At 42.7% G+C, this 261565-nt stretch overlaps 23 protein-coding genes and 3 long non-coding RNA genes across 53 annotated transcripts; 9 read left to right on the top strand and 17 right to left on the bottom strand.

Moving 5' to 3' along the window:
* Positions 1–29801: 29801 nt before the first annotated feature.
* On the bottom strand, positions 29802–33598 carry LOC129582919 (uncharacterized). The gene is made up of 4 exons (XM_055474550.1): positions 32954–33598; positions 31239–31518; positions 30614–30918; positions 29802–30378 (listed from the first exon to the last, which is right to left on the bottom strand). Exons 1-4 carry the CDS (start codon positions 33490–33492, stop codon positions 29802–29804), a joined length of 1701 nt encoding a protein of 566 aa, XP_055330525.1. The 5' UTR covers positions 33493–33598.
* A 17496-nt stretch (positions 33599–51094) lies between these two features.
* Positions 51095–56518, bottom strand: LOC129582999 (uncharacterized). Its single transcript, XM_055474655.1, has 5 exons — positions 55084–56518; positions 53778–54355; positions 53305–53620; positions 52653–52969; positions 51095–52120 (listed from the first exon to the last, which is right to left on the bottom strand). The coding sequence occupies exons 1-5, from the start codon at positions 55297–55299 to the stop codon at positions 51649–51651; spliced, it is 1899 nt and encodes a 632-aa protein (XP_055330630.1). The 5' UTR covers positions 55300–56518; the 3' UTR covers positions 51095–51648.
* A 6053-nt stretch (positions 56519–62571) lies between these two features.
* LOC129583035 (uncharacterized) lies at positions 62572–82891 on the top strand. 2 transcript variants are annotated; one of them, XM_055474727.1, is made up of 3 exons: positions 62572–62822; positions 81375–81565; positions 82060–82891. In XM_055474727.1, exons 1-3 carry the CDS (start codon positions 62714–62716, stop codon positions 82717–82719), a joined length of 960 nt encoding a protein of 319 aa, XP_055330702.1. In that variant the 5' UTR covers positions 62572–62713; the 3' UTR covers positions 82720–82891. The 2 variants fall into 2 exon arrangements, with proteins under 2 accessions (XP_055330702.1, XP_055330703.1); XM_055474728.1 differs by lacking the exon at positions 62572–62822 and adding an exon at positions 79699–80287.
* On the top strand, positions 63224–67422 carry LOC129583034 (uncharacterized). The gene is made up of 13 exons (XM_055474726.1): positions 63224–63391; positions 63546–63653; positions 63743–63889; positions 63951–64035; positions 64126–64362; positions 64419–64726; positions 64862–65162; positions 65222–65406; positions 65516–65590; positions 65652–65735; positions 65834–65917; positions 66024–66101; positions 66164–67422. The coding sequence occupies exons 3-13, from the start codon at positions 63869–63871 to the stop codon at positions 66428–66430; spliced, it is 1725 nt and encodes a 574-aa protein (XP_055330701.1). The 5' UTR covers positions 63224–63391; positions 63546–63653; positions 63743–63868; the 3' UTR covers positions 66431–67422.
* Positions 68807–69659, top strand: LOC129583038 (uncharacterized). The gene is made up of 3 exons (XR_008689715.1): positions 68807–68952; positions 69055–69341; positions 69592–69659. It is a non-coding gene; the product is annotated as an uncharacterized LOC129583038 (long non-coding RNA).
* LOC129583036 (uncharacterized) lies at positions 69749–75441 on the top strand. Its single transcript, XR_008689713.1, has 3 exons — positions 69749–70294; positions 70505–70709; positions 75028–75441. It is a non-coding gene; the product is annotated as an uncharacterized LOC129583036 (long non-coding RNA).
* LOC129583037 (uncharacterized) lies at positions 81780–83579 on the bottom strand. The gene is made up of 3 exons (XR_008689714.1): positions 83284–83579; positions 82846–82898; positions 81780–82725 (listed from the first exon to the last, which is right to left on the bottom strand). It is a non-coding gene; the product is annotated as an uncharacterized LOC129583037 (long non-coding RNA).
* Positions 83580–91599: 8020 nt separating this feature from the next.
* LOC129582918 (uncharacterized) lies at positions 91600–98755 on the top strand. Its single transcript, XM_055474549.1, has 3 exons — positions 91600–91732; positions 98153–98287; positions 98604–98755. The coding sequence occupies exons 1-3, from the start codon at positions 91600–91602 to the stop codon at positions 98753–98755; spliced, it is 420 nt and encodes a 139-aa protein (XP_055330524.1).
* Positions 98756–100257: 1502 nt separating this feature from the next.
* On the top strand, positions 100258–102560 carry LOC129583117 (uncharacterized). Its single transcript, XM_055474832.1, has 3 exons — positions 100258–100546; positions 101619–102030; positions 102462–102560. The coding sequence occupies exons 1-3, from the start codon at positions 100346–100348 to the stop codon at positions 102488–102490; spliced, it is 642 nt and encodes a 213-aa protein (XP_055330807.1). The 5' UTR covers positions 100258–100345; the 3' UTR covers positions 102491–102560.
* A 2985-nt stretch (positions 102561–105545) lies between these two features.
* Positions 105546–106947, top strand: LOC129583115 (uncharacterized). The gene is made up of 3 exons (XM_055474829.1): positions 105546–105841; positions 106235–106640; positions 106828–106947. Exons 1-3 carry the CDS (start codon positions 105623–105625, stop codon positions 106854–106856), a joined length of 654 nt encoding a protein of 217 aa, XP_055330804.1. The 5' UTR covers positions 105546–105622; the 3' UTR covers positions 106857–106947.
* Positions 106948–111460: 4513 nt separating this feature from the next.
* On the top strand, positions 111461–118443 carry LOC129582917 (uncharacterized). The gene is made up of 11 exons (XM_055474547.1): positions 111461–111593; positions 111654–111820; positions 114532–114684; positions 114747–115042; positions 115112–115312; positions 115426–115594; positions 115669–115942; positions 115994–116206; positions 116569–116833; positions 117412–117717; positions 118202–118443. The coding sequence occupies exons 1-11, from the start codon at positions 111555–111557 to the stop codon at positions 118441–118443; spliced, it is 2325 nt and encodes a 774-aa protein (XP_055330522.1). The 5' UTR covers positions 111461–111554.
* A 7125-nt stretch (positions 118444–125568) lies between these two features.
* LOC129583003 (uncharacterized) lies at positions 125569–132275 on the bottom strand. 4 transcript variants are annotated; one of them, XM_055474663.1, is made up of 6 exons: positions 132009–132275; positions 128611–129185; positions 128213–128492; positions 127589–127917; positions 126578–127143; positions 125569–126033 (listed from the first exon to the last, which is right to left on the bottom strand). In XM_055474663.1, the coding sequence occupies exons 1-5, from the start codon at positions 132216–132218 to the stop codon at positions 126582–126584; spliced, it is 1956 nt and encodes a 651-aa protein (XP_055330638.1). In that variant the 5' UTR covers positions 132219–132275; the 3' UTR covers positions 125569–126033; positions 126578–126581. The 4 variants fall into 4 exon arrangements, with proteins under 4 accessions (XP_055330638.1, XP_055330640.1, XP_055330637.1 ...); XM_055474665.1 differs by having other exon boundaries at positions 126621–127143; XM_055474662.1 differs by having other exon boundaries at positions 125569–127143.
* A 2728-nt stretch (positions 132276–135003) lies between these two features.
* LOC129582962 (uncharacterized) lies at positions 135004–142713 on the bottom strand. 3 transcript variants are annotated; one of them, XM_055474598.1, is made up of 6 exons: positions 142257–142713; positions 141921–142182; positions 137585–137775; positions 136815–137199; positions 136180–136481; positions 135004–135535 (listed from the first exon to the last, which is right to left on the bottom strand). In XM_055474598.1, the coding sequence occupies exons 2-6, from the start codon at positions 142128–142130 to the stop codon at positions 135241–135243; spliced, it is 1383 nt and encodes a 460-aa protein (XP_055330573.1). In that variant the 5' UTR covers positions 142131–142182; positions 142257–142713; the 3' UTR covers positions 135004–135240. The 3 variants fall into 3 exon arrangements, with proteins under 3 accessions (XP_055330573.1, XP_055330571.1, XP_055330572.1); XM_055474596.1 differs by lacking the exons at positions 135004–135535; positions 136180–136481; positions 136815–137199; positions 137585–137775 and adding an exon at positions 139490–141806 and having other exon boundaries at positions 141921–142713; XM_055474597.1 differs by lacking the exons at positions 135004–135535; positions 136180–136481; positions 136815–137199; positions 137585–137775 and having other exon boundaries at positions 139490–142182.
* A 656-nt stretch (positions 142714–143369) lies between these two features.
* Positions 143370–149899, bottom strand: LOC129583032 (uncharacterized). Of its 2 annotated transcripts, none has more exons than XM_055474722.1 (6): positions 149447–149899; positions 146941–147509; positions 146407–146686; positions 145648–145976; positions 144113–144614; positions 143370–143828 (listed from the first exon to the last, which is right to left on the bottom strand). In XM_055474722.1, exons 1-5 carry the CDS (start codon positions 149612–149614, stop codon positions 144137–144139), a joined length of 1824 nt encoding a protein of 607 aa, XP_055330697.1. In that variant the 5' UTR covers positions 149615–149899; the 3' UTR covers positions 143370–143828; positions 144113–144136. The 2 variants fall into 2 exon arrangements, with proteins under 2 accessions (XP_055330697.1, XP_055330698.1); XM_055474723.1 differs by lacking the exon at positions 149447–149899 and adding an exon at positions 148647–148784.
* A 3466-nt stretch (positions 149900–153365) lies between these two features.
* LOC129582913 (uncharacterized) lies at positions 153366–157776 on the bottom strand. Its single transcript, XM_055474543.1, has 5 exons — positions 157437–157776; positions 155746–156314; positions 155138–155525; positions 154482–154849; positions 153366–154163 (listed from the first exon to the last, which is right to left on the bottom strand). Exons 1-5 carry the CDS (start codon positions 157644–157646, stop codon positions 153599–153601), a joined length of 2100 nt encoding a protein of 699 aa, XP_055330518.1. The 5' UTR covers positions 157647–157776; the 3' UTR covers positions 153366–153598.
* Positions 157777–159246: 1470 nt separating this feature from the next.
* Positions 159247–163017, bottom strand: LOC129582914 (uncharacterized). The gene is made up of 2 exons (XM_055474544.1): positions 162136–163017; positions 159247–160932 (listed from the first exon to the last, which is right to left on the bottom strand). Exon 2 carries the CDS (start codon positions 160589–160591, stop codon positions 159998–160000), a length of 594 nt encoding a protein of 197 aa, XP_055330519.1. The 5' UTR covers positions 160592–160932; positions 162136–163017; the 3' UTR covers positions 159247–159997.
* Positions 163018–180943: 17926 nt separating this feature from the next.
* On the bottom strand, positions 180944–184560 carry LOC129582916 (uncharacterized). The gene is made up of 7 exons (XM_055474546.1): positions 184192–184560; positions 183475–183669; positions 182963–183094; positions 182801–182890; positions 181759–181934; positions 181360–181508; positions 180944–181217 (listed from the first exon to the last, which is right to left on the bottom strand). Exons 1-7 carry the CDS (start codon positions 184558–184560, stop codon positions 181210–181212), a joined length of 1119 nt encoding a protein of 372 aa, XP_055330521.1. The 3' UTR covers positions 180944–181209.
* Positions 184561–188678: 4118 nt separating this feature from the next.
* On the bottom strand, positions 188679–193659 carry LOC129583056 (uncharacterized). The gene is made up of 5 exons (XM_055474754.1): positions 193331–193659; positions 191501–192071; positions 191031–191266; positions 190366–190694; positions 188679–189903 (listed from the first exon to the last, which is right to left on the bottom strand). The coding sequence occupies exons 4-5, from the start codon at positions 190671–190673 to the stop codon at positions 189336–189338; spliced, it is 876 nt and encodes a 291-aa protein (XP_055330729.1). The 5' UTR covers positions 190674–190694; positions 191031–191266; positions 191501–192071; positions 193331–193659; the 3' UTR covers positions 188679–189335.
* A 5942-nt stretch (positions 193660–199601) lies between these two features.
* Positions 199602–206039, bottom strand: LOC129583055 (uncharacterized). Of its 4 annotated transcripts, none has more exons than XM_055474751.1 (9): positions 205896–206039; positions 205550–205723; positions 204916–205276; positions 204350–204460; positions 203550–203761; positions 201634–202199; positions 201125–201422; positions 200555–200883; positions 199602–200337 (listed from the first exon to the last, which is right to left on the bottom strand). In XM_055474751.1, exons 5-9 carry the CDS (start codon positions 203757–203759, stop codon positions 199779–199781), a joined length of 1962 nt encoding a protein of 653 aa, XP_055330726.1. In that variant the 5' UTR covers positions 203760–203761; positions 204350–204460; positions 204916–205276; positions 205550–205723; positions 205896–206039; the 3' UTR covers positions 199602–199778. The 4 variants fall into 4 exon arrangements, with proteins under 4 accessions (XP_055330726.1, XP_055330728.1, XP_055330724.1 ...); XM_055474753.1 differs by lacking the exon at positions 204350–204460 and having other exon boundaries at positions 200555–200626; positions 200744–200883; XM_055474749.1 differs by lacking the exon at positions 204350–204460.
* Positions 206040–208266: 2227 nt separating this feature from the next.
* On the bottom strand, positions 208267–214077 carry LOC129583073 (uncharacterized). 2 transcript variants are annotated; one of them, XM_055474778.1, is made up of 6 exons: positions 213913–214077; positions 212911–213586; positions 210518–211095; positions 209999–210284; positions 209391–209719; positions 208267–209176 (listed from the first exon to the last, which is right to left on the bottom strand). In XM_055474778.1, exons 2-6 carry the CDS (start codon positions 213118–213120, stop codon positions 208594–208596), a joined length of 1986 nt encoding a protein of 661 aa, XP_055330753.1. In that variant the 5' UTR covers positions 213121–213586; positions 213913–214077; the 3' UTR covers positions 208267–208593. The 2 variants fall into 2 exon arrangements, with proteins under 2 accessions (XP_055330753.1, XP_055330754.1); XM_055474779.1 differs by having other exon boundaries at positions 213949–213970.
* A 4789-nt stretch (positions 214078–218866) lies between these two features.
* LOC129583017 (uncharacterized) lies at positions 218867–224026 on the bottom strand. 3 transcript variants are annotated; one of them, XM_055474693.1, is made up of 6 exons: positions 223744–224026; positions 223285–223434; positions 221781–222134; positions 220406–221702; positions 219498–220340; positions 218867–219351 (listed from the first exon to the last, which is right to left on the bottom strand). In XM_055474693.1, the coding sequence occupies exons 4-6, from the start codon at positions 221054–221056 to the stop codon at positions 219190–219192; spliced, it is 1656 nt and encodes a 551-aa protein (XP_055330668.1). In that variant the 5' UTR covers positions 221057–221702; positions 221781–222134; positions 223285–223434; positions 223744–224026; the 3' UTR covers positions 218867–219189. The 3 variants fall into 3 exon arrangements, with proteins under 3 accessions (XP_055330668.1, XP_055330669.1, XP_055330670.1); XM_055474694.1 differs by having other exon boundaries at positions 223285–223407; positions 223844–224026; XM_055474695.1 differs by having other exon boundaries at positions 223285–223364; positions 223844–224026.
* A 1998-nt stretch (positions 224027–226024) lies between these two features.
* LOC129582995 (uncharacterized) lies at positions 226025–232172 on the bottom strand. 5 transcript variants are annotated; one of them, XM_055474642.1, is made up of 7 exons: positions 231718–231759; positions 231296–231658; positions 230019–230590; positions 229384–229666; positions 228465–228796; positions 227478–228042; positions 226025–226771 (listed from the first exon to the last, which is right to left on the bottom strand). In XM_055474642.1, the coding sequence occupies exons 2-6, from the start codon at positions 231503–231505 to the stop codon at positions 227487–227489; spliced, it is 1953 nt and encodes a 650-aa protein (XP_055330617.1). In that variant the 5' UTR covers positions 231506–231658; positions 231718–231759; the 3' UTR covers positions 226025–226771; positions 227478–227486. The 5 variants fall into 5 exon arrangements, with proteins under 5 accessions (XP_055330617.1, XP_055330620.1, XP_055330619.1 ...); XM_055474645.1 differs by having other exon boundaries at positions 226025–226686; XM_055474644.1 differs by having other exon boundaries at positions 226025–226635.
* Positions 232173–233166: 994 nt separating this feature from the next.
* On the bottom strand, positions 233167–239931 carry LOC129583018 (uncharacterized). 10 transcript variants are annotated; one of them, XM_055474703.1, is made up of 6 exons: positions 239430–239927; positions 236832–237403; positions 236229–236511; positions 235652–235980; positions 234800–235375; positions 233167–233867 (listed from the first exon to the last, which is right to left on the bottom strand). In XM_055474703.1, coding segments are annotated over exons 1-6 (1971 nt in total). In that variant the 5' UTR covers positions 239640–239927; the 3' UTR covers positions 233167–233866. The 10 variants fall into 10 exon arrangements, with proteins under 10 accessions (XP_055330678.1, XP_055330675.1, XP_055330679.1 ...); XM_055474700.1 differs by having other exon boundaries at positions 234795–235375; positions 239430–239926; XM_055474704.1 differs by lacking the exon at positions 239430–239927 and adding an exon at positions 238693–238825 and having other exon boundaries at positions 233167–233904.
* A 960-nt stretch (positions 239932–240891) lies between these two features.
* On the bottom strand, positions 240892–245929 carry LOC129582957 (uncharacterized). Its single transcript, XM_055474588.1, has 5 exons — positions 245524–245929; positions 243703–244460; positions 242835–243126; positions 242040–242368; positions 240892–241789 (listed from the first exon to the last, which is right to left on the bottom strand). The coding sequence occupies exons 1-5, from the start codon at positions 245872–245874 to the stop codon at positions 241279–241281; spliced, it is 2241 nt and encodes a 746-aa protein (XP_055330563.1). The 5' UTR covers positions 245875–245929; the 3' UTR covers positions 240892–241278.
* A 184-nt stretch (positions 245930–246113) lies between these two features.
* LOC129582958 (uncharacterized) lies at positions 246114–248247 on the top strand. Its single transcript, XM_055474589.1, has one exon. It carries the CDS (start codon positions 247516–247518, stop codon positions 248146–248148), a length of 633 nt encoding a protein of 210 aa, XP_055330564.1. The 5' UTR covers positions 246114–247515; the 3' UTR covers positions 248149–248247.
* Positions 248248–251489: 3242 nt separating this feature from the next.
* On the bottom strand, positions 251490–258908 carry LOC129582986 (uncharacterized). Of its 2 annotated transcripts, XM_055474628.1 has the most exons (7): positions 258060–258908; positions 256453–257021; positions 255975–256254; positions 255424–255752; positions 254675–254961; positions 252976–253254; positions 251490–251506 (listed from the first exon to the last, which is right to left on the bottom strand). In XM_055474628.1, the coding sequence occupies exons 1-6, from the start codon at positions 258267–258269 to the stop codon at positions 252980–252982; spliced, it is 1950 nt and encodes a 649-aa protein (XP_055330603.1). In that variant the 5' UTR covers positions 258270–258908; the 3' UTR covers positions 251490–251506; positions 252976–252979. The 2 variants fall into 2 exon arrangements, with proteins under 2 accessions (XP_055330603.1, XP_055330604.1); XM_055474629.1 differs by lacking the exons at positions 251490–251506; positions 252976–253254 and having other exon boundaries at positions 254481–254961; positions 258060–258898.
* Between the last annotated feature and the right edge of the window lie 2657 nt (positions 258909–261565).

Raw genomic sequence — 261565 nt, 5'->3', positions numbered from 1 at the left:
GATGCATGATCCCGGCGTGCACATTGTACGATCATCGATTTCCCCACTGACGTCCATAGACGTCAGCGGGATCTTTCCCAGCCGTATGTGTATTTGCCGGCTCGCCGCTATATAAGGGCGGCCGGCTGTGTTGTTCAGGGAGCAGTAGTACGTGTATAAAGTTTCCCCCCACTGGTTGTGTGAGAGTCCATGTATATAGGCGGGCGGGCGCTGCCCTACACTGGCCTTAAAAGGATCGTCTGCTTTTCAAATCTGGATGGTTTTAATTGTGAAAAACGACGATCCGAATATTTTTTATAGCAAAAACGATTCCATATTCTTGCGCGTTCTTGCGGTAGGACGGCTGGAAAAAACGCGAAAACAGGAAGACACTCGCAAGAGCCATGCTCAATGTGCGAATTGTTACTCACGGAGCTATGGCTATCCTTTTCGTTCCTCCACAAACTAAAGTTGTAACGCAGGTCTTCCTTCACAATTTACAATGTTCATTGGTCGAAAAAGACGCTCCACGGATTAAGCCTGGCAGAGAGGAAGAAGTCATCCAGAACCAGAGATGTGCTCCCGGGAGCACTGCTAAGAAAACAAGGATGTTGCTTCCTGATCGAAAAAAACTGGTAATTCCTTCTGAAAAAGGTTTGTTCGAAACCCATGACAGGTTTCCAGTCGATTATGGCGAAAACCCAAATTTTAAATTAATTTTGAGTAAAGGGAATCCATTTCCTATAGCTGAACTGGTCAACTGTTGCCAACATGGTGGGGATAAACTGAATTTTTTCCTGGGCTACAGGATAACGAAATCTTGGCTCGGTTGAATTCAAAATGTGATTGAATGTTGTGGCTATTTGATAAAATTTTTAAAAAAGTAAAATGAGCCTGCAGCGGCTAAGCAGAAATTTTCCAAAAAGTGACCACACTTGGCTGAATAACCCTCTGTAGTATTAATTGCATTTTATGCCGCAGTATCGTTTTTGCGGGCACGGCATCCCGTGGATCCTTCCAAATGCAGATCGAGCTTCAACGTTCGTACTACAGAGCGCGCGTGCGCCAACCATCACAGCAAAATAATGAAATTTCAGAAATTCAATAACCTTGCTAACTTTTAAGCTGTTTGTATGCCCTTATGCTCAGGAGCTGCTTGTACGTCCATATGCTAAGCAACGATTCGATGGCATCTAGGTAAAAATTTTTTAAATGTATGATGTAGCAATTTCCAGGCAATATGGGGCTACCGGAAGCGTTTTTGGAGGCACCGACTCCTTTTGCTAGTGAACTGTAAAATTTTCATTTAAGGTTTTTGTTATAGTCCGTTGCTTGTAGCACTTAAAATAGCTTTGTCTCGATACAAGAAGTCGAGGCACAGGGAGCTTCCGTTCACTTTCTTATCTGGTACTGTATTTTGTGCAAAATTCGCACTGCTTAACAGAAAATAAGCGCGTTCATTCGAAAATAATTCAAAAATTGGAGAGTTTGAGAACTACCTATAAAGGCGCAGTTTTTTACCAGTTCCTTCCTTACTGTTGTTTTAACACTAAGATCTTGGCTAATGCGATCAGTGTCTAGGCAACCGCATTCCTCGATATGCTCGTTTTAACATACAAATCCATGGGAGGTGCATCTTGTTTCGAGGTGACCTCGGAGACTAAATGCGCAAAAATTTTTTGGTGGCACAAAAAAGACACCCATTGAGCCCTGCAACAGTTTTCAAAAACATGCACGCAAAAATATCAGCTACTGCATTATTTAAAGTTGCAGTTATTAAGGACCGAAAAATGACCACCACCCCATCCCCTAAATCGATACCTGGCTCCTCACTGCCACATCGTACGACGTTTCCTTGACATTGGCAATAAAAAGCTGTACTAGAAAAGTGACCAAATAGATACATAAAGGCGTATGGAAATATTTTTAAATTTATTTTATGCAACTATCTGAACTTGGCTTGGTACCCCCTTGTATGTTGTTAATCATCAAACGAATCAGGCAGCCGACGACAGCAGCAATAGCTGTACAGGAAACTCTGCAGCAGAGTTTTACCAGCAATATGCTTGGCAGATCGGATGAAGCCGGGTAAACCCAGTTTATTGCAACATTGTTTCATCAACAACAATGCTTCAATTTGTTTTTGTAAAAACTCTCCGTTCTAGCCACTTTCCGTTCTCGCCAAACATTTCCCCTTAGCGTCATCCCAGATGGTCGATTCCGCATACTACTGCATTTAAAAGCTTCTAGGCTGATGCACGCATTTGTTCTCACTGTCTTCACTATTCACTACGTTTATTGTACAGTAACAGTATCCAAATGTGTTACGAGCTACCGTTGATGTGTTGTGAACCGCTCACGGTCCGTTTGGCCGTTAGATTAGATGAACAACTGATTTACTGGTATAGTATTTACTGTATTTCTTGCTATACACGTATTAAGTCGCGTATGATGACATCATACTCTGTATACTTTCTGTACCTAGCGGCTCAAAAATGTTGTAGTATCAGCATATAACCATGCTTTATGTTATCTGCACTTTTGAGCTGTTCACTTCGTTCGGCTTTTTTTGCTATTCATTTGGATAATTTGTGCGAAAGCCGGTTTCTCCTTTAGCGCTAGCTAGAGCTAGCTAGAGTCAAATGTTAGCTATAGGGTGAATACAGCGCATCGTGTAACATTGCGGTCTGGAGAGGTTCGAGGATGTTCCCATGATCAGCTCCACCCGCCATGGCTAAAGAAGACAGCCACACAAGTATAATGTAGCTGCATACACACACAGTTTATGTACCGGGCCACAACATACAATCGTTCGTTTTCGAAACGAATACAACGAAAAAGCTACGGAGCCTATTCTGAATTTATGAGCTCGATCGCTCATTCGTTGGCCTTCAGCATGGTGTAGCCAAAGCCACTCTAGTGCACTTCGTTTAGTTATTTAGTATAGGCAACGACACGGGACACATTGACCGTCGACATGTACATGTTCCACCGCCACATTGTCCGTTGACATGCACATGTGGCGGTGGAACATGGACGAGCGCCGGAACACGCAAAGTTTCTAGCGGGTGTAGTCCGAAGATACGAGCCCAAACGTCGCGACGATTATACCACTTCTTCCCAAACCACATTCTTGATAAAATAATTTTAACGGTCAACCAAATAATAAAGCTGATGGGCAAGATGATCGATGATCCGATTATCAGACTTTCAACCACAACCCACTTCAACCCATACGAACAGTGGTTGATAAGCAGCTGGAGACTTATTGCGACAGGAAATCCAGCAAGAAAACCAATGAGAAATGCAAGGACAAGTAGAGCTTTACGAAAATCCATTGCCAGTGCAATGGATTTATTAATTGCCGTATTAAAGTACCGCGTTAAAGCCAAACACCTTTAGTGCTCGCAACATGGATGGCTGATCAAGCAACCTACGAAACCAAACCAAACACAATCTTAAGCTGGTGGTATAGCTCCGAATTTAAGCAAAAGTTAGTTTGAAATCACAACACACCGCATTGTAGACTGAATGTAGACTGGTACCTGAATCGTAGTGTCGCTCCTAAAACTGTGTAATCTGTAATGCATAATTCTATAACAATCCCATAGGATGCATTACTTGAATTTTCTCATTTTTCGCTCACTTTGCGTATACAGTACCTATCATAAAAGGATCACCGGCGTCCACCAATGCCACACGCTACTTGAGTAGCTAACGATCGCATACGCTCCTCCCTCTGATCCCGAGTATTCTTATTTCAGCTCGCTAATTAAGTAAAAAAAGCCCCATAAAAATTAATTTTGAGTTAAGCGAAGGTCCTTTATGCTCAGCGTTAATGCAAGGTCTAATGTCCGTTCGTCGGTCACCGCCACCAAATGCACATATGCACAATGGCGTAGCCAACACAGGCATCATGGTCGAAACGCCTGGCGGGGGCCCGGCGCCGGAATCGAGGCGCATCCCGGGACGTCCTCCGTCTGGATTATGTGGCCTGCACCGCTGTGTAGCCCGGTGGCCGGTTGTTTGTGCAGCTGCCCATCTTCGGTTACTCCGCTTCCATATCGGTGTCCCTGTTGTTTCTCGCGAGGCAAAGCCGCGCAGCAAACTACAATGGTCGATCAAATTATGCAAACTTTCACTCAAGTTTAGCGCATGGGCCGACAGCCTGACACCAACTGGAATTATTTAGAGATGCAGAAAATCATTGGCCTCAACTGCTCAAGTACTTCATCCAACATCCACGTAACTTTCTGCAAATGTTTCCCCGGTCGAGTCTGCTGTAGTTGGCTTCCAGCTAGAAAACCAAACCAATGAAAGCTATAGAAAACGGAAATGGCCAAAGGAAACGTACTCTTCCATCCCCATTTACTATAGAAACCTCTTTTCTGTTATTCGCTGCTCACACCCCCCATACTGGTATATACTGTGCGCCATCGCATACAATAACAATAGGGAAACGGGGTACATGTGGACTGCTCTTCCACTCACATTCAGTCATACACTGACGCTCTACACTCAGACCATATGCGTTTTGACCAGTCCGAGCGACTTTGCCCTCTCCTGTGTCTTTTGATAGGGAGCAGGGAGCGCAGCAGACGACGAGGACCTACATGTACATGTTCAAAAAGGCGATTTGGACCGGGCTGCAGAGCGTTGCAGAGGACGGTCTGCAGGCCAGACGGGGTCTGACTCAGACCGCTTGCCATTTTTATTGCCTCTGCAATGCAAACTGTCCCTGATTTGTAACGATTTGAGAGCCGCCGCAATCCAGTTAATATCTCCAGTGCCAGACCCATGCCAAACTTTTCAGAAGGGCAGATAGCGGGGCTAATAAGAAAGTGTATGCCGCAGATTTCAAATTTTAAGGTAACATGACAACGGTGGTGCCCCTTTTTGGCTTTGATGTAGCCTTTCTGTGGAAATAATTTTTACTTCCTTATATGACGTAATTTCCGACTTCCTTATATGACCTCATTTTCTTTACTTCCTTGTATGACGTCATTTCTTACTTCCGTAACGGACAGACAGACAACACCTTTTCAGTTTTGTCTGAATTAGAGGACCTCCGCTGCGCTCCGGTCGATTATTTTTAATTTTGCGGACGTTGCACCTAGCGATGGTCATGGAGCCGTCACCCTTCAAGTTGTCAAATACCGACGCACGTAACGGAAGTACGCAAGCGGCGGCCGAGACAATTGCTGCGAAATCAATTTTCAAAAATTTGTTTGTATTAGGTACAAGTAGATGGCTAATAAAATGTAAGCATATTCGTCCAAGAAGTCTTTACATGGTTTAGGAAATAAAAACCCTATTTTTGAAAACTCATAGTTTGGTACAAGATTAATTAAATTCTCATTCGAGGCCACGCCCTATTTACCTGCACACTCTATTCATCTGCGCGACATTATTTTATCTTAAATAAACTCATTTCCGCTCTACATTAGTGCAGTCTACCCTCTTAGCTCCGACAGGAGACTGTTTTCGGACAGCCGCTATCGAAAGCCACTTGAATGCCCAGTGATGTGCACACTGGGTAAACTGACAGATACGCAAGGTACGCATGACCTTCAGAATATAATCCCTGCAGATTGCTGACTATACAGAATTTCTTACCGGACACAAAGGAGATATTCCATAAATTAGCCAATACTATACAAGATATAAACGCCAACATTGAATTATCACATTGTATTAAATCCTTTGTGTATACTGACTAATGCTACAAAGAAAACTGTTAAAAAAAATGACAATCCCGAAATACAGGTGGGCGGTAAGAAAATGTCGCATGCAGCGCATAATTATTTGACTGAGTTTGTGTAATTGTACGGGTTATGAGCACTGAAGAGGGTAACCTGATGCGAGAAGACAATCGCCGAGCGTGATCGTTGCAGAATAACCTGCGTTTATTCCCGCGTCTAATGCGGGCGCAGCGGCACCCTATCGGTCAGCAAGGGGACGAACAATGAAATTAACGGGGATCTGTTGGCGAGTCGTAAGGTTAGCACGTTTCGGGATCCGTGTATTTTCATGTCGGGCTGCCTGTTGTATTATACGTCGCGACATGGAGCGTGTTTGACGTTCCTTGGACACCTACAGTGCTTCAGCCGGCAGAGCGCTTTTCATGAGCAATATCCGGGGAGTGCTTGGTATCCCTGTGTTATTGGCCTTTTCAATCGGCCTTATCAAACGCTGTTATTTAATAATAAGTAAATAAATAAATTCTCATAAAAACTGTAACGTTCGCTAGTTTACTGCGGAACTTCGTACGGGACATTGTTTTTGACCATGCTGAAGAGTGCAATATATATATATATATATATATATATATATATATATATATATATATATATATATATATATATATATATATATATATATATATATATATATATATATATATATATATATATATATATATATATACATATATATATAAAGATATTAAGTACAAGATCTATACTACGCGCGGCGCCCCATAGTTTTGAGATCTCTATAACCATAAAACTTCTGGAAAAACGGACAACGCCATTAGATCCGGGATAGTTCAGAAGTGGCCGGCATGTGTTTTCTTATGAAAATATCGAGCCGGCATCAAGCCGGCATCAAGACCAGATTGATCCAACCCATCTTCAAGGTCACCTTGAAACTTAGAAATATTTGCCTAGATACAATACAAAATACCAATTGACATAATTATTACACTAATTAAACCGAAAAATAAATAAATTTTTGTACTTATTCAAACACTCGCGTTATTCAAACATTGCTGCCGGTGTTGCCGAGCTCGAAACACGTTCAAAATCAACCGATATAAAATGTAAAAATATCAAATATAAAATCAATACGAAAAATCACTGGAAGAGTGAGTGACCGAAACACTATCACCGACCACTGAGCGGAATCTCTAGATGAGTGGGTGACCGAGCTACCACCACTGACCAGTAAGAAAAATCACTAGACAAGTGAGTGACCGAAACACCATTACTGCCCAATGAGCGGAATTTCTAGGTGAGTGAGTCATCGAGCGGGCTTTGCTCTTGCTCACCTAACGGGCTCTGTGCACTGGACAGTAGTTGTAGCAGGGTCACATCCTCACCTAGCGATTTTTCTCCTTACCAAGCGATATTTTTTACTGGACAGGTGGAGCTCGGTCAGTCACTCACCTAGTGACTGAGTGCGTCAAAAAATCGCTAGGTGAGTAAGTGACCGAGCTACCACCACTGTCCAGTGCCCAGAACCCGTTAGGTAAAAGAGTGACCGAGATACTACTACTGTCCAGTGCACAAACTCCGTTAAGTGATCTAGTGACCGAGCTACCACTACTGTCCAGCGCATAAACTCCGTTAAGTGATCTAGTGACCGAGTTACCAGTACTGTCCTTTGCATAGATCCCGTTAGGAAGATGGGTGACCGAGCTACCAATACTGTCCAGTGCACGAACTCCGTTAAGTGATTTAGTGACCGAGGTACCACTACTGTCCAGTGCACAATCTCCGTTAAGTGATCTAATGAGCGAGCTAGCACTACTGTCCAGCGCATAAACTCCGTTAAGTGATCTAGTGACCGAGTTACCAGTACTGTCCTTTGCGTAGATCCCGTTAGGTAGATGGGTGACAAAGCTAACAATGCTATCCAGTGCACAGAGCCCGTTAGGTGAACGTATGACCAAACTGCAATATTACTAAGCAAAATAGAGCAGGGCCCGCTAAGTTCTTAATGGGTGACCTATCTAGCACCACTGTCCAGTCTTAGCGTCCTTTTAGTTTGTAATGTGGTACTCTCGTGGCCTGAGTCGTGGGTGATCAGATTCGGATGTTTTTTCGCTAAGAAAATTTAACAAAAAATGACCTGTAAAGTCAAAGTAATTGCGTTCGACTGCACGAAACCAAAACATCCATTTTTTTATAAAATTTTTGTTATCGGGCTCTTCAGATTTATCCGTTCTAAGTTAACAATCCGTAATCCGGCCTAGGAGTTTAGAACCCAAGAAACGTCTGTTTCTGTTTCTTATATATATATATATATATATCATTCTAACCAGAAGTGTGATTTTCCTATTCCTATTATAAGAACTATTTTTTGGTGAATATTTTGTTTCGTCTTAGTGATGCATTGTCTACGCTGGCGGCAGTTTAGGTGTTTATATGTAAAGGGAATAGATTACGGTAATGATGATTCAAAAATCACGATTTCGGTGTAAGAATTCTCATTTCATCGTTCTTGCCAAAAGTTGCATTTTTAATGATGGTCAGGAGAGGGGGCGATAGGGGTCTGGCAAGAGCTTTTGATGGTCATTTCTACCGTTCGCAAATTTTAGTCTCAAATTTAAGCCCAGTCACAAATTTTAGTAAACCTAGAGGGCAGCATGCTTGAGGCGAATTACGACGGACGTTTTACTGAGTCCGATGATGGCTGTGCCGGTATTACGTAGAGGCACTGTTAGACAACACTTTTTAAATTTTGCCTATCGCAAAAATGCCAACGGGTATAATTTTGGCTTTTTTTATTTTGCCGCACACGCAACACATTACAGACTTCGCACATGGAGCTTCGTGTGACTTTTTTCCGCAAGAGGTAGTGCTGTATCATCGGCTCAAGTATTCTAAAGTATTTTTGGGAAAACATCTACATGTGGCAATTCTTACAATTAGTAAATAACGCACTGGAACTTAAGGGCATTGGAACCAAAGAAATGACACCACGGCTATTACAAGCCGTGAGTGTATGAATGGCCTCTAGGCCCTTTCCGTTTTGTATGCGGTGACCGACGGACGGATATTACCAAGTTCATGGGGTGTGAGTATAACGGCCACGGAGGTGGTGTATACCCAGTAACAAATACTACCGTCCATATGTGCATTTGGTGGCGGTGACCGACGCACAGACACCAAAAGGTAAATGTATCGTGAATATAAACGGCCACTGTATCTATTCACTTTCATATGCGGTGACTGACGGACGGATACCACCAGTTACATAGAGCGGGAGTATATACGGCCACGGTGCATGTGTGCATTTGAAAGAAACGGCCACTGCGCACATGTGCAATTAGTGGCGGTGACCGACGGACGGACACCACATTTTCCATATTCGCTGAACATAGATGACTTTCGCTGCGCTTCGGTCGATTACCATAAGATTGAATCCAGTTTAATAAATAATTACCATAAGATTGATAAATAATTACCATAAGATTGAATCCAGTTTTGTGCTCTCAGCTCAGTGTTCGTGTGGAGCTAACATAAACTTCGCATGTAATCGTGAGCCATTTTGCCGGGCAAGGTGGCTCACGAACGTGAGCCATCCTGCCCGGCACGCAGGCTCACAAAGTTATTATCAAACAACCTGCCTGACAACCTTGTGACCGTACTGGACTGACAAAACACAGGCAGACAGTAATAGCGGCATCTGATCTACAGATATTTAAATGTGATTCTAATCCTAATATCCAATTTCTGATACATTTATCCCCATAAGCGAGTTCGGTAGTCGAACATTTATGATTAGACAGTTTAGACTTACATTAATGTGTAAAGATTTTCGTGACCACCCAATCATACAAATCATAAAATAAAAGGTTTTGTATGTTTAATGTGTGTTTAAAGCGTTGCGCATTTATCGCGGTAAGATTTTCCTTAGAAAGGTGACTCGGGTTAAATAAAGTGATATTTTGCCTTGCAGTTAATTGAAGTTAACGTTTTATCGTTAACTTGTTTTAACGACGTAAGAGATACGCCGGCACTGCTGATCTCTCATTCTGCGACGCGCAACAATAGCCAGTTGGACTTACGCGGATCTACTGTCTTCCCTCTACTGTCGTGGAATGTGGAATCTACCTGTTTACCAGCGGATCGCTGTCTCTTCTCTGCATGCGACCGTTCGAGCTGCCCTGCTTCCAACAATAGCCACCCTGCTCCTTCATCTACGGCCTGCTTGGTTCCTATCGTTTTCAGCGGAGGATGGCCTAGTTTTGTTACTTTTATTGCTGCATCTGCGCAGATTGCATATCGAATGTGTGTTAAGTTTGTGACTGGCATTTTGTCTTCTGCACGCGGATTAGAATTTAGAAGCTGTTCAGTGACCGTTTGAATGTTAAGTTTGCGTGACGTTTAGTGCTATCGAAATTTTCCCGCCTTCCCACCCTGTTGCATGATATCTACGACTTCAATATTTTGATGTTCACTAAGCGCTCACACAACGTTGTAACAAGTTCTGATTAAAGGTCTGTCCTCACTCGCGCAGCTCTCTCGCTATGGTACGCGCAGAACCGCACCGGAAGACAGTCTCATCCCCCTGGCCACGAATCAGGGGAAGCACCTGGCCACGCATCAGGTGGTGGTCCCAACTCCCGGGGTGGGAGTCACCTGGCCACGTATCAGGTGTCGCCAAACTCCCTGGCCACGAATCAGGGAGGACACCTGGCCACACATCAGGTGTCTGCGATGGCATACACGCGCACACGCATACACATACACTCCTTCCCGGTGGCCGTGCATGTTCTGACGATACCACGAGACTCCGCGGCCGAGCTGAGGCTGGCCATTTGCCCCAAACCATTTGTCGGCGTTTCTCGAACATAGGCGTTAAGAATTATTTTTCGATACTTGCTGTAGTCTGTAGCATTCCTGGAGCGGTCTCGCTTATGTGACTTCTATTGGGATTTCACATTGACAACTACCCGAGTAGTGATCGTTTCCATGAAGTTTGCGTCGTCAGTAATTTTTGCAACAACTGGTTTCGCACTTCGCACTACCAGAAGTACTGGATAACGGCCTGCTCTTAAATTCTACAGGCTATCTTATAGATTAAGTCGAAAACATTGGTTAATGGTTATCAAAGTTTAATTGCAACAGTCCTAGGCACCGGCTCTCGTAACACTTATGTTTACCAACCATGAGCCATTTTCCCCGTCAAAACAGTTAACAAACCTTTTTGCCGGCAAAAAGGTTTGATTCGTGAGCCGTGAGCCTTTTAACCTTTCTGCCGGCTACAGTCGTGCTGAATGCTTTTAGGTCAGACAATTTTCAAGTGCACCTTTAGTTTCATTATGACAACAGCCGTCACACATAGTATCAAAAAATTAAATGAACAGTTTGAACACGAGTAAAACGCACGGATATTGTTCTAAAACTGGATACAAGTACAGCGCTAATGTATTAGATAGCGCAGTGCAGAAATTAAATACAGTAGTGTCCGTTATATATGTAAGTCTCCCGGTTTCAGGCAGACATTTATTTGCGCATGGGCAAACCGTGTTCCGCCAATGTGCACAGATTATTCATTTGGCTACACGTCGTCCTAAAATAAGTAATTGGAAAAACACGATTTAAAAGTACAGAAAAGTGATTACCGGGTAGTTCCGTGCACTTACAGTACATAAACTTGATAAGAGTACATAAAACATACGAGTACAAACAGTACATAAGCTTACAGTACATAAACTCGTATTTTTTAAATATATATTTCTATTAACATACGAGTACATAGCCAGCATACTGCCGCTAGTATAAAAATGACCTTTTTGTAAGTGGTACCATTTGTAGTCGCGCAGCACCAATCCAGACGCATTCACATCACTACATACCGCCATACAATGCGGTACGTAAAGATATACAGGTACAGGAACTGCACAGGCTCAGTTCTGTACGAGTAAGTTTAAACTGACAATTTTGAGCATATTATATTATATTATATTATATCGTAAGTAACAATGGGTAATGCGAATCGTAAGTGGCATACTAGTTGCGATTATAAAATAAAATTTAGAATTCCTGTAGTTTAAAACATTTCTAAACATTTCCAAAGCTGGCGCAGCGGGGCCAAGGCTTCTGTATTTTAGCATTTTTACGTTTTTGAAAAAGTTGAAATTAAAATTAATTTTTTGATAAAAAACTTTAATAAGTTCTGCAACACATTAGTTTCGGAATAGTACAGGGGTGCTACGCCAAGTTCGGACACTTTTTTACAAAACCTGCCACAGGTCACCCATCACAAATAACTAACATAATACATTTTTATATTATTGCCGTATGTGCCTACTATCTTTTGGACTATCAATCCTTACGCTGAGAGCGTGTTTCAAATTGCAGTGTATCCGAAACTAGAGCAGACCAGTTTCAAAATGCTGTTCGACCCATGTACCGTGGTAGCCTTCATCCGAATTATAATTCGCTTAAAAATTCCATTGACGTCTTTATCCAGACTAAATATGTCTGACGTGTTCGTCATTTAAGGCTCTTGCGAATCGTATCTCAGATCGTTCGATTACAGCCAAACCTCCGTGACCTTTGGGATATAACTGTAAGCATAGTTTAAGTGGAGAGTGACCCTTTGTACACGCTTGCCCTACAACGTAGGGAAGTTTTCGACGACAATGTTTTATAAAATTTCATCTGTAGGATATTGAGGGATAGTTTAAATGCTTCAGTTCACCCAATGAGCCAGAGACAAGCTGGTTTAGCAAACTCAAACGCCAACCATCACATTTTTTTCCTGTCGCTTTGTTAGCTTTTCCTTCCAATTATCCGGCGCTTTCCTCTCCCTACCTACGCAATAGATATTCATTTAAACGTTAAAATCGTTCAAAATGGACCATGTTCCATCCCCGGAATATATCAGCTCGACGATACTTACATCTCTGTGCTAGGCAACACCATCCTTCGGTAGGTACGTTATAACATACAAGTCTATGGGAGATACAGTTTGTTTCGAGGCAGACTCGATCACCAATGATGCGAAATTCTTTTCGTAACCCAAAACAGACACCTTTTGAGCCACTCAAAAGTTCTAAGAAATTTCCGTTCAAAAATATTGTGTGGGGAATTTTTTATAAAGGCTGTTATAACCATCCCTATAAAGCCCACTGCCCCTCCCCTTTATTAAGGTCACAAATCGTTCCTGACAGACTCAACGGATCTGATTTCGGTATTATTAAATTTGCCATAAAAAGTTTCACTAGAGAAATGCAAAACAAGAAACGAAAAGACCAACTGGAATACTTTATAATTTATTTTACCCACCTGTCCGAACTTGGCGTAGCACCCCTGTACTTACGTAATACTACCTCAGTACGAGGAGGGAACAAACATCTTCGGTAGCGCGCTCGAATAGTCAAGACACTTTGAACACTCATGTGGCTGCAAATCTGGCTTAACAGTCAACCGCGGAAGGCTGGCAGTCCACGTTTAACTCACCACTGTCAATCAGGGCACCCATCCACGGTTGACGGTGAGGTGCACGCAGATGGGCAACATTCCACGGTTGGCTGTCAAGTGAATCATGCTGTCGCACACTTGACGCACAGTGTTCAAAGAGTCTTGAATATTCGAACGCGCTACCGAAGATGCTTGTTCCCTCCTCGTATACATAACGCAACTTCAGTACTTGCACACATAATACGAAGTACATCTATACGTAATACGCAACTGATCGCGCGCTAGCGCGATGAACACCGATTCGACTGTCGCTGTGTTAGCCGCGCATGAACGCCATGAGTCCAAGACAATGAATGAAAATGGTTACCAGTTTTCAAAAACTAAGTACACAAAAACAAATTAACAAATCAAGCAACTGCCGAGTCATCCTGTCACCTTGTCGTAAAGTGCTAATGAATTATATGCTAATTGCATATAGTCATATAGTATACAGAGTCATATAGTTTATAGATCACTGCCCGAAAAAAGTGCCAAGTTAGTCGATATGCAGTATATGGGGCTCTCTGATGGTGAATGTGGACTTCGTGGTTATGATTGCGTAGTGCAGTGGCTGTCTCGTCGCGGGACATTTCGTCGCCCAGTTGTTTCGACGCCGCGATATCTTGCCGCGAGACTGTTTCGCCGGAAAGCCCTTTTTAGCAGCCAAATTTTTTAACATGCTTATTAAAACTTTCGGGAACATCTAAGAAAAATTCATGAACCAAAAAAATAATTAAGAGAAAATTAAGGAAACGAAGTGACTAAAAAGGCTAAGAACCATAAGAAGAACCTAAGAAACCTAAGAAGCACTAACTAAGAACAATCTAAAATACGTAGTCTAAGAAGCCTAAAAATCTCTGCAAACCTAAGAAAACCTCCGAGAAACCCAGAAAACCCGCGAAACTAAGCGTGTCGAATTCTTTTGCGGCGACGTGTCCGCGATCAGACGTCTTGCGTCAAAATGTCGCAAAGTTAAAATGTCTTAGTGCAATTTGTCCCAAGCCGAAGTATCTCAGCGTCAGAATGTCCCGCGGTGAGTATTAATATGGGTTTTGCTCTAATTTCATTATGATGCCTGTTATTCAGCCCGGTTTAAATTCCCAGCTAGATTTCGATCCTAGCCTTTAATGGGTTACCTGCCTGCCGTTCAATAAGCAAAACAATAAACAAAACAATAAGACCCTGCATGGCCCTGCTTTGTCATCAACATTATGTAGGGGTATTGTTCCAGAAGTAGCGCTGCCGGCTACTTCCTGGTGCTTTTGCCGGAGGAATTTGTGTGATACTGTCCTGCAGTAACCTCATGAGATTAAACAGCGGAATTCAGGAAGTTGCCCAAAAATATCTAAACTCCACAGGATGTGCTGCTATCGGCCGCAAGTGCGTGTTTGAGGTTGCGCGGTGACATGGTTATTAAACAAAACTTGTTTAGCAAAACTTACCAAAACTGATTATCTTTTGGTCTCTTTCAGAGCGTTACATATAATTACCATTGTGGTACTGTCAATCCAGAACGACAAAAACAGCAAACATGAGCTACTGTTAATCCACAACTCGTAACAAGAGGTCTACTGCAGCAAAGCGATACATTAACTAAGCATAAAGACTTGCGAATTATTACATCAAGTGGCATACAAAAATTAGTGTGTTGGTCTAGTGGTTCTGACCGGGTGGCGGACACCCACACCACCGGAGAAACAAGGATCATCAAAATTTCAGGTTAATCGCCGAACAGATGCACGGGCATCTCAAAAACGCAAGTAGCCTCAGAACACTTGGGTGTCATGTCTCCAAAGTGCACATGTTTTGCCCGCTTATGTTGTGTCCTTTCTTCCAGCGCCGTAAATTTATTAACATTTATACCGGTCAGCACATAATGCTCCTACATACTTGTACAACAAACACCACTTCGACTACGAGGTGGCGGACACCCGCGTAATCAAACAGCAGACATTCAGCATCCTAATGGATACTGTGTGTGTTGTCTACCGGCGGTTGGCACTCACCGGCGGTCGACACTCGAGTGTCCAGTGGGCACTGATGACTCCGTAGTGTCGAGTGCCAGCCGTTGAACGCCAGCGGCATCCGATGGCCGCTGACGACCGCACTACCACCGCACCGTTACGTCCGTTTGCAGACCTTCGTCAAGCGTACTGCGTCCCTGGACACTGCATTTCATACATTGGAACAGTTTGCACATCCGGTTTATTTTATGCCACCCGCAGCCACCGTGTCTGTAGAGAAATGTGCAAACGTTTTAATTTTACAAAAAGATGTACTCCTAAAATGTCAGTATACGGATGAATTATTGCACAGTGTTCCGTGTAAGAAATGTGAAGCACGGATACTTTAATAAAACTTGAGAGTAAAATGCACGTGAATACTGTACTTTCTAGTGTTCGGTACGTTGTAAAAGTGATGGATACCAAAGCGTTGAGGTTAGTGCTAACATCAACCGGATCTAATGATTTCAATCACCCTTATGTTTTGGTCCAATAATCGAACATCAAATAGTTATAATCAAAATTTTCACGAACTACATCGAACATAGTTGTGGTGCATAAAAAGACTGCGTCAGGGACACGGCACCCTGCCATGGTTCAAGCTATGGGAGAAGGTCACGTACATACATTTGTACGGATACCTGCACATCTTACTACTCCTGGCTTCGTTTGCGACAAAACTCCAATTTCGGAGCTGATAGCGCGGGCTCCAGTAAATATTTCGAGCACCTGGGAATTGCAGGTTTCTTCTGGCATGGTCGCACGGTGCTTCTCCAAGGATTTAAACTAGCTCCCCATCCATTCAATGGCTTCTAAGCAGCTGCCATCCCAAAAGGTTTTAAATACCCGCTTCGAGAACTCTTTTGTCGGTCTGGCGATCGCATGGTCACTAAAATTATCAGCGCACCCACAAACCATTACATTCTCACGCAGACATTTATTGTATAGCAAATAAATTCAGGTCTACAAAACTCCACCCTAGTGACTAATATAATATTAGCGCTAGTGTAATATTACCGGAATGCCACCGCCACCAGAGGTAAGCAAGAAAGGATCAATAACACCCCGCTCCAGGCCAACGGCCATCCAATTGAGTATATAGCTGTCAGCAGGGAATAGAGCCGCGAATCAGAGCTGGTACCACGCTGGAAGGCTAGGTTTTCGGATGCTCGGCACGCCCAATACGACAGCATGGCAGGTCCCAGTTTGTACTCCTGAAAGACCAATGCCACCGCTTACTCGCATGCTTTGGATGATATTGATTGCTGTAGTATTTTAGGCTTCATAATTTTTCATAGTTATGTCTCAGCGTTTGTTATTAGTTTGGGGGTTTTAAGAACTGTTTATGTCCTTTGCTTTCTAAGGTCCTTTGCGCACACGAATTTCTGAAGTCAGTTTAGATTTCTTGCAACAAAGGCGCACTTCTGCTCATTCAACCAGACAATTTTCTGAATGCGATATAAAACTTTTGACAATATGAATTAATTATCTAACATTGATTGACTCGAAAACCATAACTGCAATCATCACTATTGGGTAGCACTTACTGGATGCCGTTAGCAATGTACGAGAAATAAGTCTTAGACGACCACAATCCCCAAATTCTGCCTGTCGAATGAACGCACAGACCGCAGAAGACGCGGAGGCGATACGGAAACCGCTTTCGTGACCGTGTACACTCATGATCACCGGCAAAAGGAAATCGGCCACGATGAGAGGCGCCACCGCAACGACTAAGCTTGCTATCACGGAAATTAACCACATAATCCACAGTAACACCGCGTTCAGCGCTGTTCGTAGCGGGTGATACAAGGCGTCGAGGAAATCCACCGCTTTCTCCGCATTACTCCGGTAACCGAAGAATTTCGTGATCGTGCGGCAATATGCAGATGCTGCTGGCCGATGGAGTAGCGCCAGTGTCGGTTGACCACGAGCGAACTAGCGAGGGAAACCAACAAGACAAGACGGTTGCCAGCCCGACGGTGTAGGCAGCGGAACGGCGGTTCAGTGGGGCTGCTGATGCCGGTTGCATGGAGTTCGTGCTTATCGGGTTGACCGGCTCCTGAGAAATGTTGGACAGTGGCGTTCCGGATGAATTGGTCCGATCCGGGGAAGATTCGTTTAGCTCCTGAGAAAAATGTACCAGATACTGTATAAAAAGGTATATGCACCGCTTGGGTGATAGACCTATGTCTAGCCGGGACGCGAAACTCTGGGCGGATGACTGGAGCAGTACAGAAAAGGTACTTCGGTTTTTATCATGTATTGCTCACTGGAGTGATCCTGATGACCGATGAGCAAAATATGAAATCATGAACAAATCATCAATAACTTTAAGGGTAGCTCGTCAATTCTCTGACCTCCGTTTTACTGTCTGACAATTTTCTGAGCGACATATTGCTGATTCACACGATCTGCTGACCGACAGATTACGGATGTCCGAAAATCGCTCCTCGACAACTTTGCTGCCCGGCGATTGCTAAAACTATGTGTTTGACCACGACTTGTTTACCGGTCTGATTTCTAACTTGTTTAGCCTTTTGGGTGATTTTTCTTGGGTGAAGCTTGTACTGAAGAGCTAAGAAAAGTTCAGTTTTCTAAATGGCTACGTAGTTAGGCCGGTCCAACCTTTAAACATAGTGTCCCTTTTCCGTCGCTTGAGAGAAATGGGACAGTATGGGTTGGACACGCTCCGCCAAGAGTGAAGGACGATCTATCACAACTTCGGCATAAAAAATTTTAAAAGCGAACATATACACAGACACTCAATTATTGTGTCGGAAAATCCAGTTTTCATCAGGACAATTCCAAAAGGACCACATAACGGCAGTTGGTGCTCTTTATATTTTATGTATTTGTTTTAGCACATAGTGGCGTTATTTTACCGAGACACTGCCGCAGCCATCGATCCAAGCAATAGTAAATTTTTGTAAGTACTTCTATCGCTGCTATAGTTTGGCAGATGCCGGTTACGTTTCACACATGTACGGCGGAAGACACAGGATTGTACTGATACAGCATAATCGTATTGCTACCGGTACTTTGCTAGCCGGGTAACCCGCGATCGATTTCGCGAGTTCTGTGATTGCTGTTAGGAGGAAAACGACACCGAATTCATGGCAGCGGTTTTCGGGGTAAATCGCGGTTTAAAGGGCATCCACCGGCAGACCACCGGTAATGCCGGGACAGCGTGTTTCATGGAATTTCGCAGGACTTTTTAATTCTTTGTTGTTGTGGAGCGAAAATTGCGCGGTAACTACCGATCATCGGCTGTACTTCGTAGTTCATATAACTTGTCCACCTCGGGCCGGCTACTATAGTTAGACTTCTAACCTTTTCAGTTTTGCACAATAACGTTTTGTTGATTTCTAACGATCAACGGATGCAGACTGAAACCTACGTTGCATGACGTAATGTAATGTGTAGCAGTAAGTATATCAAGTTATCAACAATAAGCGAGTATATACAACTGCAATATCCCGTCGTTCATTTCTGGAAGTGCGAATAGCACTACAGTAGGGAATGTCTCCGTACACTGACGCCGTCAGCCTTTTTCTGCGCCACAATCTTCTTACATTTGGCATCTTACAATTGTTAAGCGCAGTTTTTGTGTCCAATTAAGCCGCAAAAAGGCATCGTTGGTGTGTCAGGGCAAACCAGAGTTAAAAACTGTTTTTTTTTACTTTCGCAAAAACACTCGTAATATACATTCGATCGGAAACTTTGAAAATAAACAGATAAAATATAAGGACCCGAATTCGGATGATATTAAAGCGAATAACCGGAGAATATTAATACAGTCCAACTTTCGAAGTACAAGACTGCTTAAACAAACACGGCAGCCGCGCATAAACTGGCACAGTGTTAGAACCGAAATACGAGTACTAATCTCGGAAAGAGGATTAATTTAAACCAAAATGATAGTTCAACTGATCAAGCTATTTTTGGCCTCCATAGAATTCTCAATACGGACGGGAGCCACAATTAAAACGAAAATAAATTACCAAAAAGAAGCGGTCGCTCGAACCAGCTGTACGGCTTAAAGGAGGCAATAAAAAAAGTAATAATCGTAGCACTGCGCAATTTCCGTTAAAACAGGAGAACAACAAAAACTTCGATTTCAAAACGTGATCCGTTGACGTAGAACAGCTGTTCCCTTCTTTTTTTGAAGGGAACAGTTGTTCCCGCGACCGTTGCTGACGATGCAACGGATACTGCCAGCGTAACTCAATGGTCGTCCTTTCAATCTGATTCATCTACCTCAAGGTTTTGACTTTCTGCTCTGGCATACAATTGCGACAGGAGTGCGGCGCCCGGATTGCCTGTACCAGTAAACGATATGCCCACAACAAGATGCCGGTCAGCAGTAACAACAAGCCGGGCAGTTGGAGGGGTACCGGCAGGAAAACCTCTACCAGCGTTGTCGGTAGATATGAGCACCACAAGTAGGGACTAAGGGCATTAGCGGGTACAGCACGCATTCGCCCCACTATGCACACACGCAAAAGTGCAATTCCCGGCTGATGGCACGTGCTCCAAGAAATATGCTATCCACCGCCGACATGTAAGCTTCTTCGGACATGGTTGAACGCTCCTTGTTGAGGTGCTTTAGTTGGGTCACCGTCCATTTCATGGCTTCTGGAAAGACGCCCCCGCAAAAGTCAGAGAATTTCGCCATGTTGAATACGCTCATTGGCTGTGGGGACGCTTCATCTCTGAAACTATCAGTGCACTCGTTCCATCACATTTTCTCATGTAATATAGCTTCTGCCTTTCTCAATATTAACTGTTTTGATCAGTTTGTCATAAGCTCAAATCTACTGTGCAGTTTCATCTGAAGCTGGTCACGCATTTTCTGATCTTAATTTAATTGCGGTTACTTCTTTTTACTTAAGCAGCGATTTTAACGTCCAGCAAACTGAATCGGTTTCGGAAATTTCCAATACTTGTAAGCATCGCTGTTTGAGCAATCTTACATTTTTCAACCTGCGCAACCATCAGCTCCCATGAAATTACATTTGTAGGATTCAAATTTATCGATCAAAAATGCTCCAACGGTATGGTTTAAACCAACGGTATGGTTTAAGGTAATATTATCACAGTAAATTGTAGCTGTACTCGTAAATCCACAGATTTTGCAGCACTGGGTAAACAAACCTAAACAAACTGTATACCGTGCTTCATCTTGTTCCACATTCCTATTTGATCGACTGACGGTCGGGTTGAAAGTTTTTTTCCAGCCGTCAAAGAGGTGTGCATCCAGCAACATGATAGCGACAAATCCGCCAAATGTGCTCACGATAGCCCAAGGTAAACCACTAAGGACCAGTAATGTCCCGCTCCACACCAACGGCCATCCAACTATGCGTACAGCAACCAACAGAGATCTGGGGGAGGAAGAAATGGAGCTGGTATCGTTACCGGAGATGAGGTGCTCGGATGCTTGGCACGCCCAGTACGACAGCATAGCGGCTCCTGGGTTATACCTCTAAAACAGGAGGGCTACCTTAATTGCATCAGTTTGACTACTGTTTCGAGTTTCATATGTTTTCTTTTAGAGATCTCCGAAGTTGGTTAAATTGACTAACTTACGTTATTGAATTCCTTATGGTAATATGTTTCTCAAGTATCCTATCGTTACATTTTTTTAGGCTTTTTTAAGTTTGACATACATTCCTGCTAATTTTATCGTAATACCTCTTACGAGTAACGATAACCTTCGTAAATCAAAGGTAGCTGAAAGGGCTAATCATTTTAAACTTGATACTTTTATCATATCAGTTTTATATGTAGATAGCTGTGCTCGTTTTCTTACTGTGGAGACTTCGCAGCTGCACCCACAGCATTCGGCTTCCGGTTTTTCCGTAACAGTAAAAACATTAGCCCAGCTGTCGTAATAGAAAGGGGATTACAACCATCCGGTAGCACTATGTCGTGGTGGACTAGTATGCACGAGAAATGTTGTAGCCTTCTTCCCTGCCTATATCTCTGTCGGTAGAGCACTCTTGAATCCCAAACTGGTACTGCGAAACAACTTAGAGGATCGATGGGGGTATGCGTACGAACTGAGGAACCAGGAATCCCTATCAGGAGCCCTGCGAAACACGAATGAATGCCTTACTTCTTACTTCCGGTCTCGGTTCTTACGTGGATTAGATAAAGGCGATGGCCTGAGCGGCGCGAGTATACTGCGGTAACCCAAAGCTAAGATTAGACTCGAATCCCGAACTTCTAGGTAACCTTTAGAAAATACTGCCCTTTAATCCAATGCACATCGTAATCCTCGACACATGAAAGTCAGAAAAGTAAGAATATCAGAAATCAGAAGACTAATTCCTGACCGCTACCGATATTAGTGACACATCAAGCTTATATAGACTTCTAGTACGAGGACAATTGGGTGCTGTGAACATACCCTTCACGATTAGGGTGATTATGATGAACGATTAGGATGAACACCCGGGAACTAACTTTATAGAAAATTTTATTCTGATAAAAATGTTATCCTCAAGTGTTTTCATCGTATATTTCGACAAATTATGGTCCACAAAAAAATTATCGTATCTTCAAACCACATTTTAGAAGATCATAGTGCTTCACATCAGTGGACGAATAATCCGTTTTAACATCGGTTTATTCAGAGGCACTCCAAGTCTTGCACAGTGCAGCATGGTGTCTGCAATAAAGTTCTCCTCAGGATCAGTGAATACTAAATATCCGCTGCCATTGCCCATTCTGTTGAGGCACAGTTCCCTACAGTCGCCTTCCTAGTGTCGTGCGATTAACACTGTAGACCTTTACGGCGGAAGCCTGCGAAAAAATTCCCTGCTGATATGACTTGAGTCACTTGACTGTTGCGTCCATAGCAGCATTACGACAAGCTCTAGCGACTAGATCCATAGCTGATATTTGTGGGCAGTTGGATTTAGTGCACGTAGCAAATCAGATTAATTAGTAAAAAAAGTAAAACAAACATCACTACAACAAATCTAGAATAGAATATAACAAAATACTGGAAATAAGCAAATATGTACTCCGAGTACAGGATGGATGCTGTGCGTTTTAAACTTGGATTTAATTTTAAAATTCCGACCGTGATGCCAGTAGTGTTGCGAGCTGCAGACTGGTCGGATGTTCATTGCACCCTAATCGTGAAGGGTATGTTCACAGCACCCAATTGTCCTCGTAGTACACGTCATACATCGCTAGGAGTTTAACGTACAACCAATCACAGGTAGAGAGATGACTAGATAATAACACGGCGCTTTGTATTTGCAGGTAAAGGCGGACATCCTCGTGGCATCCGGGTGGTGTACTCCTCCTCCCCACGTCACAGTTTTCGAAGTTCGATCCGCTGTTCCAGTGGCCGACATGGAGAAACTTTGCGCATATTGGCCACGCCTTCATTGTAACGATAATAAAGAGGAAAAAAGCTGCTCCCAACTGCATCAGCGAAATCATATTCCGCCCTTGCAAACGCGGACTGTGAAGCTTCTTTTAGAACGAGGACGGTACTGGAGGGGATTCGGGTTCCCTCATGCGTTCGGCACGAAAGATCGTCCAGCCACAGGCCTCGCTGCAAAGTACGTGCATTAATCTAACTGACCGGTGAGTTAGCAAATTTTACACAAATATCTCCATAAATGTGATTATTATGTATTTTGGCTTAAGAAAAATTCCACCATTTAAATGACAAAATCGACCTTCGAACTGGTTAAAAGTCTTGCTTTCATTTACCATCAGTACTGAGTACTTCACCTGATGTCGTCATTAATGCACGGTAAACAGGTTTTCTGTGTCCTCAATCCCCAAATTCTGCCCGTCGAATGGACGCAAAAAAAGCAGGCGGCATGGATACGATACGGAAATACACTTCCCGAGCCGAAAACACTGATAATCAGCTGGCTCAAAAGTAACTCTGACAACAATATCGGCATCTTCGCCATGAAGTAATGTAACAGCACCAAACAGAACCAAATGCCACTGCCGATTGACCATTAGCGAGCAGGCCAAGGAAGTGGCCAATATGGTCGCCAGACCGGAAGTGATGCAGGCGGCGGTGAAGCCCACTGACGTTGCTGCCGGTTTTACACGAGCTGTGCGCATCAACTCGTCCGTTGGCTTCCGGGAAATGTTGATTGATTTTGTTTCCGTCGAATTAAGCCGATCCCCGACGGATTTATTGAACGTTTTATTGGACAATTCTAAACCATGGTCCCTTGAAATCTTAAAAGAGTACACTTTCTAGATTGCAATATTTTATCACCAAGTTCATATGTTCGAAGGGAATCTCCAGAAATTCTAGTGACAAGGACTCATGCGCTGAATGTAGCTTGCCCCATATAACATATTTTATCAATTTTACTTACTTCCATGCAACTGGACTGTCGTTCCGGGAAGACCCGAAAACCGGAACTAAGGCATACGAAGTATGACAAAACACGATTCCATCAAGGTTTCCTGATATGCCCAGCCCAGATCTTGACGGAGAAAACGATGGATGGTTTTGCAGAACTTCACCATGATCGCAACAGTTGTGAGAAAATTAATTCAAAAATGGATAGCGCAGTTTAAGCAAATTGCGCTACTGAGTAATGAGAAAAACTGCAGGGTCTAATCTAGAGCAGCTACAGGTAGCTGCGTTCCCCATCAACAGCTCCGATATTCGACCGAGAGGCTACGCTGTCCATGCCATCGATCGAAGCAGTAATCGACCGCCAACTGCTGTACTTCAAGTAGGTATATGCGCAGTTGCCGGATGCATTCCGACAATACTGAACAGCAATATCACTGCGATTGCGGAAAACTCATGTGTCTATAGGTGACCCGCCATTTCGTCGACAAAAATTCGTCGACCGTCACTTCGTCGAACACGTTCAATGTCGACCCGTCACGACGTCGAACTAATGTTAGAGCGGCATCCGCTCTCTATAGGATCGTTAGATAAAAGATTTCGATAGAATTTGTATGCTTTGCCGATAGCCTAGTGGTGCCTCTCTCGGCCTTAGAGTATGGAGGTTGTGGGTTCGATTCCCTCAATCGGCAGATTTTTTCCGAAGATTTAACTAGCCTAGCACATCCCTTGCATGGTGGATATGCCCTTGCACTAACGTTTAACTGAATCATCTCAGTTTTCTTAGGTTTTTAGGTTTCTTAGTTTTCTTAGGGTTTCTTGGGTTTTCCGGTCGTCGTCCTCGTGACGGTCGACGAAGTGCAGTCGACACTATGTCGGTCGACGTAGCGTTAGTCGACGAAATGTGGATGAGCCGTGTCTATCTATAGTCGTACTGTTCTTAATTGCACTTGTCTTTGATATATCATGGTACGTAGAATATCTTTGGTATAGAAGACGGAGATTACTGAGCAAATTCTCCTCCCGCCCGCAATTTTGCGAACAATATTTTTTACGACCCATTAATAAAAAAAGTTTATTGCAGCAATAGCGAAAATATGTAATTAAACCCAGTAAAGGTGATATTATTATTACATGCATTTTAGGATTCGTATCCAGAAATCTGTGTACGTCGTGCACGATTTCGGTCGCTAAAATTTGGGCCCGGCTGGAATATTAACGTTAACATTCTCGCCTGGCACACAGGTTAATGCGTTAACCGTTAGCATATTTAATGTTATGCCGGCCACATACAAGCGACTGATTTCACGTGTTCGGTGATTGCAGTCAAGAGGAGGAAGATACCGTCTTCCAGCACTTTTGCTTACGAGTTGCTCGTGTTGTACGAGTACCAGTGCATCAATCAGGCAGGATTTTATATTATGGAGAGCGAAAACTCGTACATTCCAGCAGTTGCGTTGCCGCTCGACTGCCGCTAGGATCGATGGCATAGACAGCCTAGCCTCTCGGTCGAATACCGGAATTTATCGAAAACGCAGGAGTCGCGCAAACCTCGCTTTTCCAGATTAGACCCCAAAGTTTTTCATCTTATTTAGTGATTTCATCACTTTGAACTGCTCAAACAATTCTTATTTTAGTTTCTAGCTTATTCTTGAGAACGCAGGAACCTGTTGCTTCTCTTGATTAGACCTTGAAGTTTTTCACTTTAACCAATGGATTTATTTTTTTCGAACTGCGCTCACCAGTTTTGTTTAAATTTCTCAAGAACTGTCGCGATCATGGTGAAGTTCTACAAGACCATCCAACCTTTCATCCGTCAAGATCTGACTGAGCCTGGAGCAGCGATTGCATTAGGCGAGATGTTAATGAAACATTAAGGAAAGGACCGTTAGAAAGTCATGCTGTTATCTGGTACTTCTTGACTTTTCATAATTTGCGTGAAATACTGCCGAATGAACATGAATGTATGTTGGTAAGGTAAACATTACGTTTTTCGAAGAAAACAGCTTTAAATTTCGCTCACGTTCCTTGCAGTGACTTGCACCGCAGCGCCTTGCTTTGAAACATTATTACGTAAGCAACTACAGTCTATAGACAACAGACTATCACGCAAAAAGAAGATAAGCATTTACACCTGATTTGTAGATCCATTATTTTGTGGAGGCGAATGATTTGTAATGCAATGGCGTGGAAACCGTTTTTGCGCGAACCATCCGGTTGAGAAGTTCTGGCTGCAAGAAAATTCTAACAGTGCATAAACGCATTCAAGTGTTCCAGCAACAAAAGTTTCATAACGTACCGGTCTATACCGGTAGAACGGCTCAAGCATTACTTTCAAATTCTAAAATAAATAATTGGTATTTTTTAAAATTCATTTTAATTAATTGATATTAATTTCGAAAATTCAGACTTTTGAAATTCATTTAAACTTGGAAAGTATTGAGTTAGAGCTGTGATTCAGTGTAAGAATAATATTCATACTAATGTGCTACTACATGCAAGATTTGCAGGCCGATACAAAATGGGACTCTAGCGGCGTGAGTATGTTCCATTCGACCCGACATTGTCTCGCAAGACGAACGAAGCTGACCTGGCCTCGCAAGACGAACGAAGTCGCACATACTCTAAGGAATTTTCCACCGTTTCCGTCGACGTTTTAGTGCCGGAAATGCCGCTAGGTTCCTGGTTCTGGCTAACTTATCCAACGATGGTTTTTGGAGGCGGTGGAGTGCAACGAGGAGCCGTGGTCCATAGGCGTCGTCACAACAGCGGAGGAGAGTGTACGGAATTCGTCCCCATGGAACGCATCCGCTGGCCAAATGACGCTTTCGGTTAAAGTGTCCACGAAGTGTTTTCGCACTGGAAAACATTCCTCCAGAAGGAACTGTCTACCGTCAGGCAGCGCCTGTGGCTGATGAAGAACTGGTATGACATGATCAAGTGCATACGGCAACTTTTGTTGAAGCTACTGCGCATCTGGGCGATGAACTTTGATCGGTGTCCAGGGAAGAAGTGGAGCCGTCCATCTAGTGGTGGAATGACTACGAAGTGGATCGTTACTATCCAACGGTATCCGTAGCGGACTCGTTGGTGGCCATTTGACATTTGAAACATATTTATTACATTACCGAGTTCTTGCCAGTGCAGTTACACACGTTTGCAGCCGGGCACGCAGCACGTTATCATCAAGCACTGGCTTCGTGCTACTGGAAATCCGACAGCCATCTTCGTTCATACGTTCATTGCAGGACGACCCTTTGACCTCGTTATACTCAGAATCTTTCGAAAAATCTTTCCCATAAACAGCCGGTTGGAAAATGGCTTCGAATTTTTGAAGAGCCTGAGAATCCGCCATTGAATAGCACTTTACGAATGTAATAATTAGCATTCCCAGATATACATTATTTTCTGTACGTCGATTTTCTCGCAATTTAAGCGGTTACGGTACTTTGCGTTTACTTTGAGTAATTTAACGATTATGACTCATTTGATTTGATTACTACAGTAGAAAACGCCATTAACGGAGACATCTTACTAGGCTATAGGAAAATTTTTTGGTTAATTTAGAAAATTTTATAAATTTTTTTAGTTTAATTAAGTACTATCGTAGCCAAATTCCATTAACGCAGGTACAGGGAAACATGAGAAACAACACTCTACAGCAGCCGACCCGGAATCAGCGCGCAATTTTCTCCACAACCACATGGGGTTACCAAAGACTCAATCCCCACGGGGCTTCCCAGGACGCCTCGACAGCTTCCCACTGACTATTTGTAGTTTTGTACATGCAACAGGTCTGTGGGATTGTTCGTGTCTGGTCAATGACACTCATTGTGCAACTTCAGATGAAAGCTACCGGAAATAACATCGCTAACGGTGTGTACCGCCGCAGTGTTTCATTGGTTTTCAGTTCAACCACTTACTGTTTTTGTAGTTGAAATGTGCAACATATTTGGGGTCCGTTCTTACGTTTCATACGCCATATTTGTAAGGACATACCAGTTGCATGTCCTGGTAGCAGTAAATACGGTGAAGAGGTGCGGCGTTACATAAAATATAATTCCTTCAATAAAAAATCATACTTCGACCAATGCTTTATATGGGCTCCCCTTAGCTTACTCTCCCTTATCTGGGCTCCCGGGCAATATGGGCATGTACTGTATAGGGAGCCCATATAAGGCACTGGTCGAAGTATAATCATTTCTATTAAAAAGCAAGAACAACTTGCCAGCGTAATATCACGTTTCCGTTTGTCTATCTTAAATCACTGTATTCGAATAAATTAACTGTGTCCGGGAATTTTCAGGATATGTTATTCAATTTTCTTCAAAATCATTTCACTTCTTAATCTCCAGGCCCAAATAAGGCGCCTGTTAAGCGTCTCTAGCTAATGAAAGAAGAATAGATGCAAAAGAGATACAGGCAGGCTGCTGGGCGTCTTTGCATTGACTTATTCCCGGCAAAACGTGCATCATCTGGATGCATCAGCTTTTTTCATTAACCATTAACTTTTAAAATTTAAAAAAAATGGTGGAAGTATGTTGCAGGTGTCAGCATAGCATACCATGAGAAAACACGTAAAACGTTAGCTTGTGCGCTGTATACAATGCGTTTCTGTTTGCGATATATCAGTTTTACGATTTACGGCCTTTGAGGGTTAAGGAAAGTCACAGGATACACTGCAGTCACAGAATATGTGAAATCGGTCGCTCGTACAAAGACAACATCACTATAGACGTATATGAGTTTCGCATCGCATTCAAAAAAATTTATTAGTCCATTATGTCGAAAAACCTGCCGGCAACTTCGCGTAAACAGCAGTTGCATTGGTGGTCGACTGCTGCATGGATCGAGGGCATAGGCTCTCGGTAGAATACCGGAACCGCTATCATCAGAATATTCTAAAAGCATAATTTAAGGATTCACAAAGTTGACCAATGAAACTACCATCCATGTGACTTTGCATTCTGATTCAAGCAGTGTAAAGTGAATGAAATTAATGAAACGAAATTTGTGCTATGTGTTGAATCAAAATAACCTCGAACAAATGATCGGCGTCGTACGACACTGTGGCGTATGTTGTCTCCTACAGACACGTATTAAGTAAGATATATAGTATATTTCTTTGTACCATGCGTGATGCGGCGGCTGTTTGAAAAAGACATAGAAGTAGTGCACACTATTTAAAAAAGCCAGCTAATGTGTACCTTAAAAATTAACATTCGAAGCACTCCTAATTCCCAACAGCTAGTCAGAAAAGTGTTGCCAGAAGAACAGGATTATTATTTCCTTTTTTCTTCATTCGAAATTGAGGTATGCTGCTGTGGTGTACTTAATGAATCTCGTGATTTCTGATGCTGTTGTACTTCGTACATGTGTACCATAGTACCTTACAAGACAGTAGTAGATAACAACGATAGCAGCAAACGTTACGGCAATTTGTTTCTTTGACGCTAAGTTAGTGTACAGCCCAAGCCAATTTTTTGGTAACTATACGACAGGAAATTAAAAAAGAATTAGATAAAATGTCAAGCGGTTCAATGTTACAATTACGTAATACTGATTCTCCGTCCTTCGCATTAATTAATTGCGCCACAAAGTTCCACACAGTGCGAGTATATGGGCGTAAAATGCGCTTAGAATTGTGCGCTATTGGATGTAAATAAATCATGTTATAACAGCAACGATTTTGCTGGCTCCTCCTTGTCAGAAGCCAGGGACAGGACAGAGTATGGATGGGAAAGTGCGAGCTGGGCGGAATTGGGTAACGGTCGGCTTCCAGTGAGGTCCGCAAATTATCTGGGTTAATTATGGCATGAAGAGGAAAAGTGAGAATGATGAAGAGTGTTTTTCACTGAACAGTGGCAACCAAACTTCCGATGTTCTTCCTCGAAACTATTCCGGATTCGAGTCCGATACACTTTCCGTTCTTGTTCGCTGATAACTCGCTCGAACTATTGGTTAAATAGAGCGGTGATTGTACCACAGCAGCACGTACCGGCTGGCGGAATATAGTAAAAAAGTTAAAGGGGTGCCGGAAATGAAGTTTCTCGAAGTATGCATAATTCCGCTTCTTTTCCTGTTATCGTCGGGCGCGTAGTACATACGGAGTCAGACGGCATCGGGCACATTAATTTTAGAATAGATATGTACGATTTGTGCACCTTCCAAACGAAATATCTAACCTTTACTGTGCCGCTGCTGAATAATCGTGATTCGTGCCCGATGCTGAAGATACTAATGCAAATGAGCAGGTGCAACCAAACAAAATTATTTCGTGGGGTACGATTCCGCTGGGCGCTCGGGACAGATAATCGCAGTACGGTCAATGCATTTGCAGCCAAGACGATGGCCGTTGTCATCCACAAAACACATGGATCGCATCCCGCATTGCATCTGCCGCACAAACTTAACCGAGAAGCCGTACATGCAAACGACGTAGGCCGTTAGCAGCAGCAGGAGGCCAGGCAGCTGCAGACGTTCGGGCAGGAACAGACCCACCAAGGAATACGGCAGCCATACGCCGCAGACCAACGGGCAATGGGCGGCCAGTATGAACAGCCAAGCGTTGCGGAATACGATCAGACATGCGCAGAAGTGCTCCACCTTCTCGGCATCGGCCGGTACAGGAGCCTTGGATGCGCATAAGACAGACCCTTGCGCATCGGATTCCTCCTTGACTGCCGGGATTACTTGACTGTCAATGACTCCTCCCTGCGATTCATGCGATGGCACAATGCAGGAACCATCCAGCGCCACGCTAGCCAGTACTGGTAAACGATCCATCGGCGCGCTATCCGGAATCTCCGGCGCCACAGCGTCGGCAGTTAATACGTGCGATTTATCCCTGGAATTACAACAGTTTGAAAGCCGCATCGGATGTATGTTCCACACACCAGAAGCACTCCATTCTGGGAAATGAATATGGTGCTATCCTTTAGTGGTTGCAAAATTGGGAGTTTTGGTTCGGACCTAAGTCAACTTTCCAGTAGTCTGTAGCGTGCTAGCCCTGGCAGGTATTTTATTCGGGTGACATTACCAATAATTTGGGTTTAGCGAGTTATTTGTTAGGCTAAAATTACCTGTCCCCGGCTTCCACACAACGCTTGACTGAAGCAAGCTTACGCCATACGTCACAGCAGAAACTGGCGCCTCCATGGACGAGTAATCCACCGGCGAACAAGATGATGAGAGCAAGGATGACATAATGCACGCCGCTGGCGATAGTCAGCACTGCGCACCACACCAGGAACATCCAGCCAAAGGCGGGTGAGAAGAACGGTGTGAACCTGGCCAGGAGATCGGAACTAAAGGAATGCATCGCACGCAGTTCTGCCGACTGCAGATCCACCCAGTATGACAACATTGCGGGCTCTTGATAGAATCTCTAAAAGAATTTCTTCTAGTTAAACATCTGCAGAATTAATGCGTGATGCTGGCTAATATTTAAAAAAATAATTATCATTCGTACAAGCGAAAAGCTGCTGCGCTCCGGTCTGCCAATGCACGCCAACGTGCATTTTTTCTAGTAGTAGATAAAGTTAATTGACAATGCAGTCTGAACGAACAAGATGTATGGAAGGAAAAATGCTGTCGTTTGTTTGTTTGTTCCGTCGTTCAATTCTGTTGTTAAATGTCTGTTGCTGTTCTTGCCATTACGTTTTTCGTGACCCGCAAAATTATTGATTTGCAAACGTGCGCGCATACCGTTCCATTTTTATCGAAGGCATCCGCCAAATTGAAAATGCGCCAATATCTCCAGTCAGCCCCTCCGGTGTTGCTTAGCCAATGATCGACGAAGGGGAAGTACTGGCACAACGGCCAGACGCTGTCGTAGACGGCAATGCATCCGAAACCAAAGGTATAGAAGCTGCAAATTGCATCTTCTATGTGTTCAAATCCTCTGATCTTCTCAAACCCTACGGACTCATATTCTGGGAAATCGATCGATAAAGATTCCACGATCCATTTCGCGGCGACCAATTTCCTATAAGAATCGCGGTGTGAAAATTGGCATCAATGTACACAGAAGGATCTCTCTCTTATATTTTCCATAAGCACGCATCGGTTTCAACGGTATACTAAATAAAATCCGCCTAATTTCTCGTAACCAACCGCATACTATACGCTTTGTCTTAAGTAAGTCTCTACTGCAATAATTAGCTTCGCAGCTTCTTCCCAGCTTCGCAGTTAACTTTTGCAAAAAGTAGTGTGGCGTTGCGGTAGTACCAATCGATCAAGCACACACGTTTTTCTAATTATTTCCGGTATCGTACAGCATTTCCTTACCAGGGGCTGGTCAGAGGCCCCCCCCCCGAAAAATTTCGTTTTTTGCTCGAAGACCGGGTAGGCAGAGAGAAAAGTTTAAAAAATAGTTTCACCGGCAATGGTTCAGTGGGCGTGGTCAAAAAACATTTTCAAAAGATGCAGGTATCGTACGTATTGTCAATGTTTTACTTACTTACCATTAGTAACTGACTTGCCAAACTATTAAATAGTTTGGCAGTCAAATCAGAAATTTTCTGATTTGAGTGTGAAGCGATATTTGACGAGCATAATGTTTGCCACTCTATCACTACAGATGTGCGTTTATTTTTGAATAAACTGGCTTCCTAATATAAACACTAATATTCTAGAACATCTTGCCACATATCGCGCTTAACAGCAAATACGTACCTGCATATCAACACACAAAATATTGTAGCAGCATTAAATTAAATGGTGAATATTAAGCCGATAAGTCAAAAACACGACAAACGTTTTATATGACCAAGCCGGTTATACGATATTGAAAAAAGTGTTGGGAAAATTTACAATGCAAGCGGTTATGACCGGAAAATATATTTTCACCGCTCGACAGCGAAAGAGGATAACTTAATATGGTAACTGAGCAGTACACTTAATATGCTAATACATACACGATTTCCTTTGAACTGGTTTTGGCCACGCCCACTGGACCATTGCCGGTGAAACTATTTTTAGAAGTGTTCCTTCTGCCTACTCCGTCTTCTAGCAAAAAACGAAATTTTTCGGAGGGGGCACTTCTGACCGGCCCCTGGTTAGTAGTACAGTTTACCGTACATGCATTACATTCCGACTTGTATGAAAACTGGAAGCACAAGTACAGCGGCACAAACACCAAGAGCAAAGCCAAAAATGTTCTTGTGTCCGACACGAGAGCTCTAGTGGCTCGAATATTAAAACTTTTATTTAGCAGTTCCCGTTCCAATTACAAAAAGCATGGGCTGATAGACAATAATTAAAACGATTCGAAATTTACACATCAAAGAATAATAACAAACGTAGCTTCTAATATTGTTCGTATATTACATAGAGGGGTTCGGTCTTGTGAAATAAATCACACGTATACGAACCGGATAGTTGCAATTAGAGAGTTCGTTACCGATCGCTTGAATGTTTACCTGCATCCCTTTTTAAGCACAGCTAAGTAGGTGTCATTCATCCACAATCCCCAAATCCGACCGGTGCAATAAACGGTCAGTATACTAGCGAAGAGGATACAGGCAGGGAACACCGCGGTTGGTCCAAATACAGCGATGGTCAGTGTCAGTGACAACCATCCCAGAATAACCATCGGTAGAACGTTCAAGATTATCCATCCACCATAACAAGCGACGACGCTGACCATGCCGATAGCCACATACAGCGTAGTCATTAAATACACAGGCAAACGAATTTTCGCGACCACTCGAACGTACCGGGCAAACACCGCCAACCCACGACAGTGTGGCAGATGGTCCTCTGATTTGGGATACGCCCAGTGGCGGTTGGCGGCTACCAGGTAAAAGAAGGAGATGCTGAGGATTGCTGTAAGAATGATGGTCGCACAGGTGGCCAAGTAACCGAGAACCATAGTCGTCGCCGCAGGGTGCGCAACATCCAGCCTATGCGGTGTCGAATCGTTAACGGTGATCGGATGCGGCTGTATCCATCCCGACATGACATCATCCCAGAAGCCAGCGTTAACCGAATAAAAGAGATTTTGCGTAGTATTGTACGCATTACTGTACGCATACTATTTCACGTTAATGGTTTGATTTATGTGTTTATAGTTGCTGAACGCCCTAGCTCGTTTCTTTGTGAAGAAGACCGACGTTTTTGATGCTGGAGAGAGCTGCATACCCGCTGTTGTTCAGGTAACTGATTTTACTTGTACGTTTCCTGAAAGTTGACTGAAACAGTTTCTGGTTCTGAATTGTTTCCCGCTTTTAACTCTTCTTACAACCTAAGAAAATCTGAGAAAACGTTAAACGATTAAACATTTACATTTCTTTTAGCAGATCAATCTGGTTGTAAGTTGTAACCGTGTTAATCCTGTTCGGTTCAGCTATTTCGTAGGTTATATGGCAAAACGCCGTACACCGTCTGCAAGAGGTTTGCAAAAAAGAACTTGCTGGTGGCCTCATTCGTGCAAAACCCCGTGATCGCTGTGACCACGAGTAGGCGAAGTACAGTGTTTGAAAAATAAACGTTATACTAGAAAAATGCACTTTGGCGTGCATTGACAAACCGGAGCGAGACCTAAGTGAAATTTGCGCTAGTTTTGCGATATAGCTTCTCACCAGGTATGTAGTCGAATAACGGAAAAAGGACATCGTAAAAAATTATTATGTAAACACACGCTGCAAGGCGACTTTTTTCTCGTAATTTTGTTTGTTGGAAACGGCATTTAATTGAAAAGGTTCGTCTCAAAAGAAATATTCAAGAAGAACATAATTTATTAGGTAAATTTCCATGGGTTATTTATTTCCATGGGTTATAAGGCAACTTCGGTAATAGAGGAAGGGATGAGCTATTGTTCCGGTTTTTCACAATTTAGTTGGTTAGAAATGGCGCGAATTTATGGAATGATGAATAAAACTGATGTGCAAAATTTAAAGTTTTGTGAAACATTAAAGATAACATTAACGTTTCAAAAGAAATTTTAAAGCGGCTGTTGTAGCTACGAGCACACTATTGCAATATGGGATTTCACTTTCGAAGGGTATTTCGTCCGCGAGTGTGCCGTAGCGGGCAGAAGCACTTGCACGAAGCATATGAGTGGTTTATAAAAGGTTAAAAATTGATTTGAAGTCGGGTTTCCATGTCGGTGACTGGTGGTAGTGCCACAAGGGCGCCATTATGATAAAGGGCTATTATTCTAAGAATGGCAGCAATTAAGAGGGCCAGAAAATTATCTTAAGGTCCAAAGTAAAACTCAAGGCGGGGGATTTTTACTGCTGGTCACTTGTATGCATTACGCAGATGTATATATGTCAGTATCTGCATCGAAGGTCATGTATTATTAAAGTGAAATATAGAAATCAAAAATGGGGTCTTTCTATTGGCCCGCAACAAAGCAGCATCCAGCAACAGCCGATAACTTCACTGTGGTTAAATTGCCGTGACATTATAGCGTTACTTCCGTTACGGGTAGAAATCAAGAGCTGCAGCACCACTTTATAAACCCGCTGTTTCACGGCAGCCACCAATGACGTTACAGGCAGTTAAGGCATTGGCAGTGGTGACGTCATAGCGGTCAGCTGTGGGACATGAAACTGTTACTTCCGTAACAAAATTCCGTAACGCACTTCCGTAACCAACTTCCGTAACCAACTTCCGTAACAAACTTCCGTAACGGGTTTTCGTAACGGACAGAAATCAACAAATGCATAGGTCTTGAATATAGAGGACCTTCGCTACGCTCCGGTCGATAATGGTTCTTTATGTTAACCATTTCATTTTATTATGCGCATCAGTTAACCATAGCTACGATCGGAAGACTAACTGGACTACGGCATACGACGCTATCAAATGATATATACATATACATATCGTAAATGTGCAACTCATAAAAGGAAGGCGGACGATTTTTTCGCGAAGGCTTATTTTATTAATATATAGGATTTTTATTACTATTATTATTATTGCTGCATGTTACGGCGAGACTTACAAGTCCAGATATTTCGATTAGGGTATCGAAATCGTTGCGTCGGTCAGGGTCTACCCGACTGGCTCGCCATTCTGGAAGAACGCGCAGCCCAAACTTCAAACAAATTTCGCACGCAAACCACAGGGCAATCACCGATTCTGTCAAGATTTCGGGATACGAAGCAAACCGTTCTTTGTCTGCGGAAAAAGTAAAAGACTTTCTGATGTCCATTATAGTAAAATTTGTTTCAAATTATTGGACTTTATGACCTATCGAAAGCTAAGGCCACCCGGGACAAACGCACACCCAGTTTATCGTGTAAAATGGCGTTATGCAATGTTCAGCCCTGACGCAAACTGCTAAGCGCTGGCGTTAGCATGGTCCAATTTCAACCTGGAACTTAACGTTAACGTTAGCGTTGGATTCCAGGTATGACCCCAATAAAAAATCGATATTTTCAGGCTCTTCTTTGCCAGCATTAGAACACGACTATGGGCTTGTATCTGTAAGAATACAATCACGGTAATTTGCTGGCGTCATAACAGATCCGTTCACTGCTGCTGTGTACTGTAAACGTATGGTGGAAAGGAATCGGCCACCGGTATCGATTGCTGTTTCAACTGAGGATCGCCGGTTTGTTCGACCAATGTTTGTATGAATAAAATCTTCAGAAAGCAGTAGCACTGACGGTCGACTTTCCAGAAATAACCTAGGGTAGCAGCTTAACACTGCCGGCGGCTTAGAATGGAATCTGGAATCACAAAATGGAAACTTTGCGAACAGTAACTGTGGGACATTTGGAGGAACAGTGTAAAGTATCACAATCTTTTATTTGCTATACGCGGTTGAGAAACGAAAATTGCACATCAATCTACTGAAAACGTAATGGCGTTTTGAAAACACTACAGTTGACAAACTATAATGTGTAACACACTATAATCAGGCTTTTTTAGCTCGCACATTTGGGAAGCTAAAACTGCTTCGGGAAGTTAAAAAGTTGGGGAAGTTAAAACAGTTAAAACAGTTGTTGCGTAACTGTTAAAGAAGACGTACATCATAAAGTGTGGCGGATGCCCTTAGACCATGCACTTTGCAATGTCGCATGCCTATTCGTGCATAATACAAAGCGCATTCGACTACTGCGGAATGAAAGAAATGAGTTTTTGCAATACAGTAGCTTTATTAATATAATGCACACAAGTCGCATATGTACATTGTACAGGTACCTTGTATACTGCATGCAGCTGGACTGATCACAGGGATTAGTATTAAGTGACTTTAAAACTATAACATAGTTTTCAAGTGACTTGTTGGTTATTATAATGTTCTATGTTATTACAATGTTCTATGTTCTTGTTCTATAACATTATAATAAGGGCCGGGCTCGAGCGAAATGCCAGCGAGGAAATACTAAAATGCATAGTTAATAATTAACCGAACTCCCAAAAACGTTTTTCGCACAGTTTTTGTCCATTTCAAATACAAAAGTAATTTTTCCAAAAGGATCTGACCGCAACTTTTAGTAATTTTATGCAGAATGACCCTGCAGTAATTTGTTTATCTAAGGTTTGTTGGAACAATCAACTCATCGAAGGTTGGAAAAAGAATCAGTGCCGTCTTTGCCTTCTGTCATTACTTCTATGCCTAACGACGTCCACCTCTCTTGAGTGTTGAAGTTTATTAAATGGCATTTGTTTAGTGGTTTCCGCTGACCTGTAGTAACTGCAACGATTTACCCTCCACATAGTTTTATTCTACCCATCACACAACCTTATTCCGGCATAAATCATCAACAGCATCATGTTTGTCGGCATCGGCATTCCCAACTTTGCCGGCATTCTGACCTGAAGCGCAGTCCATTACCATGAAGAATCCATATGTTAATAATATTGCCAAATGGTGCAAATAAATTGAAAATAATAATATTATTGCAATAATAATATTCCTGCTGCTGCATTTTTGCAGTTAGAAAGCAGTTTTTCGATTCGCCTCTGGGTAGCGATACGTAGTTTTTGTGACCAAGAAAGCCGCAAGCATATCTGTAGTAGCGTATTAGCGCCAGTTTGGGACGAAACTTGTTTCTTTATTTCGTGAAAATGCTCGTACGTACATTACGCAGTAGGCAATGAGAATTGAGAACCGAGATTTGAGAGGAAAACGGCCAGCTTTTCTTAATCAAGAATCAGTTGGCGACTTATTTCAGTATGCGGGGATATTGAAGAATCGCGAGGATCGACAAAAGTTCTATCATTAGTCGGAAAAATAATGGCTCTGGGTTCGAATAGGAGTACTTCCGCAATAATAACGTGATTCAAATTTTAAATTGACCTCCAACCCCGCAAAGAACAACATCTGATACTTGCTCGAAACTCGAAAGTTTCGCATAATTGTTATCAGACATACTGTTAATGTAAACCTAACAAGTTACCAGTTAAATCTTATTTTGTCTCCATGTGATGTTTCCTGGGGGCGATAAAATGACAGTGATGGCTGCAATAGCAATAAGTAACGAACGAAAGATCCGCGGACGGCTCTAACCAGCTCTGCTGCATTTCATTTGGGAGGGATATATTGTTTAATTTTTATTAGTACGAAGCGGTTAGTTTCGGAAAATTTGCTGTCAGGAAAGCGGGCCTTGGCGGCGCAGTTACATGGTTCTTTGTCATCGGTCACGTCCGCTGTGCTGTTTTGGCTTTCCGGCGGCCCACGAAGACTGCAGTTGTCCACTGTGTCCGCGCCGACTGAACCAGTAAACCATACGCCCACACCGTGATACCGGTTAGCAGCAGCAGCAAGCCGGGCAGTTGGAGGCGCTCCGGCAGGAACAACTCAACCAATTGCGTCGGCAGAAATAGACACCACAAGTAGGGACCAAAAACCATCAGTGGAGCCAGAACTAGCTCTCCCCACGATGCGCATACACAAAACTGCAATTCACGGCAGATAGCGGATGCTTCACAGTATATTTCGTCAGTCATGGAAATGTACGTCTCCTCTGGTATGGTCGAGCGCAGCTCGTCCAGATTCTTTAGCTGGGTCGCCATCCATTGAAGAGCTTCGGTACAGTACTCCTCGATAAAGACAAGCAGTAACCGAATAACAGATTTCTGACTCGGCTTTGGATTTGCAATGTCCCTGAAATTATCGGCGCAAACGTTCTGCCTTTTTATTTTTTAAGCTGACAGTAAATAAATGTGTCAAATAAATTTATATGTTTTGCACGTTTATAGATATAACCCAACTAGTGATTGTGATATAAGATTAAGATGGTAATACTGTAGCAATACGAGGTTAACAAGACGTTGCAAAAGTCGTACCCTGGTTCGTCTTCTTCATTATCCGTATTTACTCGGATAACGGAAGGGTGAAACGTTCTTGTGCAGCTATCAAAGAGGCTCGTATAAAGTAGTACGCCAGCAATTAAGAAGCCCAATATTGTCATGACTGCGCAAGGTAAGGAAGTTAAGATCAACAACGCCCCGCTCCACGTCAGCGGCCATCCAGTTATGTATGTAGCGGTTGAAAGGGATTTGAACGGTGATTCGGAGTTAGTATCATGCCGGGAGGCCAGTTCCTCGGATGCCCGGCACGCCCAGTACCACAGCATGGCACTGCCGGGTTTATACGCCTGTAAGGCGAACGCTACCGTTTATTTGGATCCTTTTGCTTGCTGCTTTAATGTTGTGAAGCTTTACATTTTTCCATAAAGACTTCTAACGTTCTTCCGATTCCTTGGGTTTTCAAAAACTCTTTCGGTTCTTCCGTTTTTTTTTCAGGTTCTTTACTTGCCTAGATTCTTGAAGTACCTATTATTACACTTCTTAGACTACTTCAGGCTTGAAGTCTGTATTCCAATGCGCTATTCTTTTATACTTATCGATAGCTTTGATTTTTTTTACCATTCGAGTTTTGAAAGTATCCGGGCAGCTGTCGGCATCCGGGTTCTCCGTAAAAGTAAGGACCCATTATTCCAGTATTCCAATGGTTGACAACGAGGAACTAGACCCACTATTCCAATGGTTGACAACGAGGAACTTGGCGCATATTGGCCACGCCTTCATGGTCACACAATTTTGACACAAATACCAAGGAAAAACGCTGCCACCAGACGCAATTGCGGAGCATTACAGGAATGGAAATGCGAAATACGGGGTTTCTTGTGGAATGATGACGGTACTTTCCGGGAGTTAGGTTTTTTTATGCGTTCGGCGAGCAAAATCTTCCAACCAAAAACCCGGCTGCAATACAGAAGCTCGTCTGCGCATACAGTCATATAATCTTCTACTTGTAACATTACATTTTTGACCGAAGTGTCTCGGGGCAACGGTTTTCATTGGAACTGCAATACTTTTAATTGGGATTGTTGCTTGGAAATGGAATTTCAGCAGTAAAACGAAGTACTGGGAAATCATAATTAAGTAATTTATTGCTAAGATGTTTTTTTTTACCTTTCCTGGAATGCGAATGGCCCCTTGGGGGCCGGGGGTTTCTTGGAAATAAACTTTTTTCAGTTTCTAAATTATCAAAAATTAAATATTTAAAAGACAGAATTTCAACTGGAATTATTACAATTATTCTAAAACATTAGTGATGCGCGTTATCCTAGGCACAGTTGTTTCACGTTCTGTATTACCGTAGTTTAATACAGAGCAAATTTTAAATTTGCACGAATATTATAAAACGCGTGTATGACTAGAGATAACTTGTATGACTAGAGATCAGTTGCCCCTAATTCATTCAAAAAGTGGGTGCAGGATCTGCATAAGCATCCTAATAAGCTATCCCGAATAGCTCGTGCAAGCAGATTAAAAATTAACAAGTTTAATAATGAACTGATAATTTTTCAGCTGTGCAGTCAGTGTCGCCGTGTGGGTTACTCTATTTGGGCTCTTCATCAGAGAAACGTGAAGTGCCCGCTGTCCGCAAACATAATATTATTGTTAAGGCATGCAATGCAATAATAACTGCAACTTAATAACACGTACTACGAGTATGTACGTTGTACTGGTTGGCTAAACATGATGGCTATCTGCTAAATAAGCTGCACTGGGATCGTCCAGGGCCTGACTGACATCGCGCTATCCAGTAATGCCAGGATAGTGCCATATTCCTCAAAAATTGAGGCTTACATCACTGAATAGCATAAAATCTGTACTATTTGAATAAATTTTTGTTTTCCGGTAAGTACTACCAATTTCTTGTAATAATCATCTAAAGTAAGTATGGGAAAACGTTCGGTGACGTCTACCCGCGCATATCAAAGATGCCGCCCACTCGCATCTGAGATACCGATCTTCCTTACAAACTTGAGCGCTGGCCTACCAGGACGGCAGATAGGTTAGCGATAAAAGAAAGTTTTTATAAACTGTAATTTTCAATCCACATAAAGTACCGACGGATTATTATTATATTCATTAATTTTTGAGTCTAGCAATCCTTGAACTGCAATTTTTTTGGTTGATGAGAAAAGAACCAAAAAGTATGCCGCTCAGTGCTCAGTAGATGCAGCTCACTTTACTTCAACTCGCACTGAATCTCCCAGCAGATAGCCATGCGCTGCGGCATATCCGCGATAAGCGGTAGTGCAAGATCGGTATCTCAGGTGCGCGATGGGCGGCATCTGTGATGTGCGCATGTAAACGTCACCGAACGTTTTCCCATACTTTAGATGATTATTACAAGAAATTGGTAATACTTACCGGAAAACAAAAAATTTATTCAAATAGAACAGATTTTATGCTATTCAGTGATGTAAGCCTCAATTTTTGAGGAATACGGCACTATCCTGGCATTACTGGTAAGGAAGTTCGACGAACAACTTGTACAAACTAAAACACACCAAACTGAATTCAAGCCGATCTTAAAGAAAAAGTTATTTTTTTGTGAATTGTTTAACAAAACTGAAGTTTGAGAATTCTCCAGAAACCAAATACGAATTTTCCCATATTTTCTCATCTGAAAATTGCACTTCAGTCAGCCAAACAGATTCTTGCGTACCAAACTGCATTTTCGATAAATTTTTGCATAATTTCATTTGACGCTATAGTTAACGAGCACGGCCCATTTTTTTAGTAGTCAGTACAATTGTCCAGCGAAGACTATTGTACATCGTTTATGGTACGATAAGGGTGCACGAAAAGCAGACCATAAAACAAGCGGCGATTTTGTGCTGCTCCGCGCGTTATTAAACACTGCCTACTGTATACTGTGTAGTACTCATTTTTGTTTGGGCACCAGGCACGCCCTTTTGACCTTTGCAGATGAAATATAAAGCATACCACGGTAGTAAGCCTTCCATTTTAAAATAATGAAATTTGTTTGATGAAAAGTGCCTTGGTAAGCATTATTTTTATAATTAATGTGGAAATTCAATACATAGACAAGTAAGGAGCGTGCTCAATACTCAGCACACACCTTACTAGTAGGAAGTTCCTCCTCGGAACTGTACGATAATCGTACCGCACTTTGCATCAGATACGATTTAGAGCATTGCATCGTTTATCGCCTCATCGAAGGTTGTGCATTGCGCGCAGTTGTCATGACGATGGGTGTATCTGTTTGTATTGAAAGCGGCAACTTAAGGGAACTGGCCCGGTACATGGTATCAAAATCGTGTACATGCACGAAATCTTTCACTTTTGCGCACTCCCAAACCCTTTTTTCTTTTGTTTTATGACATTTTGTAGCCAGATGATTTGTATACACAGGCGAGAAAACCGTTTGTGCGCAACATCCGGTTCGGGAGTTATGGCTCTTAGAAAATTCCAAAAAGTTTAAATGAATTCAGGTGTACCAAAAGTCTTATTATGGATCGATCTCCTTCAAATTTTGCACGTAAATGCACATGACCATGAAGATCGTTTTTACACCGATCCAGGGTTCCATGATTTTTTTAAAATTTTAAAATGAATTTTAAATTTTTTGAAATTCATTTTAAAATTTGAAAAACATGCTAGAACAGTGGATCGGTGTAAAAACGTTCTTCGTGGTTATGTTCATTTACGTGCAAAATTTGAAGGAGATCGGTCCATAATGAGACTTTTGGTACACCTGAATGCATTTAAACTTTTTGGAATTTTCTAAGAGCCTTAACTCCCGAACCGGATGTTGCGCGTACAAACGGTTTTCACGCCTGTGTATACAAATCATCTGGCTACAAAATGTCATAAAACAAAAGAAAAAAGGGTTTGGGAGTGCGCGAGAGTGAAATATTTCGTCCATCTACACGATTTTGGTACCATGTACCGAGCCACTTCCCTTAAGTGGTCGTTCTACCGTTAACTCCTTTAACAGACTAATGAGAACGGAACTCCCATAAGAAGCCCATTGCGCGATCTAGATTCCATGTCTTTGCACATATTTGTATTTTGGCAGTACTTGCATGAAAGCAACCTCTCGGCGTACCCGCGCCACATCACGGAACGCCAAGCAAGTAATTTCTGGCTCGTAGGATTCAGTACAGTACAGTACAGTACAGTACAGACTGTAGTGATGAGATTTTATTTCACAAAATGCGGTAACATCACAGTTTCAAAACAATAAGTCAAAGTAAAAAAATTTCATTTAACGCTGCCGCTCCTTCCCTTTCTGCCGACTGTAGTTGCTTAGGCAAGCATTCGCTGTACTTGCTTTCGTCACCCGGTTGGAGTATGATGTTGTGGCATTACATACGGTGAAATCCACCATGTTTATGTTTACCCACCATGTTTATCGTTAGCCAGAACATAAATTAATATCAGCCAGCTGACGACAGCCATACCAGCCAGTTCCGGAGCATTGGGTTAAACTCACCACTGTAACCTTGGTTCATTACTCGATTTCATGTAATAATACTTAACCGATTTGACAACATTTTAGAAAATCTGCCACCTATCGATCTGTAAAATAGTTGCAGTGTAAGCGCGATTCAACACATAAAGCATATTAGCAGAAACAGATTCAGTTTCTAAAAATGGTACCGATAAATGGCGCGAGATTTTCTAGAAAATTTACTTTGCCCAGAAAAGTTATTGAAATATAATGTTAAGTACATTATAATTTATAGGGACTACAGTGATAGGAAGCAAGACAATGATCGGAACTAGTACAAACAGAAATTTTATTGTAGAACCGTACAGTTACAATACAAAAAACATAAAAAAGTTTTGATGATGTAAGCGCAAGGCGTTGCCTTGGTGTACAGAGCATACGGCGTTGCCGTTTAATAACGTCGGCGTGGTTTTATGTTTTCTAGCTCTAACTTGTCCATATTAAACGGAAATAAATTCTATAAATTCAGCAAAATTTCATCTTTGGTGTGAAAGACAGATTAACATAAGGGTAAACATAAAAATATTATTCGCTGCTATCATTAACAGGGCGTGACCAAAACAAAAATTAAAAGTAAATTCTACACTATGCTGTAGTTTATAACTTTATACTTCATATATGAAGTAGCCTATATAGGCTATGCACCTGTCTGGCAAATCAAACGTTATAGCGTTAAGGAAAGCAATCTGTACCAGTTTTGGTTCAGAGGGCGTTTCGGCCGGCCATTGTATCAGTCCTACAATAGCCTTTTTGTTTTACTGGGCAGTTTGGCCCATGGTGGAACACGGGTGTTTCGGCCTATGGTGGAACACGGGTATTTCGGCCTGCTGATATTTGCAGTAATGATAAACCTAAGTTAAACAAAAAATGTTAGTTTTTTAAGCAACACAACATAAGAAAACAATTATACGCTGGGAAAATTACCATTTAACTCTCTTCATTTTTGCGTTTTACCATAGAGACAGCAAACAAACTGCTGCGCTCCGCAAGTATTGTTTGCTGTCTCTATGGTTTTACTCAAAATTATGTCTGGGTTGCTTATGGTAGTAGTGTGCGGTGTATTGCCTACGTAGAACTTATAGACTGCAGTACAGTGTAGAATTTTCGTATAAATTTTGTTTTCACCACGCCCTGTTGATGACGCCAGCTGAGAAAAGTTTTATATGCATTCTCTAATGTTACTCTATCTTCACACAAAAAATGAAATTGTTTTGAATTTATAGCCGATTACGGGGCCATTATTATTATTAATTTATTTACGGGGCGATTATTATTAGTTAGTTTGAATGGTCATTTAGTACGGTCAGAATGCTATACAGAAGATACAGTGCATCTTCCGTCAGTATTCAAGTAAAAATTATTATAATAAATATATACAGTAATTAAATAAATAATATAATAATATATATTATACTCATATTATTATTATTACTATTACATAATATCTACATACTGTTATTATTAATTCAATATTATTAATTGTTAAGTTTTTATGTCTTTTGTTCAATTTATTCTACTGTGTGGTCGAACAAATGTCGGTCTCTTATTTTGGTCTTGCCCGCAGACGTTTGAACCTGGTGACACTTTTCTCCAGCAAGCCGTATTTTAGGTTTTTTAATTGATTTACTTTGCGAAAAACAGTTCTGCTTTTCAAAGAAAAAAGAGTTGCTGGTGATCCATGCTCTCAATGAGCTATGTACGTAATTACCGCATTTTTGTGACTTTTCGAAAAACTGCAAGTTTTTTGTTAGATTTTTTCACTTATCTTTGGAAAATTTTTTTGCTGCAAAATAGGCTGCAACCAGATAAATCGTTTTCAGTTGGTTAGTGTTGCTAAATCATTGCTTTCATAGAAATAAGTTTAAACCGTGTCAGTTTCTGAAGCGTAGGAGAGGAATTTTGTTTACAAAACTCCCGCTAGCTTATTTTATGAGAGTCCTGAGTGCGGAATTTTGCCTTCCGTTTTTTACCCGGACACGTTCAGTTAATAAAGGTCACAGTTTTTTACAAAAAACAATAAACATTTTCGCTACGCAAAATACTTTAGAAAGGTTATGCCCATGAAATACTTCGTCGAATAACGGCAATATTACGGAATGGGCAAATTTTAATGTAGGTTTCCAGGACATCCCCCAACTCCATCCATTTTTTCCAAAGAATTTATAAAAAATTCAAAGTTTTGTATAATGTCAGTTTTACCTATTTTTTAATTGAGCGAAAACTGCTATTTCAAATAAAACTAGAAGCTGTCAATTAAAGGTTGGACGGACCCGCAGAGCCTCATAGAAATAGACCAACATTTTGTTCGGCTGCACAGTAATGTTACTCTACTTTAATGGAAAAAAATTTTCTGAAAGCCAAACTGGTTACCATTCTTTGGTTAGTTTTTCAACCAGATCGATGCAGCAGTTCCCCGTAACAGTCTCTCCCGCTGCAAACGTTAAAGTTTTTTTTAAGTTGGAAGAATTTTCAGAATCCTTTAAGACACAGAAAATTTATAACTTTGCACGCGCCACAAACGGTATGCTTGAAGCAAAACCCACTTTATTACGGTAGAGCATTTAAGGTGCGCAGTAAGAGAACATACTGCTGTTTCAGTCCAACGAAGTAGCAGCACACTACATGTATAAACAATCCGTATAAAAATAGTAATTATCCAACGTACAGTAATTATTATTTTTTCCCGAGTTTGCTGTTTTTCGTAAGAATTTCGGTGTGCTCATTTTTTTGAGAAGGATTTTTTGGGGAGGATTTCTAATAAATGCGCGTGCTTAATAGATAATCGTTTTGCACATAGTACTTTATCGATCTTCTTTCCCTGTTTCTACTTCTCTTGTACTCTTGAGAAAAATTGGTACCTACTGTTACCTACATGTAGTATGTACGGGACTACGAGTAGTACTGTAATACTTACTTCAGTTTGAAAAAACTATAGTAGGCACTTTTTATTTATTAGAAGGTCAAGTGTATCAAAACGTTTGTAGATCTTTACTGTCTTCCCACACGTAGATGTGGCCCAAGATTCATCCTACGGCAAAGATCATCGATTGTACTCTGTATATAATGTCGAGCAGAAATCGTGTGATAAACACGTGTTGCAAAAGATATGTGGCTTTTCAGTTTTCGCAAAATGAAGAATGCTGATTACTGGTTGAAGTCTTGAAATTCATGCAGACATTACAATTCATGTTGTAAAGACGTCCTAATGCAATTATTTTATCAGTAATTATTAGTACTGATTGCAATTATCTGTGTTGTACTTACTACACCCAATACTATAAGATTTGTAAGTGACTTGCGAGTTACTAGTAACTACTTATTAGTCCAGGTGTTCTCTTAAAGGAGAGCCCACATGAATATTAATTTCTATTTCATTACTGTACTTAAACTTTGATTATGACGTAACATAAATAGGCGGGGCTGTCACACTGTCACCGAAATTCGACCACGAAAGGAAAATCATTAAAATTAAGATTTGGACATGAAAGAAAAATAAATTAAAAAATAATATTAAAAAATAACATTTTGGTAGTGACGTAACTTACGTAGGCGGGGCTGTCACACTGTCACCGAAATTCGACCATGAAAGGAAAATCATTAAAATTAAGATTTAAAAATTAATACTTTGGTAGTGACGTAACTTAAGTAGGCGGGGCTGTCACACTGTCACAGAAATTCGACCATGAAAGAAAAATGAATTAAAAAATAATATTAAAAAATAATATTTTGGTAGTGACGTAACTTAAGTAGGCGGGGCTGTCACACTGTCACCGAAATTCGACCATGAAAGGAAAATCATTAAAATTAAGATTTAAAAATTAATACTTTGGTAGTGACGTAACTTAAGTAGGCGGGGCTGTCACACTGTCACAGAAATTCGACCATGAAAGAAAAATGAATTAAAAAATAATATTAAAAAATAATATTTTGGTAGTGACGTAACTTAAGTAGGCGCAGCTGTCACACTGTCACCGAAATTCGACCATGAAAGAAAAATAATTTAAAAATTAAAATAAATATCAAAAAATTAAATATTAAATTATTATATTATTATTAAATTATGTTAAAATAAATATTAAAAAATCCACTTCCATTATAACGTTTTCCATTAACAATAAAAACATTTGCCCCGAGCCTTGAGCATTTTTGACGGTAGAAAATCTGTAACTTTGATTGAACCGAAAACCGTATATTTATATACAGCCTTCCGTGTTGAGTAGCACTTACTGGATCCCGTTAGCAATGTAGGAGAAATAAGTCTTTGACGTCCACAATCCCAAAATTCTTCCTGTCGAATAAACGCACAGAAAGCAAGCAACAAGGACGTGATAACGAAACTCGTTTTCATGCCCGACTACACGAATGATCAACGGCAAAAGCAATTCGGCCATGACGAGGGGCGCTACCGCGAGGAGCAGGCTTGCCATAACCGAACTTATCCACATAATCCCCAATAGCGCGTCCAGCGCCGTTTGCACAGGATCAGACGAGACTCTCATAAAATCCAGCGCACCCGTAGCGTAATTCCAGTAGCCGAAGAATTTTGTGATCGCGCGGCAGTCCGGTAGATGTTGCTGGTTAATGGAGTAGCGCCAGTGCCGGTTGACCTACAGCGATCCGGCTAGGGAAACTGTCAAAATAGTCGCTATGCCGACGATAATGGAAGCGGCAGCGTGGTCCAGTGGTGCGGATTTTGGTTGTATGAAAGCCGCGCTTGTCGCGATGAATGGTTTCTGGGAAGCGGGACACATTGGCATTCCGGACGAAATATAGCGATAGCGGTTGGATTCACTCAGCGTCTGGGAAAGCAAAGTATCAGAGGACAGAGAACATAAATTCACGGTACGGTGCGGTGTTAAACAGCCCGCTTTTTACCGAAGAAATTCTTAAAAAACTTGGCGCTGAACCTAATCAAAGATGGCGATGTGGTTAAATCGGCATGCCCTTTAAACATCCTGCCCTCTTCTATCGCTTATCGATTTAATCGGACACTTGAGCTAGAGTGCGTGATCCCCGCTACAAATCTTGCCTCATTAATTTTGAAGAAAATAATTCTACTTTGAAAAAATTTAATCGACAAATCCGGATTTTCTTAGCAAAATCTCAAATGAACCAAATAACAAAAACCGGTGCGTTAAATTTAACATGCACTCTATGTGCAGTACTGTAATTTTATAATAGTAAGCTGATTAATATTCTCAAAATTTTTGTGTGGCGTGCCAAACTTAATTTTACCACGAAAATGTTGTTTTTCGAAAACCATACTTGACAGAAACGCAAACACTGCTCAATCGTAAATGAGCCCAGAAATCGAATTAGATATACTGTACTACTGTATACAGTTACTTTATAAAGAAATTACTCACAAAGCCAGACTGCTGTGACGTTGTTGTATCCAAAGGCGTGATACTGCTTATAGTGAGATCCTTGCGACCGCTCTGTGATTCTGGGAAGACACGAAAGCCGAAACTCAAGGAAATGTAGTAAGCAACGAAGATGACAAAGGAGGACTCGACCAGGGTTTCCTGATATGCCAAGTCCAGATCTCGGCCAAGGAGATCTTGGATGGTCCTGGTGAACTTCACCATGATTGTGACAGTTTTAGACGATTCAAATAATAAACATTAGCGTAGTATAAAAAGATAAATTAGATGAAAACGGAAGGATCTAATCAGGAGTAGGTTCCCGCATTACTTGTATATCATACAGCTGCGCTAATCTATCGAAACAACGCCAACGCCATCGATCTAAAACTAGTCGACTGATGGGAAGTTTTGCTGCTGTTGCCGTTGCCGGTCACATTGTACAGTACTGTCTAATTACAGAGTAGGTTGCGGATTACACAGTATGTATGATATACATAACTTAACCGTAATACTGACGGCCAAGGTAATTTGCGATCGATTGCGTATATGTATTTTGTGATTGTGCAGTCAGGAGAAGGAAGCTTATTGCAACAATTTTTCGTGGTTTCCGCCTTCCGGTGCATCCATCGAGAAAGAGTAGGTTCCATGATGTTATAGTAGGTTCCATGATCTAATCGACAATCAACAGTTGATCCGTAACTGCTAAAGCCGACGGACATATCGAACCAGCGTAACGGGTTGTATTTTGCACCTTGCAATGTTGCACGCTCATCATCAGCCCCGGCATTAGAAAGCGTAATTTCGAACACTGCGGTATCAAAGGTTTCACATTTCTGCCAAGCAGTTTTATAGCGATGCAGGAGTTAGTAGTTTGTACTACTGTATGTACAGAACACTATATTAGACATACATTGCCCGCCGCTGTAGTGATCTGTAGGTGTCTCCGAAAATTAGCAGCACAATAAGGATCGTGGACTTGCAAGAAATACTTGTGAAGAAAAACTGAAAAGCAGTTTAAATGAGTGTCGCATTTGGCCGAACCCTGTAACATTTTCTTGGCACAGTTTTTGTCCGCTCGACGCAAAGTTGTTAGTATCGTTATCCAAAATGACAATGAAATATTTTCTTATGGAAGGTTGTCTTATCGTACCTGCAACAGAGGCTTCCATTTAATTTACGAAATCACTTTGCGCCTCCACAATCGGGGCGGAAAGTAAAATAGCGCAATCAGGACGCAAAATAAATTAATTTAATAAGAAAGCGCACTAGTTTACCGCGGAACTGCGCGAGTGAAGCGTAGCAGGACTACATGATAAACTTCGATTGCTGTTAGCGCTTCAAACATCTGAAATAAAAACGGAGCAGAAAACACAGTGCACATTTCCACGAAAAAGCCGAAAAAATATTTAATCATGCAGCTCGAATTCCGAACTCTTAGAAAGGCAAAAGACGCTGCGAAGTAACATTCGATCCCGTACCGGCGCTAATTCAGCCGGGGATGCCGAGCGTGTGTTACTTATCAAAGAGGAAGTCATTTGTACATGCGAGATCTCACCTAAACAACACCAACCAGTGTGTACAGGGGGAGTTTGAAGTTTTATTGTAAAAATCCAGGGTGAGGTTACTCGCCGTGCAGAAAACGCCGCCCAACAGAAAGAATCTTTTTTGTTGGCATATTGTAATGACAGACAGCGCAAGGCGGGTGTGAAGCGCCTTACATAGGCAACCCGGTTTCCGGCCAACCATGCAGACACCAGACGGATCTTGTACATACAAATAATATGCCGATTTTCTTTTTGAATATTACAGTTGACTTTCGCTGACGTGTGGTCGTATACCATGGACAAAATAGCGAGCCGCGCGATGCCCCACCGCATAGTAAAGCCGCATCGGGGGTCGCACAAGCTCTCCGTGATTCGATGTTGGTGTGGAGCAAAAATGGCGCTCGATCTGTAGCTACAAAGATCAACGGCTGTAGTTCACACACCTTATCCATCTCAGACTCTCAGTCCTACTACCGCTGTTAGACCAGTACATTGCTTGCACATTGACAAAGTCTTTTTTAACGTTTTCCGATCCAGGATGCAGATTGCAGTAAATTCCAGACTGCATGTAATGCATGTGTGGTCGCAAATTAAATCATCAAATCTCATTTAGAAATTACTTATCCTTCTATCATATTATGAGACCAACGTGATCGTAGGCGATGCGGCTAACCGGCACTGGATTTACGTTGGCGGCTTACAAGTTACGTCAACAAACAGTCGTCATAAAAATGCAATATACCGTTATCCATTTCTGGAAGTGGGAAATACCTCCGTACAAGAAAGCTGTAAACAATTTTTTGAACCGCAGCCTTTTCGATTTACGTCTTAAAAATAGCTTCTTTGTAAAAATCAGCCACAAAGGCTTTGTTGATATGCCAAGCGCAAACCAGAGATTAAAACTGTGTTTTTAATTTCGGAAAATTACTGTACATTCGATCCGCACATATTCGGAAAACTTGAAAACTAATAACATTCTGAATTAACAATCGATAGGCAAGCTAATTCAAGGATACCGAAGCAAATAACTCGAGGATAATAATAAATAACGCAGTTCGAAGCACAATTAAACAATCTTAAACAAGCACGGCTATTGCACATGAATTAACAAAATATTAGGACGAAAATAACATTCTCGGAAAAAGAGTTGATTTAGATCAGATAGAATTGCCATTTCCGGCCAGTTCCGTCCTCCATAGGTACTCCTATGAACGACAGAGTTACTATTGAAACAAAAACAATCGCCAAACAGAAAGCGGTCACTCAAACCAGCTGCACTGCTCATAAGAGTTAAAAGCAATAGATAAAAATCTCGTTGGGGTGCAATTTCAATTAAAATAGCAAGAACTTCGACTTGAAAATCGTAGCCGCTGACACGCATGTAATCCTTTTTCAGAATGGAGTAAATGCTCTCGCGTCGGCTGCTGACGGTGCCACGAATAGCTCAAACTCCAAAGGTCGCCCTTTCAATTTGTCTCCTCTGTCTCAAGGTCCTGGCTTTCGGCTGGCATGCAATTGCGGCAAGAGTGCGGCGCTCGGATCGCCTGCACCAGTAAACGATATGCCCACAACAAGATGCCGGTTAGCAGCAACAGCAAGCCGGGCAGTTGGAGGTGTTCCGGCAAGAAAACTTCCACCAGCGTTGTCGGCAGATACGAGCACCACAAGTAGGGACTAAGGGCAATTAGCGGGTACAGCACGCATTCGCCCCACGATGCACACACGCAAAAGTGCAATTCGCGGCTGATCGCTAGTGCTCCAAGAAATATGCTATCCATCACCGAGAAATATGCTTCTTCCGACATGGTTGAACGCTCCTGGTTCAGATCCTTTAGCTGGGTCACCGTCCATTTCATGGCTTCTGGAAAGACGCCCCCACAGAACGCATAGAACTTCGTCATATTGAATGTATTCGTCGGCTGTGGATGTGCGTCATCTCTGAAATTATAAGCAGACAAACGAATCATGTTATTCTCATCATCTCATGTAAATTTCATTATGTTGAAGTTATTTTATATTGAGGAGTCACACCGAAATTTCACGTTATTGATCGAAAATCATGAGAAGCTTTCTATGCTTACTGTTCTGCCAGTTTGCCATGAGCGCAAAATTACTGTGCAGTTTCATTCAGAAACTGGTCAAGCAGTGTTCAACCTACGAATGTTTAACTTTACTTGCGGTTATTATGATTTCTTACGTACGTACGCAGCGATCCTAACGCCTAACATACGGATTTCTGCATCTGGTACATGTGAAATTATGCTGTTTTTTGGAAACCTTAAATCTCGTTTCAACCTACACAGCTAAAAGATCCCTTAAAGCACTAGGTCAGCAGTTCGACTACAAGTAAAAACAGTATCGTTTTGGTCATGTTATCCTAGAGTACAGAGTAGTACTAAAATTGTATACTCGTAAATTCACAAATTTAAAAATATCTGGCAAAAAAACCAATGCGAAATGTATACTATACCCTGCTTCTTCCGCATCTTGTTCCGCATTCCTATTTGATCGGCTGACAGTCGGGTTAAAAGTCTTTTTCCAGCCTTCAAAGAGGTTCGCATCCAGTATCATGATAGCAATCAATCCACCGCAAGTGCACACGAGAGCGCAAGGTAAACCACTAAGGAGCAGTAATGTTCCGCTCCAGACCAACGGCCATCCAACTGTGTAAGCGGTAGCCAACAAAGTCCTCGCTGAAGAAATGGAGCTCGTATCATTCTCGGAAACGAATTGCTCGGATACTTGGCATGCCCAGTACGACAGCATAGCGGCTCCCGGTTTATATCTCTAAAACATCAAATTAACCGTTAATCGCATCTTTTTGGCTGCTGTTTTCCTTTACTTGTAAAGATCTACGAATTCTTTTACGGGTCTGAAAGTTTCCAGATTTCCTTTCGTTTATAGAGTGCGTTATGTAATATAGAATTTTTCTTCTTTAGGTTTTTCTGAGTTTGGTGTAAACCTTTACGTATTTTATAGTAATTTATTTTACAGCGCAGCTTCCTTTAATTTCTAGGGTAGCTAAAGGAATTTTCTGGTTTGAAATCTTTTTAATTTTCATACTTTTAACTTTTATCGTAATACATAATTCACAAAACTGCAATGCTCTTGCTTTTTCTTACTGTTGGGAGTTCACAATCACACCCACAGCAATCGGCAGTTGGTCTCTCCGTAACAATAAAGTAATTAGCCCAATCTTCCAAATTTGATACGCTTTTCCAATGGCCCACATGGAGGAACTTAGCGCATATTGGCCACGCCTTCATTGTAACGATGATAAAAAGGAAAGAAGCTGCTCCCACCTGCATCTGCTTGATGATATTCGGTCCGCTATGCAAATATGGACCGCGGGACTTCTTCTGGAACGACGACGGTAGTGGAGGGAATTTCGGCTCCTTCATGCGTTCGGCGCGGAAAATCTTCCAACCGTAGACCTCGCTGTAACATAGGCTCATTAACCTAACTGATCTGGCACGGTCTTTAAAACCTTCCTTCAGTAAATGTGATTATGTATTTCCTAATAGTGATTAGTTAGCGACTTAAGATAACTGACAAAAAATTATAACAATATTTTTTTCACTACCGCATACTTCACCTGATGTCGTCATTAATGCACGAAAAATATGCTTTTTGTGTCCATAATCCCCAAATTCTGCCAGTCGAATGGACGCATAGAAAGCAAGCGACAAGGATACGGTACGGAAATTCGCTTTCTGGGCCGAACACACTGATGATCAGCTGGGTCAAAAGCAACTCGGACAGCAGTACAGGCATCATCGCCATGAAGTAGCACAACATTACCAAACAGAACCACATGACCACCAGTACCACCGCATTCAGTGCAACTCGCAGAGGATGATACCTGGCGTCCAGGAAATCCGCCACGCCCTCGGCCTTATTCCCGTAACCGAAGAATACCGTGATTTTGCGGCAGTATGGCATATGGAGCTGCCCGATAGAGTAGCGCCACTGCCGGTTGACCATTAGCGAACAAGCCAGGGAAACTGCCAAGATGGTTGCCAGGCCGGAAGTGACACAGGCGGCGATAAAGCCCAGTGGCGTTGCTGCCGGTTGTACAGGAATCATGTGCACCAACTTGTCCGGCTTCCGGGAAAGGTTAGATAACTGTATTTCGGTCGAGTTAAGCCGATCCCCGTAGGATACGTTGACCGCCTAGGAAAACGTTCTTATTAGAAAACACTTATCACCCACACCACAGTGCAATGCCTTATATTAACCTGTTTATGCATAATTTATTATCAATATTATTCATAACATTAATATGCACGTTATTAATGTTAATTAAAAAAATACGATCTTGAACGTAATTAAAATTAGACATTTGCATGGTTGCCATGTGTCCCGTATGTATTGTAGCATATATAATTTTTGCTGGCTTGTCAAATTTATGGGACCGTCACTTGATTTTTTTTAAATTATGGGCTTTTGAATTCTGAAAGAATTTCACTTCCTGGATTAGAATGTTTTATTACGGTATTCCAAATTTTCAAAGCAAATCATATCTCAACAAAATCTGTGTTGTGCATGCAGTCTCGTCTCGTGATAATTGGGACAAGTTATTCATTTGATCATGTTCGATGAGCGAAGCTCGCTATGTACCTACATACCGTACGATATACTGTATTTCGAAATTTAAAAAGAACTGGTGCGGTAAATATCAAACAACAACGATACAAGCAATAATTTCCTTTCGACGCCTTCGCTATTCTTAGGTGTGCAACAAAAGAACATTTATAAGGAATACTAATTACTACTTAGTCTTATAACAATCCCTATTACGTACAACGAAAACACGGCTGGACATAACGTATGTCAAAGTGGCCAAATCAGATGCTATTATTATAATATACGAGTACAAGTCATGGTCCTAATTTACTTACTGCGCCGCCTGGCAGAGACGTTGTGTTCAGTGTGGTGGACTCGCTCACTTCCATGCAGCTGGACTGCCGTTCCGGGAAGATCCGGAAACCAGAGCTGAGACATGCCATGTAGTAAGCAAAGAAGATGACAAAACATGATTCCATCAGGGTTTCCTGATATGCCCAGTCCAGATCTCGGCGGAGGAAACGTTGGATGGTCTTGTAGAACTTCACCATGATCGCAACAATTCGTGAGGAAATTAAAACAGGAATTGTTAGTGCAGTCCAAGCAAAAAAATTCACGGACTAAGGTGAAAAACTGCAGGGTCTAATCTAGAGTAGTGGCGGGTTCCTGCGCTCTCGATTGGCTGTTCCGGCACTCTGAGTAAGAGGTTAGGCTGACGATATCATCGATCCAAGAAGCAATCGACTGGCCGATCATATTTTTATGCAGTATACTGCTGCTGCAGACGCGAAGTTGCCGGCTGTGTTTCCGCCAATACTGTATAATAATATCACTGCGATACAGATGACTCATGTATGTACAGTCGTATTGTCCTTGGACGAGCGAATCGGAGCGATCAATTTCCAAAGTTCTGTGATTACAGTTAAGAGGAGGAAGACACCGATTTCATGGCAACGTTGTTTACAAGGTGCTCGCGTTGTATAAGTGCCGGTGCTTCCATCCAAAATGAGTTTACAGTAAAGCCCGTGATTTGTCAGCACCTGATAATTATTAAAGCAGACGCCAGCACTGGATTGTAGGTCTTGGTACAGTCTTGCAACTTGCGCGATGACATGTATTCATGCGTCACCAAATGCAATCACCCACTGTGGTGGTACTTAATACATTAAAAAATTACCTTTTTTACTGTTGTCATACAGCTCAACCGATGTATCTGTACACTATGAAAGCCGGTCCGGAGTTTCATCACGTAAAGTAATGGTAGAGGTAATGCATACTGAGCGCGATGTTAGTGCTTAGCACGATGGACAATTGGACACTACTTGCTCGGACAGAGTTCGTCTGCTCATACACAGTTAAATACTGATGTAGCCAAACGAAATGCGGGCATTTACGATGACGAGCTGCTCTTAATTTTTTTTTAGAAATGATTTTAAATACTCGCATTCTTTAATCGAAGACCAGAGTATATTTTATTCAACGCGAGTCTCTTTTTCTTTAGCCCGGCGAGCTTGTGCAGCGAAAAAATGAGTCCGCATTAGCAAAACTGAATTTATATCCACTCAATATTAATGTGCGGGTTAGTGTAAGGTGTCGTAATGGTTTTAATTGGGGCTGAAAACGACGAACAAATAATATATATCAGGGATAGTTAAGTATTACATTCGTAACGTGCTGTTCCATGGCGGATGTGCTGGCTTGTCAAAATTTGGAAGCCGGTTTTCCACCGGCTGTTGAGTCTTCACAACATAGCCTTCCGTTACATTTTTGCACTACTGACGGATATTCGGTTCGGTGTTTGAAGTATTTGGTATTTGACCTGCAGAAAAAGCATAGTGTGAGCGGAGAAGCGGCTCACGTACAGCGATAAAGTCTTTCAAAGGATTTCAACGTATTGCGCCGTGGTGCAGTGGTACTGCCTACGCGGATCTAACGACGTAGCCGGGGTTCGATTCCCCATCGGCGCCTTTTTCAGCCGTATCTCGGTTTCCAGTGGGTAGCGCCCTGGTTTTAATAGCATATGGTGAAGTGGTTCTTAGTGTATAAACCTTTGAGAAAGTGTCCAAGTAAGGCATTAGTGGTTCACTGGTTCGCAGCAGGAGAGCGGTAATGCGGCAGTGCGTTGGCGAGTTACAACATACGTGGTTCAGTTGTGGGGTACAGTTGTGGTTCTACGGCGGTTCAGTGTGGTTCTTTGGGTCACGTGGATCTATTTAACGTCAGCGTTTCTCTATTGGCCCAATTGGTTCAGAACCAAGGGAACCACTCGAGTGGTGGTCTACAGCTTCACTAATGCCTTAACTTGGACGTACTATGCGAATTAGAGCCAACCGGTCTGAACATCACTAGAATTCTGCACCTGGCTTTTACGCGATTTACGCAGAAGCCGGGTGATTCGGCCTGCCCGAATTTACACCGAATCTGACTGATCGGTTAAAAACACGGACCGGTGACGTTGATATCTCCCCGCCCAGCATGTCCCCGCTACCGGGTGCATGGTATGCTCTACCGTCTGTAAAAAAGTGAGTAGAATATTGCAGACCAGCTAACCGCCCGAGAAAAAATAAGGGCAACTTACTAGGAGCTATTCCAGCGCATCCAGCGGGCTGAATTTCTTTGTCAATGCGGAAGATATACCGACCGGTGTAATCGACGTTAGACAGTGCATCAATCGTACGGTTGTGTGAGAATGGAGCGAACTCCCAAAATCCAGCGCCATAACCGCCGCTAAACCCGACCTACATAAAACCTAAATCAAACCTTCGAAAAGGGAATGAAATACTAATTTAAAAGATGAGGCATACTGCAGGTCGCCAAAACGTTTGAACGACCGAGACATTAAGTGGGCTTTTTGAGCGATTCATGTTTTCCCAGCACAAAAATTTTTGCCGATTAATAGCTTTGACTTTTGCTCAACCAGTTTGGCGGCAAATTTCAATTGCAGATACCAAAATCGTCTTGAGAACGATAATAGAACTACGAGTTCATAATCTCGAGTCTCCACCAAAGTGACCTTAGGACGTGTGGAATCAAAACGCAAAACTGCAGGTCGGTAAATGATGGAGATGGATGATTTCGTTGTTTTGGCAGCCAAACGTTTTGGTGAACAACAGTATTCCAGTATGCGGTGCATCTGGAAGTTTTTGCTGAACACATGAAATATTTACCCGCGCTTGATGATCAGATCTCGCATGATCAGAAACTGCTGTGTAATTTATCCAGGAAATTTCCTTGTAATTGAAAATGGCATAACAGAGGTTTTCCTCATCAGTGACAATCAGCAGCTGGAAGGTGTTTTTGCACGATGATTCCAATAATTCCAAACTTTCCGTGCGCGTAATTCTAATAATTTCAAAATTACCAAAACTGCAGGGTAATTGACAGATTTGGAGTGCATGGTAATTTGTCATGCTTCCTAGTTGAATCGTATTTGTGTTCTATTAATCGTGAAATAAACTCTTGTAACAATAATTACCAACAAAAATAATAACAACCACATTATTTTAGAGTATTTCGAGGCATGTCTCTTTGCGTAATGTCGAAATCTCGTTACGCCGTATACTGCATGATAAGTGAACGTTTCCAGCAAATGCCCAGCTACGTTATACGGAAACAAGCATAAACCGACCGCTACGAGGTATTCTACGTACGAAATACAAATACACAACATAGTTATCGTGTGCTTCGTTGTATAGATATCTGTATTACACCACTGGATTTCGGGAAACTAAGTGTACGTTGAATGGATTTGGACGATATAGGTAGTGGATTACTGAACGGTATTGGACGACGGTGAGTTCGCTGAACGATGTATTTAATGGGTTAATGCTATTAACTGGAGTAGAAATACGAAAAAGCATGTGCATCGTATAAATGTGGTGTATCTGCACGTAGGAAAAATATAGGATAATTACAACTTTCGACAGCAGCAACGGCTGCCGGTATTCAAGTGCATATTAGCACCTAAGCTGGTGTACCTTTGCATTGTGTGACATTTTGATTTCTCATTGTTTTGACTAGTTTATCGAGCCGAATAATCGTCAGCAAACAATATCGTTTACCAGACCAGATAGCTGTAGTACAAGACAATTATCTGGTCTTCAAAAATTCTTAACAGCCAGTTGAACTTGCATTAAACACTGCATTTGACACGAATGAGTTATAAAACTAATCATGAAATTAATAGGTAATTTAAGATGCGCGTACCAGCAGTTACTTCTTATACAAATGAAGAAGAAACGAAGACACAAAGGCGGGATGAGATTCTGTGTTGATAGATGAATTATCGTTATTTACACATGTCCCAATCTTGCACACAATGTAGCACAGGTGCACAGGCTATCACTATAAAAGAACCGGTTGTCGGACGTGAAAGGTGCAGCGAAAAAAGCCGGGTATACCTGCCCTTCCGCAAGTGACAAACAGATCATCGCACAGCATGAAAGTGGTGTACGGTCGGATTCCGTAGTCACGCACGTGGTGTATGTACTTAAGGCCGCAAGCGGATAATCCGAATTCCGAAGGAGTTTTTAAAATCCCACCAGGGAATACGGCAGCAGTAAGCCGATCAGCGGGCAGTGGATGGCCAGCAAGAATAACCACACACTGTTCACTCCCTCAAACACGCAGTAGCGCAGTCTCTTGCACAAGCAGGAGGATGTGGGTTGTGGCGTCAGAGCCTTGGGTACGCACACAATAGATACGTGCGCGCCTAAGTCCATTAACTTCTCTCCCGGGATCTCCTGTTTGGCCATATCGTTCCCGTGCGAATGATAGCATGGCTCTGTGCAGACCTCCGCTTGAGTTGGTGCAGGGAAATGATCTAAGGGCGAACTGCCCGGTGTACCGGTCTCCTCTGCCGCAAGGTCCACAGGTAACGTTAACGGCTTCGAAGATTTATCGCTGAAATAATAAACAGGGTCGTCACTTTCCAGTACCCGTACTCGCTCCCGTGTTCGTGCTGTTGTCGTCTAAAGATAATTGTTACCCGCTACATGGAAAAGCAGATGATAGAATCCTTAGCATATCGGTAATTATTTTCGAAAATCCAAATACCCCATATCAAAGAATAGGAATCTATACAGATCTCAGAGGAATTAATGCGAACATGATGTTGATACACCGTATAGACGTCCATATGCACCACTCAGACCGTGAAGCGCTACACAGCGTTCACGATGAGTGATGCGCAGCAGTCTTTGAATTCATCTTGATTAAAATAGCGTATGGGGTATTTTTATTTTTGAATACGATTACTGATTTTTCAAGGATTCTAAGGATAGCAAAACCACGTTGATCTGGCTCTATTATGGTCGGGAACGCTCCCAGTTATTTTTTATTTTCCTCAGTTGTCATAATTAACGAATTTCATGATTCAGTTTTATTCTAAATAATCTTGTAAACAAACTTTGTGCGTCTGAAAGTGGCGCATTTTCAGTATTATACAAACACGATGTATATAAAAAATTATTGTAAGCGATAGATAAAAATTAATCGAAAGTACTATGCGGGCGGGAAAAAATTCCGGGCGGGTGATCAGATGGTCTTTACTTATTCCTTAAACGCAAAATAATCAACAACTGAGATCATATTGACCTTCAATTTTGCCCGCCCAGCTTTTGCGGTTTTAGCGGGTTTTGAAGATTGTGTTTGATTTAATTATGTGACACCACATGGTTGCAATAGAACTTTTATTGAAAATGCATAATTATGCCTGCGTGTCAGCCTGCTTAACAACTCGGAAACGATTGTTTCCTTTCAAATAAACGTTTTTAATTAAATTTCGGCTGATTATCGGTAGAAATTAAGTGCACGTAGTTTGTAGTTTGCACTATACGGTAGAACGTCCAGGCTTCATTGCAAGCAAACCTTTTTTTTCAAAATAGCCCGTGACGAACCGGAAACCGATTGCGACGTCAAACCGCTAGAAGCCAGTACTGCTTCGCCGGCGAACCCCAGCACCGTCCGCACTAGTACTAGTCTACCCGTTTCGCACGGATACCTTAACGTGGGAAGAATGGAAGAATGCAGAGCCTACGGTGCAGCAACCACCAGTTATCTGTGCAATCCAGGACGCTACTCGTGTAACCAGACCAGACCAGACCTTAATTTTCAAACCTATGGGCAGCAAGGTTTTAATCCGCTGTAAAAATCCAAAAACTGGGATGGCGAATATAAGAAATTGATTAGGTGATTGTTTGCTCTGTTTGCATAGCACTGTTATGGCTGTTAATTACTTCGCGAGGCCGCTACGTGACCGAAGGAGCGTGAATTTCCTTGTTAACATTTACTGTTGCCGTACGATGCCATTTACTGTTGCCGTACGCTTAAAGCTGCTACGAAAAAATGAGATGCGCAAAAAATTACCGGCAGGAAATGAACGAAAAGGTTATTGCGAATGCAAAATGCAACTAATTTCGTCACGGCAGCCCAAATCACTCAAAACCTGAGCAGCTAAAGCTACGTGCGCAAAATATAAGAGATACTCCTGTTGTAGGGTACACTACCGGGTGGCCGAACAAAATGTCACCAAGCGCTTTTATTTTGGCCCGCGCGAACTCCTTGACGTAATCCAGGCTGCATGGACTTGCTCGATAGACAATTTCATGAGCTACAAGAAGCAATAAAATAATTTTTGGAATACAGTGTAGTTGAGGCTTCTCGTCAACAATGGCGCCAAGTACATTGGTGTCGAAAATGTTAGTGTCCCAGCTCGCAAAGTTAAAATTTTCGTCTCACTTTTTGTCTCTCCGCAATATTTAAATTTTTTAAATCGTTTTATCTAAGGAAGGTCTTTGTGTTTCAATTGGGAAAAAATTGTTGGCATGGTGCAAGCGCTGGATGGACTATGCGCTATGCAACCTTTTCAACTTTTCGAAAAAATCAAGAGTTTTTTCATCTGTTTTTCTGAATATATTGGTTACAATTTTTTTGTTCATGACAGGGTGCACCGAAAAAAGCCGCTTTAACTGGCAATTGTAGGTGGGTGGTTACTCTTTCAAAAACATGTTTGAACCAGGACTTCTATTGAAGCGATGGTATGAAATTCTTTTCGAAAAATCTGATACCCGTTTCATGAGGATCAAATGTGGGGAGTTTCAAATCTTTCGCTCCTTGGCCAGGCAGGGTCACTAAAATGTCGTTGTTCTTTACAATAAACAAATCAGTAACAATCCCTCTTTGCGAAACAGTAACGTCACAGACATTATTGCACGTGGTTGAGTATCTGCAATTTTAATTTGAAAATAGGAAAATTTGAATTTGTATTTCCAGGACATTATTCAGCTCTACCCATTTTTTTAAAATACAGTACTGCCGGGAAAAAGGAAACCCTTTTATCCTGTTGGTTTGGCTTAACGTTTTTGTGTCATAAAAATTTCTCTTTCCAATAAAACTAACATCATGTCAATCAAGCACTGGATAGGCCCAGGGCACCTTAGTAAACCTAGGTGACATTTTGTTCGGCCACCCGGTATTTACAGAACATATTACACTTTTTAATCAGTTACGGGACTACAGACTTACGCTGACTTCTGGGCATCTCTTAGCTGGCTGCCTTGTAAATCTAGCAAGAAATTCTGTGGCGATGCCGATGGCTGCAGCATATATTAAAATAACAGGACGCCTAAAGTGCAACCATCTTCGCGTGTTACGTTGCGTAGGCGCAGTTCCCCTTTTGGCGCAATGCAAAATTCCTGTAGTTAGTGACGCGCGAAGCAACATCTGTGGCGGCTGCCACTCCGCCTGCGCATCACGAATTGAACTTATGCGGCTTGTGCCTGATTGAACTTGTGCATTGTCGTGCCTGGTGCCTGGTAATTTTCGTTGTGCCTGATAAATTTTGCGCCTGTTTTCTTGTGCCTGATTCGTTTTGTGCCTGATAAAACTTGTTAGCATTTTCTACTATCAGGTACTCGTGTTTATTTTGTTACTCTTGTGTCATTTCATCCTGACTAATCTTCGATAATGGGCGCAATTGTATTTCTTCTCGTGGTTGCTGTCGTGGTTGTGCTGGCCTTCTGCGTACTTGGCATCCACACCTGCCCAGCTCAGAAAGGTCTCACTGTGGAAAAATGTGAGTAGAAATTTAACATTTTTGTTAAGGCAGCTTCGTTGTTTCCTCTCTCCCGGCACGAAGTTGCGAGTCCGCCTTTCGTGCGTGTCGGAATGTGCAGTAAGTCTGCTTGGACCTAACACGTGAAAGAGCCTTCGCGCACAAGATGAATCTCGAATCTAGCTTAGAACAGCATGGTTAAGGATTCATGCTTCATTTCCCCGATTATTCAGTCGCTGTTAGGTGAAACCAGGTGTAGCGGTCTCATTAGCAGCACAGCGAAATTAGCAGCAGGCTTGTTTCCATTGGTGCTGCTAAGTTAATGGGGTTGGAATTGCTGTCAGTCACCAAGCAGCGTCCAAGTTGCAAATTAGCAACAGCAGCGCCGCCGTACCCTGCATTGTGTTTCAACTCTAATCGTATTCGCTCACTTTCATGCTTTCTGCATTAATTATAGTTTTTAATTTCAAAGAATTTTTAGCGAATTATTCAAATACTCTTGTGAAATTTGAAATTCATCTTTCAAACGTTCTTTTCTGAGCTGGATGCGTCGTGCCGCAGGTGTTGTCCGTATATTATCGTGAGCCTTGGTAGGTCTCCTTTGATCTTTTCGTGACAGTGCATTATTTCTCTGCCGATTCACGAGCCTGAGCATTCAAAGTTCTTTCCACTACCATGCTTCCATGCTTCGCTACGGGCGAGCTCATTCCTTCCCTCATACTAAATAATGCCCCATGATTGCAGTGTCTGAAAGCTAGGATCGTCAAGACTGCGGAGATCTGCGGTGACGAGCAGCGGTTCCACCAACTCGTCAGGCTGTCCCCAGCTCTGTCCAGACGGATTAACGAACAGGTTTGTGCATTACGTTTCTGGATTCTATGCGCACACACACAGCTGAAAACTCGTGCAAACTGGCTATCTAAGACAATTTTTTTGAGAAGGTGTTGACATATCACGGGCAAGGTGTTCTGAAGCGTGGTCGACAGCACGCCTAGCGTTGGCCCTTTAAAGACGTGAAGAATTTTATCTGCTAAAAGAGCCTGGAGAACCGCTAACCCTGTATCATAATGGCGCTATCATCTGATCAGGTAAGAAACAGTTGCAAATTCTTCGTTATCCAGCTTTCGAAGCGCAAGTTGTTCTTTGCAGTCTAGTGGAGCGGTTGGAACTTCAGGAGATGAGTCATCAGGCGGAATCCACGAGAAGCTTGCCCTGGAAAGCGAAGAAGTTCTGAGTATGTTGCGCATCAAGCTAATGATTATGTGAAATACTGGTTGTTTGATCTCAAGATCACATTGCTAGTCTGATTCCACCTGTTTTGTAGTAAGAGAAGCTTCGTTGCCGCTGCATAATCTCTTCAACGCTGTTAAGGGAAAGCACCGAATTCGGATTATAAATCCACTGCACTTGGAATCTTTCAAGGAAACTTTTCGCGATAAAGCTCCGTCTTCGCAGTCCATCTTTTTAACGGGAATCATTGACGCGCAGCCCGATGGAACTTTGGACAAGGACATTATACAAGCAGTCAAAGAGAATCGCATTCCCGTGTATATTATTGACGGTAATGTTTGTGTCAGCCCTGGCAATAATAAAATCAGAATTCAACAATTGTTATAGGTAACCACCGTTTGCGCGCCTTGAAAGAACTTGCTGAAGAAAAGGATTCGACGTGGTCAGAACAAAGCGAAGTACTTGTGAAAGTGTACAAGCCTTTGTCAAAATATGCCGGCATGCGTCTAGCGCGGCAAAAGGCAGAATCTGTCAATAACCAGCGCCAAGAGACTATATGGGACCTCTGCCGCTTGTTTCGGGATATTTGTTTTATGCACCAGGAAGATATTGGCGATGAATCTGTAGAAGTGAATAATGATAAATCGGTCGTCATTAACTGCAATCGAAAAATTGCTGCCGTTACGTCGATTCAGGTGAGAAAGAGATTTTCCGTTTGATCTTGGGATCAAAACGCCGTTAACGAGTATTTATTTATCAAAATTTACCATAGTTGCATATCTGATCCTGGGATCAAACTGTATAATCGCCCGGGTTTCATCCTTTTGCAGAATGTGAGTGCATCGCATCGGTATTTCTTGGAATGTGCCAGACTTCCAGCTGATACGTGGGCCGTTGTGGAAGAATTCATGACTGCCGTGGAAAGCGGAGACGGTTTTGCTGACGTTCCTTTTGAAACAGACAAGAGCGAAAAAGTTAAGGTCGAGGGAAAAGTACGTGAAGCTAAGCACCGTGGAATTGTTTTTAAAGATATCAAGACCGTTTTGAAAACCGACGAAGTCATTAAAAAAGTTTTGAAAGAAGCAATCGCTCAAAGGAGTTATGCCCCAGTAACGGCGTTAAAACAAGCAGGTATGAATTTCTGAATTTTGTTGCGCTGTACATGCTTAAGTACTATATTGCGTGTTCAGCCAAAGCAAAAGCTACCGCTACAAAGGCGACGACATCAACTACCGCTGGAACCAAACGGCCGGTCTCGTCTCCCTCGTCCCGAGCCAAGAAAGTCAAAACTGCTAGTGCCGATGGATCAGCTGCGCCGGTTGACGTCGTCGCAAAGATTTCTCCACCCAAGACTGACACTGTGGATTCTCGACCAGTAAGTCCTCTGAAGTTTCAAGCTTGGCACAATTGATCTTGAGATCACATTTGATCCATAAAATAATAATATTTACTTTGCAACGTAACGTCAACATGTCTATCTGCAGAGCGACTTAGCTAAAGAACTGGAAACTGTCCGTAAAGAGAAGGAGGAAGCGCTGTCCAGTTTTGAGAAAGAACATGTACGCAATAAGCTAAAGCACCTTTTTGTTCTGGAGCTGGTGTATATGCGTGTGTTTGTAGATGTCCGCTAACAACCTCACTAAAGAACTGAAGAAAATGCGTGAGGCAAGAGATGAAGCGCTTTCAAACCTACAGAAGGAGAAGGTAATTTTAAATGCGACATCTAATCTTGAGATCACAGGCAGCTTTAATGCAAAACGCCAGATGTCAAGCGTTACTCGAGCTACAAACTGTTTTTGTAGACCGCTCTTGTCACCATATCGGAAGAATTGGTGAACCTACGAAAAGAGAAAGAGGAAATGCTTGCAAAACTTCGGGCGATAGAGGTACGCATTAAACCATTGTTTCACATTCAACTCTAGATTTTATAAAGTAGTTAAAATTCAGACTGCTTAAGTTTGATCTTGAGATCACAAGAAATGTTATTTGAAGGCAAGCAGCGCTGGACAAAGTTCTCCAACGCCGTCCGAGGGCAGTCGACTCCCATTCATGCGGCTCGAAAAACAGTTCGTAAGTATTTAGTCTTCAAACTTAATAAGTAATTAAGCGTAGTAACTGTAATTGCCATTTAGGCTCATTCAATCGTGAGTTCCGTACGGCACATGTGCTTCCTGGATGGAAAACGTACCCTGTATCATGATGGTCAAATCGATCGCATTACACAGATGATCACCACCGATTCGTTCGGCATTTTGGAGAAAGGAAAACGAGACTACTCTAAACAGGAACGGGTTTCTCTTCACAAAAATGAGGTTTATTTTATTGATAAAACCTGGTACAAGTACAAGTTGGGAATTGTCAGCATTGATATCGAAAAATTCAGTGAGATTCTCGAATAATGCGAGCAAATTGTTGATTTGATGCCCTGTTAGCACTTTGTTCTTTAGTTTGAATTTTATATGTATATGCTAGACTTTCAATATTTTGTTGAGCTTTTTTATGTGAAACTTGAATGTATACTGTTGTCAGGTAAATTTTGTAGTAGCACATCCCGCTCACACTGTGCGGAATAAATCAACGATGGGTAATTACATACTGAAATCAGTTTTACGAAATGTGGTCTTTCATTGCCTGATTCTCTTTTGGGGGAAAATATCCGGTATGAAATGATGATTGAAAATCTCTGGATAGTCGTCGTTTCGTTGACAGGGACTATGACGACCACAAATGTTTCGCTCGATCGGGAGCAGGCGAAAACGATAACGCTTATTATGGAAGCTGTCAGCTTTGCCGAGGCCACAAACAAAAAGCGGGCACGGAAATCAAATTGTGCTGTGCTAGATGAAAACGATAATCCGCCCAAATTTAACGATTCTGTTTATGTAATGGCTACACCGGTTTACGGCAAAAAAGGTTTACTTGTGGGAAAGTAATTAATGCCTGAACCTATCATGATTTAAGCGCTGATTAATGATTATAAAATTAGTATAACAAATACGCGATAAATTGTTAGCTGATTTATATTAATTTTATTATGCTTTTTAGGTGACCGCAACCGATGCGGACGAGAGGAAGAAGGGTGTAATAAGTCTCAGTGATTTTAAACCAGCCGTTAATATCAATAAACTCTTCCACCGGCGATGCGAGTTTGGCGAAGGATTTGACCGAAAAGGAGTTAACACAGGAACTTTCGTATACTATTCGTGCGAGCGACAGTGGTAACATCAGCCTGCATTCCGACGCCGCCGTTCTCCTTCGCATCGTGGCGGATACGGTGCCACTTTTCCCGCAAAATACGTACCGCACCAGTGTATCGGAAGCCGCCGAAGTCGGGACACTGCTTCTTACTGTCAGTGCGACTTATGCCGGCTTGGTCAACATTTCCCGGGAGATCGTCTACACTATCATGGAGGGCGACCGCTTCAACAATTTTGACATTGATTTCACATCATGTATCGATATTGCCGATATGAGTAGTGAACTAACGGAAATATGATAGCGCCAGTAATTACAGGAGTGATTCGTCTGCTGGAGCCGGTTGACTTCGATTCTTCGAACTACAGAAACATTTTACGCTGTGTGTACGTGCCATGGATCCGGCCAAATGGGAAATTTTATACTCGGATATTGTCGTATTTGTTGACATTCTCGACTGACACAATGCAAAAATGAGCTATAATTAACGTGTACATTAAACATGAACCAAACAAACTTTCAGTTTCTTAATATATCTGATTAGTACAATTTACCGAATTTTTTCAATAAGAAATATTTCTCAGACATTGAATAAATATTACAGTGCTAATGAAATAATTGGTTCTTAGATGGAGTGACCTTCAAACAATCAAACTAGCCGAGACTACACCATGGAAAAAAGAAATCTGTCAGCCTGTGGCATCCGATGCCGATAGCGGCGAGAACGCGGAACTTCCCTTCAGTCTGCAATGTTCGGAAGACGCTGCACGTGTAACCGTAAGCCGTATTCGCAACCGGAAATCGGATGAAGATGTGTTTTCCGATGCGGCATCAAGAAGAGCCTTAGCGGTGCGGACGAGTTCAAAGCCGGCGATTTATTTCCAGATTGGTTTCACTAGCGGCACAGTGTATCTGATTAACGAATTGGATCGCGAGATGATTGACCAACTTGACCTGACGATAATCGTATCAGATGCCGGCCATCCTCGCCGCAGCTCAGCCATGACCCTGCGCGTCGTAGTGAAAGGTGAGATACAAATGACTAAATAAACTTGTTTATCGGTAAGGAAAGTCCAACCGGCCTCTTTACCATCGACAGACAAGGTACTAAACTCTGGCAATTAACACCATTGGCCGAAGGCATTTGTGAAAATCTAAAACTATTGTATTTAAATTTGCCTGAAGATAACATCATTATACTTAAATTTTTATGGTTTGCTTCGAAAATACATATATACTCGTAGATACATGCAAAAAAAGCCCATAATCTTTAGAATAAAAAACAGCATAATGGTAACAGAGTGGTACTTTAGGAATAGTTGCGTTTTTCTCTGGAGCAACGGGTTTCCTGCGGAGTTCTGCCCAGCTGAATATTTCCGCGTCGGACGGTGTACATGTCGCGTGTACTCAAGTGAAGATTCTTCCGGTCATTTCCAATCGCCATTCACCAAAGTTTGACTGGCCATTCTATGCATTAACTACTGCTTAAAATGCCCCACTGGGCAGTGTCATCGGTGCGGTTCGGGCCAGTGATTTAGACGCTGGACGCAATGGTCAGCTGCGATACTCCATTGTGACGATCGTTTTGTTGTTGACGCCGAGAGCCCTATCATTTCCGTGGCTGGTAATCTGGATCGTGAGCGTCAAGCTGATTACCTATTCTGGATTCAGGCGGTAGATTTGGGCGGATTACGTGACTTTTGTCAAGTCAACATAACTCTCACCGGTACTTAACCGCAATATTTAAATTTATCTCTGCTAAGCTTCAACACACCCACCTCTTTCTACGTGCCCCAACAAATAACTGATTGATAAATTTGTGTTGCAGATATGAACGATGAAGCGCCAATCTTTGTAAGAAGACTTACACTGTCACTGTCTTCGATAACCTTGCTGCTGATGCAGCCATACTGAAGGGGATTGGTGAGAACGATTGCTCAAATATGACAGCGCTAAGAATTGTTTTTTTCATGAAGGTTGAGGCGACCGATCGAGATCTTGGACAGAATGGTTCCGTTGTGTATAGCATCAGTTCAGAGAATTCCAGACATTTTAATTTATTTTACATCGACTTCCGAACTGGCATAATTAAACTGAAGAAACCTTTTGGCACTGGTAAGGCAGACAACAGAAATTATCATATCATATATTTTTAACGAAGACAATTCAAGACATGCCGAACGAAGTGTCGGATGACTCGGATCCGTATTAACTGAATTGACAGTGTTCACGGTGACACGGTACATGTATATGCACGTGCTGCATGATTTAAAGTTTAGTCGAAGATACTAGTATAGTTATGAAATTAAACTCGCGAAAACAAAAATTAACGTTGCATGTGTTGCACCTAATTTATTTATTGCAGAATTCACAAACGAGACGTTGTCCTCTTTCGTCGATGCATCGGATGAAGGAAGCCCTTTGCAGTGGTCCTCAGTGGCTGTCGAAATTTTCGTGGTGGATAACACAAACATTCTGCCCGAGATCGACCAGTTGCTGTATCTTTTTAGTATCCACGAGAGCGCTCCACTGAACGCAACTCTGCTGACCGTGAAACTGAAATAACCTTAGCCAGTCATTTTTACCGTGATACCCCCGTCGGCGTTAAACCAAACTGAACTGCCGTTTTCCATTCGCCAAGACGGCCGTCTCGTTGTGTTTAAGGAACTGGGTTTTGAAGCGCAGAACAAGTATTCGTACAGGCGACGTTCAAAGACAATCCGCTGTTGGTCAGCCATGTGGAGTTTCAGGCCCGTATTAACGATGAGAATGACAATGCGCTCGTGTTTTTCGCCGATAAGGTCACCGTCCAGACGCCGGAGAACTACACCGCTCCGGTCCGATTAATTCCAGTTTCGGCGTATGATATGGATTATGGGCAGAATGCGATGATACGCTACGACCTTGTCAACGCGTCACAATTGCCAGTTGCGTTAGATCCAAAATCCGGATGGTTGACGCTGGAAACGACGATAGATCGAGAGATGGACAGCAAAATTGTTGTGAAAGTTATGGAAGTGGACAGCGGCGTACCGGCTCTCATTTCGACAATGATTGTGGAAACTGATGTAAGCCTCTGCAAAGCATTTTTCGTTTTTGCCGTTACAGTCGAATCACCGTACGGTCCGTACGACAACCTGTACACCAACCACCTGTACAAAGTTCCGTGCTCTGTCATGTAAACTTATAGCGCTTCTATGATCTTTTTATACTATACAGTCATACGATGTTTCTGCCTCTTCGAAGCAAGTGCGCAATTATATAAATTCGCTTTCCAGGTTCTGGATATTAACGACGAGGACGCTAGCTCCTGTACTCCTGTAGGAGCATTGAAATCGTCATGACCGATGTCGACGACCTGCACAACTACCTTTTGAACGTGGTCCGAAATCCTTGAAGTGCTGAATTATGAACGGAATGCAAAAGATGACCGAGTCTTTTCGGCTGCATATGATTTATCGCACCCTGCCACAATTCTTATTCGTAAGCGTCAGTGACAGGCAGCTTATAAGTCATGACCTTTCGCCGGGTACGCAGAGTGCCACTGCCCTTTTTGGAAAGATAATTTGCAAAACTTTTGATTTACTTTACTGTTACTTTTTCGCTGCCGCAAACGCTACTTTTACTTACTCTTTACTAATTACAAAACATTACTTAGTAAGCCAAGTACTAATAACTAAAACTTATGTTTTAGGAAGCAAATTTCGCGCGAAGCGCGAAGATGAGCAAATTACTTTATACTTACTTTTAATATTATTTTAAAAACCTTACTTACTGTTACTCTTACTTCAGATTCAAAACGTTATTGGTTACTGAACGCTTAATATTACGCTACTGTTTACTGAGTAACTTTTTCTTACTTATTGTCTACTCAGTAACCCATCACTGGTGCTGGCAAAACCGCTCAGAGCTTCGTCGTTTGAACAATCCCTAAGAGTTCGAAAATTCTCGTACTATTTGCAGTTTTGACAAATACAGAGTACTATCATCTAAGCTGTACTCCAAATCATGTAATGTTCTGATACCCTCGCTCATATCAAGGCGTTTGTAGAACTTTTTTCTTGTGTTTTATGTCCGGATTGTTTTATTTACTTTATCCGGTACCTAAATCTAGTATGTCTAGAGGCACCTTAGTTAGAGGCACGTTAGTTAGACGCTGTATAGATTACAAGCCGTAATGATTTGCAGATATAACAGTGCTAAACGGTAGTGCAGTGGCTTTTAATAGAAAACTGAGATTTGCAATCATTGTCTGATCTCGAGATCAAAGTCGAGTTTAAATTCTTATCAAATTGGCACAAAAGTACCACCGCGTCTAGCGCAGATTTTAAGTAAAAGGTCATCGCAGCAAGAATGAGTGCAGCCTGAAATACCACCAAGGCAGTCTAGACACGATCCTTTGTGATACATGTCACTTCCAGCTAAGTAGTTCTGAATCTTGTAGCAGTCTCGTTTAGTCAAGCATTCCCATTTCTCAAGGCCACTCATCCAACACCCAATGTCCTTCTCCTGACGCATCTGATACAGCTCCTGCAGCGCCGCATCCAGAATGCTTGACCCCGGACAGTGTGTCTCTTTGTAATGCTCACCAGCAATCTTTTCTAGGAAACCAAAATACGTTTCAATTTCTAAAGTTGATGGCAAATCTTTAGGAATTACTTTCGACAGAAATCCGTTTTCTTTGAAATACTGTCGCATCTTGTCGGCAAAGTCTGGTATCAGTTTTTCGATTTCCTCTTTGGTTGGAGCAGTCTGGCATACGTCATCACGCACAGAATAAGCCAAAGTCGTTGAATCCGAAATATCTACATTGCTTTGCGATTTTCTGCTAAAAAGAAGCTCTTTCCCGTTGACATACATTTCTGTGAACATTTTTGCGTTTTCAGCAGTTCTGCATGGCGGATCTCTGTCGCCGTTCCCGTAATACTCAATCCTAAACCGACCCGGGAGTGTGCGTGAAGTTTCAGTTATTCTTACGACTTTTGAACGAATCCGTGCGCTGCTCTTAGGCTTCTTTCGAAACGTCGGCTTCCAAAGAAATATGTCACCTTTTTCAATGGAGACTTTGCGAGATGCTACTGCGGGCTTGTAAACGTTGCGATAAAAACGCCGCTCCACACATTCCAGTATCGTATCTCTGACACAGGCCCGACGAAATGCAAGCGTTTCCAGCCCAGTTAAAGCATGGGAACGCACCGGCTCCGGTAGTTTTTCTAATCGGTCTAAATGGCTAGCAATATTTTCATCGCAATCCTCTTCGTACTGCTCAACTTCTTCAATGGTTTGAAATTCTTCTTCTTCGTCAAAATTTTTTCCGGAGTGAGGTTCCGTAGCATGTCCAGTTGGTACTCGTTCGGCTCGATAGGGTCCAGTTCTAAGAGAAATAAAACTTTATTTGATCTTGAGATCACATGATTGCGAGTTACATCAAAGCGTTAATCAAGGGTATTGCATATTATTAATTCTTATATTCACTACGTTTACCGATGCCAAATTCGTTTCCATCCGGTAATGAGGGATATCCTTTAAATGCTTCGAACGGTGTCATACCAATGGAATGGTGGTCAGTACAATTGAGGATCCGCTGAACTGTTGGAAGCAAGTAAGGCCACGCGATCGCTTGTAAAGCGGCATCCGTGTTAGCCATAAGATGAGCCAAAACACGTTTCACTTTTTGATTTAGCCGTTCAACTTGTCCCTAGTAAACAAAATGAAATGGTTGAGGAACATAGAACGCTACTACACGGCAAACCTGAGATTGTGGATGGTATGGTGCACCGTGAACAAAAACGGTTCCAGCAGGTTCTAACAACTCCTTAACGCGCTTATTGACAAATTCCTTTCCATTGTCGCTATGAAGCAGCTGTGGGCCGCCCTCATTTATAAAAAAAAGCTGCAAGGTTTTTCGCATTTCTTGGCCGGATTTAGATCGCAAAGGATACAAAAAACAGTACCGCGTTAGACATTCCGTAACAGATAACACATAACGATACTCAGCATAGTTCAATCGCATCCCGGCATCAGAGTCCGGCGCCATGTCGATCAAATCGATTTGCAGCCTTTCCATTATTTCATGAACTCGAATTATTTTTGGGACATACGGCAGGACTGGCTTAGCCTGGCGAGTAATTTGACAGCCCTTGCAAATATCTTTTATAGAAGCCGCAACGGTCTTGGCGTAGGGGCAGTATATCTGTCGAAGCGACTGCTTTGCCAATAGATTTGCGCTTTTTGGCGCACATGTCAGCGATGGAGAGAGATGGTTCCTCCATACGATTTCGAAAGCCTTGCGGAAGCGGCAGAACACTCTCTCCTGACATGGCTTGGTCTTGTACAGCAAATTTCCCAGATCGTCATACCGAAACCTATAATTTTCTTCAGATAACTTTCCAAAGTAAAAAAAACGTGATCGCGACCGCAGAAGATTTCGTTCCTCTAGTGAGAGTGCCTAAATTTCCAAAGTAGGTGTTAGTTTTGATCTTGAGATCACAACAAGAAATTACTGCTTACATCTTTATCTTTCAATCTTTTTGTAAGGCGCTCAATTTTTGATATTGTTGCGTCGCTGATAAAACCTCGGACGGAAAATTTTGAAGAGTCCAACTGACCTTGGAACAGATGCGTCACAATTCCAAAGACTCGTTCTTCTATAGCAATTTAACGTGAAAATCATACTGAAACTTTAACTTTAATTTTTTTACCTTCTGCTGCGACGTCACCAGCAAAACCAGAGCCTAAAAAGCAACAATTAAGAAAAAAACAATGATATTAAAAAATGCATTTTTATAGACTATAGTTGACCTTTTGGCTCCATTATGTCGGCGGTATAAGAATTCATCAATCCTTTCTTGAATAAAATCGTAGTAGATAAAGGTTTGCGTCGCTTTTCACAAGCAAAAACTTCCTCTGCTTGGTTTATGGTTTCCGGTACATCGACCACATCCTGATCATGTTCGGCAGTGCTATTTGTTGAAAGGAAGAGTGAGTGCTCTTGAAAGCGTACCATATTTGGAAAATCGCAGATGCACCACACTTCAACTTCAGTCAGTTGGGATTTATCTTTTGCTTCCAAAGAATCAAGGTATTCCAAAAGAATGCCGTTAGCGAAAAGGTCGAGTCGCACGGCAGAAAAATGGTTGTTTTCCCAAAACAAACACCACGGCTTTTTTGCTTTATCGGTTCTACAGCGGACCCACACCGAATGATAGCCCTGTAAAAGATGCAATGTGAATAACAGCAACGAAATCTTGTTATTGAGTTCCGTATTTGATCTTGAGATCAAACTGACCTGCGGGCGTATGATGATAATATTATTGTCGTGCGCAACCGCAGCAGCAATTATCCACATATAGCAGGTCCAGCTACAATCCTGGGTAATTTTCACAGCATGCTCATCAAGCCACGGTACGTACATTTCCGATGGCAGGATCCAAATACAATCTTCAGAAATATTGTTTCTGCGCGTTACTGGTTCTAGAGATTCTTTATCCACATACTTCAGGTGCAAATTTGACATATGCCGCTCTGCACAAAACTGTGCAAGAGATGCTACTAATGTCTTCTGGTGTTTCTCGAAGCGACAACAAGAATCTTTTGATCATTTGGGTGAATAATTAAAGCTTCTCTTTCCAAAATCAAGCAGAGAGCTGTTCTAAGCCGGTACTCAACTGCTAGTGCTTCTGTACCGTTCCCAAGTATCGCCAAAGCGTTGAAAAGCAGTTTCCATCACCCGTGGTCTGGAGTGCGCGAGACGTGTCAAAGATTATAGGAACAAGAGCTCTGAGTTGCTTTGTTTCTTCAGTTGCGGTCTGTCCTGGATTCAGTTCATCCAGATAGTTCAAGGAATCAAGCGTGAAACCCCGAGAACCCAGTTCCTCCCATATTGCTGCAGCTTGAACATACAAACCGGACGAACACGTTCGAGCTGTTTCACACAAAGAACTCAAAGCAGTTTTGCAAAATATAATCCTCTCTTCCATTGTCATGCAAAAGTTCAAATCACATTATTTTATAAATTATTTGTTTCAGCCAAGAAAATAAACAGCAATAGCAACTGCTACGCAAATATTGCGTCACTACCCAGAATGATAGCAGCAGCAGTAAGTATCTGCAGTGCTGTTTGGATCCAGAAAGGGGCGTAGCGTAGGCGTTCCCATTGCTTTCAACAGCACCAATGAAACTTTCCTTGCTGCTAATCTGACGGCGCTGCTAATGAGACCGCTACACCAGGCATTTTGTGTAGTGTGTAATGGAGATTCCGCTAGTGTATTGCTGTCTGACTTTTTATCGTCCTCTCTTCGCACTCACAGATTTGTTTCGACCATAAAACGAAACGACATTCAGTAGAATTATTCATAGATTCTTATGATGCTAAAATAAAGGCGACAAAGATTGCGTATATTAGTACTAACACGCTGTGCGTAGAAAGCGTGTATTACGTACGTACGTGCTGTGACGTACGTTATCTGTTCTGTTACGTACGATTGCTGTTCTTATCTAACGCATTTGATCACTAATTCCATTAGCGATTCTCGTTGCATGCTCAGTGTGTTGAGGAGGTGTTCGAGTCTTTGGCTTGACGAGTGAGGAGAGTCTGAAGACTGAGAAGTTAGCTTTTACTAGAATGTTGGTGTGACCTTCTGGTAGAAGTGCGTTCTGTTTTGTTGATTAAACATTTGGGAAGTTCCTGAGTGTTTGGGTTTCGGTAGCTTTCGTTAGGCACATCCGTAGTACCTAGCGGAAGTAGTTTGTTTGTGTACGACCACTCATCGGAGTCCAGAGTGTATTCCCACTGTACCGAGTCACTACCGACTGTGTATGGTTGGTCATCGAGTACGGTAGTCGGTGCGACTTCCGTATAGCATGTCATGGCGCCTTCCGGATTTTAACAACCCTTGGGAGTTCTGGATCGTCTGGTAAGTGTCTGGTTTCTTTGTTTTGGTTTTGGTTGTGTTGGTTGGCCACGCGGATCCTCAGAGAGTCCCGTGAGGCACGGTTCCTAAGTGAGAGCCACGTGCTAGACCGCAGTTTGTTACCGCAGTGACTTCAGAAGGTCACGCGAGGCACGGTTCCTAAGTGCGAGCCAGGTGCAGGACGGGAGTCCATAATCTGTTCTTGTACTGTTGATTGGTACGGTGTGTACTGAGAAGTTGTGGCGTAAGCCTTGTTATTCGGACAGACTTGCATCCGGGTACGTTGACCTGGATTTCGTGTCTGTGTTTGTCAAGCAGGTGAAATGGATGGTGTACTGTCTGAACCATCAGCATTAACTGCTGGACAGGAGTAGGGTAGAGAAGAGCCATCAACTGGGCAAAGTAAATCATCCAGACGAAAAGGGATGATTAGAGTTGAAGAGTCGAAGCCATGCTGGAAAAGGCGGATTATCTGTCTCCGCCTATAGTGCAATGGTTTCTCCCTGAAGACGAACAGGTTGGTGAATTTTGTAAGAAGTGGGAAATTGTTCTTCCTCGTACTGGTGAGTTAAGCCAGGAGTGGGTTGAATATGATTTAAAAGGTGGTAAAAAACCTGGAGGTTATGATCAGTGGATCCAGGCAGGAAGGAAGATTCCCGCCCGTAGAACGATCCATTTGACCTTGCATGATTACGATCAGCAGTACGGCACTGAACTGCATGGTAAGTGGATGCAGCATCTTGCTCGTAAGAAGCCGGATACGTCTGCAGCAGGTAGCAGCAAAGCAGCTCATCCAGGGTCGGATGTGCAGCAAAGCGTTGCTGTGCAATCTACAGTCAGTGAGGGCAATGCACTGTCAGCCAGTGACGTGGATGGTACTGCGAAGGATACCGCGGTAAATCAGCATCTGGACCTGACTGCGATGAATAAGATGTTGGAGCAGATAAATAATGCTCCAGATTGTTCTGTTGAAGTTAATCAAGATGATAACAATACTGAGTTAGAACTGCATGGTGTTGATTATCAGCGCGATAATGCCGCTGATTTGCACTACAGTCAGTCTGTTGCCAAAGAAGGCGATGAGTCATCAACCACTATCATGGTTGATCAGTTACGTAAAGAGTTGGATGCAGAAAAGGTTCGATATCATGCGCTCATTTTGAAACATGATGAATTAACTGGAAAGTATAACGATTTAATCGAAAGATATGACGATGTTGTTGATCGCAATAACAAGTTTGCTGATCAGGTGAAATTGCTTGGCATTATGCGTACGCGAGATGCAAAGTTAATGCAGGACGCGTTCGAGCATGTCAATAAAGAAAGCAAGAAGTTGCAACTGGAAAAACAGAAATTCCAGTTGGAAAAGCAGCAGGCGCAGAAAAGTTTTCAAGAAGGCACAGCTGCTTTGAATAAGAAGAATGAAAAGTTTCTAACTGAGCAGAAAGCTTTTTAAAGCTAAAGTCGACATGTTTAAAGCTGATCGGAATAATAGACGACATTCAGTTAATGATGACGTCATCTTTGTTCCGCATGTTGAGGCAGATCGACGCAGCTTTGTAGTACAGGATGCGGCTGATCCTGTATGAAAGCTGTACAGTGCAATTCAGAAGCCCGTCTTTGTGGTTAAGGATAACCACAAACTGGATGAATTTCTGGATTTGCGTGAACGTGCTCATAATATTCAGATATGTTTGGGTGAGTCGCGCAGTCCCTCACCTACGATATCTGAAGTCAGCACAATTGCTTTGGCCAAAATGGAAGCAAAGGTAGCTGAACTTGATCGTCGATTGAAGGAACAGAAGATCAAGGGCGGTAGTACTGTTTCCGCTCCATTCGATATGGAGAAGTTTACTAGCGCGATGAAGGGCGCGTTCAGGACGGATACGATGTATCCTGAAAAGTTTGATGGAAAAACGGATACTAATAAGGTTGAACAGTTTATCCAAAGTGTGGATAACTGTAAGAACCACAACAGTTGGGCTGACAGTGACGTCATCAGTAAGTGCCTGTCGCGCTGCCTTACTGGTACGGCGCTTACCTGGTACTTAGATAAGTACGATTCAAGTAAGAAGTTGAAGTGGTCCGAGTGGAAGATGATCCGAGAACATTTCTCGGATGAGAAAGATTTGATGGCTGTTCGCGATAAGGTAGCCGATCGTCATTTCAATAATGACGATACTCCGAATTCGTATCTTGACGGGTTCACGACTTCGTTCAAAAAGTTAGACTTGAGCGAATCCGAACGTGTGTACTATTTGAAGCAGGTTTAAAGAAGAATCGTTTCAGTTGGTTTAAGTACATGGAAGAAAAAAGAGTGACAGATGTAGAAGAATTTCTGTCAGAACTGAAGTTGCAGTTTAAACTGCGGAATAGTAATCCGGGTTCGATTTACTCGGATGAGAAGCAGTTCAGTGGCAGGAAGCCAAGTGATGCTAACAACAGTACAGATAAGGCCATTGTTAGTGAGTTGAAGAAGTCCGGTGGGACTGCAAGTGATAATGGTAAGCAGGTTACCATTAATTACGCGAAGTGGTATTTCCCAGACGGACAGCCGATTTGTTTCAAGTGTCATGGTGCACATGTTGGTAAGAAGTGTACCAGCACTGAACCACGGAAGCCTGTGACGGCTGAACCGCCTGATCATGTTGTCAAGGCTTACATGATGAGAAAGTCGACAGGGACAAATCCCGAAAGTAATAATTTGGGGTTGTGTTTGATGCGTAAACCGGAAGTTAATTCTTTCGGTGTGCAGGTTAAACGTGCACAGAAAGTTGCTGCACGGGAGGAAACTTGCCGTGAGAGCGTAGCTGCCCAAGATCAGTTGAGCTCGGTACGCCGTCCAATGAGACACTCGCTTCGCAGTGGGGGTGCTCAGGCTCGCGGAAGCTGGCGTCAGAAGCAGACAAGATGTGCTTATGATAAGCGTCTAAAGTTTCTGATTGAAAATCCCGAAGCAGAAATGAGTCGGGATGAACAAATAAATGTAAAACAGTTTCACATTTATCGTGGCATCGTGTACCGTAGCAAGGGCTTTAGATACGGTAGACACCGTGTTGTCGTACCGGAAGTAAGCCGTCAGGACCTGTTACAAGAATGCCATGATAGGTATCATGCTGGTAAATTGCATGATTGTTGGTCAGTACGTAAGCATATTCTACGGAATTATTACTGGCCGGGAATGAATGCACAGTTGTGGGAAATGGGAGTAGAATGTGTGCATTGTCATGCTCACGTTTAAGTTATGAATGCAACGTTGTGAGTCCGCTGTTTCTGTCACGGGTGTGTTGACAGTAACTTGCTTTACTCGCAGCCGCAGAATTAATCAGCAAAAAGGGGATGGTGATTGTAATGGTGATTGATAGTAAACAGTTGATGATTATGACTGTTTATAAAATTGAAATTTAGTACGAGTACTTATCGTGTAAGTACTTGGTGTGTTGTGCCGTAACCGCCGGTGTTGCAGTTACGTGCTTTGCTGCGGTGCAGTTTTGGCAGTTTTCGAGAATGATTCTCTGATATCATTTTCAATTTCTGCAGTTGTAAACAGTACAGTTTACTGTTTGTTGGTTGAGAACTAGATGCGTTTAATCCAGTTCTGATTGATCATCCCTGAGTTTATTCTGGATGAGGATGGCTGTAATGGCCGAGGTTGCTTGATCGTTACAAGAACCGTACAATTGTGTTGGTTCTTGTGATTTGCTTGGTTCAGATTTCGTTTGATCGTTTGACTGCAAGTGCAAGCTTGCAGTGGGGGTGAGTGCCAGTAATAAGCGAAAATTGATTTTCACTTTATGGTGCACTTTGAAGATGCTGTAAAATGGATTTTATTTATCCTTTTTGATGTGTGCTGTTGATTGATTGCGGTGGCCAGTTGTATCAGAAATCGTGCCATTTCTGATGTGTTTGGCCTGTTTGACTGTGCATCCTTGAGCTCTATGGAGGGAGAGGATGGATGAAAAACTCATGGATGGAACGGATGGAAAGTTCAACGTTTGGATGGATGATGATGAACCCGTGTGGAACCAGGAACTCCGGAGGACGTGAACGGATCGCTGATTTGGACCGCTCTTCGAACCCCCGTTATACCCCGGATTCCACACACGGATGATGATGCACGGATGATGCGATGGATCCTCCAGGATTACGGTACTTTTCCTGGATTTTGAGTGTTTCTTTGACTTGGTTTTGGTTTTATTTGTTTTGCTGTTAATTAACGCGGACGTTAATTCCGCGCAGTGGGGGTAACACGCTGTGCGTAGAAAGCGTGTATTACGTACGTACGTGCTGTGACGTACGTTATCTGTTCTGTTACGTACGATTGCTGTTCTTATCTAACGCATTTGATCACTAATTCCATTAGCGATTCTCGTTGCATGTTCAGTGTGTTGAGGAGGTGTTCGAGTCTTTGGCTTGACGAGTGAGGAGAGTCTGAAGACTGAGAAGTTAGGTTTTACTAGAATGTTGGTGTGACCTTCTGGTAGAAGTGCGTTCTGTTTTGTTGATTAAACATTTGGGAAGTTCCTGAGTGTTTGGGTTTCGGTAGCTTTCGTTAGGCACATCCGTAGTACCTAGCGGAAGTAGTTTGTTTGTGTACGACCACTCATCGGAGTCCAGAGTGTATTCCCACTGTACCGAGTCACTATCGACTGTGTATGGTTGGTCATCGAGTACGGTAGTCGGTGCGACTTCCGTATAGCATGTCAGTACTGTATTTTCACAGGTTTTAAGGAACGCTTCAGGGGCCGAGCCGCGCACATGAGTGTCGGCTCCTTTCTCCTTCGAGATCAAAGTAACCGACGGTCCGTGTGTGCTGGCCCGTCCCATCCGGTTTCCTAACCCTGTGTAAATACAGTACATGTACACCGTATTCACGAATCGCTGTGTTACGCTATTAGCCGGCCGGCCCGTCTTCAGGCCGATATACAATACGTACTTTCGCTTCGTTCTCAGCTTAAGATTACTAGTATCATTATGATTTTTACTGCCTTTTTTGCCAGTTCTTTGCTCACCTCCGAACTGATTTATCCCTTTTATTTCCAGAAATTATTTTATTACGCCAAACTGGGTATTTTTTTATGCATCCGCTGTATTTAGCTATTTTAGGTAGTTTGTGTCTGTACGTGCCGTACAAAGTATGACCGCAGCTTCGTGTAACCAAAGGATCTTGCAGTGGCGCGCTGCGGCGCTTATTTTACGCCCCTTTTGCCTTATTTGAGTTATTTCTTCGTCGTAGTGAATCGGGTCTTGAACGAAGCAAAACAACGTAACGGGAGCGGAACCATGCATCTGCAGGGTTACGGCCGTGGTCCGTCGAACAAGGGATACCCAATCGCGGAATGGCCGCCGGGGACGGAGGTTATCAGAGCCCCAGAGGGTGGCACACTGGTGATTCCCTGCAACAACAACCTTAACAACACACCAAAGGTGAGTGTGGCATTTGAAGGCTGTAATATTGCCCGATTTGTGGTAACTCGTACCGTAAGACGACGCGCGCGCGTGCAGAGTCGCAGGCAAATGAGTCGGCTGGAAATAAGCAGAATACTTCCGCAATAATCTGATATACCGGTTTAAACCGGGCATAGTCCAGTTTCACGCAGAAAATTATGGTTGCTGACAGTGAATACTTAATTACCTTGTTGTCCCCTCTTCTGCGCTCTTTGTTTACCGTCCGTTGTGCTTGGTAGTGAAAGAGCAATTTTATTATGTTATGTCGCTTGCCTGGCGAATAGGTTGGTTTGCTTTCCACAGTCAGATTCGCATCGTCGGTTTAGTTATGGCACATCTAGCAATTCTTGAATGCCCTTTAGGTGTTCGTGTTAATTTGGTTTTCCGAATCAGATTTTCTTAGCCCTAATTATCCTAATAACGATTGCGAGGCAAAAAATACAGCATGGTTTAACTGTCTGCATTACTAACAGGCTTACGACATTCGGAATCCGCCGGCGTTCGCACGCAACGAATGGCAGGTTCCCGTTTTTCAGGGCATTGCGGTAAACATGGGACGGGGGCAGGAGGTGAATTATTGTTGCAACTGGACGACAGACTACGATCCGGCGGACTTTAAGGTGCAGGCCGAAATGATCAATCTGACCACGGGTGCGTTTTCCATCACGCTGCCGAATTTTACGTACGCGGCCACAGGACTGTACGAGTGCCAGTACTTCAACGGGAGCGAGTATGTGGCGACGCAGCGCTACTGGGTCAGCGCGACCCTTTTCCGCCACAACGTCTTCAATCCGCCCATGAAGAACATTACCGTCCGCTACGGCGACCCAGCGGAGATGGTCTGCGCGGTACGCTTCAATTTCCTTCCCGGATACCTCAAAACCCGCTTCCTGTGGCGCGCTGGAAATTACTTACTTGTCGCCAGATCAATTCCGGAAGTCGCCGAGAAGACCAGTTATTGGTGGGGATTTTATGGAAGCTTTGGGTACGGCGCCTATGAAGGTCAGTGCAACTCGACGATGACGATCCACAGTGTCACATGGAAGGACGCCGGTCTGTACGAGTGCTGGTTCCGCATCGACGATCGTCTCGACGAGTGGATCATGCAGGAAGCGTATCTGCACGTCATTTAGTCTGAGCTACGAATTTTTTAGCGGTTAGGCATTTGTGTAAATAGATCTCGGTTTGCTATGGATGATGTGAAGCATTTTGATTTTTATTCTGGAATGCTTAAGTGTTTTTTGTTAGTGCAGAATTACTTTAACCAGGAATGGGAAAAGCTTGTGCCTTCTTTCGTCGCTGTATTCGGGAACTAAAAAAAATTCAATAAAGTAAGCTTATTTGCAAATACATTATAACCATGCTTGTAGAAATGTGGTATCTTTTTTGTAATCGTTTTTGTACAGTTTCTTGGTCATATCATCAGAGTACTTAAGTTTTCCTATCTAATTATCTGTGGTTGCACTGACATTAGGAACCGCGTTCACTTCACAGTTGATGTGAATCGCGTCTCACATATTTACATTATTATTATTAGCAAAATCATAGCGCCATTGAAGTCTGCTATATTTTGCGCCTTCAGTTTTACTACTGCAAAATACTCGTATAAAACTATGGGGAGGCCGAGCGTAGCTTGTATAGATATTTTTCTTATATCAAAGTGAAATTATTCACTAACTATACATAACAAGACTTACAAGGCCAGACAACTCGAGCAGAGAATCGAAATAGTTGTAGTTGTCGGAGTCTAATCGACTAGCACGCCATTCAGGAAGAACACGCAGTCCGAATTTCAAGCAGATTTGGCAGGCAAACCACAAGACCACCACGGATTCGGTCAAGATTTCCGGATAGGACGAGAATTTTTTTTCCTTGTCTAGGGAAAAAGTAAAAGACTTTTCAAACCCCGTTTTACTGAGACTGGCTTCGAGTCAAGCGCTTTCAAAACAATGAAAACAATCGTTCACTGACTATATTAGGCGATATTATGCAGACCGAGTACAGACCCAGCACATGATGTAAGTTACTGTCATGCAGCATATAACTCCGCCGTTACTCACTAGCGGTCGCATTGTTTATCCACCGTAGGAACTCCGCCCGTTAATCAATATTCTCCCCTTTATCACACCTATGGCCCATTTCGTACCACTCCAAAAATGCGCACCATTATTTTCAATACGTATTCCAAGTATTCCGCGTATTCCCTCCGTATTCCGGTACGCTCTGCCTGTATTTCGCCTTATCCTGCCAGTGTTCGCCAGGTGTACCTTCGTATGAGGCACCTGTATTCCGCGTATTCTCTACGTGTTCCGGCGGTACGTTCGTCCTGTATTCCGCCTTGTCCGGGCAGAGTTTGTCTAGTGTGCCTTCGTATAAGGCACCTGTATTCCACGTATTCTCTATGTATTCCCGCATGTGCTGCCTTTATTCCGCCTTATCCGGCCACTGTTCGCCAGGTGTCGTATGAGGCACCTGTATTCCGCGTATTCTCTACGTATTCCGGTACGTTCGTCCTGTATTCCGCCTTGTCGGGGCAGAGTTCGCCAGGTGTGCTTTCGTATAAGGCACATGTATTCCACGTATTCTCTTTGTATTCCCGCATGTGCTGCCTGTATTCCGCCTTATCCGGCCAGTGTTCGCCAGGTGTGCCTTCGTATGAGGCACTTGTATTCCGCGCATTCTCTAAGTATTCTTGCATGTGCTGCCTGTATTCCGCCTTGTCCGGTCAGTGTTCGCCAACTTCGCCTAGCGTGTATGGCCTTCTTACCGGTATTCCTCGTATTCTTCGAAATGAGTTTTGGCGCATCATGTTTGGATTCACACCTTTGTAAGTTTTCTAAACCCACCTGCAGGTTATTTGTCTACCGGTACTGAGAAGCAGTATGAACAAGTGCCTTTGTTTATTAAGTAAAATAAGAAGATGATACCTGAACTAGAAGACGCCTAGCACGTGAAAATTATTAGAAGGATGTGTGTGATAAATTACTGAAATTATCCCGGTAAAATCCATGGAAATGCTAAGAAGTTTTCAATGGCATTTATAACAGTTTTTCTCCATTGCATCCTACTGAGATACTTGTTATAGCAATTCAGTTTTTTTTGTAATAATAGTTGCATCTATATAGATGACAAAAAGACCTTTAAGCCAGGATATACAAAAGGTGAAATGTTACTGTTGGTAGTTCCTCTGCAGGATTTAACTCTCAGTGATGCGTTCTGTTCAAGGCCAACTGTGGTCCATCTTCTGGATTCTTCTGACCACAGCTGGTTGGGCCAGGCATAAACTGCATACCTAGTTGTGTTCGCAAATTAACACGGAGGAAGATGTCTGGATCACACGAACTTGGCCGTAGTGCCCATACACGAGTGTACGTCCTAACCGGTGTTATTAAAGATTCTTAAAGCCCTGGGCAGCGAAGTTCGGGCGTTTTTATAAAACAACTGTCAATTTTTTCTGCAAGCTATTCTGTTTTTCTATTTGAACTTCCTCCGTGTAGCTTTCTATCGCAAATCTAGAAATATTAACTATTAAGTCTTTTGATCGGTTAGTAGGAAGCCGAGAACTGATTTATCCAATGATAATTTTCATGAACTTTTCTGCAAGCTGTTGAGTGACCCAAAAGGCATACGTTACGGGCCAAAACAAAAATTTTGTGCAATCAGTGGTTGACGTAGCGTTGCAACAAGGGCATTTCCCACAGACTTGTATGGTGTGGAAGTGTCAGAAAAGTGGAAGAAAAAACCAGCAAAGCGGTAGCAATAAAAAGTTACGGTGGCTAGTAAAGATTGTAGGAGCCGAGTGTCTTTAACTTGCTACATGGATTAATAACCTGTAGTTGACGCTAAACGCTTTGGAATCGAGATTTTAGCAGAAACCGCCTTCTCCGAGAACATGCGGGTGCTCGGCGAGCTCACATTTAAGGTCACACTTCAGTCTGACGGTGCTCGCTGACGCAAGGTAAAGGTCATCAACACTTAACTGAAATCGACTGTTGTCAGTAACCACCCGTGGCAAAACTGGATGATAAACAACTGTAGCATATCACCTGAAGAATAGGGCCTCAACCGAATTTTTAAAAAAATAATCAGTGCAAGCTTAAGTGTCGCTCGGTACCGGCTTAACGCTATTTTTAAGCTGATCTACTTCAGTTTTCACCTCACTGTGACTTCAAGCACGATCCACTCATGGAGACTTCTAGTTTAAAAGAAGCCGGATATATTCGGCAATTTGCCCAGGGCTGCACTTGGGATTACTTCTTTAATGTTTCTAGCAAGCAGGTTGTTCAGGCTGAAAAAGGGATTCGCGATCACGAATAGTTTGTGACTACGTCTACAGTTACCAGAAGCGCGAAACTCCAGAAAAGTGTGCGGTAAGGTCGCAGGGTTATTCAGTAAAACGTCAAATACGAACGCTATCAAATTTTGAAACAGGAAGCTTACAGTAATTAAGCGCACTACGAAGTACTGCTGCCCTCATGGTAAAATGCACAGAACAGATACTGATAGCAGGGTTACCTCCTGCGACATGAATGTTATGAAACGACAAAATATCAACAAAGGAACACTGTGTTGTAAGAAGCAGGTTTATCGAGTTAGTTCTCCATGCAAATGTGATCCTTTTCGGTCCCCAGCACTTTTCCATCGGCGATGCTTTCCATAATATGCGTTGCAACGTGGTCACAAATCTGGTGACGCATTGTTGTCTCGTAGCGGCATACACAGCACTCGAAGATGCCGAGGCAAGAACAGTAGTATTCTTGCAACATCTCGTCCGAAAAAGCCAAGGTGTCGCTGTTGCATGTGTGATCATTCGCAAAAAACTCCAAGAGAAGTTCGTTTTCTTCAACCTGAAAATACCAGAATTAAAATACGTTCCTATGATAAAAGAATCGAAAGAAGCCGAGTAGCACAACCTGCACTACGCGCTGAACCACAGAAACCAGAAAATCAAATACGTTTTACGTTTAAAAACGTACCGCCAAACGAGAGTTCAAGGTCGGATCGAAATCCAAGTCCGGAATGCGCGCCGGTGATGCGGGTGCTACAGTCTGCAAAAATCGAATATTTTTACGGATATTAGCCCGTTGACGGGCATTACCGTTGAGGAGGCGACAATGTGTTTTTACCATAACGTAATAAGCTATAGTAATAATAATATTAATAAGCAATAACTTTCTAGTCGATATGATTCGATAAATTTGAAATAAATCGGCAAGGTACAATTGATAATACTTTATTCAGAAATGCCCACCAGATTATTTGGAAATCAAAGATTACGAGGCCAATGTTCGTCAAAAATACGTCTTGTTTGCTAAACGCATGAAGTGTTTCGAATACACGGGTGGATCCTCTTTCGACAGCTTCATTTTATTACTTAAATGGAACAAGTTACTGTCGATTCGGACGCAAAACATGTGCCACACGGTTCCGGTTATCGCAAGCTGGCAAAAAAACGCTGTTGCTAATCAACACCTCGGGCGGTCGGCTTCCGGGTAACAACATTAGGGAAACCGTCCTGACTGTAATCCTATCGCCATTGCAATAACATTGTCAAATGGCGGCACAACACCGTGCGCATAGCCGCGTATGTGCACATCGATGCATCGCTTGGGAAACCTAGGAGAGCACTGCGCGGCTTTAAAGAAACCTGTGTTCCGAGTTTTGATAAGTTTCGGGCGGTTGCAAACTACAGTTCGAAAATGCACAATGAAGACAGCACATCAATAATGTTGATTTTAGCGTCAGCAGTACTAGTTACTTAGGACCGCTAACGCGTTCCAAAAATTGTTAGTGCTAAATAATATCTGAGGTTGGCGCCAATGACCACTGCATCCTGACCTTCCGCGCCGCTCTATTGACACTGCCACCTGCGGTCACAATCTGAAAAAGTGTAATCGCGGACAATGCGGCTTCGGGCAATCCCATATAAGAGTATAATGAAAGCTTTGGGAAGAAACATCGTAAGCAACGTATATTTGTACTTTACCTGTAGTACCGTTCAAAACATACGAAAACTGGTTTTAGACATTTACAGTTTTTTGCTGGCCAGTGGTCAGTTTATTGACCGCTTCTGTTTTAGAGAATTTGGTTTGCAATTTAATGAAGTTACCTTCACGTAATTCCTATTCGCCCAGATTTCACAAAATTAAACGTTTTATGGTGTAGACCGTCAATGGGCAGTGGCATTTAGCAGGCGACATAGTCAGCTCCGCTAACCTATGGCCGGCACAAGCTCACAAAAAATTTCCTTTCTTAATTGAGTTTTTTCATGCTGTGAAATCTTAGAGAAAATGTAGCCATTCTAGTTTGAGTTTTTCGTAGACATTTCCTACGTTTTATGCGATTTTTATGAAAACTGCAATGAAAAAATGAACCCAAATCCTGTGCTAACGCCTAGGAAAAACATTACTGTATTTACAAAAGTTTTTTTAACAAAAGAGTTATACCTTTTGGCCAGTCAACTGTACACCGCAACCCCATAGGGAGGTGGCGGGTATAATTCCCTAAAAATATCACGTGGTGCAGTATCGTGCTGCAATTATGCCGGTGAATGATGCAAATTATCATCAGTATTGTGATCGGGTCACTTGAACACCACGTGAATGCGACAGACAATTTGCAAGTACTAAGCGACTTTCAAGTTACGTCAAATATTATTGCACTGACTTCACTGCAAATGGGCTTTCGTTTAATGGTTTGTTAACACTTCGTCTACTATCACGGTTACTCACACCAGAAGTGACCTTATTAATTCAGTAACAAATTTCAAAAAAATAATTTTTTAACAAAACTTTCTGGCTATGTGAGTGAAAACGGGTCTAGTTTCTGATCGTGTTGGTTTCGACCTACTCGATGCTACCGGAAGTCCAGTATTCAGATGGTGTAAGTCACCATCCTTCTGGGATATGAGCATTCAAAGGGCCACACCGTCCTGCTGCGTGAATGAAAGGTTTCGAGAAAATCAGGCCTCTTACTAAACAACATTCATATGTAACTGGTAAATTTTCAGCGATATATGTTGTGCCGTTGCCCAACAAAAAAATGGGAAGCATTGGGAAGTTTGAGAAGACTGCCCAATGATTCCCGTGCTCGACAAAACGGCATACATGGAAGACAACTGAAGCAGCCGAGAAGACGCAGCGCAGGTGAGCATACCGCAAGCCGGTCTAGGTATAGAAGTATGGCTGATCCGGGTCAGCTGGGCTGATGAAAGACAGAAAGAGATAGCACTGATCAGTTGTCTCCTTTCTCTTTCATCACAAGTAAATCTGGCGCACGTGTCTTACTCTGTTTCTTTTGTTTTCTCCCTTCATGGAATTGGTCAAACATAATGAAAACAAAAGGCACCATTGGGCAGAAAAAGCTAATGACCAATCGTGTGGTTCTGGTGGCTTACACCATGAAAGTAGACCTCGTTGTTCAAAACTGCCAGTCGACGAAGTGTTAATTAGGACACATCCGATGACAGGCGCAAGCCCAGACACGTTAAGTGCGGCATATGGCACCACTTGTCGGATAGCGATGGCATTCTATAATCTGATATACAAGGCGGCACGTGCATGCTGTGAAGGCTATTGGTAACCGCTAACGATCCAGCGCCAGCCATAAATCACAAAGACATTCTCACACACTTTGGTTTCGCCACAGAGTAATGTATTGTGAGTTAACAAGTCCATTACTTTAAAGCTATGCATTCAGGCTGTGCACCATTAAGATAAAGCAAACAGACGGAAAAACGTAACGTGATTAATGCAGCAAAACAAGCGGTTGTTATTTCTCGATGATCTGAGATAAGCAACAATAAAACTCTTTTGGTTATTTTGCGACAAATCACACAACGTAAGCAATATGCTGCATTTTGTATATACCCAGTTAATACGCTTCCGTTATGTAATTTGGTAAGCAATCTTACACCCACAACGAATAAAAGCGGCCGAACACAAATTCAGACGAATAACAGCTGTCTTAGTCTATTACATTGCGGTACCGGACTGTTTCGTTAAATCATAATAGTTCACTGGTCGCTAACACAGCCGGAGAAATCTTTACGATTTGAAAAAAGTCCGATGTCACAAAACCGGAGCGTAGATTTGAAGTAAACTACCTGCAATGTTTATTGTATATAGTAGCATAGTAACATTACGCAAACAAAGCCTGTACATAACAACAAAGAAGAAGCACTGCGCAATGAAAGCGTCGTAAAACAAAAAATTTATTACGGATGGTGCTGATTCTGTACTCTAATAGCATAAAATACAATTACCCATCTAATTTTAGTTTAACTACTGTATGATTATCTGGTTTTGAACCTGAATGCCGTGCTCTAGTAAATAAGTTAAAGGCTAACTGCGAGACTGCAACCAAACCCAAAGTCTGTCGAACACTTGGTAATTATATTAATTACAAACGGTTAAAAGGCTGCTCAATATTCCTTGCTAAATTTTTTCTGTACACTAACCTTTGGCACTACTAGTATTCCGTGCACTACCTGCTCTGACCCTTTCTTTCGTTCGGCAGATTACTTTTAATACTGACATTCATTCGGTTTGACACAAATCTACGCTGTTTTACTCGGCGCAATGCCATATTTTACAAAAAAGTCTAGTCTGCATATTAATAATTTTATGAAAAACTTTCTACAAACGTCCGTAACAGGCAACACTTACACAAGACACGATCTGCGAAACTGAGTCCAAATTCCAGTTTTTCTCGCATAGGTTGGCTCAACCACTTCTGAATCAGAAAAGATACTAGCCAAACCATGGCAGAAAAACTGGCATACGGGCGCCCATGATTTACTTATTCACGGAAAAAAATTTAATACTTTAATTTATGCAGCGATGACAGTTGACAGCGATGACAGTTAACGAGAACAAGGTTAACGAAAAAGTTTTTTTCGTGATGAAAACAAATTGAAAAAGTAAATTTTCGTGCTAGCAGGTAAAGAAAGAACCGAAAATATTGTACCGAGTACAATGTATGGATAGATACGGAGTCGTGACCATTAAAAAAACACGGTAGCGCTTTCATCAAAATTATTTAAAACAGGAATTTTCTGCAGCGAGACGATGACATGAGAACGAAAACCGTAATGCCATACATTCGTTGCGTCTTAAGACTGACCTGTGAGGCGCAATGTGAGAGTGCCCGTTTACGGGCTTGGCTACTCAAAATAAATCAATCAATCAATCAATCACTTTGATGGGCAAACAATTAGAAGGATTAGTAAATGCTCGGCCGATACCTCTAGTGGAACTTGAATAATTTCAAAATTTCAAAAAGCATTTTTCTGTTCGTGTAACAAGTCGAGTCTTCACATATTTGTCATTATTATCTAAACCTGCAGCGTATGCCATGACTATTGAACAGAATTTTTATAAGTAATTATACTAATGTTACTCAACCTATCAATCATGTTAGCAATATCGATTATTAATTAAACTTTACAAAAATTTAAAAGCAGTCAATTTATTTTGAGCAGTTTTGTAGGACCTTTACACAGCAACATACCTCCTCAGCCCGTAAAGGCTGCGGACTGGGAGTTGGAGTAGAATCATCCGTAAATATGGAATCTCTATCACTGTCCTCAGGCGATGTTCCATCACTCTCTTCAGGTACTGCTGGTTTACCTTTCACAAGAAAACGGTGGCACTTCAATATCGCAAAAGTCGAAACATTTGTGAAAAGCCATTGTTTTACCTTCCTCGTTGCCCATGGTGACCTTTGTTGAAATACGTCTAATACTCTAATTCGAATTAAAGCGGCCGGGTATTCAGTAAGACTGCTCTGTGGACATTGGCAAGACATCATTTTGTAGGGCTGCAATACTGTAAGCACGGCAGAGTAAGAGCGTGGATATTCCACAGAGATGCCGCCGACAGTAAACCAGTTAGATTGGCTTGAAGGCGGAGTTATGAAAGCCGCTGATTTTACCCGTTCTTGAAATGAAAATTGTCTCCATTTATTCTTTTACTTTTAGTTTATAACTATCACTGACGGAACGTAAACTTAAAATGGATTTTATTTTGACTGAAGCCGAAGAACGGAATCAGCCAGATTCCGAAGTCGAAGAGGACGATTTAGAGCGGCGGATTGACGCTTGCGGCATTCGCCTTGATTGCATCTCTCCTCGTAGGCGAATCCGAGGTAAGGGGTAGATATAATGATTACCAAGTAGTACAATAAAAAAAATGGCGTCCAGCTTTCGTTTGTGGGTCGCCACGTTTGTTGTTTGTAATGCATTTATGTGTACGTCAGAAGGGCTGTGTAATATACCGTATTGTAACTAGCAAAATATTCTTTTGGCAAGCACAGTTGCACCTGCTTTGCCACAGCCTCGTTTGAAAAATATGTTGTGGGCAGTGGCAAACTCAAGTTTTTTCTTTTCACGCAAGGGGTGGGAGAGCTAAGTTTTTAGATCGAAATTATTATTATGCTAGCGTTGTTCAAATTCCATCAAACTTAAAGCTGTTACGTAGTTATATCGTCGCTTAAATGTTTGCCATAACGGCTTGGGGGTAGTTCGGCTGGAGTTATTCGGCTATAAATTACACATTAAAAAAGGTTACCAAATGGTGTGCAGTGGTCGTAAAACTAAAAAAATTAGCATAACATAATAGTTAAATAGCGCTTTATCCAGGATCATGTCCAGTATCATATATATGGATTGATCCAGTACCCAGTATTTAATATACTGTCTATACGTTGCGTTACTTTTCCGTTTGTTTTGGTCCTGCCTATCACTGTCATAATGTATCCGCTTAACTAATAAATCAAATTTGCTTAGATTTTACGTTTTCGCTGCAGCCGTATTTTTTAGTTTACTAAGACATCAGTAACAAATTAGTCTTTAAAAAGCCCGTTCAACTAATAATTACAGTATGCCATATCTTTATGTTTTTTATAAAGCGGTTCTTATTTTTCCATAAGCTTAAAAACGGAAAAATTGCTTTGCTGCTTTTTTAAGTACGCGAATGATTTGTGTTTTGTAGTCATTGCGTTTATTTCGCAGCAGGGGTTGTGCTTAGGGAGTATGTGAGATATACCTAAAAGGCCAGATAAAGAAAAAAAGGTATACCGCACTGGCCGCACGATCGTCACAGCATATTATTATTTTGAATTCACGACGGTTTTAATTTCTGCGCATGTATAATGCACGCTATGTGTTATAGGAAATTTTTGGCAATACCTGTAATGCAAACATCAATGTTACAGAAAAAGCGTTTTCTAAAAACTTTTGCGGCAATCAGTGATTTTATATGTGTTGCGTGCTGCAGTATTGGCAGATTAGCAATACCAAATAAAATTGGTGCCTCCCACTCCCTATAGTGTAGAACTTCTGATTTTTCAGAGCCGCAGGGGCTCTGAGAATAAGCGCTTACCATTAGATATCACGCTTCACCGTAGGCAAATTTTAGTTTTACTTTACGGCTTGCTTATTCTTTTCTTATACGCTTATTTTTTAATTATTGAGCCGGTGGACAGTGAGCGAGCGCACAAAGTGGACATTGTTTAACCTGTACGAAAAGGGATTTCACTTGCCACTACAGTAATTAACATGCCCAATTTTTATTTCACTAAAGAAGTACACGTTATTACTGGGTAAATATTTATTTCTGCAAAGGCAAACATCCCGCTGTTGTCCAGCCACTATGCACCAGGCGCTGAAAGTAATTTACATTAATAAATATCTGACTTGCAGAGGGCAACTCAAAGTGCGAATAATTCGTAAACTGTGCAGAATCAGAATAACATTGCACAGTTTAGGATAATGCCTGAATGTGTGATCTTCGGCGTATATTTATCAAAAAAATCAGTTTTCTGATCTTGTTCAAGCCTGTCGGCGAATTTACCATGTAAAAAACAATTAATGTGAAATTAGCCCTCAGAATGATCTGCACCGCACTATGTTTGTCAGTAACTGCTCCCGCACTTACTGTTAGATCGCTTGCTTACCCATCATCTGCTTCGCAATAACCGTTTTCTTATTATTCATGGTTAACTAAACTACGTGCCGTGGACATATACGATTTGTGATTAATGTTATTGTTTTTGATGTGAAGTGCCCCGGTTTCGCTTCTGTGCATCAATCAGCGTAGGAAGGTGGAGTACTGCTTGATTAGAGATACGAGTTATCTTTGCCTTTATTGCTTTTATCTGCAAACTCCCGTGATATCGCACTTGTTTGATAAGAAATCCGTCGGAAACCTACTTCATAGCGCGCCTGGTAAAGTATGCCCGCCATAAAAGATTTTCACTTCGCACATACTTTTTGTTTCCTTGTCTTTCTAATGTTATCACCATACTGTGCATAAATTGTATACGCATTAAGAATGTCATAGTACTTAAGCTTTCGAGAAAGACCCGTCCAATAATAAATTATTTTTGCCCACGCTTACTTGTGTAAAGCTGTTGCGAACATTTAGGATTTCTTTTCTGTCAGCGTGACTGAAAATTTATTAGGCGCGTATCCGAATGTGGTGTACATAACTGGACGGCATATTGTACAGACTGATTTATGGGCGATTTCATTAATTTTATCTGGCATCATTCGGAAAAGCGACGCTGAAACTGACACTCCTTAAACCGGTCACTTTTGATGAGGCAGACATGTAACTTTGTTTCATGCGAGTATTCGAGATACTCTTTCATAAATCACGTTCGAAGATGTTGTCGTCAATTGATAGAAAAGACGTACCGGGTGGCAGAAGAATATATCGTTCCCCATTTTAATTTATTTCTCCCGTAACGGTGTTTAGGCTGGTTAAGCCATGCAGTCAGCGCACTCTGTGCTTTTGCCCGGAAAATAACAGGGTTTTTATTTTGATTTATTTGAATTTAATCACAATTTTTCGTTGCATGATAAGCAGCAATAAATAAAATAGATCTATCTGATACATATAGCCAAGTTTTTTTCATCCACCCGCTATAACTTGAGAGGACATGTGTGCGCTGGCGCATGTGGACCTGTATCTTAATGCTGTGTGACGCGCAGGCGATATACAGCGTTGCTCGTGGGCGTAAACAGGTGTTAATGCAGTTGATGCGGACAATATTTCCGTAGCAATGTGTATTTATAGACGTCTGTTTACAGTGCTTATTTATGATAGCTATGATGAAGTCGTGATTATTATATTATGTCGTGTGCGTGCAGCGTGTAAGGCTACTTTACAGAACACTGATGGAATTCGGCGATATTCTCAGTTGTGCACAACGTTAGAGAAACGTTAATTTACAATCTAAAACCTTTTTTAAGAGTTGTGATTACTTCTTAACCCGAACAAAGATTTAAATTTCTTTTTGTGTTTATAATGTTTAAATATGGGCTGTCAAGTAGTTTACCGGCACTTGCAAACACTGTTGTCTTAGTGAGTAAATTAAATAACGGCAACCAGTTCCCGATTCTTTAATCTAGATTTTGTTACCCTTTACTCAGAAACAGGATCACTACTACGGATCAAATAGTAGCTCATTTGGAACAACACCTATTTATTACTAAGTTTTTGTAAATCATAAAATTTTTTCATGACAACTAACTTTCTATATCAGTAATTGTACTCTATCAGTAATACCTTCGATATGTACGGCGTTTACATACTTCCACCAGAAGTACATTTAAGTACGTAGCAATGCATTGAATTGACATTATTGTAAAGGAGTAAAGGAGTTAATGCTAGGTTTCCAGCCTTTATTGATTGTGGTGCTTTTAGCTGATTGTGAAGAATTAAGTCTCGTTTATAAAAATATATGTTGTTGTCATTCAAGATAATTTGTTTAGTTTGAAAAACAACTCTCCGTCAAGGATACGGAAGGAGAAAGCGCGGCTCAACCAAGAGAAAGCGGCTACCGCTGCATTAAGACAATCCAGGTTATTAATTCGGTTTTAATGGTCAGCAGCGAAGAAAACGATTTTCAGATGTAGCGATTAGCAACGCAGTTAGCTTCTTCAAAGAAATGCCGAGCCGAAGCAATTGACAACCGGCACATGGCTAATGAGGTGTGATTTGGTCTGGACTGAGATTTGCACCTTTGGTGGATTTTGGCCACGACGCATAGCATAGCAGTCTACGAAAAATACTTATACACCTCGGGTTTTATAACTTTCTTCAGCGAATGGTTAACTTTTCGGTTTGGATTCAGAGAAAAGATCTAACCAACGTAAAATTTTCTACAAAATGGTGCGTTGATCATAATTTACTTGCCTACCCCCGAATTTTGGCAATTTAAACTTTGTACACGAATGCCGTACTACAATGTCCCAACGTAAGGGTCGTCCCTATATGCGACAAACGCACACTACGCAGTACTTGCAGGTGCCTGTATGACACGTGCCTTTGGCTGTGGCACATTACAGATATTTTCACATAGAAGCGTTTACTAACCATTGCACAAGAGTACGATAGTGCAATATAAGCCGAATAATTACAGTACAGCGAAAAGTAGAATCATGGCAAATGCCTTGGTAGAATCACGTTAGTTTTTTCTCATACCTGTAGGATGTTTTGTTTATTCTGTTTGCAATTGTTTACTGTCATTATTATCATAACAGTATGTGCATTTTAATATGTACTACAATGTGCATTTATTGTTACATACTTATCGGCGTAGTATGCTACAACATTAAAACCATTCTATTACAAAGCCTGGGATATATTCAGGATATTTTCCGTAGGGTCAGCCGTAAGCTTCAATAAAAACTAATTTACTTCGCGTTCATACAAAATGTTTAACGTACCTTAAACTTTAGAAAGCTATTCAAAACTACGGTTGAATTATTATAACTTATTGGCACTAATCAAAATGTACTTAACAAGAATGCTGGATGAGGCATAAAAAATAATGACGAGCATTGCGCCAGTTTTGTACTTCAGCGGCACGTAGCGTGCCGCATTGTACAATTTTATATCCTGTACCAGTGTGACAATAGCCTTTTTTGTTGTTCTTGCCCATAACGCAAGGTCCGGGAGTAAACAATTCCATAAATTAAGCCAAACTTTGTTGGGCAATTCAAGCATCCCGCAGTTTGCGAGCAGATGTGACTCAAGGTGAAATAAATCCATCCACTTGCCATTTTCTGACTGACTTTCTCACATTCGACGAATACTTAACGATATTCAGTTCATGATTGTGCTTTTTATATCAGTAGTTGATTTAGCAAACTGGAGAAATCCAGAAATAAACTTATCCCGTAAAATATACTGCATGGTTAACGAATATGGCAGTACATGGTGGCGCGTGAACAATCCACCAACGAGACATGGGCGTGGTAACTGTTAATCCCGCCCCCGCAGCTAATGACCATGTGCCCCTTGTCAATTAGTGACAGGACAGTGTAATGGCTTGTTTGACAAGCGGCCAGTGTCTTTGCATGCGGCATGTATTCGCTCTCCGTCTCCCACTCCACTGCTCTTTCCTGGTTTTCACCTAGCGTTCCAGCTGAACATTCTTTGTACAAGACATGGCGCAGCAAGAGAATGTAAACTTCGAACACGCTTTGTCAGAAATTAAATATAACTGCATAACCCTTTAACATCTGAACCCGTTACAAAAAATTCAGTAGAATATTCAGTATGTCATTATTTGCAGCTCTGTACCATGAGCTTATTAGTACACACCAGACCTGGGCAGCTACGGAAAATTAACCCCCCGCTAGAGTTAAAAGCTAGAGCGACCGCGCGAATTGCGCTATAAGATACGCTATTTCTGCGAGAATAATGAGAGTTGAGCTATTCTCGAGGTATTTTTGAGCTACGCTATAATGCAAAATATCGGTAATTTGTATGCGAGCTACGCTACAGTTACGCTTTTTGCGTTGCGAATTACGCTTAAGATTTAAGTTATTTAAAGTTGATGCGGTTTTGGCACCTTGAATATGCGTCCCAAGATTTTCGACGGCGATAACGATTTTGGTTTAAATTTCTATCATTTTAAGTAGTATTACGCGAATGCACTTTTGTTACGCTGATGGCCTTTGCCCAATAAATATAGGTCATAGCTTGATGGCTCCAAAATAACTCGCGTTTCGCTAAATAGCTGCACAGGTCTTGTACACACCAGTTTTCGGTACCATGAAAGCTACAGGATTTATAACTTTAAGCTTCCGGATGCGGGACTGCCCAAGAACGTTGCAATAATATTTTAAATTTTCAAATGAAACGATATCCAGATTTCCTGTGTGTGATAAACTTCCATAATGTGCCTGCACAGGATAGCGTACCAAATGGTATTTTTTGCATTCAACATTCGGTGTATTGAAACTTGAAATTTTTTACTTAAAAACCTTATAGTTAATTAAGCGAAAATAAATTATTTTTTTGGACTACGTGACAGTGTAATATAGTCATTGTTCTGAGACAACTTGAAACCATATCCTAACCGCCTCATACGAGGTGCGGAAAAAATGGCCGAATCGACAGGAACCTTGCGCTTAACTAATTAGAGCTAACTGTTGCATTAATTAATTCATGTATGAGTGCTCAGGTCTCCAAATATGTGCTTTAAGTAACTACTATAGTTCCTTTCAAATTAAATGTTATCAAAGTATTAGTTGCGTTGTTATTTCTATAGCGGAAACTGAGAAGCCTCGTCCACCTGCCTTGAAGCCGAGAACACGAAAGTTTTCAAGCGGAAAAAGAGTCACCAAAGAACGGAAAAAGTCAGCTCAAAACCAGAGAAACTGCTTGAAACCAAAGCCGAAAAAACGTGCGTATGTACCACGAATAAGTTAGAAACAATAAGCGATTTCTTGGATATATAATAGTTCGGCTTCGTGACACCCGATCAGCCTAAATTAATAAAACTGCAATAATAATCATAATAATACGATCAAATAGATTTCTAGCAATCCTTGTGTTTATTGTAGTTTTTTTAACAAATAGCAGTATTTGATAGAAACTGTCCCATTTAGTTTGGCAGTGATATGTAATTGCAACGTTAGACAGTTTTTCGCAGCCGTATGAGTTTTGAGCCAGTGGAATTTTTCTTTGTTTTCTGAATTTTATATTGTCGTTTTTTTCAGCGGTAAAGAAACGCAAATCAGAGGAGAAATGGCTTTCGAAACATGGGCCAGGTCCCTTCACGACAAGCTATCTGGTGCGGGTCACGCTTGATCCCCGTTCAGAAGATGCTGAGCTGAAGTTCATTTGCGAACGATTGGAAAACGGCAAGTGAGGAAAGCTTTCTAAAACTATTTAGCGGCCAAGGTTGCTGAATGCTCGACTTTTTAACTGAGAACTTTTTTGAATATCAGAAAGTTTTATGCGATTTTCGTCTAGTTTAGTTTCACATTATAATGATTGTGCAAGAAAAAGAATTAATTTGATGGTGTATTGAGGGGCTGAATTTTAAGCAAAAACAAAAGAAAACTCTTGCGTCTGCAAAAGTATTTAAGCCAATTAATGAAACGCTCAGAGAGCAGTACAGAACAACTACAATTCCTGAAAAACTAGTTAGACACGATGTTTGGGCATGTCATACATTTGAAAAAGCGAATCGCTTTAAATACATGTCTCTTTAATGAATTTCTTCAATGCTGTTTAACATGAATAATCGACCTAATAGTATTAACCACTGCAATTACACATAAGCTGTTTTATCTACGATAAACACAAACAACAGGTCGACTGTCGGAATCACGGCCACAATGTTCGTATAAAATACTCAAATGTAGAAGGAAAGGTTACGTCAGGACTAATACTATTAGGTCAGTTATTCACCTTAGGTACCTTTTGTTTCTGTTCATCGTGTAATTGCGGTGGTCCACTTTAAGACATTAAATTTAATTTTGCAACAATATCGGCACGCAAAATGCCATTGCTCTGTGGCAGTCTATGCTATGCTCTATGTTACTATTATTAAAGGCTGAATATCAAAGTAAATTGCAACCTGTATCACTAGCACCACTTACCCGGAAATACCTATATGTGGGATAAGCAATACCACACAATAAAACTACTTAAATTTAATTGTCAATAGAAGGTTGCCATCCAAATGAACAATTTCGACGGTAACTACCCGTTATCTGAGTAGAACTAAAATCCTGCATGAACTTACTTGGTCGTTTTTATGTTTGTGTCTACAGTAGAGATTACGTGAACTGCGGCTTATGTTACGCAGTGAAGAATTATGTTTTTTATGCAAAGGCATTATATTCTGATGAAATGCTTCAAAGGAAATGCAGTTCTACTATATACTTTGTTAAAAACCTGTTGCTTTTCTTGGGTGACTATGGGACAGTTCCAAAGTGCAGCAAATCTTGACAAAACGATGTAGTTTAATATGGTTAGTAATGTGATTATTATGGATCGTGTTAAAGCAGTTTTTGACGTTTTAAGTGCCAATCATTTTGAATGGCTAAGCAGCATCATTAAAGATATTGCACGAAATGCTTTTAAGATATGCAAAGATAGATTTTGGTGAAGGAACCGTTCTCCGGTAATGGCTGTTTTATTACCAGCATGCTTAATTAGTGAGTGAAGGCACGTAGAAGAATTCGACATTGAAGTGGTTGCATTCCATTACGGACACTATTATCATTCCCTGTGCAATGCTAGCTGTATGGAAAACCTTTAAAACGATTGCATTTTGGAGGAGATTATACTTCAGCGAGCGTCATATAAACGGATGCGCTTGATAAAGTTTTACCACTGTATTCGCCTGCACATATTTAACTGCAACTAAAATTTCTGCTTCAGTCAAACTTTGCAAGTTTCTGTCCGTGCCTGAAGCGAATTTAAACTAAATTAAGCGCTACTTTGCAAAATGCAGGCAAGATATCTGATCCCGGCGTTTTTGGTTGCTTTCGGTCTCGTTTTGGCATGCTCTGCACGTTTCGGTTATCGCTTCCCAGCTAGAGGTATAAGAAGGCTGCCCGGGGGGAAACCTAACCTTGGAAGAGCGGCGCCAGGTGGTTTTTTGGTTCCGGATGGGAAAAGATCAGCCGGGAGCAAGGTGATGAACAAGGTAATTCATCTATTTATGAAAGTTGCTCAAAGCTGAAAGTATAACTGCTCGCGCTGCATAAAGAATAGATGTTTTCTTGTAGCAGGCCAAGTCTGTAGAAAAATCTATAAAAAATGGTACAGTTAGTCGCATTATTATTCTTAATAATTAAAACTATTTGTTTCCACAAAAGAGCGACAGTACTTGGTAGTAATACTGGCTAAAAACGCTCCAGCACAGCGCAGCGTGCGCGGCTTTCTGTTTTTGTAGCTAGAAGCCGCTTCCAGTGCGTATGTACGCACTAGCCAAGTCTTAAACTTATGTCACCACACTATATATAACTAAGAAACAAAGGTATAACGTTCAGCATATGTGAACTTAAGGTAAGTTACCTGGTAAGTTGCGCCAAATTCGTATGAAGCACGAAAACGTTCGCTTTTGGACATTCCCAAGCACTTTTTTGATTTGTTTCCTGACCTTCTGTATGCATATGATTCGCACACGTACGCTTGAAAGCGGTTTATGCACTCAAATTACGTTCTTGAAATTATTTCTTTACAACAAATTCCTAAAACTCAGATGCATTAAGAAAGACCAAATTTCACATTACGGACCTATCTCTTTTAAGATTAACAAATAAATGCACAACAGTTTGAAGACAGTTTGCGCAATTATTCACATTTGCACCGTTTTTTTTACGAATTTAAAAAATATCTTATATGGGCGCTTACCTGAAAATTTAATAACTATAACACCATTATAAGGTTTCTGGTACACCTATATGCAGTTAAACTTTTGAATTTTCAGCTAAAACCCCCAAGCAAGATATAGCGCGCACAAACCGCTTTCGAGCGTGTAATGTAAGCAGTTTACACTTTACAGTTTGGTAACTATCTCTTCGTTTAACCGGCTATAAAACGTCGTTATCTGGCTATTGAAGTTTGCAAAACAAAGCAAAATAGTGCTTTGGAATTTACTAAAGCGGAAGTATTCGTGCACGTTTATGATTTGTGTACTTCGTGCCAAAAAAGCTTTGACAGTGGATAATGAATTCCGCACTACAAATCTTATCTTCTGTTACTTGTCGTTGCAGCTTGTTTTTGACCGATTTAAAGCGAAGGACCTGAAAAAGATAAACAAGAAATCCGCGACTGGAGTCGAACGCTTGTGGGACTTCGGGAAAGGTGCCGCAAGGAATGCATTGCGTGTTGCAGCGGGGGCAGCCATCGCTGGTGGTGTAGCAGGTGCCGTGGTCGGAGAACAGGCGGATCCTGAAATCAACATTGTCAAAACGGATCCGCATGGCTCGACCTTTACTAGCGTCAGATATTTGGCTGTCAACACCTCTGAGGCGATGAAAGGCGTTGTCAAACCACCGGACCCGGTTGGCGGTCCCAATATCACGGTGAACGTGAGTGCGTACGCTCTTGCGGGAACGTTTGCTGGATTAATTACCATTATGTGTACCGGGGTCGTCTGCATGAAATGCCGACGTCAAAAAAAAGGTAACTTTGGTTTTTTTTTCACATTTTCTGATGAACAGGAATTCTTTAACGGAAACTTAGAGCTACAAGTTACCACCATACAATGAAAGAAAACTAGAATCATATCTTTCTCTTAAATATTTGATTGTAGCAAAATGGCTTAAAGGCTCTGCTAACCCCTATTGTTATACGAGTACCCAGACGGCTTGCTAGAACAAAACTTATCTAAACCACAACTTAACAGTTTAACTTCAGCGCTTTCTTGTAGGCACCGAAAACGTTGTTCTTACGGCGTGAGCGACAGACAAAAAAAACTTTCAGTTTTTTATTTAATGATTGGGCATACGCTTCGCGTCGGTAATTTATAGTTTACAATAACATACATTTTGACATTTGTAGTTCCGTTTATTTTTTTGTACAATCGCGTGTCATACAATCCAGTTGTTTTACAGATATCAGCAATCAGAAGGAAAAACCATGAAGCATCGCTACGTTACCGGATGATGCGGAGAGCTAGCGGTCCATCAATATGCACTTCGCGTTTACTTTACTACCTCAGGGATAAATAATGAAATGTAAAATCAAAAAAAATGTTCTTTTTTTTCGCTTTCTACTGTGTCGTTTTTTCCTCTCAACTTGAGAACATTGTTTGTTTATTTCAGTTTTTCTTTCGAGAGTTTTACCCGGCGTCCCATGTAGGCCACGGTTCTCTCATTACTTCACTCAAAAGCTTCACGTAACAACTAAGCAGTTTAAATCCTGTCGTAGCACCAATATCCGAGATACTGTGCTGCTTTGCGCTTTTCTGCTGCGCTGTGACTGATACTTTGTGTGATGTTTAAAACGTAATAATAAATGACACCATTCACAAACTATAATGACATTGTCGCGGAACCTGACCATTTTATACACTAAGGTTTTCACTAAAAATGAAAGAGATTATTAAGAGTTATATAATGGCCTTTTGCGTTGTTTTTTATTAGTTATCACCTCATTCCGCCCAGCTTCCATTCGAAAGAATACACAAACGATTTAATGTGTTAATTAAAAGCATTCTGATTAATAACTCAACTAATTAGGACTGAATTAATTAATAACTTAATTTTTTAAAAGAAACCCTCACCGGAAAAAGAAAGTTCATATACAAATTACAAAGTTAAACCCCGTGACAAGGTTAGGTAAAAATTCGGGGAGCATTTATCCCCGATTAATCTGAATTCGATTACAGTTTGGTAACTACTTCTTACCTCGATTCTTTGGGACAGATTTTTAAATTATTCTGGATTACAGCAGCAAAAAGTGCCATCCGGGAGCTAGCAAATATATATATATATATATCTCTTGTGGGAAAATAACTTTCTGTGCGCCCTTTCAGGACCTGTAGGATAACTGAACTCGACATGGAATTGACAGTTTAATGCAGTTTTTTAAGCATAGAGATCAAAGAAAAAAAGAAAAACTGCGTGCCCATGCTTTTCTGACGTTCGAATTTTTCGAGTTATATGAAAGATAACTCCAGTTCCTGTTGCTTTAAGGTTTACTTTTGCCCCGGCCAAAAGCTGAAATTTCTTCTCTAAATTCTAATACGTCTAGATTACACTATGCTGAATTATGTAAAGCAAAAAACTGGAAGAGAATCGGTTTGTGGAAGACTCCCATTCACTTACAACAGCTGGCCATTTGAACGACCGAACGGGTAATGTTTGTTTAGGAATCTATCCTGAGTGCTCAGGTGAAAGAATAATGAAAATCATTGTCGTGAATTTTTGGCACATCACCTTTTACCACTGGCACTTGAGTGTCAGAGTCATTTCTGTTCAGCAGAAACGGTACGTGACCTGAAGAGACCAGCACACAACAGGATTCGTAGACCTCGCACGAGGAATAAGCATACTTAGCGGCAACTGAGCGACCTAACTAGCTTATCACAACAAAACTGGATTTCTCAATTACAAAAACGGAAGCGATGGCTCAGTGCACTTTCTGACTTTAATGTGAAAATTCGGTAAATAATTCCTTTATTTCCGAATCCGATGTAACACTTTCACATGATGCATCACACCATAACCTATTTTTAAAAAAATTCCGTATGTATATTTTGCTTCACCGTATGGAGTAAATCTCTCAGCACATGCGGAGCCAAAATAAATCCTTGTCTTAAGTAGGTTTACTGACCAGGGCACGTTCTCCCCTTCCAAATCCAAACAAATTCACATGTTTTGTAAAATGCTGGTGTATAGTATGTTTTGAAAAGTATTTTCATCTGCCATCGTCAACGGGGCGCGGCCAGACAACAAATAAATTTTTGCATACTATCACATACTGTGTAATGCAATGGAGCAAAAATGTTATTCATAATTATTACCATGTTAAATTTTAACAGCAGCACCGTGGACATCCACAGATGTCGACTGGGGGTGTAAAAGAGGCTCACTTGCGGGGGCTTGTGTCATTGTTGTCTAGGGCATATTTTCGAAAATTTGTTATGAAGAACGGCAGGTATATGCTTATTAGTAAAGAACGATTGTTTGCATAGCTTATTGTTCACAACACTAATTGATAAATAATTTTCGAAAATGTGTACTCAAGCTGCAATCTGCCTCTTTTTCATCCCTACTTGACGGCTGTAAAAAACCGCGTTGCTGCAGTAAAAAGTTGATATAATTATAATTACGAAAAATACTGGTGCTGTATTGCATTCCACAATATGTGATAGTACGCAAAATTTTAATTGTTGTATGGCTACACCTTTTTGACGACGGTAGAAAAAAATATTTTTAGCATACTACAATATTACGCTACCATTTTACAAAGCATGGCATTGTTTTGAATTTGGATGAGGAAAACGTGCCCGGGTGAGTAAAGAGTTAAAAATGAGTAAAGGGTTAATTAACTGCATGTTTGTTTTATAAGTGAAGATCGTCATCTTGGTTCGGAATGCACTTCATATGTCGGTTTATCACAATACGGAGCTTTATAAATTCGAGTTTATAGTTCGACGTGTCGGAGTTTTATAACATTTTTTCGCGATTTGACACGAGCCAAGTGAATGCGCGCAATTTATGAAAAGAAGTAAAGCAGAAAAAAATTCCTTAATATTTCAGTAATTTCACATTTCATCAATTTAATATGTTAAAGGGCATTTGCGTATGGTCTTGCGGCTTCAGAAAAGGTAATACAGTTCGTAAACTCTATAATATTACTGTCTGTTTCTGACTTCAGTTGTTTCACACTTCGGGCATTTGGGGCCTCTAATGGCAGTTTGTTCTGTGAACTATTTATTGCTCAACAACTTTAGACGCACAATAACGCATTGATATCGGTTCGTGCATTCCAAAACGTAGGCAAATATTAGGGGCAATAGAACCGTGCTGAATGTATTTTACGAAGAATTCACGAAGCAATTTAAGGTTAGACGACCAATATCTGATGTCGTTTAGATAGGCACAGCCCATAAGATGGACTGGTTTGTAAATTTGCGGTATATAAATAAGATATCAGCTGGAGATTTGTTTGCTTCCATCAATTCTAAGTTTTGTTTGCGCTGCCACCACTTGCAACGTTTTTGTTCTCACAAACCCAATAAGGCTGTTCTCACAAACTCAACGAAGCTATGGATTCTCGATTCTTGACCTTTGCTGTTCTAGTCGCTTTTGGTTTCTGTCTGGTATGTTCAGCCCGTTTCGGTTATCGATCACCCGCCGGAGGTATCAGGATTGGTTCTCCGAAGATTAAACCGTCGATTGGGAAAGGCTCGAACGGAAAGCTGCCGCCCGGGGTTTCTTGGAATTCCAATGACAAAAGCTTGGGTGGACGGAACGGAATGGACAAGGTAATGTAGCTGAAATTGTTATTTCATTACTTTTTGAACTCAGGTAACGCTGAACTTGCTCATTGTTTATTAACCGGGAATCGTCGACTAGTGTCTGGTGTTCAAATTCTTTTGTCAGGCAAAATGCTTTTATTTACTAAAGTTGTAAAGAACGTTTTTAAAACTACAGCAAATTATTTATCTGTTTTATATTCGAGGGTGGCTAGAAAACTTTCGTTAAATATAAGCGTAACAAGTCAATCACCTGGCAAGTACAATAATAACTCACAGCGTATTCTTGGTCTTTGGAAATCATAACAGCTAGTAAACGTAATCCTTCTTATATCAAAAATAAAACACTCGAGAATAAATAAATAAATCAACCAATATCATGGCTGACTTAATTTTTTACAGAAAAAGATTGTTGGTGGATTTCATAATAAGAAGCGGGGTGAAAAAGAGGGAGATTCTTTGACCGGACTCGAACGTTTATTGGATTTTGGAAAAGGCGCTATGAAAAAGGCTGTTCCGCTTGCAGCAGGTGCGGCTATTGCCGGTGGCGTAGCAGGAGCCATGGGGGGAGAGCAAGGATCCGAAATCAGCATTGTCCTGCCGGACCACCCAACCGAAGCCTCCGTTAGCGTTGGCATCGTTTCAGCAATCACGACACCACCAGTGGAACTAGAAGCAATGCGAGACCGAGCCAGTGATCCACCTATCACAGTTAACGTCACGATCTACATTCTTGCGGGAACGGTCGCTGGGTTAATTACCATCATATGCACAGGCGTGGTCTGCATCAAGCGTCGCCACTTTAAAGGTAGCATTTTGGAGTGCAATAAATTGCACGGGTTTCGGAAATTTTGAAAAAATATAAATTTGATTTTCATGAAAGAATGGTTGTTAATATTTAATGTACTTCAAAAAACCAACGCAAATGCTTAAATTTTTCACTTAACATGGCCTAATTTTGAAACATCAACCTGATTTAAGTACCAAATCCACAGATACCGCAGCCCAACCCGAGGAACCATAAAGAATTAAATAGTCACCGGTCGGCTGGATCCTCCAAGAAATTATGCTTTTGTGTAATGCCGGTGCTTGTAACGCTTGTCTGTTATGTCAATGAGAGTTTCACCCGGAGCCCTTTGTAGGCCACGGTTCTCTCCATATTAAATTTCGTCGTTTTCTTGCAATTTTGTTGGCAAAGTAAGTGAATAAATTCTATAAGCATTTCCGGATCAGTTATTTATACATCAGTTATTCTCAGGTTGAGCAATTCGCGCTTTCAGTAATCATAGATTAGTTGTAAAAGTGAGAATAACAGAAAACATATTTCGCTTACTCCCAAAACACATTTAATGCTGTTAATAAAACCAAAACAAAATTTAGGCAGCTGACAAAACTTTTTCAAGTATTTCTTAAAATGCATGGACACTACTGCCGTTTAAATGTGCTGCTCGCACTCATTTGATCGAAATAATCTTTTGTGGGAACTAAAGGGCACAAAAATCACGGTTTGATAGGACTTCCTAGTCACGAAGGAGCGAGCAGAAATCCTGAATGAGAGGTGACATGGTTATCTAATCTTGAAAGAGAACATACAGCGCGCAGCTCTGGTTTTTGTGGTAGGGATTTGCTTTTAACAATAGCTTCCTCGTAAATCAGGTTTTTGCCTAGAAATCTTGTAGTCAGCATAATCCAAAAAAAAGTTACCAGCAAGATCTAAGCATGGCCTGAATTGCTGTTGCATTTTGCTATTTTCGGAATATTTTTTTTGGTTGTAGTATTGTAAATATCACAAAGTGTTCTCCCTTTATAACTGGTTTCTCCCACCGCACCAAAGGGGCATAAGCAATCAAAATTCTTTGGTTTTTTTAATTTGGCCATGTTCATCCAGTTTCAATTTGTGTTTTCGAATTTGTTGCTAAGGTTTACAGCAATTTTGCAATAACATAACAGATGCAAAGCTTAAATTTATAACGTGATATTTGATCGTAGATTACATAAACATAAACAGAAGTCGATTTTCGGCTTCCTGTTTTACGAGGTTTTGTCATTATTAGGGGAAAAATTTTGAACCATGTTGCGTTTAAAAAAATGGCACTCCTGTACCGATGTATGTGAAAGGCGGTATTAGGTCATGGATTTAAAATAGCATTTTTCAGCGAACTGGAAGGGTTTCAGTTTCATTGAATACTAGGTGTAAATTGTTAAAAAACCGTTCTAGTATTTCTGCTTTTTTGAATTTTCTAAATGTGATTTGTATCTACTAAAGCGGCATCCCTATTTGCAAGCAAATTTTGAAATAAAACTCGAGGAAAATTACTGCAAGTTAAACGCAATAACTTGATTTGAGTTTTTGTTTACTGATTTGATACGCATTTCTTCCAACAAACGCTCTATGGTATAAAACTTGCAAAACATTACAGCGCATAAATTTTGTAAACGCAGCAGTGCACTAATTGATGAAAACATCATCAAAAACCCATTCTCTGAGCCCATGTCCTACACGACTGAGCGAGCGGCTTAATTCCATTCTTAGAACACTTGGATAAGTAGTCGTTGCGTCTAAGAATGATGCGATGCAAGAAAAACAGTTGATTCGTCTTGCTCATGCTGTTTATTTGCTTCTTGTACCGTCCGAGCCAAGCAAACGTTTGTTCCGCTGACATCGTGTTGCGTTGAGATACTTCGGGATGAATAAGATAGAAGCTGTCAGGATTAAAGTTTTTATGGCAGGATTCTTGCTTATGATTGCTTAGATGCAGTCCATCAATGATCTTATTAATCTCTTGAAACATCGTTGCATACTCGGGTGGAAAAACATCAGTCAGTGGCTCCCTTAGTGCTTTCAAACGCATAAAGTTGCACCTAGGTCAAGTAATTTTTGCTAATATCCCTTTCTTTGTTATCAACAAACTTCACTTACATATTGTCATAGCACAAAAAGTATTTGTGCCAGTCCTCCCGTGGAAGTAGTTGGAGCCGTTTATACAGCCACTCCATTGTAATTTGGAACACTTGACTCATAGATTCGCTCCTAGAATCCAAAAATTGTTTTGTTGGAACCAAAACTTGATATGCTTATCAAGCAGAGCTAGAAAGTTACCTGTATAATGGTGCAAAATGAGAAACACAGCCACATGCGCTAACAAAAACGAAAAGCCCGCGTGACCAATTAACTTTGTTTTTCCGGCCAAGATTTTTTTTGCACCACGGGGCAACTGTGTTTTTATTGTTGCAGCCAGTATCCGTTGCCCGAGCTTCAGTTTCCTCCATTTCTTCGTAAAACACCTCATCATTGAATTTATTATCCGTTTTCGCCCTTTCGTTAAGCTCTTTCTTGGTAGTGGGCAGACCAGCAAAAATAGCTACGGGTTCATGTGGATCGCAATAGAGTGAACCTTTCTTGGGTTCATTCTGGCATACTTGGGGAAGCGTTACGTGTGGAAAATTGATTGTTTTCTAAACACGGAGTAAGGCTCAGAATAACTTAGTTTTGTGCAAATTAATTTGCATTCCAGAGTCAATACAATTTTTGAGAAGGTTAAAAATGCAGATATTAAATATATTGTTTAATTCTTCACATGCAACAAAGCCGCAAGTTCGCCGTACCTGAACGGGCATCGCACAATGGCGATGCCCAAATTTCCATATACCTAAAATAACGTAATGAATAATACGTTTCTGCTACTCATAAATGTTTCATTAATTCCTGTTGCTTCTTTACGAATATGTGAGATAAGATTTTATTCGGTCTGCTCGGCGGAGCGTCAGTTCAAACAAAGAAGTCAAGTTGGAATCCATATATATAGCTAAATCAAACCATGCTCAAACACCTTTTCTTTGGGCCACAAATCAGTTGCCAAACCTACCATCCATGACATCTAGAAACGGGCATCCTTGCAGTTGACCTTGGCGGCCACAGTCATGATGATAGATTTCCTTCTGCCTTTGCGTCTCGATGTATAATTTAACTGCTTCCGTGTTGAAGTTCCTTTTTGGAAAGTTGTAGACGACGTTTCGGCTCCTTAGTTCGTCTTCGATTTCATGGACATAAAACGCTTTTGCAACAACCTTTCTGCTGAAAGCTGCCAAAAACGTAAGTGATAGAAGATGTTACGGGTTACTAATCTACGTACCAGATGAATGTCCCATTGAGGATCGACATATTTCGGAGAATGCTTCGAATGTTGTGTGAGAATGAAGACTGCAAATAGATAAGCTCCATCAGTGCTGAAATTGGACAGTTTAGTTAATTTTTGTCTTACATGCTGCTTATTAGCAAACCTCCCAACTCACGCGTCCAAAAAATCCTCTCTGAAACGCATAGGAGCTCTCGCTGCGAATTATAGAAAAAGTGGCCTTTCGTGCGTCCGTCGTAATAGCTCGCATAACTGTATCGGGAGTTGCATCCTCGACAGCGCAGTGTAAATTCACGTGCTGTGAACTTCCCATTGAAACCATAGATTGTGACCTGAATAAACGATTTTTTGAAAAAAACTAAGATTTTTATCAAGTTTTTAATATAACCAATTTTTTTTACTTTGGTCGAGCCTTTGTGCGATACTAGTTTTCGCACCCGGCCGCCATCTTTGTGCTCGTAAATACATCCTAGAATGCAATGATCCGTGGGTGGGTATAGAAATGCGCAGTGCTGATAATCAGTTGTTTCGTCAAACAAGCTTGGAAACACGTTTCTGCATGTTGTAATGAAAGGAATCACTTTCTCCGCTGGAATGTTCAAGCGCTCCGAAATGATCTGTAGAAAAAAACGAATAAAATTTCAATAGAAAATTCATTAAAACAAAATTCAGTAAAATTCAGTAAATATTAAGGACAACACATATCAACAGACTACAAAAGATTGCTTAAATATTCATAATAGTATTTTTGAAGGTCATCCTGCCGAGAGCTACACCAAAGTTACACGACGTTAACAAAGTTGAATATCTAATTTGAGACCTTAGGTGAATATAGCTTTAGCTACAGTCGGAATTTTGAAATTCATTTTTCAGCCGACTCAATGATTTTGATAGCAGTTAAGCATAGTTTTGGTAAGTAACTCAAGCATGGATACGTTTCAGTTCAGGATACTCACCAGAACGCGGTCTTTCTCCAGCATGTGTCCTGGCAAACTTTGGTATAATTTCTGGAAACTGGCAAGGTAATTAAATCCCAAGTTTTCGCACAGTTCTTCTAAGGTATGTATGTCCTCCATATCAAGGGAATGGGCTAAACAAAGTCAACACCCAAAAAGGGGGAGTTTATCCCTCCCGAAACATGTGTCGTTGCCAGGTCAGTTACAATGCATGTGAATATATCACGACCATCTTGTCATGTTTGCACGATCGATCATCTGCTGATCATTAACAGCAAAAAGCCGCCCATATAAGGGCAAGCAAAGAGTCAGGATGATTCACAGAAAAACTTTCTTCATGGTTAGTTATTGATTCACAATATTATCTTGCGATTAGGAGCTTTGGTCGTTCGAAAAACCGACTAATGTCCATTACGTTTATCTTGCATTCTTTGCAGTCGTTAAGTATAGCGCAGGCGGATTAGCAAAACATGAGTTGTACAGCCCGTCTCCTAAACTGCTTCATTTCTTTCTGCAGCTTGGTTGGAGGAAGCATGCAATTTTGTTTTCCTGTTCATTCGATTTATCTTTGATTAAGAACTGAAAAGCCGACTCTTTCAACTGCCTTTGCAGGCTTAAGTCAACTAAGTCATGTCTGTTTTGGGCTTGGGCCGAAAGCCCAAGGAAAAGGTAACTCGCAGTAGGCGAAATCAGTGTTTTGATCAACAACATCCGCTTTCTGATATTCAGGTTTGGTTCGAAAGCAACAACTGCACCTATTTCGGGATTGTTGGGGAAGAAAAGGAGTATGTCTTCGGCTTTACTATCAAGATACTGCAGACGGTATGCGCAAGCTCTTCGGCACAAGGTGGATGGAGTTGCGAGCTGCGCCATATCAACCACAAGAATAAAACTTTGTAAGTCCACTAAAAAATACCCTAAACTTATTTGAGACATACTTTCTTTGTTTGTAAAACTCACGCAGCAATTCCTTCATTTGGACCTGTTTAACAAAATTAACCGACAGGCAGTTCTGTTTCAGTCAACATACTTAAATAACTTTTCTGATATCACCTTTTGCGTTCTTCTGCACGGTAATTCTTCAGCGCTACGTGATTAGAAAGCTATCCCACGTCTGTGGTAAATTTTTGTTAATATTTTTTCAGCTGGCGATCGCGATAGATTTAGGGTGGGACGTATTGCTCGCCGTGGCATAGCTACTGCTGCTTAAAGTTTAAATGTGCAGTGCAAGTATCGCACAAATGATTCTTTTAGTAAGATTTTACTTCGGTACCGTAGACTTTGCAACTGCCGAGTAGAGAGGTGACTGAAGAAACACTTGCGGTGGCCCCTGCCACGGGTATTAAGTGAAAATATTCAACAAGTTTTACGATGTACGTGTTTTTTTTTTGTACGTAAAAAACAAATTTTTTGTACTGCTTACAAAGCTGATGGATACAGAATTTTCAACAATATACAATAAAGAAACAACGACATGGATCATGCGCTTCAGTTACCCCACTACTCGGCACCTTCAAAAGTACGGTTCTGCAATAAACAAATTTAAGAAACGTAATTACGAATAACTTGCACGCACTATACTGCATAGAAGTAAATGTAGGATTATTTATAAAACAATAATTTTGTCTAGCCGTGCCCCCTTGACCATGGCAGTTGATAATAGTTGATAATAAGCATACTGGAATACTATACTACGTTTTACGAAAAAAATTATTTTTGAATTTGGAAGCGGCTTACGTGCCCGGGTAAGGAGGCGCAGTTTGTTAAGGTCATACTAACGCCAATGTCTAGGTGTCTATTTTCTATGGGAACTCCGCCGAAACTGGCAGTTTCAATTGTCCACTTGACATAACAGAAAGCATGAAATTATAATTACAAACTGCAAATATTACGGTTATTAAGCTTCACATTAAAACTGCTGCACTTGCAATGTCTGTATGATTGTTGTTTGAGTGTTCTACCTCGGTGTTTACCGATAAAAATTTTTTGTTGTACATAAATTGTTTTATAATGTGACGTTCCGCTGATCTTTTTGAAAGTCAGTACGGCCAATAACCGCTTGCACGCGGGCATTGTGGTGCGCATATTTACAAAATGTTTCAGTCTAGAGGTAGCAAAACGGTTTATGGCTGAAATAGGAATTTTTATTATTGTTAGGCGACATGTCTTGCAAAAGATTAGGTGGCAGGAAGAAAATCAAATTTACCATGTGGCGATGTGATCTAAGCAGATGCGCTGCATCCCTTTAGGGCTTGATTGACGTCGTTAGCCGAGCAAAGCGAGGCCTGTGTGTTTGTGTGATAACTTTCGAAGGAGTTTTAAAATTTGCACGACGATAGTATGACCCAAAAGTAAGGTCGCAGTCCGATAATGAGCCAGATCTGACCGAAAACATGGAAGATCTGGGACTCCGCAATTAACAGGCGGTTTAGGGGAGATCAACTGCAACAATCGGCTCACCATAGGCTAATTGTTAGTCGATTGGGCAACGTACATAGTCGCACTTGGGTGTTTTGCCTTGTAACAATGTAGGTTGTAGCCTTATAGGAATACTTGGCTGCGTGTTTCTCTCTTTTGTGACAAAACTCCCTTCCCGTGCGAAATGGGGCAAATCATTCATTTGATTTGTTTTCTAAGTGGCGATGTGCCGCTGTCATTTCTACCAGAACTGTAGGAACACTGCACATGCACACATTGGCATTTATTGTGAAATATGGTAATTTAGAAAAAATCTAAATAGCACAAACTACCAATTTGTCTTTTCGCCAAAGCTCACTGGGAAAGGAAGTCTCAATGTACCGACTGGCACTAACAAATGTAGGGTCGACTTATTTAGAAGGCGAAGCCGCAGGCGAAGCCGCAGGCGACGCCGAGCTGCGGCGCAAGCGGAGCCCGTGGAGCAGCAAGTAAGACTTTCTGGAGAACAATTTTAGTTTTTTACTGCTTATAGCACAATTTTTGTAACTATTGTAGCAAATATGGTTTCATATGCATGTAACTCGAGACAGATACTGTGATTCGACTGCGTTAAGGAAGTAACCCGATACGTGGTAATTCTGCACAAATTTTAATAGAAATGCGAAATTATGCAGTTAGGCATAAGATTGTTTCGACAGCCTTCCAGGTTAGTTTTTATAGTTTTAGCAGACCCAGTCGACTCCTGTACACGTTCTCTCTGTCCCTTAATCCAAGGTACAAAAATCTCATTAGCAGACCTTCATCCAGTCTATTTGAGCCGGGTGCCAAATAATAGCCCGAATTCTCTGTCAATCAAGAGAACAGCGCTCTTCTGATCGCAGGAATATGAGAAAATGTGTATGTCTAATAAGCAACTCATCAACTGTTAAGTGAACTGAGGGCACTCACTAGCGCTAGCGGTATGCGCATCTCTTAAAGGTTGAATGTGCGTAATGATTTTTGGCACCCTCATAAAACTAGATTTGGCCGTGGTGATTATATACGCAAGGATTCAAGTTATTCGGCTACTATGAAAAGTAGAATCACTGAAAAGCAGTATGTATACCTTTTTACTATGGTTTTGGTAAAAGTGCTTGTGTTGCTCAGGTTACATTTTATCACCAAGTTACATACAGGACTGCGTTTTTAGTTCGTGCTTCCTGACCACTACAGCGCTCCATAAAGAAAGTCAGTTCATTCATGAACTCGCTGTTGCCGAAGGTCTACCACCTGTGATGTCAAACAACGTTTCAAGCAATTTGCTGCATTCTTTTGTCCGCTGGAAAAATGAGGAATTCATGAAGTACTTCGCACAGTGCGCCGATCTTAAATACTCTTTTGCTAATTACTGCAACCATTTTGAAGGTTTTGCACCAAAAACAAGCTTACATATGATAAAATTCCTTTGGAGTATCGAAACCTGCAACAAGACGGAACAACTTACGCGTTTGCTCCAGATCTGTTTTTTGAATTGAAAGAATCAGTTGAAAGGATCAATCCCAATGGTTCCTCTTACACCTGGATTTCATCCAAACTGCGAAATGTTATTCCTTTGAAAATTGCAGAAACCACAACAGGTGCGAACATCTTGGAGGTTATACGACAGAAGCTCGAAGCTGATGGCATGGAAGGGCGATTCCCAGGCTTTCTACTCGTTAACGGTACGCACCACATTTTCTGGGAAGTTTTCGTTTAGTAGTGCTTGTAGCGTTCTTTTATCGCGGTGATAGGGCATACGAACGTTTTGAGCTTGCATTATCGCGAAATCCTAAAAATTTTCAATCTCTGCCCTAATTTGCTGATGTACGGCCCAAGAGCAACAGGAAAATCGTTCTTCGCTGAAGCAGCAGTTTCGTTCCTTGGAACAAACGCGACTGACATTTGCGTTTCGAAAGAATTAACCCTTGCTGCGGTGAAGGATAGGTGCACAGGTAATAATGCATTGAATCTGTTTGGCGAAAAGTCGAAAACCGGTTTTGCTGTACTTATTGTTATCACAAGTGCCACCATTGCTCAGGAGACCTAACTATGTGAAAGTTTTAAGGTGATCCATTTCCACTAATAATGCACGATTGCCCGGATGAAGTTGTGGCTGCATGCCTTCATAGTTGCTACGAAGGGAAAACTTTACAAAAGCACGAATCACACAGGATGCCAGTTTGCAGTGTTACTGTGACCTGTAACGAGAAACAAATGTACTTTCTGCAACAAAGGTAGTAGAAATCTTTTTTAACACACTTACAGGTTGAACGTGAAAAGCGACTTTAATTTTCATTCTGTTACGCAGATATGAACTCCTTTCACGGACTGCAGTTCTACCAATGCTAACGCAAATTAAGTGCAAGTCCAAACAAGAGCAAGAAGAAATTCAACGAGGGATGAAAGAAGCTTCCTTTCACTTTCCAAAGTTATTAAATTTCAGCACAGCAGACAAAGAAAACCTTCGGGCAAGGGCATATGAGCTGCGGCTGCCAATTTCCGAAGTTTTGTCAACAAGGGTGACGGACAGCAAGCACCGAATTTCCGAAAACTACGCGATTGTTATCGCGGCAACAGAATTGGTAATTATCTCCACTGCTAAGAAACCTGGTAATTTATTACTCTTTTTACAGTTTCTTGAAAAAGTTGGTCTGGTCGGTTGGAAGGCAAAACTTCTGCCCTTTGTGATGCAAGAGATACTTCCGGAAGCGATTCCTTTCTATGTCTACAGAGAATGCGGAAAAGCAGTTCAGGTCAGAGCGGGGGGACTGGGATCAGAGCGAGAAAATCTGTTAAACGAATTCTGCCAAAACGTCCTAAAGATCCGAAATGGCTATCCGGAAGAGGTAACACCTCCAGAAACTTTTTTTAAATACGCTTAAAGTTTCAGAAACTCCGAATAATTGCATCAGGCCAAATGATGCCTTGTTTTGAAGTTCGTATTCAAGCACAGTGATAGTAAAGAGTGTCGGCTGCCAGAGATGTAACCGATTTTAAGATAAAAAACATTGAAGCATGTACATAAGCTAGCAAGCAATGTTAGAAAACGGAGCAAAAAGATGACAAACGGATGTTCTTTGTGTGAATAGCGTAGATGACATTTTTATGCAAGTTGCTTTAATTGAGTAGCGTACCGCTGCCGTCGAATCATTTTTTCATCGGGAGCCGGCATAAAGTTTGTATAATGTCTTTTTTTCGTAATTTTCAGCTCAGCAAATGCTTTCGATTTATGCCTGTTGGAGACTACGTTTGCATTAGACAAAACGAGTTCAACGCGCTGGCATGGATGGTGACACCAACGTCGGCCGCTATTGATGGCCTTCTGCGGGCCTGCAATGCTGTTCCTTTGCAACCACAAAAATTTCCTTCGGGTAATGGTTCAGTGACTTCGCACAGATGTTATGGGATTCCAAAGACTGTTTTCGAGGAGAATCAGTTGGATGTATTGTCTGGCTGGGCTGCAGAGCTGAGCGGTATGAATTTAACTTTATTTTGTAAGATATGGCCAAAGAGTTAAGCGTTTTTGAATACGGATGCGTATGTCAATATGTTACTATACAAAAAGTACTTTAGTGAAACGGTTTTGAGGATCAGTAAAATCCCCTGAAATTGGCGCAGGCTTCATTGATGTCAAAGGAACCAACGACTTGCGCGGGCGGTTAAGGGGATTTTGCTGAACCTTAATATCGTGGCAGTACAGAATTTAATACTTGCAAAGATTCATTGCCTTAAATTACGTACTCAAGTTTTTCAAAAATTTTGACCCCTGTCCCGGTATCCGGCTTCGTACACCATTTTAAGTCTGTGGAGGTGTCACATTTTTAACACAGTTCCTCCCCTGGTTCGCTGCGTACGTAATTTAATGATTCCTCTTTACTGGAATAACACCATCGCTGTGGGTAACTTTAGAAAAAGGAATGCGCGTATACCATTTAAAGGTATTTCATAGTCGGTCTGGACGCGTATGTTTTAAAAAGGTAGTTTTACTTGGTAGTAATATTGATGTTAGAATCATAGTATATTCGGTCATCAGCTTAGTTTCCGTTAGCAGGCCTAAATGATTCAACTTCAAAGAAAGCACCACTTTCTCCTTTCAAATCCCAAAGCTCAACCTCAAGCGTCTTTGTCCCACTTGCAACATCTACTCAAAACGCATGCCCTAGTCTGATTCCGTTATCTGCCTCGGTCAGCCCTGTTCGCGAATCACCTGAAGTTCCAGTTCGCCGTTCCAGAGAACCACCGGATGCCAACAAAGCGCAAGATGTTGGCCGACCGGAGCAGCAGGAGTCCAACAGCCAATCTGGGCATATTCGTGTTGCGGCAGACCCGGTGGCGTCCACCAGCTTCACGACAGAAGGTAATAAAGTAGTAACTAGACGAACTTTCCCATTTCAAGAAATCGTTTGGTTATTATAGAGTTTCTACCGTCATTACTACCTCCCCTTCAATAGCTGATGATGAAAGCAAATATGGAAGCAAAAGTTGAAACTGGGGAATGTTTTTAAAATGAAATAAGGAATTGTTTCAATTAGGGGCAATCATGTGCAATAAAATAATTTTGAAAGCGAGTGTGCTCGCAAGATGCCGCTTAGCCCACCTTTGCACCATCTATCAGAAACTCGCAGTACAACGTGCTCAAACGTTTAAGGAAGCCTACGTAAACCTTTTGTAAACGACTGAAATTTACTCCAGCGTACCAACTAATATTTTAAGCTTCAGCAGCTTTAAAGCAGTTTGATTTTCGATAAGTTTTAAAACGTGTTGCACATCAACTTTCCCTTACCTGTAAGAAATATTTTTCATGTTATGTTAAACGGTTTTGCAATTAATTTGTTTTGCAGAAACACCTGTCATTCCGCCAAAAGCTGCACCTAAAAATACCAAAAAGAGACCCTTAGCCGCAGACATCGCCTGTCATGCCTGCGGTAAACGATCCGGGGAAGAAGACACCGGAAACACTGTCATTTGTTCCGTCTGCAGGAAGCGATTTCACATTGCATGCCAAACGTTCGATAGCAAACTGTGGCCCAGTAAGCAAAACGCACGTCAACGAAAATGTGAAGGGTGCCGTAAGAATGTATAAAAAAGGATCGAGTTGCAGTTTGTTATGGCCAATATGTACTGTTTGCCACTTGATAACTCTTTGTAATGTCTTTTGTACTATTTAATGGAGTTTTACCCGGGGCCAATGTAGCCAACGGTTCTCTTCGTGAAATTTTGTTCGAATAAAACAATCTGCAACTTTTAATATGTCGTGACATACTGAGACCCTACTGTTGTAGCATCTTCACGACTAGCATCTCATTAACTAATTTGGTAGTTCGATTTCATTTGTAAGTCGATTTCGGTGAGAGCAAAAAATGCAAAAACGCGTCACAGCTGCCAGCAAACAAAATCTTCACAATAAACTCTAAGTGTCAAAACCAAACCATTTGAACTGATCAACTGTTTATTTTGAGAGTATCGAAGAGCAACAACAAAATGATAAATTTGAAATCGCACTGATTCACGAGGACTCGTATCTTGTCTTAACTTACAACCACTTTAACTGAACCGCCGTGCAGTTAGGCAGTATGACGAATAAGGGGATAAAAGGTATTTGAGTAGTTAAAAACGTCTTGATTATTGCCGCCCAAGTCCGTGCTGATACTGGCTTCCTACCGATAAATGGAAAACCGCGTGATGACATTGATAGCCAATTAATGAACATAGCAATTAAAATCGGAGAATACATAAACCGGACTGAATTCGGACAACTCGTATGCAGCACGAATACAGGGAGTATGCGTGGCGCTTATGCACAAAAAACGCTTACGCAAACAGCATTTTAAATGTAAGCTTCTCTCGTGGGATTCAATATCGCTTACCTTTAAATGAGGAACAACAAGCTCATATCTAAGCTGCAGCATACTCTAAACTTCAGGGGATGGCCACACTGTTACACTAGTCTTTATATCCGCTACATTCTATACGGATTACTACTATGTCCAGACTTTCGATACTAATTTCAAATCCGCTCTTCTGCGCAAACAAATTAGCAGATACCCTTCCAGTTCTAAATGTGTCCAGATGGGAGCTGCTTCTGCGTTCACCTACCAGAAAGAAATATGAGTGCCACAAAACTAATTATAAATTGTTCCGCACTTGTTTTTGTGTACCTCTCTTAATATCTGCACTTTTATCTATACACCCTGAGTTACCCCAAACATGGTTTAATTCAAAGAACGAACTCGAAGTATTTTAAACAAACACATCAATTTCATTGTTATTTAAGAATAACGTAAAATACCTGCAAAAAAATGTATCAGAAGTTATCGAATTTGGGATTGTTCAGATTTGCGTCACCTGTTAATGTTTCTCCCAGTGCAGCTTTAAAGTTCCCGGTGTGAGGGAAGTTTCTTGACCACTGCTGAACTTTTGAAAGCATCCCAACAAGGACTAGCTTTAAATATGACGTTGTATAACTTCGATTTGGAGCCAGCTGCTTCAAAAGGGAACGATTCAGTTTGTAGTTCGAGCAGCGGTTTTTTAAAGGATACAGAAATCATGCGACCAGAACAAACTGGAATACAGAGCGAATATAGCGCGAACACAAGGAGAATGCGTAGAAAAAGGGCAGACCATTTAGAGAAAATAGAAATCACACGGTCAGCAAAAAGAGGAGTACGGAGCGTAAACACCACAAATACAGGGAGAATACGTAGGAATACGGCAGCCCACTTAGCGAATACAGAAATCATACAGCCGCCACAGGGAGGAATACGAGACGAATACAGAGCGAATACAGGGAGAATACGTGGGAATACGGCAGCCCACTTAGCGAATACAGAAATCATACAGCCGGCACAGGGAGGAATACGAGACGAATACAGCGCGAATACAGGGAGAATACGTGGGAATACGGCAGCCCACTTAGCGAATACAGAAATCATACGGTCGGCACAGGGAGGAATATGAGACGAATACAGCGCGAATACAGGGAGAATACGTGGGAATACGGCAGTCCACTTAGCGAATACAGAAATCATACGGTCGGCACAGGGAGGAATTCGAGACGAATACAGCGCGAATACAGGGACAATACGTGGGAATACGGCAGCCCACTTAGCGAATACAGAAATCATACGGTCGGCACAGGGAGGAATACGAGACGAATACAGCGCGAATACAGGGAGAATACGTGGGAATACGGCAGTCCACTTAGCGAATACAGAAATCATACGGTCGGCACAGGGAGGAATACGAGACGAATACAGCGCGAATACAGTGCGAATACAGTGCGAATACAGGAGAATACGGCAGCCCACTTAGCGAATACAGAAATCATACAGCCGGCACAGGGAGGAATACGAGACGAATACAGCGCGAATACAGGGAGAATACGTGGGAATACGGCAGCCCACTTAGCGAATACAGAAATCATACGGTCGGCACAGGGAGGAATACGAGGCGAATACAGCGCGAATACAGTGCGAATACCGGAGAATACGGCAGCCCACTTAGCGAATACAGAAATCATACGGTCGGCACAGGGAGGATACGAGACAAATACTGCACGAATACAAGGAGAATACGCGGGAATACGGCAGCCCACTAAGCGAACACAAAAATCATACGGTCGGCACAGGGAGGAATACGAGGCGAATACAGCGCGAATACAGTGCGAATACGAGAGAATACGGCAACCCACTTAGCGAATACAGAAATCATACAGCCAGCACAGGGAAGAATACGAGACGAATACAGCGCGAATACAGTGCGAATACGGGAGAGTACGGCAGCCCACTTAGCGAATACAGAAATCATACGGTCGGCACAGGGAGGAATACAAGACGAATACTGCACGAATACAAGGAGAATACGCGGGAATACGGCAGCCCTTTTAGCGAATACAGACATCATACGGTCGGCACAGGGAGGAATACGAGACGAATACTGCACGAATACAAGGAGAATACGCGGGAATACGGCAGCCCACTAAACGAATACAGAAATCATACGGTCGGCACAGGGAGGAATACGAGACGAATACAGCGCGAATACAGTGCGAATACAGTGCGAATACGGGAGAATACGGCAGCCCACTTAGCGAATACAGAAATCATACAGCCGGCACAGGGAGGAATACGAGACGAATACAGCGCGAATACAGTGCGAATACGAGAGAATACGGCAACCCACTTAGCGAATACAGAAATCATACAGCCAGCACAGGGAAGAATACGAGACGAATACAGCGCGAATACAGTGCGAATACGGGAGAGTACGGCAGCCCACTTAGCGAATACAGAAATCATACGGTCGGCACAGGGAGGAATACAAGACGAATACTGCACGAATACAAGGAGAATACGCGGGAATACGGCAGCCCTTTTAGCGAATACAGACATCATACGGTCGGCACAGGGAGGAATACGAGACGAATACTGCACGAATACAAGGAGAATACGCGGGAATACGGCAGCCCACTAAACGAATACAGAAATCATACGGTCGGCACAGGGAGGAATACGAGACGAATACAGCGCGAATACAGTGCGAATACAGTGCGAATACGGGAGAATACGGCAGCCCACTTAGCGAATACAGAAATCATACAGCCGGCACAGGGAGGAATACGAGACGAATACAGCGCGAATACAGTGCGAATACGAGAGAATACGGCAACCCACTTAGCGAATACAGAAATCATACAGCCAGCACAGGGAAGAATACGAGACGAATACAGCGCGAATACAGTGCGAATACCGGAGAATACGGCAGCCCACTTAGCGAATACAGAAATCATACGGTCGGCACAGGGAGGATACGAGACAAATACTGCACGAATACAAGGAGAATACGCGGGAATACGGCAGCCCACTAAGCGAACACAAAAATCATACGGTCGGCACAGGGAGGAATACGAGGCGAATACAGCGCGAATACAGTGCGAATACGAGAGAATACGGCAACCCACTTAGCGAATACAGAAATCATACAGCCAGCACAGGGAAGAATACGAGACGAATACAGCGCGAATACAGTGCGAATACGGAGAGTACGGCAGCCCACTTAGCGAATACAGAAATCATACGGTCGGCACAGGGAGGAATACAAGACGAATACTGCACGAATACAAGGAGAATACGCGGGAATACGGCAGCCCTTTTAGCGAATACAGACATCATACGGTCGGCACAGGGAGGAATACGAGACGAATACTGCACGAATACAAGGAGAATACGCGGGAATACGGCAGCCCACTAAACGAATACAGAAATCATACGGTCGGCACAGGGAGGAATACGAGACGAATACAGCGCGAATACAGTGCGAATACAGTGCGAATACGGGAGAATACGGCAGCCCACTTAGCGAATACAGAAATCATACAGCCGGCACAGGGAGGAATACGAGACGAATACAGCGCGAATACAGTGCGAATACAGTGCGAATACGGGAGAATACGGCAGCCCACTTAGCGAATACAGAAATCATACAGCCGGCACAGGGAGGAATACGAGACGAATACAGCGCGAATACAGGGAGAATACGTGGGAATACGGCAGCCCACTTAGCGAATACAGAAATCATATGGTCGGCACAGGGAGGAATACGAGACGAATACAGCGCGAATACATGGAGAATACGTTGGAATAGGTAGACTACTGTGAAGAAATGATATGGTCGGTTTTATGGAGTGGTACGAAACGTGCCATATCTACTTTATCAGGCTCTTCCGTGCCAGAATTACAACTCGAGCAAGCAACGAAGCTGCTCACAGCCTCTCTAAATCCTGTTTACCAATTCTGTATACCCAGAATCCTGATGATTCCCTTATGCTAAAAAAGCGGTCTCTGGTGTCAACTTCCGTTCTGCGAATAACACTGCATCGCTAATTTGTTCGGTAAGCGTGCATAAAGAAAATGGAAATAAATCAGTTTCACCTATCTGTGCTCATGATTTCCAGTTGGAGTAGGTTGACAGATTAACGCTGCCGGCTGCGTTAGATCTAGATGCTTGAAGCATGGACATGGGTGTTCTGTGTGTACTGTGACGCAGTTACAATTAAATTCAAATCTCTTGTTTATACCCAGGTCTACTTAACAATATAATTTTTTAATACGATTTTAAGAAAAACGTCGGGATGTGACCCCAAGAAACCTTTGAAATAGCACTGCGCTTGTTCACAGTTTCCGGATTGAATAACTGTTTAGGCGGAAACCTACTGTAGTGCGAGTCCGTTGGCATCGCAAAAGTATGCAAGTCGTCAGTGGATTTTGGAAGTATAAACTAAAGAACCACAGAATAGATAAATGAATCTGCCACATATATGAATTTGCGCTCTGAAAAGCAATGCAACGTTAATAAGAATTTATGGCGTTGTATGTGTAAGGTTTGAAGTATGGGTGGAATTAAATTCAGTTCTACACACATTGGAACTTCTCGTGAGTTAAGTTTAGCGGCTTTTATAGTTCGTTCACTCGGTTATCAAGGCGGTTGCCAATTCTTCAAGTGACCGAACCGGAAGTGGCAGAATTTGAAGCATGGGTGTCTCAGTTTTAATTAATTTATTGTCTTATGCAGCGGGATAGATGTCCCCTCTGGGCACCTGACACAACCCTTGACACAATTTGACACCGAAAACTAAAATACCATTTGTAGAAAAAAGCCTACAGAATCATGAGTGTGCCAGCTACAACGAAGCTTGAAGCTAAAAGGAAAAGCTACTTTGTAGTTATCCTACACACACAACCCGCTGAACGTAATTATGCCGGGTTATTCATTCTTTGAACATTTTCGCTTGAGTATTACCAGAACACGTCAAATCGTTTAAAGAATTCAGGTAGCTTCTTTTCTATTTTGCTGGCTGTGTTTATGGATTTTATTCATTGCAGAAATTGCCTTTTAAATGACAAAATGACCGTTCTCCAAAGCACCGCAAAGAAATAAAAATCACGGTCTCACGAAACTCGTTACTTTATGTTCATCTATTTACGAAACGCATCAGACAAATCGTTTAAGTATTACCATAACAGATCAAGCGTTATTTTATAATTGTTTTGCATCTTGAAGGCCGAAATGTAAACTTTAGCACAGCCTTAAACAAAAACATTATAACAAATTCAGAAGCAGTTGAAAAAGTTTGTTGTCTGCATTCAAGTATACACCGTATCGGTGACAGTGGTACGAGCAAAAGCATTTCTGGAGCTTTAGGACGAGGCTCACTTACAATTTATTTCCGTTGGTTACTTGTGTCCAGATGTATCACGAAAACTCAATGCAAGCACGTCAAAATTTAATTAGAAAAGGCCTGTAAATACTTGGTATATATCTATATACTGTATGTAACTGGCCGGTTATCATAAATGAAGGCAGCTGCGGTTTCGCGGGAATCTTTGAACCGGAAGTGACGGAAGAACGGTACACGGGGAAAGCATGGATAACAAAACACGTCGGCCATGGGCGTAACTGTCTAATGGTGGCTTGTACTGAGCACAGTAAACATCTGGGGGAATGGCGCCGTGAAGCGGAAAAGATGGGAGATACAGTGAAACCTGCCTTTACATACACCTGGTAAACAAACACACCTGAAAAGTAAATACGCTGGAACCTGAACCGGCACATCCCATAGGCTATAACATAGGGGGGATCCGGTTCAGCGAATACACCTGCATATAACCGATGCGAAATATGTATGAGTATATTCGTATATTATGCAAAGTACTTACGATTACTTATAAGCCACATTACTTACATGTATTCCATATTCAAGGGACTTCAACCCATAATAAGCCGAAAAAATCGTACTAAAAGAACAGCTTAAAGTTGCAGAAGTGCTGTAGGTACTCTGTAAATAACCATAGGTAAGCTAGTTGTTTGGACACTTTTTGCCTGGAATGGCGGAAAATGGGATGAGGAAATAGACTGATGTAGATATAGTGAAAGCAGTTCTTAGTATGCAAAAAAGAGGGAGTTAGTGTGGAACAGAAAGTGTAAGAAAGCAGGCGAAGTATGGTCATGGCTACTCGTACTGGTCTTGCCATTAAATTGTACCGAATGGAACACTTTTTTGAACTCCAGTGTACTTGGTAGACATTTTACTTTAAACGCCGTATCAATTGGTTTTATTTCATCGTATAAATAACTGGTATGTTTTAAATGACGGTATGGTTTACCCTCAAAAAGCATCGCAACGATTTAAAAATCCCGGTCTTACAAAGAATTGTTTATTTTTTTGTACCATATGTTCGCACGCTTCGACAAACACATCCGACAAATCGTTTTCAGCATTAGTGCATGACCGAAGAAAAGGTCGTCGTACAGTAATTAAACGATAATGAGACTCTGTTACTACCCATTCTCGCTAAATATTAAAGTCCAGACAGATGAACCACAAAATACGTATAATGGATGCATGTCAAAATTGCATATAGGGTTTGTCGGATATGAAAGCGGCTGCGGCTTCGCGGGAATATTCTTTCCGGGATTGGCAGGAGGAGCGCTATACGGGGAAAGCATGGATGATTAGATAGCGCGTCGGCCGGGTGTCATCGGCTAGCGTGAACTTGCAGGGCGAGGAGCTAAGCATCGGGGGTGAGGACCCCGTGAAGGGGAAAAGCCGGAGTCAGCACGAAGGTTCTTTGTAATCGATATGATAGCCAAGGAGGTGATGCTCTCATTCGAAACTCTACGGATCTTTATTGTAAACTTGCTCTATCAGGGACTTTCATAGCGTCAAAGCAAAAAACTTCGCCGTTTTTCGCATTCCGGACAATTTCACGATATAAATTCGCGTTCCGGACACCAGAGACAAGGTGTTCTATTCGGTATTCGAATCTCACTATCAGTCAACGTTCGGAATTCTTAAAAAAATCACTAAATAGGGGAAACTGGAGGGTTCTTCTATCCTGGTTCAAGCAAGTTTACAGTAATCGGTGATAAAAAATTGCCGGATACCGCGGAACGATGCAGGCGGAGCCACATGACACAGGGCGCAATTATTACGAATACGAGAAAAGCTCTAAAGAATTCCCTATCGAAAATGCCGGATAATCTCGTATTAATTGTTAGAAACGTTGAGTACAAAATTTATTTTTTTTAATCGATATGCAACAAAATCTATAAAGTCACGAATGCATTACTACGAAACGTAAAACTAACCCATCCTTATGACCATAATAATCGTGCCCCATGTCGGAAGTCTCATTAGTACCGAACAGGCGGGAACGAACCGAATTATGCCATTACAGATGATTCCGCAGCTGGCGGCTTTACCGGATTATCTCCACAGTCATCGCAAGGTTCTTTCATTTTCGCTTGAATGGACTGCATAGCGAACCACGTTTGCCACACAAACGTCACCAGCTTGCGGTAGATCCACACCGTATAGGCTGTTAGCAGCAGCAGGATACCGGGCAGCTGGCATTCTTCGGGCAAGAACAGTCCCACCACAGAGAACGGGAGCACCACGCCGCAGGCTAACGGGCAATGGGCGGCCAACACTAACAACCATGTAAGGCCCAGTGCTTCACATAGGCAATGGGGTTCTGCCACGTCTGCATCTTTCGCCGTCGGAGGCGTGGGTGCCCACTCGACAGACACCGGCGTCCCGTGTTCGTCCTCCGCTTCCGGTACAACATGGTCGCCACCGAGGTCCCACTGCACCGGGTCGGAGGGACCAGTACCAATGCCATCCATCGTCACGTTCGCTAATACAGGCACACGATCTGATGGCGCGCTGTCCAGTAATCCGGTCTCCGCCTCCAAAACGTCAGTAGGTATCAGTAGCGAATCATCCCTGAAATAACAAACATGTGCGTCTTTTCAAACCAAAATGGACTGGTACGTAAGAACAGGTACGTATATGCCGAAACGCGTTGCAACTAATGCAAGACAATTATTTCAAAGGTTTGGCATCTCGGATATTTTCACAATACGGATGTGCTTACCGGACACCAAAGACACAGCATTCCCTGTGTTGCTCCACATGACAAAAACTTTTCAAAAATTTTCATGAAGTGCCAGTTACAGTTTTCGTACAAGCTTGTATGTAAGATCAATAAAAATTTATCAAGTTTTTTAATGTGGAACAACGCAGAGAATCTGAATCCCATATCTCTGGTGGCCGGTACGCGAGTCCATACGAGTACCGTAAAAATGTCCTTAATCCAGCCAACGTCGACTGTCAAACGGACATTACATAAATATCCTACAGTCTAGTTTAAGGATACATAATAAATAACCTGTTGCCGGTCTCCTTGATTTGCGGGCCCAAGACACGCCGACGCCATGTGTTGTAGCAGACACGGACACCGTCATGGACGAGCAGTCCCGCGATGAGCAAGACAACCAGGCCGATGACGATTGCCTCCACGTACTGCAGCACTGTATAGGGTAAACCACTGGCGCCGGACAGCGCTCCACTCCACGCCAGAAACATCCAGCTGACGAGGGGTGGATAGGACGGGGTGAAGCTGGCCAGCAGCTCGGAATTAGCGGCACGCGTCGATCGCAGTTCCTCAGACTGCAGATCTATCCAGTAGGACAGCATCGCTGTCCCCTGATTGAAGCCCTGAGAAAAGTACTTTTATACAGTTGTTTTTCTCGCTGTGTTGAACTGCTAAAAGAGGCTGTAACATATTTTCTGCTTAAAAAAATCTAATTTCATCAGTTACTTCTATGGGCATTTATCAAAAATTTACTCAGAAACAAAATAATCACAAGTTATCAGACGATGAACATAACAGCACACACAAATATATCGTATGAAAGCTTGTTATCTTCGAAGATGTATTTGTAAAAGTGATTTAAATCGTAAAATTATTTCCATGTAGTTTTTGCGTGATCTAAACTTTTTTAGCACTTACTGTGCCGTGTTTACTACATGAAGTGGAATTTACAAGCGTCCAATAGCTCCAGTTTGCGCTCTCCTTGTTGTGTTGCCACCGACAGACAGAGGGAAATTGCAGACACAATGGCCATACGTTCTGGTACACGGCAAAGCAGCCGAAACAGAAGACCAGCATATTGTAAAGTGCGCTTTTTCGGCTTTCGTACAATTGCTTGACTTCTGTGCCTCTGAACGGCTTTTCCACTGAATGATCGATGGATGACGAATGCATGGTAGATTTCGAAACAATCAAGTTCCTGTAAGTAATGCGGATTAAGATTTATCATTATTTCTGATTTCAAGTGAAATTGTATGCTTGCACAAGAAAGCCGGGGCTTGCCACAAAAATTCAGTAGCGCTGCATAAGTATTTTACCTGATGCCCTTTTTAAACAGTACGTAATAGGCCTCCTTCATCCACAATCCCCAAATTCGGCCGGTGGAATAGATGATCATTATGCTAGCGAAGAGGATACAGCCAGGGAGCACCGCGGACGGGCCAAATACCGCAACGGCCAGCACGACCGAGAGCCACGCCAGTAGCACCACCGGCAAGGCGCCGAAAACCAGCCAAACAGCATAGAAAAGAACGGAGCCAACTGCCGTAGCCACCGCAATCATCAAGGAAGTTATATAGATAGGCAGAGGAATTTTGACGAGAATCTTGTGCCACTTGCGGCGACGTAATGCCGCTAGTCCACGGCAAAGCAGCAGATGGGCTTCCGGGGCGTAGACCATCTTGTCGCGGTTAACGGCTACCAGATACAAGAGCGAGACACCGAGGACGGCTGTAAGGAGGATGGTCGTCACGGTGGCCATGTAAGCGAGAACAATGTTCGACGCAGCAGCGGGGACCACCACCAGCCCAGCGGATGCCGCACGGGAAATTGTGACGGAGTGCGGTTGCACCCAGATTGCCATGACATCATCCCAGAAGCACGCGTTAACCTTCTGTAAGAAGTAGGTCCAGTGGTCAATCTTAAGCTTGTTACCATGGACGCGATAAGAAATGCACACTGTTCTAGCACAACTTGACCCAGAACAGTAGAAATATCTGAGCTGCTTCTTAACAATAAGTACGAGTACAATACAAAGTAAAAAATTCATGTATAACTTAACACGTTAGTCATCATCACGTTAGTCGTCATTGCAAGTTATGTACTGTATTTACAAGTAGACAGTCCGTGTTTCGATTAACTTATAAGTGTATCATAATAATATAGATATTACTAAACATACGTACGGGTTCATTAATATTATCAATTATGACAGTCTGTAAGCGACCACAAAGCAACACATCCTTGGAATTACTTATTTTTTAATATAATAGTTGGTCATCGGCCAATATTTATCCGTGCTGGGCTTGTTAAGTTATAGGTATAGTATCTATATTTCGATGCATAAACCATACTGCACTCTAGCAACAAAAACAGAAGGTACGTACTGATCGGCTCTTATTCAACAATTATTCTAAGACCACTGCGGCGTGCATCGGCCGAGCTAGTATGCGTATATTTAATTTCATTAACTTCAGCATACGCCCTTGGTCCACCGCCCATTATGCAGTGCATGCCCTTCTTCCACAACCGTTATTATTTAACTATCTTTCAAATAAATAATTCTTGATTGTCAATCGGTTTGATTACATAATGATAACAGGCGTAAATAAGAAATATAGAAGAAAAGTTCAAAAATCGTAAGCAGTAGGATCACTTCATTCCCCGTTCGTGGGGCGGTTGCCCAGTCACATAAACTGCGAATGGGTGTTAAATTCTTGATCAGGAATGCCAAACATCAGTTTGGTTAGTGCAAATACAAAGTACATGGATGTAGTTTGTTGCCCGCAATTAAATCTAGAAACATTACAAATAAAATTTCCCAAGTGCGACAGCATACAAGAAACTACAAGTCGTTGTGCCATATTCTACAGACAGAAATTAAAACCCCCTGACAGCTGCTTTGTAAGAAAAAGAAAGGGAATGAATTGAGGCTGAGTTAGCAGAGATCAACTTTGCCAATCTGAAGCTGGGATAAGCCCGTATTTTCCTTGCAACCCCCGTCTTATTTTCTTTCAAATAAAATACAAGCTGCAAAAGTATGCGAACGGGCGGACTGCCCGCAGAATAAAACCTTTACGGAAAGCACAACTGAACGATGCAGAGAGCTGGTCTTCTGTTGTGTAAAGAAATGCGATAGCTACAATATTAGTACTCGTATTAGTACGATGTAATACAATACCTACGGAGAAGTAGACTTGTTTTTATCACCAATATGAGGCTGCACGGACAATAGGCGATTTATACACAATTCACGGCAGCGGACGTGTATATATCGATATAAAAAAAACTGTGTTCCTTAAAATTGTGTTCAAAGGCAAAACACATCGAAGAGCCGAATTAGATTAGAGTAGCTCAGGCAAGTTCCAATAAGTAGTAGCATTAGCAAGTAGCATAATTAGTATGCAAATGGCTTAAATGTGTCAGTTAAGAACTCCAAAGTTTAAATATGCCTTTCTACGTTTTTATTGTCACACAAACTTGATAGTACGAGGTAACTCGCGTAAGATTTCAATAGAGAAGGTTGCAAAATGCTTCTACAGAGCTGTAATTTCTATGTAATAATCAGTAATATAGTTTGATGACTCTTGCAAAAAAAGTTTCTTAGAAAATCGTGTGTTTAAGCTTACCTTCTTTCGAAGCAACTAGAACCGACAAGTCTCTTAGGTTGCAAATTCTTTCCTGGTAGCTCCATCATGTTGCAACATAAACTTTTGCAGAATTACTTGCTTTTTTATATCAATTATGATCATGCATGGAATACTCGAACTACTTATATAATGAAGAGGGCAATTGACAAGCAAGTAAGAACTCTCTTCTGCAGTTTTATTTCAAACAGCAACTAAAGCTTCCACCTCGAGGCGGTTGGCAGTTTTTGGGCTCCGGAAGTGTCAGAAATTTTTTGTTTGAAACGCACCGCGCACAACCCATACCCTACTCTAGTTCGCTTAATGAAACGCGATAGGTACAGGTAACTTGAGGTAAGAATGGCAAGGTAGTTTATTATTTGTATTATGGTATAACCCGGTTTACAGGTAAGAGTGGCGAGGTGCAGTACTTTATTATCTCTACACATAATAAAGCGAAAAAGATTGATGGAGATGCAACAGTAACGTATACCAACTTTACTGCGTGCCACAAAATAAGTAAGCGCAAGTAAGAGATAATGAGACACGGATAAAGCAGCTAGTTATTGCCCAATACAAGCTTGTCCGGTAATTTCTGTCGTAAAGGTACAGATAGCACATATTTAGCGCGAAGTTTGCGCTATAGCCATTGCCACTACACTACGTTTGGCGTAACACGCAAATTTATGTATTTCGCTGTATTGAACCGGCAGAAATTACCGGACAAGCTTGTACACATTATAAAATGTTTTTTGGTAAGTTTGAAAGTATTTTCAAATACTGCAATACTGTTAGTTAAAGTGTAAACACTTGGATGCAAAAATAGTTAATATCTCACTCAGAAACACAATTGTAGAATTGCCGTAATTAATAATTATAAAAATTAAACAGAATTATTTTATTTATTTACTCACTTAACGCACGTCCCAAGATCATGCGTGACACTAACGATTTTGGATGTTTTTTTAATGTTTAAAAATTTGATGCTTTTAATTAGTGTAAACCTGCGCAGGCGATTTATTATGTATGCTGGCCGAAGCCGAATAAAAGTATTATTTTATATATAGTTACCCAGACAGAGCGAGACTTACAAGCCCAGACAATTCGATGAGGGAGTCGAAGGCGTTATAGCTGTCCGGGTCTAATCGGCTGGCACGCCATTCTGGAAGGACTCGCAACCCGAATTTCAAGCAGATTTGACACGCAAACCATAGAACCGAAACGGCTTCCGTCAAGATTTCTGCATACGATGAAATCCGTTCTTTATCCGCAGAATATGTAGCAGACTTTTTGAGCCCCATTGTAGCAGAAATGGTTCTAACTTCTAATCAAAAACTTGCAAAGCGATGTAAACAACTGTAACGGCCTACTGAGAACGCAGGCAATCTTGGTCAGAGACTCAGAGTAGAGGCCTAATGTATGGTGGAAGATGATGTCATGCAACGCAGAACTCCGCCGTTCATCCTTTGCGCGGGTAGTGATTCGAGACTTCCAGTTGGAACTCCGCCCTTCAAGCGTTGTTGTTCCCTTTACATCAAACGCCTCTTTATCGGTACATAACAATCGACCATAAATCGGATATGAAAAGTGCAGGAGCATGAAAAACTGATCGCCATCCTGTTTATTGCTTCTCTGTACCGAGAATGCTGTTGTTTAATTACCTTAAAAATGCTTATTAACCTTTATAAAAAAACTGACCGCCGGTACCAATTATGGTGTTGCGAGTGAACGATTTGTTTTTAATTTGCAATTTGTTTGTCGAATTGTTCGGTATGTGTCTAACCATTTACAAATAAAACCGCTAGAGCGTACCAGGTCAGTGGCACTTTCTTTGGTTGCCAAAATTAATGAAAAGTAATAAGCTGGCATATCAACATAGCCGGAGTCTTAGACGTTGTGCGACCGAAATTAAGGTTTCGTGTGCCGCGACGCCTTTTCAAACAAATGCACATAATAATTATGTATCTATAATCAGGCTGACAACAAGGTATGTTAAAAACATACAAGAAACCAGAAAAAAACTATTTTCGTGTCTGGGATTAGATTGTTTAAATATACTGTATGGACAATTGCTGAGGCAGATGTAAAGCACAAACTCAAACCATGGAAATGACTGTCGATGAAGTAAACGAAGTAAACGATTATGATGGTACTGTAATGACACAGGCTTAAGGAACGCTCCAGGGGCCGGGCAGCGCACACGAGTCGTCGGCCCGTTTTAAATTCAAAGAGGCCGACGGTCCAGTATTCAAAGCGCATGCCACTAAATATAAGACAAGTATTTACGCATTATACATATGTACTACGTGGTAATAATGCATTTATGCAACTTGTAATGCAGAACTGCGCGTGGAAAATCTTTTTGCGGAAATTGCAGCGCTTTTTTCTCACGACCGGCGTTTTGTTTATTGATGCCGGGTCCATTGGAATTTGCCAGAATCCGCTCTGTAAGTCCATTTTCCCATAGTATTTATTGCCTGCACACGCGTCAAGCAATTCATCGGGGTTCGGTAACGGGTAATTATTATTTTTCGTAAATTTATTCAGCATAATGTAGTTGACGCAAAATCGCGTGCCCATCGTTCCATGGCCGTTCTTCTTCGCTGCCAGCACAACCGGAAAACTCCAGTCAGCAAGCATCTGATGGTTCGATGACATCTTGCGCCAGCATCTCTTTCATATGTTTCGTTATAAACTCGCGGCCTGTCCAGCTGGTCCTTACTGGGTTACATTTCACCGTTTTTGCATCTGCCGTGTCGTTAACGTGAGTAATTCCTTTCACATCTCCGTACGGTTTCTTCGAAGTTGGTAAGAATTCCCAGAATTCCCAAAATGCATTACGCACATCGTTCTTCTGTTCTTCTGTCAAGTAAGGTCCTAACTTCAACATATCGATGATTTTTGTAAACTCTGTGTTGCGCCCGCAGACGGTTCTCACTTACGACAATGTATGCACACTGCACAGTACTAAAATACAAATTATTTGGTTATGAAATGTCATAAAGCAGTTCAAAAAATGTTTGTGAATGCGCGAAAGCTAATGTTCCCGTGAATGTACAGGAATTTGTTACCATTCACGGGTCACGTCCCTTAAGTACAGCAATGGTTTATATTTTTATAACTATGCAAAGGCTTACCCTAGAGTATTAGCCGAATTTAATGTTGACATTTCCCGCGGCACGGGTAACATTCACACGGTTCTTACCTCGCTCAGCTATAGATATGGGTTTTCCCCATGTTTCAGCCAGCGAACCGGAAGTGGCAGAAGTTTGTTCCAGACAGCTTTGCCTTTCAGTGATTATAGTAATGTAAAAATCAGAGCTACATGTACGTAGAATGTAGATAGATATGCAACTGTATATAGTTGATTTTCCCAGCCGTGGCTGCACGCTGGTAATTCATTGTTTCCAACACCTTGGTGGGTGTTACTGTATCTAAAGTGCGGCACAGATATCTCTTCTATTTTCCTTGTACCGTTACTGTTTGTAAATTAGAGAATCCTTGGATCATTGCTTTAATATTCACTGACTGACCAGTGGAGATCTCAAAAAGAAAAGGGCAACATTTTCTATGGATGCAAATAAATTATAAAACTTGTACCTAAAAGTAAAGAGACTCAACAATTTTAATGGCGTATTTGTGATAATTACAGCCGTTAAACAACGGTCGCTTTTGGGTGGCACACTAAAACACATTATTTCCGATTCCTTGCAAATCGCCAGGATTCCTGGCGGATAAACAGTACTCACTGAGTATGAGTACTGTTTATCCGCCACTACTCACTACTCAGCAAGCAGTTCGTCCAAATGTAATAAGCGTTGTACGGTAGCGTATGCAGTCTGGTACTTGCAATTGTTAAGTGTATTTCTTTGTACAATGCGACGGCTGTTCGTCTGTGACGTAAATCGCTAATTAAAAGGCGTTGTGTACATTTGACATGAATCTTATTTGGGATAGTTACGTACAGCAAAGCGTCGGAAAACTCTTGCCAATATTGTACTGTGTACGCTTATCATTTTCATTTGCCTTCATTTTGCAACGGGCCACCTGACCATAACCCGGTAGGACCGTTCTTGTGTGTTTTTGTTTACTCATTTAACAAGTTAACACTCACGTACTGTCGTACTGATAGTAAATAAGACATACAGTCATTAATAATATTTGAAGCCATCGTTCATCAGAGCAGAAAGCCAATAACGAAACTGCAAATGGTGTAGACGGTTAGCACTAACAGGAGACCGGGCAGCTGTACACGTTCAGGCATGAACAGTCCTACCAGGGAATACGGGAGCCACACAGCGCCGAACGACGTGCAATGGGCGGTCAGTGTGAACAGCCAAGCGTTGCAGAGCACCATCTCACATATGCAGAAGCGATCTGGCTTCTCGGCATCTGCTGATTGGGGTGTCTGGGATGGGCATACGACAGAACTTGCGGGGCGGGCTCCACCTGGATTACTTGGTTGGGAGTACCGTCCTCTTGTGAATTAGCAGGTGGTGCAGTGCAGGCACCATCTAGCGCCTTGTCACTCAAGATGGATAAACTATTCACCGGTGCGCTGTCCACAATACCAGTTTCCACCGCCGCAAATTCCCCAGTTAACAGCTGCGATTGATCCCTGAAATTACAACAGACCCGCCTTTATTGAATTTGGTCAGTATTGTCGTTCATTTAATACTGGTACCGTTGCCACTTTTTCCATTGAATACCGGTACTTATGTATTGTGGCAGTGCGCTATATTGGGCCGGATTATAAGACAACAGCTTGATGACGGGTAGTCAGGTTGTGGGAACGCAAAGAATGTTTTTACCCGCGCATAACCATTGTCGTTGTGACCATTGTGTTATTAGCGTGGCCCAACAGACTGAAAGTTTTAAATGCCGGAAGTACTCGCTTCTTGAAAATGGATACATAACTATATTCTTTATTGAATGAATAAAACACTACAGATAGGGTTTTTCGTCCGGATCTCAGTAAATTGATACGTCGGAATTTTAGAAAATTGTAATTTTCGTTGGGGAAGGTTTTTACTACTACATATTCGTAAAATCACATTAGTCAAGCTGTTTCTAAAGAGACTGCTATGGCTATTTGGAGTACCTTACCATTTACTTATAGAGAAGACCGAAGCTTCAGATGGGTTTATAATGTTTAAACATTAACTATTAATTAAAAAGTTAACGCTTGTAATTATTTTTATTTCGGTGGCTAACGTGAGTTTCAGTGATTTATCTGTTAGGCTGTTTCAAGGGCAAAATTACCTGTCGCCGGCCTTCCCGCTACGCTGGGCTATAACACACCCACGCCATGGGTCATAGCAGAGACGGGCGGCTTCGTGAACGAGCATTCCACCGAGGAACAACACGACCAGTCCAAATATGACATAGTACACGCCACCGGCAATGGACAGCACTGCGCACCACATCAAAAACATCCAGCCAACGACGGGCGAGAAGAAAGGGGCGAAACTGGCCAGTAGCTTGGCCTTGGAGGTATGCATTGCAAGCAGTTCCTGAGACTGTAGATCCCAGTCGGACAACATCGCCGTCCGCTGAAAAAGTCTCTGAAAGTGTAGTAATTTTACGGGTTCACACTACTACACTGCACTATTGTTGCGTGATGCTATTAAACAATTTTTTACGTCCGCAAGACTTCTGAAATGGGTTACCCCGTTACCTCAAACTTGACTTCCTAAAATTTAATTTCCATAACATAGAATAACATTTAAATTAGGTAAGTAGACTGGGTGGTATGTGCGCAAGAGTGTTTATAACAATTACGGAATCATAGCACTTTCGTTTGCTGTTTATTTTGATGTTGGACCGTTGGTTAGTTATCATGTTACTGTTTTTTTCGTACGACACAAAAGCATAGGTTTGAAAACATGAGCGCATACTGTTCCGTCTTTACTGCAGGCATCCGTCACATTGACAGTCGTCCAGTACATCCATTTAGTGCCTCCGGTGTTGCCTCCGGTGCTGCCTCCGGTGCTGCCAGTGCCAGCAGTGTTTCCCCCGCCATTGTCTCGGGTGTTGCTTAGCCCATGAGTGACGAAGGGGATGTTAATGCTGCTTTGCCAGTACTCGACGATAGGGAAGTACTGACATAATGACCAGACGTGGTCGTGGACGACAATGCATCTAACAAGAAAGATGAGGAAGCTGCAAACTGCCTTTTCTACGTGGTCAAGCCCTGGGCGCTTCACAAACGCTACGGACGCATTCTCCAGACGGGAATCGCTCGAAAGAGTTTCCGCGGTGGACTTTGCAGCGATCAGTTTCCTATAACAAACCCGGTGTTCAAATAGTAAAAAACTAGAAATGAATCAAGCAATCACATTTTTTTCAGTTTTCTGCATTAAAATTTTCTCAGTGATGCAAACAACAAATGAACTGCATAAAGCTCCGTAAAGTACTACAAACATGTAGATCCATGTTGGTATTGTACTCATGACGAGTGCAATACCGGCTAGAAGGTTAACAATTTTACTGAGGAGTTTCCGTTCAAATTACAAAAAGCCTGGTAAACGATGCGAAATTTAAACATTAATTTCGTAGCTTCTAATATTGTTGGGAGTTAACAGACACATTACGGCCATTTGAATACTGCATACGACACGAAATTAAATGCGCACGTAAGTATAAGGACAGAAGCTGTTGCAGCTACCTGAATCCCTTTTGAATCAGTACTAGATAGGTGTCATTCATCCACAATCCCACAATTCTGCCGATGCAGTAAACGGCCAGTATGGTAGCAAAGAGGATACACTGATACAGCAAGGAAACGCCGCGGATGGGCCGAAGATAGTTATAGTCAGCAAAACAGACAACCATCCCAGAAGCACCAGCGGTAGAGCGCTGAAAATTAACCATCCACCATAACAAATACCGAAGCTGATTATACATCCACCATTACAAATACATTAGCTGCAGTGCCCGCAGATGTATTTTTGCGGGCACTCCAGCTAATGTATTGGGCAATCGTCGCCAACCAAAGACAGTGCGGCAGATGGTTTTCCGGTTTTCGATACACCCAGTGCCGGTTGGCGAAGACCAGGTAAAATAATGAGATAGCGCAGATTGCCGTAAGGATGATGGTTGTATATGTGGCCACGGAACCGAGAACCATGGCCGTCGCAGCGGGATGGACTACATCCCGCCCTCTCGACGTCGCATGCTTAAGGGTGCTTGGATGCGGCTGTATTTTTAATAGTGCACAGCGCTTTCCGTATGCATCAGTCACGAAGCGTCAGCCAACGATGATACGGGAAACTATGGTCGCGGAAAGCAATACTAACGAAGTACCTCGCAGTGAACTGGTACGTGCGCTGCAATGTAATCGTAAACCCCATGCTAACTTCTGTTTGCGCGGAATTCCACGCCTCTCAAACTCAAAGTTTAAAAGTGTTCAAGAGTACAATAATTTCACGTCTGCCCAATTGAAAGCCAATGGAATTACTACACGATTTGTGAGTGTTTTCATATCTACCCACGGGATAGGAGAACTTCCACCTTCGCCCGGATCAGAACATTTAAGGAGATGCCTGCAAAGATTTTAGATCCCAGAATCTGGCCATCAAATGTTTTCATACGGGACTGGGTTTATTGATCCATCTGCATTATCGTTTCCCTTGTCCTGAACCATGATGTCGACCATATCCTGAATGTATCCCAGCCATCAAAAATGAGCGCCCTCTTGATAACCACCGTCATGTGGTGGTAGCGAAGTGTGGACATCCATCCGTGTTCGCTTTAGATCCTGATCCTGTCGATTCTAACCTTGGCTTCAGCTTTTAAGCGATAGATACTTTACGCTATCAGGATGATGACTGATTGCAGGGTGTTGTTTCTGTTAGCTTTCCTGTGAATGTTAGCAAATTGTTAAAAATTTCTCTTGTTTTTCACCGTGCCTTCACGTGTAATCCTTGATCATTGTCCAGTGTCCACTGCTTTAAAACAAGTGCGGAAGACAATCCGTTGCACGAAGACAATAAATTCAGTTTAATTCACCATTATTACTTTGTATATTAGTACTTTGCGTTATCTTCAACTACTGTAACTGAGCTATGGTTTTGAAGGTGGCTATTAAAAAAATTAATATGCATGTGTAAATGGTGTAACAGCAAAGCAAAGATGCAAAGTGTATTGACTTTCCAGAATGGCATAGAATAAGCATTAGTTAGAAACGTGAATGCAGCGACTACATGTAATCTCCCTTTGAAATAAAGTACGGTACGTAATCGGCTTGTTGTTTAATAAACAAAACATATACGAATTTGAAATACATAAAACAACTGTACTCTGTACAGGCTCTACTGCTCTTTTTTAATTGCTCTTAATTGAACTGCGACGGCTGTATTAAATACCTACATTCTCTTTAATGGTTTGTCCAAGTGAAGTTAGAGATTTCGGTTACTTTTTATAATGTGCAACTTCCACTGTCGTATCTGTCATGTCGCGTGCCCGCGCCTGCAGCAATTAACAACCGCGTTGACTAATGACTACCACCGACACAGCCTAGTACCTACTACAGTTACTTTAAAAACCTTAATTTATTTATTAGTTTCCTTCGTGTTCAGCAACGATGATTACACACTACGGTTACAAGTTCCAAAAACAACCAAAATCATTCCCTTCCACAAATTTATTTCTGCCCGGCAAAGTGCCTAAAACTGCGGCAGCGTTTCCCTTCATTATCGCTAGACTGATGCGTTGTTTTAAGAAAGCTGTAGATCGGCTTTCTCCTGTCTTTCCCCGAATTAGGTGTCCAACGAAGCTGACCATATCTTTCGCGGCTTCTCCAAGCACGCCAGGCGTTTCCACCGCGAATGGATAGAGCAGATACTGTTCTCCGAGGGAACGGTACTTTTGTCGCTTCCGACTTTCCGCTTGCCGAGCTGCTGTACCAGCCGCTTTCGCAGTTCCTTTAAGGTACGACTGTGCCATTGTATCTGCGCATGTGGCATCCCATGCCAGCTGTTTTCCATCACGGACTGGTACCAGAGTAACTCCATCCGGCCGCATGCCATTATCTCCCGACATTCCCTTGGGCTCTAGTTCACTAGGAATACCCGCCGCAAAAAATCCACGATGAAGAATGCTGTTTAACTCAGAATGTAAGCTCCATCTGCCTTTGTTGTACAAACAAGACAAGCCATGGTGGCCGTCCGGGGTTACCGGAAACGAGCATGCTTGGCAGTCGTGATTAGCTACCACAGGTAAGCCAAACCTCAGTCCTATGGCAATTCTTACTTGATCATCGGAAAGTAGGGTGCCCAAACTAGCCGCCGGCAACGCATACAACCATGCTGCAGATTCCCTTTCTGAAGCAGCCAGCAAGAGCGCCATTTCCTTGTCACTTCCGCTTTCCATGATTTTCAGTCTTCATCTCGAGTAAGACAATTCCACCACCGGCCAGTCCCAGCTTTTCTGAGATTTCCGGGCATGTTCCACTGGCAGTTCACAATGGTAGGTATCAGTCCATAATGTTATGGCTTCATTTAGACCCGACAACTGACAGTTAGGGAGCAATTCTGAGCAGATGGGCTGCACCGAGGTAGCCGAAGCGATGAACGCTGACAGTGCTAGCTCCTCCGTACGCCGTATACCCAGTCCTCCTCGTCCCACTGGCATAGTCATCTGTGTCCACTGCGATTCATTAATATCCGCGTTGGCGATTGAAGTGGTGGCTTTTTTCATCAAACTGTCAAACTCGCGTAAAATATCCGGGCACGTATATGTTTGGCTTGTTCTTAAAACGTACAGCAGTTTCGGTGCACTTAGGCAGTTTCGCAGTAAATATAGTGCTTGCTGAGATGGTAGTAATTTTAGCTTTTCCACCAACCTTTCGATTTCAGATATCTTCCCACGCAGGAAAGACGGAACTGCAAATACGGTAACCGGTGCGCCCAGGAGATATAAATTCTCATTCTCGCGAACTTCCCAATCCGGCCATTGCCATAAGAAGCGATGTTTGTCCGCTGCACGTTCTTCTTCTGTTCCCCCAAAAAAGTGTACTTCGCACTTTTCGTGGTTTAGAACCAAACCGATCTTATTCCCTTCTTCTTCAATCTGTTGGATGTCTGCCATAACGGCTTCCCTTTTTCCGGCCAATGTTACATCATCCAAAAAACCTAATTTCAATTCGCTCTGAAGCCCGTTCAGCAGTGGCAACGTCCCCAGGCAATATCCCAGTGGGCCAGCGTTATCTCCTTGCTGAACTCCCCATTCGGAAGCGATCACGTCCTCTCCGCATACCAGGTGAGAAAATGGAGCATACGATTGGTGGAAGTAGGGGTAATATTGTGGTATATCAGAGCGGACGGCGTCCAAAACGGCAGTCCTGCTGATCATATTAAAAGCATTCTTGAAATCTAGTTTCACCATGACGCGTGCCTCGATATGTTCCGCCTCCAGATAACTTCGCGCTGCATGTACGGCAGCTTCGGCGCCTCCTTTCGTACCATATCCTAACTGGACTGGTCGAAGTTTTCTGCCCATTTCTTCCTGGCATCGTGCACTGATAATCTTGGATGCTAATCTGCGCAATACTTCTCCCACTGCGATTGGACGAATTCCACCAGTTGGCTTTTTCAGGGCTACTAAATTTGCACCAAACAAAAAGGGACGTACGTCAACGGGAACTTTTCCATTGACAATAACATCCAACAAACTGGTCATAGCTACACACAATTCTCCTTCGATGGCATCTCTTCTCTCCAGCATATCTTTGACATGCTGCGGTTTCATTCCCATAAATCCACCGGCAGAGCCTGCTGGCATATTAAAAACAGCATCCAGCAGCTCCGCGGGGGTTACGCGGGGGACAGAAAGAGCGGGTGCAGGTGGTTCAGGAAAAACCGTACCAGGCGGCCGTGGTGGGTGTTTTTCTTTTAAAGCGGCAATAGTCTCTTCGTTAATTTCTGCCAGTGATTCTTCGGAAGCCAGGAAATTACTTTAAAATGCTTCCTTATTTGTTATAGCAGTATATTTACGAGACTTACAAGTCCGGATAGTTCGAGTAGGGTATCCAAATCAGTGCGTCGGTCGGGGTCGACCCGACTGGTTCGCCATTCTGGAAGAACGCGCAGCCCGAACCTCAAACAAATTTCGCAAGCAAACCACAGGGCCAGCACGGATTCTGTCAGAATTTCAGGATAAGACGAAAACAGTTCTTTGTCCACCGAAAAAGTGAAAGGCTTTTCAACTCCCATTTTAGTAAAAAGGGGTTTCGGACTAATCGACAATAGAACAGATGTTCCCGGACTATCCAAAGCAAAGACAACCCTGGATAGAATGTACACCCAGTTATTCATGTAAGATGGCGCCATGCTACTGACTTGCGTCAGCATGATTCGGGGATTCCAGTTGGAACTCCGATAAAATATCGATATTGTCTTTTTACGATCGATATTGTCTGGCTCTCCTTCGCCATCAATGCGACCATGAACTTGTAGGAAGACAATCACTGTAATTTGCTGCCGTCATAACAGATCCCGTCTACTGCTCCTCTGTACTGAAAATGCTTGTAGAAAAAAACCGGACGCCGGTATCGATTTTCCTTCGATGGATTGCAATGCCTGCACGAATAAAACCGTCATAAACCCGACGCACTAGTGACTTGACACGGTTGATTGTCCAAACATAATTTAGCAGATAAACACTGCTGACTCAGAGTGGAGTCTGACACCACGAAAAGGGAATTTTCTATGCCGACAAAAGTAAATGCAAACATCCAATCTGTAACACGCCTATTTGTCTTGAGTTTTTTTTTATTACTGCGATTTTCGGGAAATATATCCAGTGGGACCGTGCAGAAGTTCTACGAAGTGCACCACGAGACCTTCTATACAAGTATACGTGTACCAGGGACTCACCTTGAGCAGCGTTCAGCCTACCCGCCTTACGAAGGCGGCTGCCATTGGTGTCAGTTGTACCGGAACCGGAAGTGGCAGAGATTTGTCCGTGCTGTGCTGGTGCTGTGATTTTGATATTCTTGAAATTTTTGAAAGTCGATATGCCGGATCAGGTCCGGATGATGCGCCTATAAATTTTGAGACCTTCGCCGTGATAGAATTAATACAGTATTGATGCCGAATTACTTTTCAAAGGTAGTGCAAAAAACTTGCAATGCGTAGCTAAGGCATAGATCTGCATAGATGTCATTGTACATGTTGCATGCGAGCTGTGTACTGGTTAGTTGAACCTCTGAACAATTTTTTTCAGGAACCATTTACTCATTGTAGTGAACAGAACGCCAGTGCCATCCTAAAGTTGCAAAATTTCAAAGCGGGTCGGGCAGAAATCTAGCCGTTTTCAGTGCAGTCAGACCGCCAACATCCAAGCGAGTTAAAAACTTGAAGTACGTATTTAGGATAAATGAACCATCTGCGCAGATGTCGTTGTCAACTTGTATATATACTTATTTAATAGCTAATACACAAAACGCAGTAACGCATTTGTACTTGTTAAACAAATAAAAAAATTTTATAAGCTAAACTGGCTGAAATAAATCGTAACGGGACAAATGGCCTTTCGTACAAACAAATGGCCTTTCTTTCGGGATGATGCACATCTGTAAGACTGGAAGCAACACTCGCATTTAACAAAAAACAAAATGCAGTTAAAAATTATCAACAGCTAGCAGAACAAAACAATCATCGCACAGTATCAAGAAACTGTAAACGCCAGATAAGTAGCCTAAACACAGCGAAGATGTGAAGCGGCAGTAATTCGGTTAGAAGTAAAAGAGGTTAAAATTACAATATACGAGTACTTGCTAGGCGAATAATTGAGCCGGTTATTATACAGGGAAGCAGTAAGGGCTTTGTGGGAAGCCGCCCTTCAGGAAATGGCGAAGAGGTCGCTTTACGGGAAAGCATTGATGGGCTGGTGTCAGCGGGAAAACCGGTCTAAAAGCATTAAACACGTATAAAATTTCAAGCATTTGAAAATGTTCACAAAGCTATCCTGAAATCTTTTCACAGATAGAAATCGTGGTTACCATGCTAAATAAACAAAATACTTTCTTTTTGCATACTGCTATGAAATGTGATTTAAATCTTTATGCGGGAAATCGATAAGCTTGTTCCTTAAAACCAAGCTGAAAACACCTTTCTTATTAGAATACTTAACAAAAATATTAATTGTACCCGATGAGCAATATACTAAAAGAACTAAATATCCGGGGACTAACCAAATTATTTTGGGACGGTAGCGATCACTGGGAGCTATGGAGACCGCTCAGCACATTGCCGTTCCCACCGGCGTCTGCTCGGTATCCCTTTACAACGTTGTCCACACCCCACCACATCAGCCATGCCAACGTTTCCAGCTGACAGTACATCCAAATAGCGCACGCCGTTAACAGCAGCAGGAGACCAGGCAGTTGCAGATATTCCGGGAGGAACAATCCCCCCAGGGAATACGGGAGGATGCAACCGCAGACCAGCGGACCATGGGTAACCACGATGCCTGACCAAGCCATGACCAGTGGCTCACACAGGCAAAAGGGTTCTGTCGTCTCGGTGGTCTGCGGCATGGGGTGTTTAAAGGTGTGTTGGACACACCCTTGCGCATTGTGTTTGGAAGCGATGCCGCATTGAGGATGTTGGGATGGTTCCGTACACGTATCAGCCGTTACCACGCTAACCTTCCTTTCCGTGGCAACGCTAACCGAGAGCAGCTGCGATTCATCTCTGAATAAAAGTATTAATTAGTGTAACTGAAGATACCCGGCTCTCTAGGCTTACTACCCGAGCATGTGACTGAATTGCACCAAGCTTGAAACTGACTGCATCGTAAATATTCCATATTTTCCAACATATTAATATTTTCCATATCTAAACAACCTGATTTTCGATTTTTTGAAAAACGTTTTGTTAAGAAAATTTTTCAAATGCTTACTTGCAGGGAATTTTTTTTAGCTGTACAGGGCCGTAGAACTTTTTTAATTATTTTGAATAATATTTTAAAAGCGAAGTACAGACAACTGTAGCCATGGATTTTAAATTTATGCACATACTTACTGTACGTTCATTTGATTTTTATGACTGCGTTCACAATTATAATCGCCTAAAAACCTACGCAGTTAAAAAGAGAAATGGTTACTAGTACTCAAAATAAAGAAATTAATAAGTACCTTGTACCTTATGCTCCACTTTAAAGCTCGTGATATTTGTCCAGTAGAGTTTTAAAATTAGTACTTTTTCAAATCAGAACGTGCCGTGCGCAAATGCACGAGGCATACCTTTTGCATACATAATTTAGTTATCGTTTCCATTAATACGTCAGGTCGATAATGCGATACTACACACGGCGGCCGATTCATGACCATAATCTTGGCTACTTGAAACATTGCGTCAACTGGACAGCCTGAAACGTATGCAATTTACTGCCGTATTGCCGTAAAATTTACTGCCGTACACTTTACTGCCGTACATGACTTTACTTTACTGCCGTACACTTTTTTTACTGCCGCTATCAAGGAAATAAAATATACGCGGAATTGTATTTTGCATCTAGTATTTGTGAATGTAGCCGGTTGCGTAGTGGAACAAAATCCTACGTAGGACGTGCGGTCAGTAAGCTGCGACCGTATTGCGTAACTGGCTTCCTTATTCTACAAGCTATGAGCCGACGGCTGTCCAGTTCGACGTAATATCACGCTCCTCGTCGTAATTAGATTAGCTACCAAGCACAGCGTTCTTAATTATACAGATATGCAGTTACCTGTCGCCCGTCTCCACATCACGCTGAGACGGGAAACCCCGGCGGCATTTATTATAGCAGGCACGGACACAGGCGTAAATCAGTAATCCCGCACCGATTACCGCGGCGATGCCAAGGGTAATTCCCTCCGCGTACTGCAGGACCGTAAACGGTACACTGCTGACGGCGAACAGCACCCCACACCACACCCGGAGAACCGAGCCGACGGCTAAGGGGAAAGACGGAGTGAAGCTGGTCAGTAGCGCGGAGTTGGCGGTGTGCTGCGAGCGTAGTTCTTGGGATTGAAGGTCCACCCAGTACGACAGCATCGCGGTCACTTGATCAAATCTCTGTAAACGTATAACAGTATTTAAATATTTTCATTTTTTTAAGAAGGTTTTACTTACAAGATGGTTAGAAATATTTTTAAAAGAAAATGCTGCAGACTGCAGCAGTTACTACTGAGTGTTGGTCTGTTGGGTATGGTGGAAATGATACGAGAAATAATAATCAAATACTAAAATAGCCAATAAGTTATTTCGCTCACCAAAGTGCGGCAATGTAACTAATACTGTAATACATAATGAAACACAATTACTGCCACCTCGTCAAAATACCGTACACCAAATTATTACGTATCTGTTCGTAAGAATGATCTAAAAAAATAACTATGGAGAGGATTGAAAGCATGTTGGTCATTTTGCCAACGTATGTTATTTTTAGAGAATTACCGTAATGGTTTTGTAACGCAGAAAACCTATTAAAAACGCGAGTACGTACTGTTCCGTAGTTGCTACAGATTCCCGTCGTATTGACCCGCTGCCAGCAGGTCCAGTTAGTCCTTTCGGTTTCGGTTTGCGCTTGACTATCGCAGGAAAATCGCTGATACAAAGGCCAGATGTTATAATAACCGGCAATACATCCAAAATTAAAGGATAACAAGCTGTAAATAATGCTGTTCCATTGCTCATCAAGGCTGCTCTTTGCGCTTACGAACGCCTTTTCCTGGGAGGGATCGTCTGAGAAAGGTTTGACGGTGGATTTCGCAGTAGTCAACATTCTGTAAGAAATCTGAATTAAGGCATTTGTTTTCACCAAAATACGATTCCTTTACAAGCATAATACGGTCTCCAATCATAATAATTTAATAAGTTTATTTATGTAGCTTATACAGTGTATATTATTCCTACTTTATTACAAACCACGTAATGCCGTATAAGCACTTAGTACCAATGATATAAACAGTACCAATAATATTAAACATTTAATTATAATGCAGCTGGTTACAGCTGCAGTTCTTAACAAATTTTTTACCTGACTGCCTTTTTCATCAGTGCAAAATAGGTGTCATTCATCCACAATCCCCAGATCCTGCCATTGCAGTAAGCGGTTAGCAGGACTGCAAAGAGGATACAGCCAGGAAACACCGCAGATGGGCCAAATATGGCTACAGCCAGTATGACCGACATCCATGCCAACATTACCGGTAGGACGCTGACTACTACCCAGGAAGCATAAAAAACGACGAAGATGACGGCGCTGGTCAGCACTTGCGGCAGGACCGTTATGTAATCATGCAGAATTCCGCCGGCCAATGGACTGCTCTTATGGTGGTGGGCAAATGCTACCTCTCCACGGCAGCGCCACAGATGACGCTTCAATACGGGAGACATCCAGTTGCGATTAGCAGATACCAGATACCACAAGGAGATTCCCAAGAGCGCCGTAAGGAGAATGGTCGTAACGGTTGCCAGGTAGCCGAGGACCACGGTCGACGCAGCCGGGACAACCACCATTCCAGCCGATTTGGAACGGGCAACGGTGACTGGATACGGCTGCACCCATCCCGACATGACATCCTCCCAGAAGCATGTGTTAACCTTCTGCACGAATTAAAAAAATCGTTACAGCGTAACACGGCACGTTATTTCCTCGTTCATGCAGAATCCCAGTCGCTGCGCTAACCAGTAATGTACAGCGTCGGAAAATTAATGGAGATTCATGGTTTTCTGAATTTGTACCGGCTAGTTTGATTGCTTTTACCTTTTGATTCAGCAAAAAACAGTGAGCTTCTAAATTAAATTTCCTATTTTGAAATTGAATAATATATTAACGATGCCTATACCGGCCGCACTAGTGTAGTATGCAACCTTAAAAAATTCCTGTTCGCGCCGCTAAACGCTGGACTTAAAGGTCTCCGCTTCGTTTCCGATAAACTCCGTTAATTATTATTAAACCGGATAGAAGTATACGAAGACTTTACTGCTCCATTAAACCGGATAATTGAAATATAGTTTTGCGAAGAAAAAAGTTTTAATCTACACTCTGCTCCTGAAGGACAAATGATACAATCTCTTGGAAATCTGGTGCGCATAAAAAAACTCAAAAAAACCTGCTTGCATTATCTATCTGTACTTTCAAAAGCCAGTTAGTGGCGATCAGAGAGAGACTTGGGTTGGGCAAGTCTCAATGGCGTCTGTTGTCACCGCTTGCTGCCTTGAGGAATGCAGACTGTTAGATTATTATTGCGGCTGTGCCTAAAGTTTATCAGCGCCAGACGGTATGGAAAAAAAGTTCTTCGTAACACTGTTTATCTAGTTTTTTGAGATTACTGGATAGATAAGGAAAAGCGGTGTCACCCAAGCAATTTCCTCTCTTCCTCATATCAGTTCTGGATCTCAGTCTGCAATCACTGTTGATGGCCGTTATCATGCGTCACTGGCAGAGAGATGTACACTTTCCCAGTTTACTCGGTATGATGTCGCAGATGTTTACTGGCGAGAGCACTCCGCTTGGGTTTTTTCTACGTTAATGCCTTAAAAGTACGTTAATGCCTTAAAAGTACTTTCAGCTCTTTTATCCGTGATCGCACAAACCGGAAAGTGCTCTGCGCGTTTTTTAAGTTTTTTTACCGGGGAATATTTGTACGTCTATGCAGCTCTAAAGTCCCATGTAAAAAGTCAAACAAACAGAAAACTATAAAACAACAGCAAATACTGTATTGCAAAATCGAGCTTTACCTTGATGTAGTATGTCCAAGAGCGGCAAAATCATTAATGAACATCTTTCTTTCTGATAACTGTGCGTACTGCAACCTCCTTCAAATCTCGAAAGAACTTCTTCGTTTTGAATAATTATGGAGAACCCAATTATGTGGCTGCTGCTGCAGACAATTTACTGACATGAGACTGAGACATCTGAACTATCCTATTCGTACTCGTACAGGTTTAGTGTAGGCAGAATAGCAAACGTCCATACCAAGGCGGTTGGCAGTTTTACGCTCCGGAAATGCCTGAAGTGTTTTGTTTGATACGCTGCGCTACGTAGTCGCCCGTCGTGAAAGCTGGGAGGAACAGACCAGAAATGTGCGCAGTAAGCGGCTGTACAAAACTTCTAATTTCATGTTACAGTAGCCCTCAAAGAATAATAACACAATAAAGAGATGACCGGTAACCTTTTACGTACCGTCTAATAAAAATTAAAATATATTGTGATCTTTCTTGATGGAGCTGAGCCGTCGCAAGTGGATGACAATGTTGTAATTACAAAACGTAGTATAATAGAAGAAAGTTCAACAAAAGCTGTAAAACTTTTTGAACTTGCCAGATCATGAGTTATCAAAAGCTAAATGTGTTATTCAGGGACAAATTACAGTTTCCGTTGACACTGAAGTAAAAAGTGGATGCACTTAATTGATAAAAAATATTTAGTTAAGAGAACCATCCCGCGGAATCCAGAATAATTTGAGTACTGCTATTGTTATGTAGTAAATTAAATACAGCGGTTAAATAATTACCTATGCAGTTACAACGAGACTTACAAGGCCAGAGAGGGATAGCAGGGAATCGAAGTAGTTGAAGCGGTTGGGGTCCAATCGACTGACTCGCCATTCCGGAAGGATGCGCAGTCCGAATTTCAAGCATATCTGGCATGCGAACCACAGCACCACAGCGGATTCCATCAAGATTTCGGGATATAGCGACGACATTTTCTTGTTTAGGTAACGAAAAACGACTTTTTGATCCACATTTTGGCAAGAATTGCCGGAAATTCAGGCGACTGCTAAACGACGTGAAGAGTTACTGAAAGTGTTTTTGTAATCATAGGCAAATAAAGGGTCAACACTGCTGATGCTAGATAATGTCATCAAGGCTGTGTACGTCTGCATGATTCGTGATCTCCAGACGAAACTCCACCCACAGACGTATTAATAATAATGTAGATAATATTCTTGTTCGCCACTTGACCTGGAAAATGTTATCGTTATAATTATGTTTTTTTGGGGTTTTTATGAACGCCGTGTTCCACGTGTGCGCCACCTTGAAGAAGGCTGAAAGTGTGATGCAACTGGCCGGAGACAGCAAGCGCCGGAAATATGCTTTTGTCAACAACTACCTTCTTACCTCCTGGCTACTGAGACACTCAGTGCGCTTGGAGTGGTTTTTGCCGAATTGATCTGTTTTGCCGGTCGGAAGATCCGCGAAATAACCGGGAACCTCGTTTAGCGGCTGCTTTAATGACAGCGTTTAAATCTTCCTGTAGTCAAAAGAAATGCAGCAGCGGTATGTGGATGCATTGAATGCGCGTCTGAAGATCACGAATGACACTAACGATTTTGGATTCAATAAACTTTAAAGTGTTATCGTTTTTATAAGTTTATGCAAGTGTATTTTTATGAGTGTTTACGTACATGCGCAGGCGTTTTATTGTGTGTCCTGGCGCTGGCTGTTGTCGAACAAGAAGGATACGGACATAAACTTGTTAATTACCTTGCATCGGCCGCCGGTACTGATTTTAGTTTAAGTCGTTTTGATTCTAATTTAATTTTGTTTGGGATGCGTTTCGGTATCTATTGCTGGTAGCCGCGCATAAATCTAATCATGGAAAATAAGCGATATACTGGTCACGGTCAATCAATCAGTACATGACAGCCCAAGCGGCGGGACATTTCGCCACACGTTTTTCGTCGCAGCTGCTAATTATTTGTTTTGGGAGAACGCGTTTTGCAGCCGTTTTGTTGTGCGATTTTTGATCGTGCGACTCTTGGGGAGCCGAAAAATTATCGACTGGTATATGGCACCGAACAGTCTGCATATGACTAAATGCCAAAAAAACGGGATGTCTCTAGATGAAATGTCCGTGAAATCAAATGTCGTGAAAATTCACAATGTCATGTCCCTTGATCGGTTGCAGTTTTTATCTCTTCTGTAAAACGTTCATATTTCGGACAAGCTGCTTTTTTTAATAGAATCAAAAAGGCAAAATTTTGGAGATTCTTGCAAGTTTGGAAATAAAAAACCGCATTACGCTGCGGTGTCTGGCGGTTGTATTGGAACTGCTTCATGTCCCAAAAATAACTGCATTTCAACAGGAAACATCAGCTTGGGGGATTACGTAAAATATAAAATTAATGAAGACAGAAGTTAAGTTGGATAGGAATATCAGGTGAAAACAGATTACAAGCGAACCAGAAGGTAATCGGTGACGTACTCCACGAGCTACAGGTCTGGCAACAGTTGTACAAGGTATCGTTCTAATGTACAATGCACTGTACACAGACTGTACATGAACGTCATTATGGTGTACGAGTTATCATATTTATAAATACACCTAATAAGTTCTATTCAAAAACGACAACACGTCATAACAATGTACCCACCATTACAGGTAATCTTATAGTGCTTAATCATACAAGTAATTAGTAAAAGAGAAGCATAATTGTTCTCCGTTAAACGTTATTCTGAAGTTTGGAATTTGACAATGCAAACAGGACGGAAAAAACTTCCTCATAGACCGGCTGATAAGACCTTGAATGCATTAGTCTGCGTGCATGTAGTCGGATTTTATGGAATACTGGAACATCAGTAAATTAATGAGAATTACATTAGCTTATTATAACATTGAACTATCACGTCTTATCGACTTCATTTCCGTTTCCTGTTGTATGAAAATTAAACGGCAAGAATACATTGTTTTATCTACAGTATTCTTGCCGTACTCGTACAATTCTTTCGTAATTCGTATGACTCTATCCTCCCAGTTTGCTAGCCCTTCTCTTGTTTCACTGCCTTATCTTGCCGTTTTTCCTTTTCATTCTTTATGTATCGGCGCAGACGTTTCATGTTATAACTGTTGCAACCACAAGTAGCGACTTGTCTCTGTATATGAAATAAGATTTAATTTATCCTACCAGCAAGAGTAATAACTCAGGGCCATATAAAGTAAACTGGCAAGTTATACATGCATCCGGTCAGTACAGTATTCCACATTTCCGTTAGGAAAATTTAAGAAACTTTAGTGTATACGTAAGGCATACACTACGGAGGCAGTAAGAAAAGTTAGGATACTAAGTAATGAAATCATTTCAAACCCGCGAGGTTGTAGATAGCATGATATGTAAAAGATATTCTGCGGTATATCGTGGCTTTTGAAAATGAAACGCTTTTCAACATCATAGGTAGTCTGCGTACATACTCTGTACTTGTGTTTCTATCTAACTATGTACATATGCAATGCGTGCTTCGATTTTGGCGGGCAATAATAAAAATTATTGGTAAATTTTCCCATGTACAAACATATATTACATCGTAAAAAAGAGTATTTGATAAGCCCACTTACTGTTTTACAGTACGTATAAGTGCTGTAGATATTTGGGACTTTTCGAAACCACTTCAAATTCAGACACAAGTTCAAATACAAGTTAGCAACTTGAAGTTAACCATGTGTTTTAAGTTTAACTTGAACACTTATGACTTTTCGAAACGCAGCAAACCAAACTGAAGTTCATGAATTTTCCTAACCGTCCCCTGCACGCGGTAGCGATGCTGCCTTACGAAAATTTGATGACTGGTTTCAGGATCCTTAGGCATCACTTTCGCTTTTCACATCTCATGAAAGTTTAGACTACACCCATGAGAAAATTCTGAAGTGTTTTTTGATACCACGGGAGGAAGATTTGATGGAGAACAAAGGTTTTTATCCGTTCTTAAAATTACCATAGGGACCTACGAGCTAGAGCTACAAGTGGTGGTGTGCGAGTACTCCGCCGTCCATAGGGTACCATGCTAATTTCAACTAAACCTTCAGGGATTCATTGTGAACAGAAACGGCCTTCCGTGCATTCAAAAAAATTGCTAGATTTTTCTCTATCTTTTACCTTACAATTGCCTAGTGTTCGCAAAGAGGTGAAGTAATTAAGCAGCACAAAGCTTTGCAGCGTCTGTCTACAGCCAAGTGGGTAACTGCCGCACCCAGCGGTTAGTTGGTGTCAGTTCCACGACAGAAATCAAGAAATCGGTCCTCTCCGTTGATCACCGTTAGTGTCTAAACCACCACAAACTAAACTTGCAGATAGGCAAAGAAGTTGCAGAAAAATGTTTTTTCTTCTAAACATTTGCTATAGTTCAAGTTTATAATTCGGCCGTTCACAAACGGCAACAATCTGAAAGTAGCTCAAGTTGGAGGGCCTTCCAACTTGAACTGAAGCTTGGAAAAGATCATTTTTGCAAGTTCAAATTCATGTTTCGAAGGCTCGAGGCATACCCTCCGCTACTTTTTTGACTTGAACTTGATTTTAAACTTGAACTTGAAGCGTTTTCGAAAATTCACAATTACTGGTTGTGAATGCTGACACAAAACATTTTAGGTTTTAGAAGCCTAATTTCAACAATATCTCCTAGACAACATATCTAACATCTTTCCAAAGTCAATGGACTGATGAGTGCAAACTCGCCAACAAGTGGAATTATCTAAAGTTTATGTATGAATGCAAATCGCGGCCACAGAAGCCACAAAACAATTTTCATATTCAGATCATTTTTTTCGTCCAGCCCAATAAACTTATTGAAATTTACACTAAAAATCAACAAATACTCTGTTTTATTAATAAAGACAGCAGAAATTTAACTCCTCCGGTATTAATCATGCCAGGTTCACAAAACGAGCTAAAAAGCCGAACACCAGCCGAATGATTTTAAGAAAGACGAACACACTCCTCGGCGTGTGGGCTGGGTTGTTGCGCGCGATTTCGACCAAAGCAACACCCTTCCAATTTTTTTGTACAGCAACACCAATCGCGCCACGTCAGCCGGACAAACTGTACAAGCTTGCAGTACATCCAAATCGAGTACGCCGTCAGCAGCAACAGCAAGCCGGGCAGCTGCAGACGTTCAGGCAGGAAGAGGCCCACCACTGGATACGGGAGTACCCAGCCGCACAATAAGGGGCAAATGACGAGCAGCAGGCCTAACTTCCTATAACCCCATATGTCACACAGGCCGCCACATTCTGATGGCTCCGCAGCATCATTCGGGTTAGGTGCACATTCGATAGACACTTCTACAGCGTGACTGTCCTTTGCTTCCGGGAGTTTTTGGTTGCCAATGGTATCCCCTAGCAAATGGTCGGAAGGTACAGTGCAAGAGCGAGTATCATCTATCGTAACGTTAATCAACTCCGGCAAATGAGCCGATGGCTCCCGGTTCGCAATATCGGTCTCCTGCGTCGAAACGTCCGCAGTTAATAGCGGTGATTGTTTCCTGAAATAACAACAGCCCTTGTTACAGAACACGGGCCTCGTGCAACAGATCAGGTACATAGTGCTAGAAGAACCAAATAAGAACCAACACGCACACATGAAAATAACGGCATCATTTTTCAGCCGCGCGTAATTAAGTGAGAAAATCATTATTACAATCCCGCCCGGAAAGTGAAAGGCAAGTGCATGCGTGAAAAAGTCAAGCGCATGGGTTTACGTAGAACAGTGCGCGACCAATCAATTGAGACAGCTCGGGTTATGTGCGGTCATTAGTTATTACGCTACGATGCCATCTTGTAAAAAATAATAATTATTCCACCTGTTTTCGGTCCTACTGCTTCGCTCGGCTTTAACATCTCGTGGGCTTCTACTGCTTCGCTCGGCTTTAACATCTCGTGGGCTTTTTTTACAGCAGGCACGAACACCCGTCCATAAGAGCAGTCCACAGGAGTACATGACGGAGATGACAACCGTGCTCCATACAGCACAACGCATGGCCATAATCGGTATACGGCTGAGGCCGGACAGCACTCCACTCCACACCAGAAACGTCCATCCGACGGCTGGTGAGAAGGACGGGGTGAAGCTGAGCAGCAGCGCGGTATTGCTGCTAGCTGGCATCGAGCGCAGTTCTGCAGATTGCAGGTCCACCCAGTATGACAGCATCGTGATTTCTTGGCCGAATCGCTGTAAAATTACATTTATTGTTACTAGTACTTTCTTCAAAATACTGCTCAGAATTTTCTTACGGCAGACGTTAGAAGTGCAGTTTAGTTTATTCAGCTCGGAAAAAAAATACAACCATTCTTTCTAACGTTTTTCTGACGTCTAAGCCTTTTTCTGATTTTCTGATTTTTTCTTTCTAATTTTCTTCTGACGTCTCTTAGACTGTTCATCAATCCTAGAATTCTTCTCCTGTAATACTGTAGTACAAAAACTTAATTTATTATGTTCTTCAAAAACGCGATTGCGTACTGTTCCGGGTTTAGTGCAGTTCCCCGTTGTACTGACAACCTGCCAATACGTCCAGCTACCCCTTCTAGTATTGCAACTCCCAGTGCTGCTACTTCCGGCGTTGCCACTTCCGGTGTTGCCACTTTCGGTGTTGTTACTTCCGGTGTTGCTACTTCCGGTGTTGCTCGTGACGGTGCTGCTTAACCATTGAACGACAGCGGGAAATTTGTTAAACAATGGGTCGACGTTGTGGCTGACGACAATGCATCCAATGCAAAAGGCAATCATGTAGCATGCTGCAGTTCCCCAGCGTCCTCTTCCATGCTTTCTGTCATTACCAGCCAATGTCTTTTCCAATGGGGCATCGTTTGATAAAGGCTTCTCGGTGGATTTTGCAGCAGTCAGTTTTCTGCAAGTTTTTGAAACAGCGGTACGTACATATTTTCAGCAAACTGCATTATTTTCCGAGGTACACTTGTAATATACTGCAATCAGCTTATTTATCTGTAATATTGTTTGTAGTTCGTTTATACGAGTATTGAAAGCACAGATATACTGTACTGTACATGTTGTTCTAGTGCTGGGTGTTTACGTGTACGATACCGTTCGTATCCGGCAAAATTCCCTACCTGACTCCTTTTTTAATCAGTGCAGCATAGGTGTTATTCATCCACAATCCCCAAATTCTGCCGATACAGTAAACGGTCAGTATGCTAGAAAACATGATACAGCCAGGAAATACCGCGGATGGGCCAGCAATATTTATGGCCAGTGTGACAAACATCCACGCCATAAATACTATCAAGGCGTTGAAGATCATCCAGCCGGGGTAGTAGACGACGAAGCTGACGATGCCAACCGCCACATGCAGCCCGAATACCATGCAGTCGGACAGCTGAATTCTGGTGGCGTATTTAATGTACTTTTGGATCTGCGTTGCAAATCTGCGACAGTACGGCAGCTGGTTCTTCGCTAACGGTTGGGTCCAGTGGCGGTTGACGACTGCCAGGTAAACTAACGAGACGCTTAAGATGCCCGCAAGAACGATGGTGGTTATTGTGACTGCGTAGCCCAGGATTCTGGTTGAAGCAAGGGGAAGAACCCCAGACGTGCCACTCGATACCAAACGGGCAGCGGTGGACAGATGCGGTTGGATCCATCCCGACAAGGCGTCGTCCCAGAAGCATTCGTCAACCTTCTGCAAAGAGCACAAGAATATGAAGTATATTATATTATGGCGTGACAGTTGCACTGTGTAATGCAGCCAGTCACACGAGTTTGCCACTGCATTCATGTATCTGTACGGGATTCGGGAATACAGGACTTGTTACCCGTATGGCTGCATATATTATGCAAGCGATAAATGCCGTGAACAGTAGCCAGCGGAATTCTATTTACATTTTGTGGGGGCAGTTTGCGTAATATTACGTCTATGAAGTATGAGCTATAAAACGTGATAGCATTAAACAAATCGTCATGAGATACGGGTTTCCGTGGCCAGTAATTATTGCAGTTATAATGTTGCACACGTACCGTGCTCGAATCGGCCACACAAAAACATCATTAAAGCGGCTATAAAATGTCATGGAGGAATAAATTAGGCGGGTTTACATTCTGTGGCTTCTCTAGCAAGCTGCGAGGTCAGAATTTATTTTTTGTAGAAATTCCTTTTTTTGTTGGAGAGCTGTTATTTTGATACAACTGCCAACTGGCACTGGCAGGAGTTAATCTAACACTGGGAAGTTTTAGTGGTTTACTGCAGGCAATATTAGGCTGCCATGCCAAGGCGGCTGCGGGTGTATACTCACCAGAAGTTGCCGAGAGGTTTCGTCGGACACTACAATTTTAACGACCCGCTCGGAGTGTTTGGTCGGGAATACTTAACAGACAAAGGATGCGCGCAGAGTAATTTAACATTACTCGTTAAATTCATAAAATTAATTAATGGATGTGCTCTTGCCCGTTATTTTTTACTATCGCAATATATCTTATTACCTCGGCCTGAATTGAGCTGTGCTAACAAGAGTAGATATAAAACACAACAAAAAATAATGAACTTTGGAGAAAAACTTACGATAAATTAAGGTAAGCCTGAAAGCACCAGCGTAAATGAAAACAACAGTTAGTTAAAAAGCATGGCTTGTTACCTTAATTCGGTTTGCGAATAAATATTTGTTTTCAGCAGTGGATTATTACAAAACAAGCATGCGGATACCGAGTGCTACAGTTTTAGCTCAAGATAATATCGTTCAGTAATAAACCGAATTTTTATATGAATTTCTTGGGGCAATATGTGCAAATGAGACTTACGGTCACTTACCAATCCAGAACGTTGGAGTAGGTAATCGAAAGGGCTGTATGTATCCTGGTCTAAGCGACTGGTTCCCCATTCTGGAAGAACGCGTAAACCAATCTTCAAACAAATCTGGCATGCAAACCACAGTACCAAGACGGATTCCCATAAAATTTCTGGATAGGATGAATACGGTTTCTTGTCTAATAAATTTGTGAAAAACTGTTTAATCCCCATCTTAGGGAAAAAAATTTTCCGGATTATGCGGCAGCAAAACGGTGTGTAAGTAAATATAAATACCCGTACAAACTATAGCACCATTTCCCGCCCGCAGCTACTAAACAGCGACGGCAGGTTCAGACAGAGCAGAGACTAAGTCGTTGTTGTCAGATGATTTCCTGCAAACAACATTAAGCGCTGCCCTTGGCTATTGACGTACGGTTGCGGGAATCGACGCAAGCCGACCAGAATATTACATACACATACGAGTAAGGACATAATCTGCTTGAGCAGACGCCAAATTCGGTTTGATTTACCGCTACTCCGTAACGCGAATGCTGATGATAAATCTTGTTTTAAAGACATCGGCCGCCGGTTCGCGTTTCAAAGGTCAATAAACATATCGCTAATTTGTTAGGTTGGTATCCACACCTTCAAATCGCCTTGAGTCAACGGCTCCTGTCGGTTTTAAGTTATGGTTACCCGCCCAGGAATTGACTACGCTGGCATCAACGTTTGGCCGACTCGCTGCTGATGTTACGAATTATATTGAAAATGGTAACTAGTGAACTGTCAACTGATCGCGTTCAACGGAAAAGGGAAAATCTTGCAGCATTCTCAAGAGTTTCCGGACTAAACTTCGTTCATGAGGGGGCGGCAAGTGGAGAACTACATGTGAACCGAGACATAAACATGTAAAAAAATAACAATATGAACCATAAGTATACGATATACATGCATTATTTTTGTAAATTATTGGTATACACATACATACCGCCAAATTACGCAGCTGTCATCGTGACCCCGCAGAGAAATGCCTTGTTTCCACACGTCAAAAAGGTACGTGAAATAGATTTTACCCATTCTTCCGCAATTTTACGTCGTTTGCTTGCAGATTTGTCAAGCTGGTTCAAACGTTTTTGTCTGGATTATGCATGGTGAACAGAAACTGCTGAGCTGCAGTTGTAGCTGCATTATGAAAGTCGGTGTGAGAGTGAGTTTTGTCTACAGTGTGCACTTTCTTCCAGTTTCGTAACGGTTTTTTTAGGAATGTTCCCAGCTGCTGCGCATATGATGGTTTTGCGAAAATGTCATCAAATCGACAATACCTATGCTCCGCAATCTTTTTCGGAATACGCCATCCACGGGTATTTCTGCAGCCATGCTCGATTAAAGCCCCTTTTTTTAGCGGATATAACTAAATTAGCAATATCGTGACATCAAAATTGCCATACCAATAATGTTTTTCTTAAATAACAGTAAAATAATAAACAGCTAAGGTCACTTGATTGCCGGTAATATCTGTCTTTTGCGGAAGTGAAAAATTAGGTACAAGTTTACGTGCACTTAATTTCTACCGATAATCAGCCGAAATTTAATTACCAAACGTTTACTTGAAGGAAATGATCGTTTCTGCGTTGTTAAGCAGGCTAACACACTGGCATAATTATGCATTTTGAATAAAAGTTCTATTAAAACTCTGTGCTGTCACACAAATCAAACACAATCTTCAAAACGCGCTTATACCTGTCCGTGATATTCTCCTATATTAAGTTTGGTCACTTCTATGCCCCGGAAAGTTTCCGGGCGCATAGTCAGTTTGCTACGCGCCCGGAAATTCGTTGCCGAAATCTTTTACAGAAATGTTTTATCCCAAAAAACAGCAAATACGGTCAAGTGAAGTCTACAGATATGTTAAGTGTATCACTGTGTATGCCATTACACCGTGCGAAGCACAGCACAGAAAAAAACAGGCCTAGACTCCAACTCTGACTCTGACTCTGATTCTGACCACTCAAACTCTGACTCTGACTACTCAAAGTCTGACTCTGACCGCTCAAAGTCTGACTCTGACTCTGAAGGTTTCTTAGGTTTCTTAATAGGTTTCTTAGGTTTCTAAGGTTTCTTAGGTTTCTTAGGTTTCTTAGGTTTCTTAGGCTTCTTAGGTTTCTTAGGTTATTCTTAGGTTATTCTTAGGTTTCTTGGGTTTCTTGGGTTTCTTAAGTTTCTTAGGTTTCTTAGGTTTCTTAGTTTTCTTAGGTTTCTTAGGTTATTCTTAGGTTAGGTTATTCAGTCAGAGTCAGAGTCAGAGTTTGGACAGTCAGAGTCAGACTTTGATTAGTCAGAGTCAGAGTTTTAGCGGTCAGAGTCTGAGTCAGAGTCAGAGCTTGAGCGCGGGCCAAAAAAACAGTATTACATAAGTAACCGGACTAAAAATTATGCCAGTTGCCTTGTGTTGCCTTGTTTGATTCATCAAAATAAATCAAATTTTTACTCCGAACGGGCATGCAGATAAACTGCAAAAGGCGTGAAATGTGAGAAAGCAGCAGTCGCAGATGTGCAGTACTCTTAGTACTGCCAGTGCAACCTTATTCCATCCCGATCCACTCAGTGAAGCTCCTGACACCCGGCTCAGCCCGCTGGATGTGCTCGTGCCATACCTTCTGCATGTCTTGCAGCACGCCAGCTGGCAGTTCAAAGATTTCATTCGCGGGATCCTTCTTCTGCGTCGTCCCTGTCTGTAGTTTTCCCTTATTCCAGTAGTGCGCATACAACAGCTCATGCAGCACGGTGTGCTTGGTCACCCCCATCAGATCATACTCCGCAACCTCCTCCGTCTTGCTCTTCTTCGTGGAGGGATATCTGATGCGATACAGGGGCACCTTCTTCTTCAGATCCGGACAATCCCAGGCTTTCTTTAGCACAACGCCAACCATTGCGTTGTAGTAGATACCCTCATAGCACACCACCACGGGGTCGCCTGCTTCAAATTTCGGGGCCAAGACGTACGTGTCTGCTTCATACTGGCGATCCCTCACACTCTGGCAACTGTCACCCAGGCGGTTTAGACGCTCTTCCACAGTTAGTGTTTTCCACTCTTCCCGTTTGCTCATTTGTTGATTCGGGGAACTGCTGGACGCTGCTTGGGTAGCCAATATACGTTGGCTTCTCCGGGTAGCCATTGTACGTTGGCTTCTCAGTGTTTCCGATGAGAACAGGGCTGTAGTTGCAAGGCCAACGGTAACGAAGTCCTAACCAGGGTGCAAGGAATCAGGAAAGAAAACCAGGATCTTTGAATTGCAGTTTGTCTGGTTCTTAGGAACAGAGCAAGAGTACACCGCCGTGACGGAGAAAGCACGCCACCCAGTGCTCCGTAGACACAGCTTTACTTCAGCTCGTAGTCGCACTGAATTCGGATATAATCTGGCCATGATAACCATGTGATGCAGCATATCCGCCATCAGCACTTAAAAGATCGGTTTCTTCTGCACGATTGGCGGCACCTTACCTTAGGTGGGCGAGGCTGCGGGGATAAACAAACGGTCGCATATTTCCATAACACTAACTTAACAGTCCGTACGCATGTGGCGCGGCGCACTTGTACGATAGCCGAATTAAAATAAAATTATTAATTTTTAACTTTGATTGTAGAGTGAACTGCGCTTCATGGGTATTTGTTAAATACTACATATTTTATTTCCTACTAGTTGATAGAAGTCTCGTATTTTGGGAAATGTGACGGTTCGATGCTGCTGGTGAGTTTCTATTTCTAATTTCAGCATGTGTTTCTACCCCTAATATGCGGCATAGGGGCGGTGCAAACTAGAGACGGCCGGCTGACGGCCGGCAGAAGCCCTAGCCGGCTAACGCAACGCGGCTGGAAGCCTCAGCCGGCTAGAGCCGCAGACCAAATGGCACCATAACGGCCGAATTCAATGTAAGAATACTACAGAGGAAAGCGATTGCAACTAGGCGCAAGCTGAAAAAATCTGGCATAAAGTGAGTCAGTGGTGCAATTTTTCTCCACCATAGTTGCACAACAATGCCACCGCTCAAGCCGCTTCAGCTGAGTCAGCCGCCGGCTAGGCCGCTGTTGGCTGAAGTCTCAGCCGGCTTAAGCAGCCGGCCTGTCGTCGGCTACGGCTTGAAAAAACCGTCAGCCGGCTGGCCAAAAGCCATTTAGCCGGCCTCTGCGAAGCCGTTGCCATCTCTAGTGCAAACACTGCTCAATGCTCATTGCCTGTCTGAGTGGTCTGACGAACAGAGAACTCAGCGCAGCGCTACCAGGGCATACCATACTTCAGGCGCGCAGTAAACAGAATTTATAATACTGCAACGGCAACTTCTAAGCTGCCACTAGTGGAGTGGGTTAATCCACCCGTACCACGATAAAACGAGGTTTGATGGTTCGTCGGTGACCGTCGGCGATGTTACGAGTTAGCGAATTACCCAAAAGTCAGTTATGCAATTGCGAACATTTTAACCGATACCGGCGCGATTCTCAAAGTGCACAAACATTTTTAATCAGCTGAAAAGTCACTGGGGAAGAGCAAGGGCAAGAGCAAGAATGATTTCAGAACATTCAGACAATCTCAGAAGTCTAGAAAATCGACGTTAGAACTGGTCATCTCGTACAAGTACACATTCAGATGTTTCCGGTTGAACTAGCACCAATGAGATGTACATCTTCACTACAGATCTCATTTGTACGGCTACAATACAGTACCGAATTTCATGGTGCGAAGCGCTGGCAGCAATAAGTCACTGCTGTAATAAAATCCCACTTGACAGCTAACATTTCCTTGTAGAGCACTTTTTCCGATACGTTTTAGTTATTTCCGGTTTGGCTAACAAATCATTAGTTGAATGAGCAGTGTTTAAAATCGCTGTTTTGACTTCCGAGCATCTGCTTAGCGACAGAAATAGCGACTTCCGGAGGCTGGCTGGTTTTCACAAACTGCCATCAGGTTGCGGTTGCCCTGGCGTATACAATTCGAATTCGCCAGTGTTTTGAACAGCTGTTTACGTTGCAGCTTGTCCGGGTAGCACTGATAAGTAATCATCGTTCTCTTTCAAATTACGAGTATTTAAAATTCCAAATTATCCTTAAAATTTCCGTGGATACAACCCCGGCTTGCCTTACCACTGTGATATGCGATAACAGACAAATATCTGCTGGAATTAGTACGCATGTTTCTTAGGTTATTCAGTACCATCCTTGGAATGATGAAATCCACCGGTCCTGCCCTGTCGTCCCCATCGTAATAATTAATAAATATTAACGCAGCATCTTACTAGTTAACCCTGGCTGTGTTAGGCATGGTTGTCGCGAATAACAACCTCGTCCAGCCGGTTGTGGAGGGCACACCGGAAAGCGGATTTTCACTGGCCAGCCGACTGGTGTTTTGGAGCGGGGCACGTTGGCACTCCCGGGCAGCGACACGGATGGACGGTGTTCATGGGCCTTGATACCCTTTCGTGCGAATGCATCTATGTATTCGTGATGGGCAGATATCGTGTATCATCGGTGTACAGATATACACCCGCTGTGGAACTATATGTACCGGGTCACTTCTCTTGAAATTAAGGGAAACATCCTGCTCTGACATGAAACCTTTCTGCTCTTGGAAATGATGTTATTTTCGGATAAAAATTTTGAAGATGTACGGGAAGTTATAATAGCTGACAAATGCAGCTCGTATCCTTGCTTGTTTACAATTCCTTGAAACGTAAATCATTTTACATATGCAGCAGACTTGGATGCGATTTAAAATGCTGTGAAATACGGTGGTCGGTGGATACAGTTCTAAGTAGAATGCTTTAAATTTCCTTGTACAAACTCTTTCATAAACCTATCTCCGTAAAAACTTTCGTATGGATAAAGAACCGTAAATCAAAAACATCAAGCACAACTATAACTATAGCATTATGAATAGATTTGCTTAATCTTATCGTTAGAAATCGATGGGTTATATTCTTACTACTGTGAGGCGAGAAGCGGCTCACGTAAAGCGACAAAATCTTTCAAAGGATTTCAACGTATTGCGCCGTGGTGCAGTGGTACTGCCTACGCGGATCTAACGACGTAGCCGGGGTTCGATTCCCCCATCGGCGCCTTTTTCAGCCGTTTCTCGGTTTCCCTCGGATTGCGCCCTGCTTAGACTACCAAACGGAAAATTGGAATCGTATTATGAGAATATTGATCGTGCCCGATGCCGCAAACGTAATCAGCAGAAGATTCAACAGCCGGAAATCAACCACATCATTTCGTGGGAGATGATTCCGTTACAGGATGCAGACGCTTGTTGCCCGCAATAACGTCTCGCCAGCCAACGCCACGGTCTTTCAGTTTCTTGTTACAGAACTGCACACCACACCACATCTGCCACCCAAACATCACCAGCTTGCGGTAGACCCAGACAGTATACGCCGTTAGCAGCAACAGGATACCGGGTAGCTGCAGTTCTTCGGGCAGGAACAGTCCCACCAGGGAACATGGGAACGCCATACAGCAAAGTAGCGGACAATGAGCGGCCAGCAAATAACCAAAGAATGCTCAGATCTTCACACCGGCAACAGGGTTTTTTAGCCTTTGCGCGTTTTGTCGTAAGAGCCATAGGCGGTGTGCACTCGACAGACACCGGTTTTTCGTGTTTATTCTTAGCTTCACGGGATACTTGGTCGCCAGGCTCCTCCTCTGGCAAAGGATCGGATGGCGCAATGACGTTCTCATCCGTCTCCACGTCAACTGATTCAGGCTCACGATCTAATGGTACGCTGCCCAGTAAGCCAGTCTCCTCAGTGTGCTCCGCAGACAAGGGTGGCGAATCATCCCTGAAATAATCAACATCTCCGTGTAGATACCCACATCTTATTAATCGCGTTTCGTATCTACCAGTCCGATACGGAATGCTCATGGTACCGAATGGCGAACAGGTATTCATGAACGGAAGGGGGAAATATGTGTTCGCTTTCGCTCACTCTAATTTCATTTCTTCTATGATATAGTGCAGCCGAAAATTTGTAAAAAAAAGGATCTGGGGGTGCGCCGAAATTCCTCGTTTTCGTTGGGGCAGTTCCACTTTAACTGCCCGCAAAAATTACTGTACTTATTACTGTACAGGTACTTATTACTTGCCTAGTACGGGCACGACTCACACGGCCGTTACGCATCGCGACAACACATTATGTCGCCGGAGGCCTTTCGAACCTTGAGACGAAGTAGAATCTTTCGACGACGCCGGGACGCTTGTCATGGTGACATTTAGACAGAAGTGACAATTCGAACAGCCGCCCGGTCTACCAAGAACAGCCTTGTTTACAGATATTAAGGTACCAACCTGTCACTAGTCTGAGAGTCTCCGTGCTTCACTGGATGAGGACACGCCGGCGCCATTTATTGTAGCACACACGAACCCCGTCATGAACTAGTAGTCCAACGACGACCAAGCCAATGACGATAGCTTCCGCGTACCTTACGGCTGTATATGGTACACCACTGGCGCCGGCCAACGCTCCATTCCACACCAGGAACATCCAGCTGACGACGGGTGGGTACGTCGGGGTGAAGCTAGCTAGCAGATCGGAATTGGCAGTGTGTATCGAGCGCTATTCCGCCGACTGCAGATCCACCCAGTATGACAGCATCGCGGTCCCTTGGTCGAAACTCTGAAGAAGAAGCACTCGGGTCTTTTTTCTCCCTGTTTTTTAGCTACTGTATCACACGATGCTGTTTGTCCCACATTTTTCTGTTGCAAAAATATCACTATTGTAAGGTTTAATTTTCTAAAGGCAGGAAGTATCAAAATAAAAGCGAACATAAAAGCAAAAATTAACTGCTGAAGTACCGTACACGCAAGGAAGTAGGCAAAGATATACTATATACTCTGTAGTGATTGTTTCAAAAGCCGTACGAGTATGTACGTTTTTAAGTGTTAAATTTTGACTGTGGAGTAGCGTGTTCGCGTTTAAATTTTTGACTGTTTGATGACTACTGCCTGGTGTCTATTAAAGTAATAGGCGCACTTATATGTTTCTCATGCATGTAAGTATGTAACTATGTATGAATGCGGCTTTTCAAACAGATCTTCAGGTTCTTTCGTTTTTTTTTGCAGAAAATTATTCGTTTCGGAAATGCGAGTACGTACTGTTCCATGCTGCTGCAAGTTCCGGTGGTGTTGACGACCTTCCAGTACCTGTACGTCCAATTGGCGCTCCCGGTGCTGCTCTTCCACTGACAAACGGAGGGAAACTGCAGACACAACGGCCAGGCGTTGTAATAGACGGCAGCGCATCCGAAACACAAGATCGATAGGTTACAATAGCGCTTTTCACGCCTTTATGGATCTCGTTGATGACTGGGATCGACGGCATTTCCAGTGGCAGGTTGATTGATAACGGCTTTATGGTAGATTTCGCATCTGTCAACTTCCTGCGAATATTACGGATGAACGTATTCTTTTATAACTACGGACATTTTTGGTATATTTGCAGATTACAATGCAGCACTGGCTGATGTTTAAAAATTTTACCAATAAATAAGTAAAATACTCGTTTTTTGAACTCACACAACTAATTATACTTCGACATTTTGCACTTTCTGGACACTTTGCAATATGGATTCGCTTACTTGATAGCAGAGATACGGCATTCTCTGCGTTGCTCTACATAAGAAACTTTTGATACTTTTTATAAGTGCGTACAAACTTGTATAAAAACACTAATCATCAACTATAAGCAATTTTTGACAAGGTTTTATCATGTCGAAACAAGTAAGATTATCGTGCATCTGGTGTCCAGACGCGACAAGAACTGTAAAAATGTCCGGAATGCGAAAAACGTCATAGTAGCCATAGTCTACCGCATGGACATAATTCGTTATTGTTTGTAGCTGTTAAGGTAACCGAAAATTATAAACTTTCTACCTGATTTTCCTTTTAATAAGTGCATAATAAGTCCCATTCATCCATAATCCCAAAACCCGACCGGAGCAATAAACGATCAATATGCCAGCGAAGAGGATACAGCCAGAGAACACCGCGGATGGGCCGCATACAGTTACGGCCAGTATAACTGACATCCAGGCTAGAAGCACCACCGGCAAGGTGCCCAAGAACAGCCAAGCAGCATAGTGAACCACAGCGCCAACGGCGACGATCACAGCATATATCACGGTGGTTGTGTAAGCCCGCTCGGGAATTTTTACGGGCATCCGAATATATTTGCAGCAGGCCAACGCCGTTAATCCACGGCAGTGCAGCAGATGGTCCTCCGGAAAAGGAAACATCCAGTCGCGGTTAACAAATACCAGGCAACAGAGGGAGACGCCGAGAACCGCCGCAAGGAGGATGGTCGTCATGGTGGCCACGTAACCGAGGACAAGGTTCGACGCAGTGGGTGGAACCCCGACCAACCCCACGGATGCTGCATGGAAAACAGTAACCCAGTGCGGCTGTATCCATCCTGACAGGACGTCATCCCAGAAGCATGCGTTGACCCTCTACAAGATGTGATACAGTAAACATTCCGAACAGTCTGTGGAACCTCGCGCTTCAAGCCTACATGTACCGGACGCGCTGCTACGGACAGTTGGATCAAATACAGTAACTATGCGTTATTGATCCATTTCATTCTAATGAATGCCCTTGTTCCATTTCCAGTAATAACCGTAATTAAAGAAAATTGGGTCGAATGAGTGAAAATAGGACAGCGTTAAAAATTTTGTGCCTCGACCGCTATTCAACTGACAATATTCAGGCTATCTGCAGCAGGATCTCTCTACATGGGGCTTGTAGGGCGATTATACATTGTCGTACATCGTACTACATTGCGAGATCATGTTAACCGTTTAGATCTCGTTTGCATAAGTACTAAAAGCAATGGATTCTCGCTTGTCTTGTGAGACAGCTTCTTTTTAAAGGATATTAAAAATGAAGTCAAAATTGCAAGAAAACACGGACTTTTCAAATTTTATGTTTTTTAGAACTGGCTTTTGCTTACGTTGGTCCTTTTCACTTTCTTACAAAGACTTCATAGAACACCGTATCTGAATTTTAATAATTTTGCATGAAAGCATGATAGTCATAACTTTTGAATTACTGTTACTCGTGAATTCATCAATACCGTCGCACTGGAAATACTAGATAATCTCAAATCATTCCGTATAATTCCTGAATATATATTTGGCGTCCGGAAGCACCATAGGACGATGCAGAACGTCTTACGCAACAGCACTTATATGCGTAAGACAATGTGATAGTTTCTACCATGGTGTAGCACACAATGAGAAGAGACCCGGTTTTACAAATTCTTATACGCGACCTCCACACGGTTTTAATAACATCATTAACATGCTAATGTTATGTACAACGCCAAGTATATGTGATCATATAAAAAGGGAACTCAGCTCTTTATAAGTAGTTCATGAGGCTTAATAGACTGAATTTTAAAGTTACAGAAGTACTGCGCTTAACTACACGATTTTAATTCAGAAGTAACCCGTTAAACATTTCAGCTATAAACTATAAAATTTACAAAATGCCTTTAAATACTGTTACACGTACAAACCTGCAAGTGCGATATAATCCAAGTACGTTTGTACGTAGAAAAAAACAGGAAAGAAAACGTTGGCGTCTATGGTCCGCCGATTCTGCTCAAATGGCCCAGGCGTTAAATTAGAAAAATTAAATCGGGCGCTTTTATTTCAGCCAACCTGGATGTAAGAACTATAAATTCATTAAATAACATGGTGTGATATAAAGCTTTGTACATAGAATCACTTGCTTTCTTATTTTGAATAGGAGTTATGATTTATGACCATAATTTTAGTGGAAAGCAAGTGGTACATGATTTTTGAAATGACTCATTATGACTGGTATAGGTGCATCCTGCAGTTTTACGGCTACTGCCTGTATCGCTTAAAGCTTCCGCACCGAGGCGGTTGGTAGTTTGCGCGCCGGAAGTGATTGGCATACTGTATTTTGTTTGACACTTTGTGCTACGGAATGGCCTGCTGTGAAGTGAACGCTTCGGAATTCCGATAGCCGACAAGAGCACAACGTATCTGTTATCTGTACATCTTACAAAACTCCGTCCGCTCATAAAACGATATTTTATTCAAGCAGCCAGTTAACATAAATGAGAAGAATACCCAATATATGCTGCAGGTAAGATACGCTGTATTTCCAGCAGAGATACTGTTAATTTTATTATCTTGATTCCCTAGTGCCGGTGCTGCCGTTTTTATTATTTAGAGCAGAAGCTGATGCAGTGACAGAACGCCGCCCTACGGACAGTCACCGATGATACGGTGCGGTAACACCGCAGCTGTACGAGCCGTAGAGCATAATCCCAGCCAGGTTTAAACTCCCACGCTAGAATAGATCCTAGTTATTAATGGGTTACCTGCCTGCCGTTGCAATAAACAGTCGAGCGATGGCGCCAGAAGGAAGCAGTGCGGCTGTATGTATAAGATCCGCAGCCGCCACAGTTTTGATGTTCCATCATGCAAGTGTGATCTCGTCCCGTTCACGGACATCAGCGCGAGGTCTGACTTCCGCCGGAAAGAACGCCTTATTGTACCTGCGGCAAAACTGTGGATTGGAAACACGACCTGGCAGTGAGGGATAAAGGTTTCAATAGATTTGTTTCATAAAGTAATGGGATCCGGACGTTGTACCGATTTGATTTGCTGTGGCTTTGATCTGAGTCTTCTGACCTACCTGCCTATGCTCAAAGCCAAAAACATTTTCTGTAAACTTTTCTTTGTTGTTGGACTGTGAAATCACTACTGACCAGACTCGTGAGTGCCTGGAGGGTTTGTCTGCTCCATGAATACACTAAACTAAACCAATGAGAGCCAACGAAGTCCAGCAAATTAAATTCACGGCCATTAAAAGAACGTTCTTTTGCCGACTGGCCAGACTTTGTATGTTTTGTATGTCGATCGCGACAGGATCCCCCAGAGGAATTAATGCCAATTATTTCGGGAATAACATAACAAACAGTACAAAATTAACAGAGACGAAATTGATAACACGTTATGAGATTCAGTGTTTTAGATACTCCGTCAGAGACTAAAGCCACTTTCGTTTATTATTATTTGCCATATGCATTTGACAAAACACGGGTACATATGTCAGAGTGCCGTGCATAGAGCACAGGATATTGGCACATATGCCTCACCACACCATCGGCTTGCCATTTTTGCCATTCTGCACACACGAGAAATCGTGTGTTTGCCATTCGAGTGCCAGCCTAGGAACCGTTAACATCGTTTCCTAGCTTCCTCATGATTTCATGCCCTTTTTCCCTTGAGATTTGTTTATGATGCCATTTTTCTAGTCTTTATTTCAAAGAAATAAAGTTATCTTTCGAGGAGTTGTGGTTTCGTTGTGTTTTCTCTATACAGCGTGAGCGCTTCTCCGAGATGGTGGAGATGCCATAAGATCCCTGTCATTCCCTCAGTTTTGCACTCGTTACACTGACCACGCCGTGACACAGAAGTTTCCCTTCCTTCAGTGGAGACCTCGGTTCACCAGCGATAGCCAGCAAAGAACAACCAGCAGCGGAAGAACTCCCCCAGTTCAGAAGCAAGGAGCGTCGCTGGTTCGGAAGGCACGCGGCCGCCAGCAAGGAGAAGAACCGCGGATAGCGTACCAAAGTGGTAGGCATTAAGCCTAGAATTTAGAGTTCACAGGATTAATTCCCAAACAGACGGATTATTTCTGTCCAGAGAATAGATATAGCTATTTTGAGAAAACAAGGAAGGAAGAAAACGATTGTTTTCGAATAATTGAACACCGTGCAGTTAATTTGCGATTAAAATGAAGAAAGTCTTGGCCATTGTGATAGATGGTAGAGTAGTGAAAGTTATTGTAACAGATATTGTTACAGTCTACCTGGACGATATCCTTTTGTGAAAAGGAACGATGTTCCATCCGAAACTATTAATAATTTATTGAGGGAACAATCGTTAAAGGTTATTTGCAGCGGAGCGATGGCTTCACAGAGCGGATTTCCTGATTCTATTTGAACGTTATGTCAAGGAACTAGCTGATCTTTATCAGCGATAGCCGTCTTTTGTGTGGGTAAAGCTGCAGAGCAGCTCAATAGAATTGCGTGAAGCAGGCCATTCATAGCTGCCCAGGCCAATTTTCCTACTGTGCAAACCGTAAGCTGCAAAGCAGCTCTGTACTTTACATAAGATAAGTCTAGAATTTGACGGAGATTATTACCGTTTGGTATTCTTTGAATTTAGCAACACCGCGGTAGACGGCATAATGCCGATACATCGTTCTCCGACTAGAAAACAACCAGCCATTGACAGGCTGAAACAAGGCGTAGAAGATGTGATTAAATCAGCCAGTAAGGTTCTCAAAGGGATAACAGACGATCCAGCAAAGGCTGGCACGAGCAAGGATACGCAACAGGATAAAGTGACCCGTAGCAAGACACACCAGTTAAAAGAAGCAGGTGTGGAAATTACCCACAAAGTTTTGGAAGATAAACCCCGTAAACCGCGTAAAGCGACCGTAATGGATCAAGGAGATAGTCTCCTTGACACACCAGTAATGGAGCCGCCTGATCAGTTGTTCTTCAGGCCGCTAACTCCAGATAAGGTCCGACAAGTTAATCCCGATAATCGGGAAGAAGAACGTGCAGCAGCACCAGAACGCTCTGATAGTACCACAGAGTCAACGGCCACAACAGGGTCGTTTTCTCAAGTAAGCGAAAGCGAGTTGAATAAATCCGCAACGACGGAAGAAGAAGAGGAACCCGTGACAGTGATACCGAGTACATTGCGTAAGACGCAATCATATACCGCTAATTTAAACGAATTGTTAAACTCTGCGGCTAAGCCGACAACAGGTTCCACTATTGTGGAATTGAAACAAGCGACCGAAACAATTTCGGCAAACCGGGTAGTGATTAAAGATCTGCAGAGGAAGCTAGAAGTAGCTGAGGACGAAGTCCAACACCACAAAAACCAGTACCAGCACGCCCACAGCTCCTTTAAAAATATGGAGAAAATTGTATTGGGCTTGCGGGCTGTAATAGGTGAAAGGGATGCGGCAATTGCCGAATTAAAAGCAAAAGTAGACGAAGCACGTGCTAGAAATTCCGATATGAATCAGCAATTAACTGAGAAAGACACCATGCTTGATCAAGTGTGGCAGGAGAACCAGCGATTAAAGACTAACAACTTTAATCAAATGACGGATCTGAAGAACGTGCAGTCTATGCTGCACGAGAGCCAGACCGAACATAAATCCCTAATTGGGAAATTCAATTCTCTAGCAAAAGATTATCGAACGCTGTACGATCGACAGATGAATCCAGAAGCCGTAGAATACGGCGAGCGACCGCTCAGTAGAGCATACGCCGTAAATACCGAAGAGACGCAATTGTCTCGGACACAACATACACCCTCGGCAATGAACGAGAGTGGTTCCCGGGAAATGCCGAGTGCTGACAAACAGCAGTTTATCCGCAGTATTTTGCGGGAAGAGATTCAGCGAGCAGGCATCGGACAAAGTAGGACAGTAAGCCCTGTTAGGAAATCGGACTTGGCTGAAGTGATGCGACAGCCCGTACCGCGTCCCAGCTACAATGGTAGCAAAGAAGACATCGATAGTTTTATAATAAAATTTGATCACGCAGCCACCGCAAATCGGTGGACTACCGACGAGAGGAAAATTACGGAGCTGGCGTATTGCCTAAAGGATGAAGCCATTGTATGGTACAATGGGTTGATCACCTCTAACGCGGCACCCACAACATATCGTGAATGGAAACAGCAGTTAATCGCCAGATTTGGCGATTCAAAGCGATCAGTTAACGCGTAAGCAGAGCTAACAAATCGTAACTACCGACCTGGCCAGGAAACTCTGGAAAGTTACTACCAGGCCATGATGACTTTGCGCGATCGCGCTGGGTTTAATGGCACACCCGAACAGTTCGTATCATTCCTAATGCGTGGACTAAAGTCCCATGAGAAACTCCATGATAAAATGGAAGTCATGCGACCTGATACTCCCGAGAGATTTCTCGAGATATTACGGTATTTGTCATCTAATAATCCGGAAAAATACGTTATTCCAGTCGGGAATGTCCGACGCAAACAGGATAGAGATGCCGATGTAGTCAATGTGCGAACTGCACAAGTCCAACCAAAATCGTACGCGGCAGCGGCGGCCAGCCCGCCGCGGCCAAGCAGTAAGAACAGTGGAAAACCGAGTTACGGTAACCGTAACAATAATACCGGTAATATCCGTAGTAATATCAGCAAAGCTGAAAGCAGCGATATTCGAAATAGTGGAGAAGATAGTCGCACACCGCCTCGTAAAGAGCAGTGGGCAAATAATATTAGTAGAATACAGGAAGCAACCGATTGGTCACCAGCCTTGCAGAAAACTTTGCGTGGCAATAGAGTGGTGAAGTACTGCCAGCACTGCGATTTGTGCGGGCATTACTTCCGCGAATGTCAGTTTCGCGATAAACCGCGATGCGAAAATCCAACCTACCTAGCGTATCACGACCCAGAGACTGGAAATCGGCGATATGCCGCCGATTTCTACCAGCGCCGTAATGGCAGTCAATCAGGAAGCGAACCTAATTCGCCGGCCAGACAGAGGAGTAATTCCCGCCAGAGTATCGGCCCAGTAGAGGATCGGATACGTCCGACGCCTGGATCACCGTTACCGGATAATAATCCGTTTTCGGGTTTGGCTGATCAGGAAAACGAGGAAGGGCGGTAAATTCCGGCTTTACTGACCCGAATCCGCCCAAACCGCCGGACAAAACTGAAATAATCACAATCAACGGATTGCGAATCGTTGAACCCGATGAATCATCGGATAGTAGCAATGCTACTATTAACTTCTGTACCGCTGTAATTAATTACACTGAACCTAGACGCGCACACCCACTAATGTTAAATGCAACTATAAACGGGCGCGAAGCGCCAGTAATGATAGATACAGGAGCAGAAACCTCGCTAATCTCTAGCGAATTTGCTACGGAAATATGCGCCGCGAAAATTCCATTAACTAAATCTTTGCATATCCGTGGTATTGGCGGAGTGCGCGGCTTTTTAGTAACGCATTATTGTCGGATAATCGTTAAAATACGCGATTTTGAAGCCATCCATTCGGTTTATATTAAACCGACGACCGACGAAATCAAAGTCTTGCTAGGCCAGGACTTTCTACAGCATACTTTTTATGCAGTACGGAACAACAAAATACGTTATCTAGAGTACCAACCAGACGGAAATACAGACCCGTTAATAAATGAATCAGTGTCGCCTGTTATATAAACGACAAACACCGTAGAGGAGAAAGTCTCCCCGATACCCGTGGTAGCGGGAGAAATTACTGGCGAACCAATAGCATTGGCACAAGAGGCCGCACAGGAAGAAACCGTACCAATAGGGAGCAAAGTCTTCCCGATACCCGTGGCAAATGCCACGGTAAATAAATCAGAAGAGTATACTATCCGTAAATCGGTGTTAAAAAAATCACCAAAAATCAGGTTAGTAGCGAAAGCTACCTTTCGGCGCCTTTGGGCAGAGTACAGAGTACTCGTAAAAGAAATACAGGAATTAATTAAGGCTAAAGAGGATGGTACAAATATAATGTACCTGTTTATGGATGATGAAATACCGGTACCCGGTATTGACTCTGCGAAAGCAAGAGAAATCGTAGTTAACCTTGCAAAGCAATACAAAGCGGAATATAACGTGTTGGAAGAAAAACAGAAATATCTGATCGAAATATTTAAATATCTTAAAATACCACTACCGTATGTATTGCGTACACCGTTGCGCGTATTAGCGCAGTTAACGAGACGTAAATTACCGGTATTGCCGTACCAGTTGAAGGAGTGTAAACCACTTGATAATTACGCTAATGAAACGGTTGTAAAAACCATAGCAAACCATAATCGGTCAGTTAGTTTTGCGCCAATGGCGCGTGTAGTTGAATTTTTAAAAGACGATCCGTCCACCGTAGTGAGGAATACCCTCGATACTGCCGCTACTAATGAAACTAATAATAATTTAATTAATCAAGCTAACATCGAAGTAGTACCGGATCCTAATAATCTAATTATCGTAAATGCAGAATTGGTAGGGCCCACTGATTCTGCCGAGACCACTAATGAATTACCGACTTGGGAATTTTCCCAGTCCCCGATCATTAACCCTTCTTACCGCGGTACACGCGCTAAGCCTATCAAAGTCTTCGCCGGCGAAAAATTATTAATTAATCCGGGTACTAATTGGGCGACAGTGAATGTCCATTTCGATGCAGACGAAATTCGATACTGACAAATTTTTATTTCTTCCTAGTCCGCATATGTACATTGAGCGGCGTATACGGCCGATGGAAGGAGTGGTTAAACCACTGAATAATAAACACCTCAGATATTAAGCAACACCTCAGATATTGAACACCGATAGAGGAACACACTTCCACAATCATTTATTGGAAGCAATAAATAAAAGATTAAGAATACAGCACCATTTTGGTGCTGCGTATCATCCGATCGGACGTGGACTTGTCGAAAGACAAATGCAGACAATAGCCGACTCACTCGCGATGTACGCTAGTGATGGCCGGGAACGTAATTGGGACAAAGTCCTCCCTTTTGTAATCGCCGGAAAAAACCGAGTAGCAAATAAGACGACAAATATGTCGCCATATTTTATGTTATACGGTAGAGAGCAGGTTATTCCTGCAGACACAGAAACCAAAACGAACCTGCCACCCGACCATGCGACAATTCGCGAATACATGGAAGATTTCCGCTATAACTTGAGCCGTGCTCACGATATAGCAGAGTTGCATATCCGCAACGAATTTGAGAAAAATGCCGAGCGGTTCGGCAAGGGTCGATCGGAGGATACTTTTAACATAGGGGATCTGGTGATCCTTAAAATAGAGAAGAAGAAAGGGGAGACGGAATCGTTTCGCCGTAGATTCGAAATCGAACCATGGGAAATCATCGGATTCCCGTACACGAATGCCGTTGAGTTAAAACGGATAAATTCCGATAAATCGGAGGAAATCCGAATCGTTAATTGCGAACGCATAAAGCCATACAGAACCACAGAAGAAGACCGAAAGAACGAAACCTTATTAATTAAGGATCTATTGGATAATCATAATTTGACTGAACTCCCCCAGAATGAGGTAGTCCGTGCCTCCGCAGATAATTCTGCTAATAATTCCCCCACTAATGATGTGGTCCGTACCTCAGCAGAAAACTCTGCAGCATTAGAAGTAGAAAACTCAGCGATCGCTGAAGAAATTAATTGTGAAAATCAAGACGAATGGGAAACTGTAAATGCAGTGGAAAATACCGGTAAGCGCAATGCCGCTAATAAACCGGCAGTTAGAAAACGACTTTTATTGCGAGTGCGCAAAGGTGCCAATGGCTACACTCATTTACCTAACGCTGGTAAAATCAATTATCTCGTAATTGAGATACCCCGTGAAATACTAAAATAGTATCTTTTTGTACTTACTTCACCGGAGACGCGATACCCCGCATTAACACCAGTTCGAGATAACTTAAGTAGTGAAGTAAAACTGCAGAGAGGCGATATCTCGCGTCTTGTATTAATAATTAACGGAGATGCTACCCCGCATTTAATACCGTAATTACATAACGATCGTTATTTCAGGACACAGCAGGTGTCTCAAAACCGGGTTATTCCCATCCGTAGATCAAGGAATTACACACCTTGTTGCACGTCAATGGACGTTGATGAACGAACAGAAAACCGGAGACAGCAAATGCTGCGCCAGCCAGTACAGTAAACACTGATCCAGCAGCGAGTACTGCAAATGAAATTCGTCAAACGGTAATCTCCGCTTCAGTGGAAATACCGACCATTGGATAACACTGCAGTGGACATGGATAAAAAAACCGTCAAATAATGTGCCGATAAGGAGTCACTGTACTATCCGGACGAAAAGGATGGAGTGCTCGACAATAGCGCCGAAACAAGGACTACGTCTACCGTATTAGGCGAGGCCTTTATGTTAAGCATAGAATATAGATGCATTAAATGCATTGAATGAACAGCAATAAACTGCCGTAAAAAGTATAATGTGCCGTGTAAATTTACGCCGCATTTTGCAGCGTGTGTTCTCACTAACCTGTGATGGAATAAATGACACATTTTTTTATAATAAGAGTTGCTCTTGCTTATTATGTTGCATTTAGGATGCATTTCTTTCATTTCTCATTCCTGTTTTGAGCCTCAAGGGACCTCGGCATCCCGTCCCGTGGCATGTCAGAGTGCCGTGCATAGAGCACAGGATATTGGCACATATGCCTCACCACACCATCGGCTTGCCATTTTTGCCATTTTTGCCATTCTGCACACACGAGAAATCGTGTGTTTGCCATTCGAGTGCCAGCCTAGGAACCGTTAACATCGTTTCCTAGCTTCCTCATGATTTCATGCCCTTTTTCCCTTGAGATTTGTTTATGATGCCCTTTTTCTAGTCTTTATTTCAAAGAAATAAAGTGATCTTTCGAGGAGTTGTGGTTTCGTTGTGTTTTCTCTATGCAGCGTGAGCGCTTCTCCGAGACATGGACGTAAAACGCGCGTATGACTAAGCCAGTTGTCGGATGTGATGGAAGTGTTTGCGGACACCTCAGTTCCGGAAGTGACGGACAGAGCACTGCAGGGGGACTAGAGCACAGATGAGATCATGAGAAACCACGGGATGGGCGTGATTCCTAACGATGGGCTTCCAGTGAGCGACGCTCAGCATCCTGGTTAATTATGGCATCAAGCGGAGAAGTGAAAATTTTGAAGAATATTGTCAATGAACAATGGCAATCAGACGTGCAATGCTGCTCCTTGGCTCCGCTCCACAATTGTATAGAGTGACCACATAGATAGTACTGGCGGAAAACAAAATAATAAAGTTTTAAAACAATTCTTGAAAATGTCCACCAGGTGCCTGGGGCAATCATAAAGCATCAACTGAAATCTGTAAATTTAATTCACTGGTGTACCAAAATAGTAAACCAAACTGGATTTTCATGCTCGTTCGTTTCTGTATTTAGCCAAAAATGGTAAGCTTAATTTTTGCGCGGGAAATTCCGTTACGATTTCTACTCTTACGAAACGAAATATTAAAACGAAACGAAACCAACGAAATATCTAACCGATTACTATGGTGCTACTGAATGATCATGCCCGGTGCCCGAAGCATTTCAACTGCATCGGGGCAAGCAAACCGAATTATTTCGTTGGAAACGATTCCATCGCTGGGCGCTCGGGGCCGTTGATCGCAGTACTGTCTTTGCAGCCAATGCCAGGGTCGTTATCATCCGCAATACAAATAGACTGCATACTGCACTGCATTTGCTGCACAGACTTTACCAAGAAGCGGTACATGCAAACGGTGGAGGCCGTTAGCAGCAGCAGGAGACCGGGCAGTTGCAGACGTTCGGGCAGGAAAAGACCCACCAAGGAATACGGAAGCCATACACCACAGATCGCCGAGCAATGGGCGGCCAGTATGTAGAGCCAAGCGTTGCAGAATACGATCTCACATATACAGAAGCGCTCTCCATCGGCCGGTGTTGAAGTCTTGGACTCGCATACGACAGACCCTTGCGCATCGGGTTTCTTCTTGACTACCGGGATTAGGATAAAAGGATAAAACGACGGCAGAGTACAAATCAATAAACATTTACAAGTTAACCAAACAATGAAAAAAGCTTAATTATCACAACAGAAAGAGTTCAATAAACTTTTCAACTCCATCCATTGTTCCTAAAACTGAAGCCGCGTTTCCCATGCTAGTTACTCCAGTGATTCTGATATTCTTCAGGTTTTCGACTGGTGCCTGGTGGTAGCGCTTGGAACAATAGCAGTATTTTGAATACGCGAGGTCACGTTTAAATTGTTACGTAGAAACTAAATTATTTAAATGTTTCTGTTGTGGGTAGTAGTTGTGCAGTTTCATTGATTGATGGCGAGTACAGTACAAGTACTGCAATGGTGAACTTATCAGCAAAATTTATGCTCTGGAGAAAGGTAGAATATGCGCATAATTTTATGGCATATACCGGTACACATGTACTCGCGCAGGCGAAGCCAAAGCAGTTGTTCTAAAAATAATAACTTACAAGCCCAGATGAGATACATAGACGATATTCGCACTATATATTATATATATTTCGGAATACGGAACTCAAAAAGAAACTCAACAGAACAAAATACATACGGAATACATGGGGATGGAGTGTAAAGTAGGAGTACCGAAGGAAAGAGTAATACGGTTAAAACAATTTAGGCAAGTATCATGCATGCTTCAAAAATTTTGATGGATATAAATTTGCTTGGGTTATCTGAAGTTTGTGTTTAAATTGAAATCGCGACCAGAAAAAATGTTCCTTTTCATCCTTTTTTGTATCTTCCAGCCCAATAGATATTAAAAACTGCATACTAGAAACCGGTGGTAGACGTCTTTGATAAACGTACCATCTTTGTGCTAGAAATCAACGAACAACTTCGTTATTAAAGGCCGCAAAAGTAATCTTCCAGTGATATTCATGCTCCATGCCGACAATCTAATGAAAACTGACTAGCCAGAAACCAGCTGAAGTATTTCAGGAGAGACGAGTACACTCCCGGGCGTCTGGGCTTGGTCGTTGCATGCAGTTTCTGCCAACGCGAGCGTTTTTACGGGAGTGCCGACCGTACCATGTCAGCCGCACACACTTCACCAGCTTGCAGTACTCGTACATCCAAATGCTGTACGCCGTTAGCAGCAGCAGGAAGCCGGGCAGCTGCAGGCGTTCGGGCAGGAAGAGTCCCACCAGAGGATACGGGAGCTCCCAGCCCATGAATAAGGGGCAAACTACGACCAGCACGAATAGCTGTCTATAGACTCATTTTGCTACAAACCGGCGAGATTCGTAGTCTGGACTCCAGACTCTGGAGTTTTTGAAACAGAACATCTCTTTAGCAATTCAACGTGGTAATGCTGCTTCAGTAATGGGGACCGTCGAGAATGTTGTTTCGTTCGACCGTAATTAGATCTTGATATTGTTTAAAAAAAACAGAAGTGACACAAGCAGTCGGGTATTGTGGACTCTACGTCATCCGTTGTAGGTGCCCTGGATGTGCATTCGATAGACAAGTGCGCACCATGACATTCCTTTGCTTTCGGAAATTCTCGGTTGTCAGTGATGTCCCCTTGCAAATTGTCGAATGGGGCAATGCAGATATGAGTACCGTCTGCCGTCACGCTAGACGACCCCGGGATACGAGCTGAGGCCTCCCTGTTCAGAATACCAGTCTCCTGCGCAAGGTCCTCCTTTAACAGCTGCGATTTTTTCCTGGAATAACAAAACAGATCCTTCTTCTTAAATGTGAAACTTGAGCTATTGCCAACTATGCCGAAGTGTCCACCACCGACCTAATGAAGCAATACGAGATAACGCCACTGTTTAAGCGATGGAAACACCAGGAAGCAACTTGGCTTTACAAAATTCTGCACCCGGAGAAGTTCCAAGTGCCCCGTTACCTCACCGAAATGATCGTCGTAAAACACGATTCCAAACCGTACAGCCTTCGAAGCGGAAACAGGACCTTCATCGAAGGACAGGGAAGGACAAGGACGGGGAAGTCCACGTTGGCGTGGAGGCTGAACAACGTTATGAGCCAGCTAACCGAGGCCGGAAGCGACATTCTTAAGAGCAGCTCGCTTGCTGTTTTTCGTAATGCACTGAAGCATGTTACTATTAATTGATGCCTTTCTTTTCTTAGTACTTCTCTTGTTTTGTGGCTTTTGCTCTAATTTCATGATTCCTGTTATTTAGCCAGGTTTAAATTCCCAGGCTAGAACTCGATCCTAGCCTTTTAATGGGTTACCTGCCTGCCGTACAATAAACAATAATAATGAGCGCTTAAATGGAAAAGAACCTTGGTGGAAACCGAAAAACAAACCTGATGGAAAAATCCCGGTACATTGTGCAATACAAGAGGAAACTGAACTGAATAAATACCAGGCCAAACCGTACACGAAACTCAAGACGTTTTTTTTTAGTCACACATATTTGTGTGAAAATCATGACCACAAGCCCGTTCGGAAAGAGAAAAAGGAGCTTCGAGCATTCCCATACATCCCATCCAGATTTAAAATCAGTGCGCAGCGGTTGTACAGCAAGTGCCTGTGCAAGCTGTGCAGCGTGCATTTAACCACACAGGCCTGCACTGCACACTCAATACAGTAAGTTTGAGTGGAAAACTCATGATCTGTATTATTTGCATTACTGTACACAGGTTGCAGTTTTACTTGGGAGTTGGGGGTACATTCGGTCTCTCTTCCGGACGGGGCTATCCCCCGTGAAAATTTATGTTTTTTTGTAACAATCTTTGAACAGCGGCTATACCTTTTTGTGCTGTAAAAGTTAGTGTAGAACTTATAATTCCCAACTTAATTTGGCAGTCGTTTTTAGAAGTTTTATTGCACTGTATTCAGAACTTTTGCTTTATCGTTGTCAGAAGCTTTATTGCAACTTTTGCCGCACATTACTCGTAATTTTGCACATACTTCTATTCAACGCACAAAAAATAACACTGAAATTACAGAAAAAAACCCACAAATAAACATCAAACTATCGTCTGAGTGCTGCACTTGCTGTTTTAAAATACAGAAATTTAAATAGGAAGAATATAATGCAAAAGCCAGAAATTAAACCACAAAAAGTCTGTGTCGGTTCCGGAGTCGACTCCAGTCCATCAAATGGGCAATGAAATCCGTTAGTTTCCTAAGGAACGGGAAAACATTTACCACAAATTAAAAATTGTGGTCTGCACGTACACAAACTCAGTTACTTAAGTAACTTAACAATTAACTCCACACCAACTTACTCAAATTACTAACGTCTGAATCCAGTTTGTGGAGCTCACCTTTGCTGAGACTGGCAGTGTGCTTCACACCTCCATCCAAAGGCCCAGTGTACGCTCGTGTGCGTTCGCAGCGAAGGTGCCAGTAATTCATGCTTAACGAAGGGGAAGAGATCGTTCCATGGAGTCGACTCCAAAAATAACCGAAGAACCTGTGACGAAATACAACAAAATTAGCTTGACTGCCTTTAAGACTGACAAGTAGAAGCGTAAATTTTTAAAACTATAACGTGTGAAGGGATCTTCATATGGATGTGAGCAAATTTGAGAGAATCGACTCCGTCCAGCGTAAAACAAAGACAAAAAATTTAAATTTTCAATTCTTCTACGCTTACTAGAACGAAGTCGACTCCAAAATCATATGGCTACGTTTATATAACGTTTTAAAACCAGTCATCATACCTGTTGTAACAGAAAGAATGACTGAGAATCAAGGCAGGTTCGTCCAACAACCCAGCTGCAGGTTCGTCATTCAGCAGAGACGCTCTCAACGGCGATTCTGCTCGTAGACCCGTGAAGAAGCAGTCTACACCTGGTACTGCTTTCTGACTCAATGTTTCAAAATTCCATACAGAAAGCTACAAATCACGTCTGGTATCAGACCTTATCATTTTCTGTTAAACCCTTAACATCAAAGCAAAGTGTAATAAAATAAACTAAAAAGTGAAACAAACTGATTCATAATTTCCTACAAGTCACAAGTGTGTTGAATTTCAACGGCTCGACTGCGTTATTAGCGAGCTGAGCTATGTTTACGTGCTCGACCGTGCGTTCTTATTGCGGCTGCCACCTCGTGGGGTAACATGCATACCTTTCACATAGCTGCTTCGTATACTGCCACAAAATGATTGCTTTATTTTTTTGTAATGTGTTTCAATAAAATTTTATTGCAGTACGGAGTCTTATTTATTTACTAGTTTGCTAGTAATTAAAAGCCACATTGGTTATTTTGTTTTACGACGCCACCGAATTACTTAATTCATTGTTTATTATCTGTATGAACCACAGAAACATAAACTGAAGTGAAATATGTATTGTATACATATGTACATATGCAATTACTAACTAAAAGATTAATCATATGTTTATTATTTTAATATTTTAAAACTACATCGCATAAAATGTTTTTGTGCAGTTGCGCTGTATAAAGTAGCAACTTACGTCCATTGGTGACTGCTTATTATGCTTAAGATTACAAAAAATAAATTTTCAAACAGTGCGTGACTGTGCGTCAGTGCTGTAATACGAGTAAGTAACTTTTGACCAACTTGAAGTATTCCGTAAGTTATGTGAAAGGTCCAAGTTATAATCGGCTGTCATGAAAACTTTTTTGTAAGTTTAGCGTAACTTTACAAGTACTTCTTTTGGTAACTGGATGTTTTTAGTAACTTTTATTTTCACGAGGGTATGTCGATGTAACACAGTTAATGTCATAGATAAATACCTCACTTGTAGCCAGTCTTCCTGCTTCGCTCAGCTGAGACAGATCGACGGAATTTTTTGCAGCAGGCACGGACACCCCAATGCAACAGCGCTACACATAAGACTAAGACGGCTAAGCCAATGATAATATATTCCGCGTATTGCAGGATCAAAAACGGTATACCACTGACGCCGGACAGCACTCCACACCACACCAAGAACGCCCAGCTGACGGCCGGTGAGAAGGACGGGGTGGAGCTGGCCAGCAGTTTGGAATTGCCGCTAGTGTTCGCTCGCAGTTCTTCCGATTGCAGATCTACCCAGTAAGACAGCATCGCGATTTTCTGGCCGAAACGCTGTAAAACTCATCCGTTGTTATTTTTCTCCCTACGCTACATCATCGCAAAAATGCTATCCAAAGTTTTCATGGTGACTAAACCTCTGAAGTTCAATTCAGGTTTTAAAGATCGTAGTTTCAGTTATTCGAAGGCATTTGAAATAAACTATTCGTAAGAGCACAGATGCAGAGAAAGTCAGAGAAATTTCGAAAACCGTTAATTATAGTATTATTAAATATTTTTTGGTAAAGCCGAAATCGGTTGTTTTATACTATTGATCAATCCAAGAGTCAAACTCTTCACCTAGCGTAATACAGACTCATTACTGGTTTCAAAAACGTCAGCACCGAGCACGTACTGTTCCGGGTTTAGTGCAGTTCCCCGTTGTAGCAACAACGCGCCAATACGACCAGTTGCCACTTCCGGTGCTGCTGCTCCCAGTGCTGTTACTTCCAGTTCCGGTGTTGCTACTCCCGGTGTTGCTTAACCATTGACTGGCGGAGGGAAATTGGCCAGACGTTGTAGTAGACGACAATGCATCCCATGCAGAAGGCTATCATACAGCAAGCTGCACTTTCCCAACGCCCTCGCCCTGGTTTTCTGCTGCTGTTCGTAAATTTCTTTTCCAGTAGAGCATCGATTGGTAAAGGTTTATCGGTTGACTTTGCAGCAGTTAGTTTCCTGTAGGTTATTCAAATAGCGGGAGGTGAGTATTTTCAACACACAGTGTTATTTTTCTTGATGAAACTGCAAAATTATCTTGGATACTAATACTGTTTGTAGTTCATCTTTATAGCTGTAAAGCTATCATAACAGAAAATGTTGTACAGGTATCGAATTTATGTTGAACAAATGTAAAACATTATGTATACTATGCCGCTGGTGTTCGGCAACAAATCTTCTACCTGATTTCCTTTTTAATAAGTGCTGCATAGGTGTCATTCATCCACAATCCCCAAATCCTGCCGGTGCAATAAACGGTCAGTATGGCAACAAAGACGACACAGGCAGGGAATACCGTGGAAGGGCCAAATACATTTATGGCCAGTATAACAGACAGCCACGCCAAAAGCACCATCAGAGCGTTGACGATCATCCAGCTATGATAGTAGACGATGAAACTCGCTATGCCGATCACCGTATGCAGCAGGATCACCATGCTATCGGGCAGATGAATGTTAGCGGCACACCGAATGCGCTTCTTGAGCTGCACAGCTAATTTTCGGCAGTAAGGAAGTTGGTCCGTCGATACGGGACGCGTCCAGTGGCGATTAACGGCCATCAGGAAAACTAACGAAACGGCTAGGATAGCCGCAAGCATGATGCACACGAGGGTGACCACGTAGCCCAGGATTCTGGTCGAAGCAGGAGGAAGGACCCAAACCGAGCTGTTTGATATCAAACGGGCAACGGTATATGGCTGCGGCTTTGTCCATCCCGACATGGCGTCATCCCAGAAGCATGCGTCAACATGCTGCAAAAGATTGTAACAACAAACGATTATGACGTGACAGGTTTTGAGATTCACATGGTTTAATGCACCCATTCACACAATTCAGCCAATAAGTTGATTTACGGGGAAAAAGTGTTTGCCGCGTGAATAGTAAGCATAATAATTAATTTACAAGCAATAAGCGAAGTATTATACAAAATTGCAAGCTTTTCTGTTCACTTTGTCCGGCCTGTACCGACCGCTTATAGTGCGCGTATTATTCCAGCTACAGAAACAGTCTATATAGATTTTTAGCATAAAAAAACTAATAAGCCCGTAAGCACAAGGTACGAGTATCAGTGTGGATTATATTTCATTGGTAATATTAAATATGCATAGTACGTTTTTATATGCGTCTGTACGACTGTGCGAGCATCTTGCTCGAATGGGCCACGCCAAGTACTTACTATAAGTAAGAACTTACTACAGCTATAGTATCTGTAAATCCTTGGCCACGCATAAACTCAATTAGATCGGGCGCTTCGCTCTGGTATATCATGTCCCGGAGCACCAGGTTCGGTACTAGTACTTCTTATTTTGTTTTAGCCTGTTACTTGTTACTAGTTGTTAGGTAAGTCTGCAGGCAATGCGCCAAGCTTTCCTACCGAGGCGGTTGCCGGTTTTTGCGCACCGGAAGCTGCCGGAAGGTTTGGCTGTCATGCGAATTAATGGTCTGCACTCTGCAGTGGGTTGTGCTGTGCTTGGTCCGGAATAACACGCAAGAATGCGCGGAGAGTACCAAACCATTTAAAATTAGGAAAAAGGATGTCCACCAGTACAGCTACATAGTTTGTGATTAACAATCGTACGACTTCATTTGCTCTGCTTGATTGAGCAGTGCTAAGCTATCCTGAGCGGATAATATATACAACAACCAGTTTACGGAACTTATATCCACAAAAAAAAAATTTCGTGGCGTACACTCATTTCGACGTAGGTTTATTCCGACCGCTAAAGAAAACTGAAAATATAATAAACTGTGAAAACCTAAGAAACCTGAGAATCTGAAAATAATAAATCGGAGAAAATTTAAGAAGCCAAAGAAACCTAAGAAAGCTACAAATCCTAAGAAACCTCAGAATCTGAAAATAATAAATCTGAGAAAATCTAAAAAATCTAGGAAAACCTAAGAAACCTAAGAAAAACACGGATTACATTAATAATCAGGTTGATTATTTTCATTTTCTTTCGTTTTTTACAGTATTTCATGAGTTGTTAGCGAAGCGATGCCGAAGGGCGCGGTCTGCCTCTGTAGCTCCGCATTAGCATACGTTCGTATATGGAGGCCCATGGCAGCAGCTTGTTCTCTGGGGTTCGTGCCTCCCTTTGGGGCGCATCGATTCCGCAGTAGCCTATGAACCTTCGCGCCGTTTCGACTGTTCTAACGCACTTGGCCGCGTTGAAATCGGCCCAGCGGTTCGCCCGATCATCGCGGGCATCGGCAATCGTGTATACGAAGTTACGGATGTAAGTAATAACAATAAATTTACTTTAACAACAACAACAAAAGTTTGATTTACGCAAAAAATACGGTAAAATAACAGTAGCCTAATACCAGTACGAATAAAATATTCAACAGATAAAAAAACTCGGATGCAGCGGCTGGTCCGCAAATTCAGTCTGCAGTTAAATATTTCTTCTAGGTAGAACACCATTGTCGTATAAGTAATTGGTTATTTGGTTGGTTTTGTACCACTAATTAAGTACTACATAGCTAGTAGCTACAGTATATTGCCACTCCAAGGCTTTTCGCAGTATAGCGTAACAAATGAAGTACGAGACTATTCAATTTTCATATGAACTTCAATAATCATTATTACGATTTTTATATAAGTTTGCAAATGAGAGCGTGACATCGTGTGCAAGCGAGACTTACCAATCCAGACAGTTCGAGCAGGGAATCGAAAGAATTCTTTCTGTCCGGGTCCAATCGAATGGTTCGCCATTCTGGAAGAACCCGCTGTCCAAACTTCAAGCAAATCTGGCACACAAACCACAGCACCAAAGCGGATTCCCCTAAAATTTCTGGATAAGACGAATACCGTTTCTTGTCCAACAAATACGTTAAAAACTTCCTAATCCCCATTTTAACAAAACTAAATTTTCTACATTAAGCAACTGCAAAACGGTGCAAGCCAATATAAAACGAGTTTAAACTGTAACACCATTCCCTGCCCGCAGCAACTACAAAGCGACGACAAGCTATGACTCACAAGTCAGCAGCAGAGAGTAAAGCGGTCAGCAGCAGAGAGTAAAGACGCAAGCAGTGTGTTGTCAGATGATATCATCATGCACACTGCACAGCGCTGCCGTTAGCCGTTGGCTGCGGGGGCCACCGACCAGCATAATAATTATGTGCTCATACGAGTATAGTACGTAATCTGCTTGCGCAGGCGCCAAGTCCATTTGATCGCTTCTCAGTAAGGCAAATGCTGATAACAGACCTTGAATTTGGGGATCGGACGTCGCTTTGTGTAGAAGTATCAAAGCACTAGAAAACAGCTAACCGCACCTTAAAATCGGCATGATTCAGCGGGTCATAGCGATTTTGAGGTAAACGTGGCTGCCCAGCAAATTATTAGATCTACAGCGCAAATCTGTGTTCATCGATGGTTTGCAGTTATTATAAGCTTCACCAAAGCCAATGAATTTTGTCAAACCAATTTCCCAGGAACGACACTAGCCAGTGTGGCGAGTGCCAACGAGCAGAATTACCTCAACGCCATAGTGGCTACTGGCTAGCCTGGGAATGGATTACTGGTTCGGTCTAATTGAAGTGGAAGATACATGGGAAGCCTATTTCATAGACGAAACGCCGGTCGAGAGCAGAAACTGGGCGGTAGGACAACCTAAGCATTCACAAAGCTCTGACGGAGGATCCGTGCACGGTGCATTCAGCGACCACAATACCCGGGCGACTGGTACGTGGCTCTGCGCCTCCAAACCAAACACGAGTAATTGGCACGAGCCACATCCGACCTTTGCTAGTACTCCTGTGCCTACTGGCTGCCCATCGTCCTGGAAAACATCAAGAAGACAAGAACTGCTATAAAGTATTGCTAACCAAACCGCCGCATTTGTCTTGGCAGCAAAAAAAAAACTGCTAAATGTTGAACCAGGTTAATGTTTATTCAAGCATATTTGAGCACCGATCCGATCCCATTCAGAACTGAATCAGAAGACTACATGGGAGAGACGGAAGACTTTTGCAGTCGTTTCCGAGGTGGCCACTTGGCTTCGATTTTTAATAAAGAGGAAAACGATTTCATAAAAAAACGAAGTCCAGAAATCGGCAACCACTAGGCACTACCAGTACTAGCCGGCACTGCGTTGTTGAGTGCAGCAGATGTCGTCGGCAGGTGGCCAGCGCGGGTTACGATTGGATATCCCTGCTGCAGGTGAACCTTTATTGTTATGGACCTGTCCCCTACCCGGTCACGGGGTCGCAAGCAAGCCGCAAGCAGATCTGATATAGTACCTACATGTATTTTTGCCCGTTTGATTACAGATGTTTTCGTGTAAAATACAGTGCTCATATAATCGTTTTCAGGGACGGTCCAGGGAGTGTCAGCACTGCTGAATGGCGCTATGCAGTAGTCAGCATATCCGCCTGAAGACGGCGGCTACCATTGATTTCCGCAACGGAACCGGAAGTCAAAGAGTCCTATTGCGCACGGTTTATTATGAGAACAATATCCAAGTAGTTATGGCAGTAATGAACAGTAATATCCAAAACCAGATCAGAAAATTGTGACATGGAGGCGAGAGGTAAAAAACAGCATTAATTTAAATTATTCAAAACAATTTTGGAGGAGGTCAACACTGCAGTATCTTCTGATGCAGTGGAGGTCGACATATTCAGGGTGATGCTGACAACATTTTGCGATGTCAAATTTTGCCCTCGAACGTCTTCGTACAGCAATATATTGGGTGTCTTGTTCTGTATCTGAGAAATTGCTTGTTTTTATGTTTCCCAGCGGAATGTGCGGAATATTCATACAAAAGACTTTTTATGATAGGGTGACCCCGACCTTCGGGCCTCTTTCTGATTGTTATAGACGTTACGCTGATACAACAACAAAATAACAAAAACAACAAATAATAATAATAACAACAACAGCAAAATAAGCTGATACGTTAAGCTGATGCATTAAGCTGATACATTAATCTGATACATTAAGCTGATACATTAAGCTGATAGGTTAAGCTGATACAACAACAAAATAACAACTAATAATAACAGCAACAACAAAATACTTGTACTGTAGGAACATAGCCCACCGCGAAGCTCCAAAAGAAACTGAGCAGACCAAAATACATGGCATTATGCGTACAGTGTACGCTGCACAGTCCAAGTACCTTAGGGAAGAGGGACATGGTGGAAACAATTTAGGCAAGGATGCTTCAAATACAGTAATGTAATGGGTACAAACTCGCCCAACAGATTGAATTATCTAACGTATTTGAATGAATGGAAATCGCGGCCAAAACCCAAGAAAAGGTTTTGTGTTCTTCTTAGTTATGTATCTTCCTGCTTAACAGATTTACTTACAGTATATAGTATGCTAGGAATCGCCGAAGGAATTCGTTGATAAACACCGCATCTGTATGCCAGAAGTGGACGAAAAACTTCACTGATACAGGCTACACACCAAAGAAGTAAAATCTTCAGTAATCATCGTGCCCGGTGCCGGTAACCTAATGGAAGCTGGACAGTCGGAAACCAACTAAACTATTTTCAGGAGAGACTCTTCCTGGGCCTTTGGGCTGGGTTGACGCATGCTGCTGTTTCCACCAGCGCGAGGGTCTTTCCTTTCCTTTTTTCCGGATTCTCCACCACACCACATCAGCCATACACACCCCACCAACTTGCGGTACATCCAGATACTGTACGCCGTCAGCAGCAACAGGAGACCGGGTAGCTGCAGGCGTTCGGGCAGGAACAGCCCCACCAGGGGATACGGCAGGAAGCGGCCGCAGAGTAAAGGGTAAATGGCTACCAGCGGAAGTAAATTCCTATAGCCCCATACAACACACATGCAAGAGATTTCTGCGTCTTTCGGCATCGGTGCGTTGATTGTGCGTTCGATAGACACTTGCACACCGTGATTGTCCGTTGCTTTCGCGAATTCTTGGTTGTCGACGATGTTCCCCAGGGAACGATAATGGGCAGTTCTGACACGAGTTCCATCGGCCGCCACGTTTGATGATAGGTGCGAACGAACTGATGACGTGCTGCCCAAAATACCGGTCTCTACCGCCGCAGCGTCCGCATTCGACAGCTGTGGTTGTTTCCTGAAATAAAACAGGCCGTTCTTATTAGACACGCACCTCGCCCATATCGGTGTTTTCTGATGTTCAGGCTGTTCAGCTAACCGAAACCACCCTTGGAACTCAAGGTGTCGTAATTCATCAGTATAGGTTTTCTTCGTAGCCCTTTTCACAAAACGGGCAGCTTTACCAGGTGATGCTCGTAGTTGTACTCGTATTAGTATGGACAAACCGATACGTACATCGGTACATGGTACAGCACATTCATGAAATGTAAAATGCATGGGCTTCAGAATGCGGTAAATCACGCAACCAGGCAGCTGCGACAACGCTGACTTTGTGTGGTCACTGAGCAGCGATATTTTTGTGCAATATGTACTGTAAACGGTCCATTTAGTTCACGGGTACGTTCTGTCTCTAATTCCAGTCTCCAGACTAGCAGGCATCTGCGTAATATAATGCCAAAGAATAAAATTGGTACTTCACCTGCAACCGGTCATTTTGCTTCGTTCAGTCGGGCCATATCGGCGGCATTTGTTATAGAAGGCACGAACACCGACGTAAATGAGGAGTCCACAGGCACCCACCACGCCAATGCCAATGATAATGAATTCCGCGCCCAGCAAGGCCGCAAATGGAACACCGTTGACGCCGGACAGCACTCCACTCCACACCAGGAACGCCCTACCGACGGCCGGTGAGAAGGCCGGGGTGAAGCTGAGCAGTAGCTCCGAATTACCGCTTGGAGAAGCACGCAATTCTTCCGATTCCAGATCCACCCAGTATGACAGCATCGCAACTCTCTGGCCGAAATTCTGTAGAAACGCATTTACTTTCATTAGTTTTCGCCCTACGATGAACCATCACAAAAATGCTGCCCAGTACGTTTTCCTTGTGAAAACAAAGCGTGGAAAGAATAGTTTAGTTTTTCAAGATCGTAGTTCAAATAACGTGAACGTGCAATCAAAACAAATAGGCAGACAGTATGACTGCCTGCAATTTTGAAGACAAATTAAAGCAGTCTTTTCAATTTTTCTAAAGCCGGAATCAGTTTGGAAAGCACTGGCTCCGTCTGTTCTTCGATACTACGTAAACCCCTCTCCTCCAGTACTACATATTAGTGGCTTCAAAAACGCTATTGTAGCACGTACTGTTACGGGTTTTGTACAGTTCTCCGTTATATTGGCAACGTGCCAATACGTCCAGTTGCCACTACCAGTCTCGGTGTGTTGTATTGCTTTATATTGGATGTGTAGCCAATAATTGACGGAGGGAAATAGCTGAAACAACGACCAGACGTTGGCGAAGACGGCACAGCATCCGAAGAAAAAGGCTGTTATGCAGCAAGCTGCACTTTCCCAGCTCTCCCGACCATGGTTTTAGTTTTCTGTAAGTTAACCAAGTAGCAGCATTTGAATATATTTTCAGCAAACTGCGTTATTATTCCAGGTACAATTGTACTGTATGTAATATCAATCTGTAGGATAATAAATAATTGGTACATTTTGTACACGGATACATAATTCAACTGTACAGCTATCAAAAATATTCAAGCTGTACAAGTCGCGAGTGTAGACGCATACGATGCCGATCGTGGCCGGCAAAACTTTTCTAGCTGTACCTGATTGCTTTTTTAATCAGTGCAGAATAGGTCTCATTCATCCATAATCCCCAAATTCGGCCGGTGCAATAAACGGCCAGTATGCCAGCGAAAAGGATACAGCTGGGGAATACCGCGGAAGGACCGAAGAAAGCTATGGCCGATATAACACACAGCCATGCCAAAATCAACATCGGGAGAGCACCGCAGATTATCCAGCCACTATAGTAAATGATGAAGCTGACGATGCCGATCACCGCATGCAGGATGATCACTATGGGTTCGGGAAGATGGATTTTGGCGACATACGGAATGTACTTGTGCATTTGGACCGCCAGTCTTCGACAACAGGGCAGTTGGTCCTGCTGCACGGGACACGCATAGCCGCGGTTGACGGCAACGAGGAATACTAGGGATACGCTTAAGATCGCCGCAAGAATCATGGCCGCACGGGTACCTACGTAACCCAGGATTCTGGTCGAAGCAGCGGAAAGAGTCCCACCGAGCCACTGGATACCAGACGGGCATCGGTGATCGGGGGCGGTTGTGTCCATCCCGACAGAGCGTCTTCCCAGAAACATGCATCAGCCTTCTGCAAAGGGTGGAAGAGCATACATTACGACCTGGCAGATTCATACTGTTTAATGTCACCATTCAGACAAGATAGCCACTGAGTTTATATATGAGAAAAGTATTTACTGGCTGCACATTTGTTGCCTGTGTGACAATTATAGGGCTGAAAATAAAGTATACGAGTACAACTGCAATTCTTTCGTCTGTTTATATTCCTCGAGGGCTGCCAGCACTGATGGCCTATACTTTGCCTAATATTACAGCTGAAAATTATAAAGTATGAACTACATGTATAAGGAATTTTAACATCGAACAAACCCGTAAGCACGAGGTACGCGTTTTATCTGTTATTGATATTTACGTCTGTAGAAGTTCCTTGCAAAAATGGGTCATGCAACACCTAAATTAAATCGGGCGTTTAACTCTGGCGTAAAATGTCCAGGGACCAGGAGTAACAGAACTTTTGCCATCGCTAGCATACTGCGAGTTCAAATAACTTAATTTTTTGGAGGAACTCCTATTTTTGATTGGAGGACTCGGATACAATTGGCACTTGCTGGAGTGGAGATACGTAATGCTAACCCGAAATTTTACTGCAGGCCGTGTATCTGGCTATCACACCGAGGCGGCTGACGGCTCCTACGAACCGGAAGCTGCCGAGAGGTTTGGTTGCTGAGTGCGATTGTAATTAGTGTTTTGCGAGTGATTGGCCAGGAACAACAGACAAAGTACAAAGCCCGGTAAATTCGAATATTAAAGGATGTCCATTGTCCACTTATCCGTTATTTTTGTAACATTGGTCATTGAAGATATGTGTTTTACTAACTCTGCCTTATTGAGCTGTGCTATCGTGAGTAGACAATATCATAATAAAAATCATAAAAATTAACGCAAAAGGAATACTCTGCACGGTAAAATATCGTCAAGCTGAATCAAAACGCCAACGTGAATCAAATTAAACATTAGTGGAAAACACGGAGGTAGCGGCTAGTTACATGAATTCAGATTCCGATTAAGTAAATGCATGTAGTATGTATTTACTCTAACCATGGTAAGGCAGTTCAAGCATGAGTGGACTGTTGTCCAACAAGCATACAAACTGCTACAATATTAAACCGAGTCACCGTACCGAGATACGGATTTTCGTACAGCACCATAATATAGCAAGCGCAGCAGAATTGTTATGCTAGCAAGAATATATACTTTGTTGTATATATTGCTATATTGTTGCTATAGAAGTATGAATTTTCCAGGTCAACAGTGGCAAGCGAGACTTACCACTCCAGACAATTCGATCAGGGAATCGAAAGGGTTGTATTTATTCGGGTCCAAGCGACTGGCTCGCCATTCTGGCAGAACTTGCAATCCAAACTTCAAACAGATTTCACAGACCAACCCCAACACCAAAGCGGATTCCAATAAAATTTCTGGATACGACGAATACCGTTTCTTGTCCAACAAATAAGCTAAAAACCTTTTACTCCCCATTTCAGCAAAACAAATTTTCCGATGGAGTGACTCAAAACGGAATGAGCTATAAATCCCATATTATAAACGGAATATTATTAACTATAAATCCCAGTATGAACTACGAACTACAGCACCATTCGCCGCCCGCAGCTGCTAAATACAGTACGTAGATGACAAAGACAGAGCAGAGCCGATGATATCAGAGGCAGACTCTGCCTGCCAGAGATTGCTAGCTCCAGATGATATCATGCAAACATCATTATGCGTTAACCGTTGACCGTTGATGGATGCACGAGCCGACCATAGTATGTGCTCGTCCCGCGAGTAGTGGACTTGATCTGCGTGCATGCGCAGGCGCCAAACCCGGCTTATCGCCTCTCTGTAAAGCAAATGCCGATGATAAACACTGTGTTAAGAGATCGGCCGCCGGTTTGCGCTGCGAAGGTCTATCGCTAAGTAAGCCTAAGTTGATAGGCAGCTAACCGTACCTTAAAATCGCCATGAGGCGCCTGGTCAGGGCGATCTTAAGGTGCGGTTACCTGTCCAGCAGGTTATTTCACTTGGGACGTTTGTTGCACTTGCACCGGTACTTTTTTTTATGATAATTGTACGAGAAAAATGAACCACGACATAACCACCCAGCAAATATTACCGACGTTTAGTGAGCCGGACAGTGGACGCACAAAACCAAATTCTGTGCGCCGTTTTATATTTCATCGCTTGTGAACAGAAAGATATTAATAGCTGAACATTACATCGACAAATCAAATACCGTACCTGTTAAATAATACTTAGTAATACTTACTTAATTAATTTGTACTTAGTAATGATTACTCAATACTTATTAAATTAAAGTGAATTCAAATGATAATGTGAAATAAATATTTTTCGAGTGAGTTGCTGTCCTGCGTTTCTGCCGTGCTGCCGGAGTTAACCGCATTTGTACGTACATACTGTACATGCGGATATTATGCCTTTTAATGCTTATTCTGAGAATAAGAGGCCTGCATGCAATTACAAACCGCTTAACTAGGAAATCAGTCTAGGCAGAGAGTCTGGGTGTCCATTGTCCATCCACTGCGAAACATGACACGCACTGGTTATGCATGACACGGAATTCTGGAGCATCAATAGATTTAAGAGAAGTCGCCATTGGATAAAGTTGCAGAATTAATATGCTTTGTTTCGATGCCAATTCTTTTGCTCCTTTTCTGCCTGGGTGCTCTCTCACGTCTTTATATTCTGGCTTCTGATGCCATGCACAGTTCGAACCAAGTTTCATTTCAAAATAAAAATAATTTAACTCCAGGAAATTTTTTTCAACATTTTGACTTGACTTGACTTGGCAAAATTTCCACATTTTGACTTCTATTCAGAACATAAATTTTTCAGCATTTTGACTGCATAAAATTTTTTTTCGGCAATATTTTCTTTACATTTTGACACAGTCCAGTCCAGCAAATGTATTGTTTACTGCTCTAGCTGGCTACAATGGCGGGTGACGGAATATGGCATACAGTAGCTGCTTAGTACTTTAACATCTGTACTCGTGCTTTACGGCTTTATTTTTACTTTCTAGATCTTTCTCTTTTAATTTTGGTGATACTGTGTTGTCGACCAAGTTGGCACCCTTTTTTACAGTACAGCAAATCTATGCTATAAAGCTCTGTGCGCCGTGCAGGCGTGCACTTGAATTGCCCGCACAGTGGGAAACATACTTACAGGGCGGCTGGCAGCGACTGCCGCCAAAACACGACTGACCATTAAGAATGGCTACGTGAACTTCGCTTTATTCGTCGTAAAACAGAACTCTGTACACAAATAAACGATCATCAATTCTGCATAATAAACCCCAAACATAATAAAACCTAACATCACTTTGAAATAATATGCAAAAAAAACAACAGGACGTTATTCTCCATTCAGTAACTGAGGATCGAAAAGGCTAATTTCCAGTTCACTGGGTTGCTCATCAGGAACATGATTTTCATCGATTTCAGCATAGTTCTCTGCTGTAATTATTCCCGCTGCACGAAATGAACTCTTTATACATTCCGGAGTAATTTTGTACGCTGCTCGCGAAACCATATCGATAAAATCTTGACGATTCGGCTTTTGGAGATACCCGGACTTGGTGCAGTTATTTGGATTTTGCTCTCGGCGCCACTTCTCATATTCAGTCTTATAGAAGGCTTTGAACGCTTTATTTATTCCCACATCCAATGCGGAGTAGCGGCCGGTCTGCCCAGCTGGAATGAACAATTGCGAAACACTACGCTCTTCCAGCAGCTCGGCACTAGAATGCATTTTGTGGACTGTATACTGATCGCGAATCAAGGTCCTGACGCGACCGTCAAAAGGAAACGTCGTGCCGATCCACTCATGGTCCAAATCTTCAGTCCACCACGCAGATTTTGAGCTTGCAATAATTATATTTGCGGGTGCCTTTAGCGAACGCATTATCCCATCTGAAAGCTTTCCTGTTTTTGCTGCACCCTTGAACACAATAACGGCCGGCAACAGGGAACCATCGGCCGACACTGTCAATGTGACCGTAAACCTTCTTTGTCTCCTGGTGGGTGAATTAACCTCACTTGCTTGGAGCCGACGGGCACTACGGAGTGAAGCTTAGGCGCAACCAGCCGGACCATCGTCTGATCCATGTTCAGGATCCGCTTCAGGTCACCCGCATCGCTACCGCACTCCAGCGCTGCCTTCAAATCTATCATCGCATCGATATACTGTTCTTCCTCTTCCTAATAAAATACACAATAAATTATCAGACAACTGGTTTGTCTTCACATTTACTGGAAAATTTAAAATTACGTTTACTCACAATATCCTCCCGTGTCATTCCCTGCTTGCGGGATATGTGCGTAGCTGCGCGATAGACCAGTTTATTCCGCTTTTTGAAATCCACCAGCCATCCTTGAGAAGCCTTGAACGCTGGATTACAAGCTAACAACAGCGCATGTTCTTTAATCATGTCGTTAGTCACACACAGGCCCTTTCCAAACTGCTCGAGTATCCATTTCGTCAGAGGCGGATCGATGTGCTGGAAACCGCGACCGCTGCGTCGTCTGCGCTTTTTCCCTTTACCGACAGGGATGCCATTTGACAATTCTCTGAAACATTTTCTTACGTCAGTATACTTACTGTGAAAAATGAAATGAAAACTCACGAAATCCACCGTCGAAGTGTTGTTTCCGAAACATGTGGCTGAGATTTGGCAAACTTGTGAGGAGATAGACCTGATGCCTGGAAACTAAGCATGATGCTTTTCACGAATTCAGAACTATACTGTTTCGTCATATTAGTTAAAAAAAAGAAATCCCAGCAAAAAACAAACAATCTTTGCCAGTTATCAAATTTTAAAATGCTAATTGTCGTTGTTAACGGACAGGGGTTTTTTTGGCGGCAGTCGCTGCCAGCCGCCCTTTAAGTATGTTTCCCACTGTGCGGGCAATTCAAGTGCACGCCTGCACGGCGCACAGAGCTTTATAGCATAGATTTGCTGTACTGTAAAAAAGGGTGCCAACTTGAGTCGACAACACAGTAATTAATATTACAGTACTGACTACAAATACGAGTATGAATACACCATTCGCCGCCCGCAGATGCGAAATAAATGACAGAGATAGATCAGAGCCGATGATATCAGAGGCAGACTCAGCCTGCCAAAAATTGATTGCTACTTGCTAGTGCCAACTGCCAAATGATATCATGCAAACCCGTTGCCCGTTGGCCGTTGATGGTTGCCTGAGCCGACCAGAGTATGTGCTCGTTCGATTAGTAGACTTGAGCTGCGTGCGTTCGCAGGTGCCAAACCCGGCTTACACTTCTCTGTGACGTCAATGCCGATGATAAACACTGTTAAAAGATGGACCGCCGGGGTTTGCGTTTCGAAGGTCAATGGACTATCGCTAAGTTGATAGGCATCTGACCGCACCTTAAAATCGCCAGGTGCCTGGTCATGGCGATCTTAAGGTGCGGCTACCTGTCCAGCAGTTATTTCACCTGGGACGTTTGTTGCACTGGGACATTTTTTATGATATTTGTACGATAAAAAAAGGCTGAAACACCCAACAAATACTGCCGACGTTGTATGAACTCTACCGTGCGCACAAAACGAGAATTCTGTACGCCGTTAACTGCTTTTCTGAGTTTCTGCAGTGCTGCCGTAGTTAGCCGCATTTGCACGTACTGTATAGTCTGTACATGCGGATATGATGCCTTTTAATGCTTATTCTGCTTTCGCAGTTGGGGGTGTAACACCTGGAATGCAGTCGGAATGTAAATGCAGAAAAGGTTTATCACAGAAGAAGTCAAGAACTTCTAGTAAGATGCACTCAAGCGCTCTCCATCGTCCCCAATCTTTGAAAGTTACGAAAGGATTTCTGCAGGCATACGACAGAAAACGGTGTGATGAGATTACTCATTCTCGTTAATTAATTATGTTCAGATATGTTACAAAATGCGAACGCATGCACGTCAAACGCGCTATAACTGGTGGTATAACAAACAGTGCACTACTCTAGGTGAGCTACCGCTAAACTTTAAATAAAACGTGCCATATTTACCTACAGAGGATGCGACACAAGCTTGTCGAGAAATTAAGGGCGTAAAGATACAGGCAGCGCACACTGAGCGCAGTATTAGCATTAGAACGATGGTCACTACACTGCAGTTATCGTGATAGTATAAAATTTAATGCAATATCTCCAATATTTAAGTATTCAACGTACTAAATATAATAAAATAAATTATTCCTAAATATAATAAAATGTGTGATAATGCAAGTATTAGAGGTGCACTAGCCATGCCTAATTCATGAATTACTCGGCACTTATAATTTATGTGGCGCGGCGCCAAACGTGACCATAAATTCAAACGTTTCCAGAGATACATAATGTAAAACACTTTTGCCTGTAGTATAACGATCCTGCGTGTATCTGTACGCCATGAGCAGCTTACGACACTTGGCGAATGTTTATTTCATAGTGACCCTGCATGCAATCACAAACATACTGAAATAACAATTCAGTCCGGACAGAGAGGTTGAGTGTCCATTGTCCATCCACTGCGAAACATAACAAACACTCGTTATACTGTATATGTACATATATACATTATACTGTGTCATGGATAACTTACACATGACACGAAATTCTGGGGCATCGATAGATTTAAGAAGAGTCGCCATATTGCAGAATTGACATGCTTTGTGTGACTGCCAGTTCATTGCGCCTTTTCCGCCTATGTTCACTGTCACAGGCCTTAAGGCACGTCGTTTGTATATTCTGGCTTCCCGTGCTCATGATTGTGAAGTTTGAAACAAATTTCATTTCAAAATAAAAATAATTTATCTCTACGAGTAGGAAATTTCTTTCAACATCCTGACTTGACGAAATTCTATTCAAGACGAAATTTCTCGGCATTTGACACTTTAAAGTTTTTTTTCGGCTAAATTTTTTTTTATATTTTGACACTTGCGTCCAGCGGATGTATTGTTTACTGCTCTAGCTGGCTAAGAGTGCCGGCTACTTGTACCGGAATCTTCCGGATTTTTACGGCATGAAAAAAGTTTTCCGTTTCTTGCTGCTGAGTTCGGCACGAATAAAATTCTGTCGCTTTCGGTGAAGTTTTTGAATGCAGTGGTAGCCGCTTTCGTATTCTTTTTACCGGTAACATCACTGTATCAAAAGTACGAGTATCTGTACGTACGAGTACTGCCTATTACGCATGAGTGATGACGCAATGGTAGTGCGCTTTGTAAACCATTATGTCGATCATCAGTGTGCGCTGCGATCGCGGCGTTAGAGAATATTAGACGAAATAGCTTCAATGTGCTGTTATACAATGTACTGCCTGAGTAGCTTTAATGTACTTCAATGAAACAAGCAAGACATTTTATATATTCTCTTTTCTGGCCCCTGATCACAAGAATCAATATCTTCAAGTCAAGATTTCTAACATCTTTCAAAAATCAACTGATCTGATGAGCACCAACCCGTCCAGAGTTAGATTTATCTAAAAATTTTGAATGAATGGAATTCGCAGCCCCAATAACCAAAAACCATTTTTACTCACGCATTTTTATTATGTCTTTCTGCCTGTCAAATTCGTTCAATCTCCGAACTAGAAATGGACGAAAACTTCACTATTAATGAGCACAGAAATTAAGACTTTTAATGATAATCTTGTCCGATACCGGCAATCTAACAGAAACTGAACAGTCGGAAACCAACTGAATTATTTAGGAAAGACGAACGCACTCCTCCTCGTCTGGGCTGGATTGTCCTGCGCGCTTTCCACCAACGCAACACCCTTCCAGTTTTTTTGCACAGCAACACCAATCACGCCACGTCAACCGGACAAACTGCACCAGCTTGCAGTACATCCAAATCGAGCATGCCGTCAGCAGCAACAGCAAGCCGGGCAGCTGCAAACGTTCAGGCAGGAAGAGTCCCACCAGGGGATACGGGAGCACCCAGCCGCAGAATAAGGGACAAATGACGAGCAGCAGGGGTAACTTCCTATAACCCCATATCTCGCCCAAGAAGTCTTCTATCTGATCTGCGTCTTTGGGTGTAGGTGCCTGGGGTGCACATTCGATAGCCACTTGCACACTGCGATTGCCCTTTGCTTCCAGAAATCCTGGGTTGGCAATGGTGTTTCCTTGCAAATGATCGGAAGGTGCCGTGCAGACAGAAGTTTCATCGATAGACGACTCCGGGAAACCAGCTGATGGCGCGTTGTGCAGGGCAGCGGTCACCTGTGCCGCATCGTCCGCATTTAATAGCTGCGATTGTTTCCTGAAGTAACAAAGTATTCCTTGTTTTAGAACATGCATCTGACACACGATCTTGGTAGAAAATATCAGGTGGTATCACAGAAAACCGAATAAAAACCAACCCGCACCCATGGAACTAATGATGTCGCTTTTTTAGCCGCCCGTAATTATAATCGACACAGCTCTGGTTATGCGTAGACCAGTGTGGTCACTGAACAACGTTACCTATACTATTTTACCTGTAGTCGGGGTTCCTGCTTCGTTCGGTTGACACGTATCGACGGTATTTTTTATGGCAAGCACGAACACCCGAACGTAAGAGCAGCCATAAGACCCACAAAACGATGTAGCAAATCATGCTCCATATCGCGTAACGCAGGGTTATAACCACTATACCGCTGGCGCCGGACAGCACCCCACACCATACCAAGTACGTCCAGCCGACGGCTGGTGAGAAGGACGGAGTGAAGCTGATCAGCAGCTCCGAATTGCCGCTAGGGGCCGTACGCAATTCATGCGATTGTAGATCAACCCAGTATGACAGCATCGTGGTTTCTTGGCTGAAACGCTGTAAAAACGCATTTAATGTTATTTTTCTTTTTTCGTTTAAGCATCCCAAAAATGCTGTCCTGGTGGCAAACGACAGAAGTTTAAATTATAGTTTTAAGTTCTGAAACAAATAAATCTATTTTTTTCTAATGTTTCGGACGTCTAATAAGCCAGATCTTTTTGACTGTTGGTTCATCATAAAATTTTTCGGGCGTAATACAAAATTATGTAGTTTTGGTTTCAAAAACGCGAGCACGTACTGTTCCGGCTTTATTGCAGCTTCCCGTTGTATTGACAACGCGCCAATACGTCCAGTTGCCACTTCCGGGTTTGCAGTTGCAGGAGCTGCTCATCCATTGATGGACGAGCGGAAATTGTTTAAACAAAGGCCAAACGTTGTGATAGACGACAAAGCATCCAATGCAAAAGGCAACCATGCAGCATGCTGCACGTCTCCAGCGTCCTCTTCCTTGGTTTCTGTCACTGCCCGCAACTTCCTTTTTCACCGAAGCCCAGCTTGATGAAGGTTTCTCGGTGGATTTCGGAGAAGTCAGTTTTCTGCAAGTGTCAAGTGTTTCAAACAGCGCTATGTAATGATTTTCAGAAAACGTAGTCATTTTTCGAGAAATAACCGTAATAAATGAAATTTATTTTGAGAATTAATAGTGTGTGTAATTCTTTTGTACATTTGATGTATTCACGTTCCGTATGTATGTCGTATGTATGAATGAGTATCCGATGCCGTACGCATTCGCCGAAACTCTTCTACCTGAATCCCTTAATCACCAGTGAACCATAGGTGTCGTTCATCCACAATCCCCAAATTCGGCCGGTGCAATAAACGGCCAGTATGCTGGCAAAGAGGATGCAGCCAGGAAATACCGCGGATGGGCCGGAAACATTTATAGCCAGTGTTACAAACACCCACGCCAGAAGTACTGTCAGAGCGTTGAAGATCACCCAACCGGGGTAGTAGACGACGAAGCTGACGATGCCGATCAAGACATACACCACGATAAGTAACTTATCGGGCAGATGAATTTCGGCGGCGCAGCCAATGCTCTTTTGGATCAGCGCCTTCCATCTTCGAAAGTATGGCAGTTGGTCCTTCGATGAAGAATACTTCCACTGGCGGTTGACGACTGCCAGGAAAACTAACGAGATGCTTAAGATGGCCGCAAGAACGATGGTCACCAGAGTAACCACGTAACCCAGCATTCCGGTCGAGGAAAGGGGAAGAACCTCACTCGTACCGTTGGATTCCAAACTGGCAACGGTCGAATTCTGCTGTATCCATCCCGACATGGCGCCATCCCAGAAGCATGCGTCAACCTTCTGCAAACATTATAAAAGCTTGCAGTTTTGACATGACCTTTCAATGCAGCCATTCACACATGATAGCCACTGAGTTTTTGTACGGAAGTAACTGCAGTATTTGCAGCATGCTTGCTGTCTTTATGGTTGTATAATGCTCAAGCTATTAGCACATTATGGTACGCAAGTGCAAATTCGGTCTGTTTACGTTGTTCATGGCCTGCCTGTACCGGCCGTACAGCGTTTGTACGAGTAATATTACTATAAAGTATTTCAGCATCAGCAAAAAATGTAACCACGAGGTTGGAGCTCCAACTTTCATGGTACAATTTGTTTCATTTATTAAAATATTTAAGCATTTACGCCTGTAAAAATATACTGCTCAAAGAGGCTACGCAGAAATTCAGTTAAATCGGGTGCTTCGCTATGGTGCAAAATGTCCATGAACAACAGATTCTGCAGTTATGACATGTTTTAGGCATTACTACAAGCTACCAGATCAAATTTTATTTCTTGTAGAAACTCCTTATTTTGTTGAAGAACTCCGTTGATCAAAGAAAGTGATTAATAACTACAGCGACTAAGAGTTTTACAAATCCCCAAAAGCACCTCGTCAAACAGCTGGTAGCTACTACTGGCCGATTTCAAGCCACCATTAGAAGGGGTTGTTGATCACTACTCGTACCGATTAAGAAACTTCCGACCAAAGAAGGTCGCGAATGTCTTTAATCGGTTGGCAACAAACCGATTAAAAAGTTTCTCTGGGGCTGCTTCTTAAACAAACCTTTCTTTAATCGCTCAGAATTGCTTACGCATTAATTATGGCTCTTACTGCAGTCTGTTAACCTCATGCACCGGGTCGGTAGTCTGTTGTTGCGCACCGGAAGTTGCCAAAAGGTTTGGCTATACAGTGCGGCTGTTGTGCAAAAAATGGGTCTGGTGGCTCAGCCTCACTCTGATTGGAGGGCATGGCCGACAAGGGATGCGCGCAGGATGCACAATCTTTTAAGTTCAAATATTAAAGGATGCATGTTATGGTTAAATATCGCAAGACTGTTTTCTCTGCTTGATTGAACTGTGCTAATCTACAGTGAGTGTATTATAACAACAAAATAAAAGTTTCATTTGCGCAAAAATACGATAAAATAACGTCAGCAAGAAAACGTCAGCGCGAATCAAAATAACCATTTGTTGAAAAAACAGCGGGGTGTTCAAAAAGTCTCCAGTTTAATATCCGCTATAAACTGGACTGCAGTAAAATAGTCAAATGACTGCATTGCCAAGCAAAGAAAAGATTTGTCTGTTAATATAGCAAACAAGGTAGAATTTTCATATGGGTTTCTTAGGGCAACGTGTGCAAGCGAGACTTACCAATCCAGACAGCTCGAGCCAATAATCGAAAGCATTCATTTTGTCGGCGTCTAATCGATTGGATCGCCATTCCGGAAGAATCTGCAGTCCAAACTTCAAACAAATTTGACACACAAACCACAGCACCAAAGCGGATTCCAGTAAAATTTCTGGATAAGATGAATACAGTTTCTTGTCCAACAAAGAAGTGAAAAACGTTTTAATCCCCATTTCTACAAAACAAATTTTTCGACTAAGCGACTGCAAAACAGTGTAAGTAAAAATATATATATGAGCATAAATTCTTCACTGTTCTCCGCTTGCAGCCAATAAAAAGCGGTGGCGAGCTCAGACAGGCTAAATTTTTGGTGTCAGACGATAATTATCATGAAAACATTATCAAGCGCTGCCCTTAGCTATTCATGATTGCAGGAAATGACGGCAGCCGACTAGATTATGCATTCGTACGAGTAAGGACATAATCTGCTTGAGCAGACGCCAAATCACTTCTCCTTAACGCGAATGCTGATGATAAAGATTGTGTTAAAACTTAAGACATCGGTCGGCGGTTCGCGTTTCAAAAGCCAATTAAACTGGAGCTTCGGCAGAATCGAACGTTGGCCGAAGTGGTCCTGTGCGGTCGAGCTATAACGCGGCCGAAGTGACCAGACGCCCAGAAGCTGTCGTAATCATCGCATATGTGCGTCTGGGGCATTTAATGCACCGTAGACTTATATTTTTTTAATTTAACTGATATCTTGAATTTTTGAAAATTAAGCTCTAGACTTATTCACTTTCTTTCTGCACACGTTCTTACTTACACATCCACGGCGCAACCGCACATGTAAGGGCCAGTAAGGCGATGGCTGTAGCTATCATAGTGTAGTGCAGCGGCTTGTATGGCATGGATTTATGGTCTCTCTGTTGGGCACCTACAGTAAGTGAATGGGCGACGGTCATTCGGTTGGGTACTGGTGAATTGTAGTTCCCACAAACGGTTTCCTTCCGGTTTTCTTCTTTGCCTGATTAAGTAGATCGCACCCTTTACAGAGCAATTAAAAATTTTCAAAAAAGCTCAAACCAATTACCTGCATTTGCGTCGTTAAAAAAACAGTGAAGAAACCTTATACGGTAGAGGGCAACGATTTTCATGGCGGTAAAAATAAAGTCAAAGGTAATGTCGAAAAAGGCAAACTGAAAAGGCAAATGGGCGGCAGACGTAAACTTGGCCTACCCTGGGTGGCTCGGACAGCACAATAACCGGCGCTCGCGGTGCATAATTGACGCTGAATCAGCGTCCACCGCGTTAAAAACTATGATTACCATTTTAATTAGCCTACTCTGTATGTGTCGGGAAATCGCACCCGTTTTACAGCTATTCAATTACCTTGTGAACACTGAACAGTCTCCATACTGCGCTGAACCAGGACTCATCGGCGCCATTTATCATGGCAGATGGGGACACCGTTAAGACCATAATCCCTCATCGATTACAACGACGACGTCAATGAAAGCTCTTGACGTAACGGTGCAGGACCGAAAACGGTGCTCGTACACCATTAATGGCGGACAGCACCTACACCACACGGTCCACATCCGAAACACTGAGCCGACGGCAGATGATGGAAAGGACGGAGCGAAGCTGGCCTGTATCGCCGAATTCGCGGCATGTTGCGAGCGCAGCTCACTCAAGGTTGCAGGTCCATCCTGATCCATTATGATAATATCGCGTTCTCTTGATCGAATCTCTGAAAATGTATTTACTGCTTAGGTGACCTCGCTTTTAATAAACTACTGCTTACAAGTTACATCATACTCAGAAAATTTTCGGATTTAAAATATAATGCTTTTTTGGAGTCATAATAATAGGTGAAAAATACCAGAATTAGAAAAATTCAAATTGCCTATTATAAGTAAGCTATTACGCCAGTCAGAGTGCGGTTATCTAACTATTTAGCTGGCCGTATAAACGCCATGATTGCGACAGGACAGCCACTTCGTTAAAAGTTAAAACACATTACCAGTGTAGTAGCACGTGCGTAAGAGTGCTCTCAAAAATGGAAAGGATTGAAAGCATCATCGTCATTTTGCCACCGTCAGAGGCTCAGAGCATCGAAATGGGATAAAATGTCAGCTATGGAGTATGGAGGTTTCTGTCAACTTCAAGCAATCTTATCCGTGAACCCCGCACAAACCTGCAAAGGTTCAGTACGGGGTAAAATCTTAACCAGGGAATATTTTTTGTCTTCGTTACAAAGACATACAAAGATTTTGTACTGTCCAGAAGTCCCACGCAAAAAGAGTAATTAACAAACAGAAAATATAAACAATAAAACAAATGCAAAATAATACAAAATCAGGATTAACCTTGATATAGTGCATCCAAGAGCGACAGATTCGTTAACTAGCATCTTTCGATCTGGCAGCTGTAAATGCTGCTACCTTGAATCTCGGAAGAAATGATTGGTTCCGAATTCTGGAGAACTTCGTTTCTATCGAACAGATACCTAATTTACGAAGACTGGGAACTCTGAATTATCCTGCCCGTAGACCCCTACTTGTTTACCGTTGACAGAATATCAAAACCCCCGTACCAAGGCGGTTGCCAGTTTTCAGGCGCCGGAAGTGTCTGAAGTGCTTTGTTTGATACTCGTACAGTCGTACCAATTACCTTTGCCTGGAAACGTGGTATGTGTCTGGCATGGGATGTCACCTGCGTCGACACTGTCGCCTCGTCCCATATCAAGTCCACTTCCTCAGCTGCCGGATCCGCCGCGGCCCAAGCCGAAGACAAGAAAGCCAGACTCTATGCGTACCTTGTAGGTAGATACATTTTTGCAGCACTAGCCTTTGAAACCTTCGGGCCCTGGGGAAAATCGGCATCTGCTTTAATAAAGGAAATCGGCAAGCGGCTACAGCAACACACCGGGGAACCTCGCTCACACGAATTCTTACGTCAACGTCTGTCGATCGAAATACAACGAGGCAACGCGGCTTCCGTGCTGGGGACGATGGAAGGAGCGGATAAATTAGAAGAAATTTTGTTATTGTAATTCTCTATTTGTTGCCAATTCATGTATTCTAACTGGCTTGTGCTAATAAAAATTATGCGATGTAATTCACTGCGCATTGCTTCGCGTTTGAATTGCTTATATATTTTTTACATCAACATTACACAACCTCTTCGCGTGAGGGCAACCAGTTTGTATAAAGGAACTGTAAAAAATTTGATTAAAGTCGCTTTCTGGACTTATTTAATTTAGTGAATTTCTGGACCGTCTTCGTATAATACCCCTGATCTATCGCGAAATATTTCACGGAAACCTTGTATGTACGTATGTGATGAAACAAGAAGTCAGAATCCGGTTAGTCCTAGCCAGAGATATTTGCTAGAAGCCACTGTCAAAATGTAAAGGAAAAAATTGCCGAAAAACATTCATGAAGTCAAAATGCTGAAGAAATTGCTGTCGAATAAAATTTTAAGCCAAAATGCTGAAAAATCTTCTGAAAACACGTTTTCATTTGATAAAGTAGTTGGTTTCAAATGGTGCATTACTTTGATTAGCTCAAGTCGAGTTAAAAGGCAATATTAATAAAGACTGAAAGAGAGCAAAGGAAGTTTAGATATATACAGACTAATACAGTAACCGTAGTGACAGTACTTTGAATTTGAAAAAATTGGAATAATTTTTTTCGATATATGTAACAAACGTCTGCAAACTTCGTCTCGAACACACAAAAACATGACAAATTTCACCGGTTACCACCGCGAAGATTTGAGATGCGCATTAATGATGTCACTAGTTAATCATAGAAGCATAATTCAAATTACCTACCCGTAGTAAACTAGCGTAATTCGAATTATCCTGGATTCCGCAGATTTGTTTGCTTAACTTAAATTGGTTTCCACCACTCCAGCACTTCCTTCATCTTACAATTAAGTGCCAATGGAGAATGTGTAACTGGCCGCTGAAACCCAGTTTAAACTAGAAATAACTCACATTATGAAGCAAGCTGTAAGTTCCAAAAATATCCGTGATTTTGTTGACCTTTAAAAGATACTTAGTAGAATAAATAGTTGTTAAAATTGCAGGAGATATAATACGCTTACAGCTATTATTATTGTACAGTTTTAACTATACATCCACATAATTCTTAGTATTATGCACATTTTAATTACCATAATTATTGATATTCACTAGATACCATGAAATATCAACCTGTTGATTTTACAAGAAGGGGCTTGCACAAAGTCGATCATTGATGAAATCACATGAAACATTTATATTATGAAATTCCAAATTATACGGCTACAGCAGGTACATGCTGGTACGCTAGAAGTATGCGTATTACTGGGCCGAATTATTCGGCCCGAATATAGGTCACGAAACCAGCACCGATGTGCAGTTACTTCTTCTCCGGAAGGGACGGACATATGACCACACGGGACACGCTGGAAAATGAAAGACCGTCGACTGTGCGTAACAGGCTTCCAGTGAGGAGTCAAGAATCTGGGGTGATTGCGGCATAAATCGGGATATATGAGTGTTGATAGGACGGTGTTTACACAATCCAACGATGCTCTTCTTACAATCGATCGAGAATCGACCAAGTCTCGGCGCACGCTTCTACTTAATATACTACAAACTCGCTCGAACTATCACTTTCGAAAGGCGAAAGTTTTAGAATGGTTGCATATCAGCAAGTTCATTCGGTAATTTTGCATTTCTGTACGGCGATTAAGCTAAATGTGCACACAATTTCATAACAGTAATTTTCACAGCACCGGCAATGCAAAAAATAATATTGTAGCCTATAGCTATAAACATGAAATTTTTAAAATGGACAAAGATCATGGCCCAAAAATTAAATTTCATGCTGATTACTAATCCCTTTTATGTTCATATGTTAGAAACGTTCAGTTTAAACACATTTGCTTATTTTTAGAGATAGAAAATGGATTGGGCGAATTTATGTGCGAAACGAGAATTCGATCTTTCCTGCCACAATTATAATAATTCCCGATGCCGAAGAATACTAACGGAGCAGCCAGAAACCAACCGCACTATTTCGTGAGCAGCGGCTCCACTAGTCTTTCCTCCAGCTCGTCCGCCGGAATCATCTCTCCACAGCAAGCGCAACGGAGTCCACAGCGGACTTCGTATTCTTTTCTAATAATCTCCTCACCGTACCACATCAACCACACAAGCATCACCAATCGGCGGTAGACCCACACTGTGTAGGCCGTGAGCAGCAGCAGCAGAGCGGGTAACTGCAGTTCTTCCCACAGGAACAGCCCCACCACCGAATACGGGAGCAGCACGCCGCAGACTACCGGGCAATGCGCGACCACCACGAACAACCAAATAGTGCTCAGTTGTTCGCACACGCAAAAGGGCCCTGTAGCCACTGTGTTCTGTGGCGCAGCCATGGGTGTGCATTCGATAGCCACCTGCGCACCGTGTTCGTCCTTGGCTTCCGGAATGACGTGGTCGTTAGTGGCGGGATCTTGCAAATGATCGGATAACACAATGCAGGTAACATCTGTCTTTACATCAGCCAATAATGGAACACGATCTGATGGCGCGTCGTTCATTAAACCGCTCTCCTCCGCCGCAACGTTAGCAGGCACCAGTAGAGGTTCATCACTGAAATAATAAACATGCCCGTGCTTATTAAAGGGAATAGGCGCGCACAGGCAGGGGTCTACCTTAAGAAGAAGAAACGGGAAAATGATATGGCCGCGAACCGGTGCGCAAATCAGGGAGAAGAACAGAAAATTTTTAGAAAAACGGGTCCTAAGTATGGACGGCAAAACAGCCTTCAGTATTACCAAGCACAGCCTAATTTAAGAATGACAACCTGTCGTCAGCCACCACGCTCCGCTGGACTAGGGCACACCGACGCCATTTGTTATAGTAAACAAGGACACCGCCGTGGACGAGCAGTCCCCCGACAATCAATACGAACAAGCCAACGAAGATACCCTTCGCATAACGCAGGACGGCGTAGGGCAGACCACTGGCGCCGGACAGCGCTCCACTCCACACCAAGAATATCCAGCTGACGACGCGTGGGTACGACGGAGTGAAGCTGGCCAGCAGATCGGAATTGCCGGTATGCGCTGATTGCAGTTCCTCCGACTGCAAATCCACCCAGTAGGACAGCATCGCGATCCCCTGATCGAAACCCTAAAAAAAGTACTTCAAGTACTTATCATTATTGTGTCTCATTACAGGTATATCAACTTAATACAAGCGGCCATCTCAAATGTTCGAAAGCAGCCTGCTACTCAGTGTTCGGAAGTATTAGCTCGAGTATCAAGTTCTACTTGAAAATTTAATCCATCAAAATCAAAAATGATGCACAACATAGAGTGGGCACAAGTACAGATAGGTGCGCGTCAGAGTGCTTCTACAGAAAGCAAAGCTTTTGGAACAGGTTCTTGTCCCAGAAAGATCAGCACTTACTGTTCCGTGTTTGCTGCAGGTCCCCGTTAGATTGACAACCTGCCAGTAGGTCCAGTTGGCGCTATCCTTGTTGCTTTGCCATCGACTAACGGTAGGAAATTTTCGACACAATGGCCAGACGTTGTAATAAGCGGCAAGGCATCCCGAACAGAATACCAAGAAGTAACAGACTGAGATTTTCCAGGCTTCATAGTAAGGGTCCGTGCCTGCGACTACGATCGGCTTTCCCGGTGAGGTAATGATCGATAACGTCGGTTTTACACTGGATTTCGCAGCAATCAGCTTCCTGAAAGTACATAATACGGCATAACACGATTTCTTAAAGAGGAAATCAATACAACGACTACCAGTGTGAACTGCAGCACTATATCTACAGTAAGTTACTAAGTAAATAAATTATTGGTTTAACCCTAATATCAATAAACAGTGTGTTAGTATATTAAAGTTTAACTTAATTTATTGACGAAAATCATTTTGTAGTTTTAATCCTCACCCGACAGGTAAAAACTTCCTACCTACCTAATTTTCTTTATAGTTAGTGCATGATAGGTCTCATTCATCCACAATCCCCAAATTCGGCCGGCGCAATACATGATCAATATGCTAGCGAAGAGGATACAGCCAGGGAACACCGTGGATGGGCCAAATACAGTCATGGCCATTATGACTGACATCCATGCCAGGACCACCACTGGCAGGACCTCGACAACCATCCAAAACGCATAGTGGATTACTGAGCTGATGACAACAGTCAACCAACCAACCAACACGGCAAAAATGTAAGCTGGCAGTGGCAGAGGAATTTTGACGGCCGCCTGAATAAACTTATAACGGCCTAACGCCGCCAGTCCACGGCAGCGCAACAGGTGGTCCTTCGGTAAGGGAATTGTCCGGTCGCGATTTTCGTATACCAGGTAACAAAACGAGATGCCGAGGAATGCCGTTAGAAGAATGGTTGTCACAGTGGCCACGTAAGCGAGGAGAACGTTCGATGAAGAAGGTGGTACCACAACCAACCCAGCCGACTGGTTAATGGTGACCGGATGTGGTTGCATCCATCCCGACATGACGTCATCCCAGAAGCATGCATTGACCTTCTGCAAAAAGTTAGAAATTTTTTTTCTTATTATTAACATATTGCTTCGTAGTTTCCTTTTTTTGTGGAAACTGGAGACCTCACCGTTTACTGCTTAGTTTTATTAAATTTTGACTGCTGAACGATTTTTCCAGATAAGTAGTACTTTTATAATTTTATTGACTAAGCGCCGTTGAGATCCACTATACATAAACAGTATGTATAAAAGGAAATTATGTTTTATAATGAACGCCCCTGTTGCTTGTTTTGCATATCCGGTATAAACTGTATCTCAGACTGTCTGCGAAGCAAAGTCACTCCACACTCGCTCACAGGTAGTTGCACCGTTCCACATACAGAGCGGGTGGTAAAGCGATCTTGGGCATCCACCATTTTATCGAGCACTTGAAGCATATTCGCAACTCGCAAGGTACAAAGCAAATCCCGTAATGAAACGAAATATGTAGGATTTCCCAGTGGAAAACATAGAATGAGTTACGAACGCCATATTTTTGTCTTACAGGTAACGAACGGCATATCATCATTTTGTGTACTGTGTACTTTGTAAAATAAAACTCCCGTTTCTTTACTTATTTCAGAGTTTTAGTATGTAGATAATCGAACGGCCGCAGAAAATCATATATGCCTGCATAACGGGTTACCTGCCTGCATTAACAGTAAACAAGGCAAAGAAAAACACAACAGAATGGTGCCGAGAGCTGATCTCCTCTGGAGTCTTGAGCAAGGAAATATGATTGCTTTTAACGCGTTTTAATTATGATCCACGCACTTAGAAAGCGTCGATTTTTACGAAAATACTGTTTTACATAATATAATGCAGTTAGTTTTAGCAAAACATATTGCAACGCCCGAGCATATACATAGCTGTGTTGTTTGTTCAAGAAACAGAAGAACCCAACTAGATTTTGTAATGGTCTCCCCAAATCTCGCTTTAAACTAACCCTGGTGTAAAACTTCCACGAGCGATGAATAGCGAATTCATTAAGTAACAGCGTTCTTTCTAGTCGGTCGAACTTGGTGCGACATAAAATTTTGTTTAGAATCGAAAAACCACTTGCTTTTCAACATATTTATGATTATTGTCTATTGATGAGCAACACAAATTCAGAATTAATGACTGGTAAAGATAAGAAGAACTATTTAGTAAGTAACTATAAATCGTGACTGCAAACATCCCCTAAAGCTCCCACCCAGAGGCGGTTGGCAGTTCCTCTTACCGGAAGCGCTCGCACCGGAAATGTTTTGTTCGAGACTTTGACCTACCTATTGCTCTTCTGTGAAGAAAATATGAATGCTGCAAACTATACTTGTAGTTGTTCGATATTCACGACAACAGATGTATGGGCCGTAAAAATCTCCATAAGTTCATAAAACGATACAGTACCAAGTGCTCTGTCTCTGGTAAGAATCGTGAGGAATTTGTTATTGAGTACAAATTAATATTATCTCTGCTTGCTTGAGCTGTGCTTTGTATTTAAAGAGATACAAGGAGGAAATTGATGTAATACCAAGAAAAATATTAACAAAATTTCAAAAAAATGTAAACTTGGCCGTGCCTCAAATTAATTAAGCGTCGGTTGAAAAGAGGGATGCAACGACTGGGATGAGCATTTGCCTTTAGAACACCGTATTCGATCAAGGCACAGAACATTTAAAGTTAAGAAGCATGCAAAAACAGAAAATACAAAATAGCTGGTTAATTTAACCCACGTTGAAGCATTAATATAGAAAAATAAATATTATACAAATATATATACAAATAAGAAATATAAAAATAGTATTTGTTTGATGATGCTTCAGCTACGGGGCTACTTACCAGTCCAGACAGTTCGAGCAGGGAATCGAAAGAGTTGTAGTGATCGGGATCTAATCGACTGGTACGCCAATCCGGTAGGACACGCAAACCGAATTTCATACAAATTTCACACGCGAACCACAAGACCACCACGGATTCTGTTAAGATTTCTGGATATGAGGAGAACAGTTCTTTGTTCACGGAAAAAGTAAATGACTTTTTGAATCCCATATCAGCGAAAACAATTGTAAAACGATGCACACAAGACACAACCGTTCACTGAAAACTGAGAGCGATGACAACCTGGGTCAAAGTAGAGAGAGACCCAACATATAACGTCATATGATGTTATAATCACCGGCACGATTCGGGATCCATGTGATATTATCATTAGTAATTCTTTTTACGACAAGCTCTTCCAAACCGGGAATCCAACAGGATTTGAGCCCTTATGAGGACAGAAATCTGTTCGTGGAATTATAAATCCTGTTTACCGCTTTCCTGTACCGAAACGCTGTTACGCCGATGATTTCCTTGTGTTGTTCGCGCATCCGCTCGATAATTCCCTCGGCATGTTACCGTGCTTGATTGAAGTCACCATAAATCTGTGCCACCTAGTTTTAATTATCCAACAAACCAGATGGGAGTGGGAAGCGCGAAAGGAAACTCCCGAGTGTCGCAACGCCGTTACAATTAACTGCAAGTTGCAACTTACACATACAGTCTGAATAATCTGATACAAATATACTGTACCCTGTTTTTCAACAAGGCAAATTTTCGCTTAAATTTTGCGTAAATATAGTTGATAGCGTTTGAAGACTGTATTTTATTAGAGACCAAGAGCAAAACTGCATTATGAGCAAAATATACAACGAGCAGTAGTACTTTGTAAAAGTGTTCGGAACTTTTCACATCTGCGAAAGCAAACTGCATAACATTTTAAGTATGCCCAATTTACTTTGAAGTTCTCAAAGCAGACTTTATTAATAAATTTAGTATAGGTGTGTTTATCTTCACACAAACCTGCAAGTACTCGGCTGGCTTCAGTTAGTTGCTTACATTTGGGCTTATATTTTGTATATACTGCCCGAATGGCGCAAGCAAAACGGTAGAGACCGTAGAGTAGAAAATATAACCGGGCTCTTCGAGCTTTCCCGGATATTAAAAGCCAAAATGCGAAAAATTTATTAGTCCTCGTACTTTCTAGTATTGTATTTCTGCCACGCTGCAGCATAAACTTTTCGAAGAGCTAACATCGTTTTCTCATTTTGAAGACGAGAACTTAATTATATAGCAGCATATAAATTAACAGCGAACATTGCCATGCAGCTTTCGACAAACAACGCTCGAAACTTCCACACCAAGGCGGTTAGAACATTTTGCCCGCCGGAAGTGCTTGCAGTGTTTTGTTTGAGACATTTGCATATCAAACACTCATCATAACAGTAAACAGACCTACTGTAAAAGGTAAGATAACAGGCCAGAGATTTTGTTCACACCGGACTGAACTAGTTAACTAATTCACGACAAAGCAGAAATTCATGAATTCATAATTGCCAAAAAATACAGAATCCAGGAATTTTGTCTACCTGCCTTGGTGGTTCAGAATAAGAGTCATTAATTGTGCTTAAAAACATGGATCTACCGGCTAGTTATAGGTTTTCCGTTGGCAACAGTATACGCCGCAACACTCCGTTATCGAAAACAAATATAAAAGAAAGTACAGTGATGAACCTAATTAGGTCCTTTGAAAAATGCGAAAAAACGACCCGGCTGATTCCAAAAATTCACTTGGCAATTAACCCACAATCATGCAGTTAATACACGCCCAACTGGACGTACTGGCGTGTCGTTAACACGACGGGGACGTGCAGCAAATCTGGAACATTACCGACGTGTTTGCTTTTTTTAAATTACCAGCAGTTCTTTAAATTTGCAATACTTTCTCCCAGATTCGATCAAAGGAGCCAATTGTGTCACACTAGTTCGATCTGCTATCTGAAGAGCTGCACTCGCTGCACACCGGCCGGCGGCCATAGAAATCCTGAATATATCCCAGCTGATAGCTGTTTTAAACTTACTGTTTATCTATGGCGATTATTTCGTCAATCAAATAATTTCCAAGCCGAGAACTTAATTATATAGCAGGTGATGCCTGATTAACGTTGACTATTATGATCTACACTGTTTACTGTAAGTGTGCGATTCAGCTAACCGAGAAATAGCATCTAATGTACTCGTTAGTCATTATCTAGAGAGTCTCCGTTGATCTGTTAAATTCTGTGTTTTGGGTAATCCAGTACTTATTTGAACAGTACAGCAACAATGTTTAAATGACGGAAGTAATCAAAGTATTCAGTTTAAGTTCACACTGGGTTAATTTTAAGCTGCCGCTCCTTCACAATGGAACGAACGGCAGCATTAAATGAATTTTGTCATATACATATTATGATTGACTGTTTCTTAAACTGTGGAGTATCATGTTACCGTGCTTAATGAAATAAAAAAGCACATTTTAAGCCAATGAAACGCGTAAATTGTATGCCTTAAAAAATTGCCTTTTTCTTCTTTCCCTATGTTACACACAGGTTTCACACGTGAAGATTCCGCCGGCCTTTACATACAACGGAGTTAAAATGCCGGTCCCAGATCCATTGGATGACGAAGTCGTTACCCAACCGGGAGGATATTACATCTGCAACTGCGCAAAAAAATATGATTCTCAGGACATGTTTGTATGGCACAGCACCGAGGTGCCGGAGTACGACCTGGCTACCGGCGCGTTCTCCATCCGTTTGATCAACTTTTCGCACGCCCATGTCGGTCAGTATGAGTGTGTCCATTCCGACGGCAGTCAACTGGTGGTTACTCAGAGCTACTGGGTCACTCCACAGCTCTTCCGCAACGAAGTCTTCATTCCGCCGATGAACAACGTTAGCGTGCGCCTCGGCGACCCGGTCAAGATGGTGTGCAACGTGCGCTTCCATGCACTTCCTGGTTATCTGGCTGACCGGTTCCTGTGACGTAAGGGACGCTACTTGCTGTACGGGAAGTCCGTCAAAGACTTCGCCAGCCAGGTCAATCAGTGGAAGGACTTTAATGGTAGCTTTGCGTTCGGCTCTGTTGACCATTGTTCGTGTAACTCGAGGATGTTGATTGATCGGGTGAAACGGGAGCATGCCGGACGCTACGAATGCCGGTTCCGCATCAACGATCACCTGGATGAGTGGATCTTCCAGGAAGCGTATATTCACATAGGTTGAATATAGGGGGCAAAAGTAAACGTGTTCCACCGTTCCCTTGTACTGCTGCCGTCACCCGGCTGGACTTTGACGTTGTGGCTGAACATGGCGCTTATGTACCGCGCCAGATTTAACCACATGTATTGCCGTAACGTCACACTCCAGGCGGGTGACGGCAGCAGTACAGGGGAACGGTGGAACGCGTTTACTTTCGCCCCTTATATAGAGTTTCTTGCCAGCGGTTTAGTACCTGTTTCCATTTTCCAGCTTGTTGGTAACTTTGATTTTTCTTTTTGTATGTGTACTTTTCATTATGACGTCGAGATATTTTGTTGGTCCGTTAACGAATAAACGAATAACGATTTTGAAAAATTCGTGCAGGAAATAGTTTTGCTTCTGTTAGTCTACAGCAATTGCAACTTCGGTGGCACCGAATGCACTTTGATGATACATGTGGCAGATACCTTTATCCGGCAATAGCTTGTTAAGACTGCGCCCGTAGAAACTAGGTGAAAGTAAGCAGATATGGTCTAAAATTCACTGGAGTGCAACGCATGTAACGACCATTTTACCCACACTTAAGCAGAATGATCTAATGTTAAGTGGCTGCAAATTTGGAAACGGTTAACACTGCATCGTTCTTTCGATACTGGTCCTATCCACTAAGCAATAAAATCAGTTGTTCCCGTAATTCAGTTCATTTTGAAGGCCACTACAGTACTTTCCATGCAATAGCCCGCTAGGTGAAAAAGCGGTGTAAACAAACTCCATGACTGTCCAAATTTCCAACGAACTTTATTTAAGAAATTTGAAAATTAGAAGTTAATTTAATGGATTCTATGGATTTTCCATGCAATCCCGCAAACCGTTGTTCCGGGTTGCAACACCATCCTACACTAGGCATTATACTCTGTAGTTTATGATCCCGAAGCGCGACCTCTTAAAAAAAGTTTTATAAAACATGTAATTGTTCACATAATCATGGCGCTCGGAGCACGAGGACTATTGTTGTTTACAACTAATTTAAATCTATCGTTGTTAAATTATGTATGTGAAAATAGGTACAACGTTGTACCTATTTTCACATACATAATTTTCACATACATAGCTATGAAAGACACATACTTGTACAGTTAACTGTACAAGTATGTGTCTTTCATAGCTGATAATTTACGCGGGCTACGTAATTATGCAGCACGTAAAATGTACTGTACTGAGTGTACTGTTTTGTTGGGTGAAATTAGCCCAGAGCCCTAATTTATTGTAAATATGCTCTTACCGCACAGCACACTTTGAGTTTATTACGGCATCTTACCTTTTCCGGCCAAATTCTACCCGCCAGTACAATTAAATCAGAAATTTTCATATTTGGTTCGTAACATACAGATACATACATTACGTTTAATTAGGTAAATTCTGTATGACTTTGCAAGACTTTAAGTTGGGAAATGGACAATAATGCAGCAGGCAACTTAATGCAATAATATAATTATTCAAAGCTTTATATGAGTCTTGACTACCGACGCGCATGTGTACAGAGTACCGGGACGAGCCGCTACGGGATACACGCTCTTGGATTCAAAGATCTGCGGATGTTGGTAACAATAATTAAAAAAAACGTTACAGCAGTGTGCTCACCGCCATTTGGCGCACACATCGTAACCGGATTGATAGACGAAATGATGATGTAAATTCCCAAGAGTCAGCGAATAGTTCCGCCTGATGTGGCGCACGGAGGCATCATACGTCGGTTGGGCCAGACAGTTACCGCGACTGGCGCCGGCGTGAATCAAGGTTTACCTTCTTTTTGTGTGCAATTTGGTTAGGAAAAACGGCATGGTTGCTAAAAACGAAATTGATACATTAAACAAATCGCAAAAATCGTCTGCAACTGACGCACTCCAGGCCGGCATTGCGAAGTCGCCAGGTCTGATTTCTGTAGCGCAAAAGCTTTTGATCCGATAGTATGGATAAAGTCATGCTGCTACAACTAAAAGGCTGCACTACTGTCCGTACTTTTGTATCCAGGCGGGAAAATAAAAAACACAATTAATCAGTTGTTTGGGTGCACCAAAAACAGAATGTTTCCCGGCTTAATGGGAAAAAAGATTTTGAATAGCGCCGGTAAAAACTAATTTACGCGCCGTGGCATCATAATATCTAATAATGACATCGCTTGTCTACCTATGTATTGTGAGCTTTCTTTCTGTATTTGGTCAACAGAAAATTTTGTAGCCTTTCAAACAAATACGAGGTCAACATTAAACAGACGTGAAAACAGCAGACCGTATAAAATGCGAAGGAGCTGCGACTTTTGAGCGGCTAACCTAACCAACAGTTTCATTTTTTCACAAATTACACATCGTCATAAGTTTTAAAACGTAGGGAATACTTGTAACTGCTTCACGTACAATAGTAGTGCATTCGCGTTGCGCCAATGTAATAATACATATCTGTATTACGAAAAGTCAGACATCTTTCTGGCTGGTATATCTTTACGGCCAGTGCAGCGCACTACGGTTCATAACGGGTATGTTAAAAACGGAGCTGTGCAGCGCGGAATCTTGAATACGTGCGGTATGGTTGCTTTGACCATTCGGAGCGTAAATAAGCTCCGGCTCGTGATGACACACGTTACCAGGCGTTATCTACTGCGCATTAAGCGCAAAAAACCAAGTGGCGTTGGAATTTGGAAAGATACGGGAATGTTTGAATTTTCGCATTCTGTGCTTCGCATTTCCTATACACGGAACTCGCAATAATTCCTGCGTATACCGACATTTTAGGAGTACATCTTTTTGTAAAACGAAAACCCTTACACATTTCTCTACAGACAAGGTGGCATGAAAAAACCGGATACGCAAACCGTTAAAAACTCGAACCAAACCAAAAAAGGAATGACTGATGCAGCCTACTAAACTAAAGCAGTAAAGATGTTGCAGTAATTAAGTTACACTCTAATATTTCTGACAACCGATTTATCCGCACCATGCTACCGACCGTCCATTACGAATTGTGAGGAGTATCACCACTAGGCAGTCCCTTGACAGGTCCTTCACTACCAGAACTCACGTACGTCTGGCAGAAGTTGGACGAGAAAATGCCGGGTAATACGTGACAGGTCCGCCAGCTGCAGACCGTCCAGACCGTCAACACACCACATCTTCCCGCGGTAATGCGCCGACGGACGCGGATCAGCCGACTGCAGCGCGCACAACATCTTCAAAAGAAACAACAGTAAAGTAATTAAAGTAAAATAAGAAAAGTGCGTTCAATGCCAATGAAGCAAAAAGTAAAGCAAGTTCCATGCCGTTCAAGGCGGAAAACCACACTCCATAACACGACAACCCGTAACTGTGATCTTACCGTGCAAACGGCTTTCAGGATTCTTTCGTCCGCATAACGCTGCAGCCAAAATAAAAGACCTGGCAGCGCCTGCTCATTCGGTTCGGGCAGCGCCGTGTCCATTGCCTCCCACAGTGCGCAGCGGAAATCACGATGCATCGGCAACTGCGCTGTCGGAATGTCTATCTCCACCGGGATGAGTTTCCGTTCCCAGCGGTCTGATCTGAGTACAAAATAGCAGCAGAGCAGATGAATAGCGCAGTGGCTCAAGTGGACGGCATCACAAGGCAAACGGCAGCAGGCGGTTACGAAGTCCTCCAGTTTATACAGAACGCGTTCGTCGATGGCCGCCACCGTTTCCGGATCCGGCTGATGCAGGGCACATTTACCACTGCCCGACATGCCAATGGCGCCGTTGATCTGCAGGTCCAGAGAGAAACGGCTGACATGCAGACTACGCAGACGGATGTCGGGATGGTGGCGAGCCACATAGTGAATCATGTCGCACATCATCAACACGTGGACGGTGCTCATCGGCCAGTGTTTGTAGCTGCCTGTCTGCATCATCACGTGCTGCGTGCCTGGTTGCAGGCATTTGTACAGGGTTGCCAAGCGGAGGAGAGCGGTAAAGTTGCACTCGAAATCGGCGCAGTCTCCGATCACAATACAACCACGCAGCGCTGCTTCACCTATCGCCGTGTTCCACGCGGCGCACACCGCGCGCAGCCTCATCTGCGTCACCGTTTCCAAGTTGGAAAACACTTGCTGCCACAACTGCGGCGACAACGGCATGTCGCTTGTAGCCGGGATCTCGTCCACCGCAGACAGCCTGAGCAGCTCCGCCTGGAAACTGGCCAGCGACGCCTGGAAACCGAACAGTACACGTTGTCGTCAACCAGTTAATTTCATCAGAAACCATTCGTCCTTACCAGGGCTCGCAAACCTTGGGGATCGTATATTCCAGAAGCTTCCAAACGGGGCTGACAAATGTAACCCAAACGACTGTCCACGACCTCCACGACGTCCACTTCACATGGAAAGGGAAGGCTACGCACTTCATCGTCATTTAGTCGCTGGATGAGCTCCTCAGCTTTCTCAGTGGACAACGCGTGAAATGCAGTGTCCAGGGACACAGTACGCTTGACGAAGGTCTGCGAACGGACGTAACGGTGCAGTGGCAGTGCGCTCGTCAGCGGCCATCGGATGCGTTGACTGGGGATGATGTCCTCGCAGCGAACTCCGTTGTCCTTACGTCGCCAGTGGACGATGGCGCCTCCATACTCTTCCACCGACCCGCTGCGTCCCAAACTGATTGCTAGGCCAGGGAGCGGCGTCTCCGGCACATGGATTTCCACGTGAAATGTTGCGAATTCTGTAGAAAACGTGCGCTGCGGATCCTTTTTGCTCGTCTCGCGCGGCGAAAAGAGCCTGTTGAATGGGACGTATTCCCTTCGCCGATTGGGATAGAGCAGGTCGACGAAGAGACCATTTTCGGCCACATCTACCACACGCCCGTACCGCATCAGCCCGTCGTCGCCGAGAATGTCCACACTGTTAGCGTAGTTCATTAGACTTAACATGGTGGATCGTTGAGGTAAAGCAGGAAATGGGCGAACCACGGTTCTTGTTCCACACCAGCGCGGAAATCCACTACAACCTATTCCACCCAGCAACTCGACGAAGAAACAGAATTAAAAGAAATAGAAAATTTATTAGCGAATGATGAAAATTGCAGAAGTGGCGTAGCAAAGCAGCCCGTTAATTACGACCGCACTAAAGTAAATTGTAGAAGTTGCATATACTGCACGGCTTGATTGGCTTAGTGTACATGCACATCGCATCATTGGTTCCGCGGAAGGCTATATAATCTATTTCCGAAAAAAGGGAGGAGCGCGATACTTAATACGGTCTGCCATCGCCATGCCACATTGGAAGAAGCGCGGGCACGCCCATCTTACAAAAAATTATGTTCATCTGCTCATAGCCTGGTCATTGGTGGTAATACGACTTCGGCGTTTGAACTGTAGAGCTTGGGTTCGAGTTCCCGATGAGTAACTTTTATCTTATACTGACGCCGGTCAACACTCCACACCACACCAGAAACGTGCTGCCGGCGGCGGGTGGGAAGGACGGGGTGAAGCGGGCCAGCAGGTCGGCATTGATGGCATTGACGGAATGCAATATGCGTATTTCCTCCAACTGAATCGTCAGCTCATGACCGAAAAACTGTAAAAAGGTTATGAAAAACTAAAAAACTGGAAAAGATTATCCAAAACTGTGTAACTGTCAAAAGATTGCTCTTACTAGGGCAAATCAGTTAAAGAGCCGATTACGGCATCCAGCATGATCGACTTGTATTTGGACAGACGAACTGTGACGGCAATTCGGGTACGTTTTTGGACAAAGCCGCCACGCGTTGCAGACCGACAGATTGTCCTTCGGTCGCGTCCAGCGACGGTTGATTCCCAGGAAAATTAGCGAGACGCTTAAGATAGCCGCCAGAATGACGGCCGCTAGAGTGACCATGTAAGCCAGTATCCGGGTCAAAGCCGTTGTAAGCACCCCTCACCAACCGGATGGATTTTAAATGAGCAGTTGGGGACGGATGCGGTTTTATCCATCCCGACATGACGTCATCCCCGAGCATGCGTTAACCTTCTGCAAAAGATTATAAAAAGCAGACATTAGGACATGACCGTGGCACTTTGTTCCCAGCAGGCATCCACACAAAGTAGACCATCGAGTTATTTACATTAGAAAATTATTTGCGGCATGCTGCTGCTTGTTTATTACATCCACAGGAAGTACACTGTACAGTGTACATATCCACACAGTAGCAAATGTTTCTTTTACTGGTCCGAGTGCTGCATGTGCCGGACGCTCTCACGTAGACAGTTCACGCAATATTACCGTATATCTTTAAACTAGAAAACATTTTATCGATAAGAAAGGACAGATACAGATTTCTTTATGGAGAAAATTTTATTAGACAGCACATTTCCCAAATCGGCTACGCAAAAATGTCGAAATCGGGCGCTATACTCTGGTGTGTAGCGTCTAGGAGCATTAATTCGGTATTTATTTTCTCTTTCTGGCATCTCTATCATGCTGGAAATAAAAATTAACATTTTGTGTAAATTCAGAAATTATGCGTTGATTTTGGTGGTTTCGGTTGTTTTGGAGACAAACCTACTAACTAGAGCTGTGTAGTTAAGTAGGTAATAGACTCTTTATAGGGACTAAGTTTAAGTTACAGGGAGTAGAAGCTACGCATCAAGCTCCCGCACCAAGGCGGTTGCCGGTTTTATGCACCGGAAGTTACCAGAAGCTCTATTAGTCGCGCGAGGGTTTTTGGAAAGCTTTACGAAATAATGGTCTGATGTGAGCGTCATTTCTAAAATAAGAAACAAAAGCTGTGCGCATCGTAAACACTTTATTGAATTTATAAAAATAATAATGTTGATTTGCCAGTTAATGCCAAAGTATAGAAAACTCATCACCTCTGACTATGTTGAGCTGTTCTCTCGTAAGCGATAATAACTAAAAAAATAACGAGAAAAACAAGGTAAAATAGTATCAGCCAGAAAACAGCAGCGTGAAACAAAATAGCCATTAGTTAAAACATGGACACAAACGTTAACGTTGATTACACTAATTCGGTTTTTTGTTAAATATTTGCCCTAAGCAGACTGTTGTAGAACAGGCATAAAATTTTCTGCACTGCCAAACGTAGATAATTTTCCTAAAGGTAATATTGCCATATTGTTGCTGTATAAATTAATTAGGACAAGATGTCAGCGAGACTTACCAGCCCAGACAGTTGGAGCGTGGGTTAAAAAATACTGTAATTGTCGGGATCCCATTGACTGGTTCGCCATGCTTGACAAACTTGCAATCCAAATTTCAAACGGCCCGCGCTCAAGCTCTGACTCTGACTCAGACTCTGACCGCTCAAACTCTGACTCTGACTACTCAAAGTCTGACTCTGACTGTCCAAACTCTGACTCTGACTCTGACTGGATAACCTAAGAACAACTTAAGAAACCTAAGAAAACTAAGAAAACTAAGAAACCTAAGAAACCTAAGAAACCTAAGAAACCTAAGAAACCTAAGAAACCTAAGAAAACTAAGAAACCTAAGAAACCTAAGAAACCTAAGAAACCTAAGAAACCTAAGAGACCTAAGAAACCTAAGAAACCTAAGAACCTATTAAGAAACCTAAGAACCTTCAGAGTCAGAGTCAGACTTTGAGCGGTCAGAGTCAGACTTTGAGTAGTCAGAGTCAGAGTGTGAGTGGTCAGAATCAGAGTCAGAGTTGGAGTCTAGGCCATTTCAAACATATTAATTAGGCTTGCGAATCACAGCACCACAACGAATTCCATCAAGATTTCTGGATAAGGTGAACATAGTTTCTTGTCCAACAAATAAGTTAAAAAGTTTTTCGTCATTTTAGCAAAAGTTTTTATTAATGGTACATGAAAATGAAACGCGACGGCAAGCTTGGGTAGAGACGCCGTTGCTGATGCCAAAATAATGATATCATGCAAAAATTAAGCCCAGCGTTAGCTGATCTGGCCGTTTGCATGATGCGACGGCAGTCGACCAGTCGTAACAGATCGTAACAGAATATGCGATCGTATATGCGGTCGTAACAGATCTGGCATCTGCTTTGGCATAACAGATTTGGCATCTGCTTACGCAGATGCCAAAGGACGCATGTAACGCGGCTTACTGCTTCCTGGTAATGAGAATGCCGATGATATACGTAACTCGTGTTAAGATATCGGCCACCGGCTCGCGTTTCAACGGTCATCTTATCCCAAGCTTGCTACGCAGGTAACTGTACCTTAAATTCGCCGTGAATCAGTGACACGCTTGCACTTGAGAGACCATGATTCATTCATTGTTCATGGTGCAGTAGAAAAATTACTTCTACATAAATTATTTATTATTTTGGATCAGCAGACTGATACTATCGGCATCATATATATACTCGTAGATATATATGAGCTGGACGAACGCAAGGGAATTCTTCGTGCCATTCAAAATGATCGCAAGTTTTGGCTATTCACCTGCATTCTTTTTAAAAAAAGTGTACCTTCACCGAATGAGGTTGCAAAAGAAAAATGATGGTACATATTTTACTTTAATAACAACAACCGCACACACGTTGCACAGCCCTCTATGTGTATAGTTGCACGTTGTACTCTGTATGTATAGCGGAAGCCCAGTATCTGTACAGTATACCCGAGGTATGCAGGCAGTTAAAAATGCATAAATTGCTTACATTGTAATACATGTAAATTAAATTAAAGCGTAAGCTTACTATGTGTTTTGAACAAAAGTTTTGCAGCCGCATTCTAAGAGAATCTTCCAGAGAATCACTAAATATTTGGTGTAGAAGAAGACTGTCATCAACTAAATGAACGGCTTTTATGTATTACGTGATATGAAACGGAAACGTTACCTCGTATCACATTGGTTTCATTTTTGATTGATGCCTGTAATTTGGGTATTCTCCATAAAATATAACGTATCCGCTATATTATAGTACATTCAAAGAATTTTTTTAGAAGGTGTGAGTGGATTTATGTCGTTTGTTGTGTGAATTTATTTCTTAATGTACGCGTATTTTTTACGTATTGAGAAGGAGTATTCCGGTGCTATGTCGAACTGTGGAATGTGGAACCGATCATGAATAATTAATTGGGCAAATGAAACTGAAGAGTGGTGGTTTTTGAGAGCTTATCAGGCGGCGAAACATTTCTTAGCTTCCGCAGCCAGCAACCCATAACAATAAAGGAAATGCTGCTGTTTACTGGTTTTTTTACACATAGGTCGCATGGCTAGGCTGCAAGTGCCTGCGTAACTTTACGACGCAGATAAATGGAAGACCGCGTAATAACATCGTGATATGACCAGGACATTTCAGCGCACAGTTTATTTTTTAAACCAGATTTGACACCTTGTTCCATATTCCCCCAATCTGCTACCGCACGCACATTTTGTGTTCTCACCGTGGACAGAAATGCAAATACATATATGGCTAAGCCACCCCATATTTGTGATGTTTTTCCAAAAAAACAATGGTTGGGACGGCGCAATAGCAACGTTTCAGTAAAACGACTTTGATATAAAAGGTACACAAGATAACTAAATATTTTCCTTGAGCTACCGATATAGCACAGACTGTAGGTGGCACTATGTGCGTAACACCAATATTCCTACAGATATTCCTGACCGGTCCAGGATAAAGTATGAACTTCCCGTTCAAAGGCATCACAATAACAAGTTAGAATAACACATATACAATAAGGATAACTGCAGCAGCAGAATATGGGCGTATTGACTATTGTAGTGTACATAAAATAGTCCGTCAGTCATTTTTTTTATATTTTCAGAAAATCAATTGCACTAATCCTTAAACCGTACCGTCTTTTTATCCACGCAGAAAGCCAGTGCTGCACAATTACATGCGTCAGTTCTGACACGAAGCTTTAATTTGAACAGCCGGATTGTGAGCTTGCAGCAAATCTTCATGCAAAGGACGATAATATTTATTCAGTATTCCACGAAAGAAAGCTATCTGCACTGAAATTTGTGCATCGTATCGGTGCGAATAAGTGATGGTGCTAGCACAAACAGATTCTTCTTTCGAGTTGCAGAAAAAATCATTCGCTAAAACATGATCCGATTCACTTTAACAAATACAATTATGAATTTTGAAGTCGATTTTCGTTAATCACATGCGTTAAAATACAATATCCACAAAATACCTACGACAGCAACATGCATACTAATTATCCGTTTAATTGAGCCGGTTGTCAGTTCGAAAGCAGCAGGGGTTTCGCGGATGTACTGTACTTCTTCAGGAAATAGATGCGCAGAACATCATACGGGGAATCATATCACACAGAAGCAAGGAAACGAAAGCGCTTCGGCAAGGTACAAGAGGCAAAAGGTGGTTAGTGGTTACGGTGGGCTGATTCTGGCATCCGGCGTAAATACGGCATGCGGCGGGGAATATAGAAGCCGATGTTAATTCCGAAATCCGACGGAATCTTGCAGTTTCGGTTCACACGATAACACGGCGGGCGATGCAATTTTCGGGACGTTTCTTTTCGGGCGATGCAATTTTCGGGACGTTTCTTATAGGTATCTGTACCACGAACTCGCTCGAAGTGTCGCTTTCATGCCGAATTAGTGGGACCTTGGGGTTTAGGTCGACGGCCGCCGTTTACGAAACCCGTTCGATGCATGGAACGGGCTCCGTATTGGCTGGGCGATGATGATACCTACAGCAATGTGATTACACTTTGTAACTAGACTGTGTTTCCGGAATTCGCTTTACGTCTGCGTCTTAAAAATTGTGAAAGCTAAATTTTCCTAATTGGTCGGATGGCTTTAAGCTAAAATTTATTAAGGTTGACGAGGTTGACGGTACACTTAATTTATTAAGGTTGACGGTACAGGTCAACTGAACCGGTGGATTTCCCATTACGCACAAAGGAAACACCATGCTCTGCAGCTGGCGGGTTTTGCGAGCCGCACTCCGGCGTCAAGGATCATTCCAGCTACCTCAGCGACCACTTCGAGCGAGTTCACAGTAACACATATGATTCTTTTTCGTTGCCGGTTATCGTTGGACTCGTAACAGGAACAGATTTTTATACCATCGGGCACAATTATTACAGAAGCGGTGACTTCTTTTGCATTATCCTTTACAAAAAAATATAAAAAATTAACATGTCTCATTTTGAAAAGAAGTTTATGTTAGCCGGATTTCTTTTTGATTAGAAATTACACTCAAAAGTATCAAACATATCAATATTGCATACGTTCGAACTTTTTAAATGTAATTATAATTTCTAGCCTAAGTACAGTATTTATACAACTGGTGCATCTTCAAAGCCAGACATTTTTTTCAAACAGCGTCCTTACGAAAATAATAATCGTGCCCGATGCTGGAGACAGAATGATAACTAAGCAGCAGATACCAACCGAATTATTTCAGGAGGGTGAATTCGGCGGCTGCACGGTTCCGTCTGCCCAGCGAACACAACGATCTTTACACTCCTTCTTAACAGATTCCTTGATGCATCCCATGTGCCATACACACTTCACCAGGTTGCCGTACATCCAAATCGTGCACACCGTTAGCAGCAGCAGAAGACCGGGCAGCTGCAGACATTCGGGCACAAACAGCCCCACCAGGGAATACGGGAGCACCAAGCCGGTGACCAACGGGCAATGGCGGTTCATCGCAACAGACCACATATGACTCAGCGCCTCGCACACACAGGGTTCCGTTGTCTTAGTGGCTTTCATAAGTTTTACCGTAACAACCTTCGATCCACATTTGACTGATACTGGCGAAACTTGGGAGTTCTTTGCTTCCGGGATTCTTTGGGTGGAAATAATGTCCCCATGTGAACGATCGCACGGCACGGTATCGATAGTAGGCTTCGCAATGTTAGTTGGTGCAGGAAAGCAATCTGATGGTGCGTTGTCCGGTGCACCGGGTTCTTCCGCCGCAACGTCTACAATCAGCAGCTGCGCCCTGTACCTGAAATAACGAACATGCCGGTTGACAAATGGGTTCGCTACTCCTGCAGTATTTGTGCTGCGCCCGGGGAAATGGCCCGGTATTTGTTTTGAAAACAATCAAAACCATGATCCGAGGGAGTTTTTCGTAGATATTTTAAAGTTTTCCAGATTCATTAAACAATACAATTATGGGTCGTTTGGAAGAAAAAAAGGAGACTGGATGGTAGATAATTTCCTCGAGTTTTAGCACACATATCCAGCAACCGGATATTGCGCACGAAAACGCCGTTTTCATGAACAGTGTTGTCATAATACAAAATTGTTCACGAAGCTTAACTCGGCGGATCAGCTTACGACAGCGTTAACGCACAAAGTTGTTATTTAGTCGCGCAATCATTTCCAAAGTCCGAGGAACCGGTGTCAAGGATAATGCCACTTAACCTGTTGTCGGCCGTCAAATTTCGTTGGTCAAGAACATGCCGACGCCATTTGTTACAGCAGGCCTGTACACCGCGATATCCGAGCAGGCCACCGGCGACCAGGACGGCGATGCCAACAATGATATATTCCGCATACTGCACCGCCATAACCGGTATGCCGCTGGCCGCGGACAGTACTCCACACCATACCAAGTACGTCCAGCCGACGGCCGGTGAGAAGGACGGAGTGAAGCTGAGCAGCCGCTCAGTATTCCAGTTCCTAGGTTTTGAACGCAGTTCCTCGGATTGCAGATCCACCCAGTATGAGAGCATTGCTGTCCCTTGGTCGAAATACTGTAGAAAGATAATATTACTTTCTCCCCTAGGTACAATAAATCGATGAAATCATGCAAAATACTGTCGAATGTCGATATGCTGTTTAAGCTATAAGTAGAAAAAAAAACCTGGAGTGCAATATAAGAATTAAGAATATTTATATACCCGCCTAACGCGCCATCATGTGGAATGCCCCATCATGCTGTGAAGAAACGGAAACATTACAACATTACGAAGAATCAGACATCTTTCTCTGTTGGCTGGTATACAGCAAGTGCAGCGCACCATGGTGCATAAGCTATGATTCATAGAGATAAGAACGGGTATGTTAAAAAACGGAGCTCTGCAGCGCGGTATCTCGAATACGTGCGGTATAGTTGTTTTGACCATTCAGAGCGTAGATAAGCTCCAGATCGTGATGACACACGTTACCAGTCGTTTCTACTGCGCATAATGCACAAAAAACCTACATAGGCGTTGGAAGATACCCGAATGTCTGAATCTGAGCATTATTTGTTTTCTGTAATGCCTCGACTGAGTTTCTAGGACTGTACAATGATTCGTACATTTGCATAGCACATGTTATGAAAAATGTGGACGCTTACTGTTCCGTGCTTGGTGCAAGTTCCTGTTGCATTAAAAGAATGCCAGTACGTCCAGTTGGCGCTGCCGGTCTCGCTCTGCCACTGCATGACGATGGGAAATTGCTGAAATAATGGCCATGCGTTGAAATAGACAGCAATACATCCAAGGAAAAAGGCTGACAAGCTGCAGACTGCCCTTTTCCGGTGCTGCTGCCTTTTGTTTTCATCTGTGCCCGCAATTCCATTTTCTTGAGAGCGATTGATCGATGGACGTCTCTCGGTAGATTGTGCAGCAACCAATTTTCTGTAAATGATTTCATAAGTTCAGGGAAATACTATAATTTTTTCATTCCTGTACTCGCTTAAAGTGTTACAGCAAGTGACTCATTCAGGTTAGAAAAATTAATGATATTTAAGCGGCGATGCATATGATGCACAGATCCCTCGAAATGGTTTTCGTGCCCACGGCTTTGCGAATAGTAGCTCCTTAAAACTTGTAAATGGCGTTAAAAATTGCGGAAGCAAAGTATTGCCCTACTAAGTACTATGGGTACTAAAAACACATACGATCCTTACGTATGGGCTTTAATCGTACGGTATACGAGACTTTTCGGCGTTAAAACTACCAGCTAGCAAAAAACTTTACTACCTGGTACCTTATTCCTTTTTTCATCAAAGCAAGATAGCTCTCATTCATCCACAATCCCCATATTCTGCCGGTACAATAAAAAGCCAGTATGCTGGCGAAGAGGATACAGCCAGGAAACACCGCGGATGGGCCACAAACAGATACGGTCAGTATAACACACAGCCAAAGAAGCACCACCGGTATGGCACTACACACCATCCAGCTGGCATAGTAGAGAATAAAAGTGATTGCGCCAGCCATCGCAGCCAGCATGATCATCAATATGCTAGCAGGTCCATGCCTCTTGCCAGCCGCCGGTCGGTGCCTCTGGATAAACGCCTCCACTTGAAGACAACACGGCAGATGGTCCTTCGATATGGGATAGGTCCAGTGGCGATTGATGTATACCAGGTAAATCAAGGAGCCGCTTAAGAGAGTCGTCAGGATGATGGTAAGGAAGGCGGCCATGTACCCGATGATTTGGTTGGAAACCGCCGGAACGTCCACAACCTGCCTGAACGCTTCCGCACGGGCCACGGTGATCGGATGCGGTGGTGTCCATCCCGACATGACCTCGTCCCAGAAGCAGTCATTCACCTCCTGCAAGAGAGTGCAAAAACAGTTTGGCGCAATGTTTAGTGGTTTCCTTGTCCTTGCAGAAGCTTGTTTAATGCACCAGTGAGTGGTGTGTTTAAAATTCAATGGCTGCCTGTTTTCTTCGATTTCTGCTTTGATTTGTTAACAAATAAAAACTGCTTTCAAAAAACTGGTACAGGCCAGATGGAGAAATATTTATAGTTTAACTGCAGATGACACTGCATGCTGCCACACTGAGGCGCTTGCCAGCTTCCAGAGCTTGGAAGTTACCTTATTATTTTGTTCACGATGTTCAAAAGTAAAATTCTGCTGTAAATGTTGGGTCACGAATGACTGACAAGAACTGTACATACCGTGCAAAACCCATTAATATTAAATTCAAATTCAGGCAGCTATACAAATACTTTAATCTGCATACGACTCGAACATGTCTGCTACCGCAACATATTATGTTGTTTTCCCTGCTGAATTGAGATTGTAAGCAGTGGATAGTAACATAGTAACGAGGAAAAAAAACACAATAAAATTAATGAATGTTAGCCGGAAAATACCCGTGTGAAATCCAGCAGCCATTGCTTGTCTTTGAGAAGCTGGTTCTTAATTAATTTGTATAAATTACAAAATTTAATGTTTGTAATTTAATTTAATTACAAAATTTAACGTAAACTGCAGTACACAGACCGCATAGAAATGGAACCAGAGACTTACAAGTCCGGACAGTTTGAGCAGGGAATGGAAATAATTATCCGTGTCGGGGTCAAATCGGCTGGCTCCCAATTCTGGAAGAATACGCAATCCGAATTGCAAACAAATTTGGCAAGCGAACCACAGCACGAATGTGGACTCTGTCAAGATTTCTGGATAGGACGAATACGACTCCTTTTCCAAGAAATAAATGACAAACTTTTTGATCGACATTTGAACAAAAATTATATTGTCACTTGAATCAGCCGACTGCCAAATGATGTGAGCGAATGCAGATGTACCAGTTACTGAAAGTGACGGAAATCTCGAACGGAGTGGCGACCCGTTTGTTGGAGCATAAAGATGATGTCATGCAACAATAAGAGCCTGCAAGAGACTTTTATACACCACGGGCCATAGACATTGGCGGTCGCATAATAAATTACCGGAATATGTACTCGTACGAGTACAGGTCATGATCTGCTCGTCTGGGCGCTGTATCTGGTTGACCGGGCCCGTTTTACCACGCTGATTAACGGCATTGTACAATTGTAAAACCGGACGCCTTCGACTTCCGTTCAGAGAATTTATTTTAAGTAATTAGTTTTGAGATTGGACAAATTAAATTATAAAATATAAATTTGAAAAATGAAATAATTGACCTAAATAATAAAAATAATGAGATGCTTGGTAGTTGTGTCTCTAATGAAGGACAAGTGGTCAACGGGGAAATTGATTTTTAGGACTGTTTGTAAAACAATCGCTTGTTGTTTAATGTGTTCTTGCAAACATTAGCGATAACCAACACTGTTGGTAATTAACTTCACCTTGAACGAACCGATCAACTTGACTGATAGAAGGCCGGGTATATGGGAACAGATAACTAATATGCGCTGACTCCATAAAATCGTAATCAGTACATTTACATTTCCGACAAAAAATGAAATCGCTGAGAATCTGTGACAGCTGATCGGCCGTCGACAATAGTATGAGTGACAGACTTGCACTACCGGCTTCTTTGGAGCCGGAAGCACAAAGCAGCAATTCCGTGTTTCTGTTCCTGTATGGCGTTACGATCGATTGGTTGTAATATACATTTTCTATTTACGCAAAAGCACTTTCGCAGTATTAGGAGATTAGGAGTAACTAATGCGATATTCGGGTAAGGAATTCGAAGGTACGCAGAGAACATGAAAAACTATCATTCGACTCCTCGATCGACTCTGATTTCGTGATAGTTTAAAAGTGAGCAGGAAATGAGATGCGAGGCAAATCGGCGCCAAAACACCAGATTTTCGTATTTAAATCGTTGATCATAATTATGATAATGATGATGATAATGAATATTTTAATTCTGTAAGAAGATTTCAGAGGCTTTGCGTTTGCTTTACCTCTGTAGCATGCGACACATTGTTCATTTTCGGCTACTTTTGAACTGATAGCGCAAGACCGACTAATTGAACAGTAAGCTTCACGTTCCTTAATGTTGTACTGCATGGTGTATTGTGCTTTATGTGCAGCACAGTGTGTGATATTTACTACATATTTCGGCAGAAATAAGTTGTTCACTTAAAATCCCGTTTAGAGTCTTTAGACCAATATATAACTTTTCTTTTGCGTCCTTTGAAAAATTTCCGCACGCGCGAGTAGTGCAGTACTTTCCCAATACTTTCTCAAATGACCGAAGCGGAAGTGTGGTACAATTCGGCTGTTCCGAGAATTCGGAAATTTATGATAATGTAGTAAATATGTAGCAGATTTTAACAGCCAAGGGTACACTGTGTCAATTCAAAGTTTCTGTGGATTGGACGCGTTGCACGCAATGTTTCTCAATAATTTTATTTCAGGATATAATGTTTTAAACGGCACATGAAATTTAAATTGCAAAGCTGTTGCAGGCTTGCAGCGATCAGATAATTACGGCCATGACGAAAAGTCCTCGTTTTTTTTACTTTCCGATTCTTTCCGTATGTTCCTATATACTTGGACAAGACTCATCAGACAAGTCGTTTTAGCTTTAGCAAAGAACAGGATAAAACATCAACAAAGTTGTAGAACATGCTGGTTGCAGCCGGAATCTTAACTTTAGCACAGCCTCCTTACATATTATAATGATTTTACCAGAATTCCGAATCATTTGAAACGTCTAGTAATCTGCATTGCAGCACACCGTATGGATGATAACGGTTCGAGTAAAACAATTTCTGGGACGGCAGTAAATCAGTATGATGGAACTTATTTACCGCTAATTCTTGCCAATTACTTGTGTCCAGATGTAGTACCATAAAATAACGAACGCATGCACGTCAAATCCGCGTGCATAATACATATACACTGCATAACAGGGCAAGTCGTCGGAAATGAAAGTAGCCGCGGTTTCACGGGAACATTCCTTCCGTAAGTGACAGAAGGAACGCGACACGGAGAAAGCATGGATGAGAAAGCACTTTGGGCGTTGTCGTCTAACGGTGGGCTTGTAGTGAACCGGGAAATGGCATTATGAAGCGGGAAATACGGGAGTTAACACGGAGATTTTCCATAATCGATAATGATAATCATGGTGACAATCCTGCGGGTGATGCTCGTCTTCGGAACTCTTCAAATCTTGTACTGTAAACTCGCTTGAACTGTCACTGTTATTGCGCCAAAGCAGTAAGTACCGAGCGTTAATCTTACGACAACGTTCGTGACCTGCACAAATCAGTAGACACGGGGTGGTTCTTAGGCTGTGATTTGAAGAGTTTTAATTTACGGGTATGTTTTGGATTCCACTGGACTGTTTATTAATTATTTACACGTATCAATCTCACCATGTTGAGAAAACAGAGTTTTAAAAATGGCCTCACTGATGCATGCGAATAATTTTCAAGGTAGATTCTGCGTTTAAATATGTAGGTTTTTAAGGTCTAGCGCAGTAGAAGTATGTCCATCTGAAAGCCGGGCGGCTGTGCGGGCTTTCTACCGTACACCTAAATCAAAATTTTCACCTCAACGAAACTTAATGTTATCCACACAGCGGACGTTATGAGTCCTAACCCAGACTGTGTGGGTGAGAAGCGACTCGGTAGTGGACGCCTCCTAACTCAGTGACCACTTCAAGCAAGTTTACAGTAACAATTGAAATAATTCCACAATATCCTTGCCGGCAACCGTTGAACGCATAATACAGACGGGGCCACACGACATCGGGCACAATTATTATTATGGGCACGAGAAACGTGGAAATGCTCGAATAGCGGAGCAGAGCGAATGCTTAAGAAATTGTGGTTGCAAAAATTAATCAAAAATTAATATTAGTTTTTGTATCTTCGTATTAACTTAAAAATTTTAAGCAGACTAGCAAATACTGTTTACTATTTAGTATTAATCGGTATTTGCTATTTTGCTTAGCCAAAGCTCGGAATTTGAAAGGCTAAATTAATTTTTACCAAACAAAAAATTAAGCCTTTCTGAGGATCGTAACAATCATAAACGTGCCCGATGTCGCAAGGCTATTAAACACTGAACCGGCGCGGAAACCAACCCAACTATTTCATGCGAGGCGGTTGTGCAGTTGACTGCTTGGGGCGGGTGGTCGCTGTACCGCCTCCACAGCTGGCACGCCGGCACTTCGATTCCGCTGTAATGGACTGCACACCGCAACACATCTCCCATACAAACTTCACCAACATGCCGTACATCCACACTGTGTACGCCGTCAGCAGCAGCAGGAGCCCGGGCAGCTGCAGTTCTTCAGGCAGTGACAGACCCACCAGGGAATACGGGAGTACCATGCAGACTAACGGGCAATGAGCGCCCAGCACGATCACCCAGGTGCTGCCCAGTTGTTCACAAAGGCAAAAAGGTGCTCTGGCCTCTGCGGCGACAATATTCGCCGTGGAAGCCATGGGCGGCGGATCGATAGACATCGGCGCACCGTGTTCGCTCTTAGTTTCAGCCGTTACTTGGTCGCTTGGTGTATTCCCTTCCATAGGATCGGATGGCGCAATGCCTGTACCATTCGCTGCCACGTCAGCTGAAACAGGCGTTTTATCTGATGGCGGGATGTCCAGTACTCCGGTCGCTTCCACCGCAACGTCCGCAGGTAGCAGTTGCGACTTGTCCCTAAATTAAAATACAGAAAATGTGCGTGTCAGTGCGCCATTTTAAAATACAGAAAACGTGCGTGTCATTGTGGCCAGCGACAGACAACTGGCTATTGTTATTGTTCACAGGATCGTCACGTAATGCGATACTGAATTATGTGCCGGCCGGTTATTGGACCTTGAGACGGAGCTTACTACGACGCTGAGATGCCTGCAAGGCGTAACATTACCGTATACAGCCGTTTCTCAGTGTCATAGTTATTTGTCGAGCGCAGCCTGTGTCAAGGGTACTAACCTGTCGCTGGCCTCCGCGCTTCGTTGACCCATGACACGCCGACGCCATTTGCTGTAGCAGGCGCTCACCCCGTCGTAGAAAAGTAGTCCTCCGACGAGCAACACGACCAGGCCAATGAGGATCGCTTGCGCGTACTGCAGACCCGTGAACGGTACACCAGTGGCGCCAGACAGCACTCCACTCCACACCAGGAAGGCCCAGCCGACGGCCGATGGGTAGCGCGGGGTGAAGCTGGCCAGCAGCTCGGAATTAGAGGTGTGCAAAGAGCGCAGCTCCTCCGATTGCAAATCCACCCAGTATGAGAGCATCGCCGTGCCTTGATCGAAATTCTGGAAAAGACATAATTCTCTCACCATACTTTATGAAACGAGGGTTTTCCAAATTTTTTCTGTTGGCAGTAAGCCGGAAACTTGACATTCCAGAGAGTACTGGAGTTTCGGCAACCGACAACAGCATAACAAAAAGCAAAAAAATGCTGTACATTAGAATATGCAGCGCTTTACAATAGTTCGCGATATTGTCCCATACTTAATTCGTAACATCGAATCACTGGTTTCGCAAACGCGGGAGCACGTACTGTTCCGTGCTTGCTGCAGGACCCTGTCGTATTAGTAACGTGCCAGTATGTCCAGTTGGCGCTTCCGGTTGTGCTCTGCCATTGATTGACTACCGGAAACTGTTGGCACAATGGCCAGACGTTGTAGTAAACAGCAATGCATCCCAAAAAAAAGGCCAACAAGCTACGAAGAGCGCCGTCCATGTCTTCTTGTCGTTGGCTGCTGTCCAAGCCTATGAGCGTCTTTCCCGATAAAGGAGCTATCGGTGAAGGTTTCACCGTGGATTTCCCAGGAATTAATATCCTGTAATTTTGCACAATAAGGTCAGCAAGAATTTTATTTGTGCTTGCGCAAGAAAACCCAATCTATCAATGTTTCTAATGCTGAACCGAAACGTTATACTGTATGAGTAAATTATTTTTGTTTATTGAGATTTTAGCCTGCAAAAATCAGATACTGCGAATTCATATTTCGTAAGAGACAACGGGTATATCCAGTGCGGACTTAACAGTCAGTTATACTTTTAGTAGCTAAGTACACTTGTTGCTCTGCAAAATATCAAACAGGGATAGTTTTTAGCGAGTGAACATTTACGTTCCATATTTTTTAATATTCATACATGCCTGATTCCCGTTTTAATCAGTGAAGAATACGTCTCATTCATCCACACTCCCCAAATTCTGCCACAACAATAAACGGCCAAAACGATGGAAAAGAGAACACAGCCAGGGAACACCGCGGAAGGGCCAAATACAGCTACAGCCGCTATGACTGACATCCATGCCACAAGCACCACCGGTAAGGCACTGAAGACCACCCACACAGCATAGTGAACAACGGGGCCGATGGAAACGGCCACCACGACCAGCACGGCCGTTACGTAATCTGGCAGCTGAATACGGGCAAACATCCGGCTGTGCTTTGTGCTCAATGCTGCCAATCCACGGCAGTACAGGAAATGCTCCTTTGATACGGGAGACGTCCAGTCGCGGTTGATGAATATCACGTAGAAGAGCGAGACGCCGAGCAAGGCCGTAAGGAGGATTGTCGTCAAGGTGGCCGCGTAGCCAAGGACAATGTACGACGCACTTGATGGGACGGCAAGCAACCCCGCCAATGTCGAGTGGGTGACCGTGACCGGATGCGGTGACATCCATCCCGACATGACATCATCCCAGAAGCAGGCGTTAACTTTCTGCAAGATGTTACGGAAAACAACATGACATGTCAATGGCGCAGTGTTAAGTGGTTTCCTTGTTTATATAAATTCGCTCTATCACTGTACCCACGTGATCGTGCAGAGTGTTAAAAACAGGATAATGGCAGTACGGCGCAATGAACGTCGGACTAGAGCCGTGGCAAAATCGACTTTATCGGTCAGTGTCAGCACTGTCAGGTTTTATTTTGCAGTATGTACTCGTATTATTAAAATAAGTAGTTCATAATAATTATTAGTACCCATTTTCCGGGTTTTAAAAAAGGAAAATCTTCTTGTCTGTTGTAGAAAGTATTAAAAATAACCTAGAGTTAATAAAAGCTTTATCTTCAAAGTACGCGTAGGATGCAGTCAATCAGGCAACCAAATAAAAATAAACACTAGATATTACTTTTTAGATACATAGCACTACGCCATTACATTGGGCTGATTGCGTGGCTATTTGGGAAAATCGTATTAATTTTTGATGTTGCGGACATTGGATTCAGTGTTTCTTCGTGGGCTTTCCTGCTCTGCGCCCACGTAATGGGACACGCGGGCGGCGGGGCACGCTTTTACTTACAAGCTACAGATATACTTACATTTTCGAAAATGGCTAAGAATTTGCAATACATGTATATTCCTTTACAAATACAATATGGTACAAAACAAATCAAAATAGGCAATGCTACAAATTTCTTCAATTGTCAGCAACTAGATCCTGAAAACGAGAGAAACAAGGTTTCTCCGGTGCGCGGAACGCAACAGAACTTATAGGATTGCCCTATCTTGTAGTGAAAATTAAAAATGTGGGTCGCTGAAAATTGCCTTGTAAGCATATAAACCTTGAAACTTGAAAAACCCTGCTATTTCGCTGCCTCTTTCGTTTTGTTTTTAATACTGTATCATTGTTTTAAAAGGTTATCGCAAAATACGAGTCAGAGATTCGTTTCTTAGGATGCGAGACAACCAAAAAGCTGTGAACGTAGCTACACAGATGCAAGGAGCAGTATAAATGTACGAGTACAACAGAACTATACGCACAATACTTTCTGATGGCGAGTAAAGAAACGTGGCAGCTTTCACCACGAAATAACAACTACTGGCAAGTGATTTTAAAAAACAAGTTCTCTTATTATCCAGTTTATGATCAAACCAACCAGCAATTTGGCAATTTCTAGGTACCCCAATAAATTTCACTATAGAATGCGTTCGTGTGCGTACTACATGGTCTGCAAATATGGCCTAAGGAAAAAGGCAGAAAATCAAATCGGGCGCTTTAATCTTACCTTGTGTAAAGTACCCAGGAGCAACGAAGTCATAAATTCAGGAGGTAACAGCTTTTTTCCCCGCCAGCTTTTCTTAGTACAGCATAAAACTTTGTAGAATTATTTGCGTTTAACTGACTGAGATTATAATGGAAACCTCGCAGAGACAGTGTTTGCGCAAAGTTAAAGACTAACGCTCCCACACCAAGGCGGTTGGCAGGTTTTACGCGCCGGAAGCGCTTGAAAAGTTTCGTTCGATTCTCTAATAAGTTGCGTTTTGTGACGGTCTGCTGTATAGTTGATTGGATAGGATAACAAGCAATATATCCGAACTGTGTAAAACTCTTTAATTTGCAAAATCATTGATAGGATGCTCAGTAGTCAACTACTGATGAAATCCTTAAGATACTGTTTACTTGATTAAGCTGTCTGTGGATGGATTATTATAATATCATTCTAATATACCAAAAATATTAATAAAAGTACCAAAGAATAATAGCACGGCTTCCTTTTACAAGCATTGGTGGAAAAGGTGGATGCAACGGCCGGGGATGACATTTATTTCCCTTGGCAGTTAAGTGTGTGCCTAGAACACTACCTAAGCTATTATAGCTGTATACCAAGTAAGCCCACAAATTACTTCCGGCATTTGACTAACGGTATCCAAATATAACACTTAAATAACAAACTTACTTAAATGACTTACTTAAGCACGAGCAGTCTTTATTATAATGCTAAAGCGAATAAACCTGACTTACAAATCCGGACATTTGGAGTAGGAGATCGAAATCGTTGTGTTGATCCGGGTCTAAGCGGCTATCTCGCCATTGTGGAAGAATACGTAATCCAAATTTCAAGCAAATTTGACAGGCGAACCACAGGACCAAAACGGACTCGGTCAAGATTTCTGGATAGGACGGAAACCTTTCTTTTTCAGCGGAAATGGCAAACGGCTTTTTGACTGCCATTTTAGCGAAAATGGTTCAAAAATCAAGGGCTTGCCAAACGATGCGAACAAGAGTTCACTGACAACTGAGAGCGACGGCAACCATGGTCAGAGTAAAGACTCAGTGTTTCGTGTGGTATCATGTCAACAACGTAAAGCTCTGTATTTAACCATCAGCGGCTGCGTTGTTTGAGAGCTCAAGTTGAGTACAAACGACTAACTGTAAGACATTAACTGGTATAAGTACCGGAAGGTCTGCTGGCCGAACTATGAGAAAATCCGGTTTACTGTTGCTTTGTACGGAGAACGCTGCTGACTGCGGTAGCTTGTTTAAAAAATCGACTGCCGAAATCAACCATCTTATGCGAATTAGTATCGATATTTGTCGTACTTGTGCCCGTGCAGAAATGAAGCCCATATACCTTAAGAGCCCAAATACATAGATACTATGTGCAGGTGACGGTTACAGTCTTACAGATACAAAATACATTGTTTGCAACAAGGAAGTTTTCCAATTTTAGTTACGTATATAAAGCAATTTTCGGTTAGCAAATTATTTCGATATACAGAAAACATGGACAATATACATGTATTCCCTGTCTGTGATTAGTTACAGTCGCTCGTAAAATTAAATTCTCCAGCTGACACAGGATGAAAATTGATTCGCATCGTAACTGTGTACGTGACTGTTGACTCATTCTAATACTGCAATCCTCTACTGAATGCACTTTGCCACTTCCTAAGCCACGTGACCAGACGCCATATGGCCCAGTACATGGTAAATCAGTCAGGCTAGTCAACGACTCAACAGTAAACAACAACATGGGTACTGGTGCGGCTCACCTCGGCGCTATACTTATTTGACGGTCTGCAGAAAACAAGCATACACTGTGGGGTTTTCTGTACAAACACGAAGCAATCACTATATTTTTATAAAGCTAAGAATAACTCCTGGCGGTTAGTAATTGTATCCAGTTAAACGCAAATGCAGCGGCGGCTTTTTTGGTGCCAAAGACAAATGTGTTGTATTTTACAAAGACGAATTAACAGCAATATGTTTGTATTTTACAAAATTACGTCTTCCGATATAATGCGTTTTATCAATAATTGTCCCTTCGCGGCTGATTGAGAAGCCCGTCCCGAAGTTCCGACACATGCCTTGCCGTCAGAAACTGACCCTGTCCCTCAGGAAAAATAGTCCGAAACTATTACAACTTGGATCAGTTTTAACAGTTATTAGCGGCAATAATCATATTAGTGGTAACCGTATAAAGTGTTTATTGTTTTCGTTATACCGGTTAATGTTTTGCTGTTTGCGTAATGCAATGATACACAGGTTTTTCTATCGAACATTCGAGTGTTACGCGGGTATATTAAGACGGATAAAACTCTTGCAAAACACTTGTCCATTAACCGTGCATGATTAATGGAAGCCCCTCCCAAAATAAAGACCCCAAACCCTTACGAAAAAACAGTGACCCTATGAAAAAAAGTCTTTAGTTCGTAAAATACGGTAATTAAGTAAGCTAATGTTTAATCAAAAAAGCCAAGGATTAGATACCATTGCAACCAAAAAAATATTTGCAGCTTCCTTATGGCAGTAACAATGGCGCCCGATGCCGCAAATGCATTAACAACCCAACAGCCGGAAGCCAGCTGAATCATCGGATACAAGGCGTTCTTACTGCAGGAGGCTGGAGCGGGGCAGCCCAAGAGCCGTCTCTAAACCTAACGCTGCGGTCTTTGCGCTCCTTTTGACCGGATCGCACAACGCTCCGCATCTGCCGCGCTGACTTCACCAACCAGAGGTACATCCAAATACTGTACGCGGTCAACAGCAGCAGAAGACCGGGCAGCTGGAAACGTTCAGGCAGGAACAGCCCGACCAGGGAATACGAAAGCACCAGGCCGACTAGCGGGCAATGGGTGGTCAGCAAGAATAACCAAACATTGCTCACTCCCTCATAGATGCAGTAACGTAGTCTCGTACACAAGCAGCAGGATACTGTCAGGTCTGTGTTTTTCGGAGTGTCAGTCTTTTGTGTGCACGCAGCAGTCACGCGTGCGCCGGGCCTAGCTTCCTTTCTTGATATTTCCTGGTTAGCAACCTCATTTCCTGTCTCGATATCATCTGATACAAGTTCTGCAGTTAACGAGTTCCACGACTTATCACTGAAACATCAAAACACGACGATTTTTTCAAGCACGCACCTTAATTACGTAAAAGTTGTGTGGCCATCTAAAGGTATAGGGCACCCATTACATGGTACACTAGTTGCTGGTACAAAACGCACTTGAACCTTAACTTCTTTCAAGAGATTTTTGCTAAATTTGAAAATAATAATGGTTTTAAAAATTATCTAATTGCGTTATAATCTACGAAACACGGTCTGTTCCAAGTTGCGTAGTTACGAGTACTAACCTGTCGGCGGCGTTTTTCTTTCGCTGTGATACGACACGCCGACGCCATTTTTTGTAGCAGGCACGGACACCGTTACGAACGAGGAGTCCGCCGATGACCAAGATAGCGATGACAAAGACGATATTTTCCACGCATATTAAGGCCTCAAAAGGTACATGACTAAGCCCGGACAAGGCTCCACACCATACCAGGAATATCCAGCCAACGGCGGATGAGAAGGATGGAGTGAAGCTGGCCAGCAGATCCGAATTGGCGGTATGCGCTGACTGCAGTTCTTCTGATTGCAGATCCACCCAGTAAGACAGCATGGCGGCGTTTTGATCGAATGTCTAAAAGAGTTCTTGAAACTTGTACGATAGTCCTTGTTACTGTTTAAAAATCTTGCCGCTTTTTTGTCTAGAGTAGACCTTTTTGGTTTCCAAAACGTCTGTGGTTTAATTACCTATAATCTGATTGAATAAGTTCAGCATAAAAAATAACATTTACTGATCAGTTTAATCAATAAGGCACAAATAATATAAAAATGGGGTACAACCAAAATTAATATTGCCAATTATGTTCTGAAAAACCGCACTGAAAATTTGTTTTCTTGCTTTCTTAATTCATTTCAGGTTCAAGGTTGCCGCCAAAGCATTTTTTCTTTGGTTAGCAAAACATTCAGTTTCTGAAGACCAGGGCTGCAGTAGCGGGAAGTACCATAGTAAACCTACAGTTGAACGGACAATAATGCGCAAAGAATCATATTATGTTCGTTAATAAATTAAAGGTAGCTCAAAAAGGCGTGTATGTACGTACTGTTCCGTGTTTGTTGCAGGTCCCTGTCGTATTAACGGTGCGCCAGTAGGTCCAGTTGCTGCTTCCGGTGTCGGTCTGCCATCGAAAGATAAAGGGAAATCCTTGGCACAAGGGCCAGACATAGTAGCAAACGGCAAAGCATCCAAGAGTAAACACCTTAAAGCTGCAAGCTGCCCTTTCCCACTGCGCTTGTCGTTGGTGCTTGTCTGTGCCCGCGAACGCCTTTTTATGTAATGGATCGTTGGATAAATGTTTCCTGATGGATTCCACAGCAGGCGATTGCCTTATTTGCCTGTCAACAGTCGAATTAAGAAAGTGCAGAGACGTCTTTAGTTGCACTAACTACCACTAAGGTAACACTGTTTATTTCAATTAAACACATTAGTTGTGTTCAGAGTACATTTAATGTAATTATATACATGGAATCTTGTATGCATTTAACTTTTGTTTGACCACGCACTTTGAACCACAGCAGATAAATTTATTTTTTATGCATACTAGTGCAATATTCGACATTTGTACGCAGAAATGTTCTGAGTTTGGCCCAGGGAAATGTGCCCTGGTGAGTCTGGGCTTGGTCCGAGTGTGTTAAGAGTGTGATTTATGCACATTTATGACGGCTAAAATGTACAAGAGATCCCGAGTGCTTGGTTGTGATCATCGTTAGGGAAAGCGAGCGAAGGTGTAATAGCGGAAGCCTCGCATTTTGTATCAGATTTGTGTGATGTTATTGAGCATCTCACCTCACCAGTGCTCGATATACGCTTGAGTTTGGCTGGCTATCTAGAGCGGCAGGCGTAGTGCGGCTCCCACACAGCATGTCAGTACCGTTAATAAGTTAACGTTAAAATGAACAAAAATCGTTTACCTTATTTTCCTTTTAATCAGTGCAAAATAGGTCTCATTCATCCACAATCCCCAAATTCTGCCGGCACAATAAACAGCCAATACAATAACGAAGACCATGCAGCCAGGGAGCACCGCGGACGTCCCACATACAGTGACGGCCAGTACAACTGCCATCCACGCTAGAAGAACCACTGGAACTGCGCTGCATAATATCCAAATACCATAGTAAACGGAGAAGCTGAAGGCGCTGGTTACCGCATGCATCAAGAGTATCTGGTAAATTGACATTTCCGTGGTGGCGCTGCAGCACGGATGCACCGCGGACGGACCAAGGATCATACCTGCCGATCTAATTGTCTGCCATGCTACAACCACCACTGGTATGGCGACAAAGACCATATCGTTCGTAAACAGAAGGCAAAAGAGGCCACCTAAGGCAACCACGTATAAGAGGATCATGATGTCCAGCGGCGGAGTGCATTCGTCGGCAACCCAACTATGCTTTCCGATCCACGCCGCAAGCTCACGGCAGTGTGAGATTTGGTGCTTTGATACCGGAGATGTCCAGCGGCGATTGACGCAGACCAGGAGAACCAGTGAGACAGTGACGACGGCCGTAAGGGCAACGGTCATCCAGGTGGTCACATAGGCGAAGGCTCGGCTCGCCGCAGTCGGGACTAGTACATCCAATCCAGCCAGTGCCGAACGGTGAACTGCCACCGGATGCGGTTGTGTCCATCCCGACATGACGTCTTCCCAGAAGCAAGAGTTGACCTTCTGCAAAAGGTTGAAAAAAAATGTTAATGAGCATTGGTCTATCATGATTGTAGGCTTTGTAGCCCTTCCGATATACAGTCCAAGGACTTTTAGAAAATGATAAATGCGAATAGTTACTAGAGGTACCGTACAAATTAATGGGTAATTTTTGATTATTACATTATACACAGTACCTTTTATCTGTAATTTGCACATTACATTTTATTACAATAATGTTCACACATTACAAGTGACCGTGAATGAAAGGCTCATTAGTGCATAATTAATAGAAATCCTTACCAAAATAAAAGCCTCGTCCAATAGTCTTACACTATTTATTTACCACGGGTTGATAATTAATAAGCTACGGTAACTGAGCCCCAGGGTGGTCCGCCATTTCGTTGGCGGAAACGCGTCGGCCGTTACCAAGTCGAACATTTAAGTACACGATGTTAGTACATGTATTTGACCTTGACCGGTTGACGTAAATATTTATATGTACACCTGCGCATGAGCACGATGTAACAGTCTGTAAGCAAGTATGATAATATAAGTATGAATAATAACTATTTGATATAGGTATGTATTAGAACCTGTAGCTATTGTCAAAAAGGTAAAAGTGGTTCGCGGTACTCGCGAGACTAGCAGGTGGTGGTTATTTTTAAGAGTGAATCTGCAGGTGCTCAGATTTTTATTTCATTTTATATTTCAGTTCTCAGTTTGCGCTATCACTTTTTAGCACAAATACTGATTGCACGAAACCGAAGTAAGAATGATGTACAGATCTATCTCTAAAAAAATAATTCACTACGATTTATAGGCTATAACATGACATAGAGTACAGTATCTTTAAATTTTTAATTTTGTTTAGCCACGCCCTACTGATCATGGCAGAAGAAATTATTTTTTTAGGTATACCCTATTGTTACTCTGTCATCCTGCAAAAAATGAAATTTTTCTGAGAGGGGGGCCGGTACGCGTCCCTGGTAAGATACAAAAAAATACGTTTCCAAACCAGTAAGTTGTAATTTTATCATAATACGCAATATAACACCTTAAATCACTTGTTGCAAGCGAGACTTACATGTCCAGACAGTTCGAGGAGAGAATCGAAGTTGTTGTGATTGTCAGGATCCAGTCGACTGGTTCGCCATTCAGGGAGAACGCGCAGTCCAAATTTCAAACAAATCTGGCATGCGAACCACAACACCAAAGCGGATTCCGTCAAAATCTCTGGATAAGACGACCACATTTCCTTGTCCATAAAATAAATTAAGCATTTTCTGATCCCCATTATTGCACAAAAACTAGCTGAAATCACGTCAATGCAAAACAGTATAAATAGATGTTTACCCGTCTCCCATCGCGACTGCTGACAAGCGGTGACAGCTTCGAACAGAGTAGAGACCCATTTGTTGGCGTAAGATGAGATCATGCAACAGCCTTAAGCCACGCCGTTATTTGCTAGTAAGGACGCTCGCATACGGAATAAGACCAAAGTCTGCACTCGTACTGTACTTTGTAGCACAAAATAAAAATAATAGATACAGTCGGCAATCATAGTCACAAAGCCCTGCGAACCGGTTCTGTACACCGGTTTGCTTTCGAAAGTCTGTTCCATAGTTCCCATACTACCTTTTCTGGTTTCAAGTTGGCACAGATAAGTCATACGGCTACGCCATCCATTGTAATAATTTTCAAAAAAGGTTGGGAGCGCGCAAAAGTTTTAGCAAAAGTACTCCAGTTTGAATATAACGACATCAGGTCATTTTTGCCTAAGTTAAGTGTTAGTTAATCCATTAACTAGAGTTAAAATCCGGGTGACCTGTTTTTGCTCTCTGGCTGTCATTGTTTCGCTGACCTACAATGTTATTTTTCCCGGATACGATGTCCTTATCATGCTAACCTGACTGACTGCAGAATTCATTCTCGATTATCGCCACTAGCGTAACTTGACTATTTTGTTAAACTGACGACTGTGTAACGTGTGCAATTTTTTCTTACTGTAACGTGTGAAATCCTGGACACACTCCAAGCTTGGTCGAACCGTACCCACTGTACTGCATCAGAGCTCCAAAGCTTGATCGGCACGCTGCAGTTCGCCTCTAAATGCGTACCAACCAGTCGCCTATTTACCCGCCGGCTCATCCGGCTTCTATCTGAACAACATGGCCAGCGCTCACTGAACCTCTCACCTGACTTCCACCGGGACATCCAGTGGTGGCTCACCTTCCTTCCAAAATGAAACGGCACAGCCTCTTTTATTAAACAATCGTGGAGTACCTCCGACATCTTCAACCTGTACACCGACGCCTCCGGCACTACTGGCCTCGGGGCGTACTTCAGTGGTGAATGGTTCCAACAGCGTTGGCCCACCTGGATTCATGACCTCTCTGTGCCAATCCAGTACTTGGAAATGGTCCCGATCTTGCTTGCAATGCTTGTTTGGGGGAAGCGGTTGTGGTGCTGGAAGATTATCTTCCACACCGACAACGAGGGCGCGACGCTGGCGTGGGAGAGTCTGAAATCCACCAATCCAGGCGTGCTTGACCTCATGCGTCGCATGACGGCTGCAGCCGCGGATAACAACATGACGTCAGAGGTGTGGACAAGGTGTGGACAACGGCATAGCTGATGCACTATCTCGTTTCCAGGTTTCCCGTTTCCGACGTCTCGCACCGCTAGCAGCCGCTCATCCAACGCCGTGCCCGAACATCTTCGACGATCTTCGACAAACCTACGGGATATCCCATCACTGAGCCGTCTCTTGGAAGCCCACATCGCAACGTCCACACGATCCACTTACCGCGCCGGCGCAACACGCTTTACCAACTACTGCGCCACACACCGTCTTATTCCACTGCCAGCACATCCTACCACAGTCGCCCGATTCATCGCCAGCTTACATGACGAAGGCGCCAGCGTAAATACTGCCAAAGTTTACGTGGCCGCCATCCATAACCTACACCGCGAAGCCGATGCGGAAAGTCCAGCCAATGCCGACATCGTGAAACGCACGATTAGTGGTTTCGTCCGACTGTCGGCGTCCAGTCCAGACAAAAGGTTACCGATCAACATGCACTTAATGCGTCAGCTGAAGGACCGCTTACGACTCAGCTCGCTGCACACCGTCGACGCTAGCATGCTGTGGTGTGCCTTCACGATGGCATTCTTTGGTTTTCTGCGGATAAGCGAGCTCGTCTCACCATCACCGACGTCTCATGACCGCCATCGCACTCTGCTGTCGCGTGACGTGAAGACGGAAGACGATGCCATTACAGTGTGCATTAAACGTTCGAAAACTGACCAACTTGGGAGTTGCGTTGTACTTCGCTTGAACGCGACTAACCGCTCGGTTTGTCCGGTGCGAGCATACGAACGCTACAACCACAGCCGCACCACCAAAGCCTGCGCGGATGGTCCACTCTTCACCTTTCGCGCAGGTCAACACCTCACACGAGCTTCCGTGCTGCATCACATCCGGAAGCTGCTCTGGGACCACACTGAACGCGACCGCCTAAACACCCACAGCTTTCGCATTGGAGCCGCCACCACCGCAGCCGACGAAAACATCCCTGAGCCGGATATTATGCGAGCCGGACGATGGAAGAGCACCTGTGTGCGTCGCTACATTCGGAAGACCAATCCCAGCCAAGTAAACCTGTACGGAACGTCTTGTTTGGGGGCAAGTGGCCAGAAGGAAGGTTAGAGGGAGCAATGGGCGCGCGTCTTCGACCTCCTAATCGAAACGGCGACATCTGTCCGCTCTGGCCTTCTTCTCGGCTTCCCATCCCATATCCGGCACTCGCTCACCATGGATTTCAATAGTCTGGTACGCAACACCAAAATTTAATAGAGTCTCGATTATAAGGCATTGTTTTGAACTAGCGAATTTTGGCGGAGTAAAATTGTTAATGAATAATCGCTTACGGTCGATCGATTTTCAGAAATAGTTTATTACGCAGACTTCCCCTGCCGGCTTCCTAGGGTAGAAATCCAAGGAACAAAAATGAGGCTATAATATGCCGATGTGCCGTTAAGATTGAAGGCAAATGTTCAACTTATAACATCGAATGCACTTTTCTACATACATTTATTTATACAGCGAAACGCGAGGCTCATCGGCACTTAAGAGATTTTGTACTGCTGATTTAATTTCCACGGCACGACCGTGCACAACATCATCCCGAGCGCGTCGGCACTTTTGCCGCTACATGAAAACCTACGAAGGCGGCCATCACTGAATGCCGCAACCGCACCGGAAGTGACAATAACTTGATCATGCAATAACTTGATATCAATAACTTGATTAGCTTGTTGGTGATTTTGATGACAAAGGCATCAAACTTGAAAAACACATTTAGCAGCAGAACAGCCGTCGAGTGCTGTACTTGTAATTGTAGATAAATCGGTTCTTACGTCATAGTTTTTATTTTCAGACACATCCATGGGGCAAAGCATTAACCAATACAGTCGTTCGTCCAAGCACGAAAAGTCATAATGCAATCTTATGCGCTAACTCTCGGATGCTGCGTGCAGCCAGCCAGATTGTGAACTGCTAGCAAATTTATCACGCAAAAGACACTAATGCAATCAAAAATCAACGAAAAAATTAATTAGCCACCTGCACCGAACATCGCATTGGTGCTATATGAAAGCAGCAGGGATTCGCGGATGTACTTCTTCCGGAAGTGGGCGGGCAGAACATTACACGGGGCAAGCAAGGAATCGAAAGCACTTCGGCAAGGTGTAAGAGGCAAGCGCAGGGTTAGTGAGCTGAGTCTGGCATGTGACGTAATTACGGCATATTGCGATGAATAAGGAAGCTGATAGCGAATTCCGAAGGATCTTTGCAGTTGTAGTCCACATGATCGACCGAAGCGAAGCGAAGGTCCTCTATGTTCAAGTAAACTGGAATTTTGTCTGTCCGTCGGTCACGCACTAATTTGTCCGTCGGTCACAAAAAATAATAAAATTAAAAATAAATATAAATTGAATATGTTAAACAATTACAGTATCTACTGTATGAATTGGAGTATTATAGAAAACATACAGTAAAACACTAAAACCTATAAGTACAACAATACGGCGCTTTTGTCTGCCTGTCGGTTATGTGGTATTCCCGTCGGTCTCGCAATAAACCACTGGATATCCAGAACGTAATATTTTGGGTATTATCATGAGTTGCTGTTATACGTAGACACGTATAGCAGTACTTCATAGGGTAAAAAATTTCACTCACTAAAAATCAATAATATGGTCACGTGAAGAATAATAATAAGCGTGAAGAATCAAGACAGGATGATTATGCAGGTGTGATTGTGACTTCCGCCAGTCTAAACAAACGATGAAGTACAAAATTTCCCAAAGCTCGCAGTCACAACGAGAACGCAGCTTAAGAGAAGTGTTACGGTACATGGTACCAAATTCGTGTGCATGCACGAAAACGTTCACTTTCATGCACTCCCAAGCACTTTTTTGCTTTGTTTTATGACATTGAAAATGCCGGTAGCAAAAATACGGGCGCAGCACAGTGGTGGCAGGCTGGCAGCGCGGCAAAAGGCAATTAAGTTCTTATATTATCATGAATTATCCCCCTAAATATCATGAATTATCATCCCCCCCCCCCTTTACTGTCCTGTCATCCTTTATCCGTTTTGGTACTTTGTTCATATACTTAGTTCGTACTTGTACTGCGATACCCTTAAATTGGTAATTAATTAATGGAATTAACCCTCCCCCCTTACTGTCCTGCATGTCATCCTTCATCCGTTATATATAGTATACGAATATAACGATTACTCCGTCATGCTCGATTGTAACATTATTATAAAATATAGGGGGAAAAATGTGTCTAGCCGAACCAATCCCTTGTACTTCTGATGTAAGCCAGCTGGTGGTTTACGTTGTGGCTTGACAGTGTTTTATGTAAAGCGCTGCCATTAAGATTGCAGGTACTGATAACAGGTAAGCAGCACTCGTACAACTGCAGGTAAACAGGCTAAAACTGTGTTATAGCCCGGACCTGCCTGGTGCGGCTAATACCACATGTACCGTCAATGCCACACAGCCTTAATAGCGGCGCTGTACATAAAACGCTGTGCAGCCACAACGTAAACCACCAGCTGGCTTACATCAGAAGTACAAGGGATTGGTTCGGCTAGACACATTTTTCCCCTTATATATGTAGGCCCCATCCTCAGGCCCTATCTGTACTTTCCCAAATAACTGTGTTCCGATATCTCCAGTCACAACAAAATGGTTGGACAAGTCCAAAAACTGCACAACAACACAGTTGCCGCTTACATTAGCTTGGGTAATTACCTGGTTACACAAAGGTCAAGGCATTACGTGCGATAAAGCGGTAATCCACACTGGCTAGCGGGAAATCGCATCCGTTTTTTATTAATGTTGGCTTTTCCCGCGTGAAGACATGGAGCGAAAAGAGATGGCAATAGCCGAATTCAGGAAAGCCGTAAGGTGGTGAGAATAGCCAAAGGTGGTGTAAAAAATATTAAAAAAAGTTGGTGCGAAAAATAGTCAAAACCGGGTGAAAGGTGGTGGCAATGGCCAAAGGAGCTTTCAGCGTGATGAGAATAGCCATTTCCTAAATTTTAATAGGAAATACCTATCTAATGAACATTGCATTATGTATTTATCAACATTAATCATCTCAGATTAATCATCTCATTATCAACAGTCCCATCTCATAATAATTGAGACGAATTCTTTATTTGAGTCACTATTCTTTATTTGAGTGTTTTTATTGAGCGAGGCGCCGGCTCGGCAATAAACATAATGCGATTAAAGTACAAGGTACATTAAGCAACATAAAATAACATCACTTTTTTAATGTTTAATTTTTAACTGTGATGTAATGTGCCAGCGCTTGCAATTTTTTGTTATTTTATTGGCTAATGCGTACTAATACCACATAACAATAACCTAAGTATTTTTGTACAAAACTCAGTTTCCGGCTTCGCTTCGGTCTAATAGTGCTAGCCAAAAGCGGTGCACTTCCCTAGTACTATGGCGGACGATACATTTCTTCGGAAATCTTCTGGTATCTGCACTGTGAACTTGCTCGAAATGTCGTTTTCAAGCAGGTTCAACAGCACCTCAGGTCAACGGTAGCCGTTCACGGAACCCATGCTATAGTGGGCAGTTTTTAGACGCTGATGTAATTACACCTTGTTTGAGTACGAGGCAAGTGTCCCTTAAATTAATAGACGCGTTTTGCCTTACCATAAATTGACAACCTAAACCGCAATGTGCGAACCTGGCAGCCACCAAGGGTTGGCAGCGTGTAATACAAATGGTGACTGCATTGCTCCCATTGACTTCGACGTTTAACTGATTCGGCATTTACTCATCTAAACTTTAATCACAACTACAACCAAACATTCCAAATTGTGGAGAAAAAATCTGGGAATTTTCAGGTACCTAGCAAGTAAGTTTTCATGGCAGGCAAAGAAAGTTATGAGCGTTTATGGTTTCTCGTAGACATAGCATAGGATGCTCTTCAACGGCTCCTCGCACGAACCTTATGCCATGACTGCGAGAAACTGCAAATGTTCATAACTTTCTCTGCTTGCCATGAAAACTTACTTGCTAGGTACCAAAAAATCCCCAAATTTTTTCTTCATCATTTGGAACGCAAGTTTGCAGGTTCGGTGGGATTTTGGCTAGTGTGAATGCCAACTTACTTGAACGTTGAGTCAATGGCAGCAATGCAGTCAACCGTTTGTATTACACGCTGCCAGCCCATGGTGGCTGCCAGGTTCGCACATTGCGGTCTAGGTTGTCAACTTATGGTAAGGCAAAACGCGTCTATTAATTTAAGGGACACTTGCCTCGTATAGATTTTCGGTTTTGCTTTAGCCCTGCGTCTTGAATTGCGAAAGTAAAATTTTTCTTAAAATCAGATGCAATTATGTTTAAATTTGGTAAGGGTTTCGATCGACAAGTCAATTCAACAGCTGGATTTCCTGCTGTGCAAATTGGAAGCCTCGTACTTTCGACTACAGCTTGCCGGCCTTGCCCTGGCTAACTACTTGTACCTCAGTGATCACTTCGAGCGAGTTCACATGCAGTAAGAAATGCAAATCCGCAATCTTGTCGGTTATCGTCGCGGAAAACTGGGAAGTCGTACGACATCGGACACAATTATCACAGACACGATGAATTTTTTTGCGTTTTAATATTACACGAACTGACAAAAGTACTGTATAAAACTTAAACTGTCCCATCTTGAAAAAATTTTTCGGTAGTATATGTATCGTACAAACTGGTCAATAAAACCGGCCAAACTTCGGTTTGGCTAGAAATTACAGTCACAAATAGCAAACAAAAAACAATTCTTACGTTGAAGCTTTTATAGAAACATCTAAGCTTTAATCGTACTGAACTGACTGGTCTCTACAGTTAGAAAATACTGAATGAGTTTTTTCCAAACAGGAGATTAAACTTTTTTTACGACAATAATAATTGTGCCCGATGCCGGAGACTTAATTCAAACTCGACAGCAGATACCTACCGAATTATTTCAGGAGGAAAAATTTTGCTGCTGGACGTTTGGATTTGGATGTCGTAATGCTGTTGGACCAGCGAACATGACGGTCAGTTTTGCGCTTATTTTTAACGGATCCTTTACTGCGTCGTATATGCCACACAAACTTCACCAGGTTGCCGTACATCCAAATCGTGCACACCGTTAGCAACAGCAAGATGCCGGGCAGTTGCAGACATTCGGGCACAAACAGTCCTACAAGGGAATACGGGAGCACCAGGCCGCAGACCAACGGGCAATGGCCGTTGTAACGTGGGGCCTTATGGGCGCCCACGTACCTTCGACGGCGAAACAGCGGAGAACCCGGATTGAGGCTTTAATGCCGAAATCTAAGGTGCGCACCGTGGCGCAGCAAACACCGACTAATGAGATCGGATCCTACAGCCAGCGCAGCTGTGCTGTAGGTCCGTCAAACACCACAGAAATGTGTGGGATGGAAATCCCCAGAAACAGCGAAACACAACGGCGAATGGCCAATCGTGAAGGCGGAGCTATCGGCCTTCACATCCCTGTACTGTCCAACACTGAGCCCCTGCGAAGTGCATGAAAAATGGCGGTATGCGCCGTAAATAAGAAAATGTCAGTATGCATGCAGTAAAAGTAACATAAGATCAAATGAGAAAAAAAACACTGCGTAGTACAGGCCCGTCCCTGTACTATGTCCAATTGACTTTACTACCGGATACACGGTTCCACTTCGGGCGGCTTACGGTCCGGTTCGGTCAGTCCAGGTCGGGTAAAAGGTGGTCCAGTCGGCTCAAGTCTTGTCGGCTCGAATCCGGTTCGGCTCAGGTCAGGTTCAGGTCAGGTCGGCTCCGGTTCGGTCAGAGGTCGACCTATTGGGTCAACGCACTGTCGCGAAAGATCCAGGGTCCAACCCGGAAAGCAGGCAAGTTCCGGTTTTTTCAGCAGGGAAAGGTCACGTTCTGGAGAAATTTGGGCAGGGGTTTGTGGCATCGGTACGCTCGTGACCCTGCAAACAAACAAATACGCTGCTCCGGTGGGGATATTCCACTGCTCCGTCCGGGTGAAGGTCGCCATCCCAGGAAATACGGGCAGGGCTCTGGTGGGGGGAATTCTTCGGCGTGATGCTAGTGGTCGATCCGGCCGTAGGGATCGGAGTTGGTGCTGCTGGTCGCGGTGTATCCGTTCTGGTTTCCCGCTGAATCCGGGCCGCGTCCGCCGTCGGCATCGCGAGGCGATTCTCGCTCTGGCATCTCCATCGCCTTCTGGTGTGGAGGCATCCAACGCGGTCCGCATTGGGGTGCGTTCTGCACGGCAGGTGGGTTTCCCGGGGGGCTACGGATGGAGCTCCACACTCGGGGTTGCATTGGCAGCGATCCGGTCCACAACAGAAGTGCTGCGTGCGCGGGAGCGCGCGTAGCTGGACTATCAGCCAGCTCTGCTACCGTAACGTGGGGCCTTATGGGCGCCCACGTACCTTCGACGGCGAAACAGCGGAGAACCCGGATTGAGGCTTTAATGCCGAAATCTAAGGTGCGCACCGTGGCGCAGCAAACACCGACTAATGAGATCGGATCCTACAGCCAGCGCAGTAACATGGGTCAAACACCACAGAAATGTGTGGGATGGAAATCCCCAGAAACAGCGAAACACAACGGCGAATGGCCAATTGTGAAGGCGGAGCTATCGGCCTTCACACCGTCCATCGCAAAGAACCACATATAACTCAGTGCTTCACACAGACAGGGTTCTGTCGTTTCCGTGTTTTTCCCCACTAGAACCTTCGGGTCAGATGGGATCGGCACTGGTAAAACGTGTGAGTCCTTTACTTCCAGGATCGTTTGATCGTTAATAATATCTCCGTGTGGCATAATGTCGGTATTATCCTTCTCCGTGCTAGCTGGTACAGGAGAACGATCTGATGATGCGCTGCCCTGACCATTGGGTTTTTCCGCCGCAACCTCCACAATTAGCAGATGCGCCTTGTATCTGAAATAACGAACATGTCCGTTGAGAAATGGACACGCCACAAGCCACACATGCAGTATCTGCGCTGAGGCCGGGAGAACGGTCCGGTTCGTGTTACCGAAGACCCAAAACAAAACCAGAATCGAAGTGGTTTTTTGGAAGACTAAAACATATTTGAAAGTTTCCCAGATTCAATAAAAAATTTTAAAACAACCTTCACAATTATGTATCGTCATGTCCAGTCAGTCCAGAAGCCGGATGTTGCGCGTATAAACGGTTTCCATGCAAAGTGGTGTCTTATTACAGACGCTGTACTCCATACATAACGGCCGGATGTAGGACGATAAACTTGAGACGGTAGATCAGTTTTCGACAGCACTGATATGTATAAGATCTCATTTAGCCGCGCAAGATCATTTCCCAAGTCATAGACTCGTACATATATGTTTAAAGCAGCCTGTGTCAAGGAGAATACTGCTTTACCTGTTATCGGCCGTCATGATTCGCTGGTCAGGAGCATGCCGACGCCATTTGGTACAGCAGGCCTGTACACGGCGATATACGAGTAGTCCACCGGCGACCAGGACGGCAATGCCAACAATGATATATTCCGCATAATGCACCGCCATAACCGGTATGCCGCTGGCCACGGACAGTACTCCACACCATACCAAGTACGCCCTGCTGACAGCCGGTGAGAAGGACGGAGTGAAGCTGAGCAGCCGCTCGGTATTGCTGCCAGGCTTTGACCGCAGTTCTTCAGACTGCAGATCCACCCAGTATGACAGCATCGCTGTTCCTTGGTCGAAATACTGTAAAAAGGCAATAATTATTGTAATTTTTTCTTTACACCCAACCGTGACATTCTCCCGAGATCTAATTTTAGAACCCGAACTGGCTGAATCAATACGTATATTATGATGATTATATCCAAGGAATGGGTCAGCATGACTAAATATGAGAAGAAAATTAGTAGAATTTTTCTCGCTCAGCACAGTATTATTAAATTTTGTCTATGAAGGTGACGCGCTTACTGTTCCGTGCTTGGTGCAGGTCCCTGTTGCATTAAATGGGTGCCAGTACGTCCAGTTAGCACTGCAGCTTTGCCATTGACTGACGATGGGAAACTGCTGAAATAATGGCCAAACGTTGAAATAAACAGCAACGCATCCCACAAAGAAGGCCGAGAAGCAGCAGGCTGCCTTTTTCCGGTGTACTTCCTGTCTTCGGGTTTTGCTCGTCCCCGCAGTTCTGCTTTCTTGAGGGCGATCAGCGGATGAACGAGATTCGGTAGAATTTGCAGAAATCAATTTTCTGTAAGCGAATTCGATATTTTCAGCGAAATATTTAACTTTCCTTTACAGAGCTGGCTAAATTTATAACAGTAAGGGACTCAACTGGATTATAAAAACTGAAATCATTGAAGCGGTCCTAATGTAGTTTCAATGTTAGACGGTAGTATACCAGCCTAGTATGAACTATGAACTACCAGCTGACAAAAAAGCTTTTTACCTGATTCCCTTCTTAATCAGGGCAAGATAACTCTCACTCATCCATAATCTCCAAATTCGGCCGGTACAATAAACGGCCATGGTGCTAGCGAAGAGGATACAACCCGGGAAAACAGCAGATGGGCCAATTGCGGTTATGGCCAGTATAACGGACAACCATAGAAGCATCACCGGTATGGCGCAACACACCATCCAGCTGGCATAGTAGATAGTGAAACTGACGGCGCTGACCATCGCACACAGCAAGATCAGTATGATGTTAGCAGGCCCATGCCTCTTGCCCGCCGGTCGGTACTTTTGGATAATCGCCTCCACGTCACGACAGTACGGCAGATGGTCCTTCGATATGGGATAGGTCCAGCGGCGATTGGCGCACACCAGGTATATCAAAGAGCCGCTTAAGAAGATCGTCAGGATGACGGCAAGAAAGGTGGCCATGTACCCGATGATTCGGTTGGAAGCCGCTGGAACGTCCACAACCAGTCTGGCTCCTTCTGCACGGGCCACAGTGAGTGGATGCGGTGGTATCCATCCCGACATGACGTCATCCCAGAAACAGTCGTTCACCTCCTGCAAGAGAATGTGAAAAAATTTTGGCCTGACCGTGGCACATTGCGCAGTGGATTCTACGTTCCTGTGGAAGCCAGGTTGATGCACCACTACAGAGTTTGAAAATCAGTGGTAGCTGGTGTTCTACTGTAGATCTTCAAATTTCCTATCGGTTAATTTTACATTACACACAGCTTAAAAGTAGCAGACAACACTGACCACTGAATGGCCCTTATTTAAATTTTTTCTTTTTCTAAATTATGTATTTGCTAACACTAGTGACGGCCGCCCTTGTATCCGTATTTCAGTTGAATAACTGCAGATATATCTGACTAATATCGTGCGCATACATATCCTCGTTCCATTTCCCCTGAACTGAGAGGGAGTTCCTTGTTGTACTGCGTTCTTAACACTGACTGAGTACACCGGCCTTATTTATTTTCCTCTCATACAACTTCAATTTTTACTTTAATAAGTTTAAAAATGAAAATCTTCACCAAAAACTGTAGAAAGAACTACTCTCAAAAACTGTCACGGACAATATAATGAATCATTTTGGAATATACTGCAAACAGCGCAGGAAGCTAATGTACCACATTTAGACGTCTGCCAGTTTAACCTACCGGAAATTACCTCGTGGTTTTGCTCTCACAATCAGGTATCGTTGTGCAAAATTAGCGGTACCCGTCTGCTGTAAATGCTGTGTTACGAATACCTGAGAAGAAATGTACTGTACAGAGTGCACAACATACAAAACTCATTAGATTTAAAAAATTTAGAAATTTAAAGCCTGTTTTTGTAAGCATGTATAGGAAGGTATCACATTATTCTCTGCTTGATTCTGGTGTGCTAATTCTCATAAAGCATTTAACAATAATATATTAAGGGATGAACATGACAGAAGCACGAATATCGGAAAATACCCTTGGGATCTGATGTAACCATTACTTGAAAAGCATGGCTGTGAATTAATTTTTTATACATGTAATTTATTTTTCAGGCGAGCGAGCGTTTTCAGTGTTATTTATATGATTTATAATTTTAAGGTGTTAGACTTACAAGTCCGGACAGTTCGATCAGGGAAACGAAATAGGTATCCGTGTCGGGGTCTAATCGGCTGTCTCCCCATTCCGGAAGAATACGCAGCCCGAATTGCAAACAAATTTGGCACGCAAACCACAGCACGAATGTGGATTCCGTCAAGATTTCTGGATAAGCCGAATACGATTCCTTTTCCAAAAAATAAATTAAGATCGTCTTGATCGGCATTTTAGCAAAAAATGTCTACGGTGAAACGATGCGAGCGGATGCAGACGTGCCAGCTAGTGAAAGTGACGGCAATCTAAGGGCCCATTTGTTGGTGAATAAAGATGATGTCATGCAAAAATAAGCCTTGTATGAGCGTAGACCTGATGAAGGTTCACGCGCAGGAACAGAATTGACGGAATTCTGCCTGCCAAACAGATCTGGCAATGCTATACAGCGCCTACGCTATGGAAAGCGAGAAACGGCGTGATTGCTAGAACTTTTTAGACCAGACTAAATTCGATAGAATTTCCTCGTGGACAACTCCGCATTGCTGACTGCAGCAAGCGTGAAAAATGCGCACGTAGCCGCCACATGATGCGGGTGCGCGCAGAACACCATGCTTTCGCCACACGTAGGCGGGCGTGCAACAAAACACAACAGACTGCCAAAGCGAGGGTGTACGCATGTACGCCTGCGCTCACATGCCTCTGGGAGGGAGGCTGAGCTCCGTCGAAGCAGAATCCACGTCCAATTCCTTGGGATCCTTGACGGCTCGTCTGTGCGTTTTAAAACATCGAGATTTAATCTCTCTTTAACATCACAAATTCCAATTACATGTGTGAATAAAGAGATCTCGGAACAAAAGTAAAAACAGTAAAAAAATATCAACAGAATTCATTATCAAAACGACTAGGATCCTCCGACTCCTAAAGGTCACTGGGTCCTGTCAACCGTAATCCGCTTTGGTCCATTCCGCTCTTTTGAGCAATCTTTACCATCACAAATGAGATCCGCTTTAGGAATAGGTGCGTATCAAGTACGACTTTTCAATACTGCTGCTTCGTCTTTGGGATAATTGCGTATCAAGTACGACTTCTGCAAAATGAGATTCTTCCTCTTGGACATGGAGGGACGTCTTGAAAGACAAGCATAATGCTTCCTCCCTGGTAAGGTCATTCTCTTGAACTTTGATTGATGACTCGTTGAGCAGTGAAGTTCCCAAAGGTCATCCCTTTCTCTTCTGATGTGCGACTCGTTTGGGCCGTGACGATCCCAAAAGGTCATCCATTTTTCCATAATGAGTTCCGTATTAAAGGTCATGGAGGAACTTAGCCAATTTTTGGCTTCCAAGCAATTCTGCTTGCCTCCCTTGCAAAGGTCATCATTCTTTTCAACCATTTTCTTCGGTCGCACATCCTTTTCTTTTCCTTATAGTGCAAATTGACGCGCATTTTTCTTCTTTCCTTACCAGGTTCGAGGGCCGGTTAACGCCGTAACTCCTCTTTCTTCTGAGGCCGGTTATCGCCGTAACCTCAACATCTGAAAGTTTTACTCCTATTTTCTTGAACTCTTTCTCTTTTTCACCCTTGTGGCTTCTGTCATTCCGCGAGAGTGTGCCGACATAGTAGGCCGCAACTACACTCTAAAAGTGACGTTTTAAATGTAATGAGGAAGGCCGGTTAGCGCCGTTACTCTTCCTGCTTCGAGGGCCGGATGACCTCCGTAACTCCCCATATTTCGGATCGCCTTGATCCTCTGTAACAAAATTCTGAAAACAACAAAGACACAAATAGTACGACAGTTCAACAAGTTACGTCTCCTTCGCCCTGATACTGTACCTTTATTACCATTCTCGTGCTGCCGACTGATGGCCGTAACTAGCACATCAGCGATGCCCTAAAGGTCATCACTGATCATTTGAACCATTGTCGCGGTTCCGATCGAAACGTCGTCTTTCTTTTTCATTACGATCAGACGTTCGATCTCGAGGTTCCCTTTCCCTCTCTTGCAGCTCGTCTCCTTCGCTCCGGCTGCTAGTAGCACTGTGACGATTTCGGTCACGTCTGCGTTGGATACGGATCAGGTGATCTCTCGCGTCAACCATGCGCGCTTTTTAAGTCCCGTGACCTTTCTCGAGGATGATTGGATGACCTTTCGCAGACTCGTGACCTTTCCAATTCTCGTGACCTTTTTCGAGAATGATCGGATGACCTTTCATAAACGCATGACCTTTCATGTTTCCATAACCTTTGTCGAGGATGATCGGACGACCTTTCGTACACATGTGACCTTTCATTTCTGTCGGCTGACCTTGCCAAGCCCGACTGATACGTTTCTCTCGGCGGTGATTTCGGTCGTTTGAACTCGTCTCTCTTGAAATTTCTTTCGGTCTCCGTCATTTCGTTTTGCTGCATGAGGAATTTGCGCATGTTCTCAATTTTGTCCTCGATCAAAATTTTGATGACTTGCGACCATCGGCCTTTTCCGTCAGGTTGACCTTTTCTTGCAGGAATATTGTATGTTCTCTTTTGTTAGTGAGAGTGGATCCTTAAGGATGATGTCCAATTGCTGGATGAGTGATTCGCGTATAATCGCCTCCTGTACGTCTTGTTTCTTAAAATATCGCGTCCGAAACGGGTGCTGCAAGTCCCGCATGACCTTTAGCTGCATCGGCTAAACCCTTCTCTGCCGCAGCTTTCTTTCTTTCTTTCAAACGCTTTCTTTCTGCTTCACGCTTTTCTTGCGATATTTGCTTTCTAAACGCATTCGCTTCCGCAGTTTTAGGAGGTTCAAGGGTGACGTCCCATCCAGGTCTGCGTCCTACCCACATTCGGTATTTATCCTCCAAAATCACTCTATCTTCGGGCGATAGCTTCAGCCACGTTTTTCTTCTGACCAGGTGTCGAAATACATCTAGGTTGCCTCTTTTTGCTTCCTGCGGAATTACCAGGAGTTGATTTGGCATCGGCACGGCGACCACGCATTCCCAACAAGGGAATCGTTCACCTGAAAGGATGTTGTTGCGCTTGCAATCCGGGCAATCCTCGTTGTAATTTGTCAACGGGTCGCCGGTGACCTTTACGATCGACGGTCTCCGTCCCTTCTCTATCTTCTGATCAGTTTGGCTCCGTTCAGCCATTTTTCTCCGTTTTCACCTACAATCTCAAAATTTGTAAGTCCCGTGACCTTTCATTGATTTCATTTTCCAACGTCTATCTTTAAGCCTATGATAAAAAGGCTATTCAGTGCTGAGCTGAAACTTTTCGCTGCTCTTTGATGATGACCTTTGTCATCCTTCTTTAGCTGAACCATTCTCAACTGTATGTGGATGACCTTTCCCATCTTAGCTCATTCGCTACTCTTCTTGTAGAGTGTGGTTCGAAAGTAATTTGAGAACTACGGTCTGCTCATCTCCTTCTCATTTCTGGTTCTGATTCTTCATTTTGTGCGGTAGACCTTCCTCCCACACTTTGCTTCTTGCTAATGTACGGTGACCTTTCTCTGCTTCATAAGCGGCATGACCTTTCAGTCCTTCC

This window comes from Paramacrobiotus metropolitanus, unplaced genomic scaffold (genome assembly GCF_019649055.1).
Source record: "Paramacrobiotus metropolitanus isolate TYO unplaced genomic scaffold, Prichtersi_v1.0 Parri_scaffold0000009, whole genome shotgun sequence".
In the NCBI taxonomy this organism is placed as follows: Eukaryota; Metazoa; Tardigrada; class Eutardigrada; order Parachela; family Macrobiotidae; genus Paramacrobiotus; species Paramacrobiotus metropolitanus.
This window is presented reverse-complemented; position numbering and strand designations above follow the sequence as displayed.

What these genes read in the sequence shown, in the direction of transcription:
- LOC129582919 (XM_055474550.1), bottom strand. Translation starts at nt 33,492, where the DNA reads ATGTCGGGATGGATACAGCCGCATCCGATCACCGTTAACGATTCGACA. An exon ending in CCTTCGATAAAAATGGAACG is followed by an intron (nt 30,919 to 31,238) that starts GTATGCGCGCAC and finishes AAATTCTTTTAG; the next exon opens with AGATTCTATCAAGAGCCCGC. An exon ending in TGTGTGGAAGCCGGGGACAG is followed by an intron (nt 30,379 to 30,613) that starts GTAATTTTAGCC and finishes TTGTAATTCCAG; the next exon opens with GGATAAATCGCACGTATTAA.
- LOC129582999 (XM_055474655.1), bottom strand. Translation starts at nt 55,299, where the DNA reads ATGGTGAAGTTCTACAAGACCATCCAACGTTTCCTCCGCCGAGATCTG. An exon ending in CGTCTCTGCCAGGCGGCGCA is followed by an intron (nt 54,356 to 55,083) that starts GTAAGTAAATTA and finishes ACGTTTTCCTAG; the next exon opens with GCGGTCAACGTATCCTACGG. An exon ending in CAAGATGCGGAAGAAGCAGG is followed by an intron (nt 52,121 to 52,652) that starts GTATAGTATACA and finishes TTATAATTTCAG; the next exon opens with AGATGACGCACATCCACAGC.
- LOC129583035 (XM_055474727.1), top strand. Translation starts at nt 62,714, where the DNA reads ATGGGCGCAATTGTATTTCTTCTCGTGGTTGCTGTCGTGGTTGTGCTG. An exon ending in AGGTCTCACTGTGGAAAAAT is followed by an intron (nt 62,823 to 81,374) that starts GTGAGTAGAAAT and finishes TCTTCGTCGTAG; the next exon opens with TGAATCGGGTCTTGAACGAA. An exon ending in ACCTTAACAACACACCAAAG is followed by an intron (nt 81,566 to 82,059) that starts GTGAGTGTGGCA and finishes CATTACTAACAG; the next exon opens with GCTTACGACATTCGGAATCC.
- LOC129583034 (XM_055474726.1), top strand. Translation starts at nt 63,869, where the DNA reads ATGGCGCTATCATCTGATCAG. An exon ending in TCCCGTGTATATTATTGACG is followed by an intron (nt 64,363 to 64,418) that starts GTAATGTTTGTG and finishes CAATTGTTATAG; the next exon opens with GTAACCACCGTTTGCGCGCC. An exon ending in ACACTGTGGATTCTCGACCA is followed by an intron (nt 65,407 to 65,515) that starts GTAAGTCCTCTG and finishes GTCTATCTGCAG; the next exon opens with AGCGACTTAGCTAAAGAACT.
- LOC129582918 (XM_055474549.1), top strand. Translation starts at nt 91,600, where the DNA reads ATGGATTTTATTTTGACTGAAGCCGAAGAACGGAATCAGCCAGATTCC. An exon ending in TCCTCGTAGGCGAATCCGAG is followed by an intron (nt 91,733 to 98,152) that starts GTAAGGGGTAGA and finishes TTATTTCTATAG; the next exon opens with CGGAAACTGAGAAGCCTCGT. An exon ending in GAAACCAAAGCCGAAAAAAC is followed by an intron (nt 98,288 to 98,603) that starts GTGCGTATGTAC and finishes CGTTTTTTTCAG; the next exon opens with CGGTAAAGAAACGCAAATCA.
- LOC129583117 (XM_055474832.1), top strand. Translation starts at nt 100,346, where the DNA reads ATGCAGGCAAGATATCTGATCCCGGCGTTTTTGGTTGCTTTCGGTCTC. An exon ending in GGAGCAAGGTGATGAACAAG is followed by an intron (nt 100,547 to 101,618) that starts GTAATTCATCTA and finishes TTGTCGTTGCAG; the next exon opens with CTTGTTTTTGACCGATTTAA. An exon ending in ATGCCGACGTCAAAAAAAAG is followed by an intron (nt 102,031 to 102,461) that starts GTAACTTTGGTT and finishes GTTGTTTTACAG; the next exon opens with ATATCAGCAATCAGAAGGAA.
- LOC129583115 (XM_055474829.1), top strand. Translation starts at nt 105,623, where the DNA reads ATGGATTCTCGATTCTTGACCTTTGCTGTTCTAGTCGCTTTTGGTTTC. An exon ending in GACGGAACGGAATGGACAAG is followed by an intron (nt 105,842 to 106,234) that starts GTAATGTAGCTG and finishes AATTTTTTACAG; the next exon opens with AAAAAGATTGTTGGTGGATT. An exon ending in CAAGCGTCGCCACTTTAAAG is followed by an intron (nt 106,641 to 106,827) that starts GTAGCATTTTGG and finishes CCAAATCCACAG; the next exon opens with ATACCGCAGCCCAACCCGAG.
- LOC129582917 (XM_055474547.1), top strand. Translation starts at nt 111,555, where the DNA reads ATGTCTGTTTTGGGCTTGGGCCGAAAGCCCAAGGAAAAG. An exon ending in ATGTACTTTCTGCAACAAAG is followed by an intron (nt 115,595 to 115,668) that starts GTAGTAGAAATC and finishes TCTGTTACGCAG; the next exon opens with ATATGAACTCCTTTCACGGA. An exon ending in TTATCGCGGCAACAGAATTG is followed by an intron (nt 115,943 to 115,993) that starts GTAATTATCTCC and finishes CTCTTTTTACAG; the next exon opens with TTTCTTGAAAAAGTTGGTCT.
- LOC129583003 (XM_055474662.1), bottom strand. Translation starts at nt 132,218, where the DNA reads ATGGGGCTCAAAAAGTCTGCTACATATTCTGCGGATAAAGAACGGATT. An exon ending in CTGTTTAAAAAGGGCATCAG is followed by an intron (nt 128,493 to 128,610) that starts GTAAAATACTTA and finishes CATTACTTACAG; the next exon opens with GAACTTGATTGTTTCGAAAT. An exon ending in ATCAAGGAGACCGGCAACAG is followed by an intron (nt 127,144 to 127,588) that starts GTTATTTATTAT and finishes TTGTTATTTCAG; the next exon opens with GGATGATTCGCTACTGATAC.
- LOC129582962 (XM_055474596.1), bottom strand. Translation starts at nt 141,699, where the DNA reads ATGCCAGCAGGCTCTGCCGGTGGATTTATGGGAATGAAACCGCAGCAT.
- LOC129583032 (XM_055474722.1), bottom strand. Translation starts at nt 149,614, where the DNA reads ATGTCGTCGCTATATCCCGAAATCTTGATGGAATCCGCTGTGGTGCTG. An exon ending in TGCTATCCCTCTCTGGCCTT is followed by an intron (nt 147,510 to 149,446) that starts GTAAGTCTCGTT and finishes TAATTCGTGCAG; the next exon opens with AAGGTTAACACATGCTTCTG. An exon ending in TCTGTAGCAACTACGGAACA is followed by an intron (nt 145,977 to 146,406) that starts GTACGTACTCGC and finishes ATACGTTTACAG; the next exon opens with AGATTTGATCAAGTGACCGC.
- LOC129582913 (XM_055474543.1), bottom strand. Translation starts at nt 157,646, where the DNA reads ATGGGGATTAAACAGTTTTTCACAAATTTATTAGACAAGAAACCGTAT. An exon ending in CTGATTAAAAAAGGAGTCAG is followed by an intron (nt 155,526 to 155,745) that starts GTAGGGAATTTT and finishes AAAAACTTGCAG; the next exon opens with AAAACTGACTGCTGCAAAAT. An exon ending in AGCAGTAGGACCGAAAACAG is followed by an intron (nt 154,164 to 154,481) that starts GTGGAATAATTA and finishes TTGTTATTTCAG; the next exon opens with GAAACAATCACCGCTATTAA.
- LOC129582914 (XM_055474544.1), bottom strand. Translation starts at nt 160,591, where the DNA reads ATGGCTACCCGGAGAAGCCAACGTATATTGGCTACCCAAGCAGCGTCC.
- LOC129582916 (XM_055474546.1), bottom strand. Translation starts at nt 184,560, where the DNA reads ATGTCGGGATGGACAAAGCCGCAGCCATATACCGTTGCCCGTTTGATA. An exon ending in TGATCGTCAACGCTCTGATG is followed by an intron (nt 183,670 to 184,191) that starts GTGCTTTTGGCG and finishes GCTGTATGATAG; the next exon opens with CCTTCTGCATGGGATGCATT. An exon ending in CATTCTTTCTGTTACAACAG is followed by an intron (nt 181,509 to 181,758) that starts GTATGATGACTG and finishes ATTTCGTCACAG; the next exon opens with GTTCTTCGGTTATTTTTGGA.
- LOC129583056 (XM_055474754.1), bottom strand. Translation starts at nt 190,673, where the DNA reads ATGCTGTCATACTGGGTGGATCTGGAATCGGAAGAATTGCGTGCTTCT. An exon ending in AGCAAAATGACCGGTTGCAG is followed by an intron (nt 189,904 to 190,365) that starts GTGAAGTACCAA and finishes GTTTTATTTCAG; the next exon opens with GAAACAACCACAGCTGTCGA.
- LOC129583055 (XM_055474749.1), bottom strand. Translation starts at nt 204,940, where the DNA reads ATGGAGACTGTTCAGTGTTCACAAG. An exon ending in CTGGTGATTAAGGGATTCAG is followed by an intron (nt 201,423 to 201,633) that starts GTAGAAGAGTTT and finishes TGACACTTGCAG; the next exon opens with AAAACTGACTTCTCCGAAAT. An exon ending in AGCAGGAACCCCGACTACAG is followed by an intron (nt 200,338 to 200,554) that starts GTAAAATAGTAT and finishes TTGTTACTTCAG; the next exon opens with GAAACAATCGCAGCTATTAA.
- LOC129583073 (XM_055474778.1), bottom strand. Translation starts at nt 213,120, where the DNA reads ATGGGATTCAAAAAGTCATTTACTTTTTCCGTGAACAAAGAACTGTTC. An exon ending in CTAACTATAAAGAAAATTAG is followed by an intron (nt 210,285 to 210,517) that starts GTAGGTAGGAAG and finishes ATGTACTTTCAG; the next exon opens with GAAGCTGATTGCTGCGAAAT. An exon ending in CCTGCAGCAAACACGGAACA is followed by an intron (nt 209,720 to 209,998) that starts GTAAGTGCTGAT and finishes TACTTTTTTTAG; the next exon opens with GGTTTCGATCAGGGGATCGC.
- LOC129583017 (XM_055474693.1), bottom strand. Translation starts at nt 221,056, where the DNA reads ATGTTAAGTCTAATGAACTACGCTAACAGTGTGGACATTCTCGGCGAC. An exon ending in CCCAAGGTTTGCGAGCCCTG is followed by an intron (nt 220,341 to 220,405) that starts GTAAGGACGAAT and finishes TTCGGTTTCCAG; the next exon opens with GCGTCGCTGGCCAGTTTCCA. An exon ending in TCCTGAAAGCCGTTTGCACG is followed by an intron (nt 219,352 to 219,497) that starts GTAAGATCACAG and finishes TTTCTTTTGAAG; the next exon opens with ATGTTGTGCGCGCTGCAGTC.
- LOC129582995 (XM_055474643.1), bottom strand. Translation starts at nt 231,505, where the DNA reads ATGTCGATCAAAAAGTTTGTCATTTATTTCTTGGAAAAGGAGTCGTAT. An exon ending in TTGATGAAAAAAGGAATAAG is followed by an intron (nt 229,667 to 230,018) that starts GTACCAGGTAGT and finishes AATCATTTACAG; the next exon opens with AAAATTGGTTGCTGCACAAT. An exon ending in CTTGCACCAAGCACGGAACA is followed by an intron (nt 228,797 to 229,383) that starts GTAAGCGTCCAC and finishes ATCTTTCTACAG; the next exon opens with TATTTCGACCAAGGGACAGC.
- LOC129583018 (XM_055474696.1), bottom strand. Translation starts at nt 239,639, where the DNA reads ATGGCAGTCAAAAAGCCGTTTGCCATTTCCGCTGAAAAAGAAAGGTTT. An exon ending in CCTGCAGCAAGCACGGAACA is followed by an intron (nt 235,981 to 236,228) that starts GTACGTGCTCCC and finishes TGTCTTTTCCAG; the next exon opens with AATTTCGATCAAGGCACGGC. An exon ending in CAACCGCCTCGCATGAAATA is followed by an intron (nt 233,905 to 234,799) that starts GTTGGGTTGGTT and finishes GCGCAATAACAG; the next exon opens with TGACAGTTCAAGCGAGTTTA.
- LOC129582957 (XM_055474588.1), bottom strand. Translation starts at nt 245,874, where the DNA reads ATGATCTCATCTTACGCCAACAAATGGGTCTCTACTCTGTTCGAAGCT. An exon ending in TCCTCGAACTGTCTGGACAT is followed by an intron (nt 244,461 to 245,523) that starts GTAAGTCTCGCT and finishes AACCTTTTGCAG; the next exon opens with AAGGTCAACTCTTGCTTCTG. An exon ending in CCTGCAACAAACACGGAACA is followed by an intron (nt 242,369 to 242,834) that starts GTACGTACATAC and finishes GAACTCTTTTAG; the next exon opens with ACATTCGATCAAAACGCCGC.
- LOC129582958 (XM_055474589.1), top strand. Translation starts at nt 247,516, where the DNA reads ATGCACTTAATGCGTCAGCTGAAGGACCGCTTACGACTCAGCTCGCTG.
- LOC129582986 (XM_055474628.1), bottom strand. Translation starts at nt 258,269, where the DNA reads ATGCCGATCAAGACGATCTTAATTTATTTTTTGGAAAAGGAATCGTAT. An exon ending in ATCATGACGGCCGATAACAG is followed by an intron (nt 254,962 to 255,423) that starts GTAAAGCAGTAT and finishes TCGTTATTTCAG; the next exon opens with ATACAAGGCGCATCTGCTAA. An exon ending in TATGTGGTTCTTTGCGATGG is followed by an intron (nt 253,255 to 254,674) that starts ACGGTGTGAAGG and finishes CCCCACGTTACA; the next exon opens with ACGGCCATTGCCCGTTGGTC.